The sequence below is a fragment of the Rousettus aegyptiacus genome, unplaced genomic scaffold, assembly GCF_014176215.1.
Source record: "Rousettus aegyptiacus isolate mRouAeg1 unplaced genomic scaffold, mRouAeg1.p scaffold_m13_p_10, whole genome shotgun sequence".
NCBI lineage: Eukaryota > Metazoa > Chordata > Mammalia > Chiroptera > Pteropodidae > Rousettus > Rousettus aegyptiacus.
This window is the reverse complement of record NW_023416285.1, coordinates 3685796-3955428: the sequence shown is the minus strand read 5'-3', so window position 1 is coordinate 3955428 and position 269633 is coordinate 3685796. Positions and strand designations below refer to the sequence as shown.

The window sequence follows — 269633 nt, the reverse complement described above, 5'->3', positions numbered from 1 at the left end:
GGCCCGGCCGCTCACCCCGGGTTCTCGCGGGGGAGCTGGAACCGCGGGAGAAACTTCGGCTGCCTTTCTGGAAGGCTGGGAGCAAAACACCCACACGCACGCCGTTTCTCCACAGAAACAAACGTGGTGCGGGATGGTGTCGGAGGCAGCACAGAGGTGCGCGGGGGTGTTTTGTGCCTGTGGAAGGCTGGAGGGGTGTGTCCCAGCCACGGCCTCCCCAATGCCGCCCACACGCCCCTCCCGAGTCCACGTGTGCCGCACCGCTGGGTGGTGTCCGCCAGACACATGAGGAACATTTCTTAGTGACCCGGGGGACGGAAAAGGAATCACGGGGACATTTTAAAATAGTTCGAATTAAATGATGATGATAAACTACATAAGACACATCTACATTCCGAGGATACAGCCAGGACCACGCTGAGGCTAAAATTTATAACCTCAAATGCGTAGAGTCTCTAATAGGAGAGGCTGAAAATCGATTATCTAAGCTCCTATCTCAAGAAGTCAGGAGAGGACCTGCGGCTCCCCTGGGACGTGGGTGACCAAAGGTGTTGCAAGCACACCCTTGACAAGAGCTCACCACGTCCCATTTACCTCTGTGTCAGAGGTCAGTGGCGAGTCCGGGTTCACGCTGGCGCTTCTGACCGACCGGCTGTACGTCAGAGGCCCCCACGACCTCCTTCTTGGGTTCAACTCATTTGCTGGACTGACGCGCAGAACTCGGATATCAGTATAGTTCACCGATCGCTGGTCTAGTATGAAAGGACGTAACAGGTCAGACGGGTGAAAGGCGCCCGGGGCAAGGGGTTTGGGGCCGGGCGTGGACCTTCCCCGCCCTCTCCAGGTGGAGGGCTCCCCCAGCTCCTCCACGTGTCCACAAGCCCAGAAGCTCCCCAAACCCCATCCTTCTGGACTTCTATGGAGGTTTCGTTACGTAGTCATGATCGATTAAATTTATGGCCACTGGGGACGGAGACGGCTCTCCCCCTCCCCGGACTTTAGCGGTAGTGCTGGAAGTTCCAACCCTCTAATCACCTGCTGGTTCCTTTAGCAATCAACTCCCATCCTTAGGTCCAAAAGTCACCTCATTGACTAAGCCCAGGTGTGGTCGAAAGGGATTTGTTATAACTATCAAGACACCTTATCACTGAGGAAATTCTGCTGTTAGGAGGATGTGTGAGTAACTCAGTAAGGGCCTGTTTTTCAAATCCATCCTGCAGGCCCTCAGGGTTCCGGTCCAGGAAAGAACATCCAACGGGAAGTTTTCATTCATCTCTGGGGACTTGTGGCATTCTGGCCGAGTGAGATCCACAGTTATTTCACTAACCGTCAGAATTTTATTCTCTCTATATTAATCTTATTTCTCGTTCACCTTTGAAGGCGGAGACAACTGAGCTCGTAAAAAAATAAAATAAAGAGGAAAACTGCGCTTCCATGCCTGCAATCGCTTTGAAATGCAGAGGCTGGAGGAAGTGGGGAGAACGCTTCGGAGCAGAGCGGCCAGAAGGCGGGCCGGGGACGCGCGGGAATGAACGCGGGGCCGCGCGTGCGCCCGAAGGCACGCTCTGCAGGCATCGTGGGGACGGAACGCTCACGTGACACTTCACGCTTCCGAAGGCGGCTTAAAAGGCATATTAATTAGCTTTTCCTCCGGCGACGACGACGAAGAAAGGAAGTTAGACGAGCAGCGTAGGCGGAAGTGTGCGGGAAGACACGGGGCAGCGCGGGGCCCTGCGTGGGTGATTTCCCGCGCCCGGGAGGACGCCCGGCCTGGGCGGGAGTGGGCGCGGGGCAACGGGTGGGCGCTCGCAGCTCTCGCCACTGCCGCGAGGGGGCACACTTCGCATATGACGTGCGTCCATCTGTTCCTTTACGGAAACACCTAGCGCTCAGCTCAGGACGTTTGGACACTATGAAGAGGAAGCACATGAGATTCTGCCACCATCTCTTAGGGGCGGGACGGGGGCGGCCACGGTCACGGTTTCTCTCTATTTCTTTCGACGTCTCTGCACATCGTCATGCAATAGAAACAATGCCGTGCTTAGCTTTGCGTTCTGCTTTCTTTTAAAAAAATATATATATATCACTTACCATCGTATGAGAATCATTCCTCCATGTCATGAAGAGTCTTCATAAATACACTTAAGAAAATAGCGTTAGCATCGCATCACAAGGTGCACTGCTAACTGTTATCCGTTACTGAACGCCTTCGCTGTTTCTGAATTTCCACTCACACGAATGGCACTGAAACAAATTTCTCCTTCTATATCTCTGGATGCCTTTCTGGTTACTTACTGGTTTGATTTTTGTGATTGTCGTGTGTCCACTGTGCTGCTGTTATACATGATATGGAAGAATCTGGAGAATAAAAACACTAAAATGTCTGAATCTCACCATTTCTGGATAAACACTTTCACAAATTTTTAAAATTTCTTTTTTATTCTTTTTTTGTGCATAAACTTATGTGCGCACACACACACAAATACAGGATTTGGTTCATTCCGTTTATAACTCTGTATGCTGATTGTTTTGCAACATTATATTGTGAACAAGTCAAAAATTATTTGCCATGGTAACGTCATAATCATGCGACATTCTATGTTATGAATTGCTATAATTTGTTTCATCTTTCTTTTTATTGTTCTTTTATTTACTGAACATTTGAAATGTTCCCAACATTTATTATTGAAACCCTGCAGACTGTAAACTTGAGGTGAATAATCTTCTACATAAATTATTATTCAAATCTCTTAGCATCCAAGAAATAGAAACAGCAGGTCCAAGAATATTAATTTATTTAAGGCTTTTATACATACCATCGAATTTTTCTCCCAAGAGGCTGCTTCAATTTACTTTCCCGCCGGCAGCGTTCAAGAGCTATGTGTCACGATACTTTTGTCGTCCATAAGCATATAAATGGCTCTTTGATATTTCATAGGTAAAAAAATAGTATGGTATTGCATTATGACATTTTAAAAATTTCTCTGCACATTAGTGAGACTAGATATTTCACCAGTATATACGTTTCTTGCTGGTGCTGTAACAAATGACCACGACAGACTGAAGTTTCATCTCTCATTCCTGGAGGCTGGACGTTCAAAGCCAGTCCCAGTGGTACAAAATCAGGGTGTCGGAAGGTCTGGGGTCCCTCCAGAGGCCCCAGAGGAGAACCTGACCCATGCCTCGTCCAGCCTCTGGTGGCTGCCAGCATTCCTGGTCTTGCGGCCCCATCTCTCCAGGCTCTACTACCTGTGAGCTCTGTGGCCTCGGGCAGCTTACGTAAGCTCTCTGTGCCTCAGTAGGTGTGCTCGTTAGCAAAGTGGGGATAAGCGCGTGTAGCTCACTGAGTCGTCGTGGGAATTAGACAAAGTGGCCCATGCACGGTTCTTAGCACAAGGCCGTGCACGTAGGACTCGCTCCTGAAACCCTCGCTCTGTGTTTGGCTCCAGTCCGAGCAAGGTGCACGCTGGCCGCCTTACCTGCGTCACCTCTTCCCTGTGAGCCCCTCGAGGCCATCGCTCCCTCCCCGGACAGCACTTCTCTCTCAGAGACATCCTTCGTTCTCTTTCGGAGTCCGGTGGTCACCTCCCTGCTTGCTGGTCTTTCCCACCCGAGGTCAGAGGTCTTGTCTTCGTATCGTCATAGATCCAACTGTGAGGGTCGTGACTTTGAGACGCCCCCTAATGGCTTCTTTGCTTCTGAGAACACAAACAGATCCCCACGCCCCTGTGCTGTGATGTGAGTGGTACAGGCAGGGCTCAGGCCGCCTCGTGACTTCGGGCGAGTCACCCCTCCTGGCCCGAAGCTTCTCCTCGCGGGAGGAGGGGCTGGCCTCGCGGTCGCTCCGAGGCTCAGCCGTCTGGCTTGGTGACTGGTGCTGTGTGGTGCGGCCTGGCCCCTGGGCTGGGGGCCATGTCAGCCCCGCGGTCAGCTCAGCCGGCCTCTCAAGGAAGGCTGACGGGTTACAGAGATAAGCTTCATAGCTCTTGAAGTCATGTCATCTGGAATCTTAAAGGAAGTCTTGGAAGCTTGCCTGAACTTCACTCTTCTGTCTTCCAGACGGCCTCAGGGAACTAAGCTGCCCTCTGAGTAGGCGGCCTGAGCAGGCGTGGGCGTGGGAAGGGGGAGAGAACTTCCTGAGCCTCCCGGAGGGAAAGGTGTGTGCGTGGGCGCTCCGGAGGTGGCTTGGTCGGGAGGCTCCTCCTGCCCCGTGTCTCTGTGGCCCGGGCGACCAGGCGGGTGTCGCCTCTGAGCAAAGTCTCGAAGGCGGAACAGCTCCGCAGAGGTCAGGCAGCGGGAGGGCCGAGCCTTGTCAGGCCTGGGCCCGAGCTCCAGCAGTTCACGTGTGCCGTGGGCCCCGGGCCGTTCCAAGCCCAAGGCCCCTGTCAGCTCCGTCGGGCGCCCTGTTGAACTCATCCCCATTTCACAGGAGAGAACGCTGAGGCCCAGACAGGTTCATGCGCACACTCAGTCCGAGAGGGCGATTGTTATTATGCCCAGTTTCAGAGGAGCAGACTGGGTCCCGCGGGAAGGTGGAGAACTTGCCCAAGGCCACCCACTAGTAGGGGCCCCAGCCAGGACTCAGGCCAGGCAGCCTGGCCCCGGCCCATGCTCTGATCACCTTGTCTGTCTCTGACCAAAGTGGTCTGTCCCAGGAGTCCCGCTTTATGGGGAGTCGCTGCCCGAGGCCCAGAGCACAAATTTTGGGGCACTCGGGGGCCCCGCGCCCAGATCCAGCCTGTGATCGGACGCCCTCTAGTGTCCTCAGCGGGCAGGAGTCCGAGCCCCCATTCGGACCAGTCCCTCGGTTCCCGGTGCCCGCATTCATTCGACAATTACTGTGCGCCTACTGTGCGCCTGGCTCTGTTCTGGGCGCTATTCTGCAGTGAGAAAAACTCACGGGGATCCCTGCCCCATGAAGTCAGGTCCTGGTGAAGGCCGTGGAGGTGAGCAGAGCAGGAAGGAGCGGAGGGTGTGGAGGGAGGCTGTTTTAGGCAGCGCGGCCTTGGAAGGAGGCCTCTGGGGCTGAGCGGCCTGAAGCCCCTCGTGGCTGGGGCAGACCCCTGGGGAAAGACGTCCCAGCCCTTCTGCAGAGCCGGCTTCCGGCTCCCTCCGGTCCTCTCCACCTCCCTCTGAGCCCCCATCTCATGCAGCCCCTTTCTTCCCACCCACCAATGCCCCCAAATTCAGTTCAGGCCCCCCCCCGCCCCACCTCTGGACCCCCTTGGAGGACTCACATCCATAACCTCTACCTCCTTTTCCACTCAGCAAGTTTTGCTCAAATCAACTCACAGGGTTGAGCAGACAAAGCCCCTGCCTGCACGGGGCTCGCTACCTGAGGGGCAGACGCAGGGACGGCAGACAGACAGACAGCCCGCGTAAGCCCAGGCTGGAGGGAGCACCGAGCAGCCCCGATGCAGGAGGGGAGGGAGGGGAAGCCGTTCTGGAGAAGCAGGTGTCTGTCTCGAGGGCTGGGGGACAGTGAGGTAGCCAGGTGAGAGAGAGGGAAACACCTTTGCAGGCTGAGCGACACTTCCTGCTCAGGTCCAAGGTGTGAGTGGCATGCACTCAAGCCAGACGCCGAGTCACCAACTCCCAGGCGGTGGGTCTGACCTCAGCCCCTGCCCCTGCGACTGGGATGGGCCCCTTCCCGTTGGCTCAGAACCACAGCAAAGGCAGAAAGGGCACAGTGTCTACTGGTCCCCAGCCAGGTGCCAGGCCCATCCCAGGGTTCGCCTCTGCCGACCTCACAGTGAGCCCGCAAAGTGCGCGGTAATCGCTGTTTCCATTTTCTAGCTGAGACGACAGTGATTCTGGGGAGAATTTGCTCAAGGCCCCACAGCTAGTTAGTAGAAGAACCAGACTTTGAACTTGGGTCTAACTCCAAAGCTGAGTGGGGTTGCGAAAGGGCCTCAGGCTCCTTCTTCTTCTGTAGACTGGAAATTGCGATAAGACCTCAGGGAGGGACACCGCTCATGGTCTTTAGCCCTCTGATAGGGCTGCATACTCCAGGGGTCCGGCCTCGCGCTGGAGACCGCGCTGTCCATCTTCCCGTTCGGCGCCTGGGTTCCTCCCACAGCACCTCTCCCCTTGCACACCTCCAGGGGTGGGGAACTCGCTGCTTGCGAAACCTCCCAGTCCGCCCTTGACTGCGTCAGTCAGACGGTCCCGCCTTGTGGCGAGCTGACATCCGACACATCACTGCTCCTGAACTTGGTCCTGGTTTTGACCTCAGGGCCAAGGAGACCAAGAGCAAGCCCGCCCACATCCAAGCTTCTCCTCCCCGACGGAACATGAGCGGATGTGAGGAGGGCCCAGGTACGTTCCTCCAACGCGGCTCGAGCACCTGCTGCGCCCCAGGCCCTGAATGAGACGCGGCCTCTGGCGTGGGGTGTCGTAAGCCTTTCACTAGCATACGCACCTGCCCTGAGCTGGGAGGACCCCGGTGACGACCGGAGAAGCGGTGGTGGCCATTTGCCACAACAGGACGTCCCCGACACTGTCCTCCATGCTTCGTTCTGACCCTGCACAGTTTCCCGCCCCCTGGTGAGTGGCTCCCTGTTCCAGATGCAGATTGCAGGCCTTCGGCTGAAGATCGGAGGGAAAGGGAGGTAGGTACTCATGGGCTCTGGGTGAGAAAAATGCAAGCCCAACACCACCTGGGCTTCAAAGTTGAGCTGGACGCCCGCAGAGCTGAGAGCTGGGCCCATGGGCTGACCACACTGCTCACAGCCAAGCGGCGAGTCCTTTCCCGAAGGAGAGCGAGTGGCACACCCTCACACGAGCCATGCTAGTCGCATGAGACACTATTCCTAACCCCGTCACAGGAGTCTTATAAGGAGTTTGGGGTGAGTAGAACAAACTTTTCATGAACATATATAGGACAGGAAATTATAAGGTGATGCATTCAAGAAGATCATAACTTTTAAGAGAAAGAAGGGAGATTTTTGTTCCCATAAAATCTGTTAAGAGCCAAGCATTTAATTTAGCTGAGAGCTTCCTGGCAGCCAAGGTAAAAAGGGGAAGAATCAGTTATAAAGTTTCCTTATTTGATATGGAAAGCAAGTATGCCAGGGAGGAGAGAGAAATATCTTCCTGCCTTAACACTCTAGGATTACTTTATCACACAAATGTTTCACTTTAAACTTTGAGGAAGGATTAGAAATACTGTGGTTTAGCGCATGACTCAGAAACATTACTCATTCTGCTACTTCTCCTATTTATCCTTAATAAATGCTAGAAAAAAGGATAAAATCATAGCTTACAAAAGAGACATTCTGCAGCAGTTTTTAGTACACTTCTGGAAATAACACCCCAGAGCATTTGTGGGCTTGCTTCTTAGAGAATTTGGAGCAAGTTTAACAGCTTTTTTGTTCTTTCTTTCTTCCTTTTTATTTAAAAAAAATTTTTTTTGCTGCTTAAGAAGAGCAATTTTGCACGCCCTGCGGCTCAGAGCAGCGTTTGGAAGGATGACGCCCACTGTGTCTGGAATGGAATGGACTGTCCACAGGACTGTCACCACAGCGACCTTCCCCTGTAGGAGGATGAATGTCACAGCGCTGAGCATTTAAATCTACGCTCCGAAAGTGTCTCCCATGATCTGATTGTCTAATCAGTCAGCCCGGCTTCATGCCCGTGGAGGTTTACGCAGTTAAGGTGCGTGTGAAAAATGACAGGTTCGTCGAGGCTGGAAATCTGCGGCGTTCAGCCTGGAAGGGGCATGCGTCACATGGACGAATCCTGGGAAGACCAGCTCTTTCCGTATTTCGGGAAGGTCATGTAGAAAGAGCCCCCTGGAGGTCATGGCTTCAGTACTTCTTCCAATGATAGAATCGGCTCCCAGGCATCCTAGCCAAGTGGACATGTCCAGTGAGGATGGGGGCACAGGGCCAGGCACACAAGCAGTGCTCGGCGATGCTCATCGAAAGAGGCGACCTGTGTGTAAAGCTCCGAGCCAGGGGTTCGCGTGCGCTGTATCGTGCAGTTACCACAGCAGCCGCGTGAGGCAGGCAGGATCACGAAACCCTCACCCGCTGAGCGGCAGAGACAGGGCTCGAATCCTGGGCACCTCCACTTTGCCGTGGGGCAATCGGCAGATCCCCGTTTCTCATGGCTTCTCCTGGCCGACTAGATGAGCTTGGGCACGTCACTGCATCCTATTGTTAAGCAAGGGCTTGGGACTCCGTGGTTTCGAAGGCCCCTGCCAGGGTGCATGCCTGGGCGGCGGGGCCTGGTGTCACCCTGATCTCTGCCGACGCCCGCTCCTGCCCCTGCGTGCAGCTTTCCTGACGTCCCTGGGCAAAACGGACGTGTCCCGCGAGGTGCAGGAGGTGCTGGCCGAGGGCCGCGTACGGAGGACCGTCCGCCCGGTGTCCGTGCCGGATGCTGAGGACGCCCCTCGTCCGCTGGCAGGCCATCACCGTGGCCGTTGGCACGGCCTGCTACCGGCTCTGCGGCCTCAATGCGGTGAGCGTCCCTGAACAGTCGCAGGAACCGGAGGGCGTGCGGGGGGCGTGGTTCGGGGCTTGGGCCCTGAGGGCCCAGGTTCCAGTCCCAGCAAGGTCCCCTCTGCCAGCCCCGTGCCACTGGGCAGCCAAGCAGTCTGATCCTCGGGTTCTTTATCTGTAAGAAGAAACCACATCACACTGAAAGGAATAATCCATGCGGAGAGCTCAGTGCTGTAGCCAACACGGTTATTCTCGAATACATGCTGCCTGCCGTGAAAATCACTGATCCCTAGAAGTAGCTAAAAGTCCTATTTCTCAGTAAAATGGGTATTAGGAAGTCACGAGTGAGAGACGTGAAGACAATCTAAATAAATGTGCTCGTGGCGGGGCTGGCTTCAGGCCGCTCGAGCCTGAGAAACTCTTAAGGCTTGAAGAAAGGTTTCTCGAGGCCTGAGCTGGCCGGCGTGGGCAGGAAGGCGGGAGGAAGCGGTGTCCCCACGAAGCCCCCCAAACCCTCTGACGGACGCAGCGCCCCTTCTCTTTCGAGGGCTCTGGGAGGTAGAATTCAGGACCTTGAGGAATGGGGAGGCCGACTTGGGGTCATCACCCTTATTGTCGCTTCTGGAAAGGGGTGGGGTGGCCGCCAGGGCTGGGGATGTCCCCGCCCACAGAGGCGTGCAGGCCGGCTGGCCGGCCGGCCCCGCGGCAGGGGTGCGTCGGGGAGGGGGTGCATGGAGTCACTTCCGTAACTCAGAAGTGGGAGTGGGCCCAGAGGGAGCAAGAAGGGACCTTCCCAAGGGCAGATAAAATAGCTTCTCTGCGTCTACACGGAGTGAGTGTGAGCCGGGCACCCCAAGAGTCAGCAGGATGGATTCGGGGGTGTTGGGGGTGGTGACTGAAAGGAGAGTAGTTTCCATCTGGAGAGGGGGCAATGAGCCTGGAAAGTAACAACCTCAGGGATCTGCCTCATCTCAACAACTCTCGATTCTATTTTCGGAAACATTAGGTCAAAATGAGATCATCTTGCTACTTATTTGTGGCGGGGGCAAGTCAGAGGGGCTAGGAGGGGCCCGGTCAGCCGTGCGACCTCGGGACAGCTCTGAGGAAGCAGGAGGGAGAACGTCTCCGCTTCTTAAAGCTCGCGCTGGGAGCTGCAGAAGCCACACATAGAATCTGCACTTCATGAGGCCTTTAGGTTGACGAGCATGACATTTCTAAACAGAATTCTCTCCTCCGCTGGGACATAATTTTCTGATTTGCATGCCCTACATAACTTGACAAATTCTGCTCGGGTGTATCTGTAAATCCTGCAGCATGAGCCACGGGAGGAAAAACATCGTGCCTGCCCCCGAAGCCAGCAGCGGTGAGATCCCAGCTTCAGTGTATCTTGCCTTTCGGGTACTTTGTTACTGTTGTGAGAACTCTTAGCCTGGGATCTGCCCTCTGAACGCACATGGAAGGGCACAGTACAGTAGTATTAACTGTAGCTCCTCGTTGTGCAGCTGGTTTCGAGAACGTACTCATCTTGTGTAACTGAAACTTTTCACCCATCGAAAGGGTAAGTCCCCAAGTCCCTCTCTTCGAAACCCCTGGCAGTCACCCCTCTACTCTCTGCTTCTGTGAGTTTGGCCGTTTTAGAGACCTCACTAAGGTGAGGTCGAGCCGGTCTGTCCTTCTGTGATGGGCTTATTTCGCTGAGCTCACGTCCCCTGGGCTCCTCCGTGTTCACTGCATTGCAGGATTCCCTTCTTTTTAAAGGCCGAATAATACTCCGTCAGGTGTGTAGACCATGTGTTCTTTATCCACTCATTCATCGAAGATCACGGGCTATTTCCATTGCTTGGCCGTTGTGAATAACGTTTTATTTAACATAAGAGTGCTACGATCTCTTTGAGATCCTGCTCTCAACTCTTTTGGGTAAATGCTCAGAAGTGGTGATATCAGCACCGGTATCGACTGGTTCTGGAAAATCGCATGTGAGGCATGAGTGCTCTTTCCACGAGAGTTAGAAAATTCTGAGTTGAGTAAGATCCGGAAGAGAGAAAATGGTTGTTCTCAACTTGAAAAATACTGGGTCATCTCCCAAATGCCTCTGCGAAGTGGAAGGAGACGCCGATGCGGCTCTGGGACCGTGGGGTCTCGAAGCCACCGGATCTGCGCGGCGCTACTCCTGGGGTCTGAAGGGAGGGCGGGAGCATGTCACTCACTGGTCTCTGCCGGCGATGCCAGCACCCTGCTGGGCCCTGGAGCCAGGGCAGCCCACAGCAGGGCGTGGTCCTGCCCCACCATTCAGGAAGGAACAGACGTGGCCCTCACGGGGACAGGTGTTCTGCAGAAGGAGGTACACCGCGGGCCTCCCTGGGCTGAGCAGTGCAGGGACCTTTCAAGCTGAGACCGAGGAAGCGGGGGTGGGGGGGGGAGGCGGTGCCGGCCTGGAGGAGGAGGATGCTCACCGAGGCCCTGAGCAGTCGCGGGCGGGCATCTGGGGGCCTGCGAGGACTGCTCCTCCTGGTCCTGCCGAGGGAGGATGGCTGGGGGGGAAGGGGGACTGAGCCAAACTCCCCAGGCAGCAAGGGCACAGGAGCGTTCGTCCCAAGGACCCCGCAAAGCCGCTGCCTGGCTTTAAGACAAGCTTCGTTTCGTGCTTTTAAAGGAATTCTGGCCGCCTGGGGGGAGCTGGCCTGCAGCAGCGGCAGGAGAGGCGGGTGCCGAGGTGACAGAAGCCGGAGCGAGGTCAGCTCCGTGTGTCGGGGGCCGCGGCAGGGCGGCGGGAGGCGGCACGAGGAACCTTCCGGAGCGGGGCAGAAGTTCCACATCCTGATTTAGGTGTTACTTACACGGGGCGGACCTCCCTCCACACTCACTCAACTGGGCCCTGAAGATCTGTGTAAGTTACTCTATGTAAAATTCTACCTCGATTTTAAAGGTGTATATTAAAAAAAAAAAAAAAAAGATGTTTCCAGATCAAGCCATCGGGCCTTAGCAGCAGAGCAGGCAGAGGGGGAAGGAGTCGTGAGAGGCGAGGTCAGGCGCCCCTCGTGGGCGGGCAGGAGGGTGGTGCTCCGGTTCTGAGAGGAGGTGGGGGAAGGGCAGGCCCGTGGGAGGGCCAGGCTGCCAGCGCGTGGTCTTGGCCGCTAACGTGAGGCGTGTTGAGCCGAAATGCCATGAGGCAGCCACAGGGCTGTGTCTGCGGCAAAGATCCCTGGGCGGCTCCCCCCAGGTCTTACGTGGACGTGTGAGCGTGACCTGGGAGCCCCACGCACACCGGCAGCGTGAGCTCCCCGCTCCCGTCCAGCTTCCCCGCAAAACGCCCTGCCGGTTCGGGGTTCGGGTCTTCTCCGCCCACAGAGCAGAGCGGCCTCGCCTTTGCGAGCGCTTTGCAGAGTCGGAGTTACACGCGTATCGGGCCGACTTCCCATGGGTCCTTACACGGCGGTCCACGCTCCATCTCCGCGCTGCAACTCACCTCAACACACTGGGCCGGTAACTCCACCCCTCGGGGATTTTTTTGCCTCAAGTGTTTGGGGGGTCTTTGCAAACGGGAGGAAGGAGGTGCCATCAGCTGGGGCGGGGAACACCGGAGCGGGAGCAAATTTGCAGGCTCCATTTGGGGGCCGGATGAGTCAGAAGCCGGTTCAGCGTGCAGGTGGAGATGGCGCGCTCCAAGCTGGATAGATATCTCATCTTCAGAGTGGCGTGTGGTATACATCTCACCACGCTGGGGACAAGGAGGCTTCCATCGGCGGGCTGAAGTTCTGTCTTACAGGGCGCATCTCAAGCGTTAACACAACGTGTACGTAACGGGGCCAGGATTCGAATCCTACCCAACTGGCCGCGGAGCCCATCGCCTCCTCTCTGCCCCGGTCTTGGAACCGTGGTGGACAGGCGGGAGACGCACACCTGCAGAGGTGAGCTCTCCCAGGTGGGGGACACTCAGGACACCAGAACCGTGCCACGTGCTTTAAAGGGGACACCTCGCTCCGTCCTTACAACCTCCCTGTCAGGACCGTCTTCATCCACATTTTACGGCTATGGGAGCCGAGGCACAGAGAGCCTCAGGTCCAGTACAGGGTGGACCTGGGGTGTGAGCCGGAGGTCAAGCTCTTCAGCACTATTTCGTACTCCAGAAATGAACGTCAAATCAAATAGCACGGGATCGGCTAAAATCAAGAAGACGCTGCTTCTCGTGAAGCATCCTTCGAAGACACCGTTACCGTATCGTTGGATCGATGAACGTTTGCTGCATGAAAAAGTCACGGCCCTGATAACTGGAGCCTATGAAGTCTTTCCGTTAACAAACGGTTATTGAGCAACCGCGTGAGCCAGGAATTGTGCAAGGCACAGGAGCTGCAGAGGTGACTAAGTCGCCGAGAAGTTCAAGGTCTCGTGCACTTGGCAGGGTCATTCCGGTCCAGGAATTAGGTGTTATAAGCAGGATACGTACAACAGAGTGATTGCATTCATTCAACATCTCTTTTTCCCAGTCTCTCTTATTTGTACAAAGCCGTATCAGAGTTCTCAATCGGTGAGTTACGTCCTTGGCAGGTTAGAAAAATGGTGTTACCTTGGCCTGGTCCACACACTGTGTTTTTCTTGTGAGCTGGAGAATTTTACCTCCCTTTGACACTACACTTTTCTCATGTTTATTTGGGGGTCGGGAGGGGAGGGAGGATGTGGTTAATAGTAAATATGAATACCAGATAACATTCAGTAGTACTATATTTTGCTATCTCGATTAATTTTTATATGCCCACTTTTCAAAAAGATAAGGACTGCTCCTTCCTCATCTTTCCTGGGGTTTGAAGCTGACTTACTCATGCCTCAGGTGGGACGTCTCAGACAGACATTTATAAGGCACATTTGCCCATAGAGCCAGCTCCACACGTGCGGAGTTTTATCGCGAAGTATTAGTTTATGAATGGGGAACTATTAAAAAAGCCTGTTCGGAGATGGTTTCGCGGCCAGTGTAGTGATTGTCCCTTTGATGTTTTTGTCTCTGCCTTCCCACTGAAAAGTCTGGACGCCTACTGCTCCCTGGTCTTTGCTGCGACCTGCTCCTCAGGTGCTATCTATTTATAGTTTGTCCTGCCTGAGACCAAAAAGAGAACCCACGCAGAACTCAGCTAGGCATTTGCCAAAAGGAACAGAGCATACCTGCCAGAGGAGAAAATTGGCTTAGCTCTAACTGAGGATAAGACAGACCAAAGGCCTGAACCAGACGCCTCCTCCACACTGGACAATTATGCCAGAGATAGAATGATCTAGAAGCACGGGCTTCGGGCAACCAAAGATCCCCCTACACATTTAATATTATTATTTAAAAATAAACCTTTGCTAATCTCTCATCGCAACCATTTGGACTTTATTTATAGCTGAACCCCCCCCCCCAAAGTCTTCTGGAAGCTGGAAGGAATCATTCTGCATTTCAGGAGACCCAGCATTCTTCTCTACAGATCGAAGGCCTGCCTTCTTCATGACTTTGCTCGTGGTTTCAAAATCAACTTGGAGGAATGACATTCGGATGCTTTCTTGAAAGAGCCTAATATGATCTGACTCGATGGAGTGGGAAGCCTCACCTGGGGCTCCAGTCTCAGGTCCACTGTAAGTAGCCCTGAGCTACCCTCAGCCTGAATCCCAAATGCTCAGTGGGCCCTTGGCTTCGGTCCTGGGAAAAGGTGTTCAGAATTCAGTGGAAAGACTCTTCATATCACATAACAAATACCCGTTTCTAATCTTTGGCTCTGCCTTGTGGGTCTCGGGCTCGGGCGAGGCTGATGCCAGCCCACCAGCCTCCAGGTTCTGCCCTCCCCAGGCTGTCCCATGGGGATAGAGGCCTCCAGCTCTGGAAAGAGGGTTGCTACATGGAAGACCGAGAGAGGCAGATGCAAGAAGTCACTCTCCAGTTGGTACAGCAGGCACCGCACGTTGAACTCCACGTGACTGAAAAAATGTTAAGAGGGATTCCGAGGCCACCCCTCAGCTTGGCGGGAAAGAACATCGCGATTGATTAGTGATGCCTGCCACAGGGGCAGGAGTGACTGTCACACACGGGCCTCATATTTGCCAATCCTCGAAGAGACTTCTCTGAGAGCTGGGGTTCTCCAGAGAAGCAACACACAGGCATACCTTAACGCGACGGCAGGTTTGGTTCCGGGCCATCACAATAAAGTGAGAGTCACAATAAAGAAAGTATCATGATAAAGTGGGTCACGTGAATTTTTTGGTTTCCCAGGGCATGTAAAAGTTACATTTACACCCTAGTCTATTAAGTGTGCAATAGCATTGTCTTAAAAAGCAATGCACATCCCTTAATTTAAAAATATGTTGTTGTTAAAAACTGCTGACCATCATCTGAGCCTTTGGCGAGTTGCAATCTTTCTGCTGGTGTAGGGTCCGGCCTCAGTGTGATCGCCGCTGACTGGTGTGTGTGTGGGGGGGGGGGGGGTGGTTGCTGAAGGCTGGGGCCGCTGTGGCAACTTATTAAAATAAGACAACAACACAGTTTACCACACGACTGACTCTTCCCTTCACAGGCGATTTCTTGGAGCATGCGATGCTGTTTGATAGCATTTTACCCACAGCAGAACATCTTTCAAAATTGGAGTCGTTGCTCTCCAACCCTGCCGATGCACTATCAACTGAGTTTATATAATATTCTACATTCTTTGTTGTCGTTTCAACTGTCTTCACAGTATCTTCACCAGGAACATTGCCCCCGATAGACTTGCTCTGACCCAGGGTTGCCACAAACCTTCGGTTTGTAAAAAAAAAAAAAAAATGCCATACTCCCAAAGCACAATAAAACGAAGCATGCCTGTACGTGACTCACACTCTGCTCGACCCCGAGGACCCTCTGCCGGGGTCACACGTCTTGGCTGCTTCTCCTCGCAGACGTCTTGAAGAACGTCTCTCTTCCTCTTGTCTTCAGAATCCCAAGTGTGCTGACTTAATCTCACACATGCAGCACCTGTTAGTCTCTTTCTGGTCCATTCTAGGCGCCGGGAAAACTGCCTCGGTTGGAGGGAGGAGCAAAGGAAAGAGGGTAACACAATGAACGGCACACCGGCCGCCCGCCCGAGGCCGCGAAGCTGAGGGCCGCGACCTCGGGGTGCAGGGTCGTGAGCAGTAAGGGTCCCGGGCTGCCGTAACAGCCTCGGACTGCCTAGCCATGGCCTTTGCTTATGAGTCAAAACATCTGTCTCGTGTAAGCTACTCTTACTTGGAGTTTCTCTGACTCATGACTAAACCTTCACTCGATCCATACACAGTCGGGACAGGAAAGAGCCCAGGGCCAATGAGACTCTATGAAGCAAATACGTGTCTTCGGACACTCAGCGAGGTGCTTCTCTGAGACACAGCGCCTGCAGGTTAACCGAGCCCTGGTTCACGGCCGCGGATTATCTATCTGGTTGCCGCCGCTTTGCAGGGGCCTAGGAGCTGTCTGTGGTGCTGACCTGGGCTTTCTGCCTCCCGGTACGAATTTCTCTTTTCAAATTCGCTTAGTACTTTCACATTATCGCCTATGATGCTGGAGAAAACCCGTGAAGGTAATATTATTGGATTTGTTTCATTGGATCGAAACCTTATTCTTTCAGCTCCAAGTCCAGCTATGCTTAATACTCCCCCTGTCTCTGCAAACTTGAAACGTGACCCCCACTCAGAAACTCGACCCCAGCCCCTTGTCTCCACAACGACGACTCTGATAGGTATCGCTACACATGTGTTCCACACCCACACACGGATCCCTTCCACTGTGACACCCTGCCACCCACTGACCTGTGGCGGATCGTAGTATTTAATGGCCCTGGAGAGCCACGCCTCCCGGCCTGGAGTCATCCCCTGCTGCGTGGAGTCTGGACTTGGCCACGCGACTTTCTCTGACCCCTGAGACACCCAAAAATGTGATACAGCAGAAGCTTGAGAAGCGCTTGTGCTCTAGGGCTTTCCCTCTTAAAATGCCAATGTCATCATCCAGCCTCCTGGGGGATGCAAGAGCATGTCAAAGGAGAGACCCAGCTGTCTTCACTGTCTCAGACCCAGGAGCCCCTCCAGCTGAATGTAGCTGTCTGAGCGCGTGCAGGAGAGAGTAGCAGAAGAATCACCCAACCAAGTCACGGAGCCACAAGAAATAATAAATCATCATTGCTCTAAAATGACAAGTTGGAGTACGGTTCGTTAAACCATGATAGACAGCTGATACAGACCCGTTATTCTCCGTTACATTTTCTCATCATCCGCTGAGTTACCTGGCACTTTTTAGAGCCCATCCCCCAAACGGGAACCGAATCAACGTCCTCTGGAGTGACCCCTGCTTCATTCATCCCACAAACGTAGGTCGAGCACTTACCATACAACTATCCTAAGTAATGGGGATCCAAAAGTGGGTGAAACCAATCTCCTTCTTCTTCAAGAGGCTGAGGAGACGTTTGGAAAGACAAACCGCCAATGACCGGCGCAAGCCCGGTGGCCCCTCTGTGTAGAATGTCTTTCTCCTCTGCCGTTGGATAACTTCTGTCCATCATCGAAGATGATGCCAAGACACTCCTACAGCTAGAATGCGTCCTGTGATGCCTGTGTGTGTGTGTGTGTGTGTGTGTGTGTATGTATTTTTTTTTTTTTACTTGAATGTCTCTCCTGATTGATCTCAGGACTCCCTGTTCCTGGTAAGCGTTCATTCCACATTTACCGAGTAAATAAATACCAGAGCGAAGCTATGAAGAGGGGATGGAACCCCCGAGGAGAGGGGGACTGTGGCTCGGGTGGGGGCAGCCGCTTCTGGGTGGTGGCATGTGAGCTGTGCCTCGGATTCGAATCTCGTCAGAATGAGAAGAGGAGGAGAAGGAATTGGAGACGAAGGGCCCAATGACATGGCAATGGCAAATTCAGGGCATAGCAGACCGTTGGTTTGGATACGAGGGTAAGGGTGAGAGATCAGGCCGGTTGGCGGTTTTGGTCTAGACTATGAAAAGTCAGGAGTGCGGCACCAATACCGCTTCCTAAATATGCCTGGGCCCAAGCCTGTCCCCCACCTTCTGTCCATGGCTGCACATAAGACTGTGTAGAAAACACTCTATCCTAATATTATTTCTTACTTGAATAAATGACGGGAGGTGAGATCATTATAATCAGGCTTCTCCTCGTTTCTCTCCCACTGAACATTAATTAGCTGGGTAGGAACCCAAAAGGATGAAGGCCACGCTGAGTGACGGAGACCTGGCAGCTGCTCACGGTTTCAGACATTTGCTGTAATTTCCACTACGATGTGGATGTAATTATCCTTATCGGAATCGCTTCCCCTGGCAAATTTGTACATTAAGTCGAGTAAATTTCCTCTCATTAAATCACAGCATTTGGAGACTGCAGTTCATCTCAGCCCAGAGCTAGAGCTTAGAAGTAATAAAAGCAAAGGGAAACTAAGAGCTTGGCTTCTCGGCGGGAAGAGCGGGTGGTGAAGACAGAGGTGGCATTTCAGAAGCACGGCGGAAGCCCGAACCTCCGGCCATTCCGCCGCTCTGTGCGCCTCTTGAATGCAGAGCAGGCACTCCCCAGCTGCACGCTGCCCCACCGTTTGGCAGATTGAGAATGCCGCATTCCATGCAAGGTTTTGAAGCAGAAAAGAACATCTACAAGAAGGCATTTTCAGAGAGTTCGGAAGGGGGCTCGTGGCTTTATCTCATGAGTGAAAATGAAAATGGATATTTTTTGTGTTGGAGCTGTGTGGGTTGATCCCCTTCTGTTCTCACGAGACTGTGAAGGAAGGCATGCACACCCTCCTCTCAAAATGCCCATTTATTTTTCTCCTTGGAATTTAAGACAATTCTAATCGAATAGCCTGGATTGGAGATTGGGGTCACTGGGCACGTCGTGTTACCTGCTAAATCTCCAGCAGATACCAGTTCCTCTACACCGTAAGTACTAAGTGGAGAGGTGCTAGGTGAATGAATCAATTAATGATGAATAAGACAATTTTTCGAAACCTAGGAATTTTGACAGACATTGGAACTAAATTTAAAGATATTAGAAATCACCGGGCCAGGAAAATTCGCCTGAAATCTGATGGCATAGAACACACCCCACAAATGAATGTACGTCAGTTAGTCCTCATTCTGTTTCAGGTGACAAAATTCTAACTCACACTTGCTTAAAAATTTAAAAGATGTTTATGTTTAAATTAAAAGTCTAGGAGAAGCAACGAGCTCAGGTCCTGGCTGCATTCAGGGGCTTGCGTAATATCATTCATGGTTCTGACTCTGGCATTTCTTGGTTCTGCTGGTCTCTGTTTGAGTTTCTCAGTTCGGCAAACTCCAGTAGCTTCGGCCTCGTGCCATCTCAGCTTTGCCGCCCGATGGGGAGGGGGAGGATCGTTCCTGATGTATCAGTGATCTACTGCTGTGGAACGATACGCCCCCGCCTGTAGTGGCTCAAAGAACGGTCATTTTCCCGCTCACAGTACTGTGAGTGAGCAAACTGGGTAGCTCTTTGGATCCATGTGGTGTCCTCTGGATTAAGTCAGGCATTTGTGGTCGGGTGACAGCTAGAGGCTGGTTGACCTCAGATGGCCTCATTCACACACATGTCAGGGGCCTCGACTGGGATGCCGAGAACATCTGGGGTGTGTGGGTACCCTTCTCCATGGCGATGCATTCTCCATACTTTGTTAGTATGTAAAGGCCACCACTTCTTTGAAATTTATTTCTTATTTTGAATTCTAGTTTTTAAAAAAAAAAATGCGAAAAAACATTTCTCCTTAAAGCTTTAATCTGCGAACTCCCCGTCTCTAATCAAATGGATACCCACATCCGCATACCTCCACTGCAACGGCCGTTTAAAATACTTGGCCCCTGAGTCAATAAGCGTGGCTGGTAAGCACCTGTCTCGTGCTGAGAACTCTTGTCACTACAAAAGCAGGAGTACGGCCACACTTAGCCCAACGGGTAGCCTCCTCCGCGAGCAGCACGATGCAGTGGGGAAGAGCTCCCCAGCTCTGCAGTCCACGCCCAGCTCCCCAGCCGGCCTGGAGGAGCCGCGTCGGCTCCTCCTCTGATTGGAATGTTCACCATCAGAGTGACCCCCCGAGTGAGACAAAGAGCAACCGTCGGCAGGTCACGTCGCACTCCCAAACCCACTGTCTGAAGGCCATCTTCCCACCTCGGACCCCCTCCTGCCATCGCACGGGCCGTATCGTAACAGACTCTCCACCTGCTCCGCTCACCCCACGTCCTCGGCCCACCTCTGACTTCAGCTCCCAAGGGCACCGATGGCTTCTCATCTCACGGGCTGTCTGGGCTCTCAGCTCTTCTACCTCAGCTGCCTCAGCCCCATCGCCCAGAAGTTCAGGAGAGTTAATGCCGTGGGAACAACTCTCAACAATGGCGGGCGAGCGCCACTGACCCTCAGAATTACGGCGTTGACATAAAGCCTACACAGCTTCCTACGGTGTCTCTGGTTGGGAGGAACCCGTAGTGGAAACTAGCTCGATGACATGTCTCGAACTGGCTTCTTCTCTCTTAGGTTACAGCCGTCCTCGATCAGCTGTCGCCAGAGCTGTGAGAATCCACTCCCAAGCCTTATCTGGCTCATGAGTCCACCGCTCCGTGGGAGGTTCTTCTGGGCTGACCTTGGCTGGCTTTGCTCACGTATCTGCAGTCAGAAGAGACTGGCTAAGAGGTGAGTCCAGGATGGCTTCGCTCGTGTGCCAGGCGGAGCAATAGGGTAACTGAGCCATGTGCCTTATTTATGTGGAAGAAGGCGGGTTTCCAAAAGCGACAAGCAAGCAAAGCCCAGTTAGCAAGCGCCTTCCAAGCCTCTGCTTGTGCCATGCTGGCTGATTGTAGCACCATGAGGATGAGACCTGAGACCTCCAACTGCAGGGAGTGAGTCAGGCTGTATCAGTTTTCTAGGCGGCTGTAACAAAACGCCATAGGCTGGGCAGCGTGAATGACCAATTTTTTGCCTTGCAGTTCTGGAGGCTGGAAGTCCAAGATCAAGGTGTTGGAAGCAACAGGTCCTTCTGAGGCCTCTCGTTTGGGCTTGTGAATGGCTGTCTTCTCTCTGTCGCCAGTAAAGCAGCCTTTGCCTACGTGTCTGAGTCGAGTTTCAGCTGCCACTGCAACTGGAAAAGCCCTCCCCTGCGTTAGGTAGCGGCGCGAGAGCAGGGGCTGGACCGCCCGTCTCGGCAGGCTGCGCGGGGAAGGCTGCACGGAAGAGGGGGCGCTCAGGCTGGAGAACGGAGCGGAGCCCCCCGACATTCAGGGGGAATGGTGCGTGCAAAGGCTCAGGGGGTGAAAGGGTTGATCTTCAGCACTAAGGCTTCAAGGTGTGAAGAGTTGACGGGGGGTTTGGTGACGGGTAGTGAGTGGTGAACAAGTAACAAGGTTTGTTTATACGGCCTTCTCGGCCCTGGCTTCCCCGTCTCGGGGGGTAAGGATGCCTTCTACCTGCCTGGTACGGGGGGGCACCTTTTCTATGGGGACGGATCTGCTTTCAGGGCTGGGGGAGGTCAGAGTGACCTTCTTGCCTCGCAAAGCTTAGTATAAAGTTCAGATAACAATTCTCACCACAGTGACTCACCCGGTGACTCCCAAACTCCTTCAGCTTAGGGTATTCAATGTGCCAAAGTGCCACATTTTGGGGTAGCATGTCCTGGACCCATCAAAAAACAGATAGATTTTCAGATAATGGATGAGGAAGAGGAAGAAGAAGAAAGACTTACATTTATGTAGCGCGCTCTGCAATTAAGTAAGTCCTGAAAAACTCAGTCTACGGCACGCGGACTACGTGCCAGGAACGGCTCGACGTCCCATGACGTAGATATTACCACCATTTTTCAGATACAAAAACAAAGAGTCAGAGAGACTCGCCCAGGGTGACAGTCAGCGAGTAGCTGAGCCAGACAGAGTTCAGACCACACTTGTCTCCTGCCTGGGGCCGCCCATCACGCGGCCCGCCTGGATTAGAAGAGCCCCCGGCCACGCCGTGAGCTCGTCAGTTCATGAAGCTGCAAGGAGGAAACTTGGAGCATTTTTTTCAGGGCGCCTATGGAGACCCACGCCTCCGACTGCCCGCCGGCGACAGGTGTCACCGAGGCCCGAAGGTCCCTTGCACCTGCATCGTGCCTTTCTCTCTCCGGACCCTTGAGCCTAAATTAAAGGCCACATTTTTCCCCCTGCCATGTTGATCCTAGTGTTTCTCTGTGCTCTGGCCATAGCATAAACGAGGTGTGCGCAACATTCAACGTGATGCGTAGTGTTTGAAAGCATTGGGTTTTCGGTGTGCTTGGCCACTCCAGGACGATACACCAAACCTGGAATGTCTGGCATTTCCTCAAGATTTTCTCATGGCTCAGCTAAATGATAAATCCAAATGATTAGTTTTTCCTCTGACCATAACGAATATTGCTGACATAAATCATCAGTAAAAAGTAAAACTGGTAAAAAATTTAAATGGGAAATCGCTAAAAAATAACTCGCTTTCCCCCACTCGAGAAACACAATGGCAGAAGATATTGATGAAATCGGATACAGAGAAAAGAGACTGATCAATAAATGAAATCTTCACCATGACGTTTCGAAGAAAAAAATCGTTTCAATAAAGATAAATTCAGTAAGTTTTTTTAAAAAAGAAAACAGAGAGTAATCCCGTAAATGGCTTAATCACACCCGAGAGGAAAATAATCGATGCATTTCATCGACTCAGTGGATTTTACTCTAGAAACGACTCGCCAGGAAAAATCTGCCAACGTCGGTATACTTATGATTAAAATGCTGTTTGCAGAGTCAACATGTCCTCACTTTCTGTCGGTGGCGACGATGGCTGCCCCTGTGCTCTGTCGCCCACGCGGCTCCTCCCCTCTGCCCCGCTTTGCCCCCTCCTGTCCCCTGTCCCCCCACGTCACAAAGCTGTCCGGGGCTGTTTGAAACGCCACCCTGCCTGCGACCTATTTCCTGATGTAGATAAGACCTCGCCTCTGGGAAATTCCCTCTGCAGCTTCTCACCTCTCTGACGCCGCCAAGGACTTTCGACCTGGTGCCACTGGAATCAGGCATCCCTCCCCCTCCCACCCCGGACACTGCGCGGTCTGTACCCACGGCCCCCGCGACCAGCACCTGTGGCGGCCAGCACATTCCAGGTGTGGGGGGGGCGCTGGTCCTTGCACACCGGCGTGAATCGAAGTCCACACGCGCCTCCGCTAGAGAGGTCTGCTTCTGCTTCTGATGTGTGGACCCCACCCATGTAACTCCTTTCCACTTCCTGCCTCCAAATGACCCAGCCCCAACCACGGCCACACACAGCTCTGCGAGATGGGGGTGGTGTGGGGAACGGCCGCAGATGACAACGTTACGGTCAGAAAATCTGCTCTTCATAACCTCAAACGGTTGTTGACAGGGGCTGCTCAAGGAAGGACAGGGATGGGTGGGCCTGGGGGGGATATTTGAGGGCCCTCCTCCGGCCCCCAAGACTCAGGCCTGAGGGAGTGGAGGCGAGCAGAGTTTGCCACCCCAAAAGATGCCTCTTTGGAATACCGATTATTTTAAGCCAGTTATTTCTGAGGCCCAGAAGTTTCGGGAAGAGCCCTTGACCTTCCCTCTAACTGCCTGGGGGAATGTAAAATAGGACTTCCTTGTGCCAAGAAGGCGTGTCCACAGATAACCAGAGTCCAGTCTGAACTAGGCGCAGCCGAAGAGGAACCCAGCAAGCCCGTTTTATCAAAGTCCTCTCTGTGACCCATTGTTTCTAGATGGCCCAGCAAACATTTTTTACTAAACATTAACTCTTTTTATCTACCTGCGGATCGCCTTACTTCCTACTCCTTAGTCCAGAATGATACACATAGCTCACTTTGCCTTTGGAAAATACACTGTCTGTAATTCTCTACGCTCATATGAATTCCCTGTGCACATATATTAAATTCGATTTCCCTCCTGTTGATCTGCCTTACATTATTTTAATTATTGGACCAGCCATAAGAAACAAGAAAGGAAGAGGAGGGGTTTTCCCCTCCCCCTCAGGAGCAGGAGCCCTGTGGCCAGGACAGGCAGGTGTCCAGTGGCGAGAGTGGCCTCTGGACAGAGCCGTACCACCTGGGTCTGCATCTCAGATCTGCCACACTCGCTGTGTGACCTTGGGCAAGTCACTGAACCTCTCCAGTCCTCAGCCTTGCCATTTGCAAGGCGTCAGTAGTAATTGTACTCGTCACCTGGATCGGTTGTGAATACTAGATGAGTTAACGTTTATACAATGTGTAGCTTGGAGCCTGTGCCTGTAGCAAGCACCCAATAAATCGCTTCCGGTGCCCCTGAGGTCCTCTGGGGCCAGAGAACACGAACCTGGCCTGTACCTGTGTGGAGAAACAGGACGGGGCCAGGGAACCTGCCCTGGAACCAGGTCAATGCCAAGGCAGCATTCCCCGAGGCAAACCCTTTCCCAACGTCTTTCTGATCAGGAATGAAGGCTTTAATCCCTCCTAACGGCATGCAAAGGTATTTTCCTGAGGGCCCCGCAACCCAACTGTCACGAGAAGTGTCCAGAGTCCAGAAGAATGCACACGAAGCAGATCAAAGGCCCAAGGGATTCAAAATAGAGGGGACACGGGCGCTTGAAGTAGTGCCTCAAGGAGTTCTCGAAAGTCCCAGGGTCTTCCTGCGTGGTGATTCACAGATCACCTTGCTCCTCACGTGAAAAGCAGGCACCACCTTCCACGGCAGGCACATGACAGCAGCTGCGCCACAGTATCATCGTGAGGATGGAATCGGTTAATGCCCAGAAACCCTCGGCACAGTGCCCGGCACCAATTAAGCAGTCAATAATCCGTATGGACTATTATTTTTGATGGTGGCGGTCCCAAATCTAGACCTCTGCTCCGATCCTAACCCCGTGCTCCTACCTGGATGGCCACATACACCTTAAACACGAGTCCAGAGCATCAGCCCCTCCTTCCACCACCGCCAGGCTCCCTTTCCTCCCAACCAGACCATTGCGGACTCCATGGAAGAGGAAGCCGGGTCCATGGGAACAGAGACCACGATGCTAACCCGCCTTTAGCTCTGGGTTCCTAGCTCAGGGGCACAGAGTAGGCAATCAGTATGTCTTTGGAACTCCTGGGCTTGATTCTTTGTTTGGTTTTGCAACTTGTTATCATTACATTCTTACCATGTGCAATATCAAGCCCACCTCTTAGCTGTGGGACCTGAAGTGAGGAGCAGAACATCCCTGAACCTCGGCATCTTTAGCCGTGCGACAACAATGAGCAAGCCTGCGCTCGGGGCTGTGTCTTGGTCCATCCGAGCTGTTAAAACACTCCAGACGAGGTGGTTTGTAAACAACAGACATTCGTTCCTCAGCTCCCAGTTCGGGAGGCGGGGCAGTCCGAGATGGAGGTACTGCTGGTCCAGTGTTTGGCGACTCGGTGTTTCCAAGATAGCCATCTTCTTGCCTTCACTGTAACCTTGCACCGCAGGGGGACGGGACTCTCTCGGATACCTTCCACAAGGGCGCTGTCCCAAAGGCCCTGCCTTTTGACACTATCACCTTGCGGGTTAGGACTTCAACGTATAAAATCCAGGGGTGCACAGACATTCAGACCACAGCAAGCTGCTGCTAAGGATTGTGGGAGAAGAAACTTTCCTCCGCCTGCCTAGATTCTTTGGCTGGTCTAATAATTAAATCGATATGAGACACATGAATGAGAGAAAATAACCAAATTTAATTATGTGCATACATATGGGAACCCCACATACATGGGGGGGTTCAGGGGCAGAAAGAGAAAATGAGGTGTATGTCACACTTTGAGCTAGGGATGAGGTAAGGCGCCCTAGGGCTTCAGAGGGGAGGAAGAGTATTATTAGGACGTAGGAAGAACAGATAATTATTAATCCGTAGTGTTCCCTGCCATAGAGATAGGTCAAAAGGCTTACCTTTGATAATCTCTTATTATGGGCAAGGTCCATAATTCAATTCTTCTAGGAGTTAAGGGGTTAGGGGCAGGGGCGGGGGGAGCAGAGTTTCTCTTGTGCTCGCAGGGTTTCTGTTGACTTGAGCTCAAAATTGGGGTGACTCGTTCTGACCCCAGGATCAACAAGACCCCTGGGTACAAGCGTGCCATCTGGTATGGGGTAAATTTTAGTAAATAAGCATTTTTACATTAATAATTATCCTGTAACGTAAGCATGATGGTTTTCATTATTCAAGATGAGAGGCCCGAACTCAGAGACGATGAATCATTTCTTTAAAATCACACACTGGGACTCGAACCCAAATCTCCTGCTTCCTGATCTGACATTTATTCTTTGTTGGCCTGAAAAGTCCAAATCATTTTATCAGAGAGTTTGCTTAAATTTTTTATTTTATTTTAACAGCCTCTCTCCCTGCAAAGGGAGCTTGCAGGAATGGAGGCCCGGTGCCTTTGGGTTTGTCTACGATTCATGTTAAAGTCTTCTTTTCCTCTTTAGCTTTTCTTTGAAAAATAGCAAAAAAAGAAAAAGAAAAAAAGAAAGAAAGAAAAAACTGTTGTATTAAATGAAAACGAAAAACAAACAAAACCATGCCCTTGGAAATGTTGTTTCACCTGCTAAGAGTGAAGAGTCCTCGGTTGTAAGCTAACATTCTCCACACTTCTTTCAGTCGGAATTCATCCGAACCCTAAAAACCCCTGAGCATCTACATTTTATCCACAAACAACTAAACAACGTTGCATCTCAACAGGAGATACCATAAATGCGATCAGCGTCTCTTACATGGAAAGAACGGTCCGGTGTGAACATTTTGGCACGCGTGACCTCCTATGGAAATGGGTGTCCGAGGACAGGGAGCCTCCCCTGCCCCCCAACACAGGGCACACAGTACTTCTTCCCGTTTCCCCTGTATTACTTCCTAGTACTCAGTCACGAATGGTCTCAACACTCAGCAGCTTAAAATGCAGTGATCAGAAGTCAGGAGACCTGGATTCTAGTTCATACAAACTCACTGGGCTTTGGGGGCAAGTCCTCAGCTCCTCTGGGCCTCGGTTTCCACATCTACACAATGAAAGGGGTGGACAAAATGATTTCTGAAGTCTCCAGCCAGATTGCAAATGCCTTTAAAGTACCTGGAAAATCACTACAGAAGAAAAACGGTACTGATCATTTCGGTTCAGGCCAGAAAACTCCTTTGAATACTTGCTTATTTAGGTGTGGACTGTTGTAAAGGATTTCGAAGAGGAAAGTGGAGAAAGGGGTATGTGGGGGCACATGTGTGTGCTTGTGTGTGCACGTGTGTGCATCTGTGAGCTGATGGCTCGTGTGGTTCGGGCATGTGCGTGCTATGCGGGCATCTGTGGAGTGTGGAGTGTGTGCACATAGGTGCCCCGCTATGCGTTTGTCCGGGGAGCCACAGGGGTCAGCAACAGCAGCTTGCTGAGTATAGGGACACCAGTAATGGCTCGTTTTATGCAAATTTTTTAGCAAGAGCATGAGTGGTTCTATTGCTGACTTGAGAAACTCGGAGAACAACTCCTGGCTGGCACGCTGGATGAGAGAAGTCAGTACAAGTTTTAGGATCAAACACACCTGATTTCAAATCCTGCCCTGGCCCTCACCCTGCATCTCTGAACTTCGGTTTCTTCATCCAGGTTGACAGGAGCATGAAATGAGAAAAGGACCACAAAGCATCTGGGAGATTGTGGAAGCCTCCAAAGATGCTCTTCCCTGCCTCATCTTCTCTTTCAGTTGTCTATTACTCGGTAACAAATTAGCTCAACACTCAGCAGCTTAGAACAACCGGAATCTTACCGTCTCTGTGCTTCGGGAGCCCAGGGGGTGCTTTGCTGGGTCTTGCGGCTCAAGGTCTCTCACAGGATGCAGTCAGGGCGTCAGCCCGGGCTGCAGGCTTAGGGGAAGGCTTGGCCGAGGGAGGCTTCACCTCCGAGCTCATTCACGTGGCTAACGGCAGGCCTCGGGCCCTTGCCACCTGTCGGCCAGAAGCCCCCCTCAGTGCCTTCCCACCGGCCCTCCGCGCTGGACCGCTCACACCATTGCAGCTGGCAACCATCGGAACGGGAAAGAAAGAGGGCGAGAAAGAGTGGGCAAGACGGAAGTAACGTCCCTTCGTGACCCGATCTCAGAGGGAACATCATCGCTCGGGCCATTAGAAGCGAACCACGAGGTCCGGTTCACACGTCAGCGGAAGTGCCGACGCGGGGCTGGACTCCCGGAAGTGGCGAGCAGTCTGTCCCCCAGCCCCCAGGGATTCGTGTCCCTCCTACATGCAAAATACACTTGTCCCCGCCCAAGGTCCCTAAAAGCCTCCCCTCACTTATCAGCTCCAAGTCCGGAATTCATCAAATCGGCCCCATGGCTGGAGGAATCTCCTGAGAATCCACAACTCTTTGCTCAGAGTAGAGTTCCTCTCCATCTCTGGGCCCGCGAAACTAAGGAGACAGGTCATGCCCCCCTACAACACGTGACCTGCAATGGTGTGGCAGGCATGGGATAACTGCTATATCGTTCTCTCTTTTCCTACATGTTTAAGACAAGCATTTTAATTTTCTATTCCACTAATTCATTCAACGAATAGTCATTATTAGACACATTACATAGTCCTCATTTTCCATTTTCCATTTTACCAATGAGGAATCTGAAATTCAGGGTCAAAATACGGTGGCTGGGCCCACACGGTCATGGCTCCTTCCCTTTCAGTATCAGGACCCCCTCGGCTCTCCATCCATGAGACCTTTCCAGCTGTACCTGCCAAGAGGTGTGTGTAGGTTTAGCTATTCAGATCGTCTCCCGCAGAGACCAGCCATTCCACTTTGTTTAGGCGGCAGAATACCTAAGAACAGTGCACGCTAATAAGAGATCTAGCGTATTGTCGGACGCAGTCCTTGCCAATAAGAGCCCGTCGCCTGCCGCAGCAGAAGCGTAAGCGTAGGAATCCGAGCACGTGCGTTTGACACACGCGGTGTTTCTCAATCGTGGCTACACGGTCGAACACATTCAGATTTTTAAAAATACCAACGCTTAGGCCCTATCCCTCAGAAATTCTGATTCAACTGCTTTGGAGTGAGCCCCGGACATTAATATTTTAATCCTCAAGTGGTTCTACAAGGTAGACGGAACTGAGGACTACTGGTAGACCCGGAATGGCAAATTCTTAGAACACATACCACATCCCTCACCTCCCATTATAGACACCCTCGATCAGTCGGGCCCCACGTTTCCACAGGCTGGGACGCAGCTACGGAGTCTTCCTCATCACAGACTTAGGCCAGCCACCACCGGTGAATCCAAGTTGGGACACATTTGCTGTCCCCGACAAACCGTATCAGACATGCTTTGCCAGCGGTGTGGAAGGATAGGGCCCCCTTCACGCTGAATCGACCCCACCCGGTAGAGACGCTGAGGTCTCATTGCCCCCTCGTTAGAGGGCGTTGCCAGAGCGCAGAAGAGGGGCCGAAATGGAGAGAGATGGACCACCGGATCTGATGGGAAGCGGCCTCACACCCCCGAGATGTTTCGCTCGGAGAAGACCCATGGGGTGATGTGGATAAAGGGGTGACCTTCTGTCCGAATCCCTCCAAAGACTGTATAAAGACCCAAAGAGGTCCTCTCTAGGGAGACGGACCATGGTCGGTCTGCGAACTGTCCTGTCCACCAATCCCAGGTCTGTCACTTCCTAGAAGCAAGAACTGGCGCAAATCCCCAAACCTCCCTGAGCTTCCTTTTCCTCACCTTTCAAGTGAAAATGACGGTACTTATGTCACGAGAATATTGCAGCGTCATCATGGAAAGTGAACATAAGGCATCCGGCCCGAAGTCTGTGGTCAACGAATGCTGCTTGTCACCTTTCTTCTGCGGAAGAGACTGTGGAGCGCCAGCTCCCCCAGGGCCCCGAGAGTTTTGAGAGCAGAGATGCTCTTAGACGAGAAGGGAACACAATGTTTTAAGTGTGCTCCCCGTGTCCCCCGGCTGTAAATACCTAAGCATTGTGTTAGCACCCGACAAATGCGACACATGCATCTCCGGGCCCCAAACTGAGAATGTCGGAATGGCATCCCCTTGTCAGCGTGAAAGGAAAGGTTTGAACGCTCTGTCCCCGCTGGCGAGTGAGGATGCTCGTGTCCCCTAAAGTCCTTCTCAAATGGGTCTAGAGCTCCAGGGGGCTCGCGCGACCTCCAGAACAGCCACCTCTGACTCCTCCCGTGCTTTCAGCCGTTTATCACCTCATCGGGCTTGACATTTTGTCCTGTTCCTTCCTGTTCCAGGCGTGGCCAGGTCTGGTTTGCTGCTGATTCATTCCAGCCCTCTCCTGAATCTTGGCCTCTGGCTCTCGGTCCTCATGCTGCATGGACACAGAGGGGCCCCGCCCTGTGCCCCCGGGTCTGGGAGACACAATCACAGAGCTGTTCATTTTCGCATTCTCACCGTGCACATAACCTCACACCTTCCACACGCATCATCTCACATAAACCTGCCGATAAACCACAAGGTAAGTACCGTTATTACCCTCACTGTAATAGGAAAAAAAATGTTGGCGGATAACTTAACTCCTTTAACTTCCAGGTCTCACGAACTAAGAAATTAAGAGAGTCAGGATCTGGATAAGGTGTAATTATTTTAAAATATGTCCATAAAATATCTGAATGAATCCATGGGACTTAATATGTGTATATAGCTAGGCATAGAAATGTACGTAGGTACTTATGGATGTGTGCACATGCACATATGCGTATACGTGCGTATGTGTATATGTAGATCTAGTTCCCAGCTCTGTCCTTTGTCACCTCGGTAGCAATAACACCCTAGTGTCCAGATCTAGATTCCTACACACCAATCTCTGCTAAAAGGAAAAAGCGTTCCTTGGAGGAAAGGCCGATTCCAGGACTTAAGCAGAGAATACACAAGAGGAGTCTAAAATATTTTGTGCAAATAATATAAAAAAAAACCCCAAAAAACAGCAAACTACTCGAAGAATAATGAGGACACAGGAGCCGATTTGCAAGGACTCCCACTGGCCAAACCTGGGATAATTCTGACATCATCATAATAAATACAGAGTAAAGAATTATAACCCGTTGAAAAAAATTAGGAATCCAAGAATCTGCACTGCCATAAATTAATAAACACCCTTCCTGTACAGTAGAAAACCAACAATAAAAAGATGATGGAATGGAAAAAAAAAAAACCCCACTTGCCAACCATAATAATAATGGATTCAGGGAAGGGTCACAAATCGGTGTTAAAACCAGTGGGAGAAGGTTTGAGAAATAATAAGATATTTTCACAGTCTCGAAGGATACTCATTACTTACAGAGGGCAAAATAGCCATTTCTAAGTGGACACCACCCTAACCCCACGATTGAAGCCGACATCGCTGGTGATGAGTTCGCCGAGGGCACATGCCCCCCGGTACGACCCTCAGCATTGCTCGGTGACATTCCTGCCCACAGCGCATGGCACAATCTCCTCGGAAGGAAACACCAGACAAACCCAAATTTAGGGACATTCTTCCAGGTGCCCCCAGTTACTCACTCAGTTGCAGCACCTAAGACAAGTGCGTGTGCGTGTGTGTGTGCACGTGCGCATGTGTGTGTGTAGGACATTGAGGCAGAGAGAGATGTTGAGCACCTACTTGGTGCCAGACACTATTCAAGGCTGAGAAGACAGTTGGGTGCAACACAGAACGAGTCTCAGCTCTCACGGCCGTTAGCTTCAAGGACAACGTACTTCAACCCAGGCTAGGAGCCTCGAGGTCGTCTTAAACGCATCGCGCCATAGAGTCCTTTTAAAAAGGAGAAAAGAAAGGAACACGAAACAGAACCAAAGAAAATAAAAGAGAAAAGTGAATGACACACAAATAATCTCCATGTTATACACGCTCGTTTAATCCTGGCCCGAAGCTTCAGGGTTGATGTAACCATGTGTCAGATGAGAAAACTGATCCTAGGAGAACTCCCCAAATTCAGATGGCTAACGAACAGGGGGAGCTGACATTTGGACTCAGGGCTGTGGAGTTTCAAAGCCTGGGCGGTGTGGCTTCCTGGACAGGAGCTGGAACCTGGAGTCCATCGGCCGGGGTCAGGGCCAGATGGTGGTTGTTTTGGGGCCGCCCTCTGTTCTGTAGGGTGTTTGGCGGCAACCCACTAGATGGCAAGAGCCCCCTGCACCCCATCATGACAACCAAAAACGTTTCCAGGCCTGGCCAGATGTCCCCTGGGGGACAAAAATTGCCCCATTTGAGAACCACTGGCCTAGGTGTAAACCCTCATTCCACCACTGACGGGTCACATGACTGGACAGGAGTTAACCTCTCTGTGCCTCTGTGTCCTCATCTATAAAATGGGAAAATAAAAGCATGTGAGGTTCATGTGAGGATTAGATAAGAATCGGGAAAGCACGTGGCCATCCATAGAAGGGCTTTTTTTTTTTTTTCCCACTGCCCTCTGCTGCCTGCCCTCCAAACACGAAGGCGTGATCAGAGCAGGTGCACAGGAAGGCGGGCTTGCGGATGGTCAGAGGACCGCCTCAGCTAACCAGCTAATCAACAAATGAACCGGGAATACGCTGGTCCGGGCACCAGGGCACTTGCTGACGGGGAAGCCCTGGCAGCCCTTCTCACCACTGCAGGGCCGTTTAGATTGAAGACTCCACGGCCAGACTGCGTGGGGTTCAAGTGCAGCTCGGCTGCTCATGAGCTACGTGACCGTGAGCTAGTTATTTAGCCTCCTCGTGCCTTAAAAGTGCCTGCCTCTCAGGGCTGGGAGCACGAGCTGGCTTAGCATGTGAGTCCCCAGCACAGGTTTCCCTAGGGTGCCCAGATTGTTTGCATCAACCTGCTCTAGCCCTCCAGTACACGGGCCACCTTCTCTTCTCCCAGCAGGCCAAGCACGGTCCCAAGTGCAAGCGCACTTGCCATTCCGTCCACCCGGAGCCCTCTTCCTCGTGGGTGTTAGCATTGCTCCGACGCTTGGTTCTTCCTCGCGCCTCTTCCGGGAGGCCTTCCTGGACTGCCCTTCATGGCTCCACTCACCCCGTGTTCTTCTGCGTCACACTGGTGATCACCGCCCGATGTCAGGCCTGACGTCGGGCAGTGATCAACGACATATCAAAGTCTCTTCGGCACGGCCCACTGCAGTCCAGTCCAGGACAGTAGGGTCCGTCTGCCTGTCTCTCTCCCACTAAAATAGAAGTTCCAATACATCAGAGCATTCGACGGTGACTATATTCCTAGGACACTGCCTAGCTCATAATAGGCATAAATACTTGAATGGTATTTTGCAGAAAGGGTGTCCACAGTCTTCACATAACCCGTGTTTTCCTGACACAGAAATTGTTTGAACGGGGGCCTAGAAAGTTTGCCACAGAAGATTTCGCTTCTAGAAGCATGCCCTTTAGAATAGAACAGCTGTATTTTAGAGATTTCCAGCTCAACTGGGGTTTCTCGAGCTGTGTTCTCTGCCACTGTGGTACCAGAGAGTAGGGAATAAAGAATTCCACTAAACAAAAATCCACAAGGTCAAAGGCTCTGGGAAATGATGCAGAATTCTCTGCTGCTTGAGGACTCACAATGCCTGAGAAAAGCCCCAAGGAGCCCCGGAGAGAAAACAGACTCTGCGCCTGGGTTTGCCGAACTTACTGCACCCGAGACCCCACCTGTGGACATCAGCATCATGAAGCATGATTCAGAAAACTGCTCTGGTATTTAAGACTTTCAGCTTACAGATGCAGACAGAAAGTGAGGCCCAGAGAGGTTAACTGACTCATTCGAAGCCACACAGCCTGCCGCCTCCTGAAACAGAACAAGGCATTTTCATTGACAGATCTCAAGTGGTCCACTTAGCTATCAGTTCACAAGAGGTCATACACTAAACATGGACCTCGGATTTCAATACCTGTTTGACTAAATAAGATTGAAAATTAATGTACCAAAAAAGATTTGCTTTCAATCTCACTGCTCCAAAAATAGTCAGTTATTCATTCAACAAATGTTTATTAAGCATTATGGGCCAGGCACTGCACGTTTTGCAGGGAACGAGACATGGCTGTCCAGTAGACTGACAATAAAATTATCCCTAAAGAGGCCAAAATTGATTAAACTGTCCTTGATGAGCCTGCTTCAAAGTAGGGACTGACTGTAAAAAATTAGATATTCACGTTTCCTTTGCTTGCATTAACCACGCTCACCTTCAGATCTAATGGTAATAATACCCTCTCGCCTGGAATGGTTCTGGAAGAAAATGCTGCCCCATCACTGTGCAGACTGCAGAGAGGAAAAGCAAAAACACTGGAATTCCTCGGGCTTTTTTTGTGGAGCACCTGGAGCGACAGGTTTTCCAAATTCAAATTCATTCAAATTTCACCTCTGGCTCTTACATTGTAGTGAAAACGCATTCTCTCATTTCCTACTGTCTACAAATGCAAATGCCTATTTAAAAATGGGATTTGTTTCATAAGGCATATCAACTCACACATCTCAAAGCCTTTTGGAAAGCATGGTTGAGGAAAGTCCACGTAACTTTTAAACACCGTAGATTTGAGGTTGAGAAAGACTGAGCCATTATTCTGCATGATCCTCTCACTGAACTAATAGCATCTGTCTAGGAATCTGGAGAATCGTTTTACGGTATATTATTTTTAAAAGAAGATTCCAAATCAGAAAAGAATTTAGAATTTCAGTTTTGAGACATTCATATTTGATGCCATGGCATTGAAGCTAGTTTTCAGCACACACTCAAGATGCACGTATCTAAGTCTTGAAAAAATCTGATAAATTGGAAGCTCTCCAAGATCCCTTACCTTGTGTGCATCTTTAAGGCCAAACGGTAAAGAAACTCTTTCCGGCTTTGAAAGGATGCGCTCATGGCTTCTCCAGGAGTCATCCTCAAAACCAGTCTGGCGAAGCAAAGATAATCACCCCACAACACACATGAGTTGTGTTTATTAGACACCAGAACAAGTCAGGAAGAATTCTTCAGCTGCACTAAAGACATAAAGCAGAAGCTGCATGAACACGGGGCCACAGGGGGCAAGATACGGGGGAGCTGCACGCCCCATCAGCAGCACACACATGGCGAGCTCGGCATTTAAAAATCAAACCGAACACGAGTCACCGAGCAATCCGTTCATGAAAAGGGGAAGGGAGGGTATATTTTTTAAAGACCAAGTTCCTTTTTTTTTTCTTTTTTTTTAAGGACTAAACACCACCTCCTCCCTTGGCCAGACTGGGGTATATTTGGCTGAGTTTGTTCCAATCGTCTCTGCCAATTCTTTCAACGACAAGCCAATCACCTAAGGTTTCTAAACCCAGGGGCTACTCAACAGAGACAGAGGAAAAGTGATCCAGACCAAGCAGCCCTGGGCATGGGTTTGCGTGAGTGTTTTGCATGCTTCTTAAAGTCCGTGCGGTTTACACAGCTCAGTGAGGAGCATTTCTTACGCAGCTCAACCGAGTCCACTTGGGGTGAAAGGCGTTATTTTACCTAATGACACCTCCCCCTCACAGTCCAGCTTCCCGGCCGACAGGGCAGCAGGGTCACCATCTGGGGACGCCTGGGAGATCCCGGGCATGCGATGGACAGGGCCCTCCTCCTTGTCCACCTCCGTGTCCCCGGGGAACACGGCGTTGGCGGTCATGTGGACGTAGGTGGCCGCGATGGTTGTGTCCGCATTGTAGGAGAGGACCTGGTTGCTGATGTTCACTGTCTGCACTCGGGTGCGGGAGCAGAGCTGGTTGCACCCCAGCAGCTGGGTAAACACCTTCTGGAAGTCAGCGTTGAAGGCGTAGATGATGGGGTTGAGCGAGGAGTTGGCCCAGCCGAACCAGACGAAGACGTCGAAGGTGGTCTCGCTGACGCAGGGGAAACCCGCGCGAGGGCCCTCGGGGCGCCCGCTGCAGAAGGGGACCATGCAGTTAAGGACGAAGAAGGGCAGCCAGGAGCACACGAACACCCCCATGATCACCGACAGGGTCTTGAGGACCTTGGTCTCCTTCCTGATGGACGCCCGCAGGCTGGTGGGCGCGCCGGCCGCGTGGCGCCCGCAGCTCTGCGCATGCTCCGCCGCCCTCTCCAGGGAGGAGATCCTGCGGATCTGCACCTGGGCGAGGCGGTAGATGCGCGTGTAGGTCACGATCATGATGGCCACCGGGATGTAGAAGCTGATGAGCGAGGAGGAGATGGCGTAAGTGCGGTTCAGGCTGGAGTCGCAGTTCTCCGCCCTCGCTTCCGGCTCCCCGGCTTCTCCCCAGGGCGTCCCGTTGGCCAGGCCGGATGGCGGGTCCACCCCGCCCCCGGAGCCCACCTTGTCCCTGTGCCAGTGCAGCTGGACTGGGATGAAGGAGATGAGAATGGACAAGGTCCAGGCCAGACCCACCATGACCAAGGCCACGTGCTGGGTCATCTTGCGCTGGTAGCAGAAAGGCCTAGAAATAGCCCAGTAGCGATCCACGCTGATGACGCACAGGTTCAGGATGGAGGCGGTGGAGCACATGATGTCAAAGGCCACCCAGACATCGCAGAAGGCCCCAAAGGGCCAGTACCCGGCCACCTCGGCGACCGCCTTCCAGGGCATGACCAGCAGTGCCACGAAGAGGTCAGAGACGGCCAGAGACACGATGAAAAGGTTGGTCATCCTGGCGCGTAAGTGGCGGCTTCGCACGATGGCCGCGCACACCAGCACGTTGCCCACCAGGGTCCAGACGATGAGCAGCGTCAGGAGGCCGGCGGTGACCACCTGCGCGGGCCCCAGCGGCGCCGCCCCCTGCGAGCCGCCCTCGGCGCCCCCCTGAGCCAGCGGCGCCTGCCCGACGCGCGCCCGGGGCGCGGTGCCGTTGCGCCCCGGCGGCAGCATGTCGCGCTGGGCGGCAGGGGCGGGGTGCGTGCGCTCCCAGCTTCAGCCCTGCGCCCCCCGGGCGGCCCCATCGGGCACCCGGGCGGTGGCACGTCGGGATCCGCGGCTAAGGGATCCCTGAGCCCCGAGCGGCGCTCACCGTGCGCTGCGCCAGGTCCCCGGGGCGCACGGGTCCCCTTCCGGGTTGGTGGCTGCCTCGCTCCCCTCCAGTGCTGGCGCTAGGGACAGGAAGCGGCCGGGGCCCCGCGGGGCTGCACCCGGGAGCCTGCAGCGCGCCGGGAGGCGGCGGCGGCTGCGTCTGGCTCGGAGGCCGAGAAGCGAAGCGAGCCACCCCCGAGGGGGCGGGGGCCGGCGCGGCCAGCGCGGGGCGAGCGCTGCCTCTGTCGCCGGGGCTCCCGGGGCCGGCGCTCCCGCCCCCGCGCCTCCGCTCTGCTCTTTCCCGCGCGCCCGCCCCGCCCGCGCCCCGCCCGCCAGAGTCCGGGACGAACCCGCAGGGCTGAGAGGCGCCCCGGGAAGACGAAGAGGCGTCTGGTCCAGCCCTGGGGCGCTGGCCCTGGCCGTGTCTGGGGAACAGGACCGGGAGGTGGGCATGGGGCGGGGAGGACGCACCGGCGTCCAGACCCCGAAGGAGCCTTTGCAGGGCAAACGCGGCCACTCTGGGTTTCTCACAGACCTGAGTCCCAGGTGCGACTTTCTTCCTGGCCCTGTGACTTTCAGCACGTTACTTAACTTCACAGCCACGAATGGGGGTGCTGATCCATAATCCTCCCCCACCGTGGGTGAGGGTTCAGGGAAGCCGTCTGAGGAAGGTGCTCAGGGGTGGTGTCTCCTGGGAATGTGTCCCTACAGCCCCCCACCCCAGGGGCTCATCCTCAGATGGGGCTTCACCTGGCCTCTTGGGAGAGTCCTCTCCCCCACTCACCCCCACTCCTAGACCCATCTGTCTTTGGGGAAATAATTTGGGATGAACCCAGAAAAGTAGGAGGAAGGGGATCCCCTGCAGCGGGAAGCACCCCACCCCCCCGCCCCCAGCACAGCCTTTCTCTTTTTAAGCCTTAAAAAGGCTGGATGAATTTCTCAGTGCTTAACAGAAGAGGAAACTGAGGCTCGAATGGGTGGCCCAAAGCCCAATATTTTAAAAATAAAAAAAAAGGAAAAAAGACCCTGGGGAGGGGGAGCAGTTTCCCAGGACCCCACGACGCCTCCCGGGCTGACAGGTTCAGTTTACGGACTACCAGGTCGCTGCTCTGCCAGCATTTAAGCTCAGCTGAAGGCAACTGCAGAGAGAAATGGAGGCAGGATCAGCTCAGCGTGCAGCACGGCCCCATCCGACACCTGCTGCGAGGTCTCTCATCCCCTCCCCGCCCGCTCGTCTCTCCACGCAGACCGGCTGGCCCCATTCACCCTGGGCCACCGCCATCCGGGAGCGGCATCTCGGCATCTCGGCTTCTCGGCTTCTCCACCTCAGCCAGCTCCGCCTTAGCCAGCCCTCGCCCCCAAACCTCCCCTCGCCTTCTGCTGCTGGCGCTGGCAAGACCACGTCCAGGTGCCTGCGCCCAGGACTGGAGTGTCATACACGCCGTCTCTCCCCTCCTCCTAGAGGCTGGACCAGCCTGCTTCATGGTGACACCAGCCCAGGTTAGGGCACTCCATGTGCTGCTGTGACCACCCCGTCCAGCCTCCCCTCGGTGGCAGGCAGGGTGAGCTTTCTCAGACCTAACTGTGATCACGTCATTCCCCAGATGGACGACCCTCAGTAGCAACTTGTGGCCCCTGATCCTTAGACAATCTAAGTTCTTTTAATTATTTTAATCATCTCGCCCTTGCTGACCGCTCCTACTTCTGTGACTCCTCTTCCCCCATTTACAGCCTGGATTCAAGCCACTACCCCCTGCCCCCCCCAACACACACACACACACACACACACACTCACACACACACTCACTCACACACGCTGTCATTTCCCCCACGGTCAGGTGGTAATTCCTCGCTCTGGAATGGCCTCCATCCCATCTTGTCCTCCTGGGGGACACCAACTTAGGATGTCAGGAAAGAACTCGGGGTTTCAAGATAGGGGTTTGAATTTCAGTTCTTTATTCTTTTTTTAGTCAGCAAACATTTATTGAGCACCTATTTATGTCCCAGATGCTGGTTTATTCCCTGAAATTACAAGAGTGCCTAAAAATTTTTAATATTGCCCTTTTCCCCTTCCAGGTTACAGTCTAGTGCTAGAGATAGACTTTAACCCAAACGTCGTCCCCCACCCCCAAAAAATGCATGTTTACAACTGTGCCAAGCGCTAGGAAGGCAAGGTGCTCAGGCGATGCACGTGTACCACAGAGAGGGTCGACCTAGCCGAGGCACGTAGCGAAGGCCTCCAGCGGAGGTCGGTCCTTGGGCGGAAACCACAGTTATGTGGACACAAGGGAAGACGGAGAGAGGGAAAGGCATGGCGAGCAGAAACAGGCACCTACCAGCTGTGGGGTCTCAAGCAACTGACTTGATATCTCTGAGCCTCAGTTTCCTCATCTTCGAAATGGGCTCACCATCGGAGTTTCAGAGGGAAGTGCGAAGAGACCCACATAGCTCCCGGGCGAGTGGCTCTGGGCCCCCTGCTCCCCCGCGCTGCGCTCAGGCCGCTCCTCACCCTCGGCTGCTCTCCGAGGAGGCTTCCGCCCTGGCTTTTGTGGTGGAGAGTCGGGAACTGGATGCGTTAGTGCACCAGAGAGGCCGGAGGAGGAAGGCCGTGCATCTTCCTGATAAAAAGCAGGAGAAAGTGGGGAGGTGGGGACTGAACGCCCCGGGAAGCGGAGTGAGAGAGGCGGGTGCGTAGGGCAGTGGGTGGACAGCTAAGGGGAGTTTGAGATCATGGCTCGTAAGCCGAGTGGCCACCGAGCACCCGGGGGGCCTGACTGGCGCGGCACCCCGGGCCCGGCCGCCTCTTCCGGGCTGAGTGGGCGTCCCCTGCTCCAGGGGACCTGGGTCGGCTTGTGCTGCAGCGGCCGAGACACCACGTTGCTACCATGCATTACCGTTCGTGGCTGTTCGGCCCCCACAAAGAACTTTCAAGTCAAGCACCTGTGTCACGTAAGAGAAAAAATGGCATCCTCGAGCCTCCAGATGCAGTCGTACCCCTGGGCGCGGCGGTGGCAGAGCCAGTGTATCTCCCTCTGCTGACGCGTGTCTGAGCTGGGGTCTCAGCGGTCTGTCACCTGCAACCGAAAAAGCCCTGCCTAGAGCAAGGAACGACCCAGGTTGGGCGGCGGCGTGAGAACGAGGCTGCGCAGAGGACCCTCAGGCTGGAGGGTGGAACGGGGCCCCCCAGCGTTCGGGGCAGAGGGTCGGCGCCAACGAGGGGGCAGCATGTGCGAAGGCTCAGGCCACGAAGCCGCCGGCGTGCAGGGCTCGGTCTTCGGCGCCCTGAGACCGTTCCCGCCATTATCCAAAGATTCTCTCTCTCTCTCTCTCTCTCTCTCTCTCTCTCTCGATCAGACCTGATGCTCGCAAAGTTAACAGCGTGCAGCTGGCTTGCTCACACGTGTCTCTCCCGGGCTCCCGGAGGGGTGCGTGTGCTGGGGACGCCGGTTCTGTGCAAGCAGCGGCTGCCCTTCCTCACGCACGCTCTTCCCCACACCTGTCAAAGGAGCCGGGCGGAGAAAGCAACTGACGACAGAAGAACGCAGCCCCATCAGCCTGGACCCTCCCCAGCGGGCGGGCTCTCAGCTCCTCATCCCTTACCTCGTCCCAGCTGGAGCCCCGCCCTCGGATGGCAAGGAAGTGACGCTCTCACACGCTCGGCTCCTGCAAAACCGTGCCCAGAGGACTTGCCTAGAACGTTCTAGCACACGGGGATTTCCCCTCATCTGGTCGGCGGACATTTTTCCGTTTGAACGCATCGATCCAACTTTTTCCGAAGATGTGTTTTAAAATTGGATTTGTTTCACTGAGACAAATGGCTAAATCAATAGCCCCACAGCTGGGGTTTGCTGCTGCTGCAGCTGCTTCCAAAGAGCCCGCCGTGTTTTACACTAAAACAGGCTTGGTTCCTTGGCAACAGGATACACCTGAGCTCCCCAGGTTCCGGCCCCGCCGACGTGCTCAGCGTGGCTCAGCGGAGCCCAGGCAGAAAGGCTGAGGTGACCCGCCAGCAGCATCCAAACCTTTCTCCGTTTCGCTGGAAAAGCCACCTCACGCACACCTCCACTAACGATGCCCCGAGGCTTCTTCGTCCCCAAAGGTCAGTCCCTGGACCCCCACCCCGCCCCCAGCTCAGAAACGCAGGAGGCTGAACGCAGCCGTTTCGGGCAGCGTGAAGTGGCTATCCCGGAAGTTAGCACATCCACGCAGACCGAAGGAAGACGGGCTTGCAAGTCAGACAGTCCTGGGTTCAAATCCCTCCTCTCCGACTTACTGGCTCTGGCACCTGGAGCAGTTTCTTAACCTCACTGAGCCTCGGTTTCCTTGTCTTTAAAACAGTAGCATGAATGCTTACCGTGCAGAGATATTATGAATGAAGGGCGTGCTGTACTTAGGAAATGATTCTTAGTCTCTGACCTAGTGCGGTTGCGTTACGTGATGCGGCATAACAGATAGCTCTTGTATCTCACTGGCTTAAAACAGCAAACGTTCACATCTCACGAGTGATCCATGGTCAGCTGGGAAAGCTTCGCCCCGAACCGGGGGTCCAGTTCAGTTTGCCCTCCGTGTCTTTCATTCCCAGGCCAGCGGCTCCCCTGGGCTTGCTCTTCTCGGGGTACGGGGTCGGAGCCGACAGGGCTGCCTCAACTGTGCACATACTTGGAGCCTCTGGTGAGACTGAGCACATGTTAACTCAGCCCATGCACGCTGACCAAAGCAGGTCACGTGGACGCGCAAGAACTGTGCCCTGTCCCCAGCGAAGCCGCAGCGAGGTGGGGAGACCCGAAAGGATGTTGAGCACATGAGAGTCACACGGTCTGCACGTAACGGAAGCCGTTATCGGTTCGTTGTTCCAAAACGACTTCGACGGCCAACCTTTTCTATCTGTGCCCTCTGCCGCCCCAAGCCCGGGCCCCGTCGCCTGCATAGTGGCCAGGGCCTCCCGACGGCTCTGTGACTCGGTGTCGTCTCTCCGTGTGGCGCTCTGTCCCCAAGATGGCCGCACAGACGCGATGCCCTTCGCCAGCCGGAATGCGCCCCACGAGTCCTCGTGACCCACCTGAGTGTTCATTCACGCGACCAACAGAAATCGGTTCGTTGACTCCATGCTTCTCGGCGCGGCCCGTTCTCGCCACCTGTGTTCCCGGCGGCCGGCTGGTTCCGGCCGCGTCTCATGCCGCCCGAGGCCTCCCCGGGCCGACCCATCCCCACCCGCCACCGGCGTGTCTCCCGGCTCGGCCAGCGCTCACTGTTGCTCTCCCCTCTGCCTGGAAGGTCCTCCCCACTCTTCTCCGCCTTTCAAGCCCGGTGCCAAGGGTCTGCTCACTCGCCGTGGACGCTCCCACTTGCCCGAGGCGAAGGCGCCCAGCCTCGTGGCGTCGGCCTGGCCAGGAGGAGCCCGGCCGATGTTTGTGGCACAGACGAAAGTATTATGGGGGAGAGGGGAGGGTGCGCATGTCTGGGGATATGTTGGGATGGCTCAGTTCTGGAGGCGCGAAGCCGGCAGCGAGAGCCAGGGCCGGAGGGGGAGCCGCGCCCCGACTCCTCCGGCTCCCGGCGGCTCCCCGCATCCCCAGGCTTGCGGCCACGTCGCTCCGGCCCCTGCCTCTGTGGTCACACTGCGTCCTCCTCTTCCGCAGTCCAGCCTCCCTCTTGTAAGGACACTCGTGAGGACGCCGGGCCCACTCAGACAATCCGGGACCCTCTCCCCACCCCAAGGTCCCTGCCTCCTTTCCCTCGGCAAAGTCCCTCAGCCGTTGATGGTAACAGCCATGGGTTCTGGGATCAGGAGGGTGACGTCTGGGGGGGGGGCACCGTCTGTCCTCCCGCAGGCCTTCCGGGCCGGGCTTCCTGCCCCCAGCACACTGCGCAAACCTCCCCTCGTCTCTTCCGGCAAACGTTTTCCATGAAGAGCCGGGTAGTAAATGCTGTGGGCCCGATGGGCCGTGTGTGGTCTCTGCAGCCTATTCTCTTTTTAAATAACCTATTTTTTTTTAATAACATTTCAAAGATGTAAAATTCAACACCTGGTCTAGAACTCGCCACCTGCCAACCTCCACACCAGCAAAGGTGGGGTGGGCTTTGTACGCTTGGCTTAGACCAGTCACCCCGAACTGGCGTCCCAGTAACATGTGACAGACACATAGGCGGCTCTTTCTGCTGTCAGGGGGACAGCCCTGTCTCCATGTCCTGTCCCAGCGGGGAGAAGCCACGGTGGCTGGTTCGCCCCCTATCCGAAGAGGAGAGCAGAACCCACCTGCAAGCCGCTGTAGAGATGCATGCCACACGCCCATCACAGTCCACAGCAAGCCGACCAGAGCCCCTCCAGGTCCCCGGTCCTTCATTATCCACCAGGCTTAAGGCGCCCTCTGGTGCCTTCGAGGCGAAGGAGGGCTGCCGGTGTGGACGAGAAGCCGGCGGAGTTGTGAGGGCCACGTGGCGCACCCTGCAGGAGTCCAGGGCTGTGGGTGGAGCACAGTCGGGCACTTCGCTCCCAGCCTCGCGTTTCTTACCTGTAAAGGCTGCTGCCTGCCTACCACGCAGGTGACCTGGAAGCGCAGGTGGGCATTCAGAAGGACGGACACCAGCGTCCCCTGCTGGCCACACCCTTCCACAGCGAGGCCTCGTACATCCAGGACAGAACCGCAAGCTGTTTTCTGGTAGTTCCTTACAACTGGGTGAAAAGTGACATGCTCTGTGAGTTGGATGGTTCTAGTCACACATCCTCGAGCAATTGTTTGATGGATACTTTTCTCAAGTCGACTTTCTTTTTAAGATGATAATAGAGAGGAAAGACAATGAGATTTTAGAAAGGCGTGACTGCCCAAACGTACAACATCCTAGCTGGGCAGGCGTGGTCCATTTAGGTGGAGTAGGGTTGCCGACCATGCCAGGTCTCCACGGGGCTGGGACTCGAGGCAGAGGCGGGTACGGGGTGCTTTGCTCCCTGTGGGGTTACGTAGTAAGCTCAGGCGGCAGGAGCACTTACTCCAACTGGGGTTCATGACTGGTGTTTGCTGTGAAGGGACGAAGAGTCTCATCTGACCCTCAGGCGTGGGCGACTAGGCAGACGCTGGTGGCTTTTGGTGCCAGAGTCTGTAAGATGTCTTGTGGAAGGGGCGCCTGTTCACGTGCACACCCAGGTGCCACACGGACTAATCGTGACCCCGGGTGTCCAGCCCTCACCCTTCCACTCTGCCTCGCCGTGGCTATGGTACCCTTGAGTCTCAGTCCCGGCCTGACGTGGGCCAGGGATGAGCGAGCTCAAGCTACCAAATGCACGGGCTCCTTCTGGACAAGGTTGCTGCAGGGGAGTAAGATTTTCCTGATGATTTGAGCGCCCAGGACATCGGTCCCTGCGGTGGAGAACGACGTGGGCAGGCAAGTTGACGTCCAGCTTCCGGACGAGCATGGTCCTGGGCCCCCCTCCCTGAGGGGGCTGGGAGGGCGGGACTCCTAACAGCTCCCTACGTGAGTCTCATGCACACTAACGTGTGAGAATCAATGCCACGGGGACCCGAAAACAGTTAAGGAGCATGCTGGTGTAGTAAGATTAAAAAAAAAAAACAAAAAAAAAACAAGTTACTCGCAAACTCGGTATATGTAAAAACAACCCATCTGTGTGCGTGTGCTAATGGTCACTTAAGGTACCAGAAATTAACAGCAGTTACCTCTAGATCACAATTTCTCAGTCTCAGCACTATTAATACTCGGGGAGGGGGCAGTCCAGCGCCCTGTGGGTGTTTGGCCACATCCCAGCCTCTGCCCACTGAAGGCCAGTAATACCCCCTCGCTGTGGCAATCGAAAATGTCTGCAGACTTTGCTATATGTCCCCCGGGGGACAAGATCCCCCCAGTTTGGAAACCAACACCCTAGATATAAGGTATGATAGATGTTTTACTTTGTTTTTAGTCTACCTAGCCTTTATTTAAAAAAAAAAAAATTCTAAAACGAAGTATTTGAACAAAGTATGTCAGTGTTTCTTAAAGTCCCATTGCTTGTGCTGTCAAAAAAAAACACACACACACAGATGAAAAGATACTCACATTAGTATTTATAGTAAGTAAACTAATCATGATTTTAAAATAATGATGGGAAAACATATACAAAAGCCTCCCAAATGTCAGTATTCCTTGAGAGGCTTTAAACTATTTATAAACTTTGGAATAGGTATTCTGATCTTAAGTATACATCTAAAGGGAGCAATTCTAGATATAGGAAATGCTTTACAAATGTGGTTGATTTTTACAGAGTCAATTATAAAAACAAAAAGTTATGAACACTAACCCCAACAATAGGAAACTAATTACGGCCCATTTGCTTGGTAGACTGTAATCCAGTATTAAATGATGTTTAGAAAGCATTTATAACAATGTAGGGGGAAATTTATGCCAGATTGTTAAGTGGGGGGAAAATGGATACAAAATTGAAGATGTCTCACCAGCACTGGCAGATATAACAATAATAGCAATAAAAAAAATCCTGTGAATCCATAGGGCGAAAAGAAATATACTAAGATGTTAAAAAGTGATTGTCGGTTGAACAATGGCATACTCAGTGACTATGTTCTTTCTACTCTTCTGAAATGTCCAAATTTTCTATAAAAACAAAAGCATGTGCGTATTTATAGTGAGAAATAGAAAAGAGCAATATATATATATTTTTTTAAAGTTCAAAATGATCACAAAATGAAAACATGCCAAGATGTCCAGTAAGAAATATGTCTTTATATCAATCTATACACAAATGTCCATCAAAAGGATAAAAATAACTTTGTTCAAAAATGAAACACCTTTAGAAAGTACGGTGCAAACTAAACGTGATTGTACCTATATTCATGAGCTCTAGGGAGGATAAAATTTAAGGGTCAATAAAAGTTGTATGCAGTAACACAATAAATCGCGAACAGAAAATGATTCGTAAGCAAACACGAGCTGGATAAACATTTCTCCCATCCTGGGATCGTGTTCTTCTTAAACAGAGGCTCTCACGTGAGAGGCGATGAAATAGTCTGAGTGTGACTGGAATTGGCTAACCGAGGACAGATTTCGGCCGCCTCCTTCATTCGATCTAACTCGTTTACACTCACACAGGGCGATGGGCCATCCCGTCCACAGGAAACCATCATGGCCGACGACGGCAGACTTGCTTGGCAGACCTCACAGCTGTGAAAGTCAATATTTGCCACACCTGGCCATTCCCAGGTGGCTCCGGTGAATTCTCTTGTTCGCGCGTGCCTCTGTCTTTCACGTAGACGTGGATCATATCTTACAATAGACCTCGAAGAGCGAGGCAGCTGCATGCATTCGGTAAAAAATAGAAAACGGCATGGCTAGGTTGACCGCAATTATCCAGGGTTCAAAGCCGAAGACGATTTCCTCCAATCCGTTGTCGTACTCGGGGCGGCAGCCGAAGGCGGGCGGAATCCACAGCTGCAAGAGAAGAGAGGCGGTCCGCGCTGCCTTCGGGGAGGCCTCGCGCAAGCCCCGGGGCCCCGCCGGGACACGGGGAGACTGAGTCGCACCTGTCGCAGGGATACGTGGTCTCCACACCGTTTCTGGGCCCCGTGGAGCCCGTCGGAGCCACCGAGCCCACCTGACCCTCCTCTGCCTCCGCCCCGCTCCTGGAGGAATGCTTCTCAAACCCATCTGACCCCCTCCCGCTCCGCAGCCCCCACCTCGGTGGGGCCCTCGGCTTCCCCCGCACAAACCGCTGCAGTGCCCCCCAAAGATCGCCCCACTCCGGTGGGTGCCCTCGCCCCACGCCCCATGGGCTACAGGAGCGATCTGTATAAAGCACACATCTGCCCTAGTCGCTCCTCTGATTGTCACTCACCAGTGGCTCCAGCCGCCTTCGGGAGAAAGTCCGAATTCCCTCAGCGACAGGGCACCCGTCCACGTCTCCATGTCCCTCGTCACGCCCTCTCCTCCAGCCTCCCCGGGCCGTGCACGACCCCCAAATGCGCCCTTCTCTCCCAAGTCATCTTCGCTCCTGCCTCTTCCTCTGTCGGACACTCCACGTCTTCCCTCTGATGAATGCTGCCTTCCTCCGAGTCCTGAGACACCACCCGCTCCAGGAGGCCCTCCTTGATCTTACTAGCCGAGGCGGGAGCTCCCTCTGTGTTCCTACAGCCCCAGTTTTTACCTACTGTAATTTACCTTCATTAAGCCTCAGTGTCCTCATCTGTAAGGTGGAAATGCTAACACCTGTCTCAGAGGGCTCAGCTGAGAATCAGATGGCGACTAAGTGTGCAACAGCCTATTGTTTCTGTTGCCTCTGGAACCTACACCTCGGTCCCTCCCTCTGAGTTTCCTTGTCCCAGCTCCTCCTGCTCCACCTCCCCCCAGCTCAGCGGCATCTTCCTCCCAGTCACTCGGTCCAGACCCCAAGCACGATCTCGTTCTCCCTCTGACTCTCCTCACCACCTACCTGCTGCCCAACCCACCAGCAAGTCTTGACGCCTGTGCCTCCAAAATGACAACCCCAGTCACCATATCTCTCCGACTCCACCCGTCCAGGCCACCACCTTCGCCCAGACCCTTGCAGCAGCCTCCTGACTGGTCTCCCTGTGTACCTCTTGCCCCTACAACCTGTTTGTCACTCAGCTACGAGATTAATTTTTTATATAAATGATTACATCTCTTCCCTAGTTAAACCCCCAAAGTCTTCGCGGCATGCTTAAAATAAAATCTACCCCCTACGCGGGATTATAAGTAAAAGATTTTTAGCAAATCTTTTACTGCCCCCCAAACCCTCTCCCCAATTGTCCCCCACCACCCGGCCCCAGTCACGCGGCCCGTCTTCCTCTTCCTTGAGTGAGAGAGGCTCACGCCCGCCTGAGGTTCACACTGGCTGTTCTCTCCTCCCGGGGCACGCGTGGCCAGCTCCTCCCTGCCATTCGGCGCTCGGCCTGAATGCCACCGCCCTCTGGCCAGTCTGGGCCTCGTGCCCTGGGACGGCCACCGCGGCCCTGTCGCACGCAGCCTCCTTCCTTACGTCTCTGCAAAGCGCGCGTCACGAAAAGGCTTTTCTCCTGTTTGCTCAGGTTGCCCGCCATGGCTCCCAGCTGCGCCTGGCCCTCTGCGGGCGCTCCGCGGATAAGTGTCAGGAAGAGAGGGAGGGAAGAGGAGAAGAAAGGGAGGAGAGGTGATTGGGCCTCTTCCCTGAAACCAGATCTTTCGATCTACTGCTACGCTGGCCGTAATACAGGTTACTCATCTCACTGAGAGGTGGGTCTGTGTTCCCGTCCCTCGAATCTGGGTGGACTCTATCACTGCTCAATTGACCCATAAAACATGGTAAAATTGGTGCCATGCGATCTCCGCCGACAGGCCTTACGAGACTGGCACTTCCGATCTCCCGGAAGGTTGGCTCTGAGGCCCTGAGACCACCACGCCAGATAATCGACACGTGGATGCCATGACCGAGAGTCCCAGGTGAGTCCGGCCTTTCGGCCAGCCCCGCCCGGGGCACCAGACCTTGGCTCCTCCATCTCTGCCCGCCTGCCGGCTTCCGTCAACACTGTGAGGAACAGGAGAACTTCCCAGCCGAGCCCGGCCAGAACTTCTGACCCCCACGGTCGTAAGACGCAATCAATCAGTCGTCATTGTGCTCACACATCTGGGGTCGTATGTTATACCGCGACAGAACACGCGATCACCAGCCGGTTGGCCGCGTCTGCTCGGATGTCTCGGAGGCAGCTGGGTGCTTGGACGCCCAGCGCTGAACTGTCTTCCTTCCGCTCCGAGCCCGGCCCCGAGCCTGTGCCCCTCGCGGTCCCCCACCTCCAGAAATAGCGTCGCCATCTACCTAGGAATTCAGGTCAGAACCTGGAAGTTGTTCTCGACGTCTGCCTCCCTTCGCACGCTCCGGCACGAATGAACCAGCGGGACATTACACCAAGCAGACAAAGGGACGAATCCAGCATGATCCCGCTGGCGAGAGCCCTCGGCCTCACGGGGACAGAAAGGGGGACGGGGGCTGGGAGAAGCTGGGGTGGGGGCGGGGTGGTTTAATGGACGCGGAATTTCAGTTTCGCAAGGTGGATGGTGGCGATCGTCATTCTGTTTCGCGAATGGACTTGACACTACTGAAGAGTGCATTTAAGGTGGTAAAACGATCAATTTTATGTTTTGGTTTTTTTTACCACACTGAAAAATTAAACCACATAAACAAGTACCACCAATCAGACCCTATCGGTCCCGTTGGAAGACCCTCCGATGGCTTTCCGTGGCCTTTACCACACCCAGCGCAGGAAGGAGTGTTCTCTGAACTTGCTGGAAAAGAGACGCGTTCATGCCTCCGGGCGTGTAGAAAACAGAACAGGTCGGGGGGAGTCGGGGAGCTAAGTCCGACGTCTGAGAACCTGAGCCGGCGCACCCCGCCCTGCGCTCCGAGCCTCCGAGTGCGGCCCGCCGCCGTCGCCGAGGGCTCGCTCTCCTGCTTTCCTGTTCCACGTCTTTGTCCACCATGCCCGCGCCCACGGTTCCCGGCACACAGCAGGCGCTCAATAAGTGTCTGCGAAGCTGCAAGGAGAGGGTGCCTCTGCCCTTCAGGGCGCCTCATAACTGTCTGCCCACCGGGATGGGCACCGAGGCCCAGGCGACCCAGAGCAGGAATCGTATTTGATTGGTGGACACTTGGCTGTTTGGGCCTCTGATGGCCCCGCCCCATCGTGTGGCATTAGGGGAATTTCAAAAGTTGCAGCCCCTGGTCATGTACCGGCTGAAATGACGGGGAGGAAGGTCAAAGGCCAGTGAGCTGACGGGGGAGCAGAATGGCCCTGCTCATCCCAGGAGGCGGGGGGCAGAGCTGACCGCGAAGACGGCAGGGCCCAAGGACTGCACGTCCCCAGCCTCCCGCCCCCTGCCAGGCTCCCCAGAACGGATCTGGACAACGCACAGGCTCCCCATCCCCCCGTCTCCTCTCCGTCCCCAGCACCGCTGCCTCGGTCCAGGTCCCCAGCACTTCGTCCGCGGGCCGGGCAGTCACCGGGCTCCCGTTCCAGCTCCCCGCCTTTGGCCTTACTTCTCCGTCTTGCCTGCTCGCCGCTGCCCAGGGCAACGTTCCCAACACAAAGCAGAAGGCTCTCTGCTGCCCTCGGCGAAAAGCCCGCCCCCCCGCCAGGCTTACGAGGCTCTGCTGAAGTCGGATCCCCTAACCGGCCCTGTCCTGCAGCCCGCTCTGCGGCTCTGCTCCGCGTGGAGCGGAATTCATGCTGAACCACCTGGTGCTCCCGACCTAGGCTGCGGGGTCGTTTGCCTCTGAGTCTCTGCACACTGTGTGCCCTCTGCCCCAAACGCTTTTTCTTGCTATGGCCACCTGGTAACCTCCCAGCCACTCCTGAGGTGGAAGCAGATGATCTTGGGCGGCTGACCGCACCCCTTCTTCTGCCTTGCTACCTTCCAGCTAGGGGGGGCCACGTGGAGGACACAGCCTGCCACCGGTCCGTTCCTCCTCCCCTTCTGGTCTCGACACCAGACGTGACGCCTGGTGCTGCTGCGGCCATCTCTTGACCACGCACCGCGGCCAGCGTGGTCGCGTGGACAGGCGAACGGCGCCCGGGCCCCTGCTCGTCCGGCACCTGGCGCACGCCCTGCCCACGGCCTCACGTTTTTCTCTGTCTCACAGCCCTGCCACACTGCGACCTCTCTGAGAAAAGAGACCGAGTCTTCTCCCCCCGAGTCTGAAGTTCCCACGCCCCCACCCCCAGCCCCTGGCGCACAGCAGGAACCTCAGAAAGTGGACTTGTAGAGAAAAGAACCTACCTGCCAGCCTCCTTTCTTAAGTTTACACTTAAGTTATTTTGATTACAAGCTGCCTCCATTCCTGACTTGAAAAAAAGGCAAGGAAAACAGATCAGCTGATTTTTTAAAGAAACAGATAACTTGATGCAGATTACCGAAATATTGCAAAGGAACAAGAAGGCTGCGATATTCCTCAAGATTCTTCTCTTGGCGTCGCCCTGCAAGAAACGGGGGCGGCCGGTCCCCTCCTCTTTGCCGCCACCGCCACCTCCGCGCAGACACATACTTCCGCAGTTCGCAGGTGGCACCTCGCTGCCCAGGGAAGCCACGCCCCCGGCTCCGCCCTTCAGGTAGGAAGCGGCGAGGGGTGTGGCGCAGCCATTGCAGACCGTGACCACGCGCAGGGTCCTGATGTCCTCGGAGAGCTCGGGCTCCCGGTGCGTGGACTCGATGATGAAGAGGTTCTGGATGTACTTCTCGGCGATCACCAGGATGGAGTAGGGCAGGTTGTACCAGGTGTACGAGGGGCGGGACTCGGCACAGAGTATGGCCAGGATGGAGCCCCAGGAGAGGAACCAGGAGCCGGAGGCCGTGCCCACCAGGAGGTCCATGTCCAGTTTGCGGGCCGGGTTTTTGGATTCGTCCAGCGACTGCTCATCAAGCCGGTAGAGCAGGGTCCCCATCAGCCCCGCCGCCGCCATGAGGAGCAGCAAGGCTATGGCGTACAGGTAGAACATGGTGAGCGCCGACTCGCTCCTGGTTTTGGAGCGTCCGATCTGAACCAGATACACCACCACGACCCCGATCGTGGCGGCCAGCACGGTCAGGCCCAGGGCCGAGCCCACCGTGACCCCGTGAAGCTTGACCTGTATCTTCTCGTGCTGAGGACTGTCCACTTTGCGTCCGATGTTTTTCCACAGGACGTAGAGCATCGTGGAAGCCAGGATCTGGTACTCAATGTTGAAAGGGTAGAGGTAGTAGATCCCGTGAGAGATGGCAGAGCAGAGAGTCGGGGACGAGCAGTTACACGGCGGTGTGTGGTCGTCCAGCTCTGGGGGGGTGGGGAGGAGGCAGACCACACGGGAGGGGGATGAGCACGTTCATTGGAAAACGGAAAAGCACACAGAAATATTTTCACTGCGGATTCACACTTGGGTTTTCCCTTTTCCCACTGAATTAAAAGCTTCTCGTCATGTTTAACCATAGTTAAATCGAGAGCCATGACTATCCCCCAATAAGCATTAATCACACAAATCGTATTTATCTATACACTGGAATATTATACAGCCATTATAAAAGGTACGGCAGAAATGTACTTAACAGCACATGAAGATGTTCACAAGATATCGAGCAAGAGGCTTACCAAAGGCTAGAGCGTGACTCTGTTTTTATAATTTATAGATCTACAGACGATAGAGGGACAGATAGATAAACATAGAAAAGACTAGAAAGACACAAACGAAAATGTTTACAGAGGTTCTCTCTGAGTGGAAAAATGGCGAGGGATCTTTCTTTCCTTTTCTTGAGTAAGAGAAACTTCTCTAGTGTCCCTTTCCCCAGCTTCGTTGAGCTGTGGCCGACATGTAGCACTGTGTACATTTATGCGGCACAAAGTGCTATTTCCCTCCAGATTCCGTTTCCCTGTATTTTCAAAACTTTCATTGTGAATATGACTTACACGTGTCATTTAAAAAAATTATCGTTAAACAATAACTGTGTGAGGGAAAATGCCCTTTCTCATTCGCAAGGATTTTCGTCTTGAGAACATCCAGTGTGGCAGGCATGATGTGGCGCAGGCCGCCTCGGGCGCCGGCGGCGGGACCGCGGGTCGCCCCCACCTGGAAGATGCTGGCAAAGGTACAGAGAAACGATTCATAATAGAAGGGAAAAGGTTGTGAGTAAACAGTGAAGTAGGCAACAAAAGCTTTAGAGATGATAAACAGTCTTTATAATTCTAATCTATTCTAAGGGCTAAATCAAAAAATATAACCAAAGCACTAGGTGACATTGTGTGTGTGTGTGTGTGTGTGTGTGTGTGAGAGAGAGAGAGAGAGAGAGAGAGAGAGAGAGAGAGAGAGAGAGAGAGCGAGCGAGCGCGGGGTGGTGGGGAGAGGGAGGGACGGAGGGAGGGAAACACCTCGGTGTGGAATAGAATGGGACAGAGCGAGTGGAATTAAATACAATAGACATTCGAGAGCGTCCCCGATATATTATGATTATTACTTCATGATATATGCGTACACAAATACAGGTAATACGTGCATTTAGGCTGCAATGTAAAGTTCGTTTCTTAGTTGTAGTCAAAGGTAAAGATTAAATATATACAGAAGGATCACAACTATAAATAAATAAGTAGCACGTTACAAAGAAATAACCAAATGTTAGCAGCATTTAATTGCATTTCTAGGTAGCTATTATTGTGGACTTTTCTTTACACTTTGTTGCTGTTTTAATTTATAAATGTACCATTTAAAAAATCGGATGGAAAGGTTTCGCGTTGGCATTAAGTACCCTCGCTTTCACAGAAGACTGCAATTTTTGATTCCTAAAGAGGTCCCCTACCACTTGTAACCCAGGACAGTCCTATGCAAGGGACGGGGGAAGAGTCAGATTAACAGAGGGTTAGGGCTGATGGAATCCTTTTTTTAAAATTAGTCTCATGCCCTCTGTCACAGAGGTCCCTGGAGTCGGCCTCCGTGTTCGAACAGAGAAGCGAGAGGTCATCGGCACTAAAGGACCTCGGAAGAAACTAGACATATTAGCGCTACAGGAAAATGAGGAAGCATGAAGGCCGGCCAGAATTACAAGCAACGCAGAGTTCAATGAAGACTTCATATGAACTGCATCCAATGAAGCGCAACCCACCATTAGATGTCTGTGGGTTTCTGAAAGCTCTATTTTTAGTGGAAAGAACCGGTAATAAAGGCTTAATTAAACCCACAAACAGAAACAACCGCCAATCTTCCTTCCATAGCTGTAAACAAAGGCATGCATTTCCACCCCGAAGTGGACCGTGGGAAGTGGTGCCCCAGATGATGACCCTTGGGTCTGACCAGCGTCTGAGTCACCGAGACCTTTAATTATGGTCGGCACAGCTACTTATGGGGCCAGCACGAGAGACTCATGAGGTCTTGCAAGATTCTCAGCAGGGACAGAGCAGTGCCTGGCCCGTGCCGAGTTGGATGGATCCCAGAGTTCTCCGGAACCCGCCTTCATCTCCGAGCTTGCCGGCCCCTGCAGGTTCCCAAGACGTCCCAGCGTGGCCCAGGGCGGCCGTCACCACTCACCTGTCGTGATGTTCCCGAAGCCCAGAGTCATGAGCCGTTCCTTATGCTCGTTCAGCTGGTGCTTGGACTCATTCAGGACGCTGTTGGTCCACAGAAGCAGGTTGGTGAACACCGAGTGGAACACCCCAAATCTGGAGAAACACAAGGACTCAGTTCGTGAGCAGCGCGGGGAAGCTTCGAGCCCCGCGGGGCGAGACGGAGATGCTACACGCACACACACAGGCACACGCGCACACACACGCGCACACATGTGCACACGTGCACTCCTTCTCAGCCATGATTCTGTGTTCGCTGGCAGAGCTCAGGCTCTGGGTGTGTCCCCAGTCTGGGGAACACAGTTCCACAGGAACCATCAAAACCACCGCGTTGGCATCCTGTCTCAATGTCGAACCTGCCAGTACTCGACTCTTTGCCTATGGGACGAAAAGAGACTGGGTTTTGGGAGCAGGTACACAGGGATGGAAAATTTTCTAAAAGCAGGCAACCCACCCTACCACGCATTAAATTCTCTCCCCTAGAAGTGCAGAGGAGAGAACAATGGAGGAAAGATGGAAGGGCTCCAGATCCGGAGAGCTGGGCATGCCCTACGGCTGGTTGGCCAACGCAATGACCATCATCCGCCTCCTCTGCCTTGGCTCTGACCTCTAAAGACACTGCACAACCAGCCAGAAGCTTGCTGCCTCGCCTCCCTTGCAGCTAGGCATGGCCACTGTGGCCAGCGCGGTGTGAGGTCAAGTCCACGGGCTCGGCCAGACAGCTTTCGCGCTCTTGGCGGAAGAGGTAGGAATAAGAAAACCCACTGACTGCCCCTCTCCCCTCTTGGTCCAGCCTTGAATGCAGACGCGAAGGCCGGAGTGCGGCAGCTGTTTGGTGACTATGAAGCAACCAGCATGGGACGAAGCGTGAAACCACCGAGATGGCGGAGTGGTTCTGAGACAGCGCTGCGGAGCTGCCGGAGCCTGAGAGCGGTTCAGAAACGAGGTCGTGGCCACAAACTGGGTCCGTAGCCCCGGCGGGGTCTGAAGAGCGACTCAGCAGCAGGGCTGTTCTCGCCTGGCCCCAGAGCCCTTCCCTGCCTCCACGCCACCTCCCGAGGAAAAGGGAGGAAGTGGAAGGTGCACGCTGGGCTCTGGGGAGCGGAGAAGAGAAATGTAGGGGGTATGGTCCCCACGGAGCCACAAAACCTCCCGTCCCCCGCACCTGCCGGTTTGAGATGTATTCACATCAGTGCCTTCCGGGGTGCTTACCAATGGGCCTTGCATGTAGCAGGTGCAGCAAATGCTGGTGATTCGAGAGGCATTTCCCCAAAACTCATGTGTAACTATCACTCCTCGGTCCGAGAGCCCAGGCCCAGAGGAAGCGCGCCCCCCTCCCCGTCTAGCGCCCTTGTCCACGATCGGTCCATAGGGAAAATGGTGCGATTGGGACCTCAACCCTGACCTTGCCTCTTCTCTGAGTCTTGACCCCCGCTGACCCCACTGGGGTTCCCGAGAGCGATTGCTGGCATCGCCTTGCTTTCCTTGGCAGCTGCATAACATCCGGGCACCACTGGAAAAATTAACAGCCCCCCAGGGCTGTCTGAGTCAGGTGTTTGCCCATCTGCTGGCCCCTCACTCGCCCGGTTGCTATAGATCGTGCCAGCCTCCCCCAGGGCCTCTGGGAGGCATTGTGTAGAGAGCCTCAGACAAACGCAGACAATGCCATTTGCCTCGGGCTGGCTGGCCTTTCTTTTCCTTATAATGCACACAGCTCCTCTTTCTTCTTTTTTTCCCCCAGTCCAAATGGCGGCTGTCCAAGTCCAGGCCGGCTGAACGGAGGAGACACAATGCGTCGTGAGCCCCCCCCACCCCCACCCCCGCCAGCTGGTAGCCTCCTGCTAGTGGGACCTGGAAATGGTCCTACAGACTCGGGGCAGATGTCACTTGCTCATGCCAGGCTGCCTCTCGCATTCTCAGATCCGATAACCCCAGACCACAATAAAGAGAAGGCTTCCGGGAGACACTTCTAACCTCAACCTCTGTTTCCTGCTCTGCTTTCAAAACCAGTGTTCCGCTAAACCTCGCCCTTGGGGAAAAGAAAAGGACTTGAAGCAGTAAGAGGAATTCTCCCATCGGGAGAAAACCCTGAAACGAACCTCCAGCTGGGGTCGCTGGGATACTGGCTCGAAAGACCACAAGAAAGCATAAGCCCCGGGCCGGCCAGTGCCCGAGCCCTCAGGGCCTGGCAGGAGATGCCGATGGGAAGAGCCGGCCTGGGTTGCCGTCGGGGAGTGGCGGGGGCTGCAGCAGACCGAGGGCACAGCCCCCGTCTGCAGGGCACGACGCCGACTCGGCGCCAGCTCGCTGTGGCCGTGCCCACTGGGGATTGCCAGGTCTCCTGGATTTCCAGAAGAGTTTAAAACTAGCATCGAAAGGTGGCGCGTAACTCAGAAATGTTTAACGCTCGGCCCTGCGGGCGAAACGGGATACCTCAGGCTACGCGTGTGTCTGGGGCAAGCGCTCGCTGTCCAGTTCAGGGGAGAGGCCCAGACGCCGGGAGAGACTCGCGTGCCATCGCTCAGGGAGCAAGGCCAAGACGGGGCTGTGAGCCAGCCCGCCGGGTCCCCTCGGCCGCCTCGTCCTGGTGGCAGATGGCTGCGTGCATGGTGGGGGGCAGCACTGTCCGAGCACGGACGACGCGGGACCCGGACGTGAGCCACGAGTCTGACTGTGCGCTTCATCACAGCCACAATGGGGGGAAAAATCGTGAAAGGGCACAGGCGAAAATAACTTTGATAATGCTTTGTTAAACCCGACATACCTAATACAGTACAATGCCAACATATCGTCAATACCGGGGGGGGGGGGGGTGGGCGGAAAAAGTGATTATTGAGACATTTTACATTCCGCTTGTCATTCCAGCCTCCGAAAGCCAGTGTGCGTTTTGAACTTGCAGCACAGCTCGGCGTGAGCCAGCCGCAGTTCAAGTGCGCGGCGGCGGCTGCTGCGGCAGACGGGGAGGCCAAAGGCAAAGACCCTTTTCTGCTTGGGGGCGAATGCGCCCAGACGTCCTCAGGCTGCGGTCACATAAGTGGCTCGGGCCCGGCAGACACAGCTGGCCGCGGCCGGCGACGCCGTCGAGACAGCAGTGGACTCAGAGCCGGCGCTCGGCCCCGCCCAGCTATGCACAGGTGCGCGGCCTGACCCTGGCCTCGGGCTTCAGTTCGCCGAGGCTCGGTTTCCTCCTTTGCTGAAAGGGATCACGGTCAGGCCTATTGTTTGTGACTGACAGGACTCTTGTTTTCCCCAGGGGAAAGGACACGCTCCCCTGGAGACAGACAAGCTGCTCCACGTACACCTGCCGAAAACATGCCGCCCTTTTCCTCAACTATTCTACTTCTAGGAATTTAACCCAAGCAAAGAATCAGCAGTGATCAGAGAGATTTTTGACTGAAGATGTTCATCCAGTACTATGTGTAATAACAGCCAAGCATCCAGAAAGGTTTATGACCAACAACAGGTGTTACAGGATGGATCACATCCCCTTAAAATGCGTATGCTGAAGCCCCACCCCCCGATGTGACCGTATTTGGAGATAAGGCTTTTAAGGAGGTTATTAGGGTTAAATAAGGTCATGGTGTGGGGCCTTGACTCAACAGGACTGGTGCCTTATAAGAAGAGACTCCAGAGATGTCTGTCTCTCTCTGTCTCTCTGTCTCTCTCTCTCTGTCTGTCTCTCTCTGTCTCTGTCTGTCTCTGTCTGTCTCTGTCTCTCTGTCTCCATCTCTCTCTCTCTCTCTCTCTCTCTCTCTCTCTCTCTCTCTCTTCTCCCCTTACCTGGAGGAAAAGCCACGTGAGGACATAGTGACAAGGCCGCCCTCGGCAGGCCAAGAAGAGAAGACTCACCAGGAGCCAGCAATGCTGGTTTCTCTCCGCTCTGGAGGCTCCAAGCCCAAGACCAAGGCGCCCCGGGCCGTTCCTCATGAGAGCTCTATTCCTGGCTGGCAGACGGCCACCTGCTGGGTGTCCTCACAGGCCGTCCTCTGGGCACACGGAGAGAGCGCGCCCTGGCGTGCCTCCCTCTCCTCCTAAGGACACTCATTCCATCGTGGGGACCCCGCCCTCAGGACCTCATCTAAACCTGGCTCCCTCCGAAGGCCCTTCCCAAATGCCATAACTTTGGGGGTCGTATGAACCTGGCCGGGGCGGGGAGAGACGCAAACATTCCGTCTGTAACAGTGACATTGTGGCGACTTTAAATTCTACTCTATCCTCGCAAGTTCTATTAGGAAAAAAATATACAATTTTTAAAATTATTAAATGTACTGGAGTGACATTCGTTCATAAAATTACATAGGTTTCAAGTGTGCAATTCAGTAAGACGTCATATATGTATCATACGGTGTGTTTACCCCAAGTTTAAATCTCCTTTCGTCCTCATGGATTTGACCCCCTTGACCCTAATCTACCTCTACTCCCCTCTGGTCCATGAGTTCGTTTGCTTGTCTGTCTTGTTCATTTGTCGCTTTCAGTTTTATATTTTAAGGAGTAACTGTGGCGTAGATGAGGCACAAAGCGCGCCTCGGAACAGAAACTCCGAGTGACCTCAAGCTGTGAGCAGAGCCGGCCTGCGATGGGAGGAAGGGCAGGTGACACACACCCTCCTCACCCCCCAGCTCGTGAAATGGGCCGAACTAGGACAAAATCCCAGGCGCGCCACCTGCACTCTGGCGGCCTGGGGCGAGGCCCCTCACCTGCCGGAGCCTGCTGCTGTTACCATAGTTACCCTCGCAGAGGAGGAGCCGTAGGCGGAGTCTGTGTGAGGATGGGCAGCGAAGTCTTTGTCCTGCTCTAAGGGGCCCTTAAAGCTGTCTTTGCTGGGTCCTAGGCCTGGAGGCCGGAGCCTTGGCGCTGGGTCTGGCCCCTCCCCTGCCGCTCCCTCCCTCATCCTCCCCCAGCGGAAGCAGTGGCTTTCTGAGTAAAGTCTGAAGTTAAGGGTCACTGTCAAGGCCACTGCTTGGGGCTGTGCAGGGAATACTCCAGGCTTCCAGAGCTCATGTCCAGGATGCCACTCACATGCCCGGGACACCTCACCCCATGCTCACTGCTCATCCCCAGCAGTGCCTGGCAGCAAGCCCTGCACACAGTAGGACCTCAACGGATGCCCAACGACTTGCTGACACCCCTCCTTTTTGCATAACGAGGTTGGTGGAAGTTATTTCTATTTCGATAATTGATTAAAAGCGGTCGCACATAAATCGATCTTTTAAATACCTGCTGTCATTTTAAACAGTGCAGGAAAGCAGAGTGTTCTATTCCTCACTGACAGTTTCTCTGACGAGGGATCTTTCTAGAAAGCAAGTACCGATCCCTCGATTCATCTGTAGGTGAGCACGGAGGGCTTTCTTACGTAACGGTGAAGCCTCGCGCTGAGGTAATGCACCCCATCATCCCGTGGCTCCTTCCCCTCGACTGTCACCACCACCTCGAGAGAGAGGCGGACAGAGATAACAACAGACCCAACGCCCGCCGAGCATTACTTGCGTGTGCTCGCAAGCGCTATGCCGATTACTTCCTTCGGTCCTCCGTGGCTGGCTATGTCCTCAATCTCCATTATACAGATGAGGAAAACTGAGGGTCACGAAGGGGAAGTGTCTAAGACGCCAGGGTTAACCGCAAACCCACGCCCGCCTACTTCCAGGGCCGCCCCTGGGGCAGGCCGAAGGCAGAGGGGCTGCTCCGGCCCCGAGGCAGGCTCCGCTTGTCAGCACGCAGCAGAGAGTCCGTCTCAGGCCCAGAACCCGGGCGGGACGGCGAGCTTCGTTGGTCGCCAAACACCAAGTTCAACATGTAAAGCAATGACTTCGACCCGCGCACGATTTTTACCTTTCCAGGGTTTTGAAAGACTGGATGACGTCCTTCGCGTGGCCCCAAAGAAAATACACCTAGACGGAGACAAAGGAAGAAGAGAGAGACCCGTCGGTGGGAAACCATCATTACATTTGCACGCTTCGCCGGCGCCGACACGTAAGGACACGGTGTGGGGAATGTGGGGACAGCGGCGGCCGCCACCCTAGGAACGGCGAGGCGCTCTCCTCCTCTCAGGCGGCGGCGCCGCTCCCGGTGGGGGCAGTGCTCGGGAGCACAGCGGCGAGAATCAGAGCGAGGCCTCCGGGGTTGGGTGCAAACGGAGGACGCCTGCGTGGGACGGGGTTCGAGGAGTGGCAGCCACCCCGTCAGGACCCACACTGAACAGTCATGACGCCAGGGGCCGGGAGCCGAGTGCCGAGCGCTTTACACGAGGAGCAGGACCGACTCGGCGGCTCACTCCGTTCTGTCACGCCAGCTGCCCGCCCCGGCCCCGCAGTCACACGAGTAGCCCGCAGGGGAGGAGCCGAGCCTGGGGAGGCCTCCAGGGACCCGCGCCCCATCCCAGCCCGCTTGGCCTCGGACAAATTAGGGAAACTGCTTTCTGCATCCGTCCTCCCCTCTGTGAAATGGGGACGATGACAGAACCGGCCTTGGCGGGTGTCGTGAGCAACGAAAGAAGATTGTCCGTGTCAGGACTTAGAGCGGGGCCTGGGGCAGGGACATTTTCAGTGAACTGTCACCTGACTCATTCCCTGACACTCATGGAGCATCTGCTCTGTGCCCGGCATTATTTGAGCTCCTGAAACATTCTGGCCCTTATTTTAGACACCGACACATACCGAGCGCCTACTGCGTGCCAAACATTGGCGGGCACTTTATAGATTTGTCTTTTCAATCTTCGTTGTTGCCTTTAAGTGCTATCAGTGCCAAAGAAAACACATTGGCACGTACCGTCTCTGGCACGTTGTTTTACCTAAAATTTACTGTCCTGCTTTGGGAAACATTTTTGAGGTGTGAGTCCTGAAACATCTGATCATTTAAAAAGCAGAGAGCAGTGACTCCTGGTAAGATGACATTCGGCCCCAAAACAGAGAACCGGGTAAGTAAATTTGTACCGACTCTAAGTTAAGACAGCTACTTCACTGATGCTTTCATAAGGATTACGTAGCAACACGAAAAAAAAAAAATTTCTTTTTTTTAGGTCAAAACTTGAAATAAAAACTTCTGCACCTTCTATGTAAAACTTAGACAAAATGTACACTTAAGCTCAAGGAATGGAGAGAACACATAAAAACAACAATTAATATTTTAGTGCATGGGAGAATAGATGCATTTTTAGTCTCTTGTCTAATTTTTCCAGTATTTTTTAAATAAATATTTTTAACTACCATCCCATCCGGCAATCCCTCTTCTGAATGCATATGCAAAAGAATTGAAAGTAGGGGTCTCATGAAGATATCTGTACACCTGTGTTTACGGCAGCATTATTCACGACAGCAGAAAGGTGGAAGCTGCCCAAGTGTCCATCACCGGATGAATAAACAGAAGGTGGTCCATCTGTGCAACGGAATATTGCTCAGACTTAAAAAGGAAGGAAATCCCGTCACATGCTACAACACGGATGGACCTGGAGGACATTATGCTAATGAAATAAGCCGATACCGTACGATTCCTCTTATATAAGGTCCCTAGGGTAGTCCAATTCATCGAGACAGAAAGCAGAGTGGGGGAGTGGCTGCCAGGGGCTGGGGGAGGGGACAATTTGGACTTAATGTTTAATGAGGGCGGAATTTTATTTTTGCAAGGTGAGAGAGTTCTGAAGACCGGTTGCACACCAGTGTGAATATACTTAACACTACTGGACAGCACGCTTAAAAATGGCTAAGGCAGAAAATTTTATGTTATGTGTATTTTACAATTTAATAACTCTAGTTTTTAAAATACCATTTGCATTCTCCAATATCTAATGTAGCAAAGGCACATAACGAGGGTCTGATAGGTTTAGAATGATTGATTAATTCATTGACTGATTGATAAAATACCTTAAATTAGGAAGACAGAGATCTCCTCCAATCTACCAAGTCACAGGGTGGAAACTACATCTGTCCAGGCCGCTCTGCCGCTGGAGCCCGCAGCAGCTCCCCTTTGCCCTCGCGGTAAGACCCAAGCTCCTGGGAGCCTGCGCCCTTGACCCAGCGCTCACGGCAAAGGTCGTTTACACACAGCAGGACCGTCAGTCCTCACGGGAGCCTCACGAAGTAAGCACTTCACAGATGAGATCTGCGATGCCCAGAGAGGTTAAGTAATTGGCCTGTGGTCACGGTCACGCTGCTGCTGTGAGCCAGAGCCAGGTAGCCCGGCCAGACGCTGTGCTTGTCAGCCCTGCGGGAAGCCGCGGCTCCGGCCTGTCCGTCACCGCGGCTCGCCTCCCCCCACACCTTTCTCCCATGTCGCTTTCTGGTGTCACCGAGCCTTCCACATGGTCACTGGCACCAGCATAAGACCCAGTCATCACGGCTCTGACTGCCCTGGAGTGACCAGTCAGTTACCTCTCGTGTTGGCGGCTCCATACTACGGACTGGGCGGCTCAGAACAACAGACATTAATTTTCCCACAGTTCTGAAGGCCAGAGGTCCGAGGTCAACGTTTCAGCAGGGTAACTCCTTCTGCGGCCGCGCCCCTCGGCTCATAAATAGCCGTCGTCCTCCAGGATCCTCAGGCCCCCCGCTCTCGTGAAGAGACATCAGTCCTATTGGTTTAGGGACCTCATTTAGCCTTAATTGCCTCCATAAAGACCGTCTCCAAATATCACCACATTCTGAGGTCCCAGAGGTTAGGAGTTCAGCTTAAGAATGTGGGGGCCATGTGATTCTGCCCATCGCGACTCTCAAATGCGAGGCGACCCCGTCTAACCAGACCCGCAGGACGCTCCTGGCCCATCCGCCCCACCACGGTACCACAGAGCCCAGCTGCCGCCGAGTGCGTGCGACACACCGTCTCAAGGCACTTCCCTTGTGAGCACATGTCCCATCTCAGGAAACCTCCCGACATTGCCGGGGAACGCGCTCTGGAGACCACTTTGGATAAGAGACGTCGGCATGCTGGAGGCGGCAAGCGGGTCCCGAAGGACCTTCTTCAACTGGGAATCCTGAAATACTTTGAGCAGTGACAGCATCACTGGATCAAGTTCGTGGTCTTCCAGGGCACCTTGCGTGGAGGAGAATCATCGCGTCTCGGCCGCGACTTTGGGCCAGCCCTGGGTCCTCTCCACGCTCCACGCCCTTCCTCAGAAAGGACCGTGATGGTCCAGCGCCGGGTCTCGTGGAGTTGTTCGAAGCAGAACGCGAAGTGATAAATGAAGAGTCCTGCGCGTACCCTGAAGTCCTACGGGAGTATTAACTACCACGGGTACGATGAGAGAAACAGGGATCCCACCTCCGAGGGCCGTTCCCAGGGGTTCCTGCTGAGGATGGAAGCCACGCTGGAGGCCCATCTCAGATTCTGTTCAAACATGAGACTTTTCTGAATCTAAACTATGTATTTAAATGGCACACATCAAATCCTTACTTCTGAGCCACACCAAGTTGACCAACGCTGACAAAGAACCTCTCATGTATTTCTAAAGATTTTAATCCCCAACTAAGCAAACGACAGCAAAAGAAGTGTTTCGGTGACCAGAGGACGTGACCGCAGTGGCACAGGGTTTCTTCTGGGGGCGATGGAAATGTCCTACAGCGGAGTGTGTGACGGCTGCACAGCCCTATGAACGTACTAAACCGCCGAACTGTAAACTTCAATGCGCGGATGGTGTGGTGTGTGAATCACATCTCAATGAAACTGCTATAACTGCGCCCCTCCACCCCCCGCCTCTTCCGGTGGACTCTGGCTCGGCAGAATTTCCCGACTCTTGCCATTACAAGGTCTGCCTCCTACCATTCCTACAAAGGGTGCCAGAGGGGCACAGGGTCCCATTGTACACGGAGGCATCTGCAGGATGGAGCCCAAGAGATGGACTCAAGCTCCCCGCACGCGGCCCCCCCCACAAACGCCATTCTGCACACCCTGAGCTACACTTAGCAGAAACCAAGGCGACGTAAAGAAACATTGTGCGGTTTACCTGCACCAGAGTGTGCACCGCGTGTGCGACAGGGAACACTCCTTCGGTGGCTGATAAACATGCGGAGTATCCAACGAAGTACCCGATTTTAAGGCAGCCCAGGATGATGGTGATGACAGCGAACAGCGTGATACTGCCTACATCGGGGGGAGGGAGGAGGCAAAACATGCACGTGAGTGTTAATAGTCACTGATGTCATTTTAAAATAAAATACATTACACCTCACGTATCCGGCCAAGTGCTTTAGGACAAGGGAGCCAAGGACATTCCACGGGAACAGGACAGTCTCTTCAGGAAATGGAGCGGGGGGAAGTGGACATCCATGTGCAAAAGAGTAAAACTGGACCCTTCTTACCTTTCGCTATATACAAAAATTAACTTAAAGCGACCCAAAGACTTAAATGTAAACCTTGAAACAAGAAAACTCTGAGACGAAGGCGCAGGGGAAAATCTTCGCGTGGCGATGATTTATTGGCTACGGCGCGGAAAGGGCAGACAGCGAAAGTGAAAGAAAGAGCTTGAGCCTCAGAGGACGTGAGCAAATACCGGCCCGTCCTCAGCCCATAAGGTGTTAGCAGCCGGAACCACCACAGCAAACAAAAGAAAAACACAGCCCGATTAAAGAATGACCGAAGCACTTGAACAGACATTCCTCCAAGGAAGACAGGCAAATGGCTAATTAGCACGCGAAAAGATGCTCAACTTCACTCATCTGTAGGAAATGCAAAGGAAAAGCATCTCACATGCTTTAGGATGGCTGCTATTCAAACAGGAGGAGAGGGGCAAGGGGGGGAGACAGACAGACAGACAGACAGACATCGAAACAGAGGGAAGGAAAGAAAGAAAATAACGAAAGTCAGAGACGTGGAGAACTTGGAGCCCTTGTGCAGCCACGAGGGGAAACAGGACGGCAGTTTCTCAAAAAAATTAAAAACAGCATTTCTGCGTGAGCCAGAAATTCCACTTCTGGGCGTGTCCCCAAAAGGATCAAAAGCAAGGGCACAAAGGGATATTTGCACGCCCGTGTTCGCGGCAACATTATTCACGACAGCCAAAAGGCAGGAGCGAACCAAGGGTCCCTCGACGGGTGAGCGGGGTAGACAAGATGTGGTATATTCACACAATGGAGTGTTTGTTATTCGGCTTCAGAAAGGAAGGGCCATCTGCCACATGCGACAGGGACCTGGAGGACATTATGCCAAGTGAGTGAGCCAGTCACAAAAGACAGACACGGTATGACCCTGCCCGGCCGAGGTTCCTCAGAGCCGTTACATTCCTAGAGCCGGAAAACAGAGAGGTGAGGCCAGGCGGCTGGGGTGAGGGGCGGATGGACAGTTAGTTGATGGACGCAGGACGAAAGAAAGAGTTCGGATGTTAACTGCATAACGTGAGTGTGCTTAACACCGCCGAAGTGCGCACTCGAAAATGATTAAGTTGGTGAATCTGGTTGTGTCTATTTTACCACAATTAAAAATGATATATATACATTCTTCTGTATAAATAGATTCTACGATTGGCCTGAAAGCTGCAACTAGAAGACAGCGTCGTATCCTGTTTATCTCTGTACCCGCCTCAGGCACACCCAAGGGTCTGACAAATGATATACATTCGACAAAGTTTGGCTGAATCGAAACAAATCCCCCAGAAGCTGTTCCCCCCAAAAGTGATCAATCTAAGATTGTCACTGTTCTGCTCAAAAATCTCAGGTCTCTGATTCTAAAATCCTATTCTCTAAAGAATAAAAGTGAGGGATATACAGGTATCCAGGAGCTCACTGTGCCAGCTTTGCGACTCTTCTGTAAGTCCAAAACTTTTCCAAAATAGAAAGTTAATTTTTAAAAAAATGATGGGTTAGGGGTCTATAGTAGTGCCATGGAGAAGGCCTGTGTGTGCCTCACAAAGTAAAGAAAGGAAATGTCGATGGTCTATCCAGCATGATTTTGACCAAAAATCAAACAAACAAAAACTGTGCATATCAAAAAAAAAAAAAAAAGACGGGAAAGAAATATATAAAATGCATTAACTGGACACGTGTAACAAGGGGAGAAATTAGCAAGCAAATGGGATCACGGGGACCAATGCATCGAAGGCCTTCACCCCTCCCCTGGGCCAGCGCCGGCCACCAGCCACACATTCTCTCCCCTGAGCGGAGGGGACCAGGCCGCGGGTGACATGCATCGCGGCGTGGGAGAGGGAAGGGCCTGGGCCTGGCCGGGGGCATCCACCGTTACAGCCGAGCCTGAGAAGCCTCCCGGGAAAAGTAAGGCAACCGTCTGGCTCTTCTCCAGTGTTCGAAACTTCACAGAAACGACTCTTAAGTCATTTTTTTTTTTTTTTTTTAATCCTGGAAAATCCCCAGTGAACTCAGAAACGTGGTAAGAGCGGAGATTTAATCCCAGAGCTTTGAAAGAGTCGGACGAATGCGCGGGGTTCGTTCTGATTACGAAGAGAAGAACAGAGACGCAGCGGGCGGCGGGGGCACAGGCCGGGGCGGCGGGGCCCGGCGCTAGCTCTGCCTGTGCTACCGACGAGACGCATGAGCTCAGACAAGTCACTTCGCCGCTCCCCGCCTCGGCCTTCTCATCCGTAACATGAGATTGGTTCCAGCGGTGGTTTTCAGACTTGAGCAAGCTTCGGAATCACCCAGAGGGCTCCTTAAAACAGATTGCACGGCTCCGGCCTCCGGCCACAGAGCTTCTGATTCACTAGGTCTGATGGCAGGGGCGGGGAGGCAAAATTTGCCTCTCTAACAGGTTCCCAGGTGGGGCTGATGCTGTTCCATCACCGGTCTGGGGCCCCGCCTTGAGAAGCCGTGGTGGAGAACATCTCTGTCACTGACATTCCAAGATCGTGACAAACACATCGCTGACCTCCTCACCCTCTCGAAATCCTTCCTTCATCCATCCACCATCTGTAGATCCTTTCATCCATCTATTTATACAACAAATATTTTGGGGACTCATACTATGCATGAAGCATGTTGCCAGGGGCCTCCTGGTACACGAACAAGACTTCTGGAAAAGCAAATATACACCGGTATTGCACAAACTGGGGTGTGCACCTAACATCGTGGGATGAGCTGGCAGCAGCCTTCCCACGTGCAGCTGGGAAACGGAAGCCCGCGGGGGAGTCCACGGCAAGGAAGGCACTGCTGCCCGGGACCCCTGTTCCCAGCCGAGGTGCCACCTGCTCCTCAGGGCGAAAGGCAGAAAGGTATTCGAGATATGCAAAACGTAATGTGTTCAACAGCGATTCGTTGAGCACCACCTATGATCCAGGCACTGCGGCGGGCACCGGGGGTATACAAAGGTCAGTAAAAGACAGTACCTGCTCTCGGTGAGTTTAATAGTCTGATGAGGAAGGCAGAAAATAAACACATAAATTAACCTAGAAGAAATGTCGGGAAATGTTAAGTGCATGAAGGGAAGTCAAGCCGGGAAGTGGATTGAGGCTGACAGTGGGTTTGGTCAGAAAGGGGCTCTCTCGGGAAGTGACGGGTGGATACAGAACAGGGGATGGGAGGCACGTGTCATCCGCGTGATTCTCCTGACAAAGGGCTTTAACTGGACAACTAACTGGTCCTCGAAATTAGGGAAGATGAAGAAGAGAGGGAACAATAGCGAGCAATAACCTGGGCAAAAGATTGGAAAGGTAGATGGATGTATAATGGAAGGAAGGAGGGAAGAAAGGTAGGGGGGGAAATGGATGGATGGATGGATGGATGGATTGATGGATGGATGGATGGATGATGGATGGACAGATGGATTGATGGATGGATAGATGATAGATGGATGGTTGGATGGATGGATGGATGGATGGATGGATAATGGATGAATAATAAATAGATGATGGATGGATGGATGGATAATGGATGGATGGATTGATGGATGGATAGATGGATTGATGGATGGATGGATAATGGATGGATGATAAATGGATGGATGGATGGATGCATGGATGGATGGATGGATGGATGGATCGATGGATGGATACATAGATGGATGAAATCCAGTAGATAGCTAAACAGATTACCAGAAAGAGAAAACAAGATAAGAACCGTTAAATCCAAATAGACAGAGATAAACTGTGTGGGAGTGTGTAATTTACATGCTCTGTAAAGACTCGTGATGACGGGTTCTGCAGGACCAGCGCCGAGTTGGGCATGGCTCCCTCCTCTGCTGCTCTCGGCAAGTCCCAAAGACCCCTCTGCTCCGTGGGGCTGGCAGGGGCACAACGCACGTAAGGGATTTTGCCTTCTCTGTCCCCTGTTACCGTCGTGCCATCTGCTCTGAACGAGGAGCTCGGTCCCCTTATTCTCACTCTGGGCCAGCACTGACGGCCACGGGGGCTCGGTCCTCCCCCTTTCGGCCTCCTGGTCTGGCGAACGGGGACGGCAACACCCGCCACGGAGACGGCCGCGTGACTGAAGACATTACGCCGAGTGACGAGCGAGTCACAAAAAGGACCTGTTATAGGATTCCACTCACAGGAGACGCGCAGCCGAAGCCGCTCAAGGAAGCGAAAGCAGCTCAGCGGCTGCCGGGGGCCGGGGGACAGTAGGAGATACGGGGGGGTGACAGCTAAAGGGGAACCGGTTTCTTTTAGAGATGATAAAAATATCTTAACACTGACTGTGGCAATGGTTGCACATATCTGTGAAGACGCCAAAAGCCACTGGACCGTGCACTTGAAGTGGGTGCATCGTGGAGTGCAAAGACTCCACCTCGATCAAGCTATGTTTCAAGGAGAAGAAACGCTGGGACAAGCTGACGCGGAGCTTGCTGCACCTGGGCAGGCACAGGAGCCCGAGGAAGCAAGGAGCGTCCGGGAGGGGCCGTCCCATGAAGACGAGCGCATACTCTGCGGAAGGAAAGCAAAGCGGAGCCCAGAGCGATGCCCGATCGCACCGGCCGCCCTCCGGTGGCCTCCCGTGGGTCCCGGCTGTCCTGCCAGGCGGCGGGCTCCCTGGGCCCAGGGACTGGTGCATCTCTGGGGCCTTCATCCCTGCCCTCCGCACCCGCCGCTGTCTCTGCCGCCGCGCCCCATGGCACTGCTCCCCCGTTCACACCCGTCTCTCTCGGCGACCATCACTGTCTCACGCGTGGGGACGGCTCGTCACAAAGCCCAGCCCGTGCCTGGTACGGACCGGCCACTGGGCTCCCGACCTCTGTCCGTACAGCCACGCGGGCAGCGCACGTCCGCCCTCTTGCTGCCAGTCTCCGAGGGGGCGGGGAGCACAGTGCCCCCGGCAGCCCTCTCCCGGGAAGGCGCGCTGGACGGAGATGCCGCATGTCACAAACAGGGTGTGTCTCGCTCTGGGAAAAAAGCTCTGCGTAAAAAGCTGGTCCCGTGAAACGAGTAAATTGGGGGGTGATTATTCATACACACACACACACACGTACACACGCGCACACACCCAGAGAAGCACTGTGACAAATAACCGGGCCAATGCTCCCGACGTACCGGCCCTCTGAACGCGCTCAGTGAACGGAGCTGTTATTCTTACTATCATCATTCCCATTAATTTGTATTAATAATACTTCTCTGGGCTTGAGGCGGGACAGAAAAAAAAAAAAAAAAACTACCTTTATCGCTGCAGAAACAGAAGAGAGCCACGAACCTGGTCATCGACAGGACACGGCGCTAGTCACGGGGCCGCCACGTCACCGCCCGCCCCGCGCCAGGGACACCCAGGCCGCCGTCCCGTCTTCCGGGAGAAGCCGATCTCTCAGCAAACAGAGGAGCTGGATTCGGAATCCACTGTCTCTACCACGTTTTTTTAAATAGGTTGATGTTTTTGTGTTCCAAGGTAAGTAAGAGGAGAGTAAAGCCGGGGGAGTTATAAAATGGGCTCATTTTAATTGAGCTGCTACATTATTAGCATGATGAAGGCTGAGGCATGAGGAGACAATTCTCTTCTTTTGGGAGTTGGGGGGGGTCTTAATTAGTCTGAGAACTTGAACTTTTGAACTCTCCAGCCGTGAGTCAATACCGAGACACACTAGTTCGTGGTGCCGATGCCCAGACACACACAGACCTGCAGAGAGCCTCCTGACGACCCCCTGGAGGACTCAGGACATGACCAGACCTCTGGTGACCATCCTCCAGCCCGCCTGGCATCTGACTGGCTACCGTCCTGGGCCAATCCAAGGGCTACCAATGCAGGGCTGATAATTCTCAAGAATGTACTTCTTATGATAAGAACTCCTAACTTTCCTTTTTTATTCAGAATACTTCCGGGGTTTCGCCTAAGATCCTTGAATAAATCTTTGTCATTTATTTCTAGATAAATGCGCTAATAAAGACTTCCTTGTGCTAAGTCAACAGAAGTCTTTACTTTCCCACACCCAGTAGGTGGGACGGCAGATTTCCTGCTCAGGGACAAGCCTCCCGGTCCATACCTACACATAGAAACTTTCTCCGGAAAACCTCAGTGCCCGGAATTCCACAGGTTGGCTCTTTCCCCAAGCCCCAGACTCCCAAGACCGTCGCGGAAGCCGGGGCCGAGCTAAGTCAAACCCGTCTTTCTAGCTGTGATCCAGTCCCTGCTGGGGCTCAGGGCGCGTCCCTTAGCACCAGAGGGTCCCACCATCCTTTTGGGATCATGAGCCTCTTGCTTCTTTGATGAACCGCAGCTCATTTAGATGGATGGACAGCGCTTCGCAAGCTGTGTTCACACAACATCCCTCAGCTTCTCCCTGAGAGGCAGTCAGGATTCTCAGTTTACTGATGAGGGAACCAGGCCTGGGGAAGGTGCTGTTGAAGGAGCCGAGCCAGCGAGCCAAGCTCCCCCTGGCCAGCACCCTTTTCACTCCCACATGCCGCATTTCAATGGCTACGTTATCCTGGGGCAACGCGCCCAGCGTCTAAACAGTCGCCATTGTTGAACACCGGCTGTCTGCACTCTCTGCATCATCGCCTCGTTCATTCCATCGCTACTTGGTGTCTAACAGGCGTCGCGAAGGTAACGCATCCACCGGAGAAGCTTTGATCCTGGGTCCCCACCTCTGCTTCTCCCTCCACCTTCCCAGTCCTCAGAAATGGCTCCACCATTCATCCACCCACTTACTCAGGCCCCGATGCGCAAAGGCTCCCTGGAAGGAGGGAGAGGGAGAGAGTGAGGAAAAACCGGGGAGAGAGAGAGAGAGAGAAGAAGGAAGGGAGCAAGAAGAGAGAAAGAAAAAAATAAAGAGGGATGCGGGAGGAGGGGGAGGCAGGAAAGAGAGAGAAAAGGAAGAAAGAAGGGGAGGGGGGAGTGGGGAGGAGCGAGGAGAAAGGAAGGGATAGATAAGGAGGGAGAAAGAAGGGAAGAAGGGAAGAAGAAAGAACTAAACCATAAACCGAAAGCACCTCCAGTCCCTCCTCGACGGCCAGGAGGAATGACCTACGGCCGACGGTAAGACGGGAACGTCATCCTCTCCCTCCTGCCCTCCCTCCCTCCCTCCCTCCCTCGCCTCCTCCTCTCTCTACATCGAATCGGGTGGAGAAGGAAAGAGGGAGGGACAAAGAAAGGATCCTTCCGCCTCAGGAAGCATAGGTCAGAAGTCTGTGTTCATAACATTTTTTTTAGCCCACATAAGTCAATATCCTCAAAATAACATCTCATTCCTGTTTGTTAGTTTGATAATGGTACTAGATCACTGTCATTCACAGGGAGCCACAAAACCATGAATCTCCCTAAAACAACCCTCTTTGGAACAGGAATGTGGGCCACCCTGGAGCTGTTACTGGTTTTTCCCGAGGTAAGATGAGCTAGACATAGTTCCTGGGCCTAAGAAACCTGAAATGTCATCTGGATGACAAGGCTCACATCTAATTAGTTATAACACAGGGCAGAAATTGATGAGGACCAGAAGAGCTCTACTCAGAGAGCCGTGGTGACCCATGGGAGTGAGCGGTAACTCCTGCCCGGCGGGTGAAGGCGGCATTGGGGCCAGACATTTGAAGAGGTCGTGGGTGGGAAGGAGAACAAAGGTGTGCCGGGCACCCACCCTGTACCCAGCCGTCACTGGCCCTACCAAGTGTGCAATTCTTATTCTACACTTGCTGAAACTAGGTGGGCGGGTGGATCAAGGAGCTTAATCCTGAATACCTGTATATCCCTCACTTTCATTCTTTAGAGAACAGCATTTTAGGAGCAGAGATTAAGGAACTTGCTCAAGGTCATGCAAGGAAAGTAAAAGCCACACTCTTAAGTGAGAGTTAAATCCAGCCCTCACGGGAGAACTCAGTGGGTTGTGATGTGTCTATACCTGGCTTCTCCTAGGAAGGCGTCTCAGACAGTGGCCTTCTCTGCAATCAGACTCCCCACCACAGCTTGCCTTTGGCCTACTTTGTATCTACCTGCTTTTCAAGAGTGGAAGTTCCTTGAAGACGGGAGGGTCCCCATCTCGACACTGTTTCGATCAATATGTCGTGAGCGTTTAGGAAGTGCTGCTGCCGGCCCTGCCGGAGGGCTTGTCTGTGCGCTCATTACTTCTTCATCTCAACTACACTTTCTTAGCACCTACACTACGTCAGGTCCTTCAGGTCCTCGGGTGGCTCCAGGAGTAAGAGATGAGCATCGTAGAGCTCCCCCCAGTGTGACAGAGAGGACAGAAGTGTCAACAGGAAGAACGGTGTCTATGCAGGGCACAGCGAGGGATGAACGGTGGTCAGCAGCTCAGAAGTGGAGGGCGGGGGGAGCAGGTCAGAAAAGCATCACTAGGGAGATTCGGGTAGCTGGGGAAGGGTGCCGAGCCCTGACCTGGACGGCAAGGCAGGTGACATCCAGAATATGCGAAGTTATGGGAGCCTGAAATACTGGGCCAGATCCTAGAAGGCCGTGAATGCCAGGACAGGGAGTGTGGCCTCGGGCAGGGGGTCCGCAGAACCACTCCGGGGCTTGGAGTCAAGCAAAGATGAACAGGTTTGTGTCACTGTAGCTCTAGCGACGAAAGGTAAGTCAAAAAGGGCCTCTCGTCGCAGAGAGGAGAGGCTACGGCAATCCTTCAGGCTCCCCAAAGAAAGAGAAGAAAGAAGGGCGGGAGGGGAGAGCGGGAGAAGACGAGCAGGAAGACAGAGAGAAAAGACACGGGGAAGGAGAGGAAGGGGGGACGGAGGCAGGGAAGGGGGGAGGGAGGGAGGCAGGGAGGGGACTCACCGCGCAGCCAGCGCGCGCCCGCGTGCGTGTCCTTCGGGCGGATGAGGCGGCGCTGCGCGGCGCTGCGGCGCACGTACCACAGCATCCAGAGCAGCTGCAGCAGCATGAGCGCCGTGAGGAAGCAGAGCAGGTCGCTCTTGGCCACGCGCGAGGCGTGCACGGCCCAGGCCAGCAGCAGCAGCAGCCCCGCCACGAACACGTTGAGCCCGTACTGGCTGCTCAGCGCCTCGGCCAGCTTCTGCCGGGCGCTGGCGCGCGCGGCGCCCCGAGCCGCCTGCGGAGAGGCGGGCGCCCCCTGGCCCTCGGGCATCCTTGCGCGGCGCGCACTGAGCCTCGTCCCGCCTGCGCCCCTGCCCTCTGCCAGTCGCCCTTCCGCTCTTGCTCGCCCTCCGACGCCCGCTCTCCGCGCGTCTGCCCCTCTGCCCTCGGGGAACCCACCCGGTCCCCTCTCCGCCGTCCCCCACCCGGCGGACCCGGGCGGACCCCGGCTTTTTCCGCTCCCGATGCTCGCTGCCCACGTCCCCTCACCCCGCGCTGCCCGGGGAGCCCGCCCGCCCACTCCTCGGACCTGGCGCCGGCCCTGCCCCTTGGCCCGCGCGTGCTCCCGCTCCCGTCCCGGGGCTCCGGGCCCAGGACCCCCGGAACCCCTGGCTTGCGACAACTGCCTCCCGCCGGCTCGCGGTGTGGCCTGGGGCGCGAGGGAGTCGCCCCGAGCTAGTCCGGGGGAGTGGGCGCGTGTGGCGCCCCGGCCTCTGCGGGGTCCCTGAGCGTCTGTGTCGCGGACCGCAGAGGTTTAGATGAGCCTGAAAGTGTCCGTGTGCGCGTCTGTCCGTCCTCGTGCCTGGGTATCTGTGCGATGTTTTCTCTCTGCGGGTCTGTCTGGCCTGCTGTCTCTGGGTCTCATAGCTTGCTCCGAAATCTATGAATAGGATGAGGGCGTGTCTTCTCGTGTCTGTGTTTGTCTTGTGTACCTGCTGGGAGCCGCCCCCGATGCGGATAAGACAGGAGCCACCTCCCAAGACAACAGATAATCTCTCGACCTCCTCCGAAGGAATGGGGAGCTGCCTCAGGAGCCGCTGGAGCTGGGGTGGGGGTGTCCGGGGCTCTCCCTGGAACCCGAGGGAAGGGGGGTGGTGTGAGGGCGCCCAGAGCCTCCCTCATCCCCCAGGCTGCTTGAAGCCAACCTTTTCAGCCAGAGTGCCGCTCAGATCCCCTAAGGGGACTTCCCCGGGGAAGTTTCTGCAAAAGAAATCGTCCTAAGGGCGGGTGAGGCTGAGAGCAGGCTGGAGCCGGGAGCTGCCGGGAAGCAGCCTAGGACAGGGCAGGCGGGGCCGGCCACCTGTGTAGTAACAAAGGGCTCAGCTCGCAGAAGACGCCCCTCCCCCCCTTAATGCTCTGCTGTTACCCTCTGGAAATTCTTTTTGAACTGGGGACCCACAGTGGATCCAGCAAATTACGTAGCTAGTTCTGACTATAGAGGATCGTGGCTGCAGGGGAGCGCTGGGCCAGGACCTGGGGACCTTGTCTTACCTTCATTCATTCGTTCGTTCGTTAGTTCACGTGGTCAACACTTAGTTAACTCCGAACCGCTTGCCGGGATCTAGGCGCAGGGGGTGTGACTATGGAGGACCATCCTCACGGAGCTGCTGCCCCACTTGAGACACACTCGGCGGGCGGGCGGGCACCCGCGGAGCCCTCACTGGGAAGCTCCAGAAATCAATGTGAGACTCGGCCCCTGCCTTCCGGGAGCTCATGGCCCAGTGGAGAAGACAGAACAAGCTGTCCCAGGGAGCAGGGTGCCTGGACGGGAGGCTCAGGTGAGCCCCGAGTCTGCCAGGAAGGGCGAGGCATTCCCAGAGGAGGCAGCACCTGCATGGTCTTTATAGCTAGGAGTAGAAGCCGGCCAGGTAGCATGGGGCAAGGCAGGGCATTCCAGACATAGGATGCAGTACGTGCACAGAAATGAGTGTGAAAAGGCTGGTGGTGACCAAGAAACACGTCCGCCAGCTGGTGTCCCCAGAGCCAAGCCAGATGGATGCTCGGTAATAAGCCACGGAGTTAATGAGTGCACAGACGCACGGACGCCGTGTGAACGAGCAAGGCGGCCTCGTCTCCTCACCCAGGAGGGAGGGCGTCCGACTCCGAGGCGTGTCCTCCCCGCTGCTCTCGCCCCTCACCTTGCCTCGTGTTCTCTCTGAGCACACACCGTTACCTGGAAGGGGTGTACACCTGCGGCCTGGCTCTGTGACGACAGCTCTACCAGGGGGACGTTGCCTGTCCTGTCCACGGTCGTACTGTCCAGGATGCAGAATGGTGGGGCCCAGCACACAGCAGGTGCTCAATAAATGTGTCGAACTGTGTCCCCCCCCAAAGATGAAGTCCTAACCCTGGTCCGTACCTGTGACCATATTTCTTTGCCAGTGACCAAGGGGAGGTCATTAGGGTGGGCCCTCATCCAGTAGGGCTGTGTCCCTATGAAAAGGGAGAATTTGGAGACAAGCAGGTACTGAGGAATGATGATGTTAAGATACAAAGAGAATGCCATCTGCAAGCCAAGGAACCCCTGAGACTACCAGAGACCAGGCGCGAGGTCTGAAACAGATCCTCCCGCACAGCCAGGTGCCATTTTACCCCCCTCCTCCGCAGGGGGGCTTGTCGGTGAGTATCCACATATAGACACCTGAGGCCAGGAATCCTGATGGTCTGAGAATGGCGGTCAGGCTGGGGGACAGTGAGGGCGGCAGAGGGCATGGTGTGCGCAGCATGCTGAACTGGGGCCGCTCCTGCCACTGGGAGGTGGGGGCGGGGAGGGACCAGGTCCCCGAGGTCCTTTTCAACCCCTCTTTAATGCACACACCCTTGTGCGCCCATGTCGACATTTTTTAAAGGAGGACCACAGCCGCTATAAAGGGACCCAAGAAGATGGCTAAGAACTGGAGAAGCGTGAGGGGCCTGACTGGAGCGTGCTGTTTGAAGAAGGAAATCTGACCACACATCTGTCTGCTGACAAGGCTGCGTCCCAAGGCATCGTGAACGTATCCAAGGCGAGGGACTGAAAAGGTTTATAAAAGCTGCAGCTACACGAAAGGCTGTGCACATGGCTTCAGACAGAAACCAGCCGCGCGTGACACTTCTGCCCAAATGGGGAAACCCTGTTCAATTTCAGAGCTGAACCTGAACTCGGATGAGATTTCTGTGGCCCTCCTAGAAGTAATTTCCTCTTCACTCTCAACCTTCCCTTTAAAATTAGTCCTTAGCGTATACAAAATGCCCTGATCGCACTGTCATTCAGTTAGTTTTACGAATTCCATGTAAACAGTTCCTAGAATCCCCCAAACTCTTTCCCGCCTCAAAGAATACTGAGCTGAACCAGACTTTCAAGAAAAATGTTTTTAAGTGAAGGGCGTTTATCCTGTGGCAGCTGAAGAGGGGCATCCGGTAACTCCTGTTACCCAGACCCCCAGCCCCTCCCCCCGAAACTATCCCACTTACAAAGGTGTGGCTCTCAGCCTGACCCCGATTCTGAGGCATTTCTTTTGCTTAAGTGAAGCCAGAACCTTGTTGTTGTTGTTATTGTTGCAAAAAACCAAAGAGCCCTGATACGGCCAGGATCCTACGTCCTGTTAGGGCCCCCCAGGAAGGCCGCTGCCTCCCCGGGCAGGTCCTGGACACGCATGTGGCGGGGGGTCTCGACCTGGTTTTTACCTAGTGGGCTAAGTTAGATCCCAGCATCTCGATGTTCCCTGCCCCTGTGAATGCTCTAGCTTTGCAGAGATGTCTCTATCGACATCTGGAGCGGGAGAGTTCTTGACCCGGTCCGCACGCTGGAATCACCAGGATTCTTCCAAAAACTGAATCAGAACCTTGGGACAGCAAGCCTGGGCAACCAGTGCGCAACCCGGGTTGAAAACTTGGCCTTGACACTTGGGACTGTCAAAGTCAGGGACATTTTTAAGAGCACACACCTGCTTCTACCGTGCCCCTGGCTTTCATGAGAAGGATTTCCAGCAGTTACTCATTAGTCTTAAGAACTGGCCCTCCTCCCAGACACTTGTTCAGAGGCTATAACAACATTCCTTGACACTGTTTTTATTTATTTAGTAGTTATAACAGGAAAAGACCCGTAAATAATCTGCATACCAGTTATGTAACAGAAACAGGGACCAGGCAGGATCCTGTTCAGATTTACTAAAATGTGCCTTTGTAAACAACAGGGCAATCTTAACCTCCTGTGATCAGCGTTGGCATCTGCCTGACTAGGTTTTAACAAACTATATTAAACAGAAAATCCAGCCTTAGATTTCTGTCCAAGTAGTAAGAACTCTGCAAGAAAGAGATGGATGGATGGACGGACGGATGGGACAGGATGGATGATTGGATGGATGCACAGATGGATAGATGATTGGATGGATGGATGGATGGATGGATGGATGGATGGATGGATTGATGTAGGTAGATAGATGGACAGAGGTAGGTGGGAAGATGGACGGGTGGAGGAGGGAGGGGTGGATAGATATTTTCCCTTGCAGAATCCATCCAGACAGGCAGACAGACAGAATTTACGGAAGCCGTCCCTGGGGCACTGTCCTCTGCCGCCCCCCCCCCCCCACATTCCCTCCGGTGGGCCTGAACCCACCTTCCTCTAGTCCTAACTGCCAGGGTTGGCAGCCTCGTCCCTGCACATCACTGACTCTGACTTGTCTCTTACTTCAAGCAAAAGTCTCGCCACACTGTCATGTGCGCACAAACTGGGCTTGGTTCCGCCTGCGGCCCGTGCCGGCCTTCTCCGCCTCCTGGTCCCAGGCGCCTTGTCTCTCCTTCTCCACCGCCATTTACTGAGCAAGCACCTGCTGGGCGCCGGGCACCACGGTCGGTGCTGTACCAACACTGTCCCTGTGATCCACGGCCCACGAGGGGCACTGTTCCCACTGCGCGGCTACAGACACACGGGGTCGGCGGTGGCAGGTGCTGGGTGTGATCTGAGCCAGGTACGGCGGGGGCTGACTCAGACCAGCACTGGATGTCCCGCCACAGGAAACAGAGCCAACACCGGGACTTCCTACGACACAGTCCTTAGGATGCTGAGGTTTCATGTGAGCGTATTTGCATTTGAAAATGTGACTGCTGTCTTCCCAGAGGTCTCTGAAGAGCAGAGTGGCCTTCTCTAAAAAAGAAGCCTTATTTCTAGTTAACTCGAAGTGCTAATTAGCTGAAAACAGAAACTATTTCAAAATTTGTATTAACAAAGCCCACAGAAAAGTTAAAAAACATTTTATTAAAATGTTAAGGAAAAACTTATGCATACTTAAAAATCATTAAAAATTCACATTAAAACGCTAAAAACCCAGTCATTTACACAATGATAAAATCTAAAGTGATGAGAATGCATAGTTCGGTTGGTCCTCTTAACAAAGCCATTGTGAAACTGAGATCCGCAGGAACTGCTCGAGTTGGCTAAAGACACATGATCGACACCATCGCTCGGCACACGCACACCCACCACTGTCCACAGTCCACAGGCACCTGCCACCGCTCAAGGAAGAGCGAGCAGCTCGATCTACGGTCCTGGGAGGACATCACGCACGTATAAAGACACTTACGATTCTTACACCAATACTGTCTCCAACGGTTCAAACCGATTAACATTGCAATTAGTTCTTTCCATTTTGAATAACATTTGTATTTTGATTCTGAAAAATTCAATAATCGCTTGAGTTTAAGAATATGCAAATGAAATTTATTCTGATTTCAATCGAAGATCTATAAAGTCAGTTTTCCCCAGGAAATCACTCACTTCGAGACACAAAAAACTACTGTCGCTCTTCCACTATGTCTGCAATGCTTTCGGCTAGCTGGATGTGTAATCATTCACTTTAAGTGGACGTGCCCTTGAACCTGAAAGAGAACCAGTGTTTACGTCCTGAGTGAGACATCCTGTCCCACACTGAAGCATTTAGTATTAAAAAGCACAGTTCAACCTACAGGCCTGCAACGTTATCTGGGTCTCTGTCACCAATGTTAAGTTCATGGCAGCAGTAAGCTGAAACTCTTGAACCTGGGTAAAAAACTCAAAACCGAACCGCCAAAGATTTAACAATATGGTCGGAGGAGGGAACGTTCTTGAGGTGACACACGTGAACAGGGAGAAAGGGCGTAATGTGAGACTCCCAGTGGTCCCCTCCGCAGCACAATGTGTGCAGGGGACTCTACGCATCAGCACGGTCACCTATGTGCTGGTAACCATTTTCAGGCCAGCAGCAATGAGGTGACACCATTACTTCTTTAACTTGGTTATAGTGACTTTCCTCTACAGCTCCAAACGAACAACATGCTGTCTCTGTCTGCTAAAATGTCAATTTTCTTTGGCTCCCCAATAATTTACTTAGTGTATTAACTTTGACTTTCCTGGGCCTAATTTTCGTACTGTGAACAGTTGTATGGAGTGGATCTCCTCCCAGTTCTGATGCAAGCAGCATGCAGAAAGGGACTCTCTCTGTCTTGTGCACCACGTCCCCGGGCACACTGAGGGAGTCCTCTCAATACACGCTTATTTAACAAATGAGTTATGACGCTCAGCAAGCATGCCCCACGGTGTAAGGCAGCAGGTCTGTGGTCTCGGGGGAGGCAGACATTCTACAAATAACACGGAAGGAAAAGGTTGATGGGTCATCCAACAAATTTTATGAGGTAGCCAGAACAGTTAAAAAATGGCAGAATTTTTTTCTTCTCAATTGGGTAAAACTGCCCGTTCTTCCAATACTCCCCTTAAGAACGATATGCCTAAGTCCCCTGTTGATAAGTTGATTGAAGTTGACTTCAACAGAAAACGGTCTAATGTGTGACTGTCTACACTGTGAGGGCAGACACTATCTTCATGAGATCTCTAAGCAGTGCTCAGAACTACACCGTACAAAAGGGAAGGGGTCTCGGTCCCTCCTATCTGAGTTCAATGGACAGCTCTGGCCTGAACACGACTGAGGCTCACTCACAGGAGTCTGTTACTGCTGTGTCACCTGAACACTGTCACAAAAGATATTTTTCAAGTGAGGCTGTTGTTAGAAACGCCATTCCGGAGATCTTACCTTTGTAAATCATCCGAGGAGTGAGATCAACATCACGACCCCCATAAACTGAGTAAACAATAACAGTGGAGTGAAAAATGACCACACGTGCCACAAAGCGATGTTGAAGCTGAAAAGAAAAACAGAGGAAACAGGCGATTGACAATTCTAGCTGTAATCTACACGTATTTTTTTTTAATTTATTTTTTAGGCGAGGCAACCCTTGGTTGATCTCACAGATTGCAAGGACCTTGTCAGCTTACAATCCTTTATTTTTTATTTTTTTACGCCTACAGCACCTGGTCTTCCTACGTGGTCTCTCATCCAAATATTAACCAGGCCCGACCCGGCTAAGCTTCCGAGATCAGACGGGATCAGGCTTGTTCAGGGTGGCGTGGCCAGAGACTGCACGTACATATTCTATCGTAAAATCTAGACATGAAGAACTCACTTTCACTCAGTTTGAGATGGTTCATTCAGCTATGTACAAAAATAAACGTTGGCTGAATGAACATACATACATATATGTGTATGTGTACCTATACAAATATATATATGTAGTTTATACACATATATAGTTTATACATATGGGGGGGATGTTTTCTCTCTCAAGACATGATTTAGCCGATACTGGAAATGTCACAATCTCTTCAAAAAGCACTTGGAACTGGCTGGAATCACTATGGGTCTTCTGATGAGAGCTGGCTTAACAGAACCTTAAGTCTCTTAAGTTAGTGTCTGCGATGGAATAGCAACTAAAATGGCTACAGCCTGCTTTTACTGTACCTCACACGCTATCAAATTTTCACAGTAAAAAAAAAAAGACAGTTAAAAGCATTTTGCTATTTAAAACAGAATTTAAAAAGCAATAATTTTAAGTTGCTATTAAATTTTCCATTGAGAAAGGTAAGAATGCAACACATTCCAAGGACGACTAATCTTTATGGACAGAATTCATAAGCGTGGACGCTAACTAGGGGAGGCCACAGCCGACGAGGCGCGTCGGGTGGCTACGGACTTTAACACGTAGCATTGTGATAAGCAGAACTTTAAAACAGCTATGATCACACTGTTCTGAACAACAAAATGCCATTTCTGGGGGTGACGGACACTAACACGCCTGTCGGTCCACAGCCCTGAAGGGCGAGCGGCAGCCACGTCGCGACGTCACCTACATCAGACACCGGCACCCTTCGACTACAGAAAACAAATCGTTAAAAAGCGCACATTTAAACTAAGTACAAAAGCAGGTGCTTCTTCCAAAATCAAAATCCAATTAATATAAAAGAAAAAAATTAATGGGCTAAACACAGCCCATCACGAGCAGTTTTTCTCTCTGGCTGGCAGGCTCCTGGGGGTTGTTTCCTTTTCCAGTAATTAATAGATTTTTCTTCAGTAACCAAGTATACTTTTATAAACATTAAAAAAAAATCGGTGTTTTCTCATTGACTACCTATTCACTAATGAAGAGTACGAAATTGGCATTGTAACAGCAAAAGAATGAAAACTCGGGTGAGCTCGACAACGGGGAGCCGGTGAAACATTCCACGGCCTGTCCATGCCGTGGGAACCGTGGAACCAGCTACATGGATGAGCCGTGTCTACATGCACCCATGCGGAAGACCTCCAAGCCACACGGCTCCGTTAAAGAGAAAAAACGGCGAGCGATCCACTGTACACCAGTCTGGCCACTCGCTGAATAGAGGCTGGGGGTGCGCATACCCAGTGAGCCAACTGCTGCCCTTCTAGCGATAAATATACGCGCACATGTGCACGCGCGTGTGTACACGCACAGACAAAAGAAACACACACGCGGGCTCACAAGAGGCAGAGACACCACCGGTAACACCACCAAATCAGAGACGAGCCAAGTGCTACCGACAGTGGAACGGACTGGGATTCGGTAACGGACTGGGAAGGCTGGACGATAAACCACCATGATGCACAACAATACGGAGGAATCACACGGAATGCCGCAGGCAAACAGCCGACTAAACGAATACACGCTGCATGAGTCCATCTCTGTAGTTAAAACACTGACAAAAGTAGAGACGCGAAAGCGAGCAATTACATAAAGGTCCGACGGCGTTACCTGTGGGCAAGAAGGGCAGTGCCGTGACAACGGGGAGGCACGAAGGGGACTGATTATGAGCCGGCGGCACAGGTCTCTCTCTCGACCTGGGTGGGAGCTGCGTCAATGCTCGTTTTATAATAATTCATTCAGCGGTGTGATTTAGTTTTCTCTGCCTTCTGTATGTATTATTTCACAATGAAAATGATTTAAAAAGCAAAACGCAGACTATACACAGTGTGTCTCCATGTGTTGTAACTAAATATATAAAGATATTACTGAAAAAGGAATCAGAGACTAGAAATGACAGGGAGACTATTTCCCCATTATTCCTCTTTTTCCCTTTGAATTTTGTACCATGTACGTCAGTACCTGATGGACAAAATTTTTATTCCTAGAAGGCATTTCAGAGTTAACTTACCAAATCCCCGCTACGATAAAGGCGGCGGTTGTAATGGGTATCAAGGCTGGATACCTGACGTCGTAATCCCCGATTCCGTGATACCACTCCAGATAGAGGATGCAGTAAAGCGCGATGGCCAGGCTGACAAGCAACAAGGCGGCACCGGACAGAAACCAACTGCGGAGACAAAAACAGTGTCAGGGTGGACAGCGCCTGGCAACCCGGCGGCGGTCTGAAAACTTTTCGCTGACGGCCTAAAGAACGTCAACTAGAATGGGGACACAAACGGGCGCAGTTACTTAACCTCGGCTTTCAGAGAGTCTCGGCCTAATGGGGTGAGAAAGGATAAAAGAGCAAGACTTCAGAAACACGCATCCATATGTGCTTGTGTAAACCAACCAACCAAAAAAGCAGCCTGGTTACAGCAATGCATTTTCTTTAAAAATGCGGGAAAGAGAGCCGCTTTCCATTTGCCCCTGAAGTTCTGACTGTGAGAATGAGAGGTACCACCGACGCCTCCACGCTGAGTCAGGGTTTCTCCGACCGCTGAGATCCATGTGGACGACGGTTAGTTCGAACTGCCCCTCGTCGACGATTTCTAAGTGGAACCCTCACACTTCTGGAGCTCCGGCCCTCCTCCACGGGCAGGGTCTCTGCGTCACCTCTGCCTCTACCGAGACCTGACTCTGAGTGTGCGGCGACCCCGCCAGCCCCTTCCTGCCAGCCCACCGGTCACGGGGGGAGGTCAGTGTGGGGGAAAGAAGTCCCTTTTCCAGTCTCCCCGCCAACTCAATCCCTCATCGATCTTTTGCTTCTGTGTGGGGGGAAGACTGGCATTCCACATACAAGACAGAGGGGTCACGGACGGTGGGAACGGTAGAGTTACATGGGCACCGAGAGCGCTTCCAAGCACCCAAGGTTCCAGGTGCCCCAACGGCATTTTAAGAGGATGCGGCTCCGCGATTCGGAATGACGAGGTGGCGCGCGCCATGGTGAGGGGCCGCCCTCCCACCCCGTCCGTCTGGGTGCGCCCCCAGCACGACTGCCTCTGCGGCAGCTGCTACTGGTTGTGTTTGAATGAACTATGCCCTCTTTTCCAGCCCAAGTTCTAAACCAACTGAGAGAGACAAAGGAGTCAGGCTGTGGAAAGATGGCTTTGGTGAAAGGTGACAGAACACTTCCTAATACTGAAGCCCAGAAACAGACTTACCCGCTGGGTTCCAAGTCGCAGTGAAAACTTAGCGACCTTCTCATGACGGGCCTGCCCTGTAAAATGACGGCTTAGAAAAGCAGACCAGTATCTGTGCCTCCCATGGGCAGCTGGCTCCCAAGAGGAAAAAGATGCTGAGCTACACATCTAGATCCTCATTGCAAACTCAATCAGGAAGTCACACCGCCCCCCAGAGAAAGAGCAAGTGAGGCGGAAGGGCAGGAAGGGTCTGCTCGTGGAAATAAGGACCAAGCTTCCTCTTTCCAATGGCATAAACAGAGTCCCCGTACTGGCCTCCCCTGCCTGCGTGCACTTTTGCTCCTGAGTCCCCCCTCTAGCCACCATCGCTCCTCCTAAAGGCCTCCGGAGAAACTGTGTGCCCCCCTGTGCCAATGCAGGGGCCAACAGTTCCGCCTGCCCCGCTGGTGCTTCCGAACGACGATGCTGGAACGCCAGCTCTGACGTTCGCCAACCTTTTCCTCCTCCTTCTACGATCTGGGGGCCTTCAGAACACTCTCCATCCAGTGCGGAGGGATGTGGGGTATTCACAACTTCCTCCTCCGTGTGAACTCCTGAGATCAACTAGTGACCTTCGCCTCAACTCTAATTCAATCGCCACCTGCAGTTACCTTGTTAGCTGCCACTATCTGAAAACAGACACCCTACTGTCACCCACCGGTGAGCGCTCCCTCCTCCCAGTGCCCCTGCACTTTACCCGCACAAAGACGTTCTGTCTTGCTCCCTCCATGATTTACAAGTGGATAAGCTTGTCGTCTAATCTACTCCCTTTCCCACCCTACAACACATTTGTGCTGAAAAGGCACACTGAAATAACTTCTGGCCTCATCTGCTCTGCTGCACACAGCCAGAGCACGCATTACGTCTCTTCTTTGTTATCACCAGCACCCAACACAGTGCCTGGCAGAAAGCAGGTGTCTAGTAAACATTTGAAAAATTCAACAAACAAAATATAACATGAAGACTAAGACAAGGGTGTTTAATTTATGAAGCGGCAACATTTTCTTACCTACTAGTGTGAAAGTTTTCTTTAATAGTTTTAAAGAAATCAACATAATAGGTCGCAGCAATGGATGCCAATATCCAGAATCCAGAATGGACATTAAGTCTTGGAAGCGGCTGCTCCTTTTGCTCAACGGTTGTAACGGTTTCTGTAAGTAAGGGAGATTTCAAATGATTTAAACTGCCATAGTTTGAGGAAAAATTACACGCCATTTTAAGCCGAATAAAATACTGTCCTAGTGTTTTCTAAGAACCAGATTCTCTCCCATTGTAGCACCGATTTCTTCTACAAAACCGCCAAAAGGTTATATTTGCAGAAATAATTACTAGGAACTCACTATAAAACATGTCCAATATAGTCAACATGTTAACTCTAAATGAATTTTGAAATCAAACTGACATATTCAGTCTTTCAGAAAGATCGATGCCATCTGTTAGTGTAGAAATTTTAATATTATGTTTCATATTTCATCTAGGAAAGTAATTAGTCCTATTAGGAAAAATGCAAAAAATCGGGAAACAGTAGACTACAAAACAGACTGATTTCCAAAAATACGACTTATAACTATTTCTTTTAATTCTTCTAAACATGAGGCTGCTCAAAAGCATAAAGGACACACTGCAGGTCTAATCCTAGCACAGATATCTCGACAGGTGACGTTCCAGTCAAATTTCTTCCATCTGGGACCCAATCTGAAAGAATAGATGGCTGAGATTGGATCAAGTGAGTTCTTTCTAACAAGTTCCCCATGTGACTGACAGGCCCACTCTCGGAGTTCACGTGAGAGCCACTGGTATATAACTGAGGTTCTCGATATTTGGAATTCCTAAGACGCTTGTTCCTAATACAAATTCTGGGATATAATACCCTCAAAATTTATAAACGAGCACGCCTGAGCACTGTTTTCTGTTTTTTTAAGTTGCACATTAGTTTCAGATATACGTACGATGGTTAGACGTTTATATAATTTATGAAGTTACCCCCCATTACTCTAGCACCCACCTGGCACTACATACAGCCATTATAGTGATACTGACCGTAGCCCCTATGCCGTACTACACATCCGGGGACTGTCGTGAAACTACTAATTTGCGCGTCTTGATCCCTTTACCTTTTCCACCCAGGCCCTCAACCTCCCACCGCCCTGGCAACTTGTGCTGATTTTTAAAAGGTAATAAATGCACGAGGTTTACAACATACAGGACTAAAAGACAGAAAAAGAAATCCACTTCTGCCAGTCCGCCTGCCCAGAAGCAACCACCGGTATCAACTTCTATTGAATTCTATATTCCATGCAACACACGTCAGACCTCATCTGGTTTGCACCCAAACGGCGGTATGCCCGTACGCTGTTCTGTGCCTCCCCCCGAAAATCATCCGCATCGGCAGATAAGTCAGCCAGGTGTGTCGTGCACAGACCCATGCTGATGCGCTTAGCCAGCTTCAAATTAGATGGCATTCCGAGCGAGGTGAAACACCTGGCGCACACGCCCTTGCGTACCGGTGGGCTGGTTCTCAGAATTAGAACCGGTGGCTGTTACCAAACAGGCGTGAGACCAGCGCTGCCGCGAATACCGAAACGCAGCCTTAGGTGAACACGCGCAGGGCTACGTGATCTCCAAGGATCTTTAACAGCACCAAATGCCCGACTTGCAAAACAACTTGGTATAAGCCCTGAGGGACGAAACGCGACCCCTCCCGGCGGGGCAGGGCTGCGGGAGGCCCGCGAGGCCGGCCGTTTCCGCGGGCCTCGCCTCCGGGCACCTCGGCGCGGCCCGGAGCGCGCCCGGGAGAGCGCCTCACCCGGCCTGGCGTGGCCCTCGCCGTCCAGCGAGGCCTTGGCGTCCGAGGAGAACGGGTATCGCCGCCGGAGATGCTCGCGGGCCCGCAGGGCATCCATCTTGACGCGCTCAAGGAACTCGGCGGAAGTGACGTCAAGCCCACCGGAACTTCCGGCAGCGGCTTCCGGGCGGAAGGGTCTCTCTAGCTGAGCGTGGGGACCGTAGTGTTTCTCGGTTTTAATTGCTGAGAATCTGGGGCGGAGTTGGCGTCGCCACCTGCGCGCGGTCAAGTCCGCAAACCTGATTTGGGTTTGAAAACACTGATCCTCTCCTGGCCGAGATTACCCCATTTTCTTTCGAAGGACAGAGCTTTCGGGTGCCGCTAAAGGCGTGCCGGGCGGGGACGCGCGGCCTCGCGGCGCTGCCTCCTGTGCTTGCTGTCCGCCTCGGAGCTACCGTTGGCTCCGCTGTCCCCAAAGCATAAGGAGGACCCTCGGTGTAGGCCGCGACGCTCGGCCTCCAGCTTCTCCCCTGCCCCTCCCCAAAGTCGCCTGGCGAGACTTTGAAAGGGCCGAGAGCAGCCCTCGGAAGAGGAGGGGGCCTGGCACCCACCCACGTGGGTGGACTTGGGTAAGAGAGAATCCCCTCGGGGCCTGTTCCCTCGGGGAATACACGTGCCTCGTGTTTGCTGTGGGGTTCAAAGGCGAAGCACCGGCACGTTCCTGTTAATCCCCTCTTTATAACTTTTGAAAAGTTGTCCCAGCTGGGAACGTGGGAGCTACGTTTGCACTTTCCCAGAAAACTGCCATGTCCCATCACTCAGGCTCAAACCGGAAAAGACTGTGTGCTATCACGAATTTGCAAGTTTTTCTCCATCGAGAAATCTATTTATTACTCTTCCTACCCACTTCCTACAGCGTCTTGTTTGAGAAGTTTTGCGCTTAACCATGGAAGCATTCCCTGAACACCTCTGCTGGCTGGAAAATTACTGCTTGGCTATGTCTAAGGGAACATAGGCTGTCACCCATAGGAACATAACATTCTAACAAGTGTTCTGCTTCTGTACCCCTGCTTGCACACCCAACCTGTGGGTCGACAGGTAGTGACTAGAAGAAAAATAGACCGTCGTGTTTAGCCAGAATAAAGAATGGAATTTGGGGCTTAAAAACCCGTATCTCTACATTTCGGGGCTGCTTAATTTGGGGTCTGCGTACCCCTGACAGACCCAGCTGGCTGATTAGTGTTTCCTATAACTCACTGAGTTCTGGTGGTCCGTGTGTCTTTCGGGGGCTGGCAGCTACAACACACCTACTAATTGTTAGGAACCCTTAGGCTCCATGCTAGGCAATGAGGTAAATAAAACGTCACCACAGAGACATACCACAATGTGTTGCAGTACTTATAAATGTACGGAAGCAGTACATGAAAGTCGACAAACATTTTCTGAGCATCCGTTAGAGTCAAACATTTTCTGAGCAGGTAAAACGCTGAGGAAAGAGGTAAATTAGAATCTAGTGGAGAAGATTTCCATATGATGCCGTGATAGAAACTGTATATGGGGTTATGCGAGGGCCAAGTGAAGGACAGTGTATTCTGGGGAGTGTGGGGAACGGGAGAAGCAGCTTCGGTGTGTCAGATACAGGGATGGATAGCCCAGAAAGCCACCCAGGAAGCAAAATTTGAATTAGTTGGATCTCTTTCATGTCTTCTACATGTCTTGGGTATCTATAGAAGAAATGTAATGAGAAATCAAGAAAATGTTAAGTTTCTGCTGGTCTATTTCTGTCATTTCTTCAGCCTTTCTAGCAAACCCATTGGAGCAAAGGATTAACAGCTGGGTGGATCATATGGCCTTCCTACACAATGCCTCCTCTTTCCTGTTTTGTTTTGTTTCTTCTTCTTTTCAGTCTCCTAAAGAACCAGGGTTCCACTCTTCAAAGCCAGCTGGGGTCTCTGCTCTTTGTTCTTCTCTCTTGCACAGGGTTAGAAGCCTCGTTAACAGGAAGTGAATTTCTCCCATCAAATACAGTCTTCTGTTCATTGTCTCCTTGCAAAAAGGTCAGTGCTGGGTCTCCTTCGTAACTGAATATTCCCGAGAGCATCGCAGCAGTTCCAGGGTTTCCATATGTAGTATGTTCAGGTCAGATCCGGTTTCCCCTTTGGTGCTTTCGGGGCCTTTGTATTTGGGTCTGAACTCCTTCCAGCTTCCCCCACCCCCCCTGATATTTTCAAGGCCACTGCTTGCACACCATACTGATACTTAAAAGCAAGCTGGAAAACTTCCAGCGTGTAATGACCGCGTCTTCATTGTTGGAGCCCATTAAATAAGTTCTTCAGTGTGCGCACTGTGCACCTTACTGGCGGATACGTGGTATCGGTGTGCTGCCAACCGAGAGATTTTCATTTGCAGCGTAGATTACCAGTGGGGAAGGATGAATTTGACTATGACCTTTGCCGGCTTGCCCTTAACAACATGGTTAAGTCCAGAGTGCTTATAGACTACTGAATCCTTCCTCCATCACTCCGAGTCCCTGGGCAAGTTATCCATTGCTCTGAGTATGCATTTACTCGTCCATGGCACAACAAGTACCGGAGTGAAGGTAAATGCACACTGGTCGCTTAGCGTGGTGCCCGGCACGTGGTATTCCTTCAAGCAGTGGTAGTTACTGCTCATCGCCACTGAACCCGGCCTGCCAGGCTCCCAGATTTGGCTCCTACTTACCTCTCGATCGGCTATTCCCTCATCCGCTAGTTACTCTGTGTCGTAATTTCCAGTTGCCTGTTCTCTCCCCAGTCGGTGGGGGCAGCGACTATGTCTTGGTAGCTCCCCAGTGCCTTGCATACACCTGCTACGTAGCAGGAATTCCATTACCCAATTTTCGCTTTGGCCCTTGATCACAATTTACTGGCCTTTGGTGTGGACATGCATATGTCCGCCCAGCATCCCTTCCTTCGAGAATCCACTTTTCCTCCTTTCTGTGGTAGTCCAGCAGCACTGTCAGGAGGCTAGGAGAGGGCGCGTGGCCCAAACCGTACCTGCAGTCTCCAGAACTGAGGCTGGGGCTGTTGGGAAGCCCTTTTCTGTGGGTATGGTGGGCTGTGAGGCTGTGTGGGCTTGGGGCTGCGACCACGGAGACACGAGGGGGCCCACCCAGGAAGGAGCCCTAAGATGCAAGCCAGGGGCCTTGGTGCTGTTGTCCCAAGTCCTGAATCCTGGAGCCAGCTGCCCAGCTGGCTGTCCCTACTGGTCTGTCATTACTGACTGTTCCAGCCTTGGGCAAGCCACCCATCCTCTCCTTTGCCTTTGTTACCTCACTTGAAATTGAAATATGGGGTTAAGAATAGTACCTACCTCACGGGATTGGGTAGAAATTAAAAGTATTAAGATGTGCAAGGTCGTTAGAACAGTACCTGGCCCATCGAAAGCCCCTCGATAAGCCTTAACTGTCGCTATTATGTGTTATTGAGACGTCACAGATTTCTTAGTCCCCCTCTCAAAAAGATTCAATTTTTTAAAATTATTGCTAATTCGAGTTGTTCTTTGTTACGTGCAACCCTGAGGCCAGACCAGCACAGCCCTGTTCCCTCATCGTGCCATGCGGCTGCCCCCGTGGTCCCCAGTGGGACTGTGACTCCAGGTATCAGTTCAGACATATAAAGAAAAACACCTGGCACATGCAAAAGTGCTTGTAAATGTGATATCTCACCATGAAGAAAGCCATTTTTTAAAAAAAATTCTCCCCTTTATCACACAAATAATACACATCTCCCTTTCTACACAGCTGTTTCCCTGATAAAAGCTGTGGAACTGGCATTGCCAGGTCAAAAGGCGCGCACATTTTAAAGGCTTTCGATCCGTCTTCCACACTGGCTCGAGAAGGGGCGCGCTGTTCTTTACGATCCCTCCGGCAGCGGGCGGGGGAGACCGTAACAGGCACTCGCACTGGCTTCATCACTCCGGTCAATTCTTCCCAATTGATCATGGGAGTTTGGGCAATAATCTACCATTTTAATTTTCTCAAGTTAAAACAAAACAAAACAAAGGTGGGGTGGGGGGAATGAAAACACCAGCCTTTCAAGATGAGCTACAGAGAGCAGAGCGCCTGGGGTCGGGGGGGTCGTGGTAAGGACGGCCACGTCATGAATCACACACCAAGGCTCTGACACAGCCCTAAAGAGACCTGATATGAGGAGCCTCAGCCCCGGCGAGGAGGGCCCCCGGGGTACAGGGACCACGGATGCTCCTTCCAGACCCGCGGGTCTCCACCTGGTTGAAAAACCGTGCCAGGTGGTTTTGTGGGACATGAAATGCAGGTAAATTAAGCGAAAAATAACCAAGGGCTCTAAAAGTTTATGCCAACTGTCATAACATCTAAGAACTGGAATTGCGTGGGAACGAGAGCCAAGAGGCTTAAAGTTTATGCAGGACACCCTCAATGTGAGAAAATTCCGTTACCTTAACTTTTATCCGAAACCTAGCGGAGAGATTGTCGATTGAATTTTAGCCGTAAAATACCTGTCTGTTCGGGGTAACTGCTGGAGCAGGGCTCCCCTAGGTTCCCATCAGCGTTCTGGTACAAATTTGGTAGTAGATCCCAAGAGCCACGCTGTTGGAGACCACCCAGAACTGAGTCTTTACCTCCTTTGCCCTACGATGGAGAAATCCAATCTGTGGGCGACCTCTGGCCTCAGCAGAAGGCAGTGTGGGGGCGCCAGGCAGCAGAGCTGCCAAGGTGATGTCCCGCAGCTCACCATGCCCGCCCTGCGGCCAAAGCAAGACCTGACCCTCGCAGAAGTCCGACCTCTCAGCTCTGACCAACACACGTATTCACCCAGCAATTACCATTTAAAGTCACCAAAGGGGCCATTTAATCACTTGTATCAAGGGGGATACATGAAAGCTTCCCTGGACCCCCTAAAAAAAAAAAAAAAAAAGCAAAACCAGCCTTTGCAGTGAAGAGAGCTGCCTTTTACATCACGTGCTTCTCAAAAACCTTCACTGTTTTGTAGCCAAGACGGAAGGTCCAAGCCCAAATTACAGAAGCTGAAAAGTCTCATGATAAGTGAGCTGAGCAAGGTCTTGAGTTTCCTTAGATGTTACACGGACAGGGGTAGAGTATCTAAGATGCCATTTGTTAAGCTAGGGGCCGACAAATGACCCCAGGCAGCTAGGAGAATCAATTTTCAGTGGTGGAATGAAGATCTAAGATACACGGTCAATAGCGTCCACTACTGGAGATGAATTGGATAAAACCACTGATTTCTTAAACTTTCCTTATTCAACTGCAGAAGTGCTACCTAAATGACAACGATCTGTACCAGAGGCTGCTCCGCCCCCTCCGGCCCCCAATCCCTAGAAATCTATTTTGGAAAAGAGGCTAGCGAGATTATAAATGGTTTTAATAGGACCTGGTCAGCTCAAGCGTTCATTTTCAAAGAGAAATGACATGTTTGGAAGAATGAGAGCTTTTCAAAGATATTCATTCATAATCTACAGACCTGTAAGAACGCCCTTCATCTGGGCTTTGATGATTAGCTTTCTCTCATGACCGCCCTGCGAGGTGGGTGGGGACGGAGCCGGGACGGGGTCCCTGCGAGCCTTTCCTCAGCGAGGCCACCACCTCACCACGGCAGCAAGCCGCCGTACCTGGGGAAGTCGAGTGATTCCGCAGTTTTTAGACCTTCTCCACACGCACGCCCCTCTGCCATCAGCCTGTGTCGCAGCCGGGCATCGGGAAGGTGGCCCTGGGCGCGTCCCGCGTGGCCTCCCGCTCTGTTCTGAGCCTCGGCTTCCTCATCCGACTGCAAAGCGCCTGGCGTGCCGGACACCGAGGAGGACCCCAGCCCGCGACAGCCACACACGTTCCTGTTTTGGAGGGCGAGACAGCCCCCCTTCTCCCTATCCCGCTCATGAGCAGCGTTGCGGGAAACGGCCAGGGCGCCGCTGCCGAGGGCCGCGAGGGACAGAAAGGACGGCGTCGGAAGAGAAAGCCTGTCAGTGTGTGTGCGGCAGGTGTGGGGGAGCCCGCGAGCCAGAGCCATCGGCCCGGGGCGGGTGGGACCGGAGCTCCCACGCAGCCTGCACGCGGACGTCGTCAGGTGGGTTTCTGAAGTCCCCAGCGCACCGGCGTCGTGTGTTCTAGCCCAGGTGAGGCGGGCACTGTGCAGGGCGCTGCAGCCGGACCCAGGGGGCGACTGCGGCATGAAACCCCCCGCCCCCGCTCGCCTCCAGGCGCACGGCGTCCAGCGAGGACACCTGTCCGCGCTGGACTGCCAGCCGCCAGGGCCAACCTCGCTTCAGTGAGAGGCCACCTCCTCCAGCCCCGACGCTCGGGGCTCCCCTGACATCCCCGAGCAGCGTACCCCGTTTCTGCCGAGAACCTTGGGTAATGGCCGACCGGGGTGATAGAAGTGAGGACCCTGTTTCAGTAATTTTTAATTTTGTCATATTTGCCAAACGTTGCCTTAAATGAATCGCAGTAAAACTGACAGGAAGACCAGGGGTGCTTGGACGTGAGTGTAACTTAGGGAGCAGTGCGACCCCGACTCTGCGCCGAGGGACAGGAAGACGTCCCGACTCGAGTCACAGCTGGGCTCCGCTTCTGACCCCGATCGAGTGTGCAGGCTGGGCCGAGCCCGTCTGTCTCTTTCCCTTTGCTTTTCAGGATGTCTGACGTTTCTCACGGCTCAAATGCCGTTACTGAGAACAGTGACCGCAGTGGCCGCCACCACCGCACGGGCATCTGCTGGGTTCCGGGTCCGGCGCTGGCACTTCACAGCTGAGTCCCTTCGCTCACAGCCGAGGGGCTTTGTTATCCCGTGGAGCAGATGAAACGAGTGAGCGTTAGATTAGCCATCAAGGGACCAAGCCAGGGCCTGACCCCGCCCAGCTCTGAAGCCTAGGGCCTCGTGCCTGCTGACACAGTGTCGCTGAGTGCCATCGCTGCACAGCAGCACGTCCCCAAAGCAGAACCAAACACGGTGCTGCCCCACTCGGCTGGCCAGGCCGGGGGAGAAGCTGGCTCCTCGGCTCACCCGGGAACTGAGGCTCCGACGGCAAGTCTGCCCTTTGGCCCCGGCTCCTGCCAGGGCCCCCTCCGCCCCACCCTTCCACACCCTGTCCCAGGTCCCGGTCTTGCTTTCCCCTCCGTCCGAGGTACCGACAGTATTAGCTAACGCTGGGTGAAAGGGTGGTTCAGCTTTTACCGGACTTGGGGGCAAAACCTACTCAGCACAAACGCGGCGGCCCCCAGCTCCCCGCCCGCAGTAAAGGAGGATGAACACATCTCCGCCAGCAGCTCAGCCCCGCCGCAGACGGGAGCGGCAGCAGCTAAACGGCCGACTCCGTCTCCAGGGAGCGGGTCCCTGGGCCTTGTGTCCCAGGCCACACCCCTAATCGAGTCACTACAGATGTCTTTAGCTGAAGGCAGGCTGGGCCCCAGTGTGTTTGGGCCAACAGTTAGGCCTCTGAAGGGCAGAACTTCTGCCTAGGTGAGGACTGTCACACACACACACACACACACTCACACTCTGCTGTCACCACCGTTCCAGGAGAAGCCACCGCAACTCACATGCACATTGAACGGCACAAAAAACCAACCCACGAAAACCTCAAATTGAAAATGGATAGAAATGATGCAGTTAAAAGTTCTTTTTTGACTTGTCACATTTAAAAATATTTTCCACATAAATGTATTCTTTAAGGACACATAATTATGTTCGCCATCACAAATTTAGAATTTTTGACAATATATTTTATTTTCTCATAAAAGTTCTACCAAAATATATATTTTTTCTTAACTTAAAAATACAGCTTTTTGGAAAACAAAATTTGAGTTGTTATAATTCATCACGTTTTACAAACAGCAGTGAAAGGAAGAATGCGACAAAATGGATTCAGTTTATAAATATAAAAATGTTCATTTCACAAGCTTGGCTTTGCCCTTTAGTAACTTAAAGGTGGGGTTCTTGCTGAGTTTCTTGTTAAAGATGACCAGGAGCTCCTCTTCGGATTTGTGGTGTTCATCTGTCACAGCATAATACTGGGCTAAAACCTTCACAAAGAAAACAACTGTCAAATGGGTGGGTCAGTCCTGAAGACTTACCTGAAATGTTCTTTCCTTACTCCAAAAGCAGGGCGACGGGAGAACAGTAAAGAATCCCCGGGGCCGGTGGGACAGGCGTGCTCTGCCTGTGAGCGGGCTGCTGTGCGCGTGTGTCGTGGGGCGGGGAGAAAGGGGTGGAGCGGGGTTGGGAGGGGGTCACGGGGATGGGGGCACGCGCGGGGAACGCGGTCAGCAGTACCACAGTGGCCGCGTGTAGAGCCGGGTGGGTGACGGAGTAATTGGGGGGGTCATTTCACAAACTGTAAACGTCTAACCAATGTACTGTACACTTGAAACTTATAATAAAATAAAATGCTAAAAATAGTTACCTTTTTCCTTAGCTTTTTGATTGCTATTTCGTTGTCCGGGGCCTGTTTCAGAATTGCTTTAATGGTTCCCTTCCAGTTGAATTTGCCTGCAGTATAAAGAATATGCAAAACATCTTGTCGTATGACCAGAAGCCTGAAGGAAGGATTTCTGCAGTATCTACTTGCTACCTGCGAATGAGCTACGCCTGAATGCACAGGACGCCACGGGCCGCACGGCACGCACTGACCCATCCAGCCGTCGTGCCCTGCACGCCACACACACTGCCTAGAAGCCCCGCCCGCCCTCCACAGGCCTCGTTCTCGGAGCGAGCCATTGACTAAGCAGTACAGACACCACCAGCACTACAGAGTCCTAGAGCTGCGTCTAGTGAACTCGGCACAATGTCCTAGGTACCCGCCATGATCATGGGCTATCTAGGCCAGTGGGCAAGACAAGGCTGAGCAAAAGGAGCTTACCCTTGACCAACAGGGCAGCCACAAACAACAACTATACGGTGGGCTCGAAGACTCATTCTACGACTTCATGTGAATCTATAATTATCTCAGAAAATTTAATTAATAAAGCCTCATATGTAGAGTCGGTGGGCGGGTTCCAAGCCAAGTGATCGAACCCAACGTGGGCAGCAATAGCCTCCATGAATAAAGCGCTGATTCCCATCTGGGTCCTTGGCCCTAATCTTGACCGGCAGGCCCCAGGGGTGCTCAGGCCTGGGCATAGGGACAGCCTTCTGCGGGAGGCAGCCTTGAAGACGTCCTCGAGGGCCAGGGACTGGACTCTGTCAAACACCCATTCCAGCCGAGGGAGTGGGGTGGCCACGGAGTGCCGAGCAAGGAGACACCAGGGACAGACCCCGCGATAAGAGCAGAACGGCCAAGTCTGGATGGAGGGAGGGAAGGGAGCAGGGTCTTGGAAAGAGCACCAGGCTTATTCGAAATTCCAAAGATAACATGTGTTTCCAATGCAGACTTTTCCCTTTTATCCTTAAATCTAGACAGGCCTCTAAGAGTGACTCACACAGCTCTCAGGCCTTACTCTGGAGAAACTCATCTGTTTTCAGATTCTTCCACGCCCCCCCCCCCCCCCCCCCGGGGCTCTGACCTGCCAGAGGCCCTGGGTCACCTCGCCTTCCCCCAAGGGCAGAGATACCTTTTACAGGGGCTTCATGGTTTTCTGGTTCTTCACTCTCAGAATGTTCTGGGAACTTTACCTTTTTCTTCTTAGAATCTGTACCAACTAAATAAGATTAAAAGAAAAAAAAAAGGAGATTTTGCATTTACGACCGTAGCTACGGCTCACTGAGTCTTCCGTGCCCAGGCCCCTTAAAGCCATCATCTCGCTCATTCCCCAACCCAGCACCGCGGGGCTTCTCCTCCAGGTCAGGCGAGGAAACGGGGACACCTTCTGCCTTAACTTGGTGCGAAAAGCAAAGGCTGACGGATTCCACATATCCCGAATTCGCAGCAGTAATTTTAACAAAGCCCAGAGCATGAGCGAGCCACGCACCTTCCGAGAGCTTCCGCTTTCTCTTGCCTGGGCCGGGGGGCGCGGCTTCCCCGGCCGAGCCTGTCCCGCGGGCCCCATCTCCATCCTTGCCCCGGCTCCTCTTCCCTGCGGCGCGGGCCTGGGCGTCCTCGCCCCCGGCCGCCTGCTCCGCCTCCTGCCCTGTCTTGCGCTTTTTAGGTTTGTGACTCTTTGAGTTCTCTTGGTGGTTTTCTAATCTTAGTTCTTTCTTCTCTTTTTTCCTATTCTTCTGCCGCTCCTCCTTCCTCTCTCTCTTGCTCTTCTTCGCCTCTGCTTGTCCGTCCGTGGTGTCATTTGCTTTGGGGGGTGGCACCTTGGCGGAGGTTTCTGCGGGTGGGGGTGACAGCTGGTTGCGTGGCTGTTCATCTTGCCCTTTACTGGCCAGTCCCTAATTATTAAACAAAATCGAGAAACACGTGAGTCCCCTACTCCAGACTCGCTTGTGCACACCACGGCGTGTATCTGCCGAGCACACTGTTCCCAGGACAATGTCTCACCATTTTAGAACCGTGACCCTCCCACACGCACAATCGTTAAAATGTAGGAGTAAATACATGAAGTGCGAAGGACTCTCCCAGCCCACATCCTTCTCCGCATTCAGCAGACATTTTCGTTCCCGTGGAAAAGTGAAGAATCCTTAAATCACTTCAGCCAGAAACTGAATTTTGGGTCACTAGTCACTTTTCTTTTCAAAGAAAGGTGAGCACTTAGGTGTGGCAGACACCACTGGAGTTATGCATCTGAAGACCTGGGTTCCAGCTCCAATTCGGGTCAATTACGAGCCAAGTGACTCAGGGCAAGTCATGTTTATCTGTTCACCCCTTTTCCCTCATCTGCAAAATGACAGGCAGTGAAACCTGCCTCATGCAGCCGGCGCACGAGTAAAACGAGGCGAGAAACGCCGTGCGCCTAGCGCCGGGGATGCTGGGCAACGCGGCCAGCGTCCGGAGGGTTCCGTCAACTACCCTGGAGCGGACGGAGGCGCAATCTAATCGTCACTGCGACTCAGCGGTCACCCTCAGGGGAGCAGTCGGGGGCCCCTGGACAGCATGTCGAGCACGGGGGTACGGGATCACAGACGGCTAAACGACCGCGCGCACTGGGACGAGATAAACCCCCCACGCACCGCACCACCGACTGAAACCAGCACACGAACCCTGTCGGTAGAGACGGCTCCGGCAGGGCCAGCCCCCGCGCCTGCTGTGCTCCCGGGCTCTGAGCCGGGCCCTGCTCGGCAGAGGCCGCGGAGTGGTCTGTTCGGTGGCCCGTGAGCCTGCGGCGTCTGAGGGGACGGGAGGCGGCCGGCGGCGGCAGCTCAGGAAAGCACGGGGCGTCGCGCCCGCGCGCCTGGCCGGTTCCGTCTCTAAGCAGCAGCTGAACTCACGAGTCACCTGCGGTCCTCTCGCTTCGGGAGACTGGACTCAACGAAGGGGGTCTGGTCGCCCAGGTCTGACCTTGATGCCGAATGGGTGGTAGACCAAACTGCTGGCGTTTTCAGAGACACCACGTAGTCCAGGCACGTGGCGGGGCGAGGGAGAGGCAGAGAACGAGTCCAGAAACGGACTCTGCAGGAAGAAGGGGGCGAGGAGACTCCGAAGAAGCCTCACGCCTGTCCTATGATGTCTGTGCGGCACCGTCGGGTCCTGCAGTCACCGAGCGCCACCGTTCACACCGAGTGTGGCCGGTGCCAGGCCTGCACACCCACGCCGACAGGGGGGACCGGGGGGCTGGCCGGAGGGCACCTCACCCCGCCGGGCAGCCGCTCCTGTCGTCTTTCCACTTCCCTCCAGGCCCCCTCGGCGGCGCCCGCGCTGGCCCTCTGACCTAAGGGCGCCCTCCTCCGCTCTCCGCCCCCCTTCCTGGCGCTTGTCACCATGACTTTGCAGCATGAACCCGCACTGTGCCTCCCCCACTCCAACGCAGCTCCGTGTGGGCGGGGCTCGGGCCTCACCACGGCGGCACCCGCAGCGGCCAGGTGTGACCCGTGCTGCGCACAGCAGAGGAGAGCAAGCCGCCCACCCCGCGCCTGGCGCATAGCGAAGGGAGGGGAAGAACTGGAGGGGGGCACGGACGGGCCACAGGACGCCTCGCTTTGCTTCGCTTCGCCCCACGAACGCTGGGACGTGCTCTGAAGGTCCCGGGGCAGAGGCGAAGCCATAACAAGCCGCAGTTTATAGGGCTCAGCGCTTACCACGAGCTGTCGACTGATTATTTTAATTCTTACGTTCATAGCTTTAAAAAGGATGAATTTTTAAAAATCGCCTCAGTTGAATTAAGTCAATTCGAGCCTTTGATTCTTAGTTAAGAGAAATAACCTTTAAGAAACAGGTGCCACACAAAGACCAATGAGATGATTGGTTATGTGGTTTCAGAGGCCGAAGCTGTGTATCATGAGACAAATGCTGGGTATACTACGCAGATGAAGTTTCATTTTTATCTCAGTTTGCTGCCTGCACTCTTCTTTCTGTATGAAGCCAATCGATTCCCAACCGTGTGGCCAGAATAAAAGACCAGTCACATCTACTGGTTTTAAAAACTGCTACCGATGCAAGTCTGCAAACGGGAGTGAGCTCCACACAGGGAGGGCGCGCCACGGAATTAGCAGGGAGGGGTTAAATGAACCACCTAACCAAGGTATCAGACCGAGGCCCTCCGCACGTGTCTGCCACACCTGGGGTCTCGCGCGTGGGACCATTCTGACTGACAGGCAGGTGGCCAACTCCACCGGAGGAGTCAGAGTGCCTACCCAGTGCCGGCAGATGCTGGGCGTGAGGTGGGAGCTTTTGCAGCCTCATCTGTTTTAACCCCTTCTCTTACCCGAAAGCGCACCGAGTCACTCTGTGTCCCCACCCTGCTGACCTTCCGTCATGGCGCTATCGCCACCCGAGGTATTTATATTTCTGCTCACAGCCTGGCACAGATTGGGCACTCACTAAGCTCTGAACAGATGACCACGTACAATGACACAGGTCAAACACGTGGCAGGGAGCAGAGCTTCGGCCCAGGTCTGCTGGACCCCCAAAGCTCCTTGCCAGCACCTCCGGTGGCCCGACTCCTGAGCCAACGGGCCACGTCCGCTGGTACCGTGACCAACAGTGTCTCGGCACAAGAAGGAACTCTTCCCCACGGCACGTTCAGTTTATCCCTTCCCATAAATGAAGGTCCAAGAGGCTCTGTGGAAAAGGCTGTTCTGAACTCTGAAAATATGACACTCCCACTGCATTGCCGTTAATCGTTTTTGCCACACCACAAATCTAAAATTAAATCTGACTTACGCTGCTGGAAGCTTCAGAAAAGATATTCCACACCTGCTCCAGAATAGATTCATTATGAATTTTTAAACTGTTCTTCATCCAATTCTACAAGGAACAAAAAAGAAAAAACACACTTTTCCATGTGACAGGTACACACGGTGTCACTGGTCGGCTCATATCCCCTCGGGCAGAGACGTCATTATCAAATACATACCTGAAATTTCGCCCTTTTCCTGGGAATGTTGTCGAAACCACTAATTTGCTCTAAAAGTTCCTTCACTTTGGGGCTGACGTTGGGTCTTTTTATTAATTCATTAACTTTCTACAAAAAAAGATAAAACAAAAGCAGTGAACCCCTGACACATGAGTTTCATGCAGCCACGGCTACAGGGTTCACCTTTCGAGTAGAGATTTTGTATTAATATCTATGCTTACAAATTTAACACGGTACCGGAAGGCCTAGCCGCAGCAATCAGGGGAGAAAAATAAATAAAAGGCATCCAAAGTGTTAAAAACAAGAAGTGAAACTGTCTCTGTTCACAGCCAGCCTGGTCGTATATGCAGAATACCCTGAGGATTCCACAAAAAGAACCTTCGGAACCAATAAATTCAGCAGAGTTGAAGAATACAAAAGCAACACTGAAAAAGCGAGTTGTATTTCTACCAACTAACAACCCGAAAAGGAAATTGAGAAAACAATTGCAGGAGCATCAAAAAGAATAAATTATTTAGGCATAAACCTAACCACGTAATTTATGAAAGACTTATCTACTTACAAGTACAAAATAATTGCTGAAAGAAATTAAAAAAGACATAGGTAAATGGAAATGTTCAAGGACTGGAAGACTTAAGATGTCAAAAACTACCCAAGTGACCTACAGATTCAAATGCAAAATCCCTGTTAGCATCCATCTGGCGTTTCTTCTGCAAAACAGAAGGCTCTAACATAGGAGTATTCACTCCTATGGACTCTCCAGGGACCCCAAGTAGCCAAAACAACCTGGAAGCAGAAGAACAAAGTGGAGGTCTCACACTTTGCTTTCAAAGTCTACTACAAAGCTAGAGTAATGAAAACAGTCTGGAACTGGCGTAAAGACAGACGTGTGGACCAAGGGAATAAGGTGCCCAGAAATAAACCTTCGCGAGGATGATCAAAAGGCTTTCTGACAAGGATGTCAGTATCATTCAATTGGGAAAGGACAGTTTTTTTCAACAAATGGTGAATGTTCTTAATTGGAGACTTAAAAATGGTTAAAATGGTAAACTTTATGCCACGTATAATTTACCACAATTTTTGAAAACTAGAAAGAATATAAACAAACCAAAAGTGATCCAAAATCAGACAAAAAGAATACAGGGACTAGAAAATAAATTGAGACAAATGTGTCAAGAGCTAATAAATAAATCTGAAATAGCAAGAACAGGACAGAGATGAAAATTAGTGCCTACAGAAAATGCTATGGCAATCATGTTGAAGGAAGAGAGAAACGGTAATTATTAAATTTAGGGGAAAATACACAAAAAAAGATGGTCACCCGTTTCTGTAGTGGACCCTACAGTAAAGACTTTAGGCTTTGCAGACCATACCATCCGGTTTCTGTCCTAACTACCCAGCGCCACGCTTATGGTGCTAATGCAGCCACAGACAACATGTAAACAAACGGGCAAGGCTGAATGCCAATGAAATTTCATTTATGAAGACGTGGTGGACCCGTGGGTCCCAGTTTGCTGACCCCTGCTTTAGAGATTTCATTCATGATGTTGAGGACAATGGAGAGGGAGCTTGTGCACATGAGTTCCTCCAGCTGGGGGCCTAGGAATGTCCTGCGTCTTGGGAGGATTACAGATACAGTGCCCGAGTGTGGCCTGATGGTTGCCAGCCTGAATATCTTAGTTAAGGGGTTTCACTAGCTTCATCTGCACCGGGCGACCTCTACTCAGTCCTCTGAACAGAAGCTGCTCCCTCCCAAGAGTCTGTCACTCAGTGGGCTAGTCGACATCGGAAAATTCACACTCACGCTCTACCCTGGAGGGGGTCACTGTTACTTATTTGGTTTCTAGGAAACAGCGACTTTCCACAGGGATGGTACCCGTCTCTTCATTTCCCTGCCCTCCTTTCTGAGCCCTTCCCCCTGCCGTCTGTTCTGTGAACGGTGACCGACGCTCTGGAGGTCACACCTGCCGGGGAACTAGGGAGTTCGCTGCTTTGCCATTTTTATTGTGCAAGTTTTCAGTTTGGTTCAGTAGGAAATCCTTCACATTTATTAAAATGTCTTTATTTTGCCCAATCCTGATGACCAGACACGACAGATTAACACGGTTTGAGTTACAAAGGCTGTACTATTACTAGAAGCAGATACAGATTAGAAAGCTTCACAGCCAAGAGAAAGCAAGTGAGAATTCGAAAATATCTGTGCAAGAAATCCGCAAAACGTATAGACTACAGACAAAATGCACTAATTACATTAACAGAGAAAGAACTCTTTCTCAAGGTTTAGTTGCTCGGTCTCAATCTATCCTAAAACGTGATGTTTCTGGGTCTTGTCTGCATTTTTTTTTAGTTTCTTCAGCTTCCGAAGAAGATGGAAGATGTCAGAGAACGCTGCGCAATGAATGAGAAAGGCCTCACCTGAAGCCACGCCTGCTGTTTCACATCGCCTTTGTGGGTTTTGCCTTCGTAGCCTTTGCCACCGTACTTCTGATCTTCGCTTACACATTTCACATGGTTTTTATAGTCATCACCCCTTTGAAGAGATAAAAGGTTCCCCGTTAGGTTGATTCTCACACCGGAGGCTCTGATGATGATTAGCATGGCGCGCCCACCTTCCGCAGGCCGCCCGCCCTGCACGGGCACCCCACCTGTGTTACCTACTGTGCTCATCACTTTCTGGTTGTAACGTTTTTCCTCCTCCAAACTGTTCAATATAAAACCCACCACCAAACTTTCCAGCCAGTTGCACAGATGCCTTAAACGCAACTGACAGGCAGCATTTTTTTTGGTCACGAGTGAATATATACAGAATAAAAAAAAATTTGTCTACAATATATAATTAAAACTTCATGGGGATGAAATGTGCAGCACGGTGACTGTAATTATTACTATATTATGTATTTGAAACTGGTTAAGACAGTAAATAGTAAATAGTAAAAGTCTTTATCACAAGAAAAAAATTTTTTTGTAACTATCTATGGGGATGGATGTTAACTACTGTTACTGTGGTGATCATTTTGCCACATACCCAAATATTGGTTATGCTATATACCTGAAACTAATATGTTTCATGTCAATTATACCTCCATAAAAATAATTTTTTAAAAAATGTGGTATCGGGCCACTAAAAAGTTCTAGATCTCAGAGTCTTGGAAAGAAAGGAAACTTGATTCTGCCTCACACGACCTTTTCCAAGCTGTACAGGGTCCTGGGGAAAATGTGTGGGACAAGGCAAGGGACAAAGCCCTCTAATGAGAAACCACCCAATTTTCACCTGTTTTATATGCTAAGTTCCTCCTGGGATTGGGTATGAACAAAACTTCAGCAGTTTCCAAAAAAATTTTTTTTTAATATTACTGCTCTAGAATGAAATTAAAATGGACTATTAGCAAATATCCAAATGCCGCAGAGGACGCTGGGCAGATGCACCGAAGCCGCCTTCGTGCGGGGACCCCTGAAGCTGAGGGGAGTCGGCCATCTACCCACGAGCCGCCTGAAGACGCGGCGGGCAGCCGGGACCGCCCGCCCCTCCCGGAAGCGCCTGCCACACTGGGGTGCCGGGCTGAGCCTCGCCCCCACCATCGCCTGACTCTCCGGGGAGGACCTGGGCTCCTCTATGGGGCAGCCCCTCACTAGGTGTCAGCAGAGTCGTTTTCTGGTTTATAAGCCCCGCCCTCAGTGGGATGAGCACACCACAGCCCTGACACCGTGCATTGTGGCCACTCTGGTACCGGCTGCGAGATGACAGCAAGTGCCCCGGGCTGGGCAGATGCTCTAGCTGCCACAGTTCCCCGTCCTTCAGTCTCTTTTCAACTCATCCACACAAAGCAAATGGTCTTGTAAACTCCTTTTTATATTCTTCGTAACTGTTTTCTGGAAATTTGCCTCTATTTTTTAAAGCTTTGTGGAACAAAACCGGCTGGCCCTTCACGACGGACCGACGTGAATTACGTAGAACTTACCAGAAATCTGTACCGCAGTCAATGCAGGAGAGGCATTCACAGCTTCTGCAGAGAGCCACGTGCTTTTCCACTTGTATTTTTTTCACTGATTCGCCACATGCATTGCATGTAAAAAATACCATTTTTAGCTAAATGATTAAATATCCTCTATCCAAGATAGGTTTTAAGTCTTATCCTAAAGGAAAAACAACCAAAGGAAAAAAAGATGATCATTATAATCTGAAACTGTAATTCCAAATTAACGATCATACAGCTAACTTCACAACCATAATTCACATGAAGATAACTACGAACAACAAAATCAGAGTTGATTAGCAATCTACATACAAGTCTACCAGCACGCGGGCCACATCGTTAATTACAACTGACGACACTAATGGCTGACGTTTGTCGAGTGCAAGCTCAGCACGTGCCGCCCCCCTGAGAGCTTCACACGCTGACTCCTCAGAGCAGCCCAAGAGGGAGAGACTGTCGCTCGCAAGCTCCGCAGAGCGATCAAGGACCTTGCCCAGGGTCACACAGCAGCTGAACCAGGATGTAAACCTGGCAGCTAGCTCTAGAGATGAAGAGTTTGGGGGGCATTAAGTGAAATACCTTACCTTTCCTAATTCCCTCTCTCCCTCCCTCTCTCTCCCTCACCCTTAGGCGTACATCATAAATCACTTCAGGTCCCCGAGTACAGTGAGAGAGAGCGTAGCAAGGCGGGACTGGGCAAGGTTTAGAAAGTGGAGAAAAGGCCTACAAACGACTTCCGCGAGCACAAACAATATTCCCATGGGCATGACTCCGTATCCTCAGGTGTTAGAATCTGAGGATGCGCCTTCGGTCTTGGTGGACAGCGAGTGGGTGGGGGGTCTCCTTCCTAGGGCTTCTTGGCAAATCAAAAAATGGAACCACCTGCAGCCGTCCCAGCTGCTGGGCGCTGCGTTACTGGTGGGCGTTCACAGACCCCGGGGTCCCCGGCACTGAGCTGACGTTACGCACAGACCCATCACCACCCATAAACATCCACGGAGCGGCTACTGTGCTCAAGAAAACACGAACTCATCTAAAAGTGTGACAGAAGTCATGCAACTTTCCATGCTTACTTAATTTTAAAGAGTACTGTTGTTTTTCTTTATAAATAAGGACGTCAGCTTGCCTGATATGCTGCACGCAAACGCAGGACCCTGGCCCCGGGGTAAACCACAGCCTCGCACCAAATTCAGAGGCAAACAACAGGGCTCTTCACGCTGGGATGTGCAGCAACCACGAGCATCTTATGTTATGTGAAGATGTGAGGAACAGCTGCAAGTTCTGGGGAGCTGGCATCACACGGACAGTCCACGTGATGCCAGCTCCACGCTCAGCATTCTGCACGTGGCAGAGGGACGCTCGAATGATGACAGGCAGCGAGACAGTGGCTCCCCTGCCTCTCAGGGGAGAACAAAGACCGGAACAAGAGCCGATGCCACATTATCAAATAAACAGTCTGGAGTGGCGCTTTGGTGTAGGAAGAGCAAACCATTAACTAGTCACCAAGACATGGATGGCCATGGCCATCACGTACACAAGGCAGACGCGGCTACGATACGCCAAATGACCTGCCGGAAAATGTCTAAGTCCTCTCACCCTCAGAGTCAACAGTGAGAACTCCCCTGGGAGTTAACCTGGGGCTTTCTGACCTTCCTCGTTGAGGTCTATCCAGTTTCCTGATTGAGGGGAGAGGGGGTGGAGGGTTCAGCAAGCTCTGGGATCCAACTGGGAGACGTGGTCCGTCACGGAAGGTCAGGAAGTAAAGGCCTGGAAAAGACAGGTAGAAACAAAACGTATGTGATGTTGACAAAAACGATGCTGGGAGTAAGTAGGCAAAACACGTCATCCCTCGAGGGGTTAGCCTCACACAGGTAAACAGCGGCTCAGCAGAGCTTTAGGATCTGATCAAACGACTATCGGAAAACTACCTCTCTGCCCATTTTCATTCAGTCTTTTATGGCAAATGTTCATTGAGAAATGTCAGTTTTCTGTTGTTTTTCCAGGCAGAGTGGGTAGCTTGCACAAGTCAAGTCTCCATCTCTTAGCACCTTGCTCAGGATTTTCAGAGCCTTCGCTGCATTTTTACTCTTGATACGAAATAGGGAGTGTGGCTGCCTGCTTGCTAATGAGATTGATAAGGCCTGTAAGGAGCTTACTTCTCTCCTATTCAGGGTCACCTTGATCTGGCCCACACCAGACCCAGCCCCCTGGGGAAACACCTGTCATTTATGCAGGAAGCACCTGAAAATCCTCCTTACTGCACAGTAGACAGGTGTCCCAAGTCTCAGTGGAGGCTTAACAATTTCAGAGGTGTAAATGTGACGAACTTACAGACACCATGTGAAAATTCAGGCCCTATTAATGAAGACAGCAGACATTGTCTAAAAATAAAGTTGAACATATTCACATTTCACGAGACTAAATAAACGTGGAAGAAATTTAAAACTTAAACTTTCAAATGATGTTTATGCCGAACGCATAACCTTCCTCCTTTGGAAATTAGGAAGGCTGAGAACATGCTGCAGGAACTTTCAGGACACCGTGTGCTGGGCTCAGACACCACACACGTCGACGTTTAGCCCCAAGCGTAAAGAGACGGCACTGCTCACGGGGCTGAACCTAAATAAGAGTCCCCTTTTCCTCCCGTGGCTCGCCGCTCTCTGCGCCCAAGGCCGGGTCCCAATCCGGCCTCAGAGATTCTGTGTGCTCTTCCTTGCAGAGACATGGGCATGTGAAAGAGAAAGGCCAGCAGAAAGCAATGCTCAGTTCGTGCACTGCTTGAGAGCATGCACGGGTTCTCGCCCCGGTAGTTAACTGAAATTCAGTTCAGCACACATTTACGGAATGCCAAGTGTGCACTGGGATCCATACACAGCCACTGTCCTCCCTCGAAGTGGACTGGTCTTCTGTGTGAGCTCCTGGCTGTCTTTCTGTCTGCTGGTGCATTTACTGAGCTCTCATCACATTCCAGAATCCGAGAAAAAGATGAATTACAGAGCATGACCATTACCCCTTCACGAAGCGGTTTCACATTTACCATCACGACTGCACCAAACCTCCAGAACAGGTACGATCATACCACCGCCCTCTGTGAGAGGGAACAGAGGCTCAGCAAGGTTGTGATCCGCCTGGAAGCACACCGCACAGCAGAGGCAGCCTGACAGGCCAGGCGACAAGCCCAAGCTCCTGCCCTGCCTCTCCATCTTGACTTGTCATGCCCTTGGCCATTACTCTGCATCTGAGACCTTGAGACCCTTATTCAAAAAAAAAAAAAAAAAAAAAAAAAAAACTAAAAAACAACTTCAGAGGCTCTACGAATGACTTGCATTTAAAATATGAGGATCCTAAGTTTTAATCTTAAGGCCAGCCCACACTAAGCAAGACTGCCCATGTCAAAGTGGAAGATGCTGAGTACTGGAAAGTAATGCCGAGTTGAGGGGTAGCAGATGGCATCGTAAAGGGCTGGGAACTGGTAAGGAACTTGGGGCACCTCAGTCTCATGAAGATGGCAGCTGGGACTAGACCCAGGAACAGAGGATCTGAGTTGGAGCCTGTATCTGCCAATTAAAAACTAAATGACCTCAAGGTATCCTAACTGGAATCTTTTGATCTATAAAATGGGCCTAGTCTAAGGCCATGCCACCCTAAACACACCCGATCTCATCTGATCTCAGAAGCTAAGCAGGGTCGGGACCGGTTAGTACTTGGACAGGAGTACTACCTAGGAATACCAGGTGCTGTAGGCTTTAAAAAAAATAAAATAATAAAAATAAAATGGGTCTAATCTCTACCTCAGAGTATTGTGCAGAGAGTGAAGGTACCGGATGTGAAAAGAGTCATCTCAATGCTAGAATTTCCTCCACCTATTAATTTGCACATCAATGTAATTACACCCTAATTTCCTGAGAGTACCTCCTAAACCCGTTTCTTGTATATGACCTTCAATCCACCCACCTATCTTCATAAATTCACTCCAGCCTCCTCTGGCTCCCCACCCCAGGGGTGCTACTCTGCCACCCTGTTCCCTGATAATGTGACCTTGGGTTTAATTCTGAGACTGAGATCTGGAGTGACTTTTTTTTACCTTCCTCCCACTACATCTTTATGTTGTTTGTTTTATTTTATGAAATCTTCATTCACTAATCTTAAAACATTCTCACACATATACCCACAGATCTAAATCCTATCTGCGCCACAACCACCAAAACAGCCCACCTGACAGGCCAGGCTGGCTGGCAACCTCAGCACAGTCCGCAAGGAGCAGCTAGTCACTGGCCCTTCTGAACTTTAAGTACTCCCCTCTGTGAAACACAGGGTCAGGCCAACTAGTCCTTCTAGGGGTAGAATTCCAAGAAACCATGGGTATGGTGTAAGGGAAGTCCAGACAAGTACATACTGTCCACCATCCTGCCTAAACCCAAATATGGGGGTGATGAGGGTCTAATGTGCATCCACACAGGACCTCTCCCCTGATCTTTGCAAAAACTCTAGGACGTAGGTACACCTACTTCCACTTAACAATGAGCAAACTGAGCTGGGGGAAGTTAAGCCAATCTCACTCCCCCCACACACACATACACCACACCACCAGCATTGTTTTAAACAGCATCTCTTCACTGCTATAATAACTATCTGTGGAAGTGCACAGCTCTACACTAGACGCTGGGGGGTTGGGGGTGCTGTGTGAACAAGTCCCCAGGGGGTCCTCTCTGCAGCAACGTCAGCCTTGCAAATACACCCCACCTCATTCCCCTGCCTGTCTCTTCAGAGGTAGGAGCTGCAGAAAATTCTGACATTTATTGAGCACCTACTATATGCCAAACCCTGTTTTATATAGGTGGTTAACACGTTTGTGCTCACGTAACCCTCACACGACAGTTCTGAGTTAGGTTCTATATTATTCCCTATTGTCAGAGGTTAAACTTGCAGCAGGTCACACACATCCAGTAAGTGGCAAACCTGGAGTCCCACGCAGTTACTCTAGCCTTAAGTCCATGCTCTCAACCACTATGCCCTAAGGCCTCCTCTTTAGGGACCAAGCTCCCCAAGTCTCAGGTCAAAGCCTTGTCCCCAGTACGCAGCAAGCCTGAAGCCCAGTCCGACGGTGACCAATCGTCCCGCTCTGCACAGGACAGAGAGGGTTCCCGGCACAAGACCCTTTGCGTTTTAAAACCGGGACGAATAGGTCATCCTGAGTCTAGGACCCCTTCCATTTCCCCAGAACACGAATGAGATCTGAATGGCTTTCCCTCTCCGGTGTGTGAACCCACGGAGGGGCTAATGGTGGAAATGCAGGCGTCGGCCACGCCGCTCCCTCCCTTCCTCGCTGTCCGAGCCCGGCCTCCTAGGTCGGACCTCTGAGCCGCCGCTCCTCACCTCTCGGCCGGCGCCCGCCAACGGTTCCAACCGGCCGCGGAGAACACGTGGAAACGCCGCCGCCGCCAGCGCCGCCGCCACCGCGGTGCTGAGCTTCCCCGCGCAGAATTCGTTTCCGAGCCGCCGCGCGCGCCTGCGCAGCGCGGCCACACACCCCGGCGGAAGTGACGCCAGCGGAAGCCGGTGGGCGGGTCCGGCGGGCCGAGGGGGCGTCGTCGCGATGGTTCCGCAGCGTCCGGATCCCGGCAAGCGGCGCTAAGGCCGGCGCGGTGGGTGAGGAGGAGGCGGGGCCGGGAGCGGCCGCCGAGGGTAAGGCGGCCACCGGGTCGGACGGCCGGGCGAGCGAGGGCGGGCGCGCCCCGCGCCGTGGGAGCAGCCCGGCGGGGCAGGGACCCGCGGTCGCCTCCGCGCCCCGGGCGCCGCGAGCGGTCGCGGAGAGCTGCGAGGTCGTGCGGGTGAACCAGCGACGGCGCTGCGGCTCGGGGACACGGAGGAGCGGGGCCCTCGTGCAGACTCCCGGGCCCCGAGCCCCGCCCGCCCGCGCCCCCGCCGGCCTCCTGCTCCCCTCCCGACCGCCGCCCGCGGGAGCCCGCCGGCCCCGCCCCGCCGTCCTGGCCCCCGGTCCCCGTCGTCGGGGGTGTGACCAGGGCCACAGACGCACTCGGGTCAGCCTCATCACCGAGGGAACGGGGCGCCTCGGCCCGGTTTTTGCGAAATGGGGGAGCGGCAGCCCGGTTTCCTCGCGCGCCGGCGGCATTTCTCGAGCTGGTGAACGTGAAGCCCTCGGCCCAGTGCCCGCCACCGAGTCGCTTAGCCCGCCTCCTCGCCCTTCAGACGGGGCCGGCGTACAGTGGCGGTCGGTCGCTAAGTGTTTATGCATCAGTGAGCGAATGGCCGTTGGATGGAGTATGAACAGAGTATTCACGCACGGGAGCGCGCGGGCGGTTGGAAGGGGACGGGGTTGGGCCTGGAGCAGAAAGCGTAGGAGTTTGCCGGGGCCGCCATAACAAGACACCGCAGACTGGCTGGCTCAAACACCGTTTGTTTTCTCACAGGTCTGGAAGTGGGAAGTCCAAGGTCGGGGTGTCAGTGGGTTTGGTTTCTTCTTGGGCTGCTCTCCTTGGCTGGTAGGTGCCCGCTTTCTTGCGGTGTCTTCCCGGGGTCTCTCCTCTGTGCCTGAGCATCCCTGGTGTCTGCCCAAATTTCCTCTTATAAGGACGTCAGTCAGATTGGATTACGGTTTTAACTTACTTGGATTGGATTTTAAAACCTCTTTATTAAAGACCTGCTCTCCAAACACAGTGACATTCTGAGGCGCTGGGGCTTAAGGATTTGACATATGCATTTTGGGGAACACAGTTCAGCCCATAACAAGGAATTTACCTAAATGGACAAGAAGGGAAATATTTTCCAACAGAAGTGACACAGTGGCCATGAGGTTTGAAGGCAGGGTGGTCAAGGCAGTTTTGCATGCAGGGCACATACGTGTGCCTCGTGATTGTTTGCATTCTGCATGGTTTTTTTTTTTTTGGTTTTTTTGTTTTTTGTTTTTTTCATTTGCTTCCCTTGAAAACTCAGGGTGAGCTCTCTTCATTCCTTCTCTGGCAAACCTGACTTTTAGGTTTTAGCATAGATTTCTCTTCCTCAAGGAAGTTTTTCCCTGACCTTCCTCCCTGAAATTAATTAGTACTTCCTCCGTTTAATATCCCCAGTACAGTGGTATACTCGTTTCTGCCACGGGACTGTCACGTCACGAAGGCATGAGTGAGCATATCTGAGTTGCTCACCATCGTACCCTCAGTGCCTGGCATGTAGCGGACACTCTTTAAAGTTAAGTGAATGATGCAAAAACTGAGACACAGCCTGCGGAAGGCAGGAAGCAGGTCTCATTCAGTTTATCACCATTCCATCCTGACAGCAATGTCTCGCATGTCCTTGGCCCACAATACTATTTAACCGAACTGGCTAGGGTAGCATCATAGAGTCAGTGTAGAGCTATTCCTGACCACTGCTGGTCAGGCTGTGGGCTTTAGAGTCAGATGCCCTGGGTTAAAGTTCCAGCTCTTTGTTTACCTGTTACTTATTAGCCTGTGACCATCCTCTCTGTACCTGGTCAGGTTACCTATCGCTGTGCAACAGACTACCCCAAACTTGCTGGCTTAAAACACTTTTATTTTAGCTCACATTTTTGTGGGTCAGGAATTCAGGCCGGGCTCTGCCGGGCGGTTCTTCCGTTCCACATGACGTCAGCTGGTAGTGGTTGGTATTGAGCTTGTGGTCTGTAGAGTTCACTATGCCTTTGCTCCCATACCTGGTACCTGGGAAGGGATGGCCGGAAGGCTGAGCCCCTCTCCCACTCCATGTATTCTCTCCACTTGGGCGTCTTACAGTCTTATTGCCAATTCAGCCTTCCAGAGCCGATGTTCCGGAAGGTAGCAGGTGGGAGCTGTCAGCTCCTAGGGCCTGGGCCCAGAAATGGGCACAGATTTGCACCCTTACTTTTACCTGTTCTGTCGATTAAGGCCGAGGCTGCTCAGAATCAACGGGAGGAGTCAAAGGGTGTCAAAGGAGGGGCGGGCGTCTGAACTCTGCTAGGTGCGTCTCTGTCCTCATCTGAGGACAGTCGTTGTACCTGTCTTACAGTTATCCTGGTAATTAAATGAGTTAACGCATAAAGGGCTTACAATAGTGCCTGGTGGCGTATAGGAAACATTTATTATTATTTGTTGTTAATGCTACTTTCGTTACGTGCATTATTCTTATAGTCGTTACATGTAGGACACATAAGAAATAAAGGTGCCAATTATTTTTCCAGAAGTGTTTATAAGGGAGGTATAGGATTAACATGAAGCAATTAGAGAATTGCACTAAATAATATAGATTATAATTTTTAGAGTCAAAGTAAATTGTGGAATGGTTCATAATTTTGCATACCATCGCAACTCTCCAGGTCATTCCCAAGAAATTTTCCCTTTATCCTTTCCATATAGCTGGAAGATATCTTGTGTAGATTCAGAATTTTGCTGCATTTTAACATTTAAGTCTATAGAGGAAGTGTTTGTGTTATGTTTATAACATCTTTTTCCCATGGGATATGGTGTAGCCTAAGAGTGTAGACCCCGGGGTTTAGGAACCAGATTTAAATCCTGGCTTTGGAATGTAACTATTTTATGATCATGGGCAAGTTATTTAAACTCCCCATTTCTTAATTCACTCACTTTTAATGTGGTGATAGGGTTCATGTCGCGTTGTTTGAGTTAATGAACAATATGCTTAGCGCAGTGCCCAGGCTGTCGTAACCAGTCGGTAAATGGGAACTAATAATAAAAAACCAAAAAGGCTTTTCCTTTCAGACAGCGGCGGGGGGGGGGGGGGGGGGGGGGGGGGGGGGGGGGGGGGGGCGGGGAGTCGCTTGGCAGTCATTTGGCAGTTCAGCATCTCCGAGGATTCAGCACTAGGGACAGTGCCCCACCATCTGACACAGTGCTGCAATGTTGCTCTTTGTAGATGACATCACCTCAGGTCCTGGTTTTCTCTGAATCCACCCTGATCTCAGACCAGGAGATCGTGCTAGTTCCCCACACCCTGTGTACCAGAAGCTAAGCCTTCCGTTAAGACGTAGGGGGATTGGAATAAGGTACAGAGCCGAGGCTGAGATGGCGGGGTTAAGTGTTGGAGATTCTAAGCTGAGGGATCATACGGTCGGGGGGGGGGGGGGGCTTAGTAAAATGTTGGACGTTGGGAGCTGGTGGTTGAAGCTAAAGTGTCCAGTTTAGGACTTGTCTGCTTAGAGCAGGTGAAGGCCAAGAATAGACGCAATTGTGAAGGGAAAGAGACGAGGACTCAGGTGCTGAATCTCAAGGGGCATTAACATCTGGCGGTTCACAGAGGAAGAAGTACAGCAGGTCGTTTGCCCAAAGTCACAGAGCCAGTGAGAGTGGGCTGGGACTCCAGCGCTGGCCAAGAACACTGCTTGTTTGGGGAGCCGCCGGTATTTTGGCTACACACCTGGGACTAAGAGGTTAGGCACTCCTTACTACTGCCGTCACTACCACCAGTCCTAGGGAAGTGGGGGCTAGCGTTAGAAAGCTTAGACCTTGGTTTCGTGGTTTAGCGACTTCTTTCCAGTGGTGCTTACGCCCTGAGAGTGAGAGCAGATAAAGCAGGTAGTGGCATCCCAGGTTTTTAGTGTCCCAGACTGCCACATTGCCTCCATAGTCTCGTCCCAGCCTGACTGCATGTCTCCCTGGCCAGGCACACCTCGGAGCTGCGGCAGGCTCGGTCCCAGGCCACTGCAGTGAAGCGAGTGTCTCGGTAAAGCACGTGGCCATCTCTTTGCTGGTGGGGGTCTTGCCTCCAGTTCGTAAAAACAGAACATCTGTGAAACACAGTAAAGTGGGGTGTGCCTGTGTTCCTCCATAAACCATCTCCTACTAGACCGAGCCCAGGACCCACGTCTCATCTGTGCATTCAGGTGTCTAGCTCAAGTCGTGCGTCCCGTACTTGTGTGTGTGTGGGGTTCCTTCCCTGGAATTGAGAGTCACGAGGGTGCGGACCTGACGTGTTTCGATCATTGTTTTAGCCCTAGACCTGGCCAGTCCATAAATGGATGTCGAACAATGAAACTTTCCGTACCCACTTGATGCCTTCCTGTCTCGTCCCCGGTCCTGTCAGCGTTCTTGAAAGTGCCCACGAGGCCCTAGGTGACGCTCTGCTCGCCCTCCCCGCCCCCGCCCCCGTCATGAGCTGCCTCTCACCTGGCCTCACCACACTGCCGCCCGCCGGTGTTTCCACCCAGGCACCCACGGCGCCTGCCCCCACCCCCTTCGGTCTCTGCGACAGTAGCTCCTCGGCCGAGGGGCCAGGCGAGCGGGCGTGTCGCTTCGCGATGCCGCTTCTATTGTGGTCCGGTGGCGTTAGTTCATTTTGGCTTGTTTCTTACCTCCCCAGACAGGCTCCGAGTCTTCCTCCACTTCTCTTCAGTGCCCCGTATACAAGCATCAATAAATATGGACTTGCTCTTCTCCAGTTAGCTCTTCGCTGTAAGTGTCGATACGTGTGTGCGTTTCAGTGAAGTATTCCTAAGTAGAAACAAAAAAGCGCGTGTGGTATCATCATGATCATGTTCTAGATTTGCACTGTCAAATGTGACAAGTCTAAACGATGTCATTAAGGTAGGTGTCCGGTTCCTTGCTCGCACTAGCCACGCTCCACGTGCTCAGCGGCCCCTGCGTCGAACCAGGTCCACGCGGAACGTTTCCTCGCCGCAGAGGGTTCCGTGCCGAGAAACTGGGTTGGTTTGTTCATCCGTCTGTTAAACTGTCGTGCCGTCAACTGCACATCAGTCAGGAGGTGTCGGTGCCGTTCGGTTCCCAGGCGTGTCGCTGAGTCACCGTTCTGTCCACGTTCTTCGCCACAGGTCCCCTGAGTGGGCGAGCATGGACCCAGTGGCTGCGCACAGCTGCCACCTCCTGCAGCAGCTGCACGAGCAGCGCATCCAGGGCCTGCTGTGCGACTGCATGTTGGTGGTGAAAGGCGTCTGCTTTAAAGCGCACAAGAATGTTCTAGCCGCGTTCAGTCAGTATTTTAGGTACGTATTTTAGACTTTCTTCTTCTAATTGTACGGAGAGAAAGCTATTCCAGCACGGAAATGTTTTGACTAAATTTTATTTTCTCCACAAATTTCACTCTTGTTTTGTAGCGCATTGTGGGATTTTTGCTTTTGTCTTTACAGTGATCTGACTGGAAAAGAGTCTCTTAACCGAAATACATTTGGGGCAATGGAAAGCGTTTTGATACTTTGATTGTAATCATTCTAATTAATGTTTGTCTTCTATATATATTTCTTATTCTTTTAGGAAAAAAGATTGAGGAATAAAATTCCTGGTAAGAACTTCTCTGTAATGAGAAATCAGAGAGGGAAAACGTCCTATATGCTGGTTCATGTTTTCTTTAGACATTTTAGTTTTTGTTTCTCGTTTGGCTATTCTAGGGAAACAGGTGTGTCTTTATCCCCATAATCGTGTTTGCCTGCATGAAAGATTTACTTACAAATAGTACCATCGAGAGTAGTACTTTTATTTTAACATTAGAGGTAAGTGTTCTACGTGCATTTTCTGGCAAGCGGGATTTCTCTCTCTTGGGCACTGCAGCCTCCTCATTTTAGTACTGTTTCTCCTCCTGGGATGCTACTGTTTTCCCGCTGCAGTGAGCACTGCCCGGATCAGGGTCTGCTCGTTCCCGGTGGTCCTGGGTCGCCAGGCCCCATCCCAGCCACGGCGCAGGCCGCGAGCACGCGCCGTGCCGGCTCAGCTCGCGAAGGCCGGCGGCTCTGCTGTCCGTGAGCACAGTGGTCCACGCTCGGGCGCGGCCTGTTTCTTCTGGCTCCCAGGACAGTGGGCTTGGCTCTTGTGATACCTTGGCCGTTTTGAGTTTTCCCTACCCTGCTTCTAATTTGTACTTTCCTGGAGAAAGAACAGAACTGAAGGCTGTTTGGGGGAAGCAGGTGACTACATCTGATAAAATATCTTCGACAAACCTGCAAGACAGCTTACCTCCCTCAGCTTGGTAGTTTTATGGAGTACAGACTCCTCCACCTATGAATTTGACGTGTGTCCAAAATAAAGCGTGTGGGCTCTCTGGTGCCTTTTTTCCTTCCTTAACTCATAGGGCTTTTCTCACTGCTAATTTATGGGCCGTTGGGTTGCTGAAAAACAACCTCGGACAGCTAGAGAAATTACTGATTACAAAATGAGTGTATATCAGGTCCCTAGAGTAGTCCCATTCATAGAGACAGACAGTAGAATGGTGGCCGCCAGGGGACGGACCGGGGCTGGGTCAGGGCACAGGTGGGTGAGATCGCTGATTGGGATGATGAAAAGTTCTCAAAATGGACAGTGGTGACGGTCGCACAAGAAGGAGAATGTACTTAATGCCACCGAATTTACCATTCAAACCAGAGTTAAGTGTTTAAAATTATGTATATTTTACCACAATTAAAAAATTAAAATGAGTATATTATCAAGGATTGGTTTATGATAGCTATTTTTATTTTTCGACGTTTTTAAGGCAGTTCAATATGGAAATATCTTTGTGTTTTATGGCCTGAAATCTGTAATTCGTCACTAAATATGAATATTGAAACGTGTGTCCTTTAGTTTTCTAAATGTAAATGCAATTAATAATACGTATGAATAATTACATTTTAACAAAGCAATGAGTATGTTTTAAAATTTTACTTTGAGAATTACTGGAAAGTTTAGATATTCAGCACTAATTTAATTCATCTGAATTGTTTTACTGGGTGGCTTGCCAAATTTTTTAAAGGATTAAAGCGTATTTAACAGCTTGGCATTTATTAAAGGAGAGTGGTTTTGAACATTAGCCTAGAAAGCACTCGTAAGAAAAAGTAGTTGGCACGTGTGAATCGGTAACATCTTCTCTTTACCAGGAGCCTTTTTCAGAACTCGTCAGGCCAGAAGACTGATGTCTTCCACTTGGATATTAAAAACGTGAGTGGCATCGGGCAGATCCTGGACTTTATGTACACGTCCCGTCTGGATCTCAGCCAGGACAACGTGCAGGTGATGCTGGACATCGCACAGTGCCTGCAGGTTCAGAACGTGCTGAGTCTGTGCCATGCCTTCTTAAAGTCGGCCGCCGCGGACCAGCCTCCCGGCACGCCTTGTCACAGCACGTTCTCCCTGCAGGGCGCCCTGGCTGCTGACGCTGACTGTGTCGTAGCTGAAGACTGCTCTCCTCACCTACTGCAGGAGTGTCCCGCCGACGTTCAGCACGGTAAAGTCTTGGGGGAGTCACACGCTCAGGCGCCACCGTCAGTTAACGTCCACCACCCTACAGGCGAAATGTCAAAACAAGCCGCCGACCCCGTAGACGGCAGCTGCACGGACCTGCCTTGCAAACAGCCAAACTACTACTACAAACTCAGAAACCTGTACAGTAAGCAGCACTGTAAGCAAGCCACACGTCCGGGGCCCGAGAGGAGGCTGGAGCAGCCTTTCGCTCTCAGCCCGCCCGCGGACCCTGCCGCAGTGGGGAACCAGCCACGCGCCAGGAGTCGATCTGAGTGTGGCCTGGAGTCTGCCGAGCACTTGCCTCCCAACTTCCTGGCCCAGCCTTCGGGTGACTCCGCCCCGGACCCCGAGTCAGGCAGCCTGTGCCAACCACCCGCCAAACAGATGAGGCTCAAGAAGGCCATTCACCTGAAGAAGCTCAATTTCCTGAAGTCACAGAAGTCTGCAGAGCAGACTTCGGAAACCAAGTCGGACGATGGCGTAACAAAGAGGACAGAACTTGCCGGCAAAAGCCCTGCGGAGAAAGCTGGCAGCCCGAGTGCCGAAGAAAAGGAAAGTGAAGACTTGGTCAGTTCCGAGAATTTTAACTGTGTTAGTGAGACGGAGAGACCCGAAGACGCTGTGGCACTAGAAGACCGGTCCCCGACGCCTCAGTCACAGAAACAGTATGCGTGCGAATTGTGCGGGAAACCTTTCAAACACCCGAGCAACCTGGAGCTTCACAGACGGTCTCACACAGGTACACTGAGTCAGTACCCGCAGGCAGAAGGAGAGGAAGTAATGCAGACGGGCGGACGCTCCTGCCTGCTCCCGTTTTCGTAAGAAGTTTTGCCGTTGCTTCTGATGTATGTCGCTGATATTTACCGAAAAGAAAAAAAATCAAGGCGCATTAGATGCTTTTTATTTTCTATTTTTGGTGATGCTGCTTAAAGAATCATCTCAAAGTTCTAGAGATGCTTTTATGGAGCCAATTTAGAAAGATGTCACCCTTTTCATTTTTATTCTGATTATGGGCTCATATGATAAACTTTCCATCTCTAAAAAAATGTAGTAAATTATTTTGCTGCATTGAAAATTTCAAATTAATTTTAAAACATAAGCTATATTCAGTTGTCTTTTTAGAATTAGGTTAAGTTTCTTCTTTCAGCATACTGTAGGGTAATTTGAGTAATTCTAAAAGTTCTCTGGAAAGTAATTTGAATATCGGATTTTAAAAATTGATTTGGGAAGTAAGCTTTTTAATAAAGATTAGCTTTAACCATTTGATATTTTCAAATGAAAATGCTTCCATTTTGAACATTGAATTTTCAACGTTTTATTACCTTAATTCATACCTCCTCCCATTTAAAGAAAGTTTATTTTTTCTGGAAGCTTTTAAAGAGTATTACGCACTACATATGTTTTGTTGTACGATACTCATATATTACGTACTACGCGGTTACTTACACAGTTCTTACATGTGACCTTCTTCCCTGCACTTAAGGTGCCTCTGATCCACCTTACGAATGCATGGCAGTCGTCTCACACACACGAGACGCAGTGCGCTGCAGGATGCTTCCAGAATAGCCGTTTTCAAAGCGCTCGCGTAACTGCAGTTACGGCTGCGACGTCTGTCACCGCTTTGATTCCTGGTCTGCCCGGTGTTCACCACCCCCGTGCACTGTCGAGAGACTCAGTGTTTATGAAAGCCCTTGATAAATTATGTCTTTGAATAAAAGTGCCATCATTGTTATTACTACTAGTTCAGAATTACTCCATATGGAGGCAGTATCATTGACTCAGTTTTACCTTGAAAAAAAACTTAATTTAGGTCATTCTGCTTGCTTAAATCTCCTAGAGCCTAATGACCACTATCACTTTTATTTGAGAAAGTTATCTGTTTAGCTTTAAATCTCTTTCGGGTCCTCCGTTAAGGGAGTGAGGGGTCCTGAGAGCAAACAGATCGAGAGCCGCTGGAGCAAAGCTGTTAACTTCGGCCACTTGTGAGCCTCGTAGCTGGTGACCTCTGTTTTCAGACTCTGAAATCTCATAATGGGGGCTTTAACGTACACTCTCATCATCCTGATAGTTTCAGACATAAACATTGTCCCAAAATACAGAATTAATATGCTTGTAACTACTCAGAGCCAAAAGCTTCCCGCCCACCCCTTCCTTGAGGAAGCCATTAAACAGTTTCAGGAAAAGATCAAAATAAAAGTATCCTGGCAGGAGCCCAGAAAGCTTGCAAGCCACAGCAGTGCAGGACGAAGGGAAACGTGGCGTTGCTTCTTAAAGAGAATCTTAACGAAGCCACTTGCATGAGTCGATGGGAGAATGGAATTCGTGGTCTTCCGTGAGTCCGTGTATTGGAGTTGTCTGTATTAAAGGTGCTGCCTCGATGTATACTTTTAAAGTATCATTTTCTAGAGACCATAATCAGACTGCCTTGGTCTCTTTGTAGTAGAGTTCCATTCCCTGCAGCCTAGTCTGTACCCAAATGTCATTGTTCACTTACTAAAGGCAGAGGTGGCTAAGAAGCCAGCAGGGGACACATCTCCCAGCACGACCCCTGTTTTCCGTTGGCATGTTCAGCCAAGGCTGAGAGGCAGGGGAAAGGGGCCCCACGCTGTCAGGGGCTGGCCGTGTTCACAGCTCGTGGGTGCAAACGGGCCCTGGCAAAGTGCAGGAGCGGGCGGAAGGACAGGTGAGCAAATTTGTGGCACTTAGCATGAAAACTCACATTTGATTTTCAACCAAACAAAGACTGTTCAAAACCTAGGTAGAGTTTGAATGCAACTAAATAAGTGTGACTTCAACACAGGTTTATATTTGGAGAACAATTTGATTTTTCAGAAAAAAGTAACGAGATTTCACTTTTATCATCTCCGCCTGTCATGTAAGGGTGACGGCGATGACGAGGATGTAGAGTCCCGTTTCCGTGCCCTTACGATGAAGGGCGTAATGGCCGCTTTGAGTGGTGGGGCGCTGGAGATGGTGTAAACATTGTGAACAACATTACTGTGCCAATGATAAGAATGATTTTACAAGTTGTTTTGTTTTGTTTTAGGTGAGAAACCTTTTGAATGTAACATTTGTGGGAAACATTTCTCTCAGGTGGGAATACTCTTATTTACTGTTAATAATTGGAAACCTGAAACTCAAGTGTTGATTCTTATGACAAATAAGACATAGTTTCGGCGTCGTGAGAGAGGCCTCTGAGGATATGTGTAACTTAAACAACTTCAGACTAGATCAGGAGAAAACGATTTTCAAGAAAACAAATTTCTAGTTCATTGGGGAAAAAAAAATACCGTTTTTAAGAAGCACGTGCGCGCTCACAGTTAGCCCCGCGGGGCGGGACCCGCCCCGGCACCTTCTCTCCCCTGAATAGTGGGCCGTTTGAGCGCGCGCGCGGAGGCGGCTCGCGGTGCGGGGCTGCGTCCGAGGCCGGCATCTTTCACTCCAGGTGGGCTGTAGGTGTTAGGACGTCGGAAAACAGCCCGAACGACATTCGTGACCCGCGCTCACTGCCGCTTAGCGGCCCTTCGCCAGCAGGTCCCGGTGCTCTCAGCCAGCCAGTGTTCGTCCCCTGCTGTGGCCTGTCCACCGATCTGGGCGCTGGGCCTAGAGGAGCCGGGGCAGTTCTGTTTTAGAGGAAGTTTTGAACAGAGGCTTGTGGGAACCTACTTTTCCCTCTGAAACAGAAGGTGACCAGTCACCCGCCCTGGGCGGGGCCCCGGCACGCCAGGGCTAGACGGGGCAGAAGCGGGTCGCGGGGCAAGCGCACAGTCCTGCGAGGAACCGGTCGCCATCAGGCGTTTCACACGGCACGGCGGGGCCCGGAGCGGCGGCTCGTGCCATTGCCGTCTCTCACTGGGGCAGGGACTTTCGGGCTGGGCCGGGCTCGGATCGGGAGAAGGGACCTGGGGTCTGCCAGGAGCGGGAGCCGCGCCCTGCTGGGCACAGCAGCGCGGGCAGCGCCGTCTCGGGCACGTCCCCGCAGAGCTGCCGGCCTTCCCCGCACCCAGACCCGCAGGCCTGGCGGCGTTCACCCCTCCCGCTCCCTGCTGCAGAGACTTGCCAGGGTCTAACCCTTCCTTTGCACTGTTAGTGTGGGCGGGGGCCGTATCTGACTCAGCGTCCGGGGGACCGCCTGGCAGCTCCGAGCGGTCAGCGGGGTGACAGCTGAGCGAGCTGGGCATCCGTCTGGCCGGCAGCCCATTCATGCCAGCTTAGCCGGGGTCGGAGCCAGACCGTTTGGTTTGAATCCTGCCTCGGGCTTATACTCCGTGACCTTGGGCCAATGACCTGACCTTTCGGCCCTTCAGTCTCCTGATCTCTAAAACGAGGATGTTAAGATTGTTGATGGAGCGGAGTGTGTGAGACTAAGTACTTGTAAATGAGCCTCAGGAGATGTGGCCTCCTCACCTGTTGGGGCACCTCCTCTGTCCCCTCGTGTCTGCTCCTGCAGGCCTGTGTTCCCACCCACACCCCCCACACGCTCACCGTTTTAGTCTTTCGTGACCTAGGAAAGCTAGGCCTGGACGAATGACCATTAGTGGTTAACAGGTACAACTTCTGTAAATGTCTGTGGTTACAGTGGGTTAGGCTTCATGTTAATAATTCCTAAAATAGGGGTAATGTTACCTCAGGGGACTATTAGGTGGATTAAATGAAAAATGACCAGAAAGCCCTGTATACACGTGAACTGAGGTGACGAGTTACATTCCGTCCCCTGCTCGGAGCCCTTCTGTGGCTCTTCATCGCTAACCCAGGGAAGAAAAACCAGGCGCCCAAGTGTCTGGCCGCCTTCGGCCTCTTCCCGCACTGCCCCCAGGCCCACCCTTGGGGATTCTGGCCATGGGTTTGGGGGGGCCCAGGGAGTGCGTTTTTAGTATGGCGTTTTTGCTGTGCAGCTGAGGTCGGGGACCAGAGCTTCAGACCCCGCCCTGCATTCTCCCTGAGTCACCCATGGCCCCCTGTCCGATGGATGCTATGGAAACCCTCCTCGCTCAGTGTCTGGTTTTTGTCAGATTTTTGTGAATGTAGAGTTGTGTGTCATCGTTTTCAGATGTATATTGCTGTCTTATTTCATAGTGAAATCGTAAAATTTTGTGAACAAAGACTCCTAAAAAGCTCATCCGGTATGTGTTTGCTGCAAGCCCACAGTGTCCAAGGGGCTGTGCTGTGTGCTGGGGGGCAGAGGTGAACAAGGCTTCGAGGAGCCTAATGTCGAGAGGAAGAAACAGTCATATAAACAGTAGAGGACAACAAAATGGTGGAAGTATGTACAGGGGGCCGTGTGGGAGAGCGCACAGTCATTTCTACGTGAAAGGGGCGTTCGGGATGGACACATAACTGTGAGAGATTGCTCGGGGCGCCCTGAAGGCAGGTAGGCCTTGGATACACCTGGAAGTGGGTAGGCAGGGAGAGCAGCCGTCTCATTTACGTAACAGGTACTTAGTCACGCCCACCGCCCTACCCTTCACCTGCTGCCACGTCCCTCATAAGGAGCCGGAGTGTTTGCGGTCACCTGGGTCACGGCGCTCTCCGTAGTTGCCAGAGTGTTTGGTGGAAGCGAGTTGGTAAATATTTTCCCTTCTGGGAAATTCAAAGGTTTGAAAACAGATTTTCAATAAGAATTGGTCTTTTATGCTCAATTTAGTATTTAATATGATTAGTCTTTTAAACAAGTTAACCACACCTTAATAATCAATCGGAGGCAGGATGAGATGTCAGCTCTAAAGAACTACTATAATCCTGGATTGTGACCACAGAATATACGTGGATTCATGTAATTCCAAACATCATCTGCCCAGATCTCAGGAAATAAGAGCCACACCATACTTTAGAGCAGCAGTCCCCAGCCTTTGTGGCACCAGGGACCGGTGCTCCTGTGAGCATCTAATGCCCAATGATCTGAGGTGGAGCTGAGGCAGTGATGCTGGCGCTGGGGAGCGGATGCAGATACCGAGGCAGTGCGGCCCGCCACTTAACTCCTGCTGTGCGGGGGGGGGGGGGGCGGCTTTTTATGTTACTTATTAAGACTACTATGGTCCCTTTGTCTGGGGAAAAAATTATTTTCATTATACATTTCCACGATTAACTAGCTAAGGAAAAATTAAAAAATTGTTTACATATCGCTTATTAGAATATTGAGTGGAAGACTAGTTGATTATATTTGCTTGGGAAACTAATTGTTATTCTTTACTTAAAAAGGAAAAATGCCGCTTTGTTAAGAATCAATTCAGAGACTGAATTTCAAGCATAATACATAGCTTACAAAATAGTTCGAAACGAGCAGGTGGTGCTTATTGGAATTGTTAAGTAACTGATGAGCTTTTCTGAAATTTGGAAGCCACCGATTTAAAAGTCAGGGCTGCATTATCTTAACTCCAGTGAGCTGTTTCCCAATGGCGGAGACCCTTTGTCATGCCCTTGGCACAAGCTCCCTTATTCCCAGAAACTTGCATGCCCTCAGGCCTCCCCTCTCGTAGGGTGATAGTTCAGCCTCACCCAGACCAATATTAATGTCTGACCCGGCCCTATGGCTGGAGCCACCACTTTATCCGAACCTGCTTTTCACCTAGAAAATGGAGATAGTAATACCAGTTGCTGAGGGTACCTTGGTAATGCGTGTAAAGGCCTGGGGAGACCAGACGTGTATTGCTATTGCCATTTGTTACTTTATTATTGTTATTCATAGTAATTCTATTAAAAGCTGAGTATTTCTCAGTATTTTGCCAACTTCTTTCTCTTTGGTTATCTAAACTAAACCTGAGTTTTTTTCTAAGCCATCTTTGTCATACTCTAAAAGGTAGAATCTAATGCAGTGTTTCCCAGAGTCCAGTAGACACAAAGAATCACCATATTCTCTAGCGTAAAACCCAGACATTTTCACACCTGTACATTTCTACTTCACACCCATCTTCAAACCTGTAACCATGAACTATCTTTGCATTTTACTTTAGACATAATTCGAGACTTACAAAGCCAAGTTCGTTAGTTGGGTATTACTGTTCGTTCTCCCTTTTTGGCTTATTTTGTGCATATTGCCTATGTATCATTAGTCTTGGGGTATTTGCTCATTTCACTGTCTTTTTAACAGATACTCTGAAAAATTGAGTATGGGGAATGACAGTTTGAGACTATTAACTTAGAGCATCGGAAGCTTTAGTTTCCAAACCCTAATCTGAAGCATTGGGCAGGAGCTTTTTAATGCCTGAGGCATCTGCAGTCTGTTTCACTGTACTTTAGGCAATTTAATATCGACTTCCTATTGATTAGTACACGGAAGTCGGTTTTATGATCTCCATTTAAATAAGTTATTCTCTATGTCAGAGATTGGGATATAAAGACCCTGCAGTGGAGTGCCGGCTGTGACTCTCCTGATTTGCATTTGTGCACAAGCCTGTCGGGCAGACCGGCTGTCCTGCCAGAGAACATACCGTGTGGAATTGTCTTACCTTCTTTATGAACAAAAGTGTGTTTTTCAGGAAGAAACAAAGAATACGAAATAACCATGTGCAAGTGCGACTTTTTTTTTTCAAATGATGCTTCCATATAAAGGGTCGAAGTTAAAAAAATATGTGAAATAACACATCAGGGTCCGTTTAACATACAAGCTTAGCGGCCCCCACAGCAGCCTGCACAGCGCGTCGGCCACGGAAGAGAGCGGAGGCGCAGCGCCCGCCTGCGGCGGGACAGGCCAGGGGCTCGGGTGCGGCCTCTGCTCCGAGCAGACACCAGGCGCCGGGCGGGGACCCCTTGCCGGGTGGAATTGGGCCTGGGCCTCTGTGCACGCACCTGGCTCCCTCGGAGCTGTCTTCCCTTGGAAGTCGGACTGGGACCCTGGCTAAATCCCCAGCTTTCCGCTTGAATGTGTGTGACCTTGTTCAGAAAAGCTCGCCTTCCACCACTGATGTGCTGCTGCTGCTCCTTTCCTTGCAGGCGGGTAACTTGCAGACGCACTTACGTCGGCATTCGGGTGAAAAGCCGTACATCTGCGAGATCTGCGGGAAGAGGTCAGTGCGGGCCGGGGCGGCGTCCCCAGGGAGCGGCTCGTGGTCGGCTCCCTTGGAAAAGCAGGGGTATCTGCAGCTGTGGCCCCACACGGGCCGGGTGGAGGCTCGCTCCTCCGAGGACCGCAGGCCGGGTCGCAGCATGAGGACTTCGTGCCTCCTCTGCGCACCAGGCCTGCCCCCGTTGGCCCTCCCTGCCCGCCGGGGTCTTTTACCAGGAGCCCAGCTACCTGGTTACTTAACTGTCATTCATTCACGGTTTGTTAGACACCTACGACTGTGTGTTTAGAGCTGTGATGGAACATAAACATTAACAGTGTAAATCCTCTGCCTCTGAAAAGTTTATGTTCGAGCCTAGGAGGAGAGTCGGCCACGGAGACAGGGTCAGCGTTCTCTGATGCAGGGTGCCACACGTGCTCTGGGAACACCAGGGGGCAGAGGCAGTTTTGATTCGGTTCCAAGAAAACAGTTGTCTGCAGATGGTAGAAAAAAATAAAATAAAAGCGACCTAGCTTAACATGCCTCCCCTTCTGCTGTAGCTACCTGAACGCCGAAGGCCAGGCTCAGTGCCCAGGGGCCACGTGCTGCTCATCTCAGGGGGCTCCTGGCATAAGCCCCCTGCTGCCTCCAACGATGTCACTCTTGGTCCCCGAATGTCTCGTTTTGCATGGTGTTTTAAATGGGAACCTTTTGAACTTATTTAAAAGGAAGGCATGCCGTGGGGAGAGGAGTAAAAAAAAAAAGCGATGCGTGCATTTAAAATCTCATCTATATGCAACGTCTTCCCCCAAAATACAACATGTCATTGTCCTATCAAGAGTGGCGGAAAGCAAAGAGCCTGGCTCCCCCACCCAGGGCCGGGTGGGTTAGTGCCTGGGCCGAGGTAGTGGCTGTCTGGTGGGGGAGGGGGCGTTAACACAAGCAGGTGGAAAAGCGTAAAAAAATAAAATGCTGGCAACATTTTCTACTTTCCTGTTACAAAGAGGAGAGAAGTAAAGATTTTTTTAAATGCACATTTCAAATGAAATCAAGCCCTTCTGCTTCCGTTCCGAAAGGACGCTCGCTGGGGGCCTGACTTGCCGTCGGGGGGTCCTGCAGCGACGTAGAAAGGCTGCTGATTGCGTTTCCCAATCGCGTTGCAGGTTTGCGGCCTCTGGCGACGTCCAGCGCCACATCATTATCCACTCGGGGGAGAAGCCACACTTGTGTGACATCTGCGGCCGAGGTAAAGCTGTTTCCCTTTTGCTCCTGAACGGTACCGACGGGAATGCCCGTAGCGCTCCGGCCGAACACCTGTCTGGCCCCCGCAGGGTTCAGTAACTTCAGTAACCTGAAGGAGCACAAGAAGACGCACACGGCCGAGAAGGTGTTCACCTGCGACGAGTGCGGCAAGTCCTTCAACATGCAGAGGAAGCTGGTGAAGCACCGGGCGCGGCACACGGGCGAGCGGCCCTACAGCTGCTCCGCCTGCGGTGAGTGTCTCGCGCACACCCGCCGCGCCGCGTGCCCCAGGGCGGGCGCCCGTCTGCTTTAGCATCTCGGATAAATCGTCCCTTTTCTCATAGGTAAAATGGGAGTCATACATTTCTTTACCACCTCACGTGGGCTTCTCCCTCTCACTCCTACGTTTATGTATCAGACACTTACTGAGGGTCTTCGAGGTTCAGACCTGTCCTCAGGTGCTCCAGGCGCCCGGATGGCTGAGGCGGAGTCCGGATCGGTGGGCGCGGGCCGTTGAAGTGTGGGAGAGCCTGGTGTGCAGCCCCAGGTGCTGGAGCACAGGGCGCGGGGCTGCCGGCTGTCACCCTGCTGGAGCATTGGGAGCACGTGATGGGGTCGCGAGAGGGCTTCTTGAAATTGTGTGTTATGAAGCCAGGTGAGTCATCAAGGAAGGCGAGGGATGCTAACAGCCCCCAGCTTCAGAGCACTTTACTGTACGGACAAGGAAACTGAGTGAATCACCTGCTACCTGGAACACTGTCATTGCAGTGTTCCAGTCTCTAAAAAATGGGGGGTGTGTGTGTGTGTGTGCGCGCGCACGTGTGTGTGTACCTGATACGAGAACTTGACAGTGTCAGTAGAGCCGATGATGTTGGATGAGTGAGTAACCATTTTTTATGGTTTGCTGTTTAGGACAAATGGGGGAAACACTCAGAGTTCGGCTGTGGGAAGCCTGGAGTGGGGGCGCCGTTCAGAGAGGCTCATTCTGATTGGGATTGGTGTCTAACAGCGCAGGACTTCCGGGCGTAACTGGAAGACCGCTCTGTTTCCATCTCCCACTACAACTGTGTACAGATCGCCTGGATACCAACTTAGGGAACTCCATGCTGTTCCCATCACTCTTAGAAAATAAAATTACATCACTTTAAGTCACGAATGCAGTCTCAAATCGCTAATATAAAAATGTCAGTTCCAAATTATTACAACTGTCAGCTTGATTTAAGGTTAAATTTTCTCTTCCCACCACAGCTGGGACCGTCGCTAAGACCTCCGTGGAGGAGGGAGCGAAGTGGGACTCTCTTCCCCAGCCCACGCTGCCCCCCCCCCCACCCCACGGACCGTGGCTTCCGACCCCGGCAGGTCGGCTTGGGGAGGAGGGGGAAGAGAAAGGGAGCAAGGATGTTCGTTAAAAATTTTGAACCCACCACGTAAAAACGTTCTTGCAGTCTACCGCCATGCCACCCTGAACAGCCCCGATCCCATCTGATCTCGGAAGCTAAGCAGGGTCAGACCTGGTTTGTACTTGGATGGAAGACCACCTAGGAAGACCAGGTGCCGTAGGCAGGGGTGGGGGGACTTCTTGCTCCCTTCCTGGTGGCGGGAACGTGTCGAGCCTGGCCCCCGGCTCCTCTGCCCACCTGAGGGATAGCAAACCCCTCCCATGCCCCTCTCTGTGGGAATTCTGCTATGACTAAAATTTGTACCTATAAAGAACCCTAAAAACGGTTTTCCCCTTCTGCCCAGTAATTTCACTATAGAGAATTTATTGTAAAGAAAGAATGAAAAAGAGGTCAACTGAACATCAGGTATAGTAGCAAACAGGTAGAAGAGCCCAAATGAGCATCAGCAGGGGACTAGTTATGAAACTTCTAATCTGTAAAATGCCACGTATCTGAACAAAACGTGTTGTAAAGACAGTACGAGAAACCGCGGAACACGCTTTACCGTGGTATTAAGTGAAGGCAGCTGAGCTTGACATTGGGGGCGACATACGGAAGTGAAAACGCAGACAGGTTGCTCCAGTGTGTGTCGGTGTTTCGTATGTGGAAATGCAAGAGTAATATAATCGGAGGCGCTTTAAAACAGAGCCGGAGCTGCCCAGCCGGCTTAGCCCTCGGATCTTTGGAATGTTAAATGAAACAAGGCCAAGTAGCCTTGGGACAGGGCTTCAAGTAACATCGCGTCCTGTTCGCAGAGATAACAGGGAAGCAGATATCGTGGCGACTGGACTGAAAATTAAAAACATTAGCATTAGCGTCGCCGTGCAGCGTTATCTGCGCTGAGAGCAGCGGCTCCCCTCTGTGGGTGTGCGAGCGCCCCGTCCTCGGGCACGCCCCTCGCCGTGGATCCCGACTGGAGCACTGCTTGGGCCTCTGCCTGAAGGAGTGCCTCCCAAATAGCTGTTCTTTCTTATCTCAAATAAATGTCTGTTGCCTTTCACTTCGAAAGGCCCTTTATTTTTAGGTTACCAGAAAACAAAAAAGTGACCAAAATTTAACGCATGGGCACTGACATCTAGGTGTGTTCAAAGGCGTTCTTTAGGTAGTCCATGTTGCCGGACTAGCTAAGGTCGGTCTGAGGTCAGGCGGAGTGGCTTACGGGCAGGGCAGAGGTTCTAAAGATATGTGCCCATAGTCGTGCCATTCGCCCCCAGTCCTTCGAAGACGTTATGACTTTCATAAGGTCGTTTACTGATTTTTCTCTTCTGTTCTCCTTACCTGCTCTAATCGTGGAAACATGTACATCCACAGAGAAAGGGAATGGAACCAGGAGAAATGTGTGTAAAATTAACTTAAAAGCTGACGACGTAAGTGCCTGTAGAAAAGATGTGTAAAGTCATAGACTGGCCGAGTCATTTTTACGGAAGAGTAAACAGCTGCCAAGGGGCCCAGCTCGCACAGCTGGCTGGGAGGCGGGGCCAGACGCCCCGCCCCCGAGGCTGCGGGGCCGGGGCGGGGCTGGACTCGGCCCTGGAGAGCCAGCCACCGGCAGCGTCCAGAAGGGGCGGGCCCCCAGAATGCCTGCTCTGCAATGATCCCTGTTCCTTTTCCAGGAAAGTGTTTCGGGGGCTCCGGCGACCTCCGCAGGCACGTGCGCACGCACACCGGGGAGAAGCCGTACACCTGCGAGATCTGCAGCAAGTGCTTCACGCGCTCGGCCGTGCTGCGGCGGCACAGCAAGATGCACTGCCGGGCGGACGACGACGGCCGCGCCGCGCTGGCGGAGCTCGCCCAGGCCATGGGCACCTCCGACCTCGAGAGGTCGCAGAGCTCCGATTCGTTTTCACAGGACGTGGCCGTGACTTTGATGCCCGTGGCCGTTAAGCTCCCCGGCCACCCAGTGGAAGAGTCAGCGACAGAATTTGAGGACCACGCTGCCGGCTCCTACTGCAAGTTCCGGTCCGCGGCTCAGCCCCAGGGCGTCGGTGACCAGGACAAGCTCCGCCTGGACCCTGGCAAGCTCGCCAAGGCCCAGGGGCAGCACGGGCAGCAGCAGGCCTTCGCCTACGCGGCCCTGGACGCCTCCCCCAGCGACGGGCCGCTGCCAGCCGACGGCTTGTCCGGGACCCGCTCGTCTCTGGCCACGTTGGACAATCACTGCGGCGACCCCCTGGGCAGCCGCGGGTCGGCCGCAGCTTACAGGAACTCGGAAGGTCAGTTTTTCTCCAGCATGACCCTCTGGGGGCTAGCCATGAAGACGCTGCAGAATGAAAACGAGCTGGACCAGTGAAGCCCCACCCAGCGCCGGGTTTGTGCTGGGCGGCGGCATCCAGGGGACAGCCACCCCCGGGGCCCCTAAGCCCCAGCGGACACTTGGACGGCGCCCCTCCTGACCTGCTGATCACTGGAAGCCTCCTGAGCCCAGGGTTTGGGAGCGGGGCCTGCGGGCCCACCGTGGACACACACCGCCGAGCGGGGGGTCTCCTATCACAGACTCCGGAGGCTTGAGAAACCACCCTGCTGACTTCAGCTGGCATGAGAGCCTGCAGGCTTTGGGTCCACGACTGTACATTTCGGTTATGTTAAAGGGAAAAAATATATATGATAATACAAATATTTTTGCATTTTTATGTGATTGAAATGTATAGCATTTTGTATTTTTACACAAAGATTTTATTTGTATATGAAACTCATATGATAATTTAATTGAATGAATGAAAGTTGCCTTTCTGAATGTGTGTTTCCTCCAGCATCTTCATTAATCTACAGACCATAGCGGTATAAAAGTTAATAGCAACAAGGGCTCACCCCACAAGGATAGGTTCCGGGTTTGGGTTGGCCATCCTGGGACAGTGGCTTCCAAAACAATCAGGACAGAGCCCAAATCCCGGCTGCCACTGACTGGCCTGGGCCTGGGCGAGCTACTCAGCCTCAGCCTCGTCGCGGGATTCTCCCTTCTACAGCGTGGCCGGCGTCTTTCAGGATTCCTGCCTGGACACTGCCCACCGGAAAGTACCCGCGGGGGTTGCTTGGCAGGGCTTTCTTCTGGCCTGCGTGACAGTGGGTCATGTCCGCAGGGCCGTCACTAGAATGTGAAAGGGAGACCGAGCACGTGAAAAGGCAGTCACCTGTCAGCATGGTTACTTGCCTGTAAACCTGCTTCCACGAAAGACCGGAATGTTCGAAACCACCCCCAAAAACTGTCATTATCAGCTCTAACTCAGAAACACAATACAACCAATGAGAAGTGCGGGCAGCTGAGGATTTTCATGGGAAAACGGGTGCAGAGTAGAGCCTCAGCTTCAAAGCCAGATTCCGGATCCGGTCCTGGTCTCCCCACCCGTTCACTGCACTGCAGTCCCACAAGGCCCAAGCAGCGAGACACGCCTCACAGAGGGACAAGCCCTCGGTCACGTGGGTCCAGCAACCTGCGCAAGAGCACGCAGCCAGGAAGGGCGGGGTCGGAGGTTTCTGGGGCGTGAGCTTGGTGCACAGTCGCTGCACGCGTCTGGTGACCTCCCTCCCGCTGCCTCCAGTACCCCGGCCCCAACAGCTCCTCACCCCCACTGGGTCCTGGAGTCCTTCGATCCACTCGTGGTTTCACTGCTGCTTGTGCCTTTCATGTCCCTGTCCACTTCCTTCCCAGGACCGATGCTGTGCCGTGACCCGCCCTCCGGCCCCTACCCAAACCGCTGCCCCCGCCCTCTGTTCCGGCACGTGGGGCGCTGCACCCGGCTGGTGAGAAACAGCTGTCCTCTGGCCTCTACCACACCTCACATCTGATAAGCCCCCAGTGCCGTCGCGCGACCTTCCTCGTGGACCTGGACCCTGCACTGTCTCCGGGGACCACTTCCGCCGCTTCTCCAGCCTCCACACCTCCTAGCCCCGCCTCCCGCTCACAAGCCTGCTTCCTGTCTCTCCAAGGACGTAGAGGCAAATCGGAGGGAACCTCCCTCAAGCTCCCCCACGCCCACCAGCCCTGTAGACTGCACCCCATGTAAAAGGACAGCCTTTTCCCACCCCACCCCTTGATCCCGCCCCCCCCCCTCCAGCTTCGTTCTCGGTAGGACTCACCGCTGTCTAGCCTGCTGTGGATGTCATGTCCCCATCAAGACGCAAGCTCTGGGATTTTGTCTCGTTCACTGCTGTATCTCCAGTGTCGAGAATGATGGGACTTACCAGATGCTCAGTAAATCATTGTCAAAGGAACGTTCTCGGAACACCTTTCAGTCAAAATATTGGACTTCCTGGTCGACCCTCTAATTTACTCTTCTCTCTGGAACCCTGTTTGATCACGCGACTTTTGTCCCCACTACACTGACACATGTCCAGGCCTCCATCGCTAACCCAGCGGTCAGCTCTCAGTCCCCGTCTTAGCTGACTCTTGGGTAATACTGGTTCAGGAATAAAATGGACCCCTCCTCCTCCGTGACACAAGAACCAGGACCTTCTGGAAGTCTGCTCCCTCCTGGCTCCCCCACATCCCCTTACGCTCCTTTCTCTCCTCTCAGCCCACACTCAAAAGCACCCCAGATCAAAGGCTCCAGGCCCTTCCCTGACCTCGCTCTCGCCTTAGGCCACCTCCACATGTCTAATGACCTTAAGCGGTATTTGCTCATGACTCCCTAACTTATGTCCACCCTGGGCCTGTCCCCAGAACTCTAGAATCCTAGACCTGACTGCCTACCCGTCTAGTCGACATCAGACTGAACGTTTCAAAACCAAGCTCCGCCTCTCCCTTCCTTGTGCCCACCTCATTAAATGGCAACCCCATTCTTCCAGCTGCTCCGACTAACGACCTCAAGAGTCAACCCACTTCCATCGGTAAACACTTACGGAGTGCCAGCCGTATGCCAGGCCCTGGGTTGGCCGAGGCTCAAAGAATAAGACCTGCTTGTGCCGAGGTGACTCTCCTTGAATAAATCTCCCTGATGAGGATGGTAGTTTGTTCTTGTAGAATCAAACTTTAGGAAAAAATTTAAACCAGGCTCTTTTAATTTTTATTTCTTATCTCTCCTCTTTCTCCCCTATCACTCTGCCTGAAGCCTTAACCTAAATAAAGAAAACTTAGAAATGGCGAAAAGGCTGGAAGTGTGTGAATGGGTTTTTGGACAGCAAATTATCTGGCACCTCCCCTGCATTCTCTCATTTAACCCCTTCAACATCCAGCGAGGTGGAGCACTGTCTACATCTTGGTATATTTCCTTCCAGGCATTTTCCTCTGCAATCAGATACCAATAAATTTACCACTTGGACATTTTTTAATGAGCTCATATCATACATATTTCTTTGCCTTTTCACATAGCAAATTGCCATAAATCTTCTCTTGTTAAAAAACAAAATGTGTGCTGACATTGATGCTTGGAATCTCCGTCTCTTATTCCCATCACATCCCTTCAAATTGAGGATGTTTGTGAAGAGCCCAGCACAGTTCTGGGCAGATAGCAGGTGCTCTCCAAAAATGACCTTTTTCTTGGCTTTACCAGAAAATCTGTGGGCCGCTCTGGCTGTTTTGCGTTGGGTCTTCTTCCAGCCAGCAGATGGCAGTATAGTCCCTCACAATAAGCAGAGACAGGGCCTGGATTACCTGCTTTGCCGCAGCCCCCTGCAGATCACAAAGCACATTCACCCACCTGAGCCCCCCTCAAACTCCCCAAGAAGCCTGTTGGCCAGGTAGCATTCTCTTCCCCTAGCTCGGAGGAATAAATGCTAAGAAAGGAAGTTGCTTGCTCATTTATTTTTCATCCTCGGTGAGTGCTGACAGTATCCCAGCCCAGTAGGCTGTGCCCCGGGAGCACACAGCCTCGGCCTCTGCCCTCACAGCCCTACGGAGAGGCGCCACTCGGCGGAATCAGGACCTCAGCGCAGGTCCCGGGGCCCTCCGCGTCTCCTCTGTACAAAGGGGCTCACGAAACAGCTCTGCCATGGGTAACCCTTAAAAACATGATGCCAAGCGAAAGAAGCCAGACACAAAGGGTCACATGTTGTATGATCCCTTTTATATGAAATGCTCACAATAGGCAAATCCATAGTGAAAGAAAGCAGACTGGTGGTTGCCAGGGGCTGGGGGAGGGAGGAATGCTAATGACTTTGGGGTTTCCACTTGGAATCCTGGACCCCCAGGAAGAACATATCTGCTAAGAGGAACTCCTTGTGGTTAATCGGATCCAAATTCGTAACCAGAGTCCCGCAGCCACTGCTTATAGGGGCCTTTCACACACTGCGCATCATGAGGAAGCCACTAACTGAGCCCCCAGGCTCTCACATTGTGTCCCTGATGTCTGAGCTGACCCCTATAAAAGAGTTCCTGGAATCGTATTTCAGCCAATGAGCTGAGACCTGCCCCCTCCAATTGGAGCTGCGCTCTATCTTCATTTGCATATTTACCAACCAATCGGGGTGGCTCCTTAATGACAAATCAGGACAGTGCTTTTTGGACCAATCAAATTGTGTGAATTTGGAGTACTCATTTGCATAGAAATGGACCAATCAGGGACCAGGGGTGGGACCTTCTCTGCATATAAATTAGCCTCCCTTTTTTCCAGGTGAAGCATGTAAATTCTGCCCTGTCTAGCTGTTTCTCTCTGGCTCCTCTGCCAGCTGTGAAACCGCTTGCCTCCATTTCATATTCATGTCAGTCTTCCCGACCTGAACCGCATCTGTTCTTTGGATTCTCTGCCGAACCAGTTAGAACACCTGCCTGGATCCCTCCCTGCTTAATGAGTTAAATTAAATATTTAACACATATTTGTTTTTAAATCTGTGTGAGAGGCATCATATTACCTTTTTCTGAAAATTATTCTTTCACAGACTTCTAAAGCAAAGGTTCGTTCAGGAGACGGCATTCTCTCTTGTTTACTATTTCATTTATGCCTGAATTTGTTAGATTTCCAAACACAGAGCGTATTTGCTTTCAGGGGCCGCCAGAACGAAGCACCGCGGGCCGCTGTCTCCCAGTCCTGGAGGCCGGACGTCAAGTTCAAGCAGCGGGCACCGTTGGTTCCTCCTGAGGCCTCTCTGGCTGGCGTGTAGATGGCCATCTTCTCCCCGTGTCCTCACATGGTCTTCCTTCCCTCTCTTGGTGTCTGTACCCTAACATCCTCCTCTTATAAGGACACCAGGCATAGTGGATTAAGGCCCATCCCAATGACCTCATTTGACCTTAATCACCTCTTTCCTATCTCTAGGCTCCTCTGAGGTCCTGGGGATGAGGGCTTCAACACAGGAATTTGGGGGAGCACTCAAGTCAGCCCGTAACATAGAGCAAGATACAGGAGGGCCAGAGTCCATGGCATGGAGGGGTGGCCTGGAATCTTCCTGGCTGACCTGGCAGACACAGCTGCCTTACCTCCTTCAGGGCATGACAGCGCTGTGCCAGGTGACCCAGTTAATGAATCTGCCTATAATTCCCAAACCCGAGAAGCCACAGCAGCAAGGCCAGTGACAGACAAGTCTAAGTGCTTCAGATGGGCTCAGATTCTCAGATTCTCAGATTACCTGGAGATTTGATCAGGGCCCTTGGCTGTGGACTGCCTGACCCTTCGTGGTCGGGAAAGAAGGCGGGACGGGGTGGAGGGACGGGGAGTAGATCAGGCGGACAACCTTCCTGCTGTCAGCTAAGCATTCGGGGAGCACATTAAGAGGGGGTGCTTGCTGGCCCAGGCTGAGCACGGCCCGAGTTCGGGAGCCTGGGGGAGGGAAGAACCTCCACCCAAGTCTGGTCAAGTCCAATGAACTGACATGTCCAGGGGACAAACAGTTCAGCTAATCCTTTATGAGCAAAGAGTGAGAAGGGGGAGGGTCTGTGTGTGGCCCGGGCACGGGTGAACGAGGGGACACCCGTGAGACGTGTCTAAGCCCCACGGGAAGGCTGATGTGTCGCAGCGAACCTCGTCCCGGAACACAGGGGGACGGCGGGACTTCTGAGTCCTCGTTGCTTCGCGGGAGTGCAGGGCCCGGGTGAGATGCGGCCGCCTCGCCCCTCCTGCCAGGACTCGGCGCGGGCCCACACCTGGCTGCGAGGAAGCCGGGACGGTGGCGTCCTTACTCTGAGCAGACTCGCTCCCTGGGGGAATTCTGCTTTCTTTTTCCTTCTCTGTGTGCGTGGGGGTGGCTGAGAATGAGCGTTGCAGAACAGCCCCCATCTCTGCTGCGTCTAACCTGCCTGAGCCGGTCAGTTAGGAATCGCTCGGCTTCCGGAACAGAATTCGGGCCCCACCGGGCCTCAGCAAACACACAGAAGTGTTTGGCTGCTGGTGCAGCGTGGCCGTTTCGAAGAGGACCACACTTGGAGGGTTGGGTTCCGTTCTAGACTGGGATCCTCATGGACAGAAGAAAGCTGCTGTGGCTCCGAACATCGCTGTTTGCATTTAAGGTAGGAAGACGAGTGAAGAGTCCTGCCAGCCTTAGGTCCCTCTCGAACAGGAACACAAAAGCGTTCCCATGGACACCCCGGAAGATTTGCATATTGCACTCATTGTCTGGGACTGGGTCTCATGGCCTCTCTAGCAGCACGGGAGTCTGGAAAACCGAGTATTCCTTCTCCCAGCCTCTCTGTCAGGTGGTGGATCAAAAGCACACGTGCCTTCGCCCACTAATCCCGCTTCTAAGAACTCCTGGACCAGCGGTTAGTGTCGAAGACGTGCACACCCAAAGATGCTCGTTAGCGTTCCCCGGTGTGAACAAGCACAGACACCTCGAATGTTCAACACGCGTCCAACCGACGAGCCGGTCGATCAGTGTCTGGTCCCAGCACCTGTGCGGCTTCGCCTGGAAAATAGAAGAAAACACAGTTGCCTTTCAGGGCCCTGGCGAAGCCCAGAGGTGGAGCGGGGCGCGTCTGGCGCATCGCTGGGGCCGAGTCGGTGGTGGTGCGTGCGACTCTCCAGCCTTCCCACCACCTGCCCTGTCTTTCACCAACCGAAAGAACGGGGGACCAACCAAGGCCAACGTGGTCAGTGCGCCCTGTTAGGTCTCCGGTTGGTTTATCTTTTAGATCCCGGGAGAGCGAAACTCTCTGACTCTGGAGGGAGAGTTGCCCTTACGACGAGTGGGGACAGCATGGCTTTCGGGCAAGCTGTGCCTGGCTCGAATCTGTTAGAGGACTTCCTGCCCCACCCTCCTGCAGAGGCGACCCTCAGCCCCTCCTCCGTAATATGGGGTGACAGGGTCTGCGACCTGGAAAACCCCCAACAAACACTGGTTCCCCGCTCCTGAAGTCAGATGGTGGAGGAAGCGCACAATCTTGGCCCGGGGCATCTGACATTAGCAGCGAAACACTATGCATGACATGGCCGGAAGTCTCCTCTAGCCTGGGCTACCTGGGGCTCCCGGCTGCAAGGTGACCTAATTATTCATGAAACCTCCAGAGACGAAAGCTAAGACATAACCCGAATGGCTTCAGGACGAGCAGATAATGGGACAATAAAATTAATCTTGTAGAAAAACACAGTTAGCCATATCGTCTGTAACTCTCTCCTGCTTCCCTGTGGGGTGAGGCGGGGAGCAGTGCCCCCCGAGCCGCTTGCCGCCCAGCCGCCATTCCACATGGATGGGTGCCTCTTTGGCCGGGAACACATTTTCATCTCGCATTCAAAGGTCATCATTAGAGGTTTAGCAATCAGCTTTGGAAGCCAAGATGACCCAGAGAACGCAATGCACGTCATGGCCCGCATCTCCTCCGCCCCCGTTTCTAGCCTATTTCAAGTCATAGCAATGCTCCCGAAGCACCATTTGCGGAGAGCATATTTCACAAGGCCCCTTGCTAGGATGAGGGCCCACTGAAGGAGCGCTTCCTTCTGCCCTCCCGGGGCTCACGGGCCAGAGCGGGGACACAGACGGACCAGGACACCAACCCACCCCCAGCTCCCACTCCCACCTCCCTGCCGGATGGTCCTGAGCGCGGAAGCCTGTTTCTTCACAGGCAATGTGCGGTTCAGGAGGGGGCCTGCCCCAGCCCCACAGCCGGGGGAGGATTTGAGAGCAAGTCTGTTCTCTCGACAGCCTCAGTACCTGGGAGCCGAGCTGACGCCCATGGCGGGGGCGTGTTGTTCATTGGGCATGCGCTGTTAGTGACAGAAAACCTGAGGGCGTCTTCCTGGGATCTCACGATGACTGTCATCGTTCAGAGGAGGGGCCTGGGGCTCTGAAAGTTCGCATGACTCACTCACAGCTGGAAAGTGACCAGGTCCAGGTTCGACCCCTGGCCTGTCTGGTTTTGAAGCCCAAGCTATTTTCCAAAGCATCACTCTGGGGCGGTGTCATGAGCTGAATTATGTCCCCTCCTCCTAAATGTCATATGTTGATGTCCTAACACCCAGCACCGCAGAATGTGACTATTGGGAGAGCAGGTCTTCAGAGAGGTGATTAAGGTAACATGGGTCACATGTGTGGTCGCAGGAGGAAGCGCCTCCCGACCTCGATCTCAGACACCAGCCTCCAGGACCGTGAGAACGTGAGTTCCTGCTGTCTAAGCCGCCGGTCTCGGCACATGGTTACGGCCACCACGCTGCCGAACACCGGGAGCGTCAGAAACGGGAGAGATGAGTCCCAGCCTGGGACTGTGGCGGTTTCTCGGAGGAACCTGCCTCGGCTGATCTTGCAGCTCGGTGAGGAGGGACCGACCCGGAAGGGCCTCTTCGGGCCCCGAGTCCGGTCTCTCTCTGCCCTTCCTGCCCTTGGGTGTGGGCTGGCTCCCTGGAGCCTTTGCTCTCAGCCCAGCTCCATCCCACCCTGGGGAACTATCCAGGAGACTGAGCCTCCTCACAGGTCCCCAGGCTCCTCATGGGTGTGCAGAACATGCGTACACGAGCACACATAAACCCATGGGCACGCACACATGCACATCCACACGTACACACATAACCCATGCACACTGCAAGCTCACGTGCACACACACACAGGTACACAGGTGCACCCACAATGAACACACATGCGCACATATATACATGCATGCACAGACATATACACAGGTGCACACACAAACACACGCGGAAACACGCACACACACACGCACACACGGCCACAGCGTCACGCGCGTTGGCTGGCAGTGGGGAGCAGGTGATGCCCTGGGCGTGAGTCTCGGCCCCGCCACTCCTTGAAAGTTCCAGTTTCCCCACCTGTACGGGCTGTGGCAATGGTACCGTAATGACTGGAAAATGACTGCTAGAAATGTATTACTTGCAGGAAAATTACTGCTCGGCTCTGTCCATGGGAACATAGGCTGTCACCCGTAGGAACACACATTCTAACAATAAGCTTTCTGCTTCTGTACCCCCACTGATGCACCTGACCTGTGGGTCGACAGGTAATGAATAGAAGAAAGATAGCCCTTCGTGTTTAGACAGAATGAAGAATAGGATTTTGGGCTTAAAAACCCTGTACCTCTACATTTCGAGGCTGTTTAATTTGGGGTCTGCATGCCCCTGGCAGAATAAAGAGTGTTCCCTACAACTCCCTGAGTTCCGGTGGTCCGCGTGTCTTTAGGGGGTTGGCGGCCACAACAGTAATGCTGTACACACCATCGCAAGTACAGTCCTTGGATAAGTTGATATACGTAAAGTCTAAATACAGAGCTTGTCGTGTAAATGCCATGTGCCGGGGATGAACATGGTTATGCCTCAGGATCACTCCGCGCCCGCCCCCACCCAGCTGCCGATGTGCCAACCATTTAACGAGCTGACTTTTTTTTTTTTTTTTTTTTGGAGCTATAATTCACATGCTGTAGTATTCACCATTTTAAAGCATGCAGTTCATTGGTTTTTACTATATTCGCAGAGTAGTAGTACAACCATGACCACTATCTAATTCTAGAATATTTTCATCACTGCAAAAAGAAACCGATGTCGGTGAGCCCCCTCGCCCGGCTCCCGCAGCTCCTGACAACCGCTCATCTACTTCCTGTCAGTGGACTCACCTCCTCTGGTCATGTCACATAAATGGCGTCATGCGATACTCGGTCCTCTGTGACTGGCCTCTGTCACTGAGTGTGACGTTTTCCAGCTTCGTCCACGTCGTAGTGTGAATCGGGCTGTCATTCCTTTCTATGGCCGAGGGACGTCCCATTGTATAAACAGACAACACGTGTTTATCCATCATCGGTTGATGGGCACTTGGTTGTTTTCACTTCTCAGTGCCTACAGGGTCCGAGCAGGTCAGGTAGCCCAGGTGAGTGACACGCAAACCCATCTCAGGCAGGGGGGCGAAGCCGACGGGGGTGGAGGGGGTAGCCATGATCCTCGTGAGGCTGGTTTTGGCCATACGGGGATGCCTTTGTTGTTAGATCACTGGGGTTTTCATAAGAAAGTGGGAAATCTGGACATTCTGTTAACTCTCCCAGTTTTTAAATATTTTCAATAAATAAAAGCAATTAAAAATGCAAACAAAAAACACATCTGTGTATCTAGCACTGTCCAGCCTACAGAATTCCAGTTTGCAAACCCGGAGCCCATGATTCTGGAACCTGGGTGTGCCCAGCCTTCACCTGGAGGGCTTGTTAAACCAGGTGTCTGATCCAGATGGTCTGGGGCAGAGCCCGGGAATTTGCATGTCTAACAATTTCCCAGGTGAGGCTGAAGCCACTCAACGTGCAAGGCCCCCAGCCCTCTGTTCCTGGTCCAGCTCTGTGCACGAAGACACCCCCCCCTTTTTTTTTTTTAATGCAAGACAACCCTTGGTTGACCTCACAGATTGCAAGGACCTTGTCATCTTACAATCCCTTATTTTTTATTTTTTATGCCTACAGCGCCTGGTCTTCCTAGTTGGTCTCCCATCCAAGTACTAACCAGGCCCAACCCTGCTTAGCTTCCGAGATCAGCAGGCATCAGGCGTGTTCAGGGCGGCGTGGCCGTGGACTGAGACCCGATTCTTTTTGGTGTCTTCTGTTTTGGGAGGCAGAGCAACATGCCTTGAGTTTTAGAATAACTCTGGTCCAAAATGAGAAAAATTCCATCTCGAGGGGTAAAAATTCAATCTTTTGGAAAAAAAATCCGCTCACAAGGAAGCCGCCCCCATTTCCCAAGTGGACCAGAGAAACAAAGGAAGCCTGCTTGACAGAGAAAAGCTTATCAATTATGGATAGTTGATTAAAAAATCATGCCACGGCCAGGAATCCCAGGTCAGCTCAGAGCCTTGCCCCGGCCGCGTGCTGACTTCACTCCGCTGTGTCTGCCCCGGCCCCGGCCCCAGTCACTCAAGTGGCGATTTACAGACCGAAAAGCCCCACCAGGTCGTCACGGAGCTGCCTGCAGCGCAGCTCGGCCTTGCACTGTGTCGCCTACAGCATCTCCCCGGGGTCCTGTGCATTTTAGACCCTGTCCCAGGGACCCCGGCTCCACGGAGCGTGGAATGAATTGCACTCATCCATCTGCGGGCTTTTAAAAAATTCAGTAATGAATTTGAGCGTACAGTGGTATTCTGTTATTAGAGTTTGGCCTTTCGGTGGTTCTTTGCTCTGGCAAAGTGCTTTTATAATCACTTACCAGCTAAATAATTTAATACGGGTTATTGCTCCTCGCTGGCGGCCCGGGGCTCAGCCGGTGCCGGTGCCGGGCGGTGTTGGGGAGCCGGGAACAACAGAGCGGGGGAAGCGCTCCATGCAACGATTCAGCCCCGGGCGTTTCTCCTCCAGGTGGTGAGCATCACCTGGCGCGGCCTCCGATTCATCCTGGGCCATTCTTGTCTCAGAGACAGTGAACCAAAGGAGAGGACGGATTCGAAGCTGGAGGGGAACTGAGTTATTCCAGCCCCATCCCTCATTCTCCGGCTGGGGAAACCAAGGCCCAGAAGGGTCCGTGCTTTGCCCAAGGCCACACACTAATGTGACTCACCTGAGGACGACAGCCGTTAAGAACTCAGGACCTAGGGGCCATGCCCTGCTCTCCAGCCACACCGGCTGCCCACCCCCAAAGCGCCTGCATCCGGGCCTTGGGGGTACTGCCCCTTTCTCCCCCCGCCACTTGGGGCCGACAGGCAGCTTGGACCAAAGGGGAAACCGGATGCCCCGCTGGGTTCTCTCGTCTGCCGGCCTGAGCACAGGGGCCGGGCCGGGCTTGGAGCAGCGGGGGGCGGCTGCGGTTCTGGTTAGGAGTCTACACAGTGACTAGGTTCTTGAAATGTCTGGTTTTCTCTCTTGTTCTGCCAACATATCTTCCAAGCATCGTCTTAATGACCCTGTATCATCTCAGCCTCAGTGGCCTCGTCTGAGAGGTGGAACAATAATAGAGCGCACCCCAGAAGGTGGTTGGGGGGCGGGGGTTGGGAGCACCTAGAAAGCACTTGTCCGCATTCACACGCGGTGGCTGTGATTAAGCGGCCGCTTCAGCCAATGATTACGGCTCCTTTTTCTGTGAACCGGGTGTAATCGTACCTGCCCCTTCGCTTCAGAATTTGTGTGAAGCTAAGAAGAAAGATGGCGGCAGAAAGAGCATTTCATCATCATCGTCGTCGTCATCGTCATGGGCGGGGGGGGGGGGTCTTTCTGGAGCTCCAGAGGGGGTCTGTGCCGGAGCAAACCGTTCTCCCTTCATGCTTTCATCTGTCACGATGCCAAGAGGTCGCGGACGACCGGCCGAGGTGGGGCGCGTGCCGTGGGGAGGAGCGGCTGTGAGGACCCGGGGCCCGCGGGGGACTTAGAGAGGTGACTGGGCATGGTGACCCTTCTTCGAGACAGGGCCAGCCTGGGAGGCCAGGCGAGCAGCTCCCCGGTGGCCAGAGGGTGTGGGGTCCGTCGACGTAAGCCCTGGTCTGCACAGGCCAGGGACAGGTTCTGCCTCTCTGCTGAGTGGCCGGTGACAATGCGCCCTGCTCCTTGCTGGCCTCGGTTCCCCTGTCTGTAAAATGGGGGTGTGGGACGAGAGGATTTCTCAACCTCGGAAAAGCCCTGGACCCTGAGATAAATTTCCACCTGTTCTGCACGTCCTCCCAGGCGGGGCTGGAGCTTCGCCTTCTGTCCCCCGCTGCCAGCCGGCTTCTGTCGTCCCTGTTCCTGTGACTGGTTTCTTCAACCCAGTCTCTCGCCAAGGCCCTGGCCCTCCCAGAGCCGTCTGCAACCCCGAGCTCCCCAAACTGCGGTACCCTCGCAGGCTCGGAGCCTGCAGTGGGTTCAGCGGTGGCCCCTCAAAAACCCGTCTAGGTCTAATCCCCAGCACGTGTGATCATTACTGTACTGGCAAAAGACGGGATTAAATTAAGGACTTTTAGAAGAACCTTATCCTGGATTCTCTGAGTGGGCCCAAGATCCGATGACAAGTGTCCTTATAAGAGGCACAGAGAAGGAAGCAGTGGGACCGGAGGCAGATGGCAGCGATTCACCCACAAGCCCAGAATGCCCGGGGCCACCGGAAGCTGGGAGAGGGCAGTAAGGTTCCGCCACGGCCCCTGCAGGGAGAGCAGCTGGGCTGACCCCTCGGTTTCGGACTTCTGGTCTCCAGAGCCATGCTGCCCTAAGCCCCCGAGTCTGTGGCACCGCCTTGCACATTGCTCCCCACTCAGGTCCGGTGACCTGCGGCCTCCCCCGTGGGTTACCTCCTCTATCCACGGTGCCCTGGCAGGGGAGGCGGCCGCCCCCTCGGTGGGCTTACTGCTTTGCTCAGACTCCCTGATTCTTCTCCCCACTCCGTAACCCCCGGTGGGTGGGCTGGTGTCACACATTTTCAGGGCCCGTGTGTGCCCTTCACAAGGCCCGGGACCGTCTGGGCACTCACAGAAACCCCCACACAGAAGGAAGCTGCAGAATCCCAATGACCAGCCCTAGTCAGAACGCAGGACAGCAGGGTGAGCGTCCATGGCTGTCCCTAGCACAACCATGGGTCCTTCCTGTCTCTGTCCTCAGCTGACAGAGACTTCGAAGGGTCCGGGATGGCCCCTTCCTACAGCCACCTGTGTGTGCGTGTGTCTGTGGCCTGTGTTGGGGTCTGTAAATCGCTGGCACTTGAGATGGGCACAAAGCCACTCCCTCCCGAAGCCCACAGGGTTTCTCCCGCCTTCTGAGCTTAGCAGGCCAGGGCTTGACCCAGACTGGCACCAAGGCAGGAAGCAGGCGACCTCGGTTCCGTGTACGAAACCTGATGCTCACTCAGAGACGCCGTATCACTGCGCAGGTCCTGTGGGTCAAAGGGCCTTTGCCAGGAGGGTGCCCAGGCCAGGCCCCCAGGCTAGTGGGGGGGGGGGCGTCAGCTCCTGGGACACCAGCCCTCTCCAGGCAGGCCAGAAATTGTGTCTGCCAAGAGCCTGGGCCCTGCCAGGCTGCCCTTCCATCAAAGACCCACTTGGACCCTGCTGGGGACCTGGGGCGAGGTGAGAGGAACCCAGCAACCTCATCTGTAAAAGGCGCAGGCGACTGGCGACTTTGAAATCAGGGTACCTGCCCCCCCCTTATCAGCTGCAGGCTCTGGGCTCGCGGCCCAGGAGGCAACGGCTGTTCTTCTCTTTTCATTGTGCGTGGGGAGGGGGGTTCCCCTCTGGGTGTGTGTGTGGGGGTTCCCACACGGTTCTCAGCTGGCTGGCTGATGGAAAACGCTGGGCCTCTGCCATCAGCCAGGAAAAGGGGAGCCTAGGCAAAGGGTGTGACAGCAAGACTTTGCGAGGCACCCACTCCAGGCCTCCCACGGCGCGGGGGTGGGGGAAGCCGCCCTCCAGCTCCTGGTCTCGCCCCACAGCCCGCAGCTTTTCGTCTGGAGAGTCCTGCAGTCGGGGCTGGTTCGAAGTCTGCAACATGGAACCCTACTCTGGGCAGCTGCGACAGTGGCCCCGCTGCGCGGTGGCGGCGGGGCGGGGCGCGGAGCAGGCTGGAGCCCCCTTCCTTCATTGCAGGCGCTGCCTCCGGTACGCGCGCGACGCTGCGGCCGCAGTGAGGGGCCCCTGCGCTCTCCTCCGGCCAGACCCGAGAGAGCCGGGCTCCTCCCGCCGGCACAGCGCGCGAACAGCCTCCCTCCCTGGCCCTGGGGAGCGCTTCCCCCACGTCCTGCGCCACCCCAAACCGCCCCATCTTCTCCACCTCTGCCTTCTTTACGGAGACGCGCCCTCTTTTTGCTGCCCCTTCCGGCTCCCAAGGAAAGGCTGTGGTCCCCACCACCGCCTCCGGCCACCCTTCTCAAACCCTTCGCCATCCTTCAGGGCCCCCAGGTCGGCGCGGCGGCAGACGGTGTACGCTACCCCTACTTTTGGGGATCGCTCCATCCTTAGGATGTCTCCCCTTTTAAGCTTCCACTCGCCTCGCGAACCGGCCGCCGCCCCACGGTCGCGCAGCCCGCAGCCGCCTTTCCACGTCCCGTCACCCGCGGCTTCCAACCCTGGGGTGCCCTCCGCCGCTGCGACCCGCACACGGGGCGCGCGCCCATCCTCCTTCTCGCCCCCTCCCCGTCCGGTCTGCGGCGCGGGGTCCCGCGTGCCCGGGGAGAGCGCCCCTCCCGCCGGCCCCGCGCTCCTTTGTGCGCCCGGCGCGCGCTGCGTCAAGGCGGGGGCGCCGCGGCCACACGCGCACACACGCCGGCGCACGGCCAGCCCGGGAGCGGGGAGGGGGGGAGGGGAAGAGGGGAAGGGAGTGGGGGGGAGGGGGCCGCCGCCGAGCCCCGGCGCGCGCTCCCGCCCCGGCCGCGCGGCGCCGCCTCCGCCCTTGCTGCGAGCAGAGCGCGCGCGGAGGCTGCGAGCGCGTCGGGCGCAGAGCTGCCGGAGCCGAGCGCGGGTGAGTGCGGCGGCCGCGGCCCGGGGCCCCGGGGCCCGGGGCACCTGGTCTTCCCGGGCTGGACGGACGCGAGGCTCCGGGCGCGAGGGCCCAGGCCCGGGGACGCGGCTAGGCTGGCCCCGCGAGGGCGGCGCCCCCTGCCCCTGCCGCAGGGCGCCCCTGCGCTTCCGTCCAGCGGGGCCAGAGCCTGTGAGGGCTCAGCATCCCGCCCCCCAACCCCGGCCGTGACCGCCGCGTCCTCACGACCCCTCCCCGGAGACGAGGCGGGGGTCGCGAGTGGGGGGACAGCGGGTGGGTCCAGCTCGCGGCGACTCGCGCCCGGCCCTCCCTCCGCAGGCGGTGGCTTCAGGTCCCCCGGAACGATGGTGAAGTTGGGGAACAATTTCGCGGAGAAGGGCGGCAAGCAGGCGCTGCTGGAGGATGGCTTCGACACCATCCCCCTGATGACGCCCCTCGATGTCAATCAGCTGCAGTTCCCGCCCCCGGATAAGGTGAGAGGCCCCCGCACGCCCCGCGCTGCGGGGCGCGCACCCCTAAATCTCGGGCGGCGGCCGCAACAAAAGAAACCCGCCTGGCGCGCCGGAGATGCGAAGTGGGGGCGACAGACACCGGCGGGCTGGGGGTCCCTCCCCCCGGGCGGCATTCTGGATCGGGGGGACCGGGGGCCCGAGATGACAGCTTCATGCCGACCGCGGAACGCGGTGGGAAAGGCCGCTTCGCGGTCTCCGTGGGCGTCTCGTCCGGGAGCGGTGCCCGGCCCCACGGCGGCCGCCCCGGCTCCGCACCCCTTCGCCCCCGCCCCTTGGTCCCCGGGCGCCGCCGCCCCTCGCGGGTTCGCAGGCGGCGCAGCTGCGGCCCCGCTCGCCCCACTGCGGTGGGGCGGCTTGTCTGCTTGCCCTTGGGGGCCGCGCGCCCCCTCACGCTCCCCACCCGCCCCTCCCCGGCCTGGCGTGGGTGCCGCAGCCCGCGCGCTCTTCCTCCTTTGTTCCTTTTGTGACATCTCGGCGTGCGTGCCCAGCCCGCCGCGTTAGTGTAACTGGGGACAGCGTTCATCAGCCCTCCCAAAGCCGTGGGGCTGTGTGTGTGTGTGCGCGCGCTTTTCATTTTTTATTTTTTGGTTGAATTTAAAAGAATCCCCTCTTTTGCCAAATGCAGCACCCAACCGAGTAGTTTAGGTTCATCAGGGATGATGTCTTCAAGAGTTAATACTTACACAAGGAAACAGGACGTTTAACAGGCTAGACAATGGCATTGTAACACGCCACCCTCGAGTAATGCACCGCCCGTGACCCTGGCCCCCGGCAAGCACACTCGTCCCCTGAAGTGCGTTGGCCTCTGTGGTGTCATTTAGTCCCTGGCGAGGAGGTTCTGACTCGGTCTTGGCTGTTTATTTCGGTGTGTTGGTGATGGCCCGCCGTGGGGCTGGGGGTTATTCCTGTGGGTTCGTTTCTTCTAGAGGATTCCTTTATTTCCCCAGGTGGGCCCTTTAAGAGGCTCCTTCAGCCCTCCAGAGGGGTTCGACAACCCCTGAGCCCTGTCTGTGTTGGGGGCGGGGGCAGGAGCAAGGCCGGCCCAGGTGTTTTCAGGAAAGGAGCATCAGCTGGTCACACGGTGCACCTGGGCTGGGTCAGAGCCCTTCCCCGGCCTGGCCTGGCCCATCCCGGGGAGGCGGCTTCGGAGGAGGGGCGGGGCTGCCTCAGGCCTCAGTCTGTGTTCCTGGTCCCTGTCTAGGCATCACACTTGGGCAGTGAGCACAGCCTGGCCCCCCTGCGCCCACCTTCTCTGGCCTCACCCCGAGAGCAGGGGCGGCCTGTGGCCCGAACGCTGTGCCCAAGGCAGCCCCTCCGCCAGGTGCTTCCTCGCCCTCAGCCTGACCCTCCTGTCCCCCGGAGTCGTCTCCGTTCCAGGACTGTGTGCCGCAGTCAGCTTCTCTCAGGGAGGGCTCCGGGCAGGTGTGCGCAGCCTCCTCCGCAGCCCCCCCGCCCCAGGTGACGAGCCTCCCATCTCTGGGTGTGTCCCAACAAGGGGGCGACAGACAGGGAGGCCCCGGAGGCGGGAATTCTAGCAGGGACCGAGGGCTGCTGGGCTGGAAGATTTTCGAGGTCACAGATGAGGGAACCGAGTCTCAGGGAGTTTATAGGCCGTGCACAAGCTCGCTCGGCTACAGGCCACGGTCTCCCGGACGCGGGGCCTCCTGCTCGCCCGCGAGAGCCAGGTGTCTCCCCGGCAAGACCTGGCTCAGCCGGAACAGCAGCAACGGGCTGTTCACAGCTGGGGTTCAGGAAGGCGATGTCACCTGTCTGGGGGGGGGGGCGGCAGTGCCCGCGGGCTGCCCGCGGAACCTGTTCCGAGGTGGTGTGACGAGCGCCAAGGCTCTGGAGGGGCCGCGGCACAGGCGGCAGTGTCAGGGCCGGTGTCCCCCGACATTCGCGCCGGGCCCTCGTCTCGGTGCTCCGAGGCTCAGTTCCTTTAACGACCTAGCGTGCAGAGGAAGCTGCTGTTATCACCCCCTTTCGCGGGTGTGGAAACGGAGGGCCAGGGAGCGTGAGGGACTCCCAAGGTCACCTGGCCTGTTAGCGGCGGATGCGGACTGAACCCAGGCCGCTGGCACACGGCCTGGCCCGAGGGCTGCATGAACCCCGCCCCACCCCCCGTAGCCCAGGGAGACGGGCCCGGTTCCCATTTCCAAGGCGAGGACATTGAGGTTCCGAGTGGCCAAGGGCGTGCTCAGGGTCACACAGCTAGTCAGGCACACTTGGGGTCCGAGGACGGGTACAGAGCGATGGGCACCCAGGCCACCATGGCGCCAGGCAGGCCCTCCGAGGCGGGAGGAGGGACAGCCAGAGGCCGGTTACGGGCCACGCGGCCCCTGGGGCCGTAGCTCCCACCTTCTCCCCTAGTTCTTCCCCCCCGACGCTGGTCCCAGGGGTCACAGCTCAGTCTGAGCTGAGTCCCTCCAGCTGCCTGCCCAAGGGTGACCGTCCTGACTTGACGGGTTCTCCTCGTTCTGCCCCGGGTCCCCCCCTCACAGAGAGGGCTTCTCCCCGAATCGGGACCGCCCAGTGAAGGGGTGCTGTCGTCGGGGAGGAGAGCTTGGGGGCGGCCGGTCCCCTCGAGTCCAGCAGCCACTTCCTGGCGCCCGCTCTGGGAGTGGGTTTCTGGGGACTGGAGACGTGTAACCCCCGGACACTGCTCCCGAACGCCCCCGACAGTCCCCGGCAGCAGTGTGTGTGAGGGCAGTGCCGAGGCCGCCGTGAGCATCAGAGGGAGGAGGCTGGGAGGGGCGGGCGAGGGCGGCTTTCCTGGTTGGAAGGACATCCCTGCCTCACAGTAGGGGGCGGATAAGAGCAGGGGAGCTTTTGGGGGCTGTCGTAGGGGGCCGAGGAGGATGGTGGGGTGCAGACAGGGACCGACCCGAGATCGGTTTGCTTGCGGCCTGGCTGCCTGCTCCTTCCTTGTCCTGGTTTTGCCCATGGGGCCTCGTAGTGACCAGTCAAAGCCAGACGCATCGTGCCAGCACCTGGGCCGGCGTGGGCTTTGGGCCGTGGGACCAGCCGTGCGTCAGGTGTCGGGAGCCACCCTGGCTGGCTGTGTGGCCCTCAGTTGTCACGTTCCCCTCCCACGGCTGTCATCAGGGTCACTGATGAGTCATTTCTCTGAAGCCCTGGCACGAAGATTTTGCCAGGAAGTGGCGGCTCTTCTCATTCTTTTAGTGAAGTACTTCCTGGTGAAATGGTGACTTTGAACGTGAGAGTCGCCCACAGTCTGGCCGCACCACTGACCAAACGTTTGCTTCTGTCTCCTGGACAAGGTGGTCGTGAAAACCAAGACCGATTATGAACCCGACCACAAGAAAGGCAAAGGGCGTATCTCCAAGATAGCCGAGTTCACCGTCAGCATCACTGACAGCATGTCTGAGAGGTTTAAGGTGAGTGGCTCCGGGGGCGGGCCAGGTGAGACGCTGCTGGACCTCAGGAGGGATCCTGAGCTGCGGCGATGGCCCGGGGAGTGGCTGGGCCAGGGGAAGGCACCGTCCATCTGGGCTGATCCCAGCCACGCCAGACCACCTTGTGGTTTAAAAAATTTCTTCATGTTCCAGAACGATCACAGATTACTTGGTTTTAATAACGAGGAAAACCCACCCCTGAACTTTCCTTTAGACAAAGGTCACGCTTACCAAACAGAAACCTCGACCTAACAGCTCCAGGACCGTGGACCAGAACTAGGGGGGGGGGCAGCTCCTTGCCCTCACTGCCTGCTGGACGCAGGTCAGCCAAGCCCAGTGCCAGGGCTGGCTCATCCAAGCAGCCCTCTGGCCGGGTCCGTGTTGCTGGGGCAACCCACTTTGCAGATGGGGAAGTTGAGGCGCAGAGTGGCAGGGCCAGGATCCAGCCCTTGCGGTCAGCCTCTGTGCTGCCCGCCGACGTGGTGTGGAGGGCGGGGCTGGCCCTCCCGCCTTCCGGACACGGGATGCTGCAAGCGCAGGCTTGGGGGCGGGAAGCTTGCTCTGAGGGTCCCCCGGGGGGGGGGGACAGGACAGGGGAGCAGCTGCTGCACCGGGGTGGGGTGGGGGCTGCCAGGCCGAGGGTGGGAACAGCCATGTTCGTTGAGGGACGAGCTGGGATGTTGATCTGGAAACTCGTTCCTTGGGAAACACGAGGCCGTAAGGCGCCTCACCCAGCTCGGAAGGGGTGTGGGAGACGTCGGTGTCAGGCCTTGGAGAGTGGCCTCGGCCGGCTCTCTGGCCACCCTCCGCGCGGGCGGGCGAGCCCTTCGCTCATGCTGGGGTGCTCGCATACCCACACGCCTGCACACGGCACCCCGTTCCAGCCCCACAACGCCCCTGGGGACTGGCCGGGCGATGAGAGCGGAGCCCGGAGAGGTGAGGGGCTTTGCGGGGTGACTGGGGAAGCGGGGTGTGGCCCGACCTTACCTCTCTCCTCCTCGCCACCGCCTCACGGGGCGGGGGAAGCCGCGCCTCGGCCCGCCTGCCACAGGGGCCCCGTCAGACTGCAGTCCTGTGTGTCTCTGGGGGGACGTGTCCTTGTGTTATGTTAGCCCATTACCCCCACCTCCCCACACAGCCCCTGGAGAGGCAGGTGCTGTTGGTACAACCTGTTCTACAGACGGGGAATTTGGGGCGCAAGGGCCTGTGGCCGTGGTTCTTGCCGGAGGTACACGGGGGACACACACAGGCCTACGGCTCCGGGCTCGGCCGCTCACACGAGCGGTGAGGTTCACGGCTGGGGCCAGGTCGGCCGCTCACACGAGCCGTGAGGTTCACGGCTGGGGCCAGGTCGGATGGGCCGGGGTCGGCATCTCTCTTCCGCTCTGGCCAGCGGACTTGGCCTCATCCGCTGCCGCCCAGCGTGACCTGTCCCGGTCTGTGCCCGTTTGAGGCAGAAGTGACCTCAATTTCAAGGTCAAGACAGCTGTCGTTCCCAGTGGGACAGCCCCTGGATGTCCGAGTGTGTCTGGGTTTCTCACCCCTGATTTGACCTTTGCCCTCCAGGCCCTGAGGCCCCCCCCAGGGCGTGGCGCTTGAGCGGCCCTTTCTCTACCTGTCGAGCGCGGGGCGCCAGGCCCTGTCCCCCACCTCTGGTGTCCACGTGAGCTTTTCCCACCCGCTCGCCTGATGCAGGTCCCCAGGTCCCTCGTTTAAACCATGGGTGACGTGCAGTGGCCACCAGGCCTCTCAGCAGCCGTGGCTGGGCCTCTGTGGTTACCCGACCCTGTCGCCCAGAGCTCAAGGGCTCAGGAGACCCACGCCCGTCCCCAGGGCCCACGGTGGCAGACTCCTGTCCCTGCCCCCCGCTCCTGGGGGTGTCCGAGGACGGGGTGCCCCGTGGACCACTGTGCTGCCGTGAGCCCGTCTCCCCAGCCTGCGTGCAGGTGGGCCGGGTCCATTCCGAGCACTCCCTTTGAGCAGCTGCTCCCGGCCCTCGCTTCAGTGTGCCAGTGCGGTCCAGCGGGGTGGCCCTTCAAAGCAAAGGCCTCTCGACCTGAGGTGGTGACCTGGGGGAGGGAACCAGGGCCACACGGCGGGCGGTGGAGCGGGTCGGAACCCGGGCAGCGTGGCCAGCTTGGCCGGGGCTCCGGGCTCACCTGCGTTCTGCCCACACCTCATGCCTTTGCTCCAAGGCCCTTCCCAACGAGGACGGAGACTTCCCTGGCTCCCCGCCACCTGCCGTGGGGCCTGTGCTGAGAGGTGGCCTCGAAGCCCTGGTCCTCCAGGTGTGCCCTGGGGCCACTGCAGGCGAACCACCTGGGGTTTGGTGTTAACAGAGGGACCTGGGACCCTGGGAATGTGCTCTCTAGGTGACCCCGTATGGATGGGGTGTGTTCCAGCACGAGGTCAGGGCAGGCTCGGGAGGGCCGGTGCCTTCTCAACAGGCCGACTGTTCACCCTTCTGGAATGTTCTCTCGGCTGCTCATTGCCCAGTTATGTGTCTGGCGTCTCTGAAGGCATGCACACAGTGAGGCTTGCTTCTGTCGCGTAAAGGGGTCAGGGCTTCAGCGATGGGGGCAGAACGTCTTTGTCCTCTCGGTGACCGAGAGAGGCCTCGGGGTCTGTCCTCAGCTCTCTCCATCCCCGTGTGTGAATGTCAGGAAGGGAGGTGTGCCTTTCCGCTGCTGAAGCCACAAGTAAATGACGCGTTGCCCTTTGTCTCTAAATCGTGAGGTTCAGGGGCGAGGCGCTGGCCACTTTGAGCCTCGTCTTTGTGCACCTTTGGATGGCATCCTTGAGACGAGATGTCTTTTTGGATGTTACTTGATGATCACTCGGGGATTAATCTCTTGGCTACGAGGTTGCTAGGCTGGTTGCTAGGTAACCACTGATGGGGGAGCAGGTTTCCTGAGGCTCCGCCACAGGGGAATGGCAGGATGAATCACCCAGCGGCAGCAAACATCCAGGCTCCCGGAGAGGTGAGCGTCAAGGAGGAAAGCCGTCGTTTCATTAATTGGAGGTGTGTTTATGCTGAGAATAAACAGTGCTTTTTAATTGTGTGTCCGGGCTCGCCCAGGCAGAGCAGTGTGTCAGGGGGATGCCGGGGGCTGCCGCTGACCACCCTGTCCCCCATCTTGGACAATAGAGGGGCCGTAATTGGGCAGATTAGAGGAAGGTCCTGTCGGGACTCTCCCCGCCCCACCCCCCCTTGCTCTCTGGCGGCCTGTGACCGAGAGCCGTCGATGCTCCCCGTGCGCCCTCGCTTTGTGAGTTAAGGGCCCCGGTGGGCAAACCACACCCCGTCGCCCATCGTCACCCGTCGCCCGGTGGGGCTGTTATGAGACCCCGAAGTCGGCTCTGCGGGCGAGCAGTCCGTCGAGGTCAGCACAGCTGGGCGAACATCCCCGGAGGAGAGAGCACGTTTGCACTCGGCGCTGCGGCGCCGGTGGCCTCTGCCTCCCGCGGGTGGTTCGCCTCTTGGTCTCATGTCCTCAGTGACCTTGAGCTTCCTGTGCACCCGTCTGTTTTCCCCAGCCCCCCCCCCCCCTGCCCGGAGTGTCTCAGGACACATTTGTGGAATGTTTGTGAACGGTGACGGTGCTTCCGGGCATTCAGTGGGGCGGGGGCGGGGGGTCTTCCTGTGCAGCACCGGGGGTCGGACACCCCTCACCCGCAGCCGCGGGCTCGTGGCATTCGGCTGCCTAGTGTCAAGGTTGGGGCGTCTGGCGGTAGAGTGGGGGCTGCGCTTGGAGCCAGGCGACACCTCCGTTGAGGCGTCTCGGGGGGCGTGTCTGTGTGTTCACTTTTCTGTGGATACGAAAATATTTGGTGCTGTGAGCACGCGAAGACGTCGGGATTCATCTTATTTTCTCAAGGTTTTTTTTTTTTTTTTCCCTCACTGCGTTACTCAGCAGAAATCACATTTCCCTGTCCCCTCCCCCGAGGGCGGCAGGACAGACCGGGATGAGAATAACCCAGCCGCCATCGACCCAGGGCCTGCCGCGCCCCGAGCTCCACCAGGCCCCTTTCCGCCCACCTGAGAGACAGTCTTGAAGGTTGACCTTGAAGTCCCTGTGTTGCTGGTGGGGAATTAAGGTCAGAGGGGTTAAGGGACAGGCTCAAGGTCGCCCAGCGAGCCAGGGGCAGGAGTGGAATTCAGAGGCATCCACACAACAGCCAGCCCCGCGGGCGCGGTCCGCGCTGCAGAGCATCCCAGCCCCGCTGGGCAGTGACCCCCAGGAGGCCCCCAGCCGGGAGGAGACCCCAAGCCCGGAAGAGCAGATGGGAGCACAGCAGAGTCAAATGCCACTCAAGCCCCTTGTCTAGAAAACGGGGTGCTGCCCAGTCCCCAGCCAACGGCGGACATGCGGAGAACCCAGTACGCGGACCAGGGCCGTGGAAGGCGAGTGGCCCAGGCCAGGACCCTTCTGAGGGTGACGGGGGGCACCGTGCATTGGGGGTGCCGGGGCTAGCGACTCGGACACAAGGTCCCCTCCTCGTAAACTCCCTGGAAAGTGCTCCCCTCAGCCCGCACACTACTATTGCTATCTATTCCTGGCTGTTTTTTCCCAAAAGCGCCCCGCAGAGCCCCCCCCCCCCCCCGCCCCGGGGCTGGGCTGCTGCGGCCCGTGTCCACCAGGCCCGCGTCCACCAGGCCCTCAGCACCCCGGCCTCCCGCCTGTATTTTCTTTCTCTTTTCTTTGTTTTTCTTTTTTTGTGTGTGTTGTGGTAAAGTATACGCAACATGAAATTTGGCATTTTAAAGTGTTCCGTTCACTGACATCGGTACATTCGCCATGTCCAGCCATCAGCTCTGCCTAGTTCCGGAACGTTTTCATCACCCCAAGAAGAGACCCCCTTGGTGGGCCGTCACCCCCGGCTTCCCCGTCCCCGGGGGCCACCGGCCTGCTTCGTGAGTCTGAAGAACCCCCCGTCCACGTTTCGGAGCCCCGGACCCGCAGGCGCGGGCCCCCGCGACCGGCTTCCCCCGCGTGGGGCGACGCGCTCGGGGCTCCTCCGCGTTGCAGCGGCGTGGGTCGGCCCGTCGGCCCTCGGCAGGGTGTGCTGCGCTCTGCTCGCCTGCCGCTGGACGTGCGGCCGGTGCGGACAGTGTCGCCGTGAACATCCGTGGACGCGTTTTTGCGCGAACACCCGTTTTCCGTCGTGCCGATGGCGTGCCCAGGCGTGGCGTTGCTCGTTCACGTGGCGACTCCGCGCGGAGCGTGCTGAGGAGCTTCCGGTTCTCCCGGCTCCCCGCAGCTCGCCCGCAGCTCGCTTGGTTTGTTCATCATAGCGGGGTCGGTGGCATCTCGTTGTGGTGTTTTTTTGCATTTCCCTGGTGGCTAACGATGTTGAGCGTCTCTTCCTGCGCCTCTGGCCATTTGTGTTTCTCCTTCGGAGAAATGCCTGTTTTAAGGCCTCTCCCGTTCTTAATTGGGCTGTTCGTCTTTCTGTTGTTGAGTCGTAAGAGTTACTCGTAGATCCTGGAAGCCGGACCCTTATCCGACCCATCATCTGCAGATAAATCTGCCGTTCCGTGCGCTGTCTTTTCACGTTTTTAATAGCGTTCTTTAACGCCCACAGTCGTTTAACGCCGGCGAAGTGCCGTTCAACTATCGTTTCTTTTGCCGTCTCTGCTTTCGGTGGCGTACCTCAGACACCACTGCCAAATCCAAGGTCCCGAAGATTTAACCCTTCTAAGAATTCTATGGCTCTAGCTTTTATAGTTAGGGATTAATTCCATTTCAAGTTCACTGTGGCAAGCGGTGTGAGGTAAGAGTCCAACTTCATTCCTGCGCATATAGATGCGCAGTTCCCCACGCCGTTAACCGGGGACACTCTTCTCGCCCCAGTGGATGGTCTTGGCACCCTTGTTGGAAATCCGTTGGCCGTGGACACACACCTTTATTTTTGGGCTCTCGGTCTACTCCATTGCCTTGTACGGCTGTTCTTATGTGAGGACCACCGTGTTTCGATGGCTGTGGCGTTGTAATAAGTTTTGATATCGGGAAGGGTAAGTTCTCTAACTTATTTTTCAAGATTGCGTTAGCTCTTTAGGGTCCCTTCCTTGTAAGTCCGTTTCTGCAAACAAGGCTGTGGGCTTTTGACAGGGACCGCGTCGAATCTGCAGGCCAGGGCCGTCACCTTAACAGTGAACACGGGTCGTCTTTCCGTGCGTTTGGGTCTCTTTAATTCCCTTCGGCAGGGCTTAAGGGTCTGCCGCGTCCTGTGGCAGTTGTTGCCAAGGTCTTGAGGAGTGTGTGCCTTCGTCATTCCTTGGAAATCACAGTGTTTCTGAGATCTCGTTATTAGGTGTGTTAGTAAGGAAGCACATGATGTCACACCGCAAGTCTACGTTTTCGCTATTTTTTTGATAATAGTTTTTCGACATAGCTGGCTCTCTTCGCAGTCGTAGGTGCAGTGTTGTATGCATTTCACGCATGATTCTGAGGAGGACGTATAGGCTTCACCTGGGTGCCGCGGTCAGCGGCACAGACGTGGTGGGGACCCTGCGCCGGGCTCCCTCGCCGCCCGCCCCGGCCTGGGTCAGCGCCCACCGCACACAGCAGTGGCGTCGTGGCCGCCGAGAGCCAAGGGGCCGGTGTGGCGCGCAGGGGCCTTCGTCATCAGGCCCTGTCCCCTCCCCCGCATGACACGGGATGCTCCGGCCGCACTGGCTGAACACGCTGCATCCTTTGGCACAGCCCTGTCCGTCCGCGTCTCTCCTCCTCCTCTCAGACCCGGATGCCGCTCCTGGAGCCTTCTCGGCCACGGCCGGGGGGTCTGCCTGGCATCTCCCCGTCTCGGCCGCGGCCGGGGGGTCCGCCCGGCATCACCCCGTTTCCTTTCACAGTTTCACCCTGTGCTGTGATGTGTTGACACTGCTCGGCTGAGACCCGGGCTGACATGATGGGGGCAAGGGACATGCCAAGGTGGCCACTGTCACATCTCCTGAGGACGTCCAGCCACTAGGGACCCTGGAGGGGGAGGAAGGCAAGGCCTCGGGGCCCGAGGTACATGGTTGGCCTCTTACTCCTTAAAAAATTAAAAGAGCCTTATCTTACGACAGCCTTCGTCTGAAGATGAGCGTCTTCTTATTATGTGTTCGTTATCATTACGTTATTTTTTTCTTCCTGGTTTTTAAAGTTAAAACCCATTTGGTTAGGTCGCTGAAGCACCCTGGCCCCGCAGCCCCACCCCGAGGCGACAGGCGTGGGGTCAGGCCCGGTCCGGCCACCCACCCGGGCTCTCCCGGGCCGGGTCCCACCTCCTTCCCGCGTGTGACCATCTGCTTAGCAAAGCCCCGACACACGGTGCCTCTGCAGACTGTCCGTGGTCCACGTGACTGCGGACGCTCTGCGGTGGCTCTGTGAGTGTCACTGGGAGCTGGGCTGCCTGCCAAGCGCTTCCATTCACTCTCACCCGCTGAGCAGTCGGGGGGCACCTCCTCTCTGCCAGATGCATGGGCGTCCGCGCCCGGCGTGGGGAGATGGGCTCCTGTCAAGCGGAGTTTGGTTCCCGGGTAGCACGTTTATTCTTCGAGCCGGAGCCAGACGTCCTGTCGGGGGTGTGGGCGGGGCTGCACTCCCCCCTGGCGCCTCCTCCAGCTTCTAGAGCCCGTTCCTCCCCCTTAAGCCAGGGCGGGGGGGCGCCCAGGGCCTGGGGCACAGCGTCTCCCACCTCCCAGCCTCTCCGTGGTAGAATCTCCCTCTTCCGGGATCTCAGGAGGGGTGTGGGGGGTGCAGTTTCCAGGGATACCGGGGTCTGGGTGTGCCCTGATGTCCTCGTGGTCACAGCCGTGGGTGGGTCCGGGTGTCGGGATCCTTCGAAGCCCCTGTGACTCTGGCACAGCCAGGGGCGACCCCGTTTTTGTGCTCAGACTCGGCCCTCGCACATGGCCGCTGCTCGTGCGCGTCCGGGGCTCTTGGGACCCGGCGTGAAGCCGCCGCCCCTCCAGTGAGTGAGTCTTCATCACGTGTGCAGGCGGGTGCTGGGATCGATGGTCCCGGAGCATCTTTCTTGGTCCGATGCTGCAGCGTGGCGTGGAGTGGGGTCCACGTCGTGTGGTGACGGCTGGCTGTGCCCCGCGGGGGACCCGGCATGGGTCCCCTGGAGTTCCCCCTGTGTCCTTTCCAGAGTCATGGCGTGTGTTTACCGAGCGGCCTCCACCCCAGGGCTGCACACACGTGGGACAGTAACGGCTGGTTCGTCTTTGACTGGAGCGTCTTGGAATCGGCTGGCAGGTGGAGCCGCTGGGTGGCCGGGGCTCTCACAGACACCTACAGTCACGGCGTGCCAGTGTAGACCAAGCCTGAAGGGTGCTTCCTGGCCTGGAGAAAACAAGTGTGCCTGGCTAAGTAATGTCACGCTTCTAGAATATTCCCGGTTGTCTCTTGGAGGGGGCGGGAGGTTCATGAAACCGTCCACACTGGGACACACTTGAATTAGGAGGAGATGCTGGCTCCCGTGGTTCCCAGCTGCCCCACTGGTGTCCGGAGAGGATGGAACGTTCCAGAGGCTTCCTGGAGGCAGGGGGCCCAGCCTGGGCGTTGATGGGTGAGGCGGGGAGAAGGCCATGCCGTGTGGCATGTGGGGACAGAGGTGACGGCAGAGAGAACACGTTCAGCGGACACGTGCCAGCCCCGAGCCCCCCTGGAAGCACCGTGACATTAAGGGCTCTGTCCCAGCATTGGCTCCGGCCGCTGTGATGAGGTTTGCCAGCTTTGACGGCACCGCTTGACCAGCCGATCGTCTCAGTTCTGGAGGCCGGACGTCCAAGGTCCAGGCGTCGGCAGAGCCGCCCCCCCCCCCCAGAAACCTGCAGGGGCGACTCCTCCTGCCTCTGGCTGGTCTCGGGGGGCTGCTGGCAGTCTGCGGCGTTCCTCGGCTTGGCGACGTGTCCGCCCGGCCCTCTGTCTTCACGTGGTGCTCTCCCTGTGTGTGTCCGAACGTCCCTTGTTTGTAAGGACACAGTCTTACTGACCTCACCCTAATGACCTTAACCTCATCACATCTGCCAGGGCCCTATTTCCAAATGAGTTCACCGTCGCAGGTACCAGAGGGTAGGACTTATGCATTTTTTCAGGGGGAGGGTGGAGCACAATTCAGCCCATAACGGGCCCGCTGCGCGTGGGGCTGACAGTGTGCTCGCAAACCCTTGATGCCTTGTCATTCCGGTGAACCGTGCGTGAGGCGCCGTCCCCTCTGCAGAGATGGGGTACGCAGGCAGCCTGCTCAGCCACCCAGGTGGCAGGCGGCAGAGCTGGGATCCTCCTGGAAAGGCCGTGGCTGTTTTCTCGGGCCGTGATAGCCAGAGGGGACACCACGCTACTCACGGGTCGAGAGCCCACGGGGGTCTTCCAGCCGCGGGGCGTGTCCCAGGTCTGAGCATGCGCCGGCGGCTGAGGCGTGGGGGCGGGGCTTTGCCATGCCAGGTGCTCTCCGCTGACTCTCCGGGGATTTCTCTCTTTACCCTTCTCCCCACACTGTTCCGGGGACTGTCACCTCCTCATTTCTGGGTTCTGTGAGCTCCTCGGTCACCAGGCCCCCCTGGAGTCCTGGGTGAAAGGCCCAGGTGGGGTTCCAGGAGGAGCGCCCCGAGGAAGTGGCTCCCCACAGCCCCGCGGGGAGAGCCGCGGGCTCTTTTTAAACCTAAGCAGTGGGGTGCTCTGAGCCAAACTCCGAGGCTGTGGCATCCACATTCAACGGGCGGGTTTAAGGGCGCCTCGTCTCCCCAGGACCTGAGATCACGTTCTTCTCTTATTGAGATGTCATCGGCATAAAGCTCTGTTACTTTCAGGAGTGCATCGTAATGAGTCAGTGCCTGAATGTGTTGCAAAATCATTACCACGTGCGCCTGGGGCACGGCCGTCGATGGGCGGGCGGCTCGGCGGCTTCTGCGTCCCGGCTGCTGTAAACACTGCTGTGGCGAACCCCGGGGTGCAGATGTCGTCTCAAGTTCGTGTTTTCATTTTCTTCGGGTAAATACCCAGAAGCGGGACTGCTGGGCCGTATGGTAGCTCTATTTTTAATCCTTGAGGAACCTCCATGTGTGATGCGTCGGGGCCGCACCGGTTGGCACCCCCCGCCAGCTGGGCACGCGGCCTACCCTCCCCCGCACCCTCGTGGGCACTTGTCATCCCTTGTCCGTTAATAGCCAGCAACCGTCCTGACAGGCGTAAGGGGATATGTCACTGTGGTTTTGATTTGCATTTTCCTGATCAGTAACATCGAGCATCTTTTCACATAGCTGTTGACCATGTGCATTTCTTTGGAAAAATGTCTATTGGGATCCTCTGCGTACTTTTTAAAACAGGGTTGCTTTTAGTCTTTCTTTTGCTTGTTTTTTTCGCTCTTGCATTGTATGAGTTCTTTATGTGCTTTGGGTATTAACTCCTTATTACAAATATTTGCTCACATTCGATCGGCTGCCTTTTCGTTCCGCGGATCCTTTCTTTGCTGTGCAGCTTCTCTGTCCTTAGGGTCGTGGCCCTGACAGTCCAGGGGTCACAGGAAGGGACAGGGACCGCTGGGATGTAGACGCAGGTAGGAAGGGCCTCATCAGCGGTGACTCTGAGACTTCTCGCCTGCCGGGGGCTGTGAGGGGCTGTCCCCTGGGTGAGGGCACGGGAGGGTGGGATCCAGGCCACAGCGAGAGTGAGCTGGGGAAGTGGCGGGGTTGGCTGGGGACTTGAAGCCGGGGTGGGCGTGGCAGGTGGCAGGTGGCCACGTGGGGAGGGGGAGCAGCAGGCCGGGCTGGAGGAGGGTGGGCAGGGCGGGAGGGCACCTGGGTGGGCCCAGCCCTGCATGACAGGCCGCGGCTTTCCGCTCTGAGCTGCCGGCTGGCCGGGCCTGGCCGGGCCGCAGTAGCCAGGACACAGCCGGTGACTCCAGCCCTGGAGATGCAGAGCCTGGGAAACAGGGCAGGGCACGGGGCACAGTGACCACGTGGACGCCGGCGGGCCCTGGTAGACGTCAGGGCCCTTCCCCCAGCGCATTCCTTCTCCGGACTGCGTCACAGGTGGGGGTGGGGCGGGGCTGCGGCTCCAAGACACCTTCGGGGGCTCGGACCCCGGTGGCCGCGCCGACCCTGGGTGAGGGGGCGACGGGGCCCCGGAGGGCGGGAGAGTTGCCCACGGTGGCCTTCGATGTCCCACAGCGTCCCGCCTTCCGGGCGAACATGCTGTGCAGTTTGTCACCAGGTTCTCACGCACATCTCGCAGGTCACCCCGGATCCTGGCCGGAGATGCCCTGTTCTCCTCTCACAGGTGGGGGCGGGGCCCAACTGCACGGTGCCCAAGGGTCTCCCCAGATGCGCTGGGGGCTCACCCCGGTCTCCTGTAGCCTCCTGGTGGCTGTGGAGCTGTGAGTGGCCAGTGGGGGGCCTTGGTGGGGAAGGTGGGGTGAGGGGCTCACGGGTGCCAGCCCCTGCCCTGTGCCAGCGCCCCACTGCCTGCCCCCTTCCCTGAAAGCCGTCCCTCTGCTCGCCAGGGCGGGGCGGCCGTCCGTCCGTGGGCGGGTTCACACCTCACCACCTGCCGCACGTCCGCAGGCCCTTTGGGCCCCTGGACAGGCTCTTGCCCCCGCCAGGCGGCTCCCAGCAGACCCTGAGCACCGGCAAGGCCCAGGCCCAATGGCCTTTAGCCCCCATACCCCTCGTCCTTCAGCCGGGGTGGGACCCCCCACCTCCGTGCTCGTCTCGCTCTGTCTGGCGTCTGTCCGCCAGCGTTAGCCGAGCCCGTGCCACGGGCCGGGCGACGCACACCCCGCTGGCCACTCCGTGCGCAGCGGTGAGGGAAGCCGAGCCCCTGCGCTCACAGAGACTGCCCTCTGGGGAGGGGACGCACACCAAGCACACGGGACGCTGGCGGGGGCAGGGCCGAGGGGGGCCCGGGCCCTGCCCTTCCTGCTCCGCTGGTCCCGGCTCAAGGGCAGGCCCGGCGCCCAGGTCTCCGGGGACGTCTGCGGAGCAGCTGATTAGCCGGCGGCTGCTGCATCACCTCGGCGCCCGGCGGCAGCCAGACGGGCAGACCGTCAGTCACGTGTCCGGGTGCCCATGCCGCTTGGTCACATCTGTACCCCGAGCTCCCCACGCGGGGCCTGGAATGCCGACGTAGCTACCAGTACAGTAAAGGGCGACGCACGGACGTACACAGAGCGCTCCGGGGGAAAGCGACCTGCTGGCCCCTAGTCCCCCCGGGCTCCCCGTTTCCGTGCCTCCCGGCGTGCACGCGTGTGCGCATGCGCCCGGCCGCCCTGACGCCGCCTCTGCCCGCAGGTGTCCGTGCTGGTCTTCTTCGCCCTGGCCTTCCTCACCTGCGTGGTCTTCCTGGTGGTGTACAAGGTGTACAAGCACGAACGCCTGTGCCCTGATGGGTCCATCCTCAAGGTAAAGCCCGCCCTGCCCCCGCCGCCCCCCACCCCCGCCCTGTGCCCCGTGACCTCGCAGCACCTGCGGGGCTGGCACCCGCCCCTCTCCCGGCTGCGTGTCCCCGTTCTGAGCTCCCCGGGCCTGGCGTCTCTGAAATCACAGCAGGAGAGCCCAGCGCGCGAGGAAAGGCTTGGTCTGTCCTTGGGCACTGGTGGCTTCGGTCTGGGCGTCGCCCATGTGAGGGAGGCAGGGCGCTTGCCGAGGTAGCAGGCGAGGCTGGAATCCACCTCCCTGGCCCTGCTCCTCCTCCATCCGGGGTACCGGGGGCTCCCGTGAGGCTGCCGCTCCTCCCCCCAAGTGCGCGTTGCGCCTGCCAGGACGTGCAGGTCCCTGCTGCTCCTGTCCCTGGCACACAGCAGGAGCCCGTCAGGTAAAGGGCCGGCTTTGTGAAGCTCTGACGTTCTCAGGAGAAACAAGGAGGCTTTGTAGACCAAGTCGAGAGCAGCAAGCACGGGACGTGGAAACGCAGAGCCGGGTGGGGGCCGCGGCTTCTGGAAGGGCGGTCGAGCTTGAGTAGGGAGCTTGTGAGGACGCTTTGGGGGCTGGGGAGGCACAGCCAGGCAGAGAGAAGCTCTCACCCTTCAACAAGGCGCTGTCCACATCTCGGGCTGGCGCTGGAGAGTTTGGGGTCAGCTGGGAAGCTTACGAGTTTAGACGAAGCTGACCCAGGGGGCTCTGGGGGGGGGGGCTGGCCCTGACTAAGTGAGCCCATGGGCAGACGCTGCAGGCCGCAAGGCTGAGCCAGGGGAAGGGGAGGGGCGGGGAGGGCGTGCCGGGGCCGGCCTGGTGGTGGGAGGCAATGGGAGATGAGCCGGCTGTGGCCAGACCCGAGTGCCTGGCAAAGGCCCCCGGGGCAGCGGAAGTCATGGCATGGTCACTTGGGCGGCCTGGGGAGGCCGGAGGTCGGAGGGGAGCGACAGGAGGCCGGGAGATGACCCAGGAGGCTGCTGCTGCGGCCTAGGGGAGGGGCGAGGGTCTGGACGGGTCAGGTACCGGGGACCGAGGGGGGACCCGCGTGACGTCAGACTGGAAGAGTGAACCTGGGAGGCAGAGGACGGAGAGGTGAGGGCTTGGCTCAGAGCGGGCGGCTCGGAGGGGCCGATGTCCGTGTCCAGACAGACCGCTCACAGAGACGGGGCAGCGCACCCAGGAGGGGCCGGGGCTCCTTCCCGCCTCGTCCTCTCCGCCTGGAGGAGGAGTGGGCTCGGCGCCTGGGCCAGGTGGAGTCGGGAGAGGGGGCCCTCGTTCTCAGAGGCAGCAGGGCCAGAGGGGTGGGCGCCTGCAGGGGACCCTGGAGCACAGCTAGCTTGGGGAGGGCAGAGGTCTGGATGCGTCTCCTGGGACTTCGGCATCTTCCGCTGGCCTCTAATGGCGGTGGGGGGGGGCGGTCCTTCCTGGACAACGCAGCTGGGAGGGCCGGGCACTGCTGGTCAGTGTCCCACGGGCCCTGGCTAAAGCCGGAGGAAGGGGGGGGGCGTGGGTGTTGGCGACAGACCCTCCCTCCTTCCTGTGTGCATGTGCATGTGTGTGCGCACGTGTGCACATGCATACGCATGCGTGTGTGCATGCGTGTGCGTGCATGCGTGTGCATGCGTGCGCATGTGTGCATGTGTGTGTGTGCGCATGTAGCGCAGGTGGACTCAGCGCACAGGGGCTCCCACACCTAGGCCTCTGACTGCGGGAGGCCCTGTGCCCCGCTCACCAGCAGGAACACGCAACGCACACGTTCGTCCTGCCCGGGCCACGCCCCGCGGCCCACGCATACGCTCGGCACTGACTCATTTACACGTTCCGTGTGCACTAAGCGTGGCCTCCCGCGTGGCTGTTGGGAACAGGGTGAGGACGGAGCGGTCGGGCCCCTGCTCTGGGAGCTCCCTGGGGCCCCCTCTTCCACAGGGCTCCTATGGGCTGGGATCTGAATGAGCCAGGTGAGCCACTGGGGTGGTGAGGACAGACCGGGCCGGTCCCACTGACCCCCGGGCCCAGGCGCCTGTGTCCCCCGCGCCGCCGTGTGGACGGGGTGCTGCTGAGCCGGCCTCTGCCACTGGCCACTTCCAGGGGGCCCCGAGCAAGGTGTTACCAGGCAGATTTGAGAGGCAGGTGTGGGCCGGGGAGGATGCTGGCTTTCTGAGTATTTACGAGCGGGGAAGTGGCCCCCGACGCTGTAGGCTTTCCGCGTGGGTGCTCCTTGTGGACTCCCCGACACGTGTTCCTTCAGCGGGGCTCGAGGAGGACGTAGCGCGGAAGCCCGTGCGCCGGGGCCGCTGGGAACTCGCTTCTTGCACTGCCTCACCCGTCTGCCTGTTTTAGTTTCTGGCTCAGGGACGAGGTGCAGGGAGGGGCTGGTGACCGCCCCAGGCCCGCCACAGGTGACGTGCAGCCCTCAGAGTCCAGCCACATGGGGGCGGCAAGGGGGCTGGGTTGCAGCTTCCCAGGGAGCCCCCCACCTTTAGCAGCTCCTGTGTGTCCCCCGGGACCCCCACCTCCCTGGGGTCTTGCCCACCACTAGCCCCCAGCGCAGCCCCCAGCATTTTCTCGCAGCCTGGGGGCCCCACCCTGAGTCCGTGATGCCCCCTGGCCTGGGCGCCTGGAGGCCACGTCCCCGCCCCGAGTGGAGCCGCTCGCTGCCCAGCGGTGGCAGCTGCCTCAGGTGGCAAGTAGCAGCTGGAGAGGACAGAGTGCCGGCTGGGGGCTGCAGAGCCTTCCCTGGGCTGTGGGGCCCAGGGGACTGTTTGCCTCTGCAGAGGGCCCGAGCCTCCCAGCACGGGGCCAGGACGCTGGGTGACGGGCCTCGCCTCACCGCTGCCCCTTCCGGCTTCTCTCTTTTCTGTCCACTGTGACCTTGGGCACGTCCTGGCTTCTCCCCTGAGCTACTGTGTGTTGATTGTAGTCCTCGCAGTGGCCTGGGAGGTGACTCGTCAGCCCCATTTTAAAGATGAGGAGACTGAGGCTCAGAGACCCTGAACTCCAGGCGACGCGGCCGCTCACCGGGCCTGTCTCCGAAGCCGAGCGGTTCCTCCTGGTTTCTCCCAGCTCCTCCCAGCGCCCGCCCGCTGAGACGCCGGGTGGTGAACACGCTGCCGGCCCTGTCATTTCCTTCTGGAAATAGCTCTCCGTGCCCCAGGGGGCCGGCAGGTGTTTGTGACCCTTCCATTTCAGGTTCGGTGAGCTGAGGAGGAGGAGGATGGATCCTCCGCGGGGCTGAGGGGGAAGGCACGAGCGTCTCACTTTCCTTCCTCCCCGGAGCAGTGGCGGTCACTCACCTCGGGGTCGCTGTAGCAACACCAGCAGGGACACAGCCATGGCAGCGCCACAGGCCCTCGAGGGGACGGGGCGCAGGGGCTTGCTGCCGCGCCTGACTTTAAACCCCCTGCAAGACCCCAGCAGCCTGAGCCCCCTTACCCGAAACCAGGCCGCATCCTTCACCCGCCCCCCATTGCCTTGGACCCAGGAGCGGTGCCACCTCGGGGGGCAGGGCCGGACCAGGCCGGGCACTGTCGCCTCTGGGCGGACGGGACAGGCAGCCTTGGGCCCCAGGCCGCACAAGCTCGTGAGAGCTGTGCACTGGTCCCCCGGCAAAATGCCTGCACGACAGTCTCACCTGTGACCTTGGGTGTTTCCTGCCATCTGAAGCCCCCCTCCCCTCCCCGTCGGTTCTGTGGCCTATCGGGACAAAGCCGCTTGTTAGGGGGCAACTGCTGGGGACAGCCCCCCACCCCAGTGTGCCCTCTAGGGGTCCCTGGTGACTTCTCGCTGTGCGTGGTCATACAACAGGCCCTTAGGGTGCGGCTGGGCCCGAGGGCCCAGCCATCGTCGCCGGCGGCCCCATCACGGTCCTCTCTGGGCCCTCTGCCCCCCGCCTGTCACCCGGCGGGGCGCAGACGGCCCTGACTCCCTGACTCCCTTCATCGTGTGTGTCATTGCTGGACGTGTCAGATCTCTCGTGTCCTAGCCTGACGGACGGACGGCAGGCGTGAGACCGCAGCGAGGTGGGAAGGCACCGCTCCGTCACGCCTCGTCAGCCGCGGCTGCGGTCCTGTCGGGACAGACCGGGTCAGGTGGTCCCTGGGCCACACGTGAGGGCCCGCGCGCGCCGAGGACCTGCCGGGTGCCCCCTCGCCCGTCCCGCGCCTCAGTGGCCCCTTGTCTTCCAGAACGCCCAGTGCATCCCCGACGGCTTGGCGGCCTACTACGCGGAGCAGGACGCCCACGCCCCGGACAGGTTCTACGCCGTCGTAAACCACTACAACCTGGCCAAGCAGAGCGCCGGCCGCTCGCTGTCGCCCTGGATGTCGGTCTTGTCGGAAGAGAAGCTGTCCGAGCAGGAGACTGAAGCCGCGGAGAAGTCGGCTTAGCGAGGGGCAGGTGCCTAGCGGTCCGAAGGTGACGAAGGGACTTGGAGGGACATTTCATCAAAAATAATTACCGGTAATTTAGAGGTCACTCATTTTTGGTGCCGCCGCTTCCGTCTGCTAACGCTGCTTCGCAACGCGGCGCGCTGCGGGCCCGCCGCGGGCACAGGGCCGCGCGCCCCGACGCCGCTCTCCACGGTAAGGGATCTCGATTTAGCTCCGTCGCTGGGATTTGTGCGACGCGGTCAAAAATAAAGGCACCCCGGATGTGCGAGGGGCTCAGACTCCGGACGAATGGGGCATTCGTGGAGTTCACCGTTTCACAGCCCTTGCCGGTCCGCAGACCGCACACCCTAGCGTATCTAGACCGACCCCCTGCTTTGCTCAGAGCAGCTGCACCCCCCCCCGCCCCCCGTCAGATGGCGCGGTGAGCGCGCGTGTGTGCAGAAGGAAGGACAGATGCCCTCGGTCTCTGGCGGGCTGTGTTTCGCTCGAGCGCATGTCGCTGGTGGCAAAGCACGCGAGGTGAGGGGCCTCGAGGCATGGCCTTGGGCTCCGTCTCCCTGCAGGGCGCGCGTCTGCTGCGACAGGCTGGTAGGACGGGAACCCCGCGGGCCCCTTCGCTCACTCCCTTAAGGACAAATCTGCACGTGTTAGCAAGTGGGCGCTTAAAGAATTAGCTGGGTGGGAAAGGTGGAAACGTAACTGCCGGTGAGCCAAGGCCACTTTGATTTTATTTCGGGGAGCAGACGTAGCTCCCCCAGGGTAAGCAGCGGGCAGGAAAGGCTGGTGGGGGGTGGGGCTGTGCGGCACCTCGCGAGTCCAGTTACGACATTTCAACTCACAACCTTTGTAAGAAAATTGTTTCGATCTGAATCTTGACATTAAATGTTTACAAAATTGCCCATTAGATAAACTAAGTGTGTAAGACAATTAAATAGAACAAAGATATTCAGACATTTCCTTCCATGTTATTTGAATGTATTGTTTCTGGTGGACGTGTCAAGTTTCGCTGTTTTTTAGATCAAAAATAAACGGTGTAGTGTAAGATGCGTTGCGAACAAGCATGGTGATCACGGCCAACTCCACTGCCGCCTCGTGCGATGAGCTGCTTGCCCGCCTCTCTCGTCCGGGGCAGCCGTGTGCGCCATTGTCACGCGGTGCGAGGCCGCGGGCCAGGTCCCCGCACACGTCCGTGCACAGTCACGGCGCCGAGCCCCGTCGTGTTTCCCAGACGTGCGCCTTGCTGACCGCGAACTCTGCACGTGGAGCTCCAGACGCTTTCCCTGTGCACACTCAGAGCCCGGGCGCCCGTGGCTGTCGCCGCCAGCACAGCGAGCAGCGGGGCGGAGCCGTGCACACCCGCGGCGGTGGCCCTGCCGACACGGGACGCCGTCTGCGTGGACGCGGCTCGCGGCTTGTGCCGTCCCACGCAGGCATTCGCTCCCGTCATGCTCCCAGGAGGGCGGGTGCCCAGGCCCCACCCTCCCACGGCGCCCTCTCCTCCGGGGCCCCCCGCCTGCGGTCAGGAACAGGCGCGGGGCAGCAGTGTGGTCAGCAGTGCCGGAGGAGTGGGCGGCGGCCACTGACAGCTCGGGCCGGCAGGGAGCCTCAGGAGAACGCAGACAGGATCGTTTCTGGTGCAATTACCCGGCGATCTTTCCGAAGCCCTGGGAGGGAGGGGCAGGCGTCCCCCCCACCCCCCCCCCCATCACTGCCACAGACCATTTTCCATTTGGGTTCACCGTCTGGGTGCCCCCCTCCCCCCACGTGGCTCTGGTGAGAGCGGGTCACTGCTGCCCGACGCCGGCGGGGCGGCTAGCTGTCGTACCAGTCGAGGAAGAGCAGCGAGAAGGAGCACATCACCAGGAAGAAGAGCACCCACACTCGGAAGCCCGCGTTGTTCTTGATGGCCTGGGGGACAGGGGCACAGGCATGTGCAGCCCGCGGGCCGGCGGGCGAGGCCCTCGGGGCCCCCCGCTGACCGCACGCACGCCCCTGGCCGCGGCTGGAACTGCGCGCCCCGTCCCCCCCGCACCCTGGGCAGGCGGCTTGATGACCAAGCCAAACCAGAGGCGGCGTGAACCCCGCGAGCAGACACACAGGTGGCACCTCCCTCCCCGGTGACCGTTCCTCGGCGGCCCCGCACAACTGTCCCGGGAAGCCGACACCCCAGCGCGGCTCCCCTTTGTGCCTGGGTCAGAGCTGCCTGCCCCGGCTGGCGTCCCCAGCAACACCATGGTGGAGGGGGCCCAGGACGGTCCCACAGCAGCCCAAACCAGGGGACCATGCTCAGAAGACACGGCCCACTCACAGTCAGCTGTGGTGGCCCCAGACACAGTGCCCAGGGCTTCCCCAGCGGCACCCTAAGTCCAGGGGAGGGGGTCAGACCCTGCGGAGAACACCCCAGGCCCAGGTCGCTCCTGTGGAGTGTGGTAAGCCACCGCCTCTCGATAACGGCGGGGCCCTGGGCCTGGCGGGGTGGGCGGTAGCCGTCCAGCAAGGTCAGCCCTGGGGGCGCGCCCCCAGCGGGACGACAGAGCGAACACCAGGGCGGGGCCTGGGCCGGGGGGTGGGGGGTGGGCACACACCTCTCTGATGTCTTCGTTGCCCTCCTTGATGTTCTCGGTTGCCCCGACAACGAGCTGGTGGATGCTGTCGATGTCGGCTTCCTGTGGGAGAACAGAGGGCAGCGTAAACCCCGTGAGCAGACAGACAGAACACACGCCCCCCGCCCCCCAGCGCGCGACACAAACGGCAGCCGCCGCTGAGGGCTGCGGGTTTGACATGCGTGGACCATGAACCTTCACAGCACCCCGAGAACAGGCAACACCCGTTTCACAGAAGGGAAATTTAAGAGAGGGCTTACGATTCTCCCGAAGTCACAGAGCCACCAAGTGCCAGGGCCGGGACTGGCAGCCAGTGCCTGTGCCCCGCCCACCCCCACCTGCCGCCTCTCCTGTGCCACTTGCTGGATGCTGAGGGGCGCGCGTTAGAGCTGCCGGTTACGGAGCGGCCCCCGCACGCCAGGGGCTCCCCCCGCCCCCCGCGAAGCCCGAGAAGTGAGCTTCAAAGCAGTGCCGTGTGTCAACACTGAATCTCTAAAAGGGCTAAATTCAAAAATCAAAACGGATGCTTACAAAAAGTACTCCACATACTCATAACGCTTAAGAAACATGGGGTCCTGGTCTGCGTGGGACGCTGGCTGCCGAGCAGCCGCCACCCACAGGCAGCGCCAGGCGGGCCAGGCCAGTCTAAGGGGCGCAGCGGCCTCGCCCCGCAGGCGTGGGGCGGTGCGGGCAGGGACGTGCTCGCGGGGGCCTTGCCTGGCTGGGTGGCCCAGGGGCAGCCTCCGGGCTGCAGTGCGGCCTCAGCGGAGGAAAGCGACCGTTTCAAACCCCTGTGGAGTCTGCCGTCTGTGGCGGCTGAAAGGCTAACTTATCGGGTCTGTACTGATTTCGCCAGTTCCTGGCTGGAAGACCATCAGAACCGAACGCCCACTTAGGGGGTGGCCTGGAGCCGGCACCGCGAGGGGCCGTGACAGCTGCAGCTGACGCTGTCGCCCTTGGGGTACCGTGCCTGCCCTGGGCTCCTGCGGGACCCACGGCGGCAAGGCCGCTCCGTCACAGGTCACAGAGGGGGACGCGCAGCTGGAGGCCGCCCGGCCCGAGGGCTGGCAGAGCCCAGCCCCGCACCTCCGGTCCCTGGGCCGGCCACCTGGAGCTGTCCCCCGTGCACCCCGCGCCCGCACACAGCTGCAGACGGCAGACTCGGGAAGCGCCCTGAGGACCTGGGACAGTCCTCTCGGCGGCCGCACGTTAAGGCAGCTGCCTTCGCTCTCACCTGCTGCAAAACCTTCTCTGTGAAGACGTCCTGGAGTCTGGAGATTTCAGCCACTTTCCCTTCGATCTGCCTTTGCGACAAAACAGGCGACGTGTCAACTGTTAGCGCCCGGTGATCGTGACGGGACCGTCACACGCGTGTAAAGAAACTGTCTCTAAGTGCAGGTGTGGGGGGGGAGGGGGACAGACACCACTGTGGACCCGGGGAAGGAGATGGGCAGAGGAGGGGCCCTTCTCCTGCCGGTGCCCCGGAATGCCTCTCAGCTAGTGGGCGCCCTGGTTCGGAAGCCCGCCCCCCTGTGCGAGCCGCCCCACGAGGCCCCTGTGCTTCGCCACCCGTGACGCATGGAGGGGAGCCGAGGAATCGTCAGAGCACGGGACGACCCAGCTCTGGTCCCACTCGGCAGGCTGAGCGTGAGTGCCCTCGCCACTCAAACCAATTCCCTGTTGAGAGAAAGCTCCTCTCATCTTTTCTGGAAACATCTGCTCAGCGTTTCCGTGTGTCGGGAGCATGGCGGGGGCGGGCTGGGCGGCGGTGTCTGGAAAGGGGGCTGGCGGTCACGGCCGCCAGCACGGGCAGTGACAGTGGGGGCAGGGGGCGAGGGGTGTGGGCTGTCACGGCCGAGGCCCCTCCACGAGAACGGCAAGGAGCAGCGTGGGACAGCGGGGCGGCTGGCGGAGGGAGCCCAGCTCCGGTCACCCGGGGCGCGTGCTGTGACGCCGGCCGCGCTCCCTCTGGGGCGTGCGCGCAGGGCGCCGGGTGGCCGGCCCGCCCGTCGGAGGCTCCGAACAGCCCCGGGGCGGCCCCCGAGGGTGCCGGGGCGCCCGTACGCGCGCGTGACCACGGCCGCCTGCCTGGTGACGGGCAGACCCACCCGGGGGAGCTACCTGCAGAAGGCGGCGTCCCTGCGCGAGCTGCCCGAGGCCGCCGCGTCTCACAGGAGGGCCGTGTCGGCGACCCCCGAACCCCGACACGTGGGATGCTTATGCGGGGCGCAGTCCGCCGTCAGCGTCGGTCTCTGGACGGCGTGGCACCCGGGGCCCCAGCGGCAGGCGGGGACCACCTCCCACGGGCCCGCAGCGGAGGGGAGTGGGTGAATTCGGGCAGCTCCCCGCCCTCAAATGGCTCGGGGACCAACGTGGGAGAAGAAAGGTCCCGGGTCCTGGGGGGCTGTCCAGCAGGTCCCCGGCCCACGGCGCACGTACCTCACCTCGTCACACAGGCTGTTCATCTCGCCGATCAGGCGCTGGTTCTCCTGCTCAAACTGCGGGGCAAACACACACGCTGAGACGGCCTCGCACGGCCCGCCCCCGGGCGCCTCCGCGGGCTCACTGCGGCCGTCTGGGTGGGGACGGCTCCTCCACCCGCCACCCTGGCTCGTCGGCAGCAGCGTGGACAGCTGCTCCCCCGGCCGTCCCCGCTGACCGACGCTGGCCAAACCGAAGGGCGGGGCGTGGAGCGCGGCCGGGTGATGGCCGGTCGCCACGGCAGGACCGACGACTGCCCTCGTGTGCCCGCTCAACGCCCTGACTGTGCAGAGCGGGGGCGTCCCCCGCTCCTACCCAGGTCCCACAGACGCAGCCCAAAGGCCACCTCCTCCACAACACCATCCCGGGCCCCCACGCTCGAGGTGATTTCCCATTGTCCTGAGCCGGGCCTGGCACCTCCGGACGCCTCTTAGGAGAGGAGCCCCTCTCCGCCCGGTGACGGGCCGCGTGTGCCCCCGACCCTGCGGGAGCGCGAGGGTGGGCACCGCACGGAAGCCCGCTCCGGGGCAGCCTCGCGCACACTCTAGCCACCCTCTTGCCCCTTCAAGCTGTGCTCGACCCCTTGGCCAGAGTGACCGACGATGCCGGCCACGGCGCGCTGCTCCGCGCTGGCCCCGCCTTCGCCCTGCGGCTCGGGTCTGAGGGGCGGTGTCGTCCGGGTCCGGCCCCCGCCCGCCTCCCTGTGGACTTTTCCGGGAGCCCCCCTCGCTTCCGCAGGGCTCCCCCTCAGCGACCACACGCGAGGGCAGCCTGAATCGCTTTCTCTAGTCCCCTTCCTCTCTCCGAACCCCCCTGCTCTCCGCCCCGTCGCCGCTCTCAGCTTGTCCAGGGCCCGTCTTCTCTCCCGGGGTGGGGTGGTCTGACCTCTCTGGACCCTGAGCCCTGAACAGGGCCTGACGCTTCTCAGTCCTGGATGCTCGACAGATCACGCCAGACCTGCTGGGTCGGCAGACGGGCGGCCGGGCAAAGCCCCCGGAAGTGCGGACTGCGGGGTAGCTCCCCGCAGCGCCGCCTCTGGCTGCTGACACGGGGGTGCCGGTGGCCCCGCTAATCATACATCGAAGTAACTGTTTAGGAGACTAGGATTTCACTTTTGAGTTTCAAAGTAGCAGCTATCAAGTTACTCCAGAATCCAGTTTTAAGGAAAAATACAATTACTTCAGCAGGTAGGCGCTAATCTACTTTGGCTACTGCTCTCAGGTACTACTCAGGTGTGTGTTTTGTCTTGGGGCGAAGGCACCGTCTTTGAATTTTTCTGATGACAAAATATGGCCCTGCCCTTTTAAATCCACAGTCCTTATATGCTTCTGAAAGGCTTCTAAACCGTCTACGGCCAGGCCACCCTGAACACACCCAATCCCGTCTGGTCTCGGAAGCTAAGCAGGGTCAGGCCTGGTTAGTACTTAGACGGGAGACCACCTAGGAAGACCGGGTGCTATAGGTATAAAAAAAAAAATAAAAAATAACAAAAATAAGGGATTGTAAGCTGCAAGGTCCTTGTAATCTGTAAAATGATAATAATAATAATAAAAGGCTTCTAAGCAAGGTTAACTAGGGTTTTGAGGTGGTTTACGCCAGGGGTGCTCCTCGGGGACAAAGCCTTTCTGTCCCCTCCCAGCCTCAGGCCAGAGGCATCATGCCGCCCTTCCTGCTGCTACTCGGGCGCCCCCCCGGGGCTGATGCGGGCTCCGCCTTCCTTCCCACCCGCTGCTCTTGCTGCCACCTGGGAAGCACCCAGCTCCTGGAGGAAGTGGGCGAAACGCCTCAGGGTGCCGAGGGGTTTGCCACAGGCCCGGAGCTCTGCGGGGGGCGGCCCCATCCCGAGGGCAGGGTTACGGGGAAGCTGCGGTTAAAAAACGAAACCCGTTCCCCACAGCCAAGTGCCAGGTCGCGCCGGTGGGGCTCAGGCGGAGCGGGCGATGGCCACGCTGCTAACGCCGCGTGTGCGAGGCTGCGGGACGGTTTCCGATGTCTCGGTGGCAGACCCGCACACCTCAGCTCTCACCTGCTCGGGCAGGGAGCGGCCCAAAGGCGGGCAGCAGCGGCAGGTGGCGGACATGCCAGGGGCCTCTCGGGAACTCCCTGGGTGACCCGCGACCAGTCGCTGGCCTCTGTGTGGCCTGCTGACTTCTCCTCGCTGAACAGACGTGGTGATTCTCACCCCTTCCCGCCTGATCCTGAGGGGGGAGGAAGGGCTGCTTCGCCTTCTAAGCCGTGTGACTTTGCACAGGTGACTTAACCTCTCTATGCCTCATCACTAAAATGGGGATAATGATAGCGCTTAATAAAGACAGGTGCATTTCATACACGTCAGCTGCGAGGTACATGGAGCACAGCAAGCTCTTGATAAATGTTAATTGCCATTATTTACTCTCTGGGAGTCAGATTCCAGATACGCAGCAAATGATCGCTTCCCGGCTTTCGGCTAAGGTCAATTGCAGATGCATGAGTGAGCCTTTCAATGCTCTGAAGGACCCTCCCAACTCGCTGGTCCCGCCCACCTCTCTGGCTTTGAACTCGAGAGGGTCACTGTGACTCCTGGACTTCCACCCACGCGGGCACGAGAAGTGCTCACACAGCTTCATCTGGGGGCTCACTGGCGGCCGCAGTGGCTGGCGTCTGACCCCCCCACACACGGGGGCTTCGCAAGGTGCAATGCTGAATGCGAGGCCTGGTCCCCCCGGTCAGCACCAGGGACGGGCACGCAGAGGCCCTGGGACGACAACCCGCCACAGCCCACAGCGTATGAGACTCTGCATCTGTCAGTCCTTGAAAAGGGGGCAGAGGCGCCAAGAAGATGGGGGAGGCGGGCGAGCAGGGCCCTGCGGGCACGGCAGAACGGCCGCTGTTCCGGGGTCCCTGCCGCGGCCCATCTCCCCTTGACGAGGTCTCACGTCACCGTACGACGCTCCCCTCGGCGCAGACGGTGACCCCGCCACTGCGCCGGGCGCCGGGCGCCGTGTGACAGTCCAGGACTTGGGGGCTCTCTGTAAAATGGGGCCAGCAACAGTGCCCGTGACCTGGGGTGACATAAATCAACGCCGAAGGGCTCGGAGCAGGACCCGGCACGGGCGATATTATGTAACCGTATTCCACTTAGAAGTCAGACTTTCAAACAGGGCCCCGCAAGAGGGTTTGAAATCTGGTTTAAAGAATACAGATCCACACTGTAAACACGATATTGCAGAAACCCTTTTCTAACCTAATCCTCGTTACCATAGTTCTAAGACGGGAACCACTCCTACGAAGGCCTGTGAGTGTGAAATGCGGCCGCCAGCAGCTAGTGAAGAGACAGGACGGGGCCCCAGAGGGCAGGGCCCCCCGGGGCGCGGCCCGGACAGCTGGCTGAGGCCCTCTCTGGGCTCTTCTGCTATTTCTGTGCCAAACGCCTCCACACCTGTGGCTCTGGGACCATAACCGTGACCCCCACGTGTGCCCCCTGATCCTGGAACTTCCCCGGGTCTGGACCCCAGCTCTGGCCTCTGTGGCGCCCAGACTCGCCTGACAAGCCTCGTGTTCGCATACGTGAGTCGAGCCTGACCACAGCCTGCAAGGCCCGTCAGGCAGCCACCTGGGACTTCCGGGGCCACATCAGGGGACCAGGGCTAGGGACACCTCTTATGCGGATTTAAGAACAGAAGTCACATTCATGCCTTAAAAATCATCCTGAGGAATATGTCAGTGAATGCGGGGGGCTTCAGCGGAGGCCGCAGAACAAATGTGGGCTTAGAAAGGGGGCGTGTCCTCAGTGTACCGTCAGAAAGCACTTGGGGTGTGCTCGGCCTGACCACAAAACTCATGCTCACTTGAAGCACGAATACGAGTCATAAATGGAAATGTATCGCTGAAATCATACAATGCTCTGTAACCGTTTTGGAGCATGTAACAACTGCTCTTGTGAGTGAAACAATGAGTGAAAGCACTATTATAGGGCTTGCTTCATTATTTTACCCCGAGGAAAACTTCCAAAACAGTGATTATGAATTATGATCACAATTTGCTACAACGCTTTCCAATTTAAAACCGATCGTGCAGTCTCTAACTCTCTCCGTTTCCAGAGCTGAGCGTCTGTAAGTAGGATTCGGGTTAGTCAGGCCACGCGACGTGGTACGTGGCCATCACGGCGCGCTGTCCTCCGATGAGCGTCAGAGCGTCTGCTTCCCCTGACGCAGCTCCCGCCCCTCACCGCCGCTCCCCAGCAAGGCCCGCATCGTCTCTCGACTGGATGGGGCAGGGACGGCTAACCGGACCCGTGCTGCAGGCCTGCCCGAGCCGCCCTCGACACCGGAGGCTCCGGTCACGCGTCTCTGGGCACTGGGCACGTACCCAGCAGAGGGTGCATCCAGAACGTGAGAAGCTGGACGGGGAGGAAGGGCCTGGCGGGCCACTCGAAGGTGTCTGAGTTCCTTCCTTAGCTCAGTATTCTTGTCCACAAAGGACAGAGCTAGCTCTGCTTATCGTTCCAAAGGTACCACCAGCTCCGAGGGAGCCTGCAAGGCAAGTCCCAGGAGAGTCACAGCTAATGGTGCCTTCACTGGGGCCAGTTCTGAGCTTCTAAGTTGCCGATTTTAATGGAGAAAGCGCTCATCTGGTGGATAAATATCTGTGAAACCGAACTGCACATAAAATATGTATGAAATTCCACTGCGTGGCAGCCGCCACCCGGCATGACCCTTTGATCCTGCTGTGGGTGCAGCATGCACACCACAGTCCTTGCCTACACACGCGCAGCTGTGACCCGAGAGGCCGAGCACTGCCCAGGCTCTCCCACGCTGTTCAGGGGACGGCTGGACTGCCTCTCTGTACAAACTGCCCCTCGGCTGAGGGGACTCAGCTGCGAGTGCCCACTGTGTGCCTGGTGCCCTGATGCGTGCGCCTCGTGGGGCAGCTCACTCAGTCGCTTGCCCCACTGTGAGGTGGCTTTGAGAAGGAAGTCTAGAGAACAAGCGGATTCTGAGCCGGTTCTCTGCCCTTGGCAGCCCCGCCACCCTTGCGGGGCTCGGCCTGCAGACCTGCGTGGGACGCCGCTCCGTGGGCCCCCGGCGGGCTGGCTGACTCCTCTGCCCGCTGGCTGTGAGAGTGCCGCACGGCTCTTGTGCTGGCTACACACCCCAGACCATCGGATCCCACTGGGACCCACGTGAGCTGTGACACGGTGACAAGAGGCAGGGTTTGGAGCTGGGGCTCGGGGCGAAGGGCGGCACAGTCGCTCTGCTGGCCCTGTGACCTCGGGAGGGCTGTGGAGGGTTCGTGCCTCGCTTTCTTCAGCTGTCTAAGAGGGCGAATCCCTGCTTCACTGGACTGTTCCGAAGATCACCTGGACAACGTACGTAAAAGGTCTGGCATAAAGAGGGGGCTCGTAAGTATGAACAGTAACAGTAGTACTTAGAACCAGACGGAACATTCCAGTAGCTCCTACTGACAATCCTGCTTTCCCACGTCAAACACCCTACAGCATTTACGCTGCGCTCATCGAAGCCGCACATCCGGGTCACCGAGCACGTTCCAGGCTCCGGGACGTGGCGGTGGACGCGGGTGAGCACCTGCGTGCACGGCACCTGCGTTCCGGGGGAGGGGTGAGGGACGGCACGGGGCCAGGGTGCCTGGGGGCTACTTCGGGGTGGCTGACCAGGGAGGGCCTCTTTGAGGATATGACATGATCCCCACAAGACACGAAGACAACGCGGAGAGAGGCCAGCCACACGAGTGCCCTTGTCGGCGAGGCGCCCACATGGCGGGGACTGGACCCCTTCCCCAACCCGCCGAGCGTCGGCCCGATGCTCGGCTCCTTACCTTCCTGACTGGGCGGCGGGGGCTGGAAATCCACCAGCCGATGATCCCTCAGTCCCACCACTTACGAACTGGGGGGCCCCAGGCACGACGCTTCACGGCCTTTCACCAAAGCTGAAAGCGGATGGCGACGCGCCCACCGCCGCTTGGTGTGAACGTGGAGCGTCGTGGAGAAAACGAGCGCCAAAAGGTTCTGTCCCCCGCGAAGGGGCCGTCATTCGTGAGGACGGCCGCTGCAAAGCCGCGGTGAGGGCGCCGGCCTCGCGGCGCTCAGGGCACGGGCAGGGCGACGTGAGGGCAGCTCTAGGAGACGCCTGTCCCCGTGGGGTGCTCCGTTCAGCGGCGGCCCGCCGGCGTCCCGTCCCGGTGAGCTGCACACGGCCGCCGCTGCCAGCCTCTCCGCTTCCCTCGGAAACGCGCCCAGACACGGGGGACGGCGGGTGGCGGGTGGGGGGCAGGGGGCTCCGGGGAGCCGAGGACGGCAGCCGGGGCGCTCCTCTGCGTTTCCCCGCCGCCCCGTACGCTCTCTTTGCATTACCAGCACCCCAGTAATTCAACCATTAAAAAGCACCAGAGCGGCAATTATAAAAGACCTTTTAGTCTAGAAGACGTTTGACTGCCGCTGAAAAGATATCTAATATTAGTAAAATTATTCCAAGGCCATTTCTCCTTTAATTATGTTACTGCAAATTCAAAATATGTGAAAAGCACACTAGGAATTAAGCAATCCAGTGGAAAAATTGTATCTAAATTATTTATAATTTAAAAACTCAGTATAAAAATCAGGGCAAGGGCATTCAGGATGACCTCCCCGATGAAATGTTCTTACTAAAACCAGCTAAAAAGAACCGACTAAGCGGAGAACGGCATTACCATCTGCGTTTCTTCTGGAGACAACTCGTCTTCGCCTCTGCCGTCTCCCCAGATTCCCAGTTCGGGTTGTGCTTCGGCCGGAATCTTCTCTGTTCAGAGAGAAAAGAGCAGTGCACTCATGCGCGAGCAGGCTGGCCTCGGGGGCTTCGGGGGCTTCGGGGGCAGGGACATGGGACACACGAGGGGGAGCGGGACCTTAGAGCCGGTCCACACGCGGCGACCTGTGGCCAACACTCAGGCGCGGCGGCACGATTCTCGCGCACTGTGCAGAGCTGCGTGTGCGTGCATGCGTGTGTGCGGGGGTGTGTGTGCGTGCATGTGTGCGGGGGTGTGTGTGCGTGTGTGTGCATGTGTGTGTGTGTGTGGGGCGTGTGCACATGCGTGTGTGCGAGGGGGTCGTGTGCGCACCTGCAGTACCGCAGCGATTTCGGCAATGGCGCCAAACAAAGGGACATTGTTTGGGGCCAGTCATCACTGTATCTTACTTCGAAACACACTCACACACTTATACTCCTCCCAAAATATATAGGTATTTTTGGGGTAAAAACAGCTATAAACATGTGAGCAATAGAGGAGAACGCCGCTCCCTAATCCCATTTCTCTCCTGTCTGGTGCGGCCTCGCAGGCCGACCCGAGCACCTTCACAAACAGATGTGCGACCCCCCGCCTCCCTCCGCCTCGACCCAGAGACAACACAGAGTTTCGACGCAACGACGTCAGAGCTACGTATTGCTCTAACACCTCCTCGTCATGGCTTGACGGAGAAGTGCCTTGGGCATCGCCCCGGGGGGTCCATGCAGGCCTACCTCGTCCTGCTAAACGGCTGCGTGACCCTCCACTGTAAGGATGCCCCGTCCTCCCACCGGCGAGCCTTTGCTCACTCTGCGATGTGCCACGTGCCCGTCACGCTGTGCACACGTCGGCTCTACCCTAGCACGGACGCCTGGGCGTGACGTGCTGGCTGGCAGTGCACCGTGATCACACGCACACGTGGCAGGTCCTCCACGACGCGCAGGCTCCCAGAAGGGGGGCGGCGCCAGCCAGGGGCCTGGTGCAGGCGCCTGTGCGGCTTCCGGGCTGGGGGTGGGGCGACCCTCCCTGGCGGAGACGGCCGCGGGCCCTGTCTCTAGAGGTGGCTTTGCGCCTGGCGCCTCGGCGCTGCCTCTGAGCTCGGCAGTGGGTTGCCCAGGGCCCCGAGGCAGGCCCTGCTGCTTCTCCTCCTCCTCGGTCTCTGCGCGTCCCCCACAGCTGGCGTTGGGCCCTTGGCAAGGGCAAAGACGCGTTTCTGTCCCCAGACCGACGAGGGGAGAATTCGAGCACGGCGCTGACGGGGACAGGCGGGTGGGCGGGCCCACGCGCACCTCGGCCGGCTCTCCGGGCCCCCCTATCACAGAGAAGGCCGTGTCATCCACGACCGTGCGAGCTTTTCAAAAATGGCTGTTTGTGCCAGAACTGTTTTCATATTTATGAGACATCTTTATGCAAAATATTACATAACAAACACATACTTCATACATAAAAGACATGTCTGGAGACAGGCTGCGAGCCTCTTGGGAAACTGATGCAGTGTTTTCTGAGACACTGGTCCCCGGGAGAGACGCCTGCACCTCCCGCTCACCCAGCCCGGCCCAGGGCCCTCTGGCTCCTACCTGACCCCGTTAGGGTACCCAGGCCAAGCTTTTACTTTTACGTTTTTAAGAGATGAAGACATCAAAATTAGAAACAGCTCTGAGCCAGAATGGCGAGTGTGTTAAGGGAACCGCGCTCAGCAGCCGGCTCACCCCGCAGCTGCTGGGAGCCGGACAGACATGCCGGGGGCCACGCGGACCTATCACGAGCCACGCAGGCCTGTCACGGACCACGCGGGCCCGCCGGGGACCACGCGGACCTGCCGCTGAAGACTCGGAGGCAGCACGGGGCTCCCCGCGCCACAGCTCCGCCTGGACTCGGCCCCTCCGATGCCAGCAGATGCCAGGAGCCTCCGGTCCGCACTCCGGGGCCCGGCCCCACCACCTTCCCGGCTTTGACTCCCTACCGACTGCACCCCAGCCCTCCGAGCGGCACTCACCTGCTCCCTCCGCTCGGACGCCTAAGCTGGGTCCAGACGCATTTCTCAGGGCCACCTCCTCCTGGGGTCCCCTGGCCCTCGCCGGAGCGCTGTCCTTTGCACCCATGCCACCTCTCAGCACGACTTACTTCCTCAGGGGCTGGAATCTTATCTGTCACTGTGAGCCCCGGAGGGCGGGAGCCACGGCCGCCCGAGGAGTCAGCACTCACAGACCACATGCCCGCCCACGGCTGGGGGCCAAGGCCAGGAAACAAGCAAGGGGTGCCGAAGACGGCCTTCTGCCTGAGCGAGGACATGGAAGAAACGGCCCTGAATGTCGGCTATGGACAGAGGTCCGCGGTGACCACGGTGGTGCTTAATGCTGTTGACTCAATAAAAAACAAACAAAACTGGTCCCTTTTGAAAACACACAGGAGCGTAACGGGCTAGAGACCACCGTCTGCCTACAACCGTAGCAGCCCGAGCCTACACGTATTTTTGTCCGAGTTACATCTCGTGTTTCAAAAGGGAACTAAAATCTGAAAACAAAAACCTCAAAGCCTGGATATTGAAACTCCTGCTGCTAACTGTAGACCCACTCATCAAACGCCCGTGGCCAGGCGAGCCCGGCTCCAGCCGGCGAGAGGCGAGGGCAGGGCAGGAGGCTGGCTGTGGGCGACAAGGCTCACCTACCAGCCCCACGGCTGGGATGCGCGGGCACGGTCAAGCGCCCACGGTGGGCGCGGGCTTCTCCCCGACCCCGTGCTCTCCTTGGGCGACGCCTGCAGGCCCGTGGCTCTACGCTGTCCATTTCCCACGCCTCGTCTCCAGCCCCGTCGTCCTCCCCAGCCCTGGGCTCAACTGAGACACCGTTTCCGCCTGGAAAACCAACAGGCGCCTCGGCCCTAACATCTAGACCAGAACTGTTTCCGCCCCCGCCCGCCCCGCCCTGCCCTGCTGCCAGACCCGACCTAAGCCTGGGAGCATCCCCGACTGCCCCGTGGCCCTCACCCCCTCACCTCCCTGCTCGCTGACCTTCAGCCCCACAGCACGGCCGCTGCCTCCTGAACGTCACACACGGTCATCCGGTCGGGACCACTGCAAGGGCCTCCTAACGAGTCCGCCTGCCCCGCCCTTCCTCACTCCTCTCCGACTCCGCCAGCGCCCAGCTTAAGACCCTCCGGGGGCCTCTCGCTACTCGCAGAACCAACGCCCAGCCGCTACCACGGCCTCCGGGGGCCTGAGTGACCAGCCCTCGGCCTCGGCTCTTCCGTGCCGCTCTCCCCGTGCTCCCCGCGTGTGTGTGTGCGTGTGCGTGTGCTGCACGTGCACTAAGCTCTCCTCCCCCTCCCGCGCCTTTGCACTGGCTGGCGCCTTGGCCTGCAGAGCGCTTTCCTGGGTGCCGCCTCCGATGCTCCGTGGCCTGGCCAGCGCCTGCTGTTGTCCTCTGCCCTTTTCTCTCCAGCCGCCCTGGCGGGCGCGGAGCAGCACCGCACCGTGGTCTCGATTCGCATGTCCCTGCCTACGACTGATGCTCGGCATCTTTCCACAGACCTCCTGGCCACACGTCTCTTTCTTGGGCATCCTGAAACATAAGGTCTCCACCTCCCCGGCAGGCCAAGCCCCTCCTGCTGCCAGGCCTCTCTCACGGCACACGCGGTGACGGACGCTCATCTGTGTGATTGTTCCGCTGACGTCTACCCGCTGCCCACTGGGCTGTCGGCAGGCGCGCCCACCTTCTGCTCACGACCGCACCCCCGGCACGCAGCACAGCGCCTGGCGCGACAGCACCCAGTGTGGGCGCAGGGCCCGGCAGGGCAGATGCCACATCTCTTCTCCCCACTCTCGCCAGCCCCAACAGTGTTTCTTGAATGAATGAATGAGGATACTTTGTCTGGCATGGGTCAATTTAGATACGCTATCTCTATGCAGTGTTTTAGGAAAAACAGGGACCCATTACTCATGCGTGATGTTGGGGTTCTCCCTCGTTAGGGACAAGTGGAGACGGGGCCCCTGGGAGGCAGGCGGCCACCAGAGGGGGTGGGCTCAGGCTCTACAAAGACAGGGAGCCGCATGCAAGTCCAGAGCTGCCTCTTCTTTTTGTTTGACTTTGAACAGGCTCCATAATCTCTCCAAAGCTGTTTCCTTACACACAAACTAATTACAGTAACACCTCAAAAGACCCAATAAAGCTGGATCTGCCGACGCCCCGGCTCCGTGAGGGCTCGCTCACCGTGAGTCTCCTTGCCCCCTCCCCCACTGAAGCTGCCTGCATGCAGGGAAAGGGCCTGTGGCATCTTCCAGGCTTGCAAGCCAGGAGGCGTTAGGAATCCCCTCCCCTCCCTCGCAAAATGCAGGGAATGAATGAGATGGGGAGGCGGCCCAGGCGCACAAGCTGCCCAGCCCCTGGGGGCCTTTCGCAAGGCTCGCCTGAAAACGAGGGTCGTGAAAGCACCCCGAGGGCAGCTGTGCGCTGGCGGTGACGTCTGTAAGGAACCGGGGCGGTGCCTGGCACCTGGGACCTACGGCAAACCAGAGCCGCCGTCATCGTGCAGAAGATGCCCGGCTCCGGCACGCCGCCCTCCTGGGTCCGTGCACGGCAGAGCCCCTGCTCACGCCTGAGGCGGGCGCACCAAGCACGCTTCCCCGCGCTGGGCGGCCGTACCGCCCGAGCACAGGCCGAGCACCTCCGCAGCACCACGCGCTCCCGTGTTCCCGGACTTGGTGCAGACCCGCATCTGCTAGGCACCCACTGCGTGTCGGGAGCTCTTCTCGGTCAGGGGCCCCCCAGCACACGCGAGGACAGGAAGCACATAAACCCAGGCTTGCGCTGTGTCTGCTGGCTCCACTGGCTGTCGAAGGCCACTGAAATCACGTGCTGCATCCCAAGGCGGCTGGTCAGCCCCCGCGGGGTCGGCGCTGCCAGTGCCCCGAGATCACCGGGCAGTATGCCGCCGGGGGGCAGGGAGGCAGCAGGCCGCCTCTCCCGAGGCTGACACGCAAGACCTGCGGGCGGACGCCATCGCTTCCTCTGGACGCTGTCTCCTGCCTCCCACGCCCTGGGCGCGGCGACGCCAGGCCCTTCCTCGTGGACCCTGTGGGTCCCCCGGTGACTGGGGGCGCCCTCCCGCCCTGCCCCAGCAGCGGTCACTACGATCTGACTGCGACAGAACAAAGGCCACCACTTCTGTTTCCTGTGCTTACGCAAGTACACACAGCACGAGCCCCCCGGGACCGTGCCTTCTCCCGCGTTGCGTCTTTGCTAACTTGTCAGACGGAGGACACGCAAGGGAAGATCCCGATTTTAACCCATACCTGGAAACTCTTCAGCGACAGATTTTTCTTCAGAGTCTTTCGAAGGATCTTGGGAAACTTTCTCAGATGACACGGATTCCCTTCTCTTTGTGTTTGGTTCTGGTTCCAGCTTAGATCTGAAAATAAATAATTAGCAATCGTGCCGTTTACTTCAGCAACAGGACTCCGTCTTGGCAACGCCAGGGCGCCCCGCGAGACGCCGGCACACCTGCTCTGCGCCCCGCCCTGGGCCCGGCGGCGCCCCGACACGCCGCCCGCGGGGCACTCGCTGCCTGCAGTGCCACAGCGCTGGGGGGCAGCGAGGTCAGCGCGTGCTGAGGGGAGGGAGGCAGGGCCCGCCACGTGGGCAGTGGAGCCCGGATGGCTGTTCCACGCTCGACGAACCCAGGAGGCTGGCTGTTTTCCACCAATACAAAAGCCTGGCTACGTGCACATGCGTGCGGGCCCATTACATAGCACGCAAGCAGTCTGTTAAAAATAGTTTAAGTGTAGAAGTGCACGCCTTAACACCCGCCGGGTGGAACGACCCGCCCCGGGAGCCCGGGCTTCTGCAGGCGGTGCTGCCTCCGCGCTCCGCCTGCGGCCGGGCCTCGGGCCACCCGCAGGGCCGGGCCCACCTCGCCTGCGCAGAGAGGCCTCCCCGACTTTCCCGTCTGGAAAAGGCCCCCGCGCGTGGCTGCAGCACGGCGCCCGCCTGCCTGCTTCACGTGGTCACCGCGGACCGGGACGGCCTGGCTAGTTCACGTCTTCATCGTCCGTCATGCTCCACGGCAGTGCGCGCGGTTGCTGTGGAGCCCTAGAGGCCAGAGGCGTGCCTGGCATTCAGCATTTCATAAGCGCGGGCTGAATGAATGGACGCTTTGCAACTGTCAGTAAAAGGCTAACAGGAGAGGAGAGAAGTCGGTTATGAAACGAAACGACGGGCCTGGAGTCCGCACGGCGCCATGAAGATCATGGGCAGAGAGCCGAGAAGATCTACGACCGAGTGCATGGTGACAGGCAGAGAGGCTGAACAGCAAGGACAATGTGAACACGTGTGAGGCGGCAGTGACGCCAGCTGCGCCCACGGAGGGCTTACTGTGTGCCGGGCTTTTCTGAGCACTTCACACGGGCGAGTTTATCTGACGCCACCATCCCTACGAGGTGGGTGCTAGTGTTAAAGACCTTTTAGCAGAGGAGGAAGCCGAGGTATACGGGAGTTAGTGGGCTGCCCAGGTCACAGGTCACACATCACACGTGGCTGGGTTTGTGACCGCAGGGAACCGGCCCCAGAGGCCAGGCTCCGACAAGCGCTCCGAGGAGGGCAGAGCCGCCCCAGGTCCCACGAGTAGGGACTTCTGCGGTCAAACGTGTCCGAGAAAGCCGAGTGCGAGCTACATGGGTGCTTTACTCCCCGACCCCGCAGAGCCATTACTGCACTGGAATACATCCTGGAGTTCCAGAAAGGGTGTCTTGTCCACACACCCTGGCCGCAGAGACCATTCTCACGGAGTTTTTACTTTTTTCCCCAAAGGACCTGAGTTCCAGGCAAGGCAGCTCTGCAGCATCGACCCAGTGGGCAGGGCTGACTCCTGAGAGGGGCTGCGGGCGGGGAGGCCTCGGGGAGTCTGCAACGGTGAGCAGGGGCGAGGGCGGGGGGCCGCCACGCGCCGCTTGCATGGTGCGGAGCCTGCTCTCCGCCATGCCGCTCCGCAGGACCGGCCTGCTGTCCTCGGGCCGTCTCATCTGACGGGTCACCCCAGTGGTTCCATGAGCTCACACCAGCACCTTTAACTACAGTCCAACGCCACAGGGCTCATTCCGGCTGCTTCCCCTTCACATTTCCACCGTCCTTAGATGTCTGCTTACTGGATCGGTCGCTCTGTGTATAAGCAACTCGCCATCTCCACTGCCGCCCACCCCCTGTTCTGGGGAACTCACCCCACCACCGCACACGCCCACCGTGCTCCGCCCCCCACCTCAGCTGCACGACCGAACTGTCCACGGAGGCGAAGGGCTTAGCTGGCTTTTAAACAAGGGGCTTCTTTAACGTCCGTCATCCTTTGTGCCCGGAGTAGCGCGTGTGCCAGTTCTCAATTTAAGATGAACAAAAGGCTGCAATGCAGCAGACGGGGACAAAGTTCAGTGCTTTTTTTAAATGATGAAAACAGATCTAATTATACACAGAATGTCTACTGAAATCCCTCAGGGAAATTACAAATTATCTAGTGGAAGGCAATTTGGGAAAAAAAAAAAAAAAAGCCATTTTTAAAGTCATCAGAAAGATCAGTTTATGCCCCATGATTTATTTCAATTAATTTCTCTAACTGGAGGCTGAGCATTTCATAACTGCAATCAACACAGTTTCTACTTGGCCGCCATCTGTTTCCAGGTCCCTTATTTGAAAAATCTTAGGATTTTGTTTAAAATTTTAAAAGAACAAAAGGAGAAAGAAAAAGGGGAAGAGAAACAGATTTTTTCAGTTTTGAAATAAGAAACTATGTGAGAGATTCTTTGCAAATCTCAAGTAAAGCCCTATACAAATATTAGAGAAAAATGATTCATATTCCAGGTTCAAGTCTAGCCCTGACCCTTCTTTTACGTCCCCAGTAAAGGCTCTAGGGGAAACAAGACTTATCTGACGTGTAACGTGACAGCACTGTAACGCAGAAAGTGGCTTCCGACCAAGGTGCCGCTCAGGCACAGGCACCGCGTGCTCCCACGGAGCGGGAAGCGTCTCACGCGGCCACGAGTGAGCCACCTGCCCGCACCGCCGCCCACTCACGTGCGGCAGGTGTTTGCTGGGCACGCGCCAGACGCTAGGTGATCTTCGGGCCGGTGCGTCTCAAAGCGTGGTCCGTGACCCCGGCCGCAAACCGTCAGCGGGCCGCTGGGATGTGGGTGCAGCACTGAAGAGGGGCCCGGGAACATCTAACGACCTGCCGCTACCCCCAGTCAGTGGCCTCGTCTCCTGAACACGGTGCAGCCCAGTTCAGGTGTCATCGAACTACGGTGGCGGGTCACCTGACGGGGGAGCCCGTCCTGCGCGGTGGGAAACACACATCGGTCTGCGACGGGCGGCGAAGAACGAGCAAGGAGAGAAGCCCTTCGCCTCGGAGAGCCTTCGCCAGGGGCCGGCGCGCTTCTCACGAGAAGGGCCCGACGGTAAGTGTTTTAGGCTTTGTAAACCACGTGTGGTCTCTGTCTTGTATTCTTTTTTTCTTTTGTTTCACGAACCTTTAAAAATATACAAACTGAGCTTAGCTTGAGGGCTGTAAAAGAAGAGGCAAAGGGCTAGATGTGGCCCACGGAGCAGTCTGCTGATCCCTTTTGTAGACGTGAGTAAGACCACTGTTCTGGGCAGTGAAAACGATAACAAGGTCCGGGCGGGGGGGGACCGGGACAGAGCAGGGCCGTCCGCTCTAAGACGAGTGCAGTCTGGGGACCCGACGCGCAGCACGGTGCCCACAGCTGCCGACACCGCATCGCACACGCGAGGGGCCAGGGACCGCGCCACCTGGCGGGCCACGGACACAGTTCTGGGAGCAGCGCTCACTGGGGGGGCCGGCTCTCCTCAGGACGGCGCAGCAAAAGCTCGCCCCGTCCTCCAGGACCACAGCAGGGCGCACTAGCGTCTACAGTGACAAATGCGGCAGGTGCAGTAGTGCGGCCCGTCCCCTGCCTGCTGTCCATGACCCACTCGGTGCTAGAAGAAACCACTGTCTCTCGGGGGGGGGGGGGGTGAGTGGCTTATCCCTCCCCAGCCTCCCTCGGGACAAGGCGGCCAGGCGTCTGCACTTCTGAGAGCATTGTGTACCAGCGCAAGTGATGAGTTCCAACGATGCGCTGAAAAGCAGCGGGCCGTACAGCACGGCTGGCCACGGCGGCACGGAATGGGCGGCCTGCCACTTGACGGGAAAGAAACGGCTACGTGGAGGGAGAGGCCCAATGTTTTAACTTTGGACTTCTATAAGGTTTATTCTGTCTCCACAGAACTAGCAGAAAAGGGTATCAGTGGTTAATTCTGATTTCCGGATTGCCGCCTTAAACCTCCTTCCCAAGAAAAAGCCAATGTTACACCGTCTGATTACTTTCTGGAAAGGGGAAAGATTTGACTAATTCAGATGTTTTACAACTAGAGCATGTGCCCAGGAAGACACCTGGGGGTTATTTCAGCTTCAGTCATAACCACACACTAGAGCCTCACAGCAGCCAGGGAGATGAAGGGCACATTTCGAACCCGTTGCGTCCAACAGCGGCCCACAGCCTGTCGGTCGCTCAGCCGTCGCTGTCTGGTCCCGAGGAGCCGGGAAGGACCGGCCGCGCCCATTCCCTCCTCTGCCCAAGGACTGCTGACTGAGCCCCTGCTCTGTGTCAGCGGGACCTCGGCGACGAGACCCCAGCGAGTCCCCCCGTGCCTCACGCCAGCGCCAGGCCGCAGTCACTCAGGCAGCGCGGTGTCGCCGGTGGGTGAAACACGTCACATTTAGCGGCGTTATCCTGGGCAAACGGTCACGGTGGGAACGTGCAGACACATCGGCTGAGGCTTCTGCAAAGAAGCAAAGCGTTTCCGCCCGGTTTGGAGTAAGAGCCCTTGGGAACGACAGATGAGCACGAGACCACCAGGCTACGAAAATACCTTCCTTCTTAAACTGTGACGCGACCCAACCAATCAGCCTGCTCCTTAGCCAGCAAACGTCATTTTCTTTCACCAAGAACAAAACAAATATAATAGTAGCAAAAAATGTCAGAAAACATGCGCGCCTGGGTTTCTCCAATCTATTTCAGAAGAAAAAGTTTTAGCTGTAACCATGACCAATCTAAACGAAATCAAAACAAAAACAAAAAAAACCAGCAAACCAGCTCGACAAAGAACAAACTCCACTTAAAATATGTCATTCACTCACTCAACAGTCCTTAGCGGGGGCTTCCCCGGACCCAGGCAGGCTTGCGCCGCGTAACGGCTGGGGTGGCGCACGCGCTCCCCCTGACCGTGACAGTGCGCAGGGACCCACAGAGGAAGGAGCCACCACACGACACGGCCCACGGGAGCGGTCGCCCTCACAGAGCAGGCGACGCCTTCGCTGGGGCTGGAAGGTAACGGGGGTTTCCCAGGTGGACGGGGAGGGGCAGAGACTTCGCGTGAAGGGCGTTCAGCACAGAGAACTCAGCGAGAATTACGGCATCAGAGCCTCGAGGAACGAGCCCCTTCAGAGCCCAAGTGGTCGAATGGGCCGGAGCATAAATCCAAGGGCTGCGGTCCAGCCGTCGTGGGCCTCGAGCGCCGTGCTGCGAAGCTGAGCCCTCGTAGGACATGGATGCGAAGGAGCGACAAGATTGTGTCAGGCAGGTCCACTCTGGAGCGAGGCGAGCGAAGCCCTGGGACGGGGGTGGGCGCACTGAGGAGGGTCACACGGTTCTCTCCCTCAAGGTCCTCTGCTCCACGTAACTGGCACAGGGCAGCCGCGTGGCAGGGGACGAGGCTGGGCTGCACTGTCTAAACGAGAACAGTTCCCGCCTGACCGATCCTAGTTTGTCAAAGCCTCTGCTGAGAACCAGGGACTGCGGAGGCGGCGGCGAAGCCTCTTCTTGGGGGACTTGTTCAGTCCCAAGTGCCAGGGCCTGCCCGCAGCCAGAAAGCAGACGGGCACCTCTCCCTCGGCGGGCGAGACCCAGTGACCCACCGTCTGATGGCAGGTGGCGCGCCCTCGGGGGCCCGCCTTCCCCTCCGGGACCCGCCGCCCAGGCTGCCCGCCCCCTCCCTCTCTCGCACGCCCCCCGGCACGCGGCCCTCGCCTGGGAACCCCCTCCCCACCCCGCCCCACCGCCCTGGGGTTCCAGCTCTCACCCGCACGCTCTGTGGCGCCGGGCCCGCCGCCCCCGCTCTGCAAGCCCCAGTGTCCTGGGGGTGCTGCTGCTTATTCACAGAGTGCCGTGAGGACTGAGTGGGATAAATCAGCATGCTGCCTGGCACGTGGTAAATGCTTAACCGTAGGTGCGCGTACACGTCAGCGGGGAGTAACCGTCCGCTGCCTGTTGCGCCTGTACAGACTCGTTTTGTTCTCACGGCCACCTGACACGGTATTACAAATTTTTCCATTTTACAAACTGAGGAAGCTAAGGCCCGGAGGAGTTAAGCGACCTTCCCAGAGCCACTCAGCTTGCAAGGGGCGGGGCCAGGATCCGATCGCAGGCTGCCCGTCTGGCTGCGGAGTCTGTGGGCAGAGGCACGAGGCAATGCTCCTCGTGGCCCCACTGTCCCCTCCGGACTCGCTGCTGGCCTCGCCAGGGACGACACGCCCGGCTGAGTCGGCTAATGCTTCACGGTCACGTGGCACCCGCCCCGTCTCTTGCTGCCCCCTGCCTGTGCTCTCAGGGCCTTGCGCAGTGGGTGGTTTTGCTGAGTGACAACTTCGCTCATCCATTTACCGTCTCCCACGAACACTTCTATTGGTTGGTGTCTGCAGTTCCAACGCTGTATCACGAACGTGCAGACACGTTAACCCAGCAGGCCTGGGACTGCTCCCCCCAGCGAGGCCTGTTTGCAAGCCTGGCCCGGGGCTGCTGTCTGGGACCCGGGGCTCGGTTCCTAGCCCCCGGCTGCCAGAGAGGCCCACCGTGCCCGAGCCATGCCAACACTGCGGCTCACGCTGACGACCGCTTTCTTCTGGGGCCTGGGGGTTCAGTTCACGCCAGGCAGCAGGTGCCTGTGCGACCGGCCCACTGATGTCCCTGAGCGGTGGGTGTCTGGTGAGCTTCCTGGTGGACAGTTCACACGGGTTGGCACGACTCTACTGGAGAGGACTCCGGACGCATGCGCCTTCTCCCTCTGCTGTTGGCTTTGCACCCTGTCCCTGCTAATAAGTCACGGTCATGAGGAGGGCTTATGCCGAGCCCTGTAAATCCTCCCAGCGAAGCGCCAAACACAGTAAGAATTCAGAAAATGTTTTCCCGAACAGCACACACTGTTATCTTCAAAGAGAACACCCCAAAATCTTTCCAAAGTTATAAGTAACCAAGGGCCGGGGCCTGGACCCGGCTCTCCGTGTTCGTTCAGGGTCCGATCTCGGGCGGCCGAGTGGCCGAGAGGACAGCATCTTGGAGGGCCCAGGCCCCACGCTCGGGGAGCCGGCACACGGCCCAGTGGGGAGGAAGGACGGGGAGCCGACGGGTGCCGGCTCCGCGGTGGCCTGGCTGCGTGGCCCGAGGCACGTCGTTTTACCTGCAGGGGCTTCCTCACCTGCAAAGGGGGCTCATGCTCATGGCAGTGGGTGGGCAGGGCGCTGAAGTGGGGTGCGTACAGGGAGCAGCTGGCACGGAGGAGCGTGGGCAGGAGGAAGAGCGTGTCACGACTGCCTGAGGAAGGCCTCACGGGGGAGCATGCCGGCTGCGCGCCGGCCCCCACCCCAGCACCCTCTCGGACACGGCAGCGAGGGATGTGGGGTCAGAGAGACGCGGGTGAAGTGGCCAACGCTGCAGCCCCCGAGGGCTCCGGGCGACGAAGCGGGCGAGGGCCTGCGTTCTGCGCCAGGAGCCTGGGCGCGGCCCTCGGCGGTGAGCCCGCTCACCTCCCAAGCCTCGGCCTCCCCGTCTGGCACATGAGCGCAAAGCGACCTGCTTCGTGGGCTTGTCGTGAGCACACGAAGTCGCTGGCACAGGGCCGGACGCACGGCAAGTGCCAAACACACCGACTCCGGCATGTGGCGAAGGACTCCCAGCCCGGCACGCCGGAGCTTCCGCGCTCTGGGCTAGCACTGCTATCGTTACTACGGCATGCATTAAGGAACCCGAGAGAGGCAATACTCACAATCGCTTCTTATCCACCAGGCGTTTAACTCGGATGGCTCTTTGTTCTGAGTACAGTCTACACACTCCTGTTGCAGGGGAAACAGCAGAACACAGACCGTTTAGAACCGCCTCCGGGCAGAGGCATCATTAAACACGACGCGCACCGTGGCCCCCGGCCGGCGAAGCTCTGCGTTGCAGCACAGCTGCCCCGAAAGGCCACGCGCGACCCTTAAGCGCGAGTGCAGTACTTTTTAGGTAATCCTCCACGAAGTCCACGACGGCCGTCCTGTGCTCCTTCACTTGCTGGGAGGCCACGTCCTTGTGGGCTGCAAGAGGAAAGGAAAGCGCTCAGCTCCCCGGGCCGACGACGCAGGCGACGGGTTCTGGTGGAAATTACTGTTTAAAATGCAGCTGGAAAACGAGTCCGGTGTCAGTGACATTACATTTTCACAACAGTAGGCGGTGTCAGGCTTTACGAGACAAGCACAGAGCCTGGAGAAAACCTGCGGCCGCGCCGTTCCCGGGGCCCGGCTTGAGAGCCGGCCCGGTTTGCGTTAACGGCGTCTGAGGCTCAAGTTAACCTTCAGGTGACATGTTTGAGTCACACTCAAGCCACACGCTCCTCCTGCCGGGGCCGGCGCTAGTGCCCGGCGTGGAATGCCCCGTCTGCTGCCGTCAGCCACTCACATCCGGGGGCCTCGCACCGCGTCCGAGCCCCCTCGTCCGGGACTTCCCAACGAAAGCCCGTGTCGAGGGCACAGTGGCGACTGGCTCTGAACTCTACACTATTTCACGTGCTCCGCACCTGCCTGCGCGAATTAGAAGAGAAGCAAGGAGGACACACGACGTGGGGACCGTGTCGGCGCCTCCACCGGAACTGACCGTCGGTGGCCGCGAGCTCAAACAGCCACGCTCGTGCCGGCACGGCTTCGAAGCGTGCTACGGGGCTCCGGTTTCACGGCAGCCCTGCGGGAGACACCCTGCGATGCGCTCCACTTCCCAGATGAAGGGCCGAGGCCCGGGGCACGTGGCGGGAACCCAGGAGGCCGGGGCGGCCCCGCAGTGACCAGGGCCCTCGGCCCTCCTCCCGCCCGCAGCGTTCATTACCGCGGCTCACTGCGCGAGCACAGGCAGAGCTCACGCGGACCTCGCTCCTCCCGGTCGCCCACATGTCGGGCTCCACGGGCCCGCTGCACGCCGGCGGGACCCGGGCACGCACGCACACGGGCACGCATGCACACACGCACGCACGAACACACGCACGCATGCACACACACATGCACGCACATGGTCTGTCTGCTTTCAGTTCTGTCTGGAGGCAGAGGTCTTTTCTGCCTCCTTCCTCCCATTTATTTGACTTGAATCATGGCCTTTTCGCGAGTTTTAACAGCTTCGGCTAAAACACTGACCAGGAAAAGGAGGATTCTAAAGTTTTAAAACCCAAACTGAAGCAAGAACACAGAGGCTCAGAGCTGTCACCGGCTGCGCCACGCGAGCCCGGGCGTGAGCGGAGCCGGGCACCCGCGTCCCCGGAGCGCTCACCTTGACCTCGCAGCTGCTGGATGGCTTCTGAGCAGGTCCTCATGAAGGTCTGGGCGTCCTGGTCTATCTGGTCTCGTTCCGTGTCTGTCATCCTCCCGTACTCGGACATGATGTGGCTGCGGAGGGGGCGGGGTTGGAGAGAGGGACAGAATGAAACGACCAGAGGGCGGCGGCGAGCGTCGTCTGAGCGGGGTGCGCGGGAAGACACGGCTTCCCTGCGGAAGTGACATTTAAGCTGAGACTTAACGGATGAGGATGAGGAGCAGCTGCCGGGCTGACAGGTGGCGGAATGATCCAGACGGGGGAACCAGGACTTGAAAAGGCTGTCAGGTAGGAGAGGCTTCCTGCGGAGACCAAACGGGGCAGCCCCGTCCGGAGAGCGGGCGAGGGGGGCGCGGAGAGGCCGCGTCAGGCCCGGCGGCTTGGACTCAGCGCAACGGGGCAGGGCGGGGACAGACGGAGACGTGCCCGGGGGCCGCCCGGAGGCCGCCCAGAGGACGACGCGGGCATGCCTGGGAGGCTCCCGGGAGGCCGTGAGAAGCCACGTTCCCATGCTGACAAGCGGTCTCCGAAACGCACAGTAGAGGAGCTTTCAGAAACACATTTCGTTTGCCCTGCCGTTAAGTTAAAACACCCTGAAGTCGCTGGGCTCGTGGGGGTGCTCGCTTTCAGTAACGCAGCACCCCGAAGCTCAGCATACGGGGCTGCGTGACCCCGCTCATCTTCCTGAGACCCAGGCGGGGGAGGCAGCTTTGTCGTTAGCAGCGATGCCCTCTGCCTGATCAAACGCTGGACATTACAGCGGAAATTCAGAATTACCGAATATCAGGTTCCAGGGAGCTCAGAACATCATCCCGTTCCCCCGCCAGCCCCCACCCTCACTAGCGCTTGGTCCTGACCCCCCGCCCCCACTGTGACCTCACTGCCAGCCACACACCCTGGTCACTGCGCCCCAGGCACACTGCCCCCCCCCACCCCGCTCCCAGCAGGTCCGGCCGCCTCCGCTCAGACGCCTGACGGGGCGGCCTCCCCTGCCGCCCCCGGCGCTGCCCCCGCCCCGCCGTCTGCTCCTGTCCTGTGCAGTCACTAAGCTGTCGCCTCTCGCTTCCAAGGCCCCCCTCCTGCATGGCTTTGCGGCCCGGGGCTGGGGCTCACCAAGCCGTACCACTGCGCTGCTACCTCCCCCCGCCCCCGCTTTATTACAGCGCGTATCGCCCCCCGACAGGAGCACGAGCCCCCTGCAAGCGTGGCCTCGGCCCGCGCCCGGCCTCCCCAGCATGAAGGCGGCGCGGCCGCGGCGGGCGCACCGGGCCGGGCACCGAGACCACACCACATGGCTCTCCGCGCACGCGGCTTGGATTTACTCGTTCGGTCCTCGCAGCCCGTGCACGCGCGCGCGCAGACACCGCGCCACACAGACGGCGGCCACCGCGCCGGGCCGAGGGTTCCACGCTGAGCAGGGCTCGTTGCTGCCCCACACGACAGCGGGGACCGACACAGGCACGCCGAGCACGGGGACTGCGGTGACGGTGCTGGTCTGGGAGCGGACGGCGGGGCCGGGGCAGCGGGCAGCTGGTGGCGGGGAGCTGCCGGGCAGGCAGCGAGGAAGACGCGCCACGGGGAGAGCCAGAGCCCTGCGGGTCCCGGCTGGACGGACCACAGAAGGCGGGGCCCCCGCCGGGACACGTCTGGGAGGAAACCGCTGGCCCCTGTGAACGAGCGTCCTTGCCCCGACCTCCGGGCCCCCCGAGTTACGTCGGGGGACAGCACGTGACATGCGCACGGGCGCGCATGCTCCACAGATGCCCTCGGTGTGCCCAGCCTATGTCCCACCATTCTTCGAAAGAACGTCAATGGCATGACGACGAATCCGTGCACCTCTCTCTCAAGTGCTACCGAATCTGCAAGTGGCTCCCCCAAACACAGTGATCACATAGAAGACAAATACTCCACTGTGGCTGGAAAGGAGCCCCGCAGTGCAGAGGCTGGGGACCGCTCGCTCAGCCCCCGGGGGCGGTGAAACAGAGGGACCTGCACTGGGCATGGGCTCCTCGTGGCGCCGGCCCGCAGACGGATGGCACGCAGCTGCGAGTCCAGGAAGGGATGCGAGAGCCTGCGCCGAGGCCTCGCCCGGGGAGAGAGGAGGCGCAGCCCGACCCAGACACCGTCAACAGGTAAGTGCCCGGCAGGGCGTGGCCGTAAACGAGGAGAAGCCTAGGGCACAGGGCACGGACCATGACGCAGGTGTGGAAGGGAAGGGGGAGGCGCTGGCCGGAGACGGCACCCCGGGTTCCGCACGCGTCACATGAGGCGACGGAGCAGCCCGAGGAAGGGTTCGGGCTCTCATTTTCCTGTGACATTTTAGGAACGGCACTAGAGATACAATGAGCGTTAGAAACAAATTAATCAAAAGTGATGAATGCCTGCTGGTGACAGGTCCCCGAATTAAGCATCACGAAAACAAAATTCCCATGACTTTGAAAAGGTTAACTATCTGAGCAATAATTCCACAAACTATATTCTCATAGGATGTGCATACATAAATTTATCAAGCTTTAACTTTATTTCCTTTATGATGTAAGAGGAATAATTTTATTACAGATCTCAATGCATCTAAGTATTAGATTCAGTTAAAAGAGACTGTTAGCTATAGGTTTGGATTAGCCAATTTACTTCAGGAAGAAAGGAGAAAAAAAGTGGATAAAGTTTATTTACTGGTCAGAAATTCAAAGGAATATTTGCTTATTATTTCATTGATTAGAATATTAAGGAAGTTCGAAATTACAAAATACCACCAATATTCTGCCTGTTGATTTAATATGCAACTAGGTACTTCCTGAGGATAGAGAGGAGAGAATACTATATTATTTTACACTGTGTTCAAAAGTCACTGAAAAGGTATGGACAAAAGTTAAAGACTACAATCTTACTTTTACTATAAACAGTGACAGATTAACATCACAGCGTGTACTGGGCATACACTATGGACAAGGTACTATATAATGCTATTACCCACAGTATATGCGCAATACACGTTATAAAATTAAACTGTCACTCTCTGGGCTACAGACATAAAATATAGACCCTGCTCTCTCAATAAGCTGTATAACAGGCATGAACCACAGTTTTGTGTACATGCTAAGTCACAGGACAAAGACTAACAGTTATGTAAGACTTCCCGTGCATTAACACTACCCATGTTCTAAGTCCTTCACGTTTATGTATCCACTTAACACTCGAAACTCTAGGAGGTAGGCACTATTATAATTTCCATTTTACACATGATGCAAGTGAGGCACAGAGAGGTTAAGTACCTTGCCAAGGTCACACAGCTAACAATCAGCGGAGTTGGATTTGAAGCAAGGCACCCCCAGCTCTGGGGTCTGTACCCCTCCCCAGCACCCAGGGGCCCGCCCTTGGCGTAACAGGCAGGAGGGTCCAGAAGGGGAGGGGAGGCGTCCCTCCGGCTGGTCGCCTGGGAGGAAAGTGACCCGTGCACGAGAGCCTGAGGGCAGGATGTGGCGGGGAGACGCGCAGAAACGCTCCGCGTCAAGCACCCGGACGGCATCGGGGCAGGGAGCCTGTCTGCCCAGCGGCCCGCGCTGCGGTCCGGCGGGGGCACAGGGCAGGTGCAGGCGGCGGGCCTCCGTGCCGCCCACGGCAGTCTCGCTCTGCAGCCAGTGGCAGAGACGAACGTGGCGACGCCGCATCGGATGGAAAGAGGGGGCAGCTCAGGCGACGGCGATGGGGCCTGGGCAGACGGTCCTGCCGGGTCACCGCTGCGCCCCCAGCTGCACGCACCCGGTAAGCGCTGGCGAACTCGTGCGGAACCGAGGTGTCAGAAGGGGCACCGGCTGAGCGCGAGTGGTGGCAGGGGACTTGCACGAGGGAACGGTGCCGAGACACAAGGTCTCGGGAGCGAGACAGACGACGGAAGCAAAGCACCCTCAGACCCCGAGAGCTGGGGCCTGGGTGAGCAAGGCGCCAAGAGAAACAAAGAACGCGGAAGGGAGAGAAGAGCTGGAAACGTGCGAGAAAGAGAGAGAGAGAGAGACAGAGAGAGAGAGGGAGAGAGAGAGAGGGAGAGGGAGAGAGGGGGAGGGAGAGAGAGAAAGAGAGGGAGAGAGAGAGAGGGGGAGGGAGAGAGAGAGAGGGGGAGGGAGAGGGAGAGAGAGACCACCATTAGCTCCTGTCCTGATGCGATTCAACAGGAGAGAGGCGATGCTCCTGAGACCGAATGTTCCACGACCAGCGCTTCATTTTAAAAAAAGAAACCAGGGCACATGGCCTTCTAGCCATGTTGTGCTAAAGTCTGGAGAGAGTGAAGAGACTTTAAGTAATCAAGGACTGCTTTCTGCAGTGCGGTCACCTATTCGGGGGAAGGGACAAAGTCGCCGTGGCGCCCATGACGAGGGCCACGAGGCTGAGGCGGGCCCGAGGCTGCCGCTCACTCCCGATACAGCGTGAGACGCCGGCACGGTCTGGAACTCGCGGTAACGGGCTGCTTCCCCGTGGCGGGCACGCAGGAACGTCTGGGTGCCGGGGTCTTGTCTGGCTGATCTGACCCCGGTGACCCTCACCTCTGTGGGCCGTAGAAGCCTGGCCACCAGGCGAGCGCTGGGGTGGGAAGCAACGCGAGGACCCGTTGGGTGCTACAGCAGAGGTAGAGGAGACCGGCCGGAGAGAAGCGAGAGTTAACGGCTCGCTGTCCCCGAAAGAGAGCAGAACACTGGCGCCGCCGTGATCACTGACCTCGGGTGGTGCCCGGCAGGGACGCTGCTCGTCCCGCGCACGTGCTCCCCTCTCTGCGAGATGACCGCTCCCTCCCCTCCCACGTCCCTCAAACCCCGACACCTTCCTCCCACGCTCTAGGGTCAGGGGGAACTTCGCCTCCTGTTTTCTGAGAACTCCTACGAGCTCCCACATCACCCCGTCTCCCCACCTGCCTTCCCCTGGGTCCCCAGACTCTGCCTCTTCCCTGCGACACTGGGTCAGGTGCCCGGCTCTTAGCTGCGCCCCTCCGCCTGGGCCCCGGGTTGGCCCCAGCGAGTCACATCTCTCTCCTGCACGTCGGCCTTGAATGAATGAACACACGCTTAGCCCATGTCTGGCACGCAGTGAAGGCCACGTGCGCCAGTTCCTGACAATACCAGCGTGCTTCCCGTCTGCTGGGTCTTTCCTAGCAACACACAAACACGGCGTTATTTCTTCCAACTCAAAAAACAAAACCAAACCTCTCAGCTCCACGTCTCCTACGAGCTTCTGCCCGATTTCTCCCCTCTTCTGAGTACACCTTCTCTAAGACGCCCAGGTCTCCATTTTCCTTGCCGTTCTCTCCGTCTGACGACAGGCCCCTCCCAAAGAGGAGAGGGAGCAACGGGGCACAGGGCTCTCCTCGGTCCCAGTCAGGGGCTGAGTCTCCGCTCCACTCCTGCTGTGGCCTGCCCACCCCCACCCCCGCCCGGGCCCAACCCCCACACTTGCTGGGAGAGACAGAAGGTGGGAAGGAAGCCCCCGGTTCCTGGGGAACGGACGGGCCTCCCCTCCACGTGACCTGAGAAACGGGAGGGAAGCACTTCCCTACCCCAACGCCCCTGGCTTCACACAGAGGAACCCTGGCAGCATGACCCGACCCGAGGCGGGCGACCCCAAAGTGGGGAAGCGGGCTGAGCAAGCACGCCCCCCCCCGCCCCACGCCCCACGCCCGCCCGGTGGGATCACCGTGGGAGGAGGCGGAGTGGTGAGCACGGGGCCAGGAGCCTTGTGCTAGACATCAGCGCATCAGCAATGGGGGCTAAAGGGGTCAGGGACAAACAAACAAGAAACGAGGCATCTGCCCCCTGTGCGAATCCGCACCCCGAGGTCAGGGCAGCCCTAAAAAGGACTGACTCCAACGACAGTGAGATGGCATCTTCCTACCCTGGAGCCTCGGCTCAGTGAAACGGAAAAGGCCCAAAGGTGAACTTGATAAAACCCATCGGTTAAAAGACGATGTTCCTTGAGGACATATCCTGCATTGACCTTTCGAACGGGAAATTCACAGGACGCTTATTCTATTAGTAACAACAACAGAAACCAAGCAAGCTTTCCCCCAACTGGTATTGTTCCGTTGCCAGGATATTGCAGAAAAGTACATGTACCAGAGTGGAGAAATTATTTTTAAATTAAATCATTCAAGAGACCTAGCCGGAGGCTACCTAGGTTGCGTGCTGTACTGCTCTAGTAAAATGTCATTATTCAAAAATATTAAATGGGTCAATAAAGTCTGAGCTCCGCATTACGGAAAAAATTACGGCTTCCTAATTACGTCAAACGAACAGTCTTCTGGGTCTGAAGGCAGTGTTTCTAGACATATTCTTTTAATTCCGCCGTCACACTCTGTCCGAAACGCTCCTAGGAGCAGGCCGGGGCCAGGGCAGGGCTCAGGAGGCAGGAGTGGCAAAAAGGAAGGCTGTACACAAACAGTCCGCTGGCCCCTGCAGGGGGAGCCTTTCCCGTCCCGGGGACATCGAGCAGAAGGCTCCTGCCCCGACCTCGGCTCCCCCAGGATGACACCCAGCCCCCTTCCCTCGGCCCCCTCCCCACCCACCACTGCCATGGCAGGGGGAGGGGCTTCTCTGACGACCGGGGCAGGAAGTGGGCCTGGACAGAGCATCCCTGGGCACACACCCTCTCCGGGGCCGGCCTGCGTACAGACACAGAGGCTCTGCTCTGCTCCTCTCGTGTGCGGTCTCTGCCCCAACAGCGAGTCTAATTCTGGAGCTCTCACCGAGGCCGCCCACCCGCAGCCCTAAGCTCCACCTGCCACTCCAGATCTCACCTGTGATGAAGCCGATGACCGGGCTCCTGCACCCCATCTCTCTCTCCCTCCCGCCCGCCTCTCTCCAGCGGAAAACAGAGGTGCTTGCTTTTTTAAATGGCCACCCCCCAACCGCATCACAGGTAGAACGGGGTTCCAATTCAGTTGGTGTTCACCAAGGGGCTTGTGTGCGCCGGGGACGCTCACGCGCGGCTCCGGGAACATCGCCCACATGTCACAGGGCGACACGGAGCAGCAGACGCGGCGTGAGCTGGACGCACCGGCGCGGCGAGTGCCCGGCAGAACCACGGCCGCATCTCAGGTGTGGCCGAGCCCAGAGCCCGCGCTCTTCCAGAGGCCCGAGTCAGGGCTGGGCATGGAGCTCAGAGCACGTGAGCTGGCAATGGCCAGCCGCGACTGGAAAAATGAGTTAGGAAGTGCACTTCTATAAAGGGGTGATGCACCGGCCCCAGGAGCGGCAGGTCTCCCTGACGCTCAGTCACACAGCTTTGTGTAAGGGGCGGAGCCGTCACCCGTGCGGGGAGAGGGGAAGGCCGAGGCCCGCGGCCCACTACGCTGAGGGACGTCAGGGCAGAGGACCCAGGGTGAGTCCGGGCCACGGGGGCCTGGGAGCATGGACACACTTTGTGGGAGCTGAGCTGTGCCGTTCAAAGAGAATGGTCTTAACGCTTCCTTAATCAGAAGGTCACCATTACTGGGAACTTATGGAAGAGCAGCCTGACATAAAAACCCTTTTATAAATCCACCGCTTTTCCTGTTTTGCCCCGCATTTCAATTACATCGTCACGTTTGAACACCCCAACTAGCTGCCAGGTGGTTACCGCCCCCATTATTTAGAGCGAACTTTTTCTGAAAAGCTCTAGAGAGTAAATATGGGAGACTTTGCGGGCCATGCAGCCTGTCACGGCCCCTCAGCCCTGCTGCCGCAGCTCCGAAGCAGCCAAAAATGCTTCCAAACTGACGGGCGCGGCGGAAATCCAATACGCTTTACCAACCGACACTGAAATCCGAATTTCATGTAGTTTTCTTACGTGGTCAAACATCACTTCCCCCAGCCATTTAAAAAGGTGAAGACGCCTCGTGGCTCCCAGGCTGCCACACAGGCGGTGGGCTGGACTGGGCCCCGCGGCTGTCTGTCGTTTGCTGAGCCCTGGTTTGGAGGATGACGACAGGTTTTACAGATTAAATGACTTCCTCAGTGTCACACAGCTGATCGGGGGGGTTGGGGGGGGCCTTGAGCCAAACCGAGAGTCCAGGTCAGCAACAGTCACTGAGCTGGATGCCCTTTCAAGGACAGGGGGCGTTAACAACGGACTTTCATCAAAGAACCACAGCCACACCTGTCACCTAAGTCGTCGGGCACTAAACAAAGGAGCTGGACGCTGGCGGTTTGTACTAGAGGTGCTTGGCTTTCCGAAATGCCTGTCGCTTCCACTTTCATGGACTGTCAAATCAGTGCGATGTACAAACATACCGTTAGAAATAACATTTACACTGCCATCTAGTGTTCACCAACTATTTAAACTAAGCATTTAATAATAAGGTCTTTTTGGTATACGCATTAGAATGATAATTTTAGTATATTCCAAAATTATACAAATAAAATACACTACACTTGAAAGTATAAAGTTGCTTATATTTTTAAAGTAAACAAAGCGGCAGGGATTATTTAAAATTCACCCGAGGTATAATTATTTTCTCTGTTACAGAATTCACGTTAAGCATTTTCGCTTTTGCATATCTGGACAAGGCTCTTTAAAGAAACCAAAGGATTTCTCTTACAGCCCCCACTTTGCAGGAGGATGGCTTCTGAGGTGCAAACACCATGAACAGCCCTCAGCGGCTACTCCCAGGGACACCGTCCCGTACGCCCGCCCGGCTTGCGTGCGGTGGCAGCTGCCGCGCCCGCGCCTGCCGGGCGCTGGGTCTGGTCCGGGAGCCACCGTGGACGCCTCCATCGGATGCGCTCTCTTTGAAAGTCGCCCTGACCACGACCCACACTGGGGGCAAGGGCGCACCTCTCCGAATGGCCTTTTCACGTGACTCGAATCCTCCCTTCATCTGATTGGTAAATATGTATTGGGAGAAGCTGTCCCATCGATCTCTGCGTGTTCACAACGTGTACGGCACACGCGGAGATGCGAACGCACGCGTCTCGGGACAGAAGACCCTGCAGTGGGGGCGTGGCGACCGGGGCGTGGGGCGAGGCGGAGCCCGCCCTGGCTGCGGGGGGGCTCTGCAGGTGCCACTGCCAAACTCATCCCCCATTACGACTCTGAGCTGTTTTCGAAAAGCTAGCACGATTAGCTCAAAAGGAATGCAGGTGTGGGAAAGAACAGTCTGCAAAGCCGTGGTGAGAAATATGCACTTACCTATAAGCATTAATATAATCCTTCCTGTGTTCCAGAAGAAAATCTCTCAGTTTGCCAATGTGTGAAACCTAAAATTAAAAGAACACAGAACAGTTTATATAGATAGGTATGTTACAATCATATGTAATAAGCTTTAAATTAATAGAGACTGGTGTGGGTTGTAGAAAGATTTCGAAGCTAAAAATCGGACAACTTCCGCTTTAGACTTTCGTATAATCACTAACTTTCTGGGTGACTTTCCAAAGCCACCTGCGTTCCCGGGCCTCGGTCTCTTATCCCGGCCCCTTCTTCCTGTGATTGTTGTGATCTGTGCCGTTATGAAGCGACATCGCAACGGAACTTCGCGATCTAAGGAAGCCACGCATGTCTGGGACCCAGGCAGCTCGTGTCCGGGAAAGGCCTGCTCTTTCCTGCGCGTGTCTTATGGCTACGGTGTACCGAGGGAGGCTCCTTCTACGAGCCCTAGGGGACGGATCCTGGGGCCAGAGCATTCATGTTTACAACGAAGGGCCCATGCGGAGCAGCAGTCGCGAGTTCAGGGGCACCGACCCACCCCTGCACGCTGTCTCTCTCTTCCCTGTGGCCTACTTCCACGGGTGAACAAAAAGAACCCAAACATACAAAGGATGCTATTTGCATGGCTGGCCTCCGGCATCACGCACACCTACTCTGAAGCGCCCACCATGTGTCAAGTACTGTGCACGGAGCTAGGGATTAAAAGAGTCATAAAATGAAAAGGCCCAGGGAGAAACCCGGGATGGCGGCGGACAGGGGTAAAAGCGTTTCCGGAAGGAGAGCGTGTTTGACGAGGCTGGGGCCGTGCTGTCCTGTGACCGCCACTCCCACTGGCTTCCTTCTGACGCCTCTGTCCTTATTCCGAACACGCAGGGCCCGACCTTGAAGGGTCTGCTCAACTTTCATCTTTCCCGTGAAGGTCTTTCCGTCAAGGCCAACGCAGGCTAATTTCCGCTTTGCTCTGAACTTGCAAGCACTCTGCATGCCACCCACCTGGCACGAACCCCCGTCACGCTGGCTGCACCCTCATGACCCAATCACCTCCCAGAGGCCCCGTCTCCAAATACCATTGCACGGGGGACTAGGGTTCCAACGCGTGAATTGTGGAGGACATCTTCAGTCCACGGCACACCTGCTTAAAACCTCTCTATCCAAAACAGGTTTTTGGAGGAGTCATAAAGTTTTTGTGGAAAGCTTTAAGAGGTCCAAAGGACACCACTACAGAGGCTAGATCCTGCTGGCCACCCCCTGACCCCCTCACCCCCGTCGGCAGCTAGTTCAAGTCCACCGGGGCGGAATGGTGCCTGGGGGTGAGTGCCAGGAACACAGCCCCACGGGCACCTCAAAACACACAGTTACGCGAGGCTGCGCTTAAAGTATAACTCATTTTATCCCAATTTCTTATGCTCTGTAATAGCGAATTTCTATAATATGAATTTATTAAAATGGAATTAAGCTTACTCAGGATTAAATGGAATGCTTGACAAGGTGAGAGGTTTCAATTACTGGCTTAACAATATCAGCAGTATAATAACTCAATACTTAACATGAGTGCAATGTATGAAGTAATATTTCAAATGCCAAGAATGAAAAGAAATAAATGAGCACTAAGGTTTTTGTAGGTATTTGACAGCCCTGAAATTCTATTAGAGTCCTAAAATAAACACATACAAAAATCACAACAAATCAATAATAAAGAAAAAATTTCAATTGGTCTTTGATTTCCTTAAATGAACAACTTAAGCCCTAAAAGGCATCACACGATAGAGTTATCTTTGTAAGGAACAATTTGACATTTTACTCACATGATGATCAGCATCTTTGGAAAGATTCTTGGTCAGGCCGTGATCTGCTCACGGCTGTGCTTAGTCCTATTTTTGAGGAACCTGCCACAGGTGGCATGTGTGTGGCTCCTGGAGGTGAGCACACGCACACCCAGGGGCTCCCGAGGCCATCCTGTCTGCGGTAACACGTCTTTTCAATTTTCCTTAATAAAATGTTATTTTTTAAAATCTCCCACTTCAGGCCTTTCTTAACACTATGTCATTTTGAAGTACAGATTTTCTGCTGCCAAATGGTAGTAACTCACACCTGAGCCAACAATTAAATCCCGCCCACAATCTCTAGCGCCTTTATTTCTGAGTATTTGCAAATCTTTGCTTAAAGTTCCATTTAGCAGACTCAATGCTACTTAAAAAAATCGATGTCTGTGTTGGGAGTTAACAATGCGCCCGGTGGCTCTCGGGAGCTCTGCACGTGCCAGCTCGTCTAATTCTCCCCGCAGCCCCCACGACGCGGGTCCGTTAGCACCCCCGACTTTACAGATGAGAAAACTGAGTCAGAGAGACAGTAAGTAATTTGCTCGAGGACGCACGGGGTGAAGCCTGGCTGGAACCCAGGCATCCTCAGTATCAGGCTTGAGTCCTCAGCCCCCATTTTAAGCACAGATTCTTGGAGAGTCACAGCCATAGTTCTCAGTGCAGAAGCCACCAGGAGACGTCACGCGGGTCGGGTCTTTGCTTCTTGTATCTGGCTTCGACGATGCACAACACACGCCATTTGCCCAACGGCGACGGCCGCCTACTGAGCACCGGCCACGCGGGTGCCAGGCGCGGCGCGAGCTGCTCGTGTGCTGTCATTCACTCCCCCCGTGACAGTCGGACGATGCAGACGTGACCCCCACTCCCACTTGATGACATGGTAGCTGAGGCCCATGCAAGGTCACAAGTCACGAGTTGGGGGGGGGGATGGATCGCAGGTCTACGACTCAAAGCCTGCGTTATTTATTCTATTTTATACCGCTAGAAGACTAATAAAACCACTAGCGTTTAGCTTAAGCTTGAGGTTTCTCTTCACAGAAATACAAGCAGGGTTTTACGTGAGACATCTGCGTGTACTGAAAACCACAGTGGGTGTAGAAAGATCTCCACGAAGGGCTTTCCGAAGGTTTCCGCACACCGTGCTCGTTTCAGGGTCCCTCGTGAGATACAGTGGGGACGTGCGCACATCTAAAGAGCACGTCCCCCTGGCCAACGCGTCTCCTCAGAGGCCGGCTGCTGCCCTGGTGTTTTGCTGCACGAGAGGCCTGGACCACCCCTACCAAGGCCACAGGGATGGCGAGAGATGGCCTGCAGCATGAGCAAAGAACAGGGAGGTCAGAGACGCTGTCCGATGGCGACCGCCTCACCCTGATCATCACTCAGCAAACTGCGGCACAAACCACAGGGCGACTTCCAGGATGGGTTCTCTTCCCAGGGGACACCTGAGCTCACCTCCACCCACGCGTTAGCTCAGGATGGGGCGCGGGCAGAGTGCGCTCTGGGCAAAGGGCTCTGTGGGGGGTTTAGGGAGCGGGGCAGACGAGAGACAGGCGGTGTGAAACCCGGGGAGCTGGCCGAGATTCCCTGGCCCTGATCTGTTCCGTCACCTACTGCTGAAGGGGACCCCGAGTCCCCACTCCTTAGGCTTCGCTTGGCCGGACTTCAGCTGGACGAACGTTCCTGGACCCTCGCACCCCTTCACTCACTCCTCGCAGGGGGAATTGGTGTGACTTACTGGCTTCTGACTTGGGGGACAGGGAGCCCACTCGGGGGCCGGCCCACAGAGGCCTGGTCCATGCTCCGCCCATATTTGGCCAGGAATCTAAAGTCAGGTTCTCCATTTGTTTGTTTGTTTGTTTGTTTTTTTGGTATTCTGGCTCCTGTATTTCTCTTTCAGGTGGTTCCAAAATTGGTCTGGGAAGAAAGGGGTGTTTTTATAGGCTCCCCTAAACCCTTAAGTTTTGCCAGCTGAGATTTTGAGCAAGTTGCTTAATATTCCTGGCTTCACTACAAAGTGAAGGACGCAAAACTTACTTTTAAAACACAGGAGCAGCACGAGTTAAGAGCCGACGTCTACTGAGTGCGAACTATGCAGGGGGCAGCAGGCTCCACGCTCTGCACCCCTCATCTCATTGCCTATGCGACGGCCATTATGATCCCATTTTCCAGGTGAGAAGACGCCGTAACACATTTCGTGTACGTGGTTCACAACGAATGGGAGACAAGCGTGCCCACAGCCACAAAGACGCCCCGCTGTCGCACCCGGGCACAGCAGTGCTCCGAGGGCTGCTTGTACCAGAGGCTGTGGAGGACATATTTTAAGACCAAAAGTGCCCAGTGCTGGGGTGACCTGTTCAGGATAAAGGCCGCATCTATGGCTGTGGGGCAGCAGGAAGCTAAGAGCCACACCTGGGATCAGCCAGGATCCGGCTTCTTTGGGAAGCTGCTCCTTAACCATGAAATTTATTTAAACTCCATTCTAAAACTACTGAAATTCGCCTGACTTATCCCTTTCTATCAGAGTTCACTGCTAAGTGGCTATTATTTTAATAAGGCTAATTTCCGAAATCATCGGGACACCGAAGTTCTCCACACGCCCATCTACCGTAGGGCAAACTTGATGACACGGTGGCTCCTAGAGCGGATGTCCTTCACGCCGCCGGTCCTCACACATGGACACCCCCGCTCGTGCGCCCGTGACATCTGGGCCCACGGGGCGGCTTTCCCACCAGCAAACGGCTGTGCGTGGGGGGAACCGAGGCTGCCCAGAGCGGGCACCGCGGGATCCATTTACGTAAAGTACGTGACATTCACACCTAAAGCTGTTTCCGTGACAGAGGGGACTCCGAAAGACTCCGCGAAATAGCGACGGTTGTCTGGGCGGTAAGATTTGGAGACTTTGCTTTATTAATATCTTTTTCTACTTCACCAATGTTCTAAAGTTAGTGTGCACAATCTTTACAATCAGACAAAAATGTTTTAAAATAAAGACGGCCCATCCTCCCACGTACTTCCCTGACTCCTGACTCCCCACAGGATCAAGTCCAGTTCCTCAGGCCAGAGGCCCTCCATGCCCCTCTCCTCGCTGCCGCCTCCAGATTCGGAGCCCGCCCCCCCCCCCAGCCCTAGTCCTCTGTCGTACCCTGACCCCTAAGACTGCTCAGGTAGTACACCTGCAGCCTCCTCTGCCACTTCCGGGCCAGGTGAAGGGTCCCTCTTGCATGTGACCACCCCGTTCTGAACGGTGGTCATGTCTCTGACATCAGCTGCTCGGGCGTACATCTAGCCTGAAGCGGTTCCCCAGTAATTTAATGCTCCGGACAGAGTTGCTTCTTTATCCCTTCAAGAATTAACAGCAGGGTGAAATGAACTCCACACACGAGTAAGTCCGTGCCACACTTTATCCACTAGATGGCAACACAAGTATTACGGCTGCAGGAAGAACGGGACCGCTCTCGAAATATCACAATGTTCTTTCCCAAGGGCTTTTAAATTTTCTCTGCTTCTTTGCTTTTGATCTGGAATCAAAGGATCATTACAGGTTAATTGTCCCGCACATGCCGAAGCTGAAATGCCATTGTTTTAAAATACACACGTGCACTCGGCTGAGTCCAAGGCGGCTCGCCACAAAGGGGACGCGGGAGCGTGGCTGCCATCTGCCGGCCCAGGCCCAGGCCCGGCTTTGTGTCCGTGTGTCGCCCACAGCACAGTCCCGCTGGCTGCTCCTTCGTGGGTGTTTTGTAAATTACCCCAAGGAAGATAAACTGCAAAACAGAAACCCTGGTACAAAACGGTAGGGCTCTTCTCAAAGGACGGCTGGCACTTTAACTGTGGGGAGAGTTCAAAGCAGTCACAAGGGTTCTTTGCTGATCACAGCAGAGGTCTGACTTGCGAGCTGCCCCCAACCCCCGGACACAGGAATTCGGTTCTGCTGGCACTCACAACACTCCCAGCCAGGCCTGATTGATTGCGAAACACGGAGTACCGATTTGCATAATCTGCCTCTGCAAGAAACAGCCATTGTTCAAGATTAAAGAGACTCCAGTAGGTCCCTCTGGCATATTGTAAAAAGTTCCCTGGAACACCAAATCATTATTTTTTTCATTCAACCAGTGGACACAGCTTGCTGTTCAGTTTAGTATGCAGCCAAAGGCACAGCCCGAACCCCCACCGCTGTATAAATGTGTGCCAACTACTGATAAGCTAAGCTGATTTTTCACAAGGATCATGTTGCTGCGTTTAATTTGGAGGCCCACTAACGAAACCCCGAACCCACTCCCTTTAGTCATAATTGAAAAATGCGTCAATAGCAGTTACAGCTGAAAGCTCAGCACCGGCACACCCTGGAGTCACAGCGGGGGCTGTCTGCGTCCTGCCCGTCCCTGTGGCGGACCCCTGGCGACTGGGCACCCACAGAAGGGCCTGGCACGGCCGCGGGCATTCCGCGAGCGCTCCGGGCCGCAGCGGCGGCCTGTTCGGGGCCACGTGTGTGAGCTGCCCCTTCCTTGCTCCCTCTGCTCTCCGGGCGACTGCTCGCGGGCCACTACGCCAGTCCTCGCACGGGCGCCCCGTGCCGTCTCCCTGCCCCTCGGCTTCCGGGACCCCACTCCCTCTAGGTTCCTGTCTTAAACCCTGACGGCATGTCCTCGCCCTCCTCCCCTGCCTGCTCCCGCTGACCAGCTAAGTCCAGGCCTGACGCGGTCTCGCTAGGCCCCCTCGTTGCCGCCCACGGCTGTACTTACCGTCCACAGGAGGCAGCCCCCCAGCCCCGCCTGGCCGCCGCGTTCGGGACGAGCGGGTCCCAGCGCCCACGACAGGCTCCTAAGCGCCAACTACCTGACCACCCCGCCCGCCCCTCCTGGCTCCCTCTCTGTCCGTCCTGTCCCTGTGCCCCGAGGAGCAGGAGCGCTCGCTAGGTTCCCGGAGCCAGAAAACGGCTCTCGTTGTAGACTCCTCCCTCTCTTCCTCCCCGCAGGTGAGTCGGTCAGCGGCACCTGCTCACTCAACTCAAACATCTGCGAGAGCGGCTGGCACCCGGCGGCTTCTCGTCGGCACCCCCCCCACACACACACCTGACTGCACGGCTTGTCCCTCGGTCCCTCGCCGGTCACCTCTGCAGCTGCACCGTGGCGCCCGCCCTTCGGTTTGCCCAGAAGGTAGGTCACAACCCAAGGATCTGACATGCTTCACACGGCTTTTCAGATCCAGTCCAAACCCGGTCTGGCTTAGGGTCTGAGAGCAGAGTGTGTGTGCAGCGCGTGTGCAGCGTGAGCACAGGGACGTGTGTGAGGTTGCACACGCGGAGCGCACACGTGTGCTGCATTCTCCCAGTCTTGGTAGCTCGAGTGTGGGCTACGGAGTCGCACGGACCTTGGTTCAGACCCCGGCTCTGCCACTTGCTAGTGACACGGCCGTGTGCAAGCCATTTAACTCCTTCCAGCCTCGCCCTGGACGTGTAAACGTGAGGCAGTAACTCTGAGGGGGGCCACGAGTCGTCCATGAAAACGATGCCTGTAAAGAGTCTGACACCGTGTCTGGCACACAGTAGGCCCTCAGTCTGTGTAACTTTTTTTCTGCTTCCCCTTCATCACTGTCTGGGTCTCAGCCACGGGGCCAGGTCAGCCTGGGCGGAGGACGGCGGCGTGGGGACCTGGGCCTGGCCGGCCACTCACATAACCGTGAGGCTGAGGAGTGGGGGAGCTGGAGTCAGAGCAGAAGAGAAGTGGCTTCGGTGCGAAGCCCGCGCAACTGGCGCACGGTGGCCGCGCTGGTGGCCGCCATCCCTGAGCGCTCGCCGGGGCCAGGCACGCCTGGGAGCCTCACGCGTACTCATTTAACCCTGACACCACCCGATGGGGTAGGTACTGTTACTGTCCCCTATGAAAGGGAAGGAAACTGAGGCCCGGGGGAGGTCGAGCACATCGTCCAAGGCTCCGCGGCGGGTCTGCGACAGGACACAGTCTGGCTGCCTCGCGGGCAATGAGTGGCCCCCACAGGCCCCAGGGCCAGGAGCAGGGCGGGGAGGGGCGCCTGAGGCCTGACCCAGAGCGTCCGCGAAAGCCTTTCCCGAAGGCGCCCTGGGCAGCGCTCGCCCGGCACAGCCGGCTCCTGGACAGGGCAGAACCGGGACGCGGCCGCTGCTGTCCGGCCGCCCTGGCCCCCTCCGGGGCGGAGCCGCGCCCCCGGCAAGCTGAGCAGCTGAGCGGCAGTGCAAGGGTGAGAAGCGCACAGGTCCCCCTGCCGCTCCCAGGGTCGCCGCGCATCTGGCAGGCGCGCAAACAGCCCGTCGCCCCAGCGCTCGGGCAGGTCGCTGGTCCCCAGTGTGCGCAGAAGAGGTGGCTGCTCTGGGCGCGGGAGCCACGAGGCGGGCGCACGGGCTTCCTCTGAGGCCAGGCTCACCGGCGGAAGGGGCTCTGGGAAACGAGACCACGGAGGGCCCCAGTCCCGCCGCGTCCCGATCCCGCACCGCACCGCAGGGCAAAGGTGGGACCCGAGGGTCCTTTCCAGCAGGACCGCCCAGACAACGTCCGTGCTCCATCGGGCGAAAGCTGCTCGTGGCCCAACGCGGCTGGCTGCCGGTCGCCCCTTTCCTGCCTCCCAAAGTTTCAAGCCCGTCCCCGGAACCCCCGCTTATTAAGGTTTCCTGACTTGTGGCAATTCCGACCAGACCCTTGGAAAGTCTGGTCATAAGAAATGAGAAATATTTATAAACTGCTCACCCATCAGTAAGGTGAGGGTAAAACACACAATAAAACACCTTTTGTAATAGACACCTGACCTGTACACACTGTAACTGGTGCTGGGTAAATATGCACCAGAATGCTGCCAGCAAAGCTCACGGAGCACTTACTATGGGCCAAGAGCTGTGACGGCTTTGTCCAGACGACTCCACATAGTCGTCGCCACAACCCCACGAGGCAGGGACGGTTATTATTCGCCCTGCCTCATGGAGAGGCTAAGTGACAGGCTCAAGGCCTCGCTGGTAGACGGTAGAGCCGGACTTGAACGAGGGGCCTACTCCAGCGCCTACTGACCTCGCCTCCCTTGTGCTGACGACTCTTCAGACCTTTGACAAGAAGGGTTAAGAGGAAAAACCATTCCAGTTATATTTGAGTCCCTCAAATTAAAATATCAACTCCGCCCTCACAATTGTTCATGTATCTTACAAAACGAATAGTGTAACACACAAATTTGAGTTTTATTTTCTAGAAGGGGTTATATCTTTAACCTCTCGAGTGGACGTCCAGAAAGAATCATGAACATCTACAGCATACGTGGCCTTTTGACAGCGCACATATGCCTTTGAAACGCTGCCAAAACTATGTATCTGATCCTTACCTTAAGAAAATGAATATTCCCACAGACACAAAAATTCCGGTGCTACCATTCTGGGCTTCGGAGGCTCTGGGTCCTCTGGGGCTCAGGGTAGGAGCCTCTGAGCACAAAACACAGTTCGACACACAAACACGAAAACGAACACGGGAAGGCGCGGCCTTTCAGGAAACTCGTGTGTGTAAGGGAGCGCTCCCGCTCGGCGTCGGGGCCGGCCGGCTGCTGCCACCGTCCGCGGCATCTGTGTGCACCTGGAGACACGGGCACAGGCAGCGTGCCCGCGGGGCGGCGGGTGTGCGGGCCGGACCGTGCGCGCCGGGATGGCCACTCGCACGTCTGACCTACGGCATGCAGAAAGGGGAGGACGCCAGGGAACCGCCGCCGCCCTCGTCAGTGTGTAGTGTTCACGACGTGCCGGGCACGGTGTTACGCCCATCACGGAGACGATCTCATTCTCCCAGCGAATGACAAAGCAGTTGAGGAAACTGAGGCACGGAGCTGCGTCATTAGGCACCCTGCCCAAGATCGTACGGCTAGCAAGTGAAAAGCCAAGGCCCGTATTCCGTGACAGACTCCAGGGCCTGTGTCCTTGAACTCTGCACTCTGTGCCTGCAAGCCTGGGCTCTCGGAGAATGAAACCTGAGCTGAAGCAGCAAACCGAAGGAAGGTTATCATGCGGCCCTCGACCCCCCACGCACTGAACTCGTTAAAACGAAGCCGTCAGTTTTACTCATCAGCTTCTCCAAAAGCATCTGCTGAGCGTCTTCCAGATTCTCCCAAATCCTTGGCAGAGAACACTAAGCGAACCCATACACTCATACTGCACCGTAGTACACTCCACACCCCAGGAATATGTTCGCTCCCCTTCGTGGTGAAGGATTAAAAGGCTTTTAAAACTTGTATGTCCAAACAGGACTACATCACGCTCATTTTGGATTCCCAAAGCCTGGCAAGGTTCCTGGCTCAAGAAATGTCAGTTGAATGAGTGATACATTTTATCAAGAACTTGTCATTTTAAAACAAACATTAGGGAACCGCTATACCTAAACCTGGTGGGTATACGTATTAAAGCTTTGTGTTAACATGGAATTTCCCGCATCGTCTTTGCAAATAGTTTAGCACATGTCAAAGGCGTGCTCTCCACTACAAGTGGCTGGGAGTTGTGACCCACGCCGACCCTCGTGGGAACAGGTCAGCGGGAGGACGAAGCTCGTGGCAACGAGCAGGCTCTACCCAGAGACGGTCTCTCATCACTAGGGCTGAGCACACACACGCAGAAACGCGGGATCCCCAGGGGCCGAATGCTGCTCTTCTGACATTTTCACAAATGACCTTTTCATTTGAATTGTAAGATCAACTATAAAGAAAAAACGTTTATGAAGATGGCAAGGACCAGCACACATACCTACGGAAGTGGGAAAACCGCAAATAAAACCGACACACACGTTTGGTTTAAGTTCCCACTCGTTCTCCTGGGATCCTAGCCTTGGAGAGAAACCGTGAGCTGGGAACAACACAAAACCACGCCTGTCTGGGAGCCAAGGGCGAGAGCTAATCAATCAACAGGGCCCGTCTCTCCCTCTCCCACCCACCGCAGCCAGCGCAGTCCCGCCCACGAGATGGCGCTCTCGCCCTCGCTGTCCCTGGCCGAGCTGCCCGGCACAGCGGAATGACAACAGCCTGGTTTTAAGATGATTTGTCTCTTGAGGATATACATTTGGTTTAAGTTTCCACTGCAACGTTAACGTTCTTAAGACAGGTCATACAGATCAATTGCTCCCGTAATCTGAAACTCGGGAGAGCGGGCGACACCTACGCGCGGGGAGGGGCGCCCCGAGCTCGCCCGTGCTCCAGGAGCCGGAGCCGGCCGGCCGGGCCACCTCTGATCTCGTCATGGAGACCGCGGCCTTGTCCAGCTCCTGCCTCACAGCAGGGAAGAGCGGCCGAGGTCCACTGCGGGTGGCGCAAAGGGGGCGCCGACGCCCCCCGTCCACGCTGCCCGTAGACGCCAGGGATTGGCATCCAGCAGCAACCGCCGCCTGATAACATTCAAGCCCCCGGGGGCCCAGCACTCTCCCGTGAAACGTTTTCTCTCTCAGTAAAAACAAAAGCAAAGGAGTCGACGTGCGCTTTATCGAGAGGCTTTATCGAGAGAAGCCCGAGGAAGAGGGTGTGGTAACAAGATACGGAGCCTCCGGCCTCCAAAGTCATCTCTCAGCTGAGGGAACGCGAATAAAACGCCGAGCCCGCGGGCCTCGACCCGTCTCACGACTGCTCAAACTCCAAGCGAAACCCAGGGCCTCGTCTCATCATTCCCTGTCCTCCGAAAGCTGTAGGTGCCTCTCCCTCATGACAGCCTTCTCCGCAGTAAATAGGGCATGACACTTAAAGTGCTCCGTATACATGCCAAAAAAAAAAAAAAAAAAAAAGGCAAAAAACATGAAACTGAAATTAATAGTTTCTTGGATTTAAAGAAACTGTAGCAAATCTATAACTGCTAAGTTTTATAAAATAGAAACTAGCCAAAAATTAAGGGTTCAAATTAACATAAAATAATTAGCCTCTAATACATTTGCTAGAGAAAAATCTGTATGCTAAAAAAACTAGAAAAATTATGATTAGATCCTCAGCTGTATATTACAGAGCTTTATTTTAAGAATCAAAGTATATTTTTTCATCCTACTTTTAAGATTTACTGTTTTACTAAGACAAAGTTTTAAGTCTTATATTTGAATTTTACATTCAGAACTCATTTTTAAAGCTGTAAAAGTAAAACCAGTATATGTAACTTAGATCCCTTTTAACAGTTTTCCAGATCATGAGGTAAAGTCTTCGAAACACGATGCATATTAAAAAATCTCAGTTAAAATCACCTATCAATTTGTAAGCAGTAAAAGTGTCACCAACGTGGAACACTAACTCCCCCCCCACACACACACACGCACACACACTCTCAAGGGTCACGCAGAGCAGCACATGGACGGACGGGGAGCCAGACCTCGACGACGTTCAGGGACGCCTTCGAGACGCCACAGCATCGGTATCTGGTCGAATGCTGGCACGACTGCTGTGTCCAGAACGCCGATACGTAATAACTGGTCAAGCGATATCTTTCCACACTCACAGTGTCATTACTGTAGAAAGTGGAAAAATTTCCCCAAGAATTGGAGTATAAACAACTGAAAATGAATGTCAATTTGCAATTTGTAAGGTTAATGTTATAACGATGAGATTTAAAACAAATTTTAGATTAAACTTTTTCAATTTTATTTATACTCTATATTGTGGTATATTTCAATAATTAAACCAACTAACCTTTTCCCCCTCTTTGCAAAATAAAGAATCTCCCTATATGCTAAAATATAATGCTTATTTTATTAAAAAGAGTTAAACTTTCCTGGCAACTAAGTAAATACTTTGTTTTTTAAATACAATCTATAAATACATCCATAATTTCTGTGTCCCTAATTGGAAAGGGGCATTTTGGGGACTCCTGTGACAATCGTTAAGGTTCTTCTAAAGAAAGCAAATCTCTATGTTGAAGAATTCATATATAATCCTTATTTTCACTTATAGCCAAAGTCTTTGTTCCAGATCCACATAAGTCACCATTCTCTCTGAGAAGGAATTTTGGAGAAAACATTATTAAGTGTCACATCTGACTTTAATCGAGTCTCCCAATTTGCTTTTGCATGTTTATTATCAAGCTCTAATCATGACTTTCCCAAACTTATTTATACTTTCACACAAACTTCCAAAGTTTTCCCAACTTAAATACAAACCCACGAAAACTGTGGGAAACGTTTCGCTTGAAAGATAAAAGTAAATTGGTTCGAATGTACATTTGCAATAATCAGTGTTTACTTTCGTGGCTCAAACACCCAGCTTACAGCACTTTCAGTATCTGCATTCAACTTAATTTTCTTGTCTCTTAAAAAAACTGGAGGGAAAGTAGTTTTCTCCCCCCCCCCCATTTTGCTCTCAAAATATATAACCCATTTAATGCAGAGCATTCCAGGATCAGGCATGTTCTAAACTACCAGCTTACCTAGTCTCGACAGTATTCACATCGCATACGAAATGCCATTTCTTTCAAAACTTCAGTTTGAATACTTTATGAATTTAATTTTACTTTTTCTAATAAAATGAAGCCATTTTATATATATGAGACAATTAAAATTTTAGTAAATGAAAAAAGCAAAAGGACTGATATGAGCAATGGTAAAGTAGGAAAGAGGATAAGTATTACTTCACTTTGAGTTGGGATTTTCTCCTTTAAGCATCACTTCTATAGACTTTGCTCTACATTTATTAAAATATGACAAACCTTTAACCTGGGAACAATTTACCAGTTAACATTATCTGCTGAAAGAGGAAGTATGCTTCGGGTAAGTAAAACACTAGAAATTATTTATGCTGCCCTTGTTCAAAGCTGCTCAGAAAACGAGGCTATGTGCTTTTAAAAACAGTCATTAAAAGCAGTCTAAAGGGTAACTGTGATACAGTTAATCCACAAGCCGAGTGATGCCATTTAATCCTAGAGACAGAAATTTGTCTCTCAGAAGGGATCTAAGACATCCAAACAGCGATACGCATTAAAGGTAATGAAACTATAAAGAAATATTTCCTGATAGCATGAACATATTTTAAAGTTTGTATGACTGGTAACAGAAAAGATTTTTTTACCGTTAAAAAAAACAAGTCTCCTGACAAGAGATTCTGGTTTTGAAGTATGTCTCACCCCAGTTCCCCAGCCACGAATCCCAGTTCATTTTTTAAAATGAGGTCTATTTCCTGTAATTTTAGATATTTTAGAGTACAATTATTTTACATTTTTATGATGCCTTTGGGGTATCATTACAAATATTTTTATGTGTTTAAACTTAGGAAAGTAAAATTAAGTAATAGCTTCTCTTAAAGGGAGCTGTCAACTCTCTCCTGAACAAAAATCTTTGTTTTAAAGCAATCTAGAGATTTATATCCCTAGTAACCATAGAAATTAATCTTAAGCTTTAGGAAAAAATTGCATAAAATGCTCTTTATTTAATTAAAATCAGAGCTCTGCTCTTAGAAATAAGGGCCCCCTTTTGAACAGAAAGAACTTTCCACAGAGTAGAATTGTTTTAACTCAAGGTGGCACCCTTTGTGATAAATTAATCAAACACATGTTTGATTGACTCTTGAATCTGTGTGCACAGAAAGCTAAACGCTTTGTTGGAAAGGATTTGCTCAGGGACTACATCGACCGAAAGCTTTCAGTAAGAAATGAAAGTGAAACACACAGGGTCCAAACAGTATGTGTAGATGATCCAAGTGCAAGCAGAAAAAAAGAGCAAAGAAAAGAATTCAATGACAAAGGGGTGACTCGCTCACAGCGGAGCTCACTTTGTTTTCACTAGGAAACCGAAACACCCTTCACCGCGCCTTAGCACGAAGGCCCACCAGCACGCCGTAACTCAAGCTTCCGTCTCGCGATGACTCTCACTTTCTACTTCACAGGTACTAACACAGAGACGTGTTCCGAGTTCTGCTCGCCACCACGGGGCTCAGAAGCTTATTTCAGACCGAGAGGCCAGTGGAGAAGGGGTGGGGGCCGGGGGAGCGAGGCCCTTCCTGCCACTCTCTCCCCGACTGGTTTGAAAGAATGTGCGCGTTTGAAGGGTGGTAAACACAAACTCCTCGGCCGTTTTTAACATGTCAACGTTCCTAAGCTCATAAAATTCAGGTTTTGACGAAATCTGTGTAGCACCAAATTTGATTAACTTTTATGAGATTTAAATTTTACGGCTTCAGGTTTTTCTCTTCATAGTGAATAATTTTAAAATTCAAGCTACATTCTGTTTCCATTACATTTTTTAAAACTCAGACATTTAGCCTTTTCTGAAAAACAAGAGGAAAAAAAGGTTAAGAGCTTAGTGTAGAATCAGGAAACAAAGGTATTGATTATGTCAAAAAACAAAAATGCTAAATGTGTCAAGCGCTCGGACAGCACGCTGTGCACACTGCAAAGCCTTCTGCCTCCAGACAGCCGAGTCTGCGGAGGCCCGAGTGGGTGCGTGTCCCCAGGGGTTCAGGCCCTGCTGAGAATCCCGGACATTGACCAGCGTCTTCCCTAAGCTGCCCCTCTGCGGAAGAGGCACCGGCACTTCCTCCTCGCCCCCTCCAGGGCTAATCTCAGTCCTGCAAAGGAAACGTTTCCCATAGTGTTTACGAGAATCGAGACATCTTGGTACGTGCGATGAGTTGTCACTCAGGACAGAAAACGATGAGGAACTGTAAATGAGAAGACTGGGTAGCTCCCACTGGCCTTTGACACCAGAGTGTGTTCGTGTTGGTGGGTTGAAAAGTAAACTATTCTTCTATAGGAAAAAAAAATGCTTTTGCAGGGCAAACAGGAATCGAGAATTTTGATTCAGATATTAGAAAAGACACAGCTTACTATCTTCACTACAGGCTGACACTTTCTCTAGCAATTGGTCTCAAATCGAACAATATTATTATGTGTCAGCGAATTGTTTTTCACTTCTAATTCAAATTACAGTAATCAACAATGACAGAAATCTGAAAATGTACTCCAAAGCATCAATGGAAACTAATGTTTATAATGATCTAAAAATAATCTCAAAGCATAATGCTGTTTTGAAACTTGCAACATGTTTAGTGATAAAATCAATGTTTTTTAAAAGTATGGTTGGAATCCCTTCATTTCTCCTCTGCTTTCAACCTTGCACGTGCAAGAACTTCGGAAAGATCCGAGAGCCGCACTTTCATGGAACACACTAGAACTGGACAGGCTTGGGGCTTTCCATGATTCACTGTTTGTATGTTTTTAACTCTTCTCTCCCTCGTGCAAGAAAAGCCAACAGGGCCAGCCCAGATTCTTTTCCTGCACGTCCTTAACCCCGGGTCCCACGGCGCTCTCCCTTAGGATTTCATCTACAGGGCCAAGCCTGGCACGGCGGGCGGGGCAGACGCTCCTGGTCTGCGAAGCTGCTGTGAGGTTATGTAACACACACAAGCGTGCGCTGAGCTCCTAAAGCAGGTGCTGCTCAGTAAAGGTGACGGCGGGCACGGGAAAGAGCGTTTATTAACCACTGCCTCTCGGTGCACGGGCCTCGCCGAGCACCCCGCACGAGGCCTGCGTGTGGCACGCCGCGCACCCTGTGCCCTGCTCAGGCCCCTGCTTTACGCTTCCGTTTTCTTGCTGGGAAATGAAGGGACGGCCTTCCCTGACCCCTGCAGTAGCTGAGCTCCAGAAATCCCACGACTTCTGCATCCGACTGGGAACTGAAGAGTATATTTTCAAGTGATTTTTCATATCCGTGTCACGGGTAACTGTGCTTAATTTACAAGAGAAAGAATTTAGCATTTATTTCTGATTGCCTAGTACATGACAGCATATTTCATATTTTCACATATCTCATTTAATCTTCACAACAATCCTCTAATGTTATCACCTTTCCCATTTCACGGACAAGACAACTGAGGCTGGGATCGGCTGGCGTTGGTAAGGTCAGGTCTGTCTGGCTAATCACCTGTGATCTTTCCCCACCTCAGGGATCTCCGCTGACGCGGAGCGACGTGTGCCGAATCACCCGCTGAGGACTGAACCACCGAGTGCTGTGCCGTGCCGTGCGGGCGGCTGGCAGAACGCGCCCAGGCGGGGGCACGGCCCAGGCTCCACGGCTCGGCCCTACGCGGCCACGCCCTACGCGGCCATGCCATTGAGCTCTACGCCTTTAATCGCAAAAGGCCATTAAAAACTCTACATATACCATGAAATCAGGGGAAGGGCAGGGTTTGGGGAACTAGGAAAATGGGGAGGGAGTGACCTTGGACCTGGACACAGCAGGAGAGGAGAGATTTGAATGGTCTCCGGCAGGGCCGGGTAGAATCGAGTTTCCTCCCCTCTGGCCCGCTCCATAAGCTCCCCAGATGACTCTCAGGTCCCGGCAGGGCGGAGACCCACTGATGGGGAGGGCACGGGGAAGTGGACTCTGGTGATGGACTGGCGGGATCCAACACAGGCCCTGCCAGTCACTAGTTGTGTGGTTGTCCCCAAATTGCTTCCCCTATCTTTGACAATCTCTCATCTGTAAGATGGATAAAATGCCAGCGCATACTTCATAGGGTGTACAAGGGTGAGACAGGCCATTTTCTGCAAAGGGCTCAGAACTGCCGGGGCGTAGCAAGTCCTGGGCAAGGCTGGGAGGCCCCGATGCCCCGCGAGGGAGCTTCTGGACTCTAACAGGGCTACATGTTCTCTTAGAGACGGTGGAGACAAGATGGCAGCTTTCCTCCTCCCCACTTTTTTTTAATCGGACTGTGATTTTTCTCATCGTCTAGCTGGATTACATTTCCTTAAACAAGCGCACCGTCAACACAGTCTATCACATACACTTTGAGAAACAAGATTCCCCCTCTGCCTTTTCATTTATGCTCTACATTCTCGAGAGACAGGTCAAGCAAATAATACAGGGTCTTCAACTTAAAATGAAGAAACCGAGAGTCAGAGGGACTGCCCAAGGCCACCGTTAGGTGAGATAAACAGACTTCTAAGCAGCAGCCCGTGGTGGGGCGCAGGGAAGAGGGGGGCCTCGGACAGCAGCGTCCACAAACTGCCGAGGCCTCTCCCGTCCTGACTCCCGTCTCAGAAGAGCCCACGGAGACCCAGGGGCCGCCGTCCCTGCGTGAGCCACGAGCCAGCTGCGAGACCGCCACCGCCGTCCCGGGCGAGGCCACGCCGGCCAATCCGGCTGCAGGTCCCACGGCTCCCGCCGTCCGTCCGCTTCCGCGCATCCTGCCGGCCGGGCCCCTGGAGCTGCCGCCCCGGCGCCCCCGCTTCGCCCTCCGGCCCAGCGCCCCGCTCCCACGCGTCCTCCAGGCTGGCGCCGGCCGGCCAGGGAGAGGCAGCTGGGCCCGTGGCGTCTGCGCTGTCCCCGCCAGCAGCTCGGGCGCCTCCCCCCGGCCGCGCACCTGCTGCTGCTGCCCGGCGCCACTTCATCCCCAGCCCTTTCCGTGCGCAGTGCCTACTGTCTGGGGTCCCGGGTTAAAAAGGAAACCTACCGCCCGCCACCCACAACCAGCGTCACGCAGGAGCCTCCCATTCCACGAGCCCTGCGCGCTCACGGTGCACGAAGAGGTGCTGGAAAGAGCCGGAGGAAGGCGCGGGAGGCCGTGGCTCAACGTCCCTCGTGGGGAGAGGGAGAGGGGCCCTCCATGCCACCGGCACACATTAGCCCGTACTGAGGGGACTTAGGGTGCCCGGCCAGTGTAAGAACTGGCTCCTTTCAGGAATGGATTCCAGAAACCCAGGGGCGACCAGTGCCGTTTCTGAGGGGCGTGGTGGGCCTGCCGCCCCAGACCCGGACTGGCCGTAGGAGTGGACCATCACAGACACGCGAGAGGACGAACACCGGACTCTCTGCCAGGCCCCCCAGAATCAGGGAGCTGGGAGGATGGCAGGTGCCCCCCGCCCCCAGTATCTGCATCAGAAGACCTCCTTGGCACGGGTTCAGGACCGTGTGACCTCGGATTTCGCTCTCAGAGGTTCCGGCTGAAATCCCAGGATTATTGGACAATGTGGCAACAAAGAGCACAGACGTCCGGTTTCTAAGATGTTTATAATGCAGCATCAGTGGAGAAAAAGTAGAGGGGAGACACTAAGAAAAACTAGAAAAAACTAAGTTATTCGACTTGTTCAGCACAAACTGTTCGGGCCCTTGAACCGTAAATGTTGCTCTATTATTCTGCGATGAATACTCGAGCACCAGCAGCCGACTAGGCAGCCCCCGGCCCAGCCCCCGGCCCAGCCCCCCGCCCAGCCCCCGCGCGGCAAACGCCGCCACGCCGCCGTGCCAGCAGCAGCTCGCTCCGCGGTAACCACCTCACGGAAGCAAGGCGTAGTCGCTCTCTCTCACACGTGAGGAAACTGAGGCACGGAAGGGTTACATCCTGCGCCCAACGTCCCTCAGCTCATTAATACGTTGCATAACTTGGTTCGAATCCAGTCCATCTGGCTCTAGACGCTTTGCTCTTAACTACGGTCTATACTGCCTGCCGGAACCACTGTATCGTGCTGGGCACATGTTATGCCCGGAATAAAATCTGTATTGTGCCGGCTGCGTTAAACTAAGAGTCGGCTCATCTTCTAAGACACGAGAGTATGAGACAACGGGCGGTGCCAGAGGCAGTTCCCCCGGATGCCGCCATCTCAGGGAACGTGGGGTGCATCGGAGAGGGGCGACTACTGATCACTGGCAGTGGACAGACATGTTTTTTTACTTAATAAGTCATGCAAACTGTAATAAAATATTAACCATGAAAGTCAAAGTTCTTGTCACCATAAATTTACAATTCATTTATATATGTATGTCTTGCTTAAACTTGGAAGGTTCTTTTTTAGAATAATTTTTCTCTAGAGGGAACCCCTCCCAGCAAAAAAAAAAAAAAAGGCAAAAGATTTGAAATGAATCTTGTACTTCTTTGCAAAATAATACTGTATAATAAGCCCAACAGTGATAATAAATTCTAAATAATGATAATATTCCTGCCAATATATCAGAAGGGTCTCCCGACTAGACTCACTGTATTTCAGACACTTAATCTCATCCACCTTTTTCTGTATCTTCAATCCTCAGCCCAAGGACTCGCGCAGCCCTAGTGGTCCATAAATATTTATTGAATGTGAAATAAAAGGCGCGTGTGTCTGGACTTTTATCACTGGTCCAACCCCGAAGCAAAGACTGCGCCATCCTCCCAGGGAAAGGCGCTCCGAGCTGCTCGTTCGCAGGTGCTCGGCACCGCCCTCAGGACGAACCCGTCAGCTGGCGGGCCACAGGCGGCCGACGCCCAGGCAGCATATCAAGAACAATCGGTTTATACTCGCGCGCGGGGACAAATTAGTTCTCCGAAGTATGAGGCAAATGACAAAACGGTGTGGGCTTCAAGAAAAAGTTCTAAGTTTCACATCAGATAAAAGAAAAAGAGAAAAAAAAAAGCAGACGAGGGCAGGAGGCGGACACCGGGCGCAGGGGGACGCCCCCCGGAGGCCTTCACGACAGACACGGGGCCCGGGCGAGCTCTGCAAGAAGACAGACGGCTCGGCTGGACGGCCCGGCCCAGCTCTAGAATTCCTTGGCTGCGGCACATGAAACAAAACATATAAACAGGCAAAGGAAGAAAGAGAGCTGCCGCTGCTTAGCAAGGAGAACAATCTGAAGCTATCGGGAATTTACAGAAAACAAACTTTTCAAAAATGTATCCCAGCGCCTAACAAACTTTCCTTAAAAAACCTTTTTCTTTTAAATTAAAAACAGTAGCTTTATTAATGCACAACGCATTTCCAATTTGAAACAAAACTCTAAGCCATACCTTGTGGAATGGAAAGCCATAATTGTAATGTGAAATGAGACCAACTGAAATCAATATTAAGAAATTTGAAGCAAGCAAATACTTTTTTTTTCCTAGGGGGTAGTATAAAACGTATGAAATTACAGTACTAAGAAGTTATTAATTTGAAATTATAAAGTGGAATCGAGGATTTCAAAATAGTCATAGATTTTTCGAAGACTGTGAAAGCACAGGAACGCAGAGCGGGTTCTGGAAGAGCTGACCTTTCAGAAAGACGGCGTTGACTCCGCACAGCTGCCTGACCACGTCGCATGCTGAGCCACAGAAGTGCGGGTCCCCCAAGCCCAGCACTGATTAAAGCTGTGTTTTCAGGTTCCTAGGTATTATGCCAACCGGCTCCTACACAAACATTCAACACTGAATGGATAACCCAACTTAATCATTAAACCTGAACCAGGTGAGAACAGGAACTGTGGCAAGTTGCCTCCAGAGCAGAATGCCCAGGCAGGCGGGGTCACGGAACGTCCCACGAGCTCGGGACAGAGAATCACTGGTGGCAGAACATCACCTGCAGCCAGAGCCAACGAGCAGGCACTCAGAAACGTCTGTGGAACGAAAGAATAAAGGAATGTTCGCTCGAAAGGGGGAAATGGCTTTCTGAGGTTACTTTTTCACAATAAAATGACTGGTGATTAAAACAGAGGTTACGCATGGATTTTGCCCCTCTGCCCACAGGCCAGATGGGTCACAGTCCCCCACCGCTAGGGTCCAAGCCACAGAACTGGGGCAGGTATGTGAGCCTTATTGGAGCACAAGCCAAGCATCAGAGACTGCGTATCCTCAACTGGATGTTAAAGTGGGTTTCCAGCGCTTGGTACTATAAAAAAATTGGCCTCTTCAACTACACTTTAAACTTCTTTATCATAATCTTATTTTCTGCTTAGAGTGGAAAGGTGGTGAAATATGCAAAATATAAAAAATACAATAAATTCAACCCATAATATCATCACCTAGAAATAAACTCTTATCACTTTGATGTATTATCCATTTTATGCACATACATCCTTTATATAATTGAAACCATATTAGATGTACAATTCTATTTTCTACTTATTTTAATTAACACCATAACAAGCACTCCCCCATATAATTAAAATTCTTCTAAAAGGTACTTTAATGTCTACATAACATTTCGTTTAAATTTACCATGTTTAAATTTACCATGTTTTGGCTATTTGTCTATAGATGGACAACTAGGTTGTTTGCTCTAATTTTTCATGGGGATAAATTATGCTGTAATGAACATCTTTCGCTAAATCATACCGGAGTATTTCTGTATACTAAACTTTTATCTGATTTTGTAATTTCTAAAGTCTTAAAAGAGGAATTACAATGCAAAAAGTTACAGACATTTAAAAATCTTGACGCAGATGGCCAAACACTGTCCCAGACCCAGAAGGACCTACTGGCCGCACAGGGTGTCCCCAGTCCAGGCGCAGGGCTGCTAAGCAGGCGCGCACAGTGTGGCCGAGACTCCTGCCCCTATGTTTGCCTGTTCAGAATGACTGCACTTTAAAACAGCCAGCAACACGGTTATCCTCACACCATTAAACCCAATTCCTTTTGCCTCAGGTTAGTGATCACTTTCTATACACAGGGCAACATAAGACTCAGTTTCCTCATCTGGAAAATGAAGAGTCGGACTAAATGACCTCTGAGGCTCTTCTGAGTTTTAACGCTTTGCGACCCTTATCTGCCGCTGCGCAGACACACCGCGTGTGTAGGCTCACAGGACACTGACCGAGAATAAAATACAACCCATTCGCTTAGAGCCGTTCGGCTGTTACTCAATCTGGCTTCTCTTGGAGCAAATCATGAACAATAACTGCAAATTGGAAATACTTAAACACAATTGCTTTACTGTTTTATATAAAGAAAGATAACGTTCACTTCTGGTATTTAAATATATAACCCGGCTTTTGATTCTCAATTTGGGCTCCATAAAACTAGATGCCACAGCTGGAAATTCTGATTCGAAATTATGACTTCACAGAAAACCAGATGCTCTGTGGAAGATAAGGTTTCCTGTAGAAGTGTAGCATTTTAAGCGGCAATCAAAAATCTGATTTAGATTTTCTGCAGGAAAAAACCAGGAACCTCCAGGACACTATAAGCATGAAGAACCTGCACATTAACAGAACGGTGAAGTGGCCGCTGTGCTTCACATTGCGTGACAGCGACGTACCACAGTTATCTCATGTGCGCACGCAGACCTCGGTTACCCTCACGCAGACCTCGGTTACCCTCACGCGGGCCTCGGTTACCCTCACGCGGGCCTCCGTTACCCTCACGCGGGCCTCCGTTACCCTCACGCGGGCCTCCGTTACCCTTTAGGAGTGACATGCCCAAAGTGTCTGCCAAATTCCCCAAAACCAGCGCAGGCAAACAAAAAACAAATGACAACATGACTGCCCTCATCTTTGAAAATTACATTAGCAGAAAAAGAACCAAAAATATTCTAAACATTCTAGCAGAGAATCGAAGCAGAATTTTGTTATTTGAAAAACATAAAACTTACCTAAAACAATGTAATTGGGAAAACAGAAAAAGAATTTCAGGAAAGCAGTACTATTATTAAGTTAGCAAGACAGCTAGCTACTGAGTCAAAAACTTTACTTAAAAAAGACCATTTTATTCTTGAAAATCGAAAATTAACTTCATAGCATACAATGTTACTCAGGAATTTTTAAATTGTCCTTTTATATCTTTTCAAAAGGTTAATCGATTTGACGTCAAATTTTACATAAAAAGTTTTTCCCTGGATTCATTATTGTTTAAAAAATATTGAGTCTTACTAGATGCCTTGAGTGGAGGAAATTGTGGTTGGGGAAAAAACACACACACAGCGCTCTGCTCTCAGGGAGTGCGCACAGCAGTGTGTCCACGCCACGGAGGGATGGGTGGAACGCGATTTCCAGATCGACCTCCACATACACTCTTTGCTGAAGCAGAACCGCCTGAGGATCCGCGTGACCCGCGCCCGCTGGTGGGCCTTTTCGAATCCTACCCTTCGCGATCACCCGCCCCGTCACACGGACGGGCACAGCTCCCGCGAACCTGAACCTCACCCGGACGCTGTCCTGGGCGCGAAGGCCTCGGCGAGGGGCACTCAGAACTCCTGGGGGAGCAGGAAAGCGACCGGCCCGTGAAGGGACGGCGCATCCTCTCACAGGACCCGGGGTGCCCGATGTTTTCCACGCGGCAAAACTGGGGAGACTCTGAGTTGTCCGCTGACAGAGCATCAAAAAACAAAAGTTCTGATGACAGTTTTGATGTGTAACTCGGAGGAAATTCTAAGAACTGAGAGGAGGGGCTGTGATTCACAAACTCCTTCCATTCTTGTCCATTTATTTATATAAACACGGTTTCTTAGCTCTAAAGTCAAAGAAAGGAAAACTGTGAACATAGTTGATTTGAACCCTGTCATATTCTAGAAAAAAGCAATAGTCATCCACTGGCACATGATCTAGTTAGAAAAACAAAACCCGTCCATCACTTTCTAAGGCTTCTCAGATAAGTTTTTAGTTTTTATCCATGTACACTAATTGCAAAGGTAACAGAACAACTCGACTCAACACAATCACTCAAAAGACAATAATGACAGCCTTTTGGTCACCACTTGAAATTTTTTAAAAATTAAATTTCAACTTGCATACCTATTTTTGTCGCATAGTACAAGAGAATGGTCGATAAAGGGTTTCCAAGCACAGACAGACAGGACGCTGTTGTGTGGGGGAGCAAAATGCAAACGTGAGTCCAGGAGAAAAGGGCTGTAAAAGTTACGGCTATAAAAACGGGTTTTCGGGGATTTCGCAACAATGGCAGCAAACACAGTATTTAGATTCCGTGGGATACATTTTAAAAAGTGATAAAAAGGTTCACTTTAAAATGTCAAGTTTTATAGTATACTGAAAATTATATCCTTTGCAACTATTTGAAAAATTATAGCTGTCAGCTTGAGATATATATATGAGCGATTACCTACTTTTTTCAAAATTCTTCTAGAGGGTAAATGAAAATAAAATGCTCAAAGGGCACTGGCTGGGTCTGGTAGGGTGAAAAACGCTGACCATACATAGTTACGAGGAATGAAACGAAGTTCTGTGACGCAGAAACACAGGGAAACTGTGAGAGCGTAAAAGCGGGGTGCCCAACCCAGCCCGGGCGGTGGGACGCACAGGGTTTCTGCCTCAATGGCCACCCTCACGGGGCGGTGGGCTGCATTTCGTCCGGTTCACTCATATTCCCAGGGTCTAGAATGAATGAATAAGAGTGATGTTTGTGCTAGAAAATAAGTAAAAAAAAAAAAAAAAAAAAAAAAGAAGTTGCCAGGAGAAAAGAGGGAAGGCAAAGTGTTCCAGACAGAGGGAACAGCACACGCAAAGGCTACGAGGCAGAAAAGAACATGGAATACGCAAGGAACCAAGCCAGACTGTGACGTGCTTGACAATCTACATCAGAGTCTTTTTTTCTAAAGAGGTAACTGGAAATATTTTAAGCATGGAAGTGACCTAGTCAGGTTTCTTTTTATATATGTATTATCTCTCAGAAAACAAAGAACCTGTTGCTAACCAGTAAGAAGCAGGAACTCATGCATTTACCCGTCAAACGTTAACCGAGTATCTGCTCTGTGTCAGACCCTGTACTGGGCACGGAGGGCACAGGAGTAAACGGACAGTGGAGCCCTGCAGGCCGTGCAGCCCATCGGGAGCTACTTACTTTAAGACAGTGAAAATACAATAATTTTTAAAAATTATTATTTATGCCTACAGCACCTGGTCTTCCTAGGCGGTCTCACATCCAAGTACTAACGAGGCCCGACCCTGCTTAGCTTCGGAGATCAGACATGGGGCTTATTCAGGGTGGCATGGCCGTAGACCACGGACCGTGGCTCCACTGGGGTGTGAACCCAGGACCTTCTGCACGTAAAGCAGACGTGCTCACTGCTACACTATGGAACCACATCTGAAAAATACAATAATTTTAAGACTAAGAGACAATGCTTGCAAATCACATATCTGACAAAGGACTTGTATCACAACTAAATAAAGAACTCTCTAGCTGAACACTCAGAAAACAACTCAATTTTAAACTGGGCAAAAGACTTAAGGGTACAGATACCTCATTAAGAAAAGCAAACAGGCGCATGAAAAATATTACATCGTTAGCCGCCAGGGAAAGGTAAATGGACAATGAAGTAGCGCTACACACCTACTTAAATAACTACAAACTGCTGACAATACCAAGGGCTGCTGAGGACGTGGAGACCCCGGGACTCTCGCGCATTGCTGCTGAGACTGGAAAGGGGACAGCTGCTCTGGAAAACGGGTTAGCACTTTGTGCTTTTTCATAACGGCTTCGATGAGATTTAATTCATCGGTGTGTTTTCCAGTGGTTTTAGGGCATTCACGAGTTGTCCAACCATCACCCAAACCCGTAACCATCAGCAGCAGTCGCTCCCCATCCCCCCCCCCAGCCCTAGACAAACCACCCACTCTCCTTCTCCATGAACCGGCCTATCCTGGGCATTTCGTATCAATGGAGTCATACAATACGTGGCCCTTTGCGACTGGCTCTTTCGCTTAGCGTAACGTTTCCACAGTCCGTCTACGCGGTAGCGTGTGTCTACTTCATTGCTGTTTGTGGCTAAATAATATTTCACTGTATGGGCAGACCACATTTTATTTATTCATTCATCAATTGATGGACACTTGGATTATTTTCAGTTTTTGGCCATTACGAATAATGCTGCTATGAACGTTTCTAAACAGGCAGGATTTTTTTTATAACATTAAACATGCACTTGTCATATGACCTAGCAATCTCAGAGACAGAGAGTGATACACAGACAGACAGAGAGAAGCAGAGACTGACTGACTGACTGACTCATCCTCCAAGGCCAGGTGGAAGCTAAGATGATCCCTAATCAAGGAATTTAAAAAAAAAAAAAAAGCCAAAGAAAGTTTTTAAAAAAGATTCAGTGTAAAATGTCAGTAATTCTAAACCTGACCCCAGTCTCGGCGATTGGCTGCAGGACTGCTCAGTGTCTCAGGTGTTCATTGTCGAATCATCACTAACATTCTCTTCATCAGTCTGAGAATCCCGTGAACGTGAGGCAGGGGACTCGGGGGTACCTGGCTTTCTGACGGCTTCAAAGGAGCAGGCTGCTTGCCGCCCCCGTTAAAGCGAGGCCGGCCATCCCCTGGGCCAGCAGTGCTGCCCGAGGCTGTTGGTTGGAATACGGTTCTACGTTTTGTTCCACGTAGTTGAACATTGGATTTTTATCATAGTTATTCCTAAAAAAAAAATGGATAGTCCAACCCTGATGCATGAGTTGAACATAGATCTCAAAAGAAATCTTGAGGACAGCGTAATTTTGATGCCATCCTAGTAGCAATTAATGAACGGGCTTCGCTTCATAAGTTTTAAAGTTTGGAAGGTATGTTGTTGAGCTGCCCCAACAGCGCCTGCACGCGCCCACCTGGGCCTGGGCGGGAGGTGAAGCAGCAGTCTGTCCTCTCAACCTGGCTGATGGGCTACCTGTGTATTAGATCAGCTGTGTGCTGAAAAATCTTAAATTTGGGACTGAAATGTGTACCAGTAACCAAACAACGCTCAGTTCGTTCATTCCTACCCCTCGGTTAGTTAAGGTTCTCCTGAACAGAAATTAATCCTAGCTGGCTTTCAAAAGCCTGGGGGAGGGGGAGGTATTGAGTGGATACTAACTAAGGTTTATGCAACATATCTGAAAGACAGGTTAAAATTCAGGGTTTATCAGCCGAAGCACTGTCGACATTTTGAGCCAGATAATTCTCTGTTGTAGGGGAATTACTGGGGGTGGGGGGGGGGGTGCAGTTGTCCCCTGCACCTTAGGATGTTTAACAGCACCCCTGGCCTCTACCCTCTGGATGCCAGTAGCAGTCCCTTAGTTAGCTATGACAACCAAAAACGCCTCCAGACATTGCCAAATATCCCCTGGAGGCAAAATTGCCCCCAGTTGAGCAGCACTGGTTTAATGATTAAAACATGGGAAGAGCGTGGATACAGCTGGGCCTCTGAAACCACTGGAAGCAGATACTTCAAACTTCTCTGGAACTCCCTTGATTTCTAATCCCTCTCTTCTCTGCATTTTAGCTTTAATTCTCTAATTGCAGCTCAGCAATGGAAGCACGACCACCAACGGCTCCTGAGTTTTGTTAAAATCCGGTCCTCTGGATAAAAAGCGACTCTTTTTCCTAATTCCAATTTGTAAAAAATCCTAGGGAAGGCCTCTGATTGGCCTGATTGCAGTCTGGTACCTGGCCCTGTTCTGTGACCTGGAGGGTGAGGGGTATTCTACACGTTTCCCAGGGAGCAACACACACACAGCGGCTTCTGCGGAAACTACCGGTTTGCAGTCAGGGGCAGGACAAGCTCCCAAGAGGAGGAAGACGCTGCTGTTGATAGGAGGCTGGTCTGGGGGCAAGAAAAAGAAGGCCTCCGCCGCCACCGCCCAATCCCGACGAGAAGCACGACGCAGCAACGTACACCCGAAGGCAGCGCAGAAAGAGGTCTTCGCACAGCACGCCGGGCCCGCTTCCCTCCACTTGGGGCGCGTGTCTGAGTCAGGTCTGGGGAGCTGACCCCACTGGCCCCGCTGCGGACCGCGGCTAATGTATGGATGAGTGGGCAGGGTATGTCTTATCTGCGCTTAGCTGCTTTGTCGCTGTCCTGTAAAGTGAATTTCTGGGTGACACAGTTAAGCAAGCGATGCATAGATGACATTCAGAATATTACTATCACTGTGCTATTACTGCCCACAGCCAGACACGACAGAGGCTGGTATGCTTTGTGGGCCACTAACAAAACATACTTTTACCGTGTGGCCCTGCCTAAGTCAACGGAAGACCGTAACTGAACAACCATTGCCCAATTTGTGGGCTAACAGAAAACCAAATGTTTGCCTTGAAACTTTCCAACTGAGTTCAAAAATAAAATCCAGGAATACGATAATATATATCAAATGGACATGAACGCATTCAATTCAGAACGTGAAGAAGGAGGCAGTGTAAGTCAGCAAATGCGAAGACTTTCCCAAAGACCACGAGCCAGCAGGCCGGAAAGCCTCCCCTGGCGCTCTCGTTAGCGAACCGCAGGAATCGGGTTCTAAGTTAACTGAAGAAGCACCTGCGCCTCGAGAGCGGCGGTCAGGTCTCAGCCCCACCTCAGGCCGCCTTGCTCGGAAGGGGTCCCCACTCATCTGTGACCTCTATGGAGTAGGCTTGAACATCTGAGTACAACCTTATCCCAGAGCAGCACCCCCTAAGTGGGCCAAGAGCAAGTCATAATCAAAGGACAGAGAAAAAGGTCTGAAGCAGTAAAGTGGGGGAGGGGATTTCAACCGCCATGGTCACCTCAGTCTACTTTCTGGAAGCCACGTCTAATGGCCGGAGCCCTCGCTGTTCTGTTCTTGGATCTCGCTGTGTTATACTGGTTTTAGGGCACTGTCCCCGACCTCGCTGGCACCAGGGACCGGCGCTCCTAGGAGAATCTAAGGCCTGCCGGCCCGAGGCGGAGCTGAGGCGGTGACGCTGGCCCTGGGCGGTGACGCTGGCGCCGGGAGGTGAAGCTGGCCCTGGGAGGTGGCGCTGGCGCCGGGAGGTGGCGCTGGCGCCGGGAGCGGCTGCAGACAGAGGAAGCTTCGCCCGCCCACCCGCCGCTCTCCTCCTGCTGCGCGGCCCGCTCGCTCCTGTTCCTAACAGGCCAGGTGGAACTGCTCCGAGGCGTGAGGACTGGGGACCGCTGTTTTAGGGGCCACATTCCCCAGTGAGCAACACACAGGAATAGCAATATTTTCAAAGTTCATCAGTGGTTTACTTAAATGTGGCACCTAGAAAAATCTCTAAAATCCCAATTTTAGGAAAAATCGCACTCCTACATTTTAAATGGACACCTGACCAAAAGGACTAATCAGTGCGATTCTTAATCCTTGGGCGGGTGCGGAGCCCCCAGCACTCACTTCTTCCCCGTAGAGCCGCGGGTCCGAGGCCTCCTGGCTGGTACAGCGCTGGCTGGCTGCAATCAGATAGCCATGAACTTCTGTCTTCTCTTATAAAGACTGATGTTCACTAGTTGCTTTTATAAACGACACGATGCCTTTTCATTTCTACCTGAGGGGAGGGGCGCGGTGAAGACCCCGAGGGCCTGGGGGAGACCCACCACGTATGTGAGAGTGGTCGGTTGGTCGCGCAGGGAGAGCTGGCCACCCCGCCTTGCACGGAGGGAGAGGGTCCGCCCTAAAGAAGACACGGCCACCCGAGGGCAGCCACCACCCGACTTCGAGTTCCAGGAGGCGACGGGCTGCACGCATTGACTTCCCTGCATCGGGCGGCACTGAGGGCTCAGTAACTGCTTACTGAGTGATTATGTCTGCAAGGATTCTCCATGAATCAGGACGACTTGTAAATATACAAATCAGAGGAACGTTAATCTTCTCACTGCAGATGGGGAAAGCAGCTCCATAAATATTATCATATGTCAAGCGATCCATTCGCGAAGCACAGCGACAGACAGCAGAGCGTCGATGAGAAACAGACTTGTTCGCGGACTAAACGCATCGACCCGCGCTCTTGTTCTTTAAAATTGGGAGTGAGAAATAAAAATAAGGTCCTTTTCCCGGCTATTTGGCTATGGCAAAAAGAGAGCTTAAAAGTTATGCAGATGTGACTTCTATTAACTTTTACGGGATCCTTCTCTCCTACCCGTCAAGACTCAGGACCCTAAATGGATGATCCGCTTTGTCCCCATTTTTCAACACACCCATGTAGTTAACCCTAAGCTCTTAGAACCTGACTTCTCTCCTACTCCTCCCTGAGACTGTTCTCTGCATGATAACCAACCAACCTGCTCGAGCCTCCTGGTCTTTCCTCTGCCCCATGTCACTTAACCAATTATTTAATCCAAACGCGCTCTTCCTTGGGATCCACGGTGCTCTCATCCGTATTCTTTATTCTCTGAGGGCGGAGCCCAGGAACTGTCCTTAGCTCCTGGCCAGAGCTCCTCTTAGCCCCTTCTCCTCTACCCTTGACCTGCGGAGTTCGCATGTGTCGTGTCACGGGGCGGAGCGTGCAGAAACGGCTTTGCGGAGGGAACGCACTCCGCGTGAACGCGCGGCTGCCTGGAAGTGCCCTCCTCCCACACTCGGGGTCCGCTGCGCGCCGCCTCACCGTGCACCCTCACACCGCCCTCGCCTGGGGTTCAGCCGTGCGGACGATGCCAGCGACTCCGGCGTGTCTTCTGCTACTTTTACTGGTGCACACAATCGGGCATATTTATATCTGTTTACTTATGAACACCTACCTACCTTTACGGCCGAGTGGCCTTATGCTCTGTCAATAAAAGCTGATGTTTATTGAGCTTTTACTGTCGGCCAGCCACTATCCTAAGCAGACACCTTAACGACCCTATGAGGCAGGCACTGTTGCAATCCCCATTCCACAGACGAGAAATCTGATGCACACAGAGGTAGAGACACTTGCCGGGGCTGCACGGCCAGGAAGCACCGAAGCCGGGGCCCGAAACCGAGGCGGACCGGATGCCAGCATCTCTGCTCTTAACCGCCACAGGGCGCCGACGCCCCATCGGCCCCGTTTTCTTCCAGATTGCACACTCATAACGGCCAGCACTGTTTTCCTCCCAACCACCCTGCCAGTGTCTAGGAGAGCGCTCCGGAAAAAACAAGGGTGCATAATCCACACCAGAAGTTAACGACTTCTACTTCAATTACACTCCTTTTCTCTCTTCCGCTTGGCTCATTATACTCATCCAGCAAATGTTTTCTGCATTTCTACTGCCACCATGCAGCGTGCACTGGAAATCAAACGGGACACGGCCAGTGTCCTCCAGAAGCGAAAGTGGGGAAAACAGTCCCCGAGCGCGGTATAGGTCAGTGGGTGATGTAACGGACATAAACGCAGGGGGCCTCCTATCGACCAACGACCAAACCACTACAATCTTCTGTGTGTCCGGAATGCATATAAAAATAAAACTTAAAATATTTACAGAGAGCCTTGATGTACCAGAAGGAACATCGGGTTTAGAGTGAGCTCTGATCTGAATTCTTGTCCTGACGCTTTGGGGTGTATGACTCCGTCAACTCGGGTTCTTTGAAGCTCACGTCCCTTCTCTCTCAAACAGGTGGCCTTCCTAAGAGGATTGTGAGAGCCAAGCGAAAATGGCCAACTGGAATGCTTTAAAGAAACACTGACTACTGTTCACAGACTCGGACCCCGGGTGGGCCCTGCTGCTACACAGCCCACAAAGCTTCTCTGGTCGATACCAACGGACCAGGAACCAGTGCCCTCGACCCTGAAGCCTAACTCCTCCGAGGCTTTGCTCGATGAAGCACAAGCACCGGGCCAGAGCGCGCGCACGACGGAGGAAGCGCGGCCGGAGCAGCAAGGCTATGGGCAGCTCAAAATATTTAAATATTATCTAGGAATTTTGGCAAAGAAGTTTTTCTTAAAACACAGAAGGTCACCACCGCGTTTCAGATGCTTATGCAATAGCTGCCGCCCCCGCCCCCCCCCCGAGATTCAGGGCGTTCATTCTCCAGGCAGCGTTGGATACAACTGTTCTGAGGTATTTATTGGATATAATCATTGCATATTAGACCATGAATTTTTCTAGAAACTTTACAACCATTCCCAGTATGCTATATTATTTTTTAAAAGTTGTGTTCATTTAGGTCTCACCATCGTAGGGAAGTTTTAAGGATTACGTCATGGGGGGAAGAATACTTTTATTTGGTTGCATGAATGCACTTTCTGAGAATTATATGGGGAAAATGAAACTTAAAGGGGATCACGAATACCTTATGCTTACTGTTTCCATGAATAAAATCTGGAATAACATGATATCTTTGCTTGCTTCCTGCCCCCATGCTTCTCAGGATCTTCACAGAGGGGGTGAAAGGTCACTATGAACTCGAGACACCCTTTGGGTCATCCTTCCTCGTCCACCCCCCCGTCCCAGCCTTTTCAGAGACCAGCTCTCCTCCCTAGTTTCTGCTTCTCTCACGTAATGTGTGGGCCACCGAAGCTGCCTCCTTCGTGGCACTTAGCACGATGTGGATTTTTACATTTGTTTATTAAACTGTTCACGCCACTTCCACAGGCCTGTAAGCTCCTTCAGATCACAGGCCGGTGCTGTGTTGCGCTCTCCCGTCGGAGTCCAGCGCCAGACACACCGCCGGGTCGTGGCCGGCACCTGCTCGGTCTGCCTCCCTTTCATCTCATTCTCCCGGGCTCGGTTGCCACGTCCATGCTCCTTTCTCAGATCACCCAAGGCCTCTTGACCCAACGCTAGTCTCCCTCTCTTTTCCCTTGGGTGCCATCTCGGCATGTAGATCTTATTTCCCGCCCCGGGTGACTCTAGCCGTGCCGGCGCCCTGCCCCTGAATACCCCCTACCGTCTCCCCGAGCAGGCCGGCCAAAATTCCTAGATAATATTTAAATATTTTGAGCTGCCCATAGCCATTCATGGTAATTCTCACAGTCATCACATTATAAAGTGACTTTAAGGGAAACTGTTTGAAGTGTATTTTGAATATTATCTACTATATCTAGTAGATACCAGCCTGATGAGTAAATGCAAAAATAAATGTATAGAGAGAAAAAACTGTCAGACATATTTGAGAAAAGAAAGACTTATTTTAGCAGTCTACCCATATTTTAAAAGACATTACGTGTAAAAAGCAACTGAAAATTTCTAAGTTTAAAAGGAAAATTATATTTTCCTGGCACATAAAAAAGAGCAGCAACATTTTAAAGGCTACTTAAAAAAAAATACTATTCGTGGATATTACCCCTCCCCTACCCTCGCGGTCTTTTCTCCAGTGCAAATTATTGATTTGCAGACAAAAGTAGGTATTCAGGAAACAAACATGATTATAGCATGAGCACTCGCTGACACAAAAGCTTCTGTGATGAGGAAAGGCAGGAATCAAGTCTAAGAAGGAAGAACAGCAAGTAGCAAAAACGAATCCTTTAAGAACGATCAAACTAAACAAAAAATAAAATTAGATATAAATTCAAGTTTTAGACTGTGGTCAATTGAGGTCTAGACAAAACCCTATGTTTGTTCACTGCCTAGTCTCCAGTCTGCTCCAAGTTTGAAAAGGTAATTGAACACAGTCTATAATTACTGGATTAGACACAGATGGGCTCTGTACATTTCAGGGGGAAAAAAGCACTGTTTTGATTCATTTTATGATTGCCTGTAAGGTCAGACTTTTCAAAATGTACTTTCATCTGTTAAATGGTTTCTCAGATTCCCTGGGGTATATCTTCAATAACTGTGATGTTTTAAGCAATTTGGGCCTATCAGATCCTGTCTTTGAATGTAACTAGCTGCCCATTTTCTAGCATTATAAATGTGCATGTAGGTTAATTGCTATATCTCTTACATATTTTCTGAAGTTGCAGTATTAGGGGAAAAAAATGAAAAACTGTACCCCTTTTCTGATAGGAATTGGTCATATTGATGAAGATTTTCGCATAAGAAAAAAAACTTGGTTATTTAATGACATGATTTAATGTCATCTAAAGTCCATGAAAAATATTTTCTAACCAACTCAAGTGAAAAACAGAAACAGGAAAACATCAGCATTTTGGACGAAAGTTGTAAGCAAAGTAAGTGTAGATTTCTTGCAACTGAATAAGTTACAAAACGTACTTGACTCAAAGTCTATGCATTTTTATTTAATAACTGTAAATAACTAGGAAGTATGTTGTCTGTGTTAATGCACAAAAATCTAAAAAAAAAAAAACCACCCTAATCTAATCTAAAAAAAGAAAACACCTAAACACAGCATTCTGTCTCACTTAGAATAATAATGATGTCATTATCTAGCCATGTATTATAAATTCATAGTGGAAAATAATGTCTAACTTGGAGAATTCGGCATTTGGTCCCTTCAGTGTAAAAGCCCAGCCTATTTGCAAACATCGCACATTAAAACCATTTATTCACTAGAGCTAGCTAGACACAAGATTTTTAATTATGAAAATGTGGCATACTTAACAGCTTCGGTTAAGATCCCAGAAAAAGTCTTCTTTGCTTAACAGACTTAACCCCGGGGAGTGGATTCCGGGGCCCTACCCCAGGTCCGAGGCGCGCCCTGCCCCCACCACCAGCCCGGAGAAGAGCGAAGCGCCGCGGAGGCCCCGCGGCTGCGGCTGTGCCCGGAGGAGCTGCGGGCGGAAGGAGCTGGAGCGAAGCGCCATCCCCCCGCGTCTCAGTCCCACCTTTCGGGACATCGCAGCGTGACAATGACTCCTTGATTTTTTTAAAATCTCCTTTCCAATTGTAGCTTAGTTTTCTATTCCCAAAATTCCTTTTGGTTAGCTAGTCTGCTCCTGATAGAAGAGAAACACCCTAATACCGGAAAAACAAAAACAAAAACAAGACAGTGTAGAATATGGAATAATTTCAAAAAAATTTTATATGTTTTAGGAAGCTGGTTGTGTGTGTGTTTTTAACACATGGAAAAGGGGAATTTACAGCCACGTAATAAAACCTGAGTTGATATTCTTCATGAAGTTACACACGCAAGCAGGAAGCATTTATACTTAGACAAAACTCACAGCCATGTTCAAGAAAACCAATTTTACTGACGCTCTCTACAAGATGCATAAATGTGATCTACTTATAACCTCCTCTTGTCACAAAACCACGGAGTTTCTAAACCACAAATAATCCCGTGTTTTTAAAAACACACTAATTTGAACACGGGAGAAAATTTTGTAGAACAAATGTTTAGATCACGATTTGCATGAACCCAGCAATCATCATTTCATTTGTGTGCTCCTAAAAAATACTGCAAATATAATGATCTCACACGTATTAAGGAAATGGTTTTTAACATTAACTACTATATATTTGCTATATCTTTATATATGGTTTTTCTTTTAACAATTTGCTAAACATAACTATATCTGTATTGTGACTAGTGCCATGTAAAAACTATCGAAAATTATTAACAATTTCCGTCCTTGCTTTCCTCATACACAAAACCAAGATAACCCGAGAATAAGGCATTTGTACAGCAAACGAGGACAGAACTTTGGCCACAGTACAGTGCTGTTTTGTGCTTTTTCCGTAAGGGTGCTTGTAAACTGAGCACAATGAGCCAACTAAAAGAGTAAAACCGCCAGCCAGGGAAGCTTCTCTAGGTAAATCCACTTGTGAATTTAAACACGAGTTTCTTATGACCAGTTCCCAAAAATGTTACCTTAGCACCAATTACAGACACACAATGACTTAAAGAAAACAAGTGTTTTTTAAAACATGTATACGCTATAAATTAATTCCATTCTTCCTTCCTGCCTTCCTCCCTCCCTTCCTTAATTTCATTTCCAAAGTCACAGAAAACACATTTTAAAAGATTATACTATAACGCATTTGATCTATATTATTCTGCATCAGCACGGGTTTCAGCCTAGCTCTAACTCACAACCATCTGTACTCACAGACATGTGCACTTTATTTTTTAATATTAATACTTTAAGTAAATTGTGAGCTTAAACTCATGACACCGACTTGAAGAAACAAAAGAAAGCCTGGAAAGATTTCTTCTTAGCCTTTCTCAAAAAAGGCCTTTCCCTTTTTAAACAATTTACATGATGTTTTATGGTCCTTTTAGAAGAGGATTATAGTAAATGGCACTCCAAGTGGGTTGTGTGAACCCACAAACCACTCCTCATAAAAACTGCTATAATTTTCTAGGACAGGGACAATAAAATATCATACATAAGCCAAAGCTAAATCACAGTGTGACCACAGTAACAAACACATTATTTTCATGAAAATTAAGTATGATAAAGCTAACAAAGAATGACAAAAAAAAAAGAAGAAGAAAGAAAAAGAAAAGAAAAAAGAAGCCAATTCACAGATCTGTCCCAAGCACTTACATAAGAATTTACAGAATTTTCTTTCCTCCGCTTCCTAAGCAGCTTGAAATACAGGTGCTAACCTTGTATCCAAGCTTCCTATGTAGTTCATCTATTTTCAGTAAGAGATTAAGAAAATAAGTAACTTCAACTGTAGCTCAAAGAACACTTTAAATAAACCAATCAACCTACCTAAAATTATTAACATTTTTGTTTCTAACTAAGTGTTAAGCTTTATGGGAAGTTCTAATGAAATTTTCAAGAGATGCATTTCCCATTTCGGGCCACTAGGGACCAATAAGGGTCTTCCATTCCCAAGTCAGCGGCTTAATAGTTAATAGAACTAACGTGATGCAGGTACCAGCACTGTATTCCCCTCTCCCTAGCAGAAGCAAGTTCATTACCTGGAGAACAGCTGAGAAGATCCCAGCACCGTGTACCAAAAGGGGAAGATCAAATGAAATTTTAAAATGATGAAAGTAGTTTGAGTGGCACAATTCTTTAATCATCATCTACTCTGAAAAACTTCCCTCTTCTCCCTTCCCCTTGCAAAAGTTACTAACCATTAAAACTGAAAATAAAATACTAAAACCATGCCTTCTCACTCAAAGGTGGGAGAAACTGCAATACCGCACTGATAGAGAAAAAATAAAGCCTGCCTAATACGATTCACTGTGGCTGATCACTGCGGCTTATTGCTAAGTCAGGCATAATACTGAAATTAGGATCGGTGAGCCACGCCAAAATATCTATAAGAGAATATCATTTACAGAGAGTTATCTTACGATGCAGTAACGGTGGTAAAATGAAACAGCATTTTCTACTTAAATCTGTTATTATTAATTCTGGTTAAACTATTTAAAATATTTACAACACTCCTTTATTACAGCAAAACACTGGAAGAGAGCTGGAATGAAATCAGACAAAACCCAAAAACGAGCTAACTAATGGAATCCTTAACAGAAATATTTTACTCCTTTTCAGATTCTTATGCTAAAATGGATGACGTTCCAGAGTAACGAATTATGCTTGACGTATACGGTATTTCTGCACAGAGCTTAAACTGCCCAACTCTTTCGCATCTCAAACATCTGCTAGAACGGCACGCACAGAAACGTGCTCTCATCTTCCACACGCACAGTGTGAATATAATTCTCAATCAGTGGAACACCTGACGGGTCTACCCGTCAGAGCCTTTGCACATGAAAGTGCACTTTACACGAAAAAACGTTTTTGCTTCTAAAACAAACTTTAGTAAGACACTTTAAAACTATTTATACTTTATATATAAAGAACAAATAGTCACATTTAAACAGTCTGCTGTTAAAAACTAATTTGTTATTCATGAAGTTAAAGGTTTGTATGATAAAACGTTGGATTTGTTCAGTCTAATGAGCTTTTGTTTGTGTTTACTGTTAATGCCTTCCATATACTTCGGCCTCAAATCAGAGCTTCCCAAGTGGAATCTGCAGAGAAAAAACGCTGATTCCAAAAAGAAGACTGCACAAACAATACGTAGCTCCAAGATAAATAAATCTATCCCAGCTAACTAAGCTGCTCCTCCAGGTTGATCAGGCTCCTCCCTCGTGAAATGTATCTTTCAGAAAATTTAGGATGTCCATATGTCAAAGACTTGCAAGTGAAATGATCTTCAGAATTTAAAAAATTTCATCAGCCAAAAGCAACAATGAACAATTTATCTAATCTTGCAAACAGATTTGAAGACTCTTCGAAGACGCAAAATATCTTCAACTCATCCCACAAAATCCGACCCGACTCGTCCTCTGATTACTAAAGTCTACCCACCACCCAGTTCGCCCCGCCCCCCAACTTCCCTTTAGACTCTGTTATTTACCTAATATGGCAAAATTTTTATGAGCAAAAAGAAGAATTTACTGAAGCTCTTTTCACTTCAGGCCTGGTCTCCTCTGGTCCCCTCACTGACATTCCTTTGGCCCCACAGCATGGGGGTACAGGCCAATCTGCATGGCTGGCTACAGACGTATCATGAAGCCTTCACGATTGACCACACAAACACAATACCACAATGTAGGTCGATTTGTGCATTCAAATGCCAACTCGAAACTTACATGGAAGTAAACTTAAATCTAAAAGGATAGAATTCCACTCAATGATCCTAAAATTATTCAAGGAATCAATCTCCAAGAATGCATCATGAAATCAGGAGAGCCCAGTTAAGCTTTAAAGGGGGGGTGGGGGGCAGAGAAGAAAGAAAGAAAATGAAAGACTTTAGAAGAGGCAGCAAAGGTTTCACCAGTCATCATACCATTGAAAGAGCTCAAACTACAGATGAAGTTAGAATACAGAAGATTGTAGAAAGGGCACTTAAAATTATTAACTGATCAAAAATTTGTAGCTGTCATTAAAAAAAATACAACTTAGCAATTCAGTTCAGAAAGAAGAATATCCCCAGGAACATACACATCTGTTTAATATTACAAGCCAACTGTCAACATCCTAAGTGAAGTTTTAATTTAATATTTTTTCTTTCTTGATGTTTTACCTTTAATCAATGCCTCATGAGAGTATCAGCTTTCTATAAGAAACTGTTAAATATAAAGAAATGTTATTGTAGCATGTTTATAAAATCATAGTTCGAGAACTTTTTATTTTTCCAAAGCCTGACCACAACTTAATTATCTGCAGGACATTCCAGGCTCACAATTGCAAGCTCCAGTTCCCAAGCAATTTTAAACAATATCTACTGTACAGGACTGAGGGTACACAACAGACCGCAACATGGTTATATTTCTAAAAGTCAGCATTAGGCCCTTTAGACATGGTTTTTATTTTCATTAAACAATATTTGTTTCCTCACTAATCATTAAATGGTTTTCATCACTATGGCCTGTTTTCCTTTCGCATGTCAGTTGTTAGCATCAGTGTTTGTGTTCGTAATAAATAAAAAAGTGACCCAGTTATTTAAAGATAAATACCCACGCTGTCTGGTTCAACGTGTGTTAAAGACTCAGCAACATATTCACACCTTCAATACTGTTATGTTTTCATCTAGACTTGAAGACACTTTAATGAAGTAAGAGACTCTGTATAATACTCCTTTAAATCTGATTTAAGCTTCGAGTCTGCTTATGTTATTGCGGGCAAATAGATCTAATCAGTGGTTCAAGACATTTACTTGGGAAAATGGAAGAGGAAGAAGAAAAGACAGCAAGTTCATGTTCCTAACCATAATGGGAGGAGCTGAAGATACTGCCAATTCCTACAGATGGATGGGAAAAGTGGCCTGATTAAAAGTAACATGCCAGAAACTGACCAAAATGCGGGGGAGCAACTAACAGCATTCCAGAACTTCAGGAATGATTCTGGGGAAGAAAAACTTAGGGAAAAATAAAAATGAAGATGAAAAAGAAGAAGAAAGAAGGGAAAGTTGTATGCTATAAGATATTAAGAACGGTTTAAAAAGATGTTAAATGTGGAAGAAACAGAAAAGTACATCAAAGTCAGAGGCAAAATTAACAGCCATTAGAAAAAAATACTCCCATAAGCTGGAAAACATTCAGGAAGTCGGATACCTGCACGGATGCACTGGAACCACCGGAGTTTTCAGAAGAGTCGATTACTGAAGTCCGAATAAACTAATTTCAGATTTCAGATTAACTGGCCAGTGGTATGTGAGCTCAGAGACACAGACAGATGCACACTGCAGGGCACACAGATGTGTTTATTGGTTCCTGTGTTTATTTATTAAATACTTTATATTTTATAGCACTTCCTATGTGCCAAGCACTTGCAAAGTGCTTTACTCAATTAATCTTCCAAAAGCAGGTACTGCTTTATTCCCATTACAGGTCAGGAAGTGAGGTTAAGTGATTTGCCCACAAGTCACACACTAGTAGTAGCAGAGCCCAGAGTCCCTGCCACAAACCATCCCAGGTGACATCACCTTTATCAAGGTAACATGAGATCAATTATTTGGAAGGACCCCTACGTCTAACTTCTCCACTGCCCCTTTCTCTGACTCCTTATCCTCCGTCTCTCGAACGCTGCTGCCCAGGCACAGCTCTGAGGCCTCTTCTCACTTGAAATTTCCCTGGGCGAACCTCACTCCTTCCTACACGCTGCTGTCTCCCCGCCTTCATCTCTAGTTCAGAAACCTTTCCTGAGATCCATTTCTGTATTTACAACTGCCTGATGAACACGTGTCCCTTGGGGGTTCAGCAACCACCTCAACACAAAACCAAACTGACCCTGACCGCCCCCCTGGTCCCCCACAACTGAAACCTCGACGTCATCTAGAATCACTGATACTCATCTCCTACACTCAGAAAGTCTCAGATGCTATCAAACACGTCACGAATCCGCCCTCTGTCCTGATGGTCACTGGCTGAGCTCAGGCCTTCACTGCGTCTCCGTCAGACCTGATGACTGCAACGGCCCCTCCTGCTGCCAGTCCTTCCCACTCTGCTGACCCCGCCGATGGCCAGCAGGACGATCTCGATCCTGACAGTCCGCTGTGGAAATCTCTATGGGTCACACGGCGTTCGGGAGACGGCCTTCCTGCCCCACCCAGGGAAGGCCCCTGTACCCTTGAGAGCTCGGCTCAAACCCCTCTCCCGTGAAGCCCTCCCTGGAGGCGCCTCCCACGCCCCTCCCACTGAGCGCCTCCTGACTGTGACCACACTGGCTTTGACAACGGCACTATTACAGCAGGCTCCGGATTTGCCTGTTTGTCTTTCCACCAGCCTAGGAGTTTCTCCCGGTCAGGGGCTGTTGCACTCATATTCGCCCACCCAGCCCTGCTGCATGCCTGGCCCACACCGGATGCTCCGGATGCTCGATAAACAGAGAACAGGCGAGTGAAGACCCCGTCCTCAGAGACACCCGCAGTGCAAAGCGGTATTGACGACCTGCCACGGCGGAGGACAGTTTTGGGAGCGCTGTTCATCTACCGCCGGCCACCACATCCACGGCTCCGCTCCCCGGGAACAGCGTCCCGGACTTCCTTCGGAGGCCACTCTGCCTCTTCTCGTCCACGCGCACTGCACGGAAGCGACGCCGCGCCAGCCGCAGAGCTGGGTCCTCCGAAGGCCAGGCCGAGCCGCGCACCCTTTCCCTCTGGAGGCAGGGGCGCACTTAGGGACAGGCCCGGGCCTCGATCTGAGCCAGTGGGAATGACCGATGCCGAGATTCCGGTGGGGGCCACAGACAGGATCTTGCTCTGGCTGCGGCGGTGGGAAGGTCAGGTCTGCGTGGGCGGCGTGGCCGCCACGAAGTAAGAACCTGCAGGTGCCGCAAGGGGGCGCTAACACCGCGAAGGCGCAACGGGGGGAGCAAGAAAACCTGGCCTCCGGGGACACTGCCCACTGGCTCCAGCCATGCCAGAGGCTGTCATGCCACTGGTCCTTTTCAGTGGTATGACACTATTCAAGCCCATTTGCATTGGTTCCCTGTAACCTGTAATCCTAAGACTCCTGATGCAGCAAGTTAGTGTTGGCGGGAAGAAAACCAAGCTACATATTTAAAGAGATGCACACAAAAAAAGAGAAACAAAACAAAGAGAGGTGAGAGTGGACAAGTTCAATCTGATAGGCAATGGGAAAAAACGGCACGGGGCCTCCGACGCCAAGTAAGAGGGTGAGAGCCACGCGGCCGTCCGGGCCAGCCGGCGCTGAGCGGGTGCGGGGGCGCCCGGCGGTACGTGCGTAAAGAATAAAGTTTTATAAAGAGCCAGAAAAAGAAATAAAAAATAACGAATGCTGATTTTTGAAAAGGCTTTATTTAGAAAAATAAGGGCTTTGGGATAATTTAATCTGGAAAAAGCAAGTCCTAGAGGCAATTTACCTTGTCGAAGAGTTATTTACAAGGAGGTGACTGAACAGGCCTCCTCCGACTTCCCGGGGGAGAGTGAGCGGGAGCCGGTTTCCCTTTGGCTGAGGCCGAGCAGGCGGGAGGACGAAGCGCTGGGGGGGGAGCTGCGGGCGACGGCAAAGGGCCCTGGAGGCCGGGTCCGTCCGGCCTCCGGAGGACGGGCGGTCACCGCACTGAGTCTCGGCTTTGGGCCGAACTGGGAAGCGGACGTTTGAGAACGCCTCCCAGTCACGTGCTCGCGTGCCATGCACTCGGGCCCTGCCGCGCGGCGGGGACAGACGTGATTAACGCGTAGCGACGGGCCCGTCCCAGGGCTGCCGCGTGAGCTGCAAGAGCCACCGAGGGGGGCACAGGCAGCATCGAACCCGAGGCCTGCCTCTCCCTTTCCAGCCCCGCGCTCAGAAGTAAATGCGGTCTGGCAGGGCACACGACGGCACGTGTAACGCTGAGCGACACTGCATCGTCAGATGACAGCACGACACCACAGCGCAGACGGAATGCCCTGCGCAGGGAGCAAGACAGCAGCAGTGATCCGGGACCGGGGACGGGGATAAGACGGGCTGTGCCTGGGGAGGAGGCGAGAATCTGAGGCAGCGAAGGAGAGCGACATGCAGACGACAGACACAGCCGGCGCCAGGCGAGGAGGCTCTGAGCGGAGCGGCTCTCGGAGCCCCGGGATGGCCGAGGAGTGTGGATGCAGCGGGGCTGGCCTTATAAGGCCCTCTGAACTCAGCCGAGGAGCGGGCGTTCGTGGTGCGGGGACGAGCAGCACTGGACACGCTCGCTTCTGAGCAGAGAGCCCTGCCGAAGGCGGCGCCTTCTGCACAGGGGCTTGGCTTGGGGGTGGGGCGGGCTGGGGGTCGCCGAGCCCAGACTCAAGGCGATGAGGGTTGAGAGAGGGAGCACGAGGCACTGATTCACTTCATTCACTCGCCGTAGCTGGACGGGGAGGTCAGGAGGAGGGAGACAGACGACCGAGCAAATGGCGCTGGGAGTGGGTGCGAGGCCGGTCGCTCTGATTCCTAGCACTTTATTTACGTAAGCCGGAACAGCAACAGAATGTCAGAATGTAAACAGAAACACCTGTCATCCCCAAATATCACTTCATACTGATTTTTGCGGACTGATGGGTCATGGAAAAGTAGAGAAGCAAATATGCCTATACTGACCGAACTGTACCAGTAATGAGTATAAAAAAGACTTTAAAAAAAAAAAAAGGTGGTCTTTTTCAGACTGAAATGTTTCCAGATTTCATCCTTTGACACACTGAGATATAGTCACAGATTTCTCACTTACCCACAGATAGGTATTTAGAAGTTTTCAGAAAATTCATCACCTCTCCTCGATATCTCTTTTTTTTATTTCCTTTCCTTAATTTAATTTTGATTTAACTTCCTCTTGTCACTGCTTGCTTACAAATCACGGCCTCTATGTCTGGAGTCAATTAGGGCTATAAAGTACCCCACCACGCCTTCATCTGGGGACCCATTTATATGTATTTTCTTATTTCAAGAGGTAGAACTAAAAGCCTGTAGCTCCGAAAGTTTCCAATCAACCATCACATTCTATTTTTTGGAAAAGTATGCTTCTCTCTACAGCTAAGAAAAAGACATCAAGCTCCATAGTTTGCAAGAATATTTCCTTTCCACCTGTATAAAGATGAATTGTGCTTTGGGAATTCATTTGCAAAAAAATGGGTGAGTGTGTGTAATACATGCTTAATAGCAATAACATTAAAAAATCTTTCTACATTAAAATTAAATGTAATTTCCTCATTACTTTAATGGACTCCCTTGGAGCCGAAATATTTAACCAGTCTCTTCACATCAAGTATTCATTATATAATTCCCTCTTAATATTAGGTATATTAGGTATGTAAACTGTCCACTGACAGAATAAAAACACACATTTCCACTGAAACAAAAACAGGAGAGAGACAAGGTAGTTTGATTCAGAATCTGATAATGGGTTACAGATTCCACTCCAGTGCAGATTTATAGTCGAAAATGCCACAAGAGCCATTTACCACCCCTGACCTTTCAGGTCACATGTGCAAGAGAAGCACGAACCGCCACACCACTGAGAGCGAACTGGTGCGCGCCTGCAGTCCTTGACTTGTCCCAGGTGCGATGCTGAGCGGGAACGGGGGAGAAGGAAATGCACCTCCACGGGACGCCTGACACACACACGGGAAAACTGGAGGGCAGGTGGGCAGACACCCACCCAAGTCACGGCCCGTGAATGCAAAGCGTCTACCCAGTTCCCAAACCAGCGCCTCTCTTCCAGCCCTTCCATCTCCTGCTTGAGCCTCCCGTGGGCTGAACCCAAGCAGAAGTCAGAGAGCAAGGAAGCCCAGCCACGCACTCCACAAAGATCCGCCTCCTGGGGCAAGGGCAGAGGGGACAGGGCCCGAGTAGATGGGGAGGGCCCCACTGCCTCCTTCTCACACTCCTCCCAGCTAAACCGAGCTCTCCTCGGTGGGGCTCCCCGTCCCGTGCCTTCCCACCCGCGGAGGCTCAGGTGTCCTCTCCTGCTCCTTCTCTCCTCCACTTCCACAGGCGGAAAATCTGTGAGGCCCACCTAAATGTCGCCTCTTCCACGAAGTCTCCCTCAGCCTTACCCAGAACTGATGTCTCTCAATTCTCAAGCTTCTTCTTTTGGAGGTTTCTATAACTACATATGGGCATGCCTAATACTTAGGAATTTACTTATCATTACCCCACATGAATATTTTTATATATGTCTGCTTACTTACTGTAAGTTTCCCATCGGAATATAAGCTTCATGAAAGCACAGTTTTCGGCTGCCCACGAGGCAAAAACAGTGCATAGTCTACAGCAGAGGCTCAATAAGTATTTATTGAACAAATAAATGAAAGAATGAACGAACGCCCCCTTCTAGACCGTAAGTGCACTGACGGCCGGATGAAAGTCTCACTCATCCTTCTACCCTGAAGAGCAAGCTAAGTGCCTTCCGCACTCATTGGTGGTTGCCACTTAATGAGTACCTGGAATGCACAAGATAAATGCTAGCGGCTTCACATGCAACATCTCAGTCAATCCCACAGCCGCCTGAAAGCTGGAAGGCAGGCCATGCCTTCAGGAACGGGCCCGGATGTCCCCCGCCTGCTGGGAGAACTGCCTGCGGATGGCTCACAAACTACGCCCTAAAGAATTACACTTTTTCAAATGTCTGTAACATATGAGTTGGGTCTCCTTCCTTCTCATAATTTTACTAAAACCACAAATCTTCCTATTTTTCCCCCAAAGCGTACCTCAACATTACCTGTAAGAAATGCTTAAAATACATTAACTATTAAAATACAGAAAAATATCTGTATAAAAAGGCAACTGTTGATTTAAAAAAATATAAGTTTGGTTTGGAGGCAGCTTATTTCCCTAAAAGCCAGCCAGGCGCTTTCCAGCGTGTGTGATTTACGTGCCACAATGCACTGCTCAAGGCCGGCACCCAGCACACGCACAGGCGTCCGAAGGGCCCGGCGAGTGGCCGCCGTCCTGGGCACACGGCGCACTCCCCTTGCTGTGATGTCAGCCCGCGCAGGGCACGTAACCCTCTGAACCTCGGTCTCTCCCTGAGTAAAGGACCCTAACTTGCAAGGATAGTCAACTAAATTATAAAGCTGTTCGCAAGCGCCAGAGTAGGTGCTCAACAAGTGGTAGCTATTATTATCGTTTATTATTTTTCGGAATGACAACCAGAAAGCTAAACACCAATGCAACATTTGTGGATGATTTTCTTGTACAGGCTAAGAAAGTCCGAACAGAAAGTCCAGCTGAGTTACAGGAAAATTACTCCATTTCAAAAGTTTTCACCTAGGACTTCCTTTAAATAGGGACCCCCCCTCCATTGTGCACTTAATATATAAACCGATATTGCTTACTCATGACATTTTTCCAATCAAAAGTATTAATTCTCCATTTCCTACTGCAGCATCTCAATAAAAACTCGTCTTGTGTGAGTTTTCATTGTTTTGTTCTGTTTTCATTTCAAAAGTATGTGCTCATTAAAGAAATCCAGGATGACAGAAACAGAAAAATAAATCAGCCACAGTCCCATGACCCAGGAATAGCCATTGTTAATATTTTGGTGTATTCCCTTCTAATCATTATTTCCATGATTAGAGTTTGATTTTCTATACATAGTTTTAATTATACCTGGTTTGGGTAGTAATTTTTTTAACCTAACATAATATAAGCAATTATTCTCATGACATGACATACTCATCAGTATGCCATATTCACCTAATAATTTCTCTGTACTTGGGAATAATGCTGCAATATGTCTATGTAAAGTACTTTTAATAGCTGCCATCCCTGTCATCATCGAAATCTTCACTTCATTAAGACCACTGCTGCTAATATTTAAACTCAGAAAGACCTCCCACTTCCAGAAGATAGGTCAATATTCACATGCATCCTCTTTAGTTTTGCTTTTACAATGAAATCTTTAGTTCGCCTAAAAATTTTTATCAATATATGTATGGTAAGTGATAATCTTAACAAAAAAACTCAACCCTTTTCTTCAAAGTACTACCAATTATCCCAAATCATCACTGAGTAAACTTTTTCTACCGATTGATAATTCATTCTTTGTCAAGATAAACGTCACACACACACACACACACACGCACACACACCCTGGCCTAATCAGCTCTACTGATTGATCCATATACACATGTATTTTGGCTTTGAAATGTTTTTAAGGCTAGTACCCTCACCCAAATACACACATCCTTTCACTTTTTTCCAAAAATTGATTAGCTATTTTCGCACATCTTTTTTCCCCAGACGAATTTCAGAACTACTTTCTGATTCCTCTCAAAAAAGTTCTGCTGAAGTTCTGATTAAAGCTGCACTAAATCTACAAATTAATTGAGGAATATCTGGTGTCTTTACAACGCATTTCCTTCCCTTCCAGGTATACAACACGTGTCTCTGTGTATTCGAGTCTTCCATATCTCTCTACAAAATTTTCAAGTTTTCTTTAAATGGGACATTTGCATTTCTTACTAAGGTTATTTCTAGAAATGCTTTCTGTTCCTCCTGTAAATGTATTCATTAGCTCGTAAGTGGTCACTGCGTAGCCACTGGCTTTGTACATTTATTGTGGACGACAGCTCTGGAGGCCTTCTGTGATCTGCAGGCCATAAAGCACAGCCCCAAGTCCATTTCACGCTGCTGAGCAAGCAGCGCCGCTGGCCGGGTCAGCCGGCCTCCTACTGTCACTGAAATGCACCGCTACGCGCATGCGCCACCCACCCCACCCCGTTGTACCCCCATACTTAAGACCCTGCTCTCACCAACAAGCTTTCCTGATGAGTCGACCCCTAGTCATCACCTCTTTTCTACACGTCTCCAGTGCTGGGAACAAGTTCCAACACATTTAACACTCTGCAAAACTTCTGGGCTATTTTCCTTTTATCAATATTAGGACGTCCAATTATTTCATGTTTCAGAAAAAAATAAAAATAAAAAAAGAGCAAGGTGAATTTATATATTTTTGCCTTTTTAAGAGATTATAAACTTGACAAATTTGGTAAAAATGCACAGTTCAGTTAAATCAGTGATAAACTGACACGCAGCCTAAATATCTTTCAATAGGGGTTCATGTAAATAAGTTATGTAATATTACTTTTAATGGCTATAGAGCCAAATTGGTGACACAGAACAATATATATTGACATGAAAAATGCCCTAATACATTGTTAAGTAAAAAAAGGCAAGGAAAGAAAGCGGGGCTGCATAACAGAATTAAAGATTCTGTTTTTAACAGAAAAAATGTCTGGAAAGATATATACCAACATTCTAACAGTGGCCAGTGGTACTATACGGAAACTTTATTTTCTTTATTCTGCTTAATCAGCTCTTACTACTTTTATAATCAGATTTCAACTTCAAAAACATGTCCCACTGATATGAGTCTATTATGATAACACATAATCACTATTGAAAATATATATATTTGTGGAAACATACCAAATAACAATTTTGAAATTCAAACTCATTTTTTCATCCAGGTGAGAAAGGTAACTTAAGGGGAAAAACAGCACAAGGCATTGGATAGTTATTGTGGCAATAAGCACTTAAAACTATATCCTGGGACTTTCAGAAAGATGAGTACTGGATCATGGACTCTTATTGAAAAGGTCCTTAAGGATTATAGAGCCAAAGCCCCTCATTAAACAAACAAACAAACAAACAAACAAACAAAAAGAGAAAAAAGAACCAAAACAAAAAGGAGATTTGGTGAGTTCTCCAAGATCACAGAGTTAAATAATGGCAAATCCAAAAGTATTTGTAATTCAAACTTAGACTTTTTAATTCCTTTCTCAATTTCCTCAAGTCGAGATCTGCTGCTGTCTGTCACTTCTCTTTAGACTAGCAGGCAAATGTTCATTTTATCAGGGTTTTCTTATCATCTGTTTAAAAGTAAACAGGAATCTATACAATAATGAGAAATGAAGACTCTTGGTTAAACATAGTTTACAAGCTCCATAAGAAAGTTTTGACAAATAGGCATGTGCTAGACTGTGACATGTAGGAGCTGGCAAACTCTAATATTTACAGACTTTGAGAACCTGAAAGTCAAGAAGAAAAAAGGACTATTGAGTTTAAAATTACAACTGTGCTGCAAGCATTTCGCATCTGAGTTACATGAGTTCATTTGACATACTTTCATTCCTCTGGCTTATTCACTTTCTTTAAGAGAAGTTCCTAAGGGGCCTCTTTTTAAGTTAACTTTAAACCTAATATGTTTTAAACATATTAAGTTTTTCATAATGCAAGGCAGTAATTAACCACTGCAGACGTCACTGCTACTTTGCCCACCAGAGGGAGCCCACGTGGATTTCCTAGTGAAGAAAAACTCACACATCAGGTTTGTATGAATTCTAGAATGCTATTATTCATAGTATAATACTGTAAAATCACTTAATAATATTTCTATCCCCCAAAGAGAGAAAAGTTAAATGAAATCAGGTATGTAAAGTCCTTAACAGAGTTCCTGACCTATAGCAGAAGTTCAAAAATAGACTGATTTTCCAAAATTTGTATTCTCCCGAGTATTACGGTGTTCAGAGTAAATGAACCAACTGCTATTCCGACATTTACACAAGTTGAGGTGAGCTCAGCTGCTACCTGTCCTCATAAATGTAGACAAATCTGGTCCTCAAGCTTCGAGGCAGAACCAGACCCTGGACAGGAAAAATTTATTTAAAATATCACCCCAAGGAGACCCGCTCCGGCAGCCCTACCCTAGTGGGGGGCTGTGCTCCAGCCCAGTCTGGCTCAGCCCCATCGTCCCCCACTCCGACCGTCGCCCAGGCCGCTTCCAGAGAGGAGCTCCCCGCAGTCACCCTGCAGCTGCTCTAGGGGCCTTGACACACTCTGCCCTCCGCCGGGGAAGGACTCATCCCTCCCTCTGCGCAACGGTTCTCGTCCTTCGAGGTCCAATGTGACTGTCACTTTCTCTCTGAGGTTTCCACTGATTCTCCATCCAGGAGATTTAGTTATCCTTTACCCACAGTTTCAAAGAGCCAGGACGTGTGTCTCACAGTTTTGTGTGTCGTCATGATGCCCGACGCATCAGGTGTTCAATGCTTATGAGATGATGGAATAAATTATTGAATATAATTTCAGAGCTGCAATCTTAATAAATCCTGGGAATTCCGAAGCGCAGTCCATCCACACAAAGGGCTCACTACCAACAGCACTGAGTGCCGCTTACGGCTCACACTCGGTTACTAAGAGCCATAGAAACAGCATCGCGGAGCTGAAAGAGGCCTTGCACAACGTTGTCACGGGCTTTAGCCCGCTTCTCTGAGCCCTAAGGCTGCTTCCCAAGGGGGTCCTCAAGGGGAAGGGGGGGAAGCCTGGCTAATGAACATCTCTTCCCAGACCCCACCCCAGCCTTAGCCAAAGCTGCTTCTTCTTTCATTGGCAAAAAAGTTTTCTGCATTAATAATAATAAATATAGGCTTCGACATGCTCCTGCTCTGTTTGAAGCCTGTAGCCTAAACCTACAGTTTCCTGACCTGTTCTTGTCCTGTTTGTCCCCGTCGCCTGGCCTTCTGGCTCCTCACTGGTCCCTGGTACCTATTGCCTGATATGCCTCTTCGAACCACGCTCCCTCAACTGAAACCCCGTTTAAGGAGGATTTATTCAATTTCCAGGTACTCGGGATAATAACCCCGGTGGTCCCAGCTCGACCTTTAGGTTCCAAAGTTGGTGAAAAGGTCAAGCTATGTCCCCGAGGGAAACCGAGGCCACGTGGAATCAATGCTGAGAGTGCTGAGGCGTCACTCAGCCGTCCCGAGTTGCTGTGCTGCTTATGCGTCTGCTCCTGCACTAGACTCAGGCAGGAACCAAATCTTAACAACAAAACAACAAATTTAACGAAATAAAAGCTGCTGTTTCTCTAACATTTACTCCAGACACAGCGCTAAGTATAAATGTATTTCTGTAATATTGAGGAACCATGTTAGGGTCACACATCCCTAGAACTGGAAATAGCCCTGGGCAGAGATCAACCAGCTCCAAAACTGAAGGCAAAGCGTCTGAGCACCCGCGTCCCTGCACAGTTCTGGAACCCACCGGTCTAGTGGTAACCAACACAAAGTCTTGTTTTCACGAAGCATGTATTCCTGTGGATGAACAATAAATAAATGGATACATGATATATTAGATAATGAAAAGAATAAAACAGAGTAAGGGACAGAAAAAGGCTGATACTTTGTACAGGGCAGTTTAAGGAAGGTCTCACTGAAGCAACTTGTGAGCAGAAACCTGAAGACCGAACCACGTGGAGTCTGGGAGAAAAGCGTTCCAGGTAGAAGAAACAGTGAATGCAAAGGCCCTGAGGCAGCAACGTGAGGAGCGCCTGTGAGAAAGGCAAAGAGGCGAGGGCGTGGAAAGAGAGGTGAGGTCAGAGCGAAGCGGGAACCAGATCGTCTGGCTTTGAGTCACTGTCAGAACTCTGAATGTCAGCCAGGAACTCAAGATAATCAATTCTTAATAAAATGACATTCGGCTTTCACAAAAAAGCAACATATAATAAACAAAGAAAACCTCACCTGTATGCTAATCTGAAAATAGATTCCCCAAAGTATCTTTGACAAAAAAATCACTGCAGCCGTCTGACCTATGCTCTCAGTTTCACCAGTGTGGACACTGAGGCCCAGAGCGATCACGTGGCCTGCTCGCCTAAGGGCAGGCCCGGGGCTACCGCACTGAGAGTCCTGTGCTTTTCACTGGCCCCTGCTGCCCCAGGACAGGTTGGCTGCTTCGAGGGGTCCCGCTTTCCTGCATGGTGCTTTCCCTGGCCCCTGCAACCTTGAGAAGTCAGTAAGGAAACGAAGGGCCACCACTAGGAGGTCCCTCCAGATACATTCCCACACCTGAAGTCTGTCATTACCAATTCCCAGTTCCAGTTCTCAGTCCCCACAGCGTTGAAGAGCCGCCAGGTAAGATGAAGGCATGGCCAGCACCGCGCTAGGCACCGCAAAGAACACCCCTCACTCCACACTCCAAGATGTGGCAGTGCCTTTTCCAAGGTTCTGGTAGGGCGAGCCACCTGCTGCAGAGGACATAGGACTTGGCCACTTGAAGAACCTCATCTCTGAGGCCATAATGAGGGCTCAAGATCCCAACAGAAACTAGAGCCCTCTCCTGGGGTTTCATGGGTAAGAGAAAGAAGCTCCATCCTGTGTTTCCCAGAGATAAAACCCAAGACCTTTCCATTTTGCTCAGGCTAAGTTACATTACTAGGGAACTGTTATTTGCAACTAAAAGAAATCATGCTTGTACAGGTATTTTTATACCTTTTCTCACTTTGTCTGAGTAACAACCTCATGACGCTATTACTCACTCTGTTTTAGAAGTGAGAAAACTGAGGTTAAGTAACTTCCCCAAATTCATACAGTGAGAGGCAATCGAATTCATAAAGAGGCAATCAAATTCAGGTCTTTCTACTCTAAATCCCATTCTGTCTCCAGTTATGAATTTAGTGATAACTCAAGAAGAAGAAACTCACTGCCATTTAAAATCCAAAGAATTTTTGGTTTAAAATTATAGTGTAAATTAAAGGTAGGAGGCTGGGAGGTGGGCGTAATAAATAGCATTAAACTGAGGGCGAAGAACCTGGTTTCTACCTCTTGCTCTGCCCTATGACCTCAGCTATTAGGACTCCGGGCAAGTCATTTCACTCACTTGGGTGTTAGTTTTCTCACCTATAAAATGAGAAGCCTAAACAGCATGAACTTAAGATCCTTTTAAGTACATAAAAAAAAAAAAAAACCCATGGTTCAGCTTTAGTCATACGGGTTCTATTTTTACTACACATCAGGTAAGATGTCAAGCAGATTTCAACTTGAATGTCAGGCCCAACAACTGTTAATGGTCACCTGGCCACAGAGTTGCAAGGGACTCTGTGCTATACACGTCTGCTGGGAAATGAGCACTGGCTGCTACGGTCACAGGGAGGAAGAAAGAGGAATAGCTGTATGCTTGCCACACATTTGCCATCACTGATCAAGAGTTTCGCCTTTACAGAGGAATGCTGCTGTCTCTACTACTGCTGCCATAGGTACCTGCACAAGATTTTCACTAACTCCACACATTTACTTGGATCCCGTTTGCAAGCAAGGAATGAAAGTATAAGAAAAAGAAGTGGTGTAGGGAATATAGTTTGGCACCAATGATGAAAATAAGTCTAAAAAGCCTACGTGAGGTTGGGGTAGGGTATCAAGGGAAATAATAATGATCAGAATGGTTCTTTATTATATATACATAGTCTCACAAGATGCAAATAATTCAGTTATCAGTTAAGTAGGGTGTTATCATACCCATTTTACAGAAAGGGACAATGAGACTAAGGTAACAGGACTTGCCCACGTCTCTACTTCTAAGTAGCAGCACCCAGATTTAAATCCAAGCTATCTAAACCAGCGATCCCCAACCCCGAGGCTACAGACCCATACCGGTCCATGGCCTGTTAGGAACTGGGCCGCACAGCAGGAGGTGAGCGGCGGGTGAGCGAGAGAAGCATCACCTGTGTTTGCGGCCGCTCCCCAGCGCTAGCATCACCCCCTCAGCTCCACCTAGGATCCTCAGGCATTAGGTTCTCATAGAAACCCCAGGCCCTGGTGCAACAAAGGTTGGGACGGCTGCTCAAACTGCAACTCACTAACCCATGCATACATACATTATTAAAAAATGAGTGTCTGCAAAATATCAGGCATTGGACTGCGTGCCAAACACAAGTGGATTTACCGTGAAATTAAAGAAGTTTAAGCATCAGGGCCCCTCACCTGCACCTCCCAAAGCTCTGAATCATCGTGATTTTGTATTTTCATTTCTTAAAGAGAACAGACAGAATTGTATAAGCTTCTAGTTCCACAAAAACAATATTCACCCTTGGTGCCAAAGGTACAAAAGTAAACAAGAGAAACACCTCTCCTTATAGTTTCCTCACTCCTTACAGAGTTTAGTGGGGGAAGATAACCATTTGTTCATGTTTTCATTCAACAAACACATACCAAGCGATGCTGAGTCAGGAACTGGCGATTCTGAGGCCAAGCCAACACTGTTCCTGCCCTTAAGGATAAAGTCCCTGCTTTCCTGAATGAAAGCCTGCTGTGTTCAGGAAACAAAGTAAGTTTAGATGACTGTGACGCAGAGCGTTTGTGAAAGATTATCTTAAACCAGTCGCAAGATGTACTGTTCCCTAATCTATTGCAGGAGACAAGAAGGAAGAGGTCCGCTCAACATGCCCTTTGAAAATGCTGGGGGCGGAGAGCAGGAAGTGTAGGAGCACGAAACAAGTAAACAGAACAGGCAAACACACGGTGGTCAGTCCTGCGACAGGAGAGCAAAGGTCTGTGAGGGCTGTGGGGAAATTCCCCCGGCGTTCAAGTCTGCTGTGACGGTGAACTCGTTACCTTAAAAGCAGCCCATGCACTCTGCGAACTGAGAGTTCCAAGCATCTCTCCCCCCAAGAGAAATGTGCTTCCTAGAGTTCCCCAATATTCGTCCCCGTTCCTCGAAATAAGTCTGCTCCTTTCCCAGGACAGCTGTCGGCGCTCTGGGACCAACTCCCCCGTCCCCGCTTCAGACCACTTTTCTCCAGGCGCTCCCTTGACGCAATGCCCATGGGACAAGGTCTGGTCTGGGGTCTGCTCGCGGGCCGCCCCTACTCGCCAGCCCACCGTTTCCATAGCAACCAGCTCACCACTTCGCGCGCCCGGCTCGAGAAGTCGCCCTTGGGCCGGGGGCTCCGGCGGAACAACTCGTCGCGGCTGCCATCAACCCCGCCGCCCACCGCCACTCCCAGCGCTTTGTTGCGCGTCTTCACGGTCTTGACGCTGGCCCGGAACAGCAGCGTGATGTCCACCGCCATGGCGACCTGCACCTCCTGCCCCCGACCCCGCGGAGCCGGCCCACGTCAGCGCTCAGCGACCACTGCGCGAGCCCGGCCGCTGGAGGACCGTTCCGGGTCTGCACTCCTCCGCCCGCCAACAGCGACGCGAGAAAAAAGGTTCCGGCCTCCGCGGGGTTACCACGGCGAGAGGAAAAAGGTTCCGGCTTCCGCCCGCGCGCTTGACGCGTCCCGCGGCGCGCAGAGCCGCGCCCTTCTCTCCTCCCGGCAAGCCTGGTCCGGCTTGGCGGCAAAGGGAGGTCCCTGAGCCCCGAGGCCCCCTGAGTCCGCTTGGGGCGTGTGCGCCCTGGCAGCCAGACAATGAGGAAGCCTAAAGTCTCCGGAGCCCTTCTCTTTGGCTCCCGCAATGAGCCCGGGCACGCGGGTTGTGGGGGACCAGAAGCGACCCGGCCTGACCTCTAACCTCAAGGATTCGCCTTGTGCGGAACTGAAGCTCGCACCGTGCGGGGCGGTGACAATCTGGGTTCACTAAGTGCTAGGGCAGAGCAGGTGTGCATGGCACGAAGCTAGAGAGAGGCCAGAGGCCTTTCGTTTTCAGCTTTCAGCCTCAGGAAGCCAGTACCTTCCTCGGGGCGTTACTGTGGGAATTAAACGAGACAGCACGTGTAAAGTATCTTGGCGTGGCTTGGCTCCTAGTGACCAGTACCAATTAGTTGCCATTGTCAATAATACCACTGTCATCATTTGCGGTAGGGAAGAGCTCTGTAGAGAAGGCATCACTGTTAGAGAAGGCAGGCTTGAAGGATGACTGCGAATTTATCAGATGGAGACTAGGGCGGATGAGTGTCCCCAGTTTCTGTTCATTCTTGATGTATAGTTTTCAAACATACTCTCTTAAGTCATAGTTGTTTACATTGACTGCACGTTAGCGAGCTCTTACATTTTGGTTCAAGATTCAGATTTAATTCACGATCTCGTTGATTTTGTCGAGTTTGTTTTCTTATTTAAAATAGGACGCACAAATAGGATGTATATTAAAAGAGTGGTTGTCAGAGTGATCAGCAAAATAAAAAAGTATTCTCATAATCCTAAAATAATATGTAACTTCACTCTTTCTCTCGTGAGTTGCACAGAGTTGAATTTTCCCGAGGCTGTGTGACTTGTGCTATGATCAAACACTGCATGCAGGACAGCTGCCTTCTATTAAGTCAGAGTTTAAAGAGATTTGCAAAAAGGTAAAATGATGCCATTCTAAGTTTTGTTTGTTTTGAAAATGTATTTTTTTCACAAGAAGATACCATTTATGTTAACAGGTAGTAGACTTATTTTTGTTTTAAGTGAGTGAATATATAACATTTTCTTTTTCATGCCTAATATGGTAAATACAAATAGATAAAAGTCATGTGCACAAAAGTTATTTAGGATCCTCAATAATTTTCGAGGGTAAAGGAGTTCCAGGAGCAAAAGTTTGAGACTCATTGTGTTAAATACATTTATCTATAGGTCCAGAAAGGACATAATATACTTGAAAGGAAGAGGGAAAATGTTACTTAAAACCCAAACTATAACCACTTCGGCCTTCCTGTATGAGGAAAATAAGTTTCTATACAGCTTTCTTCTGCTTACAGAGTAAGAGAAAATGAGAAGTTACAAAATCTCTGCCAATGCTTCTGTATTGCATAAGCGGTCCTTTGTTTTATTGAGGCATTAATGAGTCTTTGGCTAAGCAAAGGTAAGCCTGGGGCAGAGTGAAAGAGAGTTAAATTGCTCTGCATAATATAGTGAATGAGATTGAATTAAAGGTTAGAGGGGGAAACCAGAACCCCGGGAGGAGGCCAGGGAAGGAGAGAGGAATCCGTTGGGAGGGATGTTTGAATGGGAGTGGCTACGCGGAAACTTCAGTGTGTGTGTTTGGTGCGTTTGGCCTTTGGGGGTAAGAGGGTGGGAACAAAGGTCTAAGTTTTCTGCCTGGATCTGCGGAGCGGAGAAGATCGTGGAGGTGAGACCCAAGTGAGCGCAAAATATCAGACTCTAAAGGCACAAGTGACCACAAGTATATAGTCTTCCTAGAGAAGTCACTGAGGAGGCCATTAGTTTTCCCACAGGCTATGGGGTATGAGAGTTTGATTTTTAATAATTTTTTACTTTATTTTACTCTTTTAACCTCAGAGCAAGGAAACTTCAGTTGACAGTGGGCTGATAACTACTCGAAACCCCGTAAAGCTGAGAGGGGAGATGGATAAAAAGGAAGAACAGTGCTGAGATGCTCCAAACTGCCCAGTTTGGTGCAGAATATAAATTATGTTTCATAAATAACAATGTTTCATTCACTAGGCCTGGTGCTCTTCCCTTGAAAAAGAGTAAGTCATATTGAAGTTCCCAAATACAGCATCCTACAAGTATAGCCTCTGTACAATCAGGACAGATGCAGACAGCTCGGAATCATTTGGCGGAAGTCCTTAAATGCAGCCTCCACCAAAAAGAGGGTATAGTGCACATCCAGTTGCCCAACCCATGACAGGTGTGAGCTGTGAGTGAGAAATAGTTTTCTATTATCAGCCACTGAAGATGTTCTCATTGTCACATCCCTTAGGTTGGTTTTCTAGCCCTACTTCCTTTGGGAAAGATGGTATAAGCAGGCTGCATGGAAGGTGCCCAGTGCCTAGAAGTAGGATTTCTTGTGGGGTGGCATGAGGAGACCAGCATTTCCTGGGCCCGTGGAATCATGAACTTGCCACAATAACATAGTAACTGGAGACGGTCCTTTTTCAGATGTCAGTGAGAGGCAGTGACTGGGTGAGCCATCTGCCCTGGGGACTTGTACTTCACTTCAGAGGGGAGCTGGAAACTAGAATGCTATCAGACCTCTCTCCATTTCTCTCTGCCCCTCTCTTCCTCTATATAATTAACTTTACAAACCAGCTTTCTCTGCTTCCCGTTCACATGGCTAAACACAGGCCACCGGCAGCCCCTGAGTTTATATGTTAGGCTTCTAGTCACAGCTGCGTCAATTCCAAGCCCACATTCTGAGCATGCAGAAAAAATTGGCCCAGCTTGGGACAGACGTCTGTCCCTGGTCCAATCAGCTATGGCTTAGCATCCAGTCATACGGTTCAGACGTGGCTGTCAGGACACACTGCTGGGTGGGAGCTTTAGGCCCGTGTTAGTCTCCTGTGCCTGCTGTGTGGCTGCTGTAACAAAGTAGCGCAGACTTAGTGGCTGAAAACAATCCCCGTTTGCTCTCTTACAGATCTAGAGGTCAAAATTCCAAAACAGATCTCTGGGCTAAAATCAAGGTGCGGGCAGGGCCAACTTCCTTTCTGAAAGCTCTGGGGGAGAATCCATTTTTTCACCTTCTCCAGCTTCTAGACGCTGCCCACATTCTTTGGCTTGTGGCCCCTTCTTCTACCTTCAAAGCCAGCAGTGGCAGGTTGAGTCCTTATAACCTATCACTATGACACCTATACTCCTCACTCTTCCACATTTAAGAACCTTGTGGTGACATGGGGCCCACCCAGGTAATCCAGGTGCTCTCCCTATCTGAAGGCCAGCGGATTAACGACTTTAATTCATCGGCCACCTCAGTTCCCCCTTGCCACGTAGCCTAACATGTTCACACGTTCCAGGCGTTAGGATTTGGACATCTTTTGGGGGCCGTTGTTCCACCTGCCACAGGTAGTAGGTCCAACAGGTGGGGTGATTGTGAACTGAGCAGAGCCCTGCCGCGCCTTCCTGGATGAGCAGGAGGCTTCCACGCACCCAAAGTGCAGGCCAACGTTCCTCTGAAATCTTCACGCCCTTTCTACCTCTCTTAAGAAACAGTCCCACTTTGCGTAACCCACCTTAAAGGACACAGCTTGCAGCACAGCCATCAACAGTTCCCAAAGTTCAAGTCCTCACTCGCCCTTAACCCCCCAAAGGTTTGGAAGCCGGTGCCACTTCTCCCCAGCGCTCACTCCGTCCACCCCAGGAGTTTCATAAATCACCTCATAAAAACTCATTTACGGGTTTCCCTGACATAATGGCAGAAAGCAACCGCTCAACACGCACTCGGAAACTCCCTGCAGGAAAGACGGGCAGCGTTTTGTGGGCACGGCGTCTGGCTTTCCAGCCCGGGTCCCCGCCACCTTCTCCTGTGACAGCGTCTTCCACAGTGAAGATGGCCGAATCCTCTGCTTTTTATTGAGTTGGATGGCAAATCACAGAATAAATACTTTCCTTGGTACCTTAAAAGGATTTAATAGGAAAATATTTTTCCTACATCCTGTTTCAAGGGGAAAATGTGATTTTAGGGGACATTTTATAGTTCACAACAGGATATTGAAGGGCATTTGGTTTTGCTTAGTTTATTATGACTTTCTCCAGCATGAAGTGTGTGTGTGTGTGTGTGTGTGTGTGTGTATGTGTGTGTGCGTGTGTGTGTGTGTGTGTGTGTGCGCTCGTGATTATTTAGATAAGTCCCATTAGGTGGATAGCCATAGAATTATGGAAATTTTGGACAAGAAAAGGCCTCAAATATCTGGGCCGACGTCCCTCACATTTCAGATGAGCAGACCAGTGACATGTCCAAGGTCACACGTCGCGTTAGTGGAGGAAACGGGACTGCGCTCTTTATCTTCCCACCGTTCGGTGTCCTCTGACCAGTTGGTGTTTGGTTTGCGTTTGCGTTGTGCAGGGGGCGTGGCCTGCATCCAAAGGGCCCATATGCACCTGTAAGTACTTTCGAATTTGAGGATTGGGGTAATTAGTGTGGATCTGTGTGTGTCGCATCCGTCCTTCCACCTATCCAGCCATTCGGTCGTAATCCAAACTCATGTCGAGTGTCTATGCTCGGTAAGTGGCACTGTGCTAGGTGCTGAAAATACAAAAATGGACCCGAAGTCCCACCTGGGAACAGGTCAAGGACTAAGGGGGCAGACAAGTGTATTCACAGGTAATTACAATTAAACGTAATAGGTGCGATAGTGGAGTCTGTTGTTTTCAGATGACGTGTCTAAGGAATGAAATTTAAAGGAAGTTTTATGTATCCCCCACCTACTCTCAGTGGATAGGAAAGATCAGCATGAATTAGGAGGGGGCCTCAACTCCAGAAATACGGTTGCAGAGGGGGTATTCTTCCGGTGCTTTCTGTCCGTTTCAGTCATCCCTATCTTGATGGGAGGCAGGTACCAGGCTGAGGCCTGGCATCGTGGCAAGAGCTTGGGCTCCAAGTCAGACAGCCCTGAGTTCAAATCCCAGTCACTTATTCACAGTGAGATCTTTAGAAGGTATCTCTTCATCTGTGAATTGAAGATAAAAGTATCTCTCCAACAGGGTTGTATTAGACTGAGATTATCTACAGAAAGTGTATGTAGCCGCATCTGGCACAGAGCTAGTACTAAACGTACAGCAACTGTGGTGTGAGGATGTAGAGGGTGACCGCAGACAGGTCAGCTTCACAGCCGGAGGCGCCGGAGAGTCTTCTTCCAGTATTGGAAGGAGCTTTGGCTTAAACTGGGTCCCTGCACTACCCAGCAGATGTGTGGTGGTCAAGACCGGGGGCTGAGACAGAGGCCTGGGGTAATGTTGGCATTAGAGGAAGCACTTGGAAAGTAATCCGCTACCACGGTTTGGTTCCGCCTCGGGGGACCTTTCTGGGAGTCGGAGTATTTATTCTAGAGATGGCAAGACTTAAGGGCTAGATGAAATAAAGATCCTCAAATGCATGAACCCGTGGATGAAGAGCAGCTGTTCCCCGTTTCTGGTCTGGACAGAATGAGAGGAAGGGAGCTCCCAGCGGAGCGTGGGGGACTCAGGCGGAAACATCAGGAGGAATTGCCTGGCTGCAGGTGTTGGACTCGGGCATGAGTTACCGAGATGTTCCACGTCAGGATCGCGTCCCTCGTGGCCACAGAGCTCGACGTGTGGGAACACTGTCTGTGTATAGGGCTGGCTACACTCTCAAGCACTTTCCAAACCGGGGAGTCCACGACAGTGACGGAATCTTCCAATGCGAGGACATAGGTCTCAGCCAGCCCCAAACCACCGCCCTAGACCTTGCTGTCTCACGAGAAATGACCGGGACACTAGCCGCACGATCACCTCTGGCAGGCCGCGGTTCGAACATTCCACAAATGCCATAATTGCTTATGTAGGCTGCTGTAGCGACCACGCACCTCCCCTCTTTGAAATTTATTAAGAAATTCTCTGTAGGACTTCTTTCACCAAAAGCGCATTTAATAAAGCTTGGAATTTCCTCACGACACATTTATTCTTGTTGCTATATTTTTAGGTCTCCATTATTACTTGTCTTCACCTTTCTGCTTTGTAGGCATGAGGCCGGCCAGCACAGCAGGGTTCCAAAAGTTATCAATAACCGGGAATGGGCCACACGGCTGGAGTTCTTCCCAGCCCTCCCAGGACAGCCAAGTTTCTCCTTGTTAATCTGGAAAGCCTTTAAGCCAGCCACTGGGTTTAATAATTGTTCATTTAAAAAAAAAAAAAAAAAGCAGGCAAATTACAGCTCTAAGTTCAGAATTGAAGAATTGAACATGAAAAGTCTCGCTGTGAGCATCAGTGGGAATAGTGGGATTAGGCCACAAAAGTAGCCTCTGATGAGTTAGGTTTGGGTTTTAAATAAATTTAGAGTCGAATGGCTATAACTTGGAAGAGGTTTTTAACAAAGAACTTGTATATTGGTCGTTCAGCAGTTATCAAATATGCCACTACACACCCCTAAGGATTTTGTTGGAAATGCCTCATTTATTATAATGATATATTAATTTAATTTATAAAATCCCTGATTATACCCCGAGAACGTTCACTTGTCAGATGCCTTCATTCCGAGGCGTAATCAGGAATGAGCGCAGTCCAGCACCCCGTCCCGCTGTAGAAGGACCGGGTCACGCCGTCCATGAGCGACAGACTTGCTCTCCTCAGGTAGGTCTCCCACAGAGTCCGGGAGAGTGTGCACGTCGGCCTTTCCTTCGAGTTCCTACCCACATAGGGCTGACGGGGGAGAGGCAGCCGCTCAGCCCAGCCATCGTCCAGCCCTGCGGCCCGCATGGGACCGTCGCTCTCCGTTCCTAAGGCCGCCTTCCGGTCTACAGATGGACCTCCTCCCCTCACACCGCCTCTCTTTTCTTCCCTTCCTCCCTCCCTCCCCGACTCCTTGGTCTGTTGAAGCCCTGAGGGTCCCCCGGGGTCTGGCCCTGCCCTGGGTTGTCGTTCATCTTTGCCTCCGCAGCTCGCGAGAGGACCACAGGGGGGTCTGCGCTTCCGCGCGGGCGGCGGGCTGTGCGAGCAGCAGCCGGGCCTCGGTCATGCCTCCAGCGTGCGCGCCGCCGCCGCCGCCTCCCCGCCTCGGCTTGTGGTCGCTGTGTTGCTGCTCTTCACCTTGGAGAACGTGGGCTCCGGGACACGGAGGGCGTGAGCGGAGCGGAACAGCCACTCCCCACAGGTAGACACAGGGAGGTTTGTTTCTTGCTCGGTGGCTGGTTGACACTAACGGAGGTGGGCATGATGCAGGCGATGGGGAGGCGGCGGACGGCACCCAGGAGCTCGCTGAGAGGCACTGTCGTGAGCGCCTCGTGGGCAGTGGACCGCACAGTCCTGCGAGGGAGGTGGTCTTATCTCTCTCATTTCGGAGCTATGAGAAGTCCAGGTGCAGAGAGGTCAGGACACCTGCGTAAGGTCACACAGCCAGTCCGGGGCAGAGCAGAAGCGGAGCTCAGGCAGCCGGGCTCCGAGATCGGAAAGGCCCGCCTCAAAGGGCCAGCACGCTGGAGGCGTCTCTGGGCCAGCTGGGCAGGGGCGACCGACAGCGGCTGCACGGGCTCCAGCTGCGACACCGGAGGTGACCCTGAGACCAAGCTCAGGGGCCATCTCCCCTCTCAGGCCCCTGGCCTGGCCGGACCGCCCCACCGGGCCGCCCTTCCAGCTCCGCCTCGCCGGCCCGATCAACACCCTCCCCTTTTCTCTCTCTCACTCACTACCCCCCACACATCCTTCCACCCCGGGCATCTCCAGGCTTCCCTGACACGTCCTGGCCTCGGAGTCTCTCAGCGCCACGACTTCTGCCTCACCATCATTCGGTTGCCCACCCGCCCAGCCTCCGGCTCCCTTTCACGTCGGCGTCCCCAGCGCTCACCTGTATGCACCGCGCGCCCCTACGAGGAACCTGGTGCAGAGCCCACGGGCAGATGCAGTCACGACAGCCACCTCCGCCTTCGTTCTGCTCTCCCCGTCTCTGCTCCAGCTCCCAAGGCAAGAAAATGCGATGGCCCCGTTCAATGCAATTTACATAAAATAGTTTCCAAATTTATTAAGGGCGCAGACAGCAAAAGGAAACCCGTAATTAAGGAGTTTTCCCGCTGGCTGAAGTATCATCTTCCTGAATTGACGAGATCTGGACAAAAACTGCAGTGTAAAAGCGCGCTCTGCTTTCCCAACTTGGGGGCGCTTATCATCCTGGGCGGAGCAGGCAGCAGGGGCGGAATCGGCAGGGAAGAGTGAGAGGCAGACCTGTTGCATCAGGAGGTACTGCCAGGCTGACCCTGCAGGTACAGACAGGGGAAGAAGCCTACGCTGATACGCAGGTAGCTGTCCACCCCCTGATTTTACTGCCCATCATGCGCCTAACACTTAACCAACTCTCTATTCATCCATCCTTCAATACCTATATGCTACCTGTTTTCAAAAGCGTTCGAAAACGGTAGCCAGAGATCTGGATCCAAAAACAACCAGGGGAAAAACAGGTCAGGCAGGTAGCAGGTTATGCCTGAGGTGAGCTTCACTAGGGCCAAAGGGCACTGTCCCCTGAATAGCTTGTGACAAAGAGGGACCACTGGGTTTGGAGCCAGGCATCGCTGTTTTTGAATCCTGATGCATTCAGTTACCACCACTGACTAGCTGCTTCATCTCATTTGTCTTTAATCATCAAGGTGCCGGCAGATGAAAAATACCATTAACAACGTGCTCATTATGTGACACCCGTCATTGTGGCAGACAGCGACCGTTTCATTCATTCTCTAAGTATTTGCTATGTCAGGCACTGCTGTAGCTGCAGGAGCTATGATAGGAAAGGGCTGTCCCCACTGAAATCTCTTCATGTTCTTATGGGCCTTTGCTCATTAAAACTCCCTACCCAAGGTACAAGATAATATACAATTTTCTTAAACCTTGGAGACCAAGCAAGTAAGAGCATCGAAACTCAGAATCTCAGAGACACATGCTTTCATGAGCTCATTACAAAAAGGAACAAGAGGGTTTGCTGTTTGTTGTTTGTTTTTTAGGAAACTTATAACTGTTTATGGGAAAATAAAGTAAACACGACCTGATGTTTTAGCTTCAGGCATAATATGCCAGACATTTTTTTTTTTTTTGAAACCCACAAAGGGTCGTTTTTACTTCTACAGACTCTCCCCCGCCCCCATCTGCCTTCCTTTTCCCTCCAATGGAATAATATACACGAACTCTACCTAAGAATATTGTATGGAAAACATACCAGTGTAGAAAACATACCTCCAATGAAGTCTAAAACGTCCGGGATCCATTAGCTCATTCATTCACTCGCTCATTCAATGGGTACCGTTCCACAAGTACTATGTAAATGTCAGGGGCAGAAGGAGAAAGGCAAATGGCTCAGGCCTCAGGGACCAGAGGCTGCTACTGGGGACAGTAAACATGCTCCACGGTGAAGACTGAGGAAGTGACTGCTGAGGTGGTGGGGCCCCTCCCTGGGCGTGGGGAGCAGGCAGACGGCCTCAGGGCTCCGACGGCCCTCGCAATGGCCACTCTTCCTTTCTTCTTTCCTCCCTTTCTTCTTCTGTCCTTCCTCCCTGCCTTCTCTTAGGAAATCACTAATGAAAAAAAAAAAAAACACATGTCAGAGAGGAGACGCGGTGAGAGCGTTAATATCTAGACTTACGGAATGAGATGCTCAGACTCCGAAGTCGGCGTCTGTTCCCAGGCTCCGGTTGGATGCTCGGATCTCTCCTAGAAAGACTCCCGCAAGGGGCTGTTTTGTACTTACATACCCGCATGCAGGGAGAACTCTCTCCTTTATGGAAAAGCTCCTTCTCTTTTGGGAAGCTCCAATTTGTTGATTCGGCGAATTTTTTCGAAGACTTGAGTGTGTTCCGGGTTCTGTACCAGGCACCGGGAAGAGCAAGGCGGCCCCACGTGACCCCGGCTCTCCAGCCTTCCTGCCTTCTTTGAGCCCAGCTCTTCTGCCCTGCTTTTCCCTTGTCCCCTCTGCTCTGACGTGGCTTCTTGTTCAGTCACCATTTGCCCACGTTTCTCCCCAGCACTGAGCGCCAGACCTCAGGTGTGGTCTGATTCGTGCGCCTCTCGGGTCTCCCGTTCTGAGAACTGTGCTTGGCTTAGAGCAGCAGCTCAGAAGCTCGCGAATGTTTTTGGCAGCCACGTCCCACGCCCGCGTCACCGGAGCTGGCGGCCACCGGTGCGCTGGCCTTTTGCTGCACGCGCTGCTGTGAAGCCTCGCCTCCCCCATCACCTCCCTGTGCGGGGCGGGGCGGGACACACGTTCGGCGTCCAACACCTGCTCTTGTAAAACAGTCTTATTACATCAGTCCCCATGGTTTAGCTTCTCGAACTTTTGAATCTTGTTTCTGTTACCAGTAAAGAGAGCTGGGAAGCCCCACACCTCCCGTTAGTTAAAGCGCGTGCGCGCGCGTCCACGCCTGGGTGCCGCTCTGAGGAGCCCCGCCCATGGCTTTCTGAACACACCTCCATGAATGCATCTCATTCACACACTAATTTATTCATTCCGCAACATTTATTTAGCATCCCCTAATAAAACTTTTGTTCTTAGAGAACTTTTTGCCTAGGTATTACAAAAAAAAAAAAGGAAGCAAAGTCGTCCGTGCTGAGGAGTGTGTGACCCGGTCGTTTTCCACCTCTTCTTGCCCATCCCAGGGTGTTTGCCCGTCCATCCAAATGAAAACCTCACCGGTGAGACGGCAGACAGTAATACCGGGAGTAAGCGAAAGTTTGTGTTATAGTGTATCATCCGCTAACTGTGACAAAGAGACCTTTCGATGCACCACCTGGCCCCCTCCTCCGTTAGAGCTTCTGCAGAGAGCAGCCGTCTGCCCCCAGGATCTAGAAATACATGTTCAGGCAATCTTCACTGTGCAGTCTGCTCATCCCAGTGATCTACCAGTAAACTGCACTGAGCTCAGAAATGCTGTCACGACCTCCAGAACCCCAAGATTCCCAGATCTTTCTCCAGCTGTAAACTCACAACTTTCTCCATTGGTGTTGAAGACGATGGCAGACTTCGGTTCAAATCTGTTTCTCAAGGCAATTTCGTGCACAGACCACCTCCGAGTAGAGTAAAAACTCCAACTTACCGTGCTGCGGTGAGTGCAAATGGACTGGGGTTTGTGCCTGGAGAGTCTCGGTAGTATTAGGGTAGTAGAATGTTAGCAGACGCAGCCTTGGGGCGGGGGAATCTGAAGTGATAATAATACCACTTTTCTATAGGGTTATTACAAAGATTAAATGGTATATCGCTATAAAACGCTTAACACAGTGCCAGGCTGATAAGTGTGTGTTGCTGTTGTGTTAGGAAAGCTAACTAGTACAGAACGCATTACCTAACACAAAAGTCTCCTTATGGTAGTTTAAAAGGCGGGGGTGGGGGATGTATTTTTCTCATATAGTTTACCTTTGGCTATTGTGAATAATGCCACAATGGGTATGCAAATATCGGCTCGAGTCCCCACTTTGAATTCTTTTAGGTATATACCCAGAAGTAAAATTGCTGGATCATATAATAATTCTGTTTCCTGCCAACAGTGCCAAAGGGTTTCAGTTACTTCACATCCTTGCCAACACTTATTTTCTATTTCTTTTTTTTTTTCTTTTTTATAATAGTCCTAAATGTAGTGGGGGTTTTTTTTGTTGTTGTTGTTGTTGTTGTTTTACATACGATACACTTTACTTATTCTGATGTTTATTTTCTTCTTTTGCTAGAACTCGGGCTCATGAGGGCAAAGGTCTTTTTGTTCATTCACTGTGTCCCAGGTGCTCAGAAATAAAGGCCAGTGTGTAGAGGTGCTCAGTGCATGTTGGGAGTGGACCGACATGTAAGGCAGCTGAGGCTCTGGTGGGCCCTGCCCCAGGGCACACACCCAGTAAGAGCTGGAGGGCAGTGCTTTCTCTGCTGAGGGCTGCAGAGCGCTCTGTGCCCGACCTGGGGGTCTATGAGGAATGAGGCTCTGCCTTTGCCCCCGAGGGGCTGGTGAGGCAGATACATAGATACAAAGAGCAATAGAGTTTTCTGGGCCCCCGGGAGCCCCTGCATGGATGTGTCAGCGCTCTGCCCAGAGATCCCCGCAGACTCCTCCAACGCCCTATCCGGGCTCTGCATGCCCACCCCTCAAACGTCCGCGTGCTCTGCTCTTAAAGAATCACCACCTGCAGCCTTCTTCAGGGGACTCCCCTGCGCCGCTGGAGTCGTTTCCGCACGGGCAGTGAGAAACAACGAGCAGCGCAGAGGCGAGTTTACTGTCAGGGGCTCCCCGCTGGGTTGGGCGAGAGCGGGGCTTCCCCTACCTGTGGTCCCCCGCCGCCCGCTCCCCTGCTGCTTCCTCCGGGAGCCCTCACTCGGGAAGTCCTTGCCCTCTCACGCCTCAGCATCTGGGAAAGAAACGCGGTCCAAGGTACTGGCCGCTCAGTGCCACCCCCACCCCCTTCCTGCCTGGCCAGGGGGAGGTCCGCAGCCAGCCAGGACTCCGGGAAGCCAACACCGGGCTGAAGGCCGGAGACACCTGAGTGAGTGGGGCAGGGCGTCGGGGTGGGGAGGGGCTCATGGGGAAGAAAACAGGGGCGGGAGTCCGTGGGTTGACCTAAAAGACCCAGGAGCCCAGGCGAGGTCAGCGTGGCGGGGAGGGGGGCTGGGAGGGGGCTTGGACGCCACCACGTCTGCATTCGAGAGCGACCCCCCCGCCCCCTGCAGCCCCCCACCCGGGGGTCCCACGCCGCCGCACACACCAGCTGGTCCTGGGAGCGGCCCCGCCAACGCGGACTGACGTCCGTGCGGGCATCCTTCGGTCTCCGAAACGGCCAGAGGGCCAACGGGGCCTATTTTGTTTCCGAAAAGGAGAAATGGAAGGTAAGTTGAGGCTAAAATGGAGATGGCCCTCGGAGCCGGCGCGCCGCGCGCACTGTGAAGCGCGGCCCGGCCTGGCGAGGCGCTTGCTGGGCCCGGGATCCGGTGTCCCCGCGCCGCCGCGAGCCGCCCTGGGCAGACAACGCGCGCGGGGCGGAGCGGGGCCGAGGCGGAGGCCGGCGCGCCCCGGGGCCCCGCGCGCCCCAGCGCCCTCCGTCCGGCCTCCCCGCGCCCCGCCGCGCCCCCTCCCCCGACCTCCCGCAGAGGCTTTCCCGAGGCGGAGATGCGGCCTCGGGAACCGCATCGAGCCCGAGCCTTCGCCCCGCCCTGGCCCGGACGACCTTTCGTTGATGACAGGGCGACCTCGCGTTTCTCCCA

At 53.8% G+C, this 269633-nt stretch overlaps 7 protein-coding genes and 4 pseudogenes across 24 annotated transcripts; 5 read left to right on the top strand and 6 right to left on the bottom strand.

The window, feature by feature from the left end:
- Window positions 1-34339: 34339 nt before the first annotated feature.
- DRD5 (dopamine receptor D5) lies at window positions 34340-36265 on the bottom strand. The gene has a single exon (XM_016137148.2). The coding sequence runs from the start codon at window positions 36263-36265 to the stop codon at window positions 34859-34861; it is 1407 nt and encodes a 468-aa protein (XP_015992634.2). The 3' UTR covers window positions 34340-34858.
- An 8775-nt stretch (window positions 36266-45040) lies between these two features.
- Window positions 45041-72854, bottom strand: OTOP1 (otopetrin 1). The gene is made up of 6 exons (XM_016137147.2): window positions 72545-72854; window positions 63403-63539; window positions 59301-59359; window positions 53437-53567; window positions 50305-51200; window positions 45041-45835 (listed from the first exon to the last, which is right to left on the bottom strand). Exons 1-6 carry the CDS (start codon window positions 72852-72854, stop codon window positions 45665-45667), a joined length of 1704 nt encoding a protein of 567 aa, XP_015992633.2. The 3' UTR covers window positions 45041-45664.
- Window positions 72855-78259: 5405 nt separating this feature from the next.
- TMEM128 (transmembrane protein 128) lies at window positions 78260-86255 on the bottom strand. Its single transcript, XM_016137150.2, has 5 exons — window positions 86114-86255; window positions 84317-84458; window positions 82098-82256; window positions 79627-79735; window positions 78260-78439 (listed from the first exon to the last, which is right to left on the bottom strand). The coding sequence occupies exons 1-4, from the start codon at window positions 86208-86210 to the stop codon at window positions 79636-79638; spliced, it is 498 nt and encodes a 165-aa protein (XP_015992636.2). The 5' UTR covers window positions 86211-86255; the 3' UTR covers window positions 78260-78439; window positions 79627-79635.
- Window positions 86256-93890: 7635 nt separating this feature from the next.
- LYAR (Ly1 antibody reactive) lies at window positions 93891-109026 on the bottom strand. Of its 2 annotated transcripts, XM_016137149.2 has the most exons (10): window positions 108866-109026; window positions 105139-105256; window positions 103475-103649; window positions 101931-102045; window positions 99516-99623; window positions 99323-99406; window positions 96030-96435; window positions 95673-95759; window positions 94526-94611; window positions 93891-94145 (listed from the first exon to the last, which is right to left on the bottom strand). In XM_016137149.2, exons 3-10 carry the CDS (start codon window positions 103594-103596, stop codon window positions 94011-94013), a joined length of 1143 nt encoding a protein of 380 aa, XP_015992635.2. In that variant the 5' UTR covers window positions 103597-103649; window positions 105139-105256; window positions 108866-109026; the 3' UTR covers window positions 93891-94010. The 2 variants fall into 2 exon arrangements, with proteins under 2 accessions (XP_015992635.2, XP_036083404.1); XM_036227511.1 differs by lacking the exons at window positions 105139-105256; window positions 108866-109026 and adding an exon at window positions 105086-105108.
- On the top strand, window positions 107116-107235 carry LOC118609115 (annotated as a pseudogene).
- A 40-nt stretch (window positions 109027-109066) lies between the features above and the next one.
- Window positions 109067-129969, top strand: ZBTB49 (zinc finger and BTB domain containing 49). 14 transcript variants are annotated; one of them, XM_036227508.1, is made up of 9 exons: window positions 109099-109174; window positions 113816-113907; window positions 114285-114455; window positions 116316-117418; window positions 119726-119772; window positions 124609-124682; window positions 125822-125904; window positions 125990-126151; window positions 128953-129969. In XM_036227508.1, exons 3-9 carry the CDS (start codon window positions 114304-114306, stop codon window positions 129627-129629), a joined length of 2298 nt encoding a protein of 765 aa, XP_036083401.1. In that variant the 5' UTR covers window positions 109099-109174; window positions 113816-113907; window positions 114285-114303; the 3' UTR covers window positions 129630-129969. The 14 variants fall into 14 exon arrangements, with proteins under 14 accessions (XP_036083402.1, XP_036083401.1, XP_036083400.1 ...); XM_036227496.1 differs by lacking the exons at window positions 109099-109174; window positions 113816-113907 and adding exons at window positions 109212-109771; window positions 109921-109992; XM_036227500.1 differs by lacking the exon at window positions 109099-109174 and adding exons at window positions 109417-109782; window positions 109921-109992 and having other exon boundaries at window positions 113448-114455.
- LOC118608851 lies at window positions 127345-127463 on the top strand (annotated as a pseudogene).
- Window positions 129970-140072: 10103 nt separating the features above from the next.
- LOC118608951 lies at window positions 140073-140191 on the bottom strand (annotated as a pseudogene).
- A 4747-nt stretch (window positions 140192-144938) lies between these two features.
- Window positions 144939-166711, top strand: NSG1 (neuronal vesicle trafficking associated 1). Its single transcript, XM_016161218.2, has 5 exons — window positions 144939-145019; window positions 145356-145510; window positions 148831-148947; window positions 161246-161356; window positions 165553-166711. The coding sequence occupies exons 2-5, from the start codon at window positions 145382-145384 to the stop codon at window positions 165751-165753; spliced, it is 558 nt and encodes a 185-aa protein (XP_016016704.2). The 5' UTR covers window positions 144939-145019; window positions 145356-145381; the 3' UTR covers window positions 165754-166711.
- STX18 (syntaxin 18) lies at window positions 166467-256273 on the bottom strand. 4 transcript variants are annotated; one of them, XM_036227495.1, is made up of 11 exons: window positions 255992-256273; window positions 201388-201455; window positions 192196-192311; window positions 190902-190979; window positions 190673-190739; window positions 185457-185483; window positions 182887-183055; window positions 177525-177613; window positions 169594-169663; window positions 168342-168422; window positions 166467-167664 (listed from the first exon to the last, which is right to left on the bottom strand). In XM_036227495.1, the coding sequence occupies exons 1-11, from the start codon at window positions 256157-256159 to the stop codon at window positions 167569-167571; spliced, it is 1029 nt and encodes a 342-aa protein (XP_036083388.1). In that variant the 5' UTR covers window positions 256160-256273; the 3' UTR covers window positions 166467-167568. The 4 variants fall into 4 exon arrangements, with proteins under 4 accessions (XP_036083388.1, XP_016016703.2, XP_016016702.1 ...); XM_016161217.2 differs by lacking the exon at window positions 185457-185483 and adding an exon at window positions 170799-170857 and having other exon boundaries at window positions 169594-169659; window positions 182887-183002; window positions 255992-256266; XM_016161216.2 differs by lacking the exon at window positions 185457-185483 and adding an exon at window positions 170799-170857 and having other exon boundaries at window positions 182887-183002; window positions 255992-256265.
- Window positions 172187-172305, top strand: LOC118608926 (annotated as a pseudogene).
- Window positions 256274-269633: the final 13360 nt, after the last annotated feature.

What these genes read in the sequence shown, in the direction of transcription:
- DRD5 (XM_016137148.2), bottom strand. Translation starts at nt 36,265, where the DNA reads ATGCTGCCGCCGGGGCGCAACGGCACCGCGCCCCGGGCGCGCGTCGGG.
- TMEM128 (XM_016137150.2), bottom strand. Translation starts at nt 86,210, where the DNA reads ATGGATGCCCTGCGGGCCCGCGAGCATCTCCGGCGGCGATACCCGTTC. An exon ending in CGAGGGCCACGCCAGGCCGG is followed by an intron (nt 84,459 to 86,113) that starts GTGAGGCGCTCT and finishes CCTTACTTACAG; the next exon opens with AAACCGTTACAACCGTTGAG. An exon ending in GAAAACTTTCACACTAGTAG is followed by an intron (nt 82,257 to 84,316) that starts GTAAGAAAATGT and finishes TTGTCTCCGCAG; the next exon opens with TTGGTTTCTGTCCGGTGCCG.
- OTOP1 (XM_016137147.2), bottom strand. Translation starts at nt 72,854, where the DNA reads ATGCCCGAGGGCCAGGGGGCGCCCGCCTCTCCGCAGGCGGCTCGGGGC. An exon ending in GGGCGCGCGCTGGCTGCGCG is followed by an intron (nt 63,540 to 72,544) that starts GTGAGTCCCCTC and finishes CCCCCGATGTAG; the next exon opens with GCAGTATCACGCTGTTCGCT. An exon ending in CTTCGGGAACATCACGACAG is followed by an intron (nt 51,201 to 53,436) that starts GTGAGTGGTGAC and finishes CCACCCCCCCAG; the next exon opens with AGCTGGACGACCACACACCG.
- ZBTB49 (XM_036227496.1), top strand. An exon ending in TGGGCTGCTCTCCTTGGCTG is followed by an intron (nt 109,993 to 114,284) that starts GTAGGTGCCCGC and finishes TCTTCGCCACAG; the next exon opens with GTCCCCTGAGTGGGCGAGCA. An exon ending in GTGGGAAACATTTCTCTCAG is followed by an intron (nt 119,773 to 124,608) that starts GTGGGAATACTC and finishes CTTTCCTTGCAG; the next exon opens with GCGGGTAACTTGCAGACGCA.
- LYAR (XM_016137149.2), bottom strand. Translation starts at nt 103,596, where the DNA reads ATGGTATTTTTTACATGCAATGCATGTGGCGAATCAGTGAAAAAAATA. An exon ending in GACTGCGGTACAGATTTCTG is followed by an intron (nt 102,046 to 103,474) that starts GTAAGTTCTACG and finishes ATCTCTTCAAAG; the next exon opens with GGGTGATGACTATAAAAACC. An exon ending in GGAAAAGGGCGAAATTTCAG is followed by an intron (nt 99,407 to 99,515) that starts GTATGTATTTGA and finishes TGTTCCTTGTAG; the next exon opens with AATTGGATGAAGAACAGTTT.
- STX18 (XM_036227495.1), bottom strand. Translation starts at nt 256,159, where the DNA reads ATGGCGGTGGACATCACGCTGCTGTTCCGGGCCAGCGTCAAGACCGTG. An exon ending in CGAGCCGGGCGCGCGAAGTG is followed by an intron (nt 201,456 to 255,991) that starts GTGAGCTGGTTG and finishes TTTTAATTTTAG; the next exon opens with GTTTCACACATTGGCAAACT. An exon ending in TGTCGCTGAAGAGTTTCCAG is followed by an intron (nt 177,614 to 182,886) that starts GTATGGGTTAAA and finishes CTCTCTGAACAG; the next exon opens with AGAAGATTCCGGCCGAAGCA.
- NSG1 (XM_016161218.2), top strand. Translation starts at nt 145,382, where the DNA reads ATGGTGAAGTTGGGGAACAATTTCGCGGAGAAGGGCGGCAAGCAGGCG. An exon ending in GCATGTCTGAGAGGTTTAAG is followed by an intron (nt 148,948 to 161,245) that starts GTGAGTGGCTCC and finishes CTCTGCCCGCAG; the next exon opens with GTGTCCGTGCTGGTCTTCTT. An exon ending in CTGATGGGTCCATCCTCAAG is followed by an intron (nt 161,357 to 165,552) that starts GTAAAGCCCGCC and finishes CTTGTCTTCCAG; the next exon opens with AACGCCCAGTGCATCCCCGA.